Source organism: Lampetra planeri, chromosome 50 (assembly GCF_965212315.1).
Source record: "Lampetra planeri chromosome 50, kcLamPlan1.2.h2, whole genome shotgun sequence".
In the NCBI taxonomy this organism is placed as follows: domain Eukaryota; kingdom Metazoa; phylum Chordata; class Hyperoartia; order Petromyzontiformes; family Petromyzontidae; genus Lampetra; species Lampetra planeri.
The window spans coordinates 8,193,230-8,481,587 of NC_136156.1; the positions used below are offsets into that span (position 1 = coordinate 8,193,230).

The 288,358-nt window shown below is 53.2% G+C and overlaps 7 protein-coding genes across 8 annotated transcripts; 6 read left to right on the forward strand and 1 right to left on the reverse strand.

Moving 5' to 3' along the window:
• Positions 1–30,395: 30,395 nt before the first annotated feature.
• LOC144734168 (uncharacterized) lies at positions 30,396–71,891 on the forward strand. The gene is made up of 5 exons (XM_078616244.1): positions 30,396–30,535; positions 57,877–58,137; positions 62,399–62,534; positions 63,345–64,463; positions 65,045–71,891. The coding sequence occupies exons 2-5, from the start codon at positions 57,886–57,888 to the stop codon at positions 65,890–65,892; spliced, it is 2,355 nt and encodes a 784-aa protein (XP_078472370.1). The 5' UTR covers positions 30,396–30,535; positions 57,877–57,885; the 3' UTR covers positions 65,893–71,891.
• An 8,660-nt stretch (positions 71,892–80,551) lies between these two features.
• On the forward strand, positions 80,552–107,560 carry LOC144734150 (fibronectin type III domain-containing protein 5b-like). The gene is made up of 6 exons (XM_078616214.1): positions 80,552–80,591; positions 92,957–93,081; positions 96,836–97,178; positions 97,942–98,034; positions 105,595–105,773; positions 106,699–107,560. The coding sequence occupies exons 1-6, from the start codon at positions 80,552–80,554 to the stop codon at positions 106,738–106,740; spliced, it is 822 nt and encodes a 273-aa protein (XP_078472340.1). The 3' UTR covers positions 106,741–107,560.
• A 7,301-nt stretch (positions 107,561–114,861) lies between these two features.
• Positions 114,862–167,943, forward strand: LOC144734210 (inositol polyphosphate 5-phosphatase OCRL-like). Its single transcript, XM_078616313.1, has 22 exons — positions 114,862–115,311; positions 115,840–115,937; positions 117,343–117,369; positions 122,506–122,616; positions 122,899–123,216; positions 138,261–138,663; positions 139,532–139,693; positions 140,142–140,246; positions 140,711–140,825; positions 141,240–141,356; positions 142,757–142,944; positions 143,406–143,517; positions 145,131–145,240; positions 146,471–146,606; positions 148,455–148,565; positions 149,745–149,910; positions 153,661–153,872; positions 155,651–155,749; positions 162,441–162,525; positions 163,908–164,035; positions 164,965–165,076; positions 166,267–167,943. Exons 1-22 carry the CDS (start codon positions 115,226–115,228, stop codon positions 166,389–166,391), a joined length of 3,126 nt encoding a protein of 1,041 aa, XP_078472439.1. The 5' UTR covers positions 114,862–115,225; the 3' UTR covers positions 166,392–167,943.
• LOC144734151 (uncharacterized) lies at positions 167,776–176,127 on the reverse strand. Its single transcript, XM_078616215.1, has 3 exons — positions 176,107–176,127; positions 169,212–171,524; positions 167,776–168,992 (listed from the first exon to the last, which is right to left on the reverse strand). The coding sequence occupies exons 1-2, from the start codon at positions 176,125–176,127 to the stop codon at positions 170,418–170,420; spliced, it is 1,128 nt and encodes a 375-aa protein (XP_078472341.1). The 3' UTR covers positions 167,776–168,992; positions 169,212–170,417.
• A 7,401-nt stretch (positions 176,128–183,528) lies between these two features.
• MRAP2 (melanocortin 2 receptor accessory protein 2) lies at positions 183,529–214,674 on the forward strand. Of its 2 annotated transcripts, none has more exons than XM_078616193.1 (4): positions 183,529–183,985; positions 208,074–208,210; positions 209,190–209,283; positions 212,817–214,674. In XM_078616193.1, exons 1-4 carry the CDS (start codon positions 183,960–183,962, stop codon positions 213,343–213,345), a joined length of 786 nt encoding a protein of 261 aa, XP_078472319.1. In that variant the 5' UTR covers positions 183,529–183,959; the 3' UTR covers positions 213,346–214,674. The 2 variants fall into 2 exon arrangements, with proteins under 2 accessions (XP_078472319.1, XP_078472320.1); XM_078616194.1 differs by having other exon boundaries at positions 183,529–183,707.
• Positions 214,675–224,023: 9,349 nt separating this feature from the next.
• On the forward strand, positions 224,024–249,841 carry LOC144734288 (transmembrane protein 39A-A-like). Its single transcript, XM_078616438.1, has 10 exons — positions 224,024–224,281; positions 226,883–227,009; positions 231,545–231,767; positions 233,454–233,537; positions 236,601–236,764; positions 237,819–237,995; positions 238,818–238,995; positions 240,246–240,433; positions 240,986–241,106; positions 241,876–249,841. The coding sequence occupies exons 2-10, from the start codon at positions 226,924–226,926 to the stop codon at positions 242,134–242,136; spliced, it is 1,482 nt and encodes a 493-aa protein (XP_078472564.1). The 5' UTR covers positions 224,024–224,281; positions 226,883–226,923; the 3' UTR covers positions 242,137–249,841.
• Positions 249,842–256,453: 6,612 nt separating this feature from the next.
• Positions 256,454–259,672, forward strand: LOC144734174 (trophoblast glycoprotein-like). Its single transcript, XM_078616250.1, has 2 exons — positions 256,454–256,808; positions 256,865–259,672. Exons 1-2 carry the CDS (start codon positions 256,748–256,750, stop codon positions 258,025–258,027), a joined length of 1,224 nt encoding a protein of 407 aa, XP_078472376.1. The 5' UTR covers positions 256,454–256,747; the 3' UTR covers positions 258,028–259,672.
• Positions 259,673–288,358: the final 28,686 nt, after the last annotated feature.

Sequence of the window (288,358 nt, forward strand, 5' to 3'; positions counted from 1 at the left end):
TAATATTTCAACGAATCGGGCCGTTGCTGCACAGGCGGCAGGAGGACTGGAAGGGTTTGTGAGTTCACCCTTTTACCGGGACGTCTTGGGTTTGCGTCGCGGGGACATTTCGTCTCCCTTCGGCCCTCGGGACATCTGAAGAAATCGCCTAGCAGTGGGGTTTTGAAGATTGCGATGAACCTCCGGGCCGGGCTTGGGTGTCGACTTGTGGTTGAGTGTCATCAAGTCGTTGGCAATGACCGTGGTGGGATCGGGGAAGTCTGTAGCTCGTTATGTTACTGTCTGCTGGACTTCTTTTGCGCCGTACGTAGGCAACCGTGCAGTTGTCGTCGGGGACTTGTCATTAGGAGGCGTTTGTGACTCCCTGTCAACTCCCGTTTGGCTCTCCGAGCTTCGTCATCGTCGCCGTGAAAGGTTGAAGTTGTCTCAATTTAAGTTGTAACTGGCATTGCGCTGCCAGGCCGTGAGTAAGTAAGAACATTTGATATTGTCCAGTCCATCACGGAATCCGCATTGATCATTGTGGTGCCATCCTCTGGCCGCTCTGAGCTAAAGCGTGACACCGAGTAACCGCTGCGACCACTAAAACGTCTTTAAAAAATAATTGTCAGACGGACCGTGGCACAGCGGCTCTCATTGCACCGCGAACCCAAGACGCACGTACGTGTGGTACCATACGTTGAACTTCTTTCGCACCGTACATAGACTCACAAAACGCGGTTCTAAAGAAACGAGTTTACGTTGAAGGCCTCCAAAGAGCACCGTGAGGTCGACTTTAACGCATTACGGCAAAGTCGTCCACTGTACATTTGTTTTACCGTTACGCTGTTCTGAACTGTGGCCAATAAGACGTGAAACAGGCGAGGATCTTTGAGTAAAAACATTTTAGTTTCGACGTTGTTTGTCCGTCGGCCCACGGGCTTCGTGGAGCAGAGTGGCTGTGGAGCCCCGCACTCTGACCAAGCCTCAACGCTCACCGTTCTATGTGCTCATGGCAGTGGCGTGGCATGGTCCATGGGTCTCTATGTAAGTCAGTGGATCTCTATGTAAGTCTATGGCTCTCTGTGTAAGTATATAGGTCTCTATATGGGTCCCTTAAGTGTACGGGTCTCTTAATTATATTGGTCTTTATGTATGTCGGTGCCGAAATAGCTTGACCTATGGGTCTCTACGTCCATGGGTCTCTATGTAAGTCACTGGCATAGTGTGGTCTATGTATGTTAGTGGCGTTGCAGCGTGGTCTTTAGGTCTCTGTAAGTCTATGGGTATCTGTTAAGTCTGTTTCTCTGTGTACATCTATGGGTCTCTGTGTAAGTATGTGGGTCTCTGTCTGAGTCTATGGGTCTCTAAGTTAAGTCACTGGTCTAATGATCTGTATATCAGCGGCATAGTGTGGTCTATAGGTATGTACTGTACATTGAACTTCTTTCGCACTGTACATAGCCAACCGTGATAATCGGCGGTGCGGGTGAAGGAAGCCTGCCTACTAACCTTTGTGCCGTAACGACGTGGGCTATGGGTCTTTATGCAAGTCTGTGGTTCTCTTGTGTGTAAGTCACTGGCATGTGTGGACTATGGGGTCTCTATGTACGTACGTCAGTGGCGTAATCACGTGATCTGTGGGTCACGCAGGCAGGCAGTGGTGACTCTGCGTGGCTCGAATCCAGCACTGTGGAGTCAGCGAAGGGTTGGTGGATCACCGCGTGTACTCAAACGCCTTGCCATCGAGTTGCCATACTGCGGCTCGCCAGGAGACGGCATCTGTTTCCATCTGTGTGTGAGTAAAGTGTTGTCCCCTCGTGCCCATGGGCTTCTCCGGGTGCCCCGGTGTTCCTGCCACTTGCCATTAATTGGATGAAAACATCTTGAAGATAAACCCCCAATGCAGGACGCTCCTGGCAGAGAGTCCTGCGGCTCGGCGTTGCTCTCCTCAACAAACAACTTATGCTCTTTGGTTCTTTCGGTAAAGGCACGTAGGTATAAAATAAAATAAATCATGACGTTTCGGGCCCAGCACTAGCGTCCATCATCAGGTGGGAAAGTAGGCACAGACTTCCCGGCTTTCCCACCTGGTGATGGACGCTTGTGTTGCGCCCGAAATGTCGTGATTTATTTTATTTTATACCTACGTGACTTTACCAAAGAGTATGGATTCCTGCAGTCACGAGAGCTTCAAATCAAATAACTTATCGCAGTACTCGACGGGGACTCCTCTGCTTACGAACATTCGACTTACGAACTTCCAGAGATACGAACAAACCTGGTCCGTACGTCCAGTTGCCTATTCGGAGCGAGAGTTCATAAGTTCAACCTCCGCGCAATAGATGGTGCGGTGGTTGTTCAGTGTCATTACCCAGCATTCCCATTTATTACCCAGCATTCCCAGCATTTCTGCCTGGGCCACCACCATTGTCTGTTGTTGTGTTGTCGCTGTGCCGTTCACTTCTCTCTGCTTTTCACGAACAATTATCAACCACCGTGTCTCAGAAGCATAAGAGTGGTGAAAGTGTTGAGGGTGGTAGTAAGAAGAGGCGCAGTATTATGATGGAAACTGAAGTGGACATTATAAAGCATTGTGAACCATTGGCATCTACATCTACAGGAGATTATACAACTTTAAAAAATCATTCCCCGTGTTTAGCGCACACGCCGTACAACATGCTTGGAATCGCAGGAGTAAAGTTGGACTTACGAGCAAATCGACTTATGAACAGATCTCTGGAACTGAACTCGTTTGTAAGTAGAGCAGTCCCTGTTTTATTAATATTGTACTATGTAAGTCTATGGACTTCTATGTAAGGCACTGCTATAGCATCGTCTATGGGACTCTGTGTAAGTGTATGGGTTTCTAAGGAAGTCACTGGCATATCGTGGTCTTTGGGTCTGTGTACGTGTGGTGTAGTAGTGTGGTCTATGTAAGTCTATGGGTCTGTATGCACGTCACTGGCATGCGTGGTCTATGGGTCTCTGTGTAAGTGTTTGGTTCCCTAGATCAGTGGCATTGTTGCTTGGTACGGTGCAAGGAATGAAGTGGGGGCCGCTGTTCAATTCCCCCCCCTCCCCGCGTCTTCGCAGCCGCATGCCTCTACCCATTCGGCTCATGGGCCCTGGCGCAGTTGCACTGCCTGCACACTCGATAGGAGCGGGAGAGAGGGCAGGTGAGAGAAGGTGAGCGAGAGAGCGAGAGAGCGGGAAAGAGGGGGTGAGAGGAGGAAGGGGTGTAAGGGAGAGGGTGAGAGAGGTTAAAACTATTAACAAATTTTTTATTTCATCAGGTAAAACCCACTGAGCTATATAGCTCTTTTTAGAAGCCACACGGCCACAAATGATCTGTGACCAAATTGGTTCATCATCATGTGGAAATGTATAGCAGCCAAATACTCAAAGCGCATGACGTCGCTTCTAAATGTGGCGGGATTAAAAACAGAGGACCCGGAGAAAAATCCACCCTACCACGGGGAGAGAGACAAGCAAACTCAAAACATACAGCAGTAGGCGTCAGGGTCGGGATGGAACCCACGACCTCCTGCATACCAGGCGAGGTAGTTAACATCTCACCACCGGCGGCGCACCCAGCAGGAGAGATGGGGGGTGAGAGTACGAGGGAGGGGGAAGAGAGGGGGGTAAGCAGGAGAGAGCAGGGGGGGTGAGCGAGAGAGGGAGTGTGCACGTGAGTCTCCCCCCCCCCCACTAGCCAAGCAGCGTGGTGAGCGTTGGGGATTGGGGACCCGTTAGCTCCTGGCCGGGGCAGCTGTGTAAACAGGGTGCGCTCACCGCTCACCGGCGGCGGCGGCTGTGGCCGGCCTGCCAGCGCAAACACGGTGAATGCTCGGCATTGCTGGCAAACACAGCGACATTCCTGGGGAGCATTCCTCCTGTGAGGCTGCCTTGCCTCCTCCGACTCCCCTCCGACACCACCTGGCCCATCGGTGGCGGCGGGGACAGCGGTCGAGCCGTTGCCACCCGCCGCCGCTTGGCATCGTCTCGGGCGTTGCTTACGTGATAAGGAAACGGTGGTCGTGGTGACGGCGGTGGTGCCCGTGAGGCTGCCACCCGTCCGGTGTTGATCCGGACAGTTCCGGGTCTTGGCATCTGTGTCCGGGTAGCAGGGATGGATTTGCACGGTGGATCTGCTCTTGCTGCGTAGGACTTAATGACAGTTTTGCCACACTGCGCGAAAGACCTGGGCTCATCTTTGTGGCGGGCGCGAGCCCCGCCTGCCTCGCGTCTTCACTCTCGTCGTAAACGCCGGCTCGCCAAATGGCCGCTAATGGGCACGGCGCTCAGTTGGCCGTGACGGCACGCGGATGTGTGTTACAATTGACCGTGACCGTCGGGAAGAAAACATATTTTGATAATCGCCAGTGTCACTCATCGTGGAATTCCCAACACTGGTTTAACACAATCGGCCATTCATTTTGCAATCCAGCTGCTCAAGAACCCGCAGTCCCAAGGGGCACAGCGGAGTTTGCTGCCTGTAATCAAACCGACTGCAATTATTTGTAAACCAGACTGCAATCCGGCTTGCAATCGTCTGATATCCATCCTGCAGCCACAATGGCGGTCCTGTGGTTGGACCGCCACATCCTGCCCCCCCCCCCCCCCCGAGTCAGAAGTGTACAAGTTCGAATCCCGGTCGTGGGATCCTTGCAGCTTCTCCTCCTTCCGCCTTTGACCAAATCGACCGGATTGCAGCTAAGCTAATTTGAGCCTGCAGAGTGCTTGTATGGGTGACCACCATGCATGTTGGATTGTTACAGGTGGCTGCAGGACTACGTTGTGAGCAGCAGAGTCCAATGCGGCAAAATCCATAGATGTACCGCACATCAGTGTTCCCACGTCCATGCGCCCCTGCCTCATCAACCCACGCCGAGTAGCGTGGTGAACTATGGTGACATAACCCCCACAAACCGCACGGTGTGGGGAGGGCCTCATCCAGGCAATGGATTGACAAAAGGGTCTTGTTGCGAGCAGTCGCGAGCAGTTGCCCAGTCGGTTGCTTCCAGCGAAGATGGGCTCTGTCAGGCGACCCGCCCGCTCAACGATTGGTAGCGACGGCGTTTCGTCACGCGTTGCACATTTGAACTGTGGCCATTACGAACCCGGATCCGCTGTTTAGCCCCTTGTCGTGAAGAGGTGGCACATTCACCCGAACCTGAGCAGGAGCAACGAGAGAGAGCCCATTGGGGAATCGAGTGCCTTTTTTGACCGACGGCAGTGAACGTTTACCATAATTCCCTGCGCCACGAGAGTCGTTTCACTGCCATTAACCTGAAAAAAACCAAACTCGCTTCTAAACGCACAGAACCCATTTGCTCAACCAAACGTGGAAACCGCTCGCTCTGATGTGGACAAAGCGGTCGCAGGCGATCGAGTCGTGCGATTTCGTTCAGGTTGCGTGGAATGGGCGTTAGGCCTGGGTGACTTGGTGGAGCCAAGACGCTGGACGAAGCTCCACGTGGCACCCAGAGTCGCCCCTTCACCTCGACATCTTCAAGCCTTTACGCCGTGCGTCCAAAGTCCCGACACCCAGTGTAGACTTCGAGTACTGTGTGCGGGAAACCCGCACTGTCTGGGGCGAGGAATGGAGAGTGGACGTGTCTAACAAGGACCTCATCGGTGATCCGTCTGTCCCCATGCCTGGCTTCGACCCCGAAGGCGCCAGCGGATTCGGTTGAACCGCTCCCGGCGTGACCAGCGGGCGCGTGCTGCTTCCAAACATCGATGGGGCGTAGGACTACGTGACAGCGCCGCCGTGTGAATGCGGCGAGCAGGAGACCGTGGCGCGCACCATCGTCTCCGGCTGTGAAGTCCATCAGCGCGTGCCACGCGGGACTGGTGGCCGTTGCCCTGCACGCGCTGGAGGAGGAGAGCAGGCGACTGTCGCATGGCTCTGTGCCTACGTGGGCTGACGTCCACTTGCAGAACGTGGACAAGCATACGTGTTCGTTTAATTATTATTTTCTTGCGTATCTGCTGCGCTGCCTGTGCGACAGTGACGCGTGAAAGCATTCGCTGAATAAAACTGCGGAGCCGAATACACCGATATGTAAATAATAATTTAAAAAACCCCATCGTATTAGGAAACTAGTGCAGGCAAGAAAACCACGAGTTTCAAGTTGCAGGCAAAATTCGTCCACCCAGAACCCAGCGTCTCCCAAATGAGCAATGGGGTGGCGGTCCATGATATGTTTCCTTAAGCAAGTGGTGGAAATTCCACATTCCCTTTAGTGGGAGCAGCCCATCCACAGGACGATCACTGTTGACATCCAAAAGAGCGGTGCCTATTTTTTATCAACCCGTAGAAGCCGGATGATGATGATGAAGAAGGTTTGAGTCCCGCTTCCCCAGCTGGGATTAGGATTTGCACCCCCCCCCCCCCCCCCCGATTACGAGTCGAGCGCCTCGTGAACGCGGCGGAGTGAATTAACCCACATATATTGCGACGCTAGAATCACAAACAAAAAGGCTAAGCTGAAAACATTCACTCCGAAGCGACGCCCATAAACTAAGAAAATAACCCTTCTTAAAATAAATACGTCTTCGGGACCGGCGCGCCAGACGCGTTACTTCACTCAAAAATAACTTTGAGAGAAAAATGCGGGGGGCCCCCGGCTCCCCGGGCCGCGTTTTGCTATCGGCTCTCGCCGGGCCGTTGCAAACAAAGCACTCGGAGAGAGGGGGGGCTCTTCACGAGCCGCGTCGTCGGAGAAAACGGGAGCGCCGCCCGTTCCAAACGCGACCTGGCCCTGAGATGACGACCCCGAGCCCCCAAGGCGCCTCAAAGCGCCCTGTGAGCGAGCGGCGCGCTTGGCGCGTCGCCCTTTCCGGCTGTACTGGCACACCTCTCATCATCTCGCGTCTCAACGGGCTTGTTTGTTGGACAATAACAAGCGCCGGTGGTGTTTCGGCTCCTCTGGCCGCGGTGCCCCGCTTGCTTCTGCTGGCGAGGCCCGCCGCCGCGTTCCTGGTCATGGCGCAAGCGAAGCGGGGGGGGGGGTCGGTTGGGCAACGAGCGGGGCACACACGCCGCCTCTGTCCGCGAATACAGGCGGAACGTGTTGCATTGTAATAGGCCGGTCCATTTTTTATTTTCTAACGTGACACATTAGAAGCGTGTGCGTTGCGCGTTCATTACGGCCCACGCCTCTGTAATTATAACCCGCCGTCGGCGCGCAAAGAGGCTTTTGTGAATGTACTTCTAATGTAAACATAATTTTAAATGTCGCGTAACTCTTAAACCGTGCTGCGGAAGTCGACGCGAATACAATCCCGTCGTTTATGGGCGCGCGCGCGTGCGCTCGTGTCGGACAGGAGGCGCTCAACTCACGAGGTGGAAGGTTGAGAGTTCAAATTCCGAGCGAGGGTCTAATTAGTCCATCATCAACTACGCGATCGATAAAACGAGCGCTGCTCTGCGGAAGGTCAATGTTGGTCGTCTTGTGAGACAAACTGGACTCTGCCATGGAAAGGTGGAATTCCCACCGCTGGCTCAGGCCTTGCATTTGGAGATGAGCTGAATCCCCATTGCTCAGTTGAGTGGCGAGCCGCTGTGACGATGAGTGATCTGTGAGTTACTGTGATGACGAGTGATCTACACCGATGAGTGTTCACGACGCCTCTTGCCACCGTCTACGGGTAGCTGCGAGCCCGGAGAGACTGGCGGAGCGTGTGATGGGGGGGGGGGGAGCCAAGGGCAGCACCGGCAGGGCAAGCCAGGCCCGCACTCGGCACAGGGATTGGCAGTGTCGGAGTGAAGAATCCTCACGTTCCGCACGTGCGCAGCCTTGGGCGTTGCGCCAGTCACACCGTGTTCACTCAGAGCTGCGAGTGCACGTTAGTGCCAATCGGAGGTGCGGGGAACGGGCAACAAACTAAGCACAAAAAGCACTGGGAAATTATTTCTCAGTCGAGATGATTTAAAAGTGTCATAGCTCTCCAGCGGCTTCCTAATGCATATCGATGGTTATCAACGGTGGGATCAGCGACAAAGCGTCTCAGATATGGAACATGTCCTGGGCCTCCCCTAGATTGACTCAGCCTTAACTGGCGCTGTGTGTACATCACCATTGGGGATACAAAGGTGGCCCGGGGTGGTTTTCCACGGGACCCCACGTGACTCCACGTGACCTCACGGGACTCCACGTGATCCCACGGGACTCCAAGCGACGCCACGTGACTCCACGTGACCCCAGGGGACTCCAAGCGACGCCACGTGACCCCAGGGGACTCCACGTGACTCCACGTGACCGCACGTGACCCCAGGGGACTCCAAGCGACGCCACGTGACCCCAGTGACATCGCGACAATCGTTGACGTCACTTCACGTTTTCAGATCAGTCCAGAACAACACCTTTGGATCAGTCCGAAATTTGATTTCTCGGCTGGAATTTTGATCTTCAGAATTTTGGGGACGAATGCCAAAGTGGGTAGCGCACCCCTCCTGTGTGGCTGTGTGCGGGATCCTGGTCTTTGTGTCTCTGTGTGTGTATGCGTGTGGACGTTTGAGTGTGTGGGGAGCGGTGGTGCAGCGGTTTGCGCGCTGTGCTACGAACCCGGCGACCCGAGTTCGATTCCCGCTCACAGCCAATACCAGTAACGATTATCTGAACTGGTCCTGGGCCTCCCCTAGGTCGCCTCAGCCTCAAATGAGTACCTGGTGCGGTGTGTAAACATCGCTATTAGAGGACAAAGGCGGCCGGGCGTGGTCCTGGCCACCCACTCCTTCGTGTGCCGTGCCGGCCTTCATAGGTGCTACTCACAAACAGCATTTGCGCCAACAGTCTGATGACGGCTATACAGGGGATCGTTTGTATGTCTACGAATCTACATGAGTTGGGAGGCAAGTGCAGGCGTGCAAGGTGTGTGAATGACGTGGAAACTCTTCGGGTATCTTGGAGTGGCTTTTCAGTGAAAGCGGCATACAATTGATTCAATGGAGTCGGCCCAAACATCACGATATCGAGGACCAACAGATCATGGAGAATGATTGGGTAGCGCCCGTTCTGGCTCTGCCTTTCCCGCTTGTCTGTGGTTTCCCGCGCCTCCGTGCGAGATCTGTGCTCGTTGACGTGAACGATGCTGAACGTATTTATTTATTTATATGTATTCATGCCCCCTGATCAATCACGACCACCACACACAAATCGTTTTTTGTGTGTGTACCGTAGGGCTGTGTGGCTGCAACGTGCGCAGTAGAGGGACAGCGCAATAACATGGGAATGGAACATTTATTTACGCATAGCAGGAGGAATCCGATGAGCTATGAAGCTCTTTCTCACAGATGTCCAGTAGGGGCACGGGGTAAGAACTTTACAACAACAAACAATACACAAACATGACAATAGTGCACGCGACAATAAAGGTAAACAAATCACCCAAACACAAACAAATGAAACTAAACCATCTCCATCCTACCAGGCAAAGACCCCTGAGGTATTGATTATTTTTCACAAGTGACCTGGTCACAAATGACAACCCTCACTTCTAGCAAATAACCTCCACGACCTGTATGGCATGGAGAGGCATCTAATCGAGCAGTGGATTGACAAAAGGGCCATACGATGAGCGTCGCTATCTGGGCGGGCCGTGCGGAGGGCGGCCGCGGGCACCAGCGTGGTGAGACGTTCCGGGCAGAGTGGCCAGGAGATGTTGACTACCTCGCCTGGTATACAGGAGGTCGTGGGCTCGATCCCGACCCGGTCGCCTGCTGCTGTATATTTGGAGTTTGCGTGTTCTCTCTCTCACCGTGGTCGTGTGGATTATTCTCCGGGTCCCCCGGTTTTCCCCTCCACATTTAGAAACGTGCGTTTCGAGTATTTGGCTGCTGATATAAATGTCCACGTGATAAGCCACTTTGTTGAGCTGTCATTTGTGGCAGCCAGGTCGCTTCTTAAAAAGAGCTGTAGAGCTCAGTGGGCCTTACCTGGTAAAATAAAAAAGCGATCAATATTATTCATAATGAAGGATTTTCGGGTTAGATCGCGTAAGTGTGAATGTGTCGTAACCCTTCACCACCCGACACAGCCAGTAAGGTTCGTCATGTAAACAAAACGCATCCAATTAGTTACTAATTCAGCCCACCGGTGTGTTGGAGAGTAAATCCACAACATTTAAATGTTTTGTTTACGTGACAAACCTTACTGGCTGTGTCTGCTGGTGGAGGGTTACGACACATTCACACTTACGCGATCTAACCCGAAAAACCTTTATTATGCAAAAAACAAAAAAGTAGTTTCTAGTTTCTCGTCGTGCTCCGCGGGGTCTTCACGCATTCCTGCCGCGGGTTACACGGAGGGCAGCGCGGGGCAGCGCGCGGGCAAACAGCGCCGAATAAAGACCGCGTCCCACCCCTCCTGCTCCTCCTCGATCCCACACGCCCGCCCCCTGCAAGGAATGCCAGCGTCTCCTCCCAAGACAATCCCCTGCTCACTTAGTGCCTCTGTGTCAATACCCCGGTGGGGTGGGGTGCCCCCCCCCCAAGCCCCCCCCCCCCCCCCCCAACAAGCCCTCCCTATCCCACACAGGGCCCTTTTTACATCTATGTGAAACATTCCTTGCCCCCCTCCCCCGGGGTGCTCCGGGTCTCGTTAAAGGTGACTCATCAGTTAGCCCCCCCGCCGCCGTGCCCACCGGTGGGACCCACCCACCGCTTGGGCCTCCTCTCTGCCACCCCGCGCTGGGGCCACCACCCACAGCACAATCATATTTGTGACAATTTTCTCGACACGGGAAAATTGTACTTTGACGAGGTGTGAGGGTGAAGGCTGCGGGAGGTGCCACCACGATGGCGAGGCGAAGACTGATGAGCCAGTGGGAAGCGAAGACTGATGAGCCACGGGGAGGCGGTGACCTCTTGCCGGTCGCCCACACCTCGCCCGGGTGGCTTGCGGGAATCTTCACAACTGGGAATTGTTTTTAAACATTTTCAAATCATGACACCTGGGAAACCCCTTGGGATGGGAAGGTTCATTTGCAAGGGTGTCCAGGGTGTCCATTGATACATGTTTGCAAGCACGTGGTGACACACACAGAGACAAAGATCCCCCGTATAGCCTGAATAAACTGTTTGAGCAGGTGCTGTTAGCGAGCACCTATGAAGGCCGGCAGGCCACACGAGGGGGTGGGTGGCCTGCACCACGCCCGGCCACATTTGCCACCCCAGTGGCGTTGTTTCCACACTGCACCAGGTTTTCATTTGAGGCTGAATCGACCTAGGCGAGGCAAAGGACCGGTTCAGATAATCCTCACTGGTATTGGCCGTGAGCAGGAATCGAAGTCGGGTCGGCGGGTATGTAGCGCAGCACGTTAATTGCTACGCTACCGCTCCCCACTATTTACACAGATACACGCACATACACATCCATATGCACATATGTAACAATCACGTAATCACACGTGTACACATGTTTAACATCTATAAATTCCACAGCGTGCCATTTATACGGTTTAATATCGCACTCGGTCAAAGCGCACGAACGCACGAGTAATGAAATGGTGCACAGGGGCCGGTTCTCGTAGACTGCGCTCTGACTCTGACTTGTGATGGGAGGAGTGAGCGCGTTGAGAGACCGGCGGCTGCGTGTGGAGGTCGCTCCACGCGCGCTCGCGCCTCCGCGTTGTCAGACGGCCGCGACGTGGGGACGGTGCCACTGAGTGGCCGCCGGGGAGGCACCGCTGGGCTCCTCCTATAAAAACATTTATTTTTATTTTACCAGGTAAGGCACCACCGAGCTACGTAGTTCTTTTTCAGAAGTCGCCTGGCTATCACACATGCTAGCTCAACGAAGTGGCTCATCATCATCACGTGGACATTTATAGCAGCCAAAATACTCTAAACGCGTGATGTTGATTCTAAATGTGGAGGGAAAAACCACAGGACCCGGAAAAAAAAATCCACGCGACCGCAGGGAGAGAGAGACACCGCAAACTCCAAATATACAGAAGGCGTCAGGGTCGGGTTCGAACCCAAGTCCTCCGATATACCAGGTGAGGGAGTTAAAATCTCGCCAATCTGGCCTAAGCCGTCTGAATCTGGGTTTAGGCCACGTTAATCTGGTTTTAAGCCACATGAATCTTGGTTGAACCCACGTGAATCTGGATTTAAGCCACGTGAATCTGGTTTTAGGCCACCTATATCCGTGTTTAAGCCACTTGTAATGAAAGCAACATATCAAGCAGTGGCGTAGCCATCGAGTGTGCAGGCCGTGCAACAGCACTTGTGCCCAGGTGCCGCATAGGCCCCAAGCACTGATCTACAAAAAACAGGTCGGGGGGAGGGGTGGAGGAGGAAATTGGGTAGGGGGCCCCCCATTTAATTCCTTGCACCGGGGCACAAAGTGCCGACGGTGCTCCCTGCACCACTCGTCTCAGCGTGTACGTTGATGGCCTTGGCGCGGCCAGCGGGGGCCTCGGCGCAGCGTCCACAGAGGCCGCGCGTAGACGGTCGTTTCGCGTCGTTCGGCGCCTTTACGCGCGAGGGCGAAACGTCGTCGGGGCTGACGCGGCCGCCACATAGTGAGCGCTCGGTTTTTTTTGCTTCCACGAGCTAAGGCACCAACTGAGCTGCTATTTTTTCAGAAGCGACCTGGCCATCACAAGTGACAGCTCAAAGAAAGTGGCTTATGGGCACGTGGGGAATGTAGAGCAGCAGCCCAATACTCTGAACGTGTGACGTCGATTCTGAACACGGAGGAGAACTGGAGGACTCGAAGAAAAATCCACACGACCACGGGGAGAGATAACACGCAAACTCTACATATACAGCAGGCGTCAGGGTCGGGATCGAACCCACGACCTCCTGTATACCAGGCGAGGTAGTTAACATATCCTAGCCACCGTGATGATGTATGATGAGAGAGAGACCCAAACTCCAAATATACCGCAGGCGCTAGGGTCGGGATCGAACCCACGACCTCCTGCATACCAGGCGAGGTAGTTAACATCTCCTAGCCAACGCGGCGTTCTTTGCTGGGCGTGTTCGTTGGCTCGAAGCGTCCCTCGCCCGTCCCCTCTCTTTGCCTGCTTCACGGCGGCCGACTCTTTAGGCGGGCGCGCAGGCCGCGTCTCTCACGTCGCGCGCCTCCCTCGAGCGCTCAAAACCTCGAAGCCAAAGCGCCCCGAGGGGGTCAGGCGAGCCGTGAGCCAGCGGTGGAAATTCCTTCGCTTCTATGTCGGGCACCAGCCTCTCCATGGGTAGAGCGACGACGATTGCCCTGTGTACAATCCCAATTGGTGAGCCATTCGCGGTGTCATTTTCGAACTTGGCAAATGTTTGATCCTTTCTCTTGCGGATGACGTCGCGGTGAGGGGGGGGGGGTCTTTAACGTCCGCCGTGAGTTGAGAAGACGGAGCGGAGAAGACGGCGCGATCACGGCGACTGCACACGACCTGCACCTGCACCACCGCAACCAACCGCCACAACCTTCCCGCTCGGGTGCCCGTGACTGCTTTGCGCAGCCGAGTGTGCAGGCGCTGCGATCGCCCCGTGAGATCCTCGGTGGTCGGAGAGGCCCCGGCATGAAAACGGTAGAAACAGGGCGCGGGGGGGGGGGGGGGTGCGTTCAGTGTGTTTTTTTTGCAGCACCAGGGCCTTCACTTCATCAGGGCGGCCGCCTGGATTGGAACCGCGAACCTCCGTGGCAGCAAGCGGCGGGGGAGTGCGGCCGCCGAAGCGCCGCGTCACCGGCCCCACGAATAGCGTGAGGCGCACGTGAACGCGTGTGGTGCACGTGAACGCGTGTGGTGCACGTGAACGCGCGCATGAACGTGTATGGCGCACGTGAACGCGCGCGTGATCACGTGTGTGTGTGTGGCGCGCGTGCATTCACGACAATGCGGCCGTATCGGCGGACGCGGGGAAAGAGAAACGGAAAGAAGCGTGACCAAGTAAACAACAAATAATGACAACGCAAAGCAAGAGTTGGTGTTGAGCAGCAAATGTGATGATCCACACACACGTGGGCCACCACGTCCACTCCAACCACCACCATCATAACCACCACAACCACCTTAACCATCATAACCACCTCCAACGCTACCAAACGATACCAACACAGCCGCCATTCGCCACGAAGTGACGGTGACATTACCACGGCGCCTGTACCAGGCTAGGTGCACTTTGAGGCTACCACGTGAAGTGTCGAAGGCTCGCTGACAGGACACTACCATAAACACCACCGTAAACACCACCGTAAACACCACCATAAACACCACCGTAACCACCATTACCACCACAACCACCTCCACCACTACCACCACACCACCAATACCACCACAATCACCACTACCACCACAACCACCTTCACCACTACCACAACCACCTTCACCACAACCACCACAACCACCACAACCACTACCACCACAACCACCTCCACCACAACCACCGCTCGGGTGCTCGGTAGCTGCGCGTCATCGCCGAGTGTGCAGGCGGTGCCACTGCCCCTGAGATCCGCGGCGCTGATTGTCGATGCCACTTTGTGATCCCCCTCCCCTCGCCGTCTCTACCCGCCCCCCCTGCTCCCCAAGCGAGACAGAACCTCGCTCCATTCCCGAGGCGCGTCACGCTCTCCCGTCTCTTTTTTGCGACGTTTGGGGCGGCAGTGCCGTTAGTTGCCGGCCGCTCGGCGCTTGCGGAGCCCCCTCCGACGCTCGGCAAGAGGCAGTGCCACGTGAACGTGCCGTTGTGTTGAGCCACTGCTGCTGTGTGGTGGTGATGTCGTCTCGGTGTGGAGAGGGGACTGGTTTGTTGTTGCTTTAGCCGCCTTGCCCAGTCTTGATAAATGGGACAAATATAATTAATTCGTTTTTTTTATTCACATTTAGCGACTTGCTTACCATTCTCTCTATGCTCCACTCCTATCGTCTTTGGTATCGTTTGCTGTTGGAGCTTGCTGTCCCCCCACCCACCCCGTGACCACACTGGACATTTAAAAAAGAGCTTCATAGCTCATTGGATTCCTCCTCCTGCGGTCTAAATCAAGATTGCGGATTCTGCAATCTGTGTGCTTCAGGAAAGCAACTGGCGATGCGTATTTGTTGCTTTCATTAAGAAAATAACGAACGCGCCTGCAACGCATGCGAATGTCGTGATAGGCATGCAACGCCTTTCTATAAAAAAAAAAACGATTACAACTATTTATTTTCATGTTACCAGGCAAGCCCCACTGAGCTAAGGAGCTCTTTCTTCAGAAGCGACCAGGCCATCACACATGCTCGCTCAACGAAGTGGCTCATCGTCATCACGTGGGAATTTATATCAGCCAAATACTCTCAACGCGTGATGTTGATTCTGAATGTGGAGGGAAAAACCGGAGGTCCCGGAGAAAAAATCCACGCTACCACGGGGAGAGATACACCGCAAACTCCAAATATACAGCAGGGTCGGGATCGAACCCACGACCTCCTGTATACCAGGCGAGGGAGTTAACATCTCCTAGCCACCCTGATGATGATGAGAGAGAGACACGCAAACTCCAAATATACAGCAAGCATTGTCTGGGTCGGGTTCGAACCCACGACCTCCTGTAGACCAGGCGAGGTAGTGAACATCTCCTAGCCACCGCTGCCGCCGCTCGTGCGCCACCCCCGGACCAGCGCGGCGCTTTCAGCCGCATCGCGAAGGTGGCGCGGAGTGGGAGAGAGAGAATAGAGAGAGAGAGAGCAAATGGAGAGAGAATAGAGAGAGACTTTTCGACTTTTAAACAACTTTTATTGCCGCCAGCAGCAACAGCACTGGAGGCGATTCCGATATGAAACACACAAAGTCACCAGCAAACAAATAAAACAACCGCTATAAATCCACGCGCTGTGGCGCTAAATGTACCGCGCACAACACGAAAGAAAATTCACGTGGTGGTGGTGGTGGTGTTCATCGCGCAGAGAGCGCCGTTCCGTACGATCGGTCGGGGAGCGGCCGCGGGGAGACCACCGCTCAGCCGGCAGCGGCTCCGGCCCGGGTGAGAGGGGGGGGGGGGGAAGATCGGCAGCTCTGGGGGCCGCAGCAGACGCCGCGGATCCCGGCGATCCTCCGCGGTCAGCTGCGCCACCACCGTAACCGTATACGGAACACTCAACAGAACGCGTAAGTAGTGCACAACGTGTCGTGTGTGTGAGCGAGGGCGGAGAGGTGGGGGAAACGATGAAAGGCTGTTCCTAAAGAAGCCGATAATTAGCGGTGGCGGTGGCGGAGGAGAGAAGGGCCCCCCCCCGAGCGCGGACTTAAGAGGCGCTGTGCGATTGTTGACACCTCGGCTGTGCTACCGCGCGGATCGCGCCTCGTGCCGTCAATGGGCGGCTCTGTGCGGGGGCGACCGCTTCCACGCCCGTTTCGGGGGTGGGGTGGGGGGGGGTTGCGAAACGTCGCGTTATCGTTTGCGACCTCGGGACAGGAGCCGACGTAAAGCCGCAGAGAAGGAGCCGTGTGTGCCGGCACGCACGTGCGCGTGTGTGCGTGCGTGTGTGCGTGCGTGTGTGCGTGTGTTCGCGTGTGCGTGCGTGTGCGTGTGTGCGTGTGTGCGTGCGTGTGTGCGCGTGTGCGCACGTGCGTGTGTGTGCGTGTGTGCGTGCGTGTGTGCGTGTGTGCGCGTGTGCGTGCGTGTGCGTGTGGGAAGCCGCTATGGGGAGCGGTAGCGTAGCGGTTAGCGCGCTGCGCTACGAACCCGGCGGACCGGATCCGATTCCCACTCACGCCCAACACCGGTGACCATTAATCTGAACCGTTTCTGGGGCTCCCCTAGGTTGACTCAAACGAGCACCTGGTGCGATGTGTCAACGTCGCCACTGGGGAGACAAAGGGGGTCCGGCGTGGTGCTGGTCACCCACCCCCTCGTGTGCCGTGCCGGCCTTCATCGGCGCTCGCTAATAGCACTTGCCCCTTACATCCTGCGTGGGCTATGCGGGGGATCTTTGTACTTGTGTGCCGAATGGGTGAGGTTCAGGCTCACGCAGCTGCTGTGGCTGCACGGGGTACCCACTCCACATCTCCCCAAGGACCCCGGCTGACGGAGGAAGAGGAGGAGGTTGGTGTCTCGGCGAGCTGAGAGAGAGCGGAGGGCCCACGCACACCGCCTGCAGCATCCCACGTCGGAGAAGGAGGAGAAGGAGGAGGAGAAGGAGGAGGAGAAGGAGGAGGAGGAGAAGGAGGAGAAGGAGGAGGAGAAGGAGGTCTCAGCGCAGCCTCCGCTCGGTGGTCGTGAGAGCCGTGCGGCGCTGCACGGTCGACTGGTGGTCGCGGGTCGCTGAGCGCGTGGAAAATACCACCATGAATGACCGACCCACAGTCACGAAGTACCCTTGAATAGTGTGGGCCGACAACCCATCATCCCTCCAGGGTGAATTAACTCCGTACCTCTTTTTCACAAGTCAAAAATAAAAAGGGCTGTCCTGTGGAGAGGCCCGGCCGGCGTCATGGCAATGTGGAATTTCCACAGGGGGAGGGGGGTTGGCGGGGGGGAGGAGAAATACTCTGCGAATTTGACTTGACTTTTAAATGCTCTTCCTCTTCAAAAAAAATCAGACGTCCGTGTAAGCAAGCTGTGTGTGGCGTAATGAGCTAAGCAGAGGCGGGGGGTCATTCAATAAATAAACTCGCCACCCTCCTTTTGAACGGACTGAATTATCTTTGTGTATTTTGTTGCTCGTGGCGGGGGGGGGGGCTGACGTAGAACACCTGCGGTGCCCTGGGGAGCGGTGGTCGGTACGAGCACATCAAGTGCCGGATTATATCATCCTCGTGGCAACAGGAGCTACACATGTAGTTACATATTTAGCTACATACATATATAGCAGCAACATATGTAGTAGCTACGAATGTAGTAGCTACACTTGTCACGGGCCCCGCACTTTCAAGGGCTCCGCGCTAAATGCTTTCAAGCTCTCAATTCCGGTTCAGTGATTCCGCACTTGCTCTATTACTATAGTACTATACTGCCTTCAAGTTTTATAAACGACTGGGTGTTTAAGGTTAGCGATTTGTCGTATTATCTGGCTGTATAGCAAATGAAAAAATACAATTAATTTACTATGCGAGTAAAACTATTTCCGTGTTTTAATATCTTTGTGTTTTTTTTTATTTTGGGCCCCTTCATAACAACACGCGCTACAGGCCCGGCACTCGCTCAATGCGGCACTGGGGAGACCCACTCGTTGAGGGACTACACACGGAGCCACGCTCGTCTCGTCTCTCCACGTTGCACTCCCGTCTCGTGCTTGTGTTTGTTGCTGTCGTGTTCTGACCCCCCGTGCCCCTCACTGGACGTCAGTGAAAAATTGCTTTGTAGCTCATCGGATGCATCCAGTATTCATACATATTCTGATTATGCTACTTGGGGCGCCGCGGTGGCGAGATGTTAACTACCTCACCTGATATACAGGAGGTCGTGGGTTTGATCCCAACATGAACACCTGCATATTTGGTGTGTGCGTGTTCTCCCTGTGGTTTTGTGGATTTTTCTCTGGGTCCCGCGGTGTTTTGCCTCCACAGTTAGAATGAACGTGCGTCGAAATGATGTAGAGTGTCGGGCTTCTCTACGTTTCCACGCGATGAGCCACTTCGTTGGGCTATCACGTGTGGGCAGGTCGCTTGTGAAAAAGAGCTACGTCGCTCAGTGAGCCTTACCTGGTTAAATAAAACATACTGTAGTTATAACATGGGCAGCCCTCTGCCTGTGATATAATCAGGGCACGCGGCCACCCATGAGACTCGGAAGAGAAACGCCGACTCTGACAAAGGCCACAAAAAGGGGATATGGCAAGTGCGCTTTGAAGCTTGGGGGAGATACGTGATTAAAATTGCACGGTCACGTGCTGCCCTAAACTTCACTCGTTGGTTCCTCCACCCGTGTAGAGGACTCGGTGCCTCCCAGACTCCCCACCGCATCCACCACCACCACGGTGTTCAAGCAGCACCACACTGCAGGTCACAATAACACACTCACCCAACTCACCCATTCACTCACTCACCCACTCACCACACTGCTAAGCACAATAACACACACACACTCACCCGCTCACTCACCACGCTGCAGGTCACCCATTCGCTCACTCACTCACCCGCTCACTCGCCCAACTCACCACACTGCAGGTCACAACAACACACTCACCCACTCACCCATTCACTCACCCATTCACTCACCCACTCACTCGCCCACTCACTCACTCACCCAACTCACCCACTCACTCGCCCAACTCACCACACTGCAGGTCACAACAACACACTCACTCACCCATTCACTCACCCACTCACTCGCCCACTCACTCGCCCAACTCACCACACTGCAGGTCAAAACAACACACTGACTCACTCACCCATTCACTCACCCATTCACCACGCTGCAGGTCACAACACCACACTAACTCATTCACCCATTCACTCACCCACTCACTCACCCACTCATTCACTCGCCCAACTCACCACACTGCAGGTCACAACACTTTCTTTCTACGTTCTGCTTCTTCCCTCGCACTGCGCCACGATGAAATTCCCTCCCGAGCTCTGCGTTCCCCACGCTCTTGCAATCGCTCTTGCTCAAGTACAAGGGACGTGCCACACGCCCACATCTGCTACGACCTTGGGCAATGGTACTGTTTGTTGCTGCCCGTTTGGCGTCTTTTTGGCCGTTGAGGCCCTGTGCTCGGCAACTAAGACAAGTGCGGGGAGAGAGGGGGCGCCTCTCGACGCGCCGACTACGTCTGCCGCACCTCTTTCGCACCGTACGTTGTCAGCCGTGCTCGACTTGACGAGGCGTGAGGATGAAGGCTTGGGGAGGTTTCCCACGGCGAGGTGACGACTACCGAGCTCCAGGGGCGGGGGGGAGGAGGTTGGTGACGCTCGCCCCGTCCGCTCGTCCGCACCTCAAACCCTGGGACTTTGGGCCGTGTTCGGGTGGCTCCTGGGAATCCCAGGAGACCCCAAGATTCGTTTTTGTTTTCATGTGTGTGTTTTTGTTTTTGCCGTTCAAATATTTCACCTGGGAGAGCCCTCGAGATTTGGAAGGGGACAGGGGACGTCTCGTGTGCAAGGGGTGTCGAACGGCGTCGATTGGCACGCACGGCACACGCAGCACATCGCACACGCACAGCACGCACACAGCACACACGACACACACAGCACGCACACGGCACACAGGCAGCACACACAGCACACACAGAGCACACACAACACACACAGCACACACGACACACACAGCACGCACACGGCACACAGGCAGCACACACAGCACACACAGAGCACACACAACACACACAGCACACACGACACACACAGCACGCACACGGCACACAGGCAGCACACACAGCACGCACACACAGCACGCACGGCACGCACACGGCACACAGCCACACACACATCACGCACAGCACACACACAGCCACACACACATCACGCACAGCACGCACACGGCACACAGCCACACACACATCACGCACAGCACACACTGCACACACACATCACACACAGCACACAAGGCACGCACGGCATGCACAAGGTGACGCGTGCACACACACACACTTAACTTATGGGGAATGCACCTCAGACGTAGGCGACATGCAACATATGCGTGCAGTCTGAACACGCATACCAACAGCAGCCTGCAAGGCTTATGAACACAAATGGCACTTGTATAGTTAAGTAATGTTTCTAGAAAAAAATCACCTCCGATAAACCTTTGGTATTACTAAGCCAATATTGCCGGGGCGCCCGAGGGTGAGACACAAAAAGGTTGCACTCGCAATGGCTTGCAAGTTGAGATGATTGAATAACAATAACAGCTTCAATCTTGACTTTGGGTCTTTCGGGAAAGTCACGTAGATAAGTTCAAAGAAAATAACAAAAAACTACGACGTTTCGATCGCAACACAAGCGGTCGTCATCAGGATGAACCTATCTACGTGACTTTACCGAAAGACCCAAAGAATAACAGCTTCACAGAGCAGCGATTTTCAGCGTAAAATCTCAAGGCGCTTGACATCAATGAGAACGGGGGGGGGGGGCGGGGGGGGGGTAAGGAGTGGCTATCTTAAAATAGGAAACTCCTGAAAGAGCAATCTTTTTAGGAGGGACTTGAAGAACCCAATCCGAACCGGACTTCTTGACAGCCTTCAGCGACAGTTCCACAGTGCGGGTGCTACTTTAGTGAAGGCCCAGAGAGTGCCACAGTGCGGGTGCCACTTTAGTGAAGGCCCAGACAGTTCCAGAGTGCGGGTGCCACTTTAGTGAAGGCCCAGAGAGTTCCACAGTGCGGGTGCCACTTTAGTGAAGGCCCAGAGAGTGCCACAATGCGGGTGCCACTTCAGTGAAGGCCCAGACAGTTCCACAGTGCGGGTGCCACGGGGGCGAAGGCCCAGAGATCGCTGCCCATGGACCTGAGCTTCGTTCTGTGGATTCAGAGGAGATCCAAGTCCGCCGACCTCAGACTCCTCGTTGTTGGAACGTTGAGGGCTCAGCAGCAGCAACGCCGGCCATGTGTGCAGGTGTGAGATCGTCCAGGGCCTTGGACGTGAAGAGGAGGGCGACTTTGAATTGAATCGGGAATTCAACCAGCAACTAGGGAAGTGGTGCAATCCCAGGGGCGAGGTGACATTGTCTGGACATGCATCTTTGAGCAATTGGACGTTTGAAGTTAACGCGAATGCGCTCGCCCTGGGGGGGGGGGGGGGGGGGGGGCTCGTGAAGCAAAGGTGACGGCACGGCACGGTGCGAAATAACGGGACGATACGTTTGTTTTTGTCCGAGTAGGAAACGCAACAGAAAACATTTCGTGCTCACCGCACTGCCACCCTTGTGAAGTGAGCTGAGTGGGGGGCACTGGCGGGGGGTGGGGGGCTCGGAGACGTTCATTCATCCGTCTAAAGTGTTTTTGTTCTCTATTTTTATTAATTTAACAGGTAATGTCCCACTGAGCTACGTAGCTCTTTTTCAGAAGCGACCCGGCTCGCACAAACGACAGCTCGACGAAGTGGCTTATCGTAATGCGGAAATGTATATCGGCAGCCAATTACTCGAAGGGCGTGAGAAAAAAAACGCACACGCGACCACGAGGAGAGAGAGAGATGCAAACTCCAAATATACAGCAGCAGGCGTCGTCAGTGTCGGGATCGAACTCACGCCCTCCTGTAGACCAGGCGAGGTAGTTAACATATCCTAGCCACCGTAATGATGATGATGAGAGAGACGCAGACTCCAAATATGCAGCAGGCGTCAGGGTCGGGATCGAACCCACGTTTTCCTGTATACCAGGCGAGGTAGTTAACATCTCCGAGCCACCGTGGTGCCACTCGGTGTATCTGCTCGTGTGGGTGCTGGGACGGTGCCAATCTCCATCTCCGGCCCTGAGCCAGTGATGGAAATTGTATATGTATATGGCGGGCGCTATCGTATTTTCATCGTACAACTGCGGCGATGCTATGGAAATATTTCCCAATAGGTGGAACCTTACAGGTGGCACACTCCAGGTGATATGTTAGGGGGTATGCTACTGGCGGTACGCTATCGGTTGGTACACTGAGGACCCCCCGAGGGATGGACTGAGTGAACCCCGGACTGGGCTTTGAGCTCATGCTCAGTGTGTGGAGGGCGACGAGCCTGCAGAGCGGTGTCAGCAGGAGGGAGGAGGGGGGGGGGCCTGGAGGAAGCGCGCTCCACCTGGCAGACTCTCCCAGCGGCAGGCGGCGCAGGCGTGGGCCTCACATGTCGAGGCTGCGAGTCAGCGCTGCCAGGGCGGGCAGAGCCAAGCGAGCTCGAGCCAGAGGCGTTTGGGGTTTATTTGTGTGTGCCGAGGTGAGAATTCGAGAGAGAGAGAGCGAGTCTTCGCTCTCGAGCGTGACCTGGGTCACCAAACATCGCCTCGCGCCCTGGGCACGCGACGCGCGTCGTGGCCTCCTGTCCGCCGCTCCCTCTTCGGCGCCGGGCGTGGGCCCCAGGTGCAGCTGCAACGCCCTCGCAGCTGCACCGCCTGCGCACTCGACAGCTGCGCCGCTGCTGCTGCTGAACGCGGGGGTCGCCACCTGTCCGGGGTTTTTAACGCGGAGAGGTGCGGGGAATTGGCATTGAAATATTTCAAGTGGCAGGGATTCACTTGCAAGAGGACACTGAACAGTGGCTGGGTTTGGTCTCCAGTGGAGGGGGTTGGTGGCAGCGCCAGGACGGTGACGACGGTGACGACGATGCGATTCTGACCGAGCAACGGGCGGCACACAGGCCTTTGTTGTGCCGCACAGCCACGTGCCCACTGCGACGCACGTGTCACCCTGCCTTCACCACCACCAACATCACCACCACCATCACCACCACCACCACCACTACCATCACCACCATCACCACCATCACCACCACCACTACCACCACCATCACCACCACCACCAACATCACCACCATCACCACCACCATCACCACCACCACCACCACCATCATCACCACGACCACCACCACCACCACCATCACACCACCACCATCACCACCATCATCACCACCACCAACACCACCAACACCACCACCATCACCACCATCACCACCACCACCATCACCACCACCACCATCATCACCACCACCACTACCAACACCACCACCACCACCACTATCACCACCACCACCGTCGTCGTCATTATCGCAGCTCGGTCGCCCGCACGCCCGGAGGCGAGGGTACCAAAAAAAATGTAAAGATCCCCCGTATAGCCTGAACAGAGTGTTGGGGCAAGTGCTGTTAGCGAGCACCTATGACGGCCGGCACGGCACACGAGGAGGTGGGTGGCCAGCACCACGCCCGGCCGCCTTTGTCTCTCGAATGGCGATGTTTTACACACCGCACCAGGTACTCATTTGAGGCTTAGTCGACCTAGGGGAGGCCCAGGACCGGTTCAGATAATCGTCACCGGTGCTGACCGTGAGCGGGCATCGAACGCGGGTGGTCGGGTTTGTCGCGCAGCGCTAACTGCTGCACCACCGCTCCCCACGAGGGCACCACCACCACCGCCTCGCCACCGATCGGGCACGCGATAAGCGAGGCCCATTGAGCAACGCGCCCCGCGAAGAGAACGCGGCACTCAGAGCCGCACGAACGCCCCTTGCCGCACCTTTGACGGGCGCGGACCCTGGAGCCCCGCGGGTCAATATTGACCGTGGCAGCGGTGGTGGGTGGTGGGGGTAAAATAAAAATAAAACAACTAAATAAATAATTTCTAGCGGCCGACAAATGAAGCGGCTATTTACGTGGCAATTAGCCTCACAAATGGGAGTCCGCATAGTCGCGGCGCTGTTGACGCGAATGTGTGCGGTCAGTGTCGGGCCGCTGTTTGTGTTGCCCCGGTATCCGCTTGAGCAATCGCGGTGCCCTGGGGGTGGAACAGAGGGGCTCGTCTGTGTGACCTCGACACCGGCCACTCCGGGACGGGTGGCGGCGGGGGTCACACAATGGGCGCTACAGTTCAGGCCCCCACCTCGGCCCCACGAGGCCACCTCAGCCCGGCGGTCTCCGTGCGTCGGGCCCTGCGGCCGCCGGCTACGGACGAGCGAGGGCGTGGGGCGGGAGGGGTTCATGACTCAGCAGGCATCGCGCGTCCTCCTCCTTCCCCTATCTGTCACCACCTCTCCTCCTCCTCTCCCCGCCGCCTCCGCCTCTCATCCTCCGCATCTCCGATTAACGCGGTCGGCTACGTACGGGGCGAAAGAAGTTCAGCAAACATACGTGCCTCCACGTAAAAAAACCACACACATTTACAAGTGTTTGTTTTTAATTTTACATTCCATCTGGGGGAGAGTTTATTCACCAGCATTGGCACAACACAAGCAACACTCTGTGATGGTGTCGATATTCAGTGACTCATCGACAGAGTCAGGTTTGCTTGAGCCAATTCTGGTGAACTGCCCGACGTTTAAAGGCAAGGACCCCCTCCCTCAGCCAGCCCCTCTCTGTGTGTTAGATTCGAATCCTCGGATGAGGTGGAACGAGATATGAGGGACAGAAGCTCGTGGAGGTAAATGATTGGTGTAGCTGACGCTACGCAGTCACGTGACTTGGGGCTTCGTGAGCCTTTGGGTCTCTGTGGACGTCGATGTACCGTGTGAGTCTATGGGTCACTGTGTAAGTCTATGGACCGTGTGAGTCTATGTGAGTGTATGGGTCTGTATTCAAGTCTGTGGATCTCTATGCGATTCTGTGGGTCTCTAAGTGAGTCTGTGGGTCTCTATGCGAGTCTGTGGGTCTCTATGCGATTCTGTGGGTCTCTAAGTGAGTCTGTGGGTCTCTATGCGAGTCTGTGGGTCTCTATGCGAGTCTGTGGGTCTCTAAGTGAGTCTGTGGGTCTCTATGCGAGTCTGTGGGTCTCTACGCGTGTCTGTGGGTCTCTATGTGAGTCTGTGGGTCTCTATGTGAGTCTGTGGGTCTCTATGCGAGTCTGTGGGTCTCTATGTGAGTCTGTGGGTCTCTATGTGAGTCTGTGGGTCTCTATGCGTGTCTGTGGGTCTCTATGTGAGTCTGTGGGTCTCTATGTGAGTCTGTGGGTCTCTATGCGAGTCTGTGGGTCTCTATGTGAGTCTGTGGGTCTCTATGTGAGTCTGTGGGTCTCTATGCGTGTCTGTGGGTCTCTGTGTGAGCACAGTTGACGTTAGAAAAGAGGCACGGAATCAAAGATCACGGAAAGAGGAAATCCGAGCAGCAGCCGCCCCCACGCGATCGTGGAACTCTTAGCTGAGAAGATGATGATGAAGATGATGATGAAGATGAAGATGATGCAGATGATTATGAATATGATGATGATGCACAGGGCGTGTGGTGGGAGGCCCTTATCCAGCAGTGGGTGGACGTGGCGTGTTGAGCGCCGTGTACAAGTTCACGTGCGAGTGGCGCTCCCCGGAGCTCTCCCCGCGAGCCCCCACCGAGCCCCCCCCCCCCCTCCAGACTTCAGACCGCGCCGCCCCAGACGCTGGACGGCGCGCGCGCAATGTGAGCGCCACGTGGAACAACGCTGCACCACACGGCCTCTCAGATAAATAATTACAGTGGCCGGGGGCGCGGGGGGCTGTGTGGGGGGGGGGCACACCCGCACTTGGCACCTACCCCCCTCCCCATCCATCATCCATCCCCGCCCCCACCACCACCACCTCCACCACCACCACCTCCGCCACTACCTCCACCACCACCAGCACCACCACCACCACGCTCCCGCGCGGTGTCGCTTGGCGCGGTCGCCCCTGGCCCCCTGCCCCCCCCCCCCCGCCCGGGAACGGTGCCTTCGGCGCCATCGCCCGAGGATTCGTCCACGTGCGATCCACCAAATCCTCAATGCTGCTGCTGCTGTCGCCTCGACACTGCTGGGTCGCAGGCCACGAGCGCCTCGTGGCAGAGATTCGTGAAACTATTGGACGTCTGTGAAAAAGAGTTTCGTAGCTTATCGGATTCCTCCAAGGATAAATAAACATTCTTATTATTATTCGCGAGGATTGCCACCTGTCTGGGTTTGGCCCGGGACAGTCCCGAGTGCTGTTTGTGTTCGGCTGACGGGGACTGATTCTTAACGGAGACCGTGATCAATATCAACACAATACCAGATGTGTCTCTGTGTACGTCTGTGGCTCTCTGTGTACGTCTGTGGCTCTTTGTGTAAGTCTGTGGTTGTCTATGTAAGTCTATGGCTCGATATATGTCTATGCATAATGTAAAAATCGTGAGCACATTCGAAAATAACGCTGTCTTAATTATATGCTTTTAAGATGGGCCATGACCCGAAACGTCACCCACATTGTTATTGAGGAGGGTGTTGAGTTATTTTGTTCAATGTGCACCACCACCAACGGAGCAGAATCACCAAATAATTAGTCTATTTTATGGATCATGCCATTATATTTAGGTCTATAATTATGTATGAAAGTCTATGGATCATGTTAGTCTATGTGAGTCTATCGGGGTCTATGTGAGTCTATGGGTCTCTATGTGAGTCTATGGGTCTCTATGTGAGTCTATGGGTCTGTACGTGAGTGTATGGGTCTCTATGTGAGTCTCTCGGGGTCTATGTGAGTCGATGGGTCTGTATGTGAGTCTATGGGTCTCTATGTGAGTCTATGGATCTCTACGTGAGTCTCTCGGGGTCTATGTGAGTCTATGGGTCTGTATGTGAGTCTATGGGTCTCTATGTGAGTCTATGGGTCTGTATGAGAGTCTATGGGTCTCTATGTGAGTCTATGGATCTCTACGTGAGTCTCTCGGGGTCTATGTGAGTCTATGGGTCTGTATGTGAGTCTATGGGTCTGTATGTGGGTCTATGGGTATCTATGTGAGTCTATGGATCTCTATGTTAGTCTATGGGTATCTATGTGAGTCTATCGGTCTGAAGGGAAGTTTATGGGTCTCTATGCGAGTCTATGGGTATGTATGCAAGTATATGGATGATGTTAGTGATGATGTAGGGAGCGGAAGTGTTGCGCTACGAACCCGGCGACCCGAGTTCGGTTCCCGCTCACGGCCATTGCGAACCTCGTGGTCACTGCGAACCCCGTGACCCTCGCCAGCGAGACTCACGGCTCCCCCCCCCCCCCCACCACGGCTCGGCCGTCATCCCTGCCCCACACTCGGTCACAAGCAATGAAGCCCTCAATGTGCAGCCGCTGTAGTTCGCACCCTGCCCAGGGATTATTGGTGGTGGGGTGGTGGGGGGTACACAACACAGTTGCTGCGCACCGCGCCACGGCTCCAATCGGTTCAAACGGCACGATGATTAAAGTTGTACCAGAGAGAGAGAGAGTGTGTCTGTGGGAGTTGGGCTTAACAAGGAAGGACAGGGTGGGAGATGGAGAAGTGAGAGGAAGACTCAAGGTGGTAGAAGTCACAGAGAAGATGAGAGAGAGAGAAAAGGCTCTGGTGTGGTTCGGTCGTGTGGAGAGGCAGCGGGAACATGATGTGGGTCAGACGGTGCAGGTGTTGCAAGTTGAAGGAAAGAGATGAAGAGGAAGGCGGCAGCAGACGAGGTGGGGGAAGGGGGGGCAGCGTGGAGAAGGTTGCCAATGACGGCGGAACACCTCCACACGAGTGGGACACACGCGTGTGGAGGAGGAAGAAGCTGGAGAGTTTAACGCGCGTCTTGAATTGATAAATTGTTTCGATTCAAAGCTTTCGTGACTGTAGGGATTCATATTCTTGGTTCTTTCGGTAAAGTCACGTAGAAGGGAAATAATAAAATGATAAAAATAAAACAATACAATTATCACGACGTTTCGATTGCAACACAAGCAATCATCATCAGGTGGATGTTTCTTCTTAACGTTAGCACCATGGACTAACTTTTTTCAAATTTTCTTGCTGTGTTTTTCACACCTGATGATGATTGCTTGTGTTGCAATCGAAACGTCGTGAGAACTTTATTGTTTTATTTTTATAATTTTATTATTTCACTTCTACGTGACTTTACCGAAAGAACCAAGAAGTTGAGCAATTGTGTTTATGGTTATTGGTTTATAGGAGATTGGGAACAGAGAGGCGATGGGGAGAGGCCTCATCACCGGCACCTCTGAAGAGTAATCCGTCTCTGCTCACCGATGACCCCAGGGTCGACAAGCAGCTCAGCAGTCCAAGGTGTGGTGTCGATATGAGCCTAGCCAATCGCATTCGTGGGGATTTTCATCAAATTATAACTTCAATTCTAGATGTGAAGCTTTCGTGACTGCAAGGATTCATACTCTTAGGTTTTTTCGGTAAAGTCACGTAGGTAAAAAATAAAATTAAAAGTTAATAAAAGTAATAATGGAAATAGAATAAAATAATAAATCACGACGCATCAACCTTGATGCAGTAATTTTAGCTGTGACGGTCTCACCTGATGACGGAGACTTGTGTTGCCTCCGAAAGGTCGTGATTTATTATTTTATTTTATTTCCATCATTGCTTTTATTAACTTTTAATTTTATTTTTTACCTACGTGACTTTACCAGAAAAAACCTAAGAGTTATAACGTCAAGTTGTTGTTATTATTATTCGCTTATATATTTGTGTGCCCAGAAATTCCTCACGACTCTTTATTTATTTTTAAAGAAGGTCCTGACAGGGGCTTCGCAGTAAGGAGGGGAGCGATGACGACGGCCACGATGCTGCTGCTGCTGCCCCGTGCGTGGTCCCAACCCGAGTGGCAGCGATCCGCAGGTTCAGGCGCGGCGTTTGGCCAATCGCGGCGACATATCCGTGCGTGTCGGGATCGTCCCGTTCGAATGGACGCACAGGAGGCTGCATCGTCCCCCCACACCCCCCCCACCGAAATCCCAGCTGCTGCTTCTGCTGTCCTCACACCCCCCCCCCCCCATGGCTCCACCCCCCCTCTATGGCTCCATCACCCCCCCTGGCTCCATCACCCCCCCCATGGCTCCATCACCCCCCCCCCCCCATGGCTCCATCACACCCCCCCCCATGGCTCCATCACCCCTCCCCCCATGGCTCCATCACCCCTCTCCCCATGGCTCCATCACCCCCCCCCATGGCTCCATCACCCCCCCCATGGCTCCATCACCCCCCCCATGGCTCCATCACCCCCTCCCCATGGCTCCATCACCACCCCCCCATGGCTCCACCACCCCCCCCATGGCTCCATCTCCCCCCCCCATGGCTCCATCACCCCCCCATGGCTCCATCACCCCCCCCCCCCACGGCTCCATCACCCCTCCCCCATGGCTCCATCACCCCCCCCCCATGGCTCCATCACCCCCCCCCCCCATGGCTCCATCACCCCCCCCCCATGGCTCCATCACCCCCCCCCATGGCTCCATCACCCCCCCCATGGCTCTATCACCCCCCCCCCCCCATGGCTCCATCACCCCCCCCCCCATGGCTCCACCCTCCCCCCCCCATGGCTCCACCCCCCCCCCCCATGGCTCCATCTCCCCCCCCCCCCCCCCACGCCCGATCTGATCCGGGTTTTGTCCGTGGAAAAGGTGGCGACCCTGGTGTTACCCCCCCCACTCACACAATGCCAGGCCGTGTGTCGTGTTTGCCGTGCGCTGGAATTGCCACAGTCCCCCCCCCCCATCCTCTTGCTCCCCCCCGCCCTCCCCCCCTTCCCCCCCCGGCTCCCCTCCCCGGTGCCCCCTCTGACGCGGGTGGCGATCCTGCCGCGTGTTTTGCTTTAGCGCCGCCGCTGAACAGCCGCCGCAGCTGTGGCGCTGAACAAACCACAATCAGAGCCCTGAGCAAGCACCGCTCCCTGTTCTCCCTGCTGCCTTCTCGCTCTTCGCGTTGCTGGGGAACGGCCACGGATGGCGGTGGGGGTGGCAGGCGGGGGGGGGGGGCGGGTGCCCCCCTCCCCCGACCCCCCGCTTGAGGGCAAACGCGGCTCTGCCATTGGCAGGGCGCTGGGGCCAATTATGGCGCGGGAGGGATGAAAGGGGCGCGCTGGGGAGAGGAGCGCGCAGAGCCAGAGAGAGAGAAGAGCGGCCGTGAGAGACGGGAGAAGAACGGCGGAGAGAGGCGGCAAAGGAGCGGAGAGGCGCGGCGGGCAGAGCGAGAGGGCAAGGGGCTCCCCCCGCGACAACGAGCGCGACCCGGCACGAGGAGGAGGAGGAATCCCAGTAAGTGTTCGTGGTGCCAATGGCACGTGGCGCGCACAGCTCGCTCACACGGGGAACGGTCGTCTGTGTTCGAGTGGCAGGTGCTGAGTTGTACCGAGACAACTCAGCTTTATGACGGGACGCCTCTGCGCAGTGTTGATGACTCGAGACACGTGCCCGGGGTTGGTTCTGTGGACGAGAGGTGGCGACCCGACTGGGAGCGCGCGCGCGTGCGTGCGCGTGCTCCACAGTGCCCCACCTGCCCGGTCTGCACGGGCCCCGTGGAGCAGAGCCGCGATGCGCCCCCCCCCGCCCCCGGGTGCATTACAGCGACGCCCGATTCCAAAGAGCGAAGATCGAGCGCAGCTTCTCTGTTAAAAAGAAAAAAAGAAGCAATCGGTGCCGTGTACAGGAACGACTCTAGATGAGTGTCTACCACGTGATTAGGAACGCCGCGATTTTGTCAACTGTGACGTCCGCATGTTCGTGCGCGTGGTCACCACGTGATGCGCGAGTTTAGCTTGCGCGCAAAGGGATCAGCGCCGTGGATGTTGTCCACGGCCGTCGATCTCACGATCGGGTTCCGCTCCCGCGACTCGTGCCGTGATATCTGCCGCCCCCCCCCAGCTCCAGAGTGGCGATTCCTAGTTCAAGGCTGCGATGCACAGGCGGAATCAGCTGGTACAGCTGTACCGGCTGGTATACAGTGGGTACAATTAATATAGCTGGTACACAGTCGGTAACAGCTGGTACAGCTGGTACACATTCGATACCAGCTGGTACAGTTGGTACGCAGTCGGTAACAGCTGGTATACAGTCGGTACCAGCTGGCACAGTTGGTAACGCTGTCGGTAACAGCTGGGCTACTCGCTACGATAGCAGGTCCTGCACTGGCTCATGAACAACGGCGTCTGATCGACGTCGTTAACACGGCAGGAGGCTTTACCCTTTCCGGCAACAATCCGCCGTGAAGATGTTCACACACCGCTCACAAGGCATCGATTTCTTATTAATGTCACCCGACATCACTAATGAATAAGAACGCGGCTTTGCCAATCGTCTGCTGGATGAAGGCCTTACACCACGCCGCGTGGATCGTGGAGGTTGTTTGACCATACTTCACCACGCCGGTCAGCGCGGGGTTGATGATGGGGTGGAGGTCAGGGCCGGTTCAGACATTTTTCGCCACTGATGTTACCGTGGTCGGGAATCGAACTCGGGGTTGTTGGGCTGCGTTAACTTCTGCACGGCTGCCGTGCCTGGTGCATGAGGTTATATATATAGAACTACTGTGCCTGTGTTCATGCTTCATTCATTATTTATTCAAATATTTCACCTGGAAAAGCACCTTGAGGTGGAACGTCGCGGGGGGGGGGGGGGGTTCCAGGGCAGGGCAACACAGCTGGACGCGTCTCAGTGTTCAGTGATGGAAATTCCACGTTCGTGTGGCAGGTGGCAGTTTATCCACAGCTCACGCATTGCGTGCTGCTCGCAAAATCCCAGATCAAGTTGATCATGCGGTGGGTTTCTTTTGGTTGGGCTCATGGTGGTTTATGGTGCATAAGGCGCTTCATAAAAAGTAGAGGTTGTTGTTATGATTACGATGATATTTGTTGTTATGATTATGGTGATGATATTTCACGCGAGGTTGGTTGTCTCGCTGTGCCATCTAACCTCGACAAAGTTCCACGCGGTGTGCGTGTCAACTTTGACTGCCGCGGGCAACACGTGTGTAATTATAAATACGCGATTGTCTCTCAATTATCCACGAATTAACAGTGCACAGTTTTTATTTTAAAATACCATCGCTTCGCTTTTTAAACATTTATAGTTACGACATTTATATTTTGCCAGCAATGGAACTCGTAAAGGTCAACGGAATATGAAGTGCACGGGTGAAGGTGCAGACCCTGCAACTGGTTGGCTCGTACCACTCCTGGCAGAAGGGGGGCCACCACTAGAAGGGGGGCTGTAGCGACCCCTCCCCCCTCCCGACCTCGAGAGAGTATTTCTCCACTACTCTGGCTGTCGCCTGATGATGCTGGTTGCTGTAATTACCGGCGAAACGTCACGGTTCTCAAATTATAAACGTCGTGGGTTCACTCTCCAACACACAGCCGCTGTGTGGCTGTACTCGTAACGAATTGGCACGTTTTGTTTACGTGACAAACCTTACTAATTGGCTGTGTCGGGTGGTAGCAGGTTTAGCGACACATTTATGCGATCTAAAGCAAAAAAACCGGTATTATGGAGTGCCTATTGATAAGGAGCGGCTGGATTTAAACAGCCGCGCCTGGAGATGGAATCGAACCGGCCACCTCTGGATCGCAATTCCCAGTGTGCGCTGACGCAGTACACCACGCGTGTCGGCATGTACGCGTGTGTATGTATGTATGTGTGTATGTACGTGTGTATATGTGTGTATGTACGCATGTGTGTATGTATGTGTATGTATGTTCATTGGTAGCGGTAGTGTAGTGGTTAGCGCTATGCTGCGCTACTAACCTGGCGACCCGGGATCGACTCTCCCTCACGGCCAGCACCAGTGACGATTATCTGAACCGGTCCTGGGCCACCCCTAGGTCGACTCAGCCTCAAATGAGTATCTGGTGCGATGTGTAGTAAACATCGCCACTGGGGAGACAAATGCGGCCGGGCGTGGTGTTGGTCACCCACCCCCTCGTGTGCCGTGCCGGCCTTTATAGGTGCTCGCTAACAGAACTTGCCCCTAAAGTATGTTAAGGCTATACGGGGGATCTTTGTCTTTGTGTGTATGTGTGCATGTATGTGTGTATGTATGTAGTTATGTTGAACTTATTTCGCACCGTACGTAGCCAACCGTGCTAATCGGAGGTGCTGTTCGCATAATTATCCAATAAATGTAGTTGCTTCACCCTACATCACACAAATTTAAAAGAACGGGGCTTTGCCGATCCACTGCTGGATGAAGGCCTTATACCACGCCGTGTCGTTCATCAAGGTTGTCTGACCATACTTCGCCACGCCGGTCAGCGCAGGGTTGATGAAGTGGTGGAGGCCAGGGCCGGTTCAGACATTATTCGCCATTGATGTTCGCCAAAATGCCTGACAGTGAACACGAGACGGTGGTCCTTGATCAATAACGTCACGAAGCAGCCCTTAGTGAGCCGCAGGTTGCCGAGCCCTGCCCATGGTAAACTGGACTATTATGGTAAACTGAACTCTTATGGTGAACTGGACTCCCATGGTGAACTGGACTCCCATGGTAAATTGAACTCCCATTGTAAACTGGACTCCCATGCTGAACTGGACTCCCATGGTGAACTGGAGTGCCATGATAAACGGGACTCCCGTGGTAAACCGGACTCCCATGGTCAGGGGATCGGCAAACCAAAATAACAAGAAGAGCCATCTATATGTTTTCCCTCTCTCTCCCGAAGTTCACGAGCCGCAATGCGGTCCTTAAAGAGCCACCGCCGCACGCGGCTCCTGAGCCGCAGGTCGCCGACTTCCCCCCGCCCTCCCCCCTTTTGGTACAAGGCTACACCCAGTGCCGGATTCTCCTAGTAGCAACAGCAGCTACATATGTAGTAGCTACATATGTAGCTACTACATATGTGGTAACTACATATGTAGGTGCTACGGGCCCCGCACTTACAAGAGTCCCACGCTAAATGCTTTCAAGCTATAAATTCCGGTTCAGTGATTCTGCACTTGCTCTATTACTATAGTACTATATTGCCTTCAAGCTTTATGAACGACTGGGTGTTTAAGGTTAGCGATTTGTCGTATTATCTGGCTGTATAGCAAATGAAAAAATACAATTACTTTACTATGCAAGTAAAAAATGTGTTTCTTTTTTAAAAAATTTAGGGCCCCTTTATAACATATGCTACAGGCCTCGCACTCTCTTAATCCGGCACTGGCTACACCGAAGGGGATTGCAAACGCAGTAACCCCGCGGCAGCGGCCACGCGAGTCAATGTCACACGGGGCAGCTCGCCATCGAGATTCTTCTCCGAGGTTCATTCGCCAAACGCGACGTCGGACGCTCAGCACGAGGTTCAGCCGGTCGAGCGCTCGATGCGCAACTGCGATGCACAACACAGGCGCCCAGAGGCTGCTGCTGATGCTGCTGCTGATGATGCTGCTGATGATGCTGCTGATGCTGTTGATGCTGCTGATGATGCTGCTGCTGATGCTGCTGCTGATGTTGCTGCTGATGCTGCTGATGATGATGATGCTGATGATGATGCTGCTGCTGCGAACCCGCGTTGCAGGCAGAAGGCAGTGCAGACAAATCCAGTGTTGTGCCGCACTGCGCTTCAGCATCTATGCCGCTGACCGTCACCGCCACGTATGCATGTGGCTGTATGCATGTTGAACTTCTTTCGCGCCGTACGTAGCCAACCGCGCCAATCGGAGGCGCGGTGAAGAATGGTTATATAAACCCCATGACTCACGTGGTATGCGGCGGGCCTCATCCAGCAGTGGATTTACGCAAATGCACGGTGTGCGATTAGCAAGACAATCACCGTCATCATCTCATAACGATGTGAGAGAGTACAACGTGAGTTGCACGCGCTGTGTGACCATACTTCACCACAATGGCTCATGCGGGTTTTCTGAAGGGGGAGGGAGGGAGGGGAGGGGGCGGCGGAAGGGGCGGTGGGGGAAGACCGATTGGGACGTCACTCGCCACTGATGTTAGCCGGGAATTGACCGAAGTTAAATCGCTGGGTTCATAGTGCAGTGCGCTAACCGATGCGCCACGACTCCCCCCGGATGAATTAAAGCAATTGCTAAGTAATACAGACTTAAAGTTGTCATAAAAAGTTGGCGATTACAAATCTAAATGTGTTTAAAGGCGTTGCTCGCGCGAGATGGAGAAGCGTGCGGTTTAACACGCGGCCAGAGCTCGGACCGTCATCGGATAGGGTAGGCAACTTGGAGGTAGTGATGGGTGGGGCTCGTGTTTAGGGTGCAGGAGGATAGGGTAGGCAACTTGGAGGTAGTGATGGGTGAGACTCATGTGTAGGGTGGAGGATAGGGTGGGCAACTTGGAGGTAGAGATGGGTGGGACTCGTGTGTAGGGTGGAGGATAGGGTGGGCAACTTGGAGGTAGAGATGGGTGGGACTCGTGTGTAGGGTGGAGGATAGGGTGGGCAACTTGGAGGTAGAGATGGGTGGGACTCGTGTGTAGGGTGGAGGAGGATAGGGTAGGCAACTTGGAGGTAGTGATGGGTGGGGCTCGTGTGCAGGGTGGAGGAGGGATAGGGTAAGCAACTTGGAGGTAGAGACCCAGGGGAGTGCTGATGAGACTGTAAGGAGTGAACCATGCAGGCCAGTGGCGGGTCGCATGAATGTCGTGCGCGGTATTTCACTGCGCCCGCCGTGCTCACGCGAGAGTGCGACCTCGGGAAACCCGGGGCACACGTTCGCTTCAGGCTGCGTGTGCGGGCAGCTTGTACCACGTGCTCCCTGCAGCCGCACGGCCTTCTGGGAGTTCGTGATCTCAGCGGCATTGGTTCAACACAAGCTAGCTCTGGACCGGTTTCGACATTAGGTGTTTCATCAGCAGCAGAGTCAGGCTCGCTTGAGCTAATGCTGGTGAACTGTCAGAATGTTATGGGCAAGGACCCCTCTCTGTTAGATGAGTCCCTGTTCGATGCAAACTTATACAGTACACAACACAGATCATTGGTACGATTGTGGTGACTCATATTGCTATGAACAATAATAATCTACGCCTCGAGTTTCCTGGCTGGCTGCTGGCTGGCCTCCTCTCCACCACCCCCAACAATAGCTCTGCTGATGGTGGCTGCTGCGGGTTGCACGGGAGTTTTCCGTGTGACAAATAAAACGTTGAATTGAATTGAAACGGCGGAAGAAGACGTCCCGAAGACAAAAATAATCATTCAATAATATTACAACAATAATAGAAAATAATAAAAATAATACAATAATATAAGTAATAATACAATAATAATATAAAATAATGATACAATATTACTATTCTAATGAGCCAAAAATCGCTGTTTGTGTGTCCCGCGCGTGACGTCACTCCACATGAGCCCCCCCCCCCCTCGTCATGAATATTCATGAGCGGGTGGATTTTTACACTCACTCAGAAGGTCGAGCGGAAACCATTTTTTTCACAAATTCGCTTTAAGCTTGACGTTTCTTTATTGAAAGTGAATCTAATAAATAATTCTACGCGGCAACAAATTGGATTTGGTGTCTTTATTTCCTCAGCACTTGAGACAAAAGGTAAGTCTAATTTATGCTTCTACATTATGGTAAAATATACATTTCTCCAGATATTGTATCGATTTACAATTAATTTCAACCCCAGCGACCGAAAGCAGAAGAGAATAAAGTATCAGGGCAGTGAATTTGAACAAATTGAAAGTCAGTTATATACAGTGCTACAGTGACATGAAGTGAGGTGTTTTATGACATATTTTGTGCAAGATTCACTGTCATTAAATTTCCACGAGATACAATTAAATATTACAGCTTCCGTTCTAGGACGGGCAAAGAAGCTAGTAAAAAAATAATACAAAATAATACAAAATAATAATACAAAATAATAGTACAAAATAATAATACAATAATAATACAGTAATAATACAAAATAATAATATAATAATACAAAATTATGATACAAAATACTAATACTAAATAATGATACAAAATAATTATACAAAATAATATAACAATAATAATACAACATAATTATACAAAATAATTATACAAAATAATAAAAATAATAATATAACAATAATAATACAAAATAATAATACAAAATAATAGAAGAACACTAATAATGGATAGTGACCGCGAGGAGGTGTGAGTGATGAATACAGAAGAACGGCCACGGCTAAGTCAACGTCGCTCTAACTCTCTAACTCTCCAACTCTCCAACTCTCCCATTTGTGCTCCTCTGAACGCAATTCCTTCCCCAACACTTTAATTCCTAGGGAAGATATTTGTTTTAAACCTCACGACACAGATTATCCTGGCATTATTTAATGATATACATTAAACCAGATGTACTCTGCGCGCTCCGAGCAGAGGAAGGATCGTGATGACCCTGACAGCTGCCTCTGGGGTTTCCATTGCTGATGAAATCGAACGCTTGCGTGAATTTTATCCACATCGAGCGCCTATCACTCGAGACGCCCTGGGACATAGCCGAGAAAACGGTGACAGCGAACGGAAGGATGATGTCGTCGACACCAGGCGTTGAGGAATGAGTGAGAGCAGCCAGAGAGGAGCACGTGGGGGGCATCACGGAAGAGCTGTCGGGGAGGGGCTGGGAATGAGTGGAGGGGCGAGGGAGCAGGGGAATTGGCGATAGAGGCGAGGCTTCAAGAGGGGAGCGCAAGGGGGTTAAGGAGGGGGGCTGCTTCGTGTGCAGGGGAAGTTTTTAACAGAGCTGGAGCACGTGATGATGCTGATGATGCTGCTGCTGATGATGATGATGGGCACGATGCTGATGGTGAACAAGATGGTTAAGGGTAAAACTAACAACTATTTATTTTATTTTACCAGGCAAGGTCCACTGAGCTACACAGCTCTTTTCGAGAAGCGACCTGCCACTCACAAATGACAGTTCAACGAAGTGGCTCGTCATCATCATCATCACGGGGACATTCACAGCAGCAGCCAAATGCTCTAAATAAAGATAAAGGTAGAGGAGCGTTCAGTCGTGAGGACTCTCTCAGGGTGAAGGGCAAGGGACCGGGCAGTCGCTCTGCACACTCCACGTGCACGCGAACACACACACACACAAAGACACAGATCCCCCGTGTAGCTTTCAAAGATTGTAAGGCCAAGAGCTGTTAACTAGTAGCGCACCCGGGGGTGGTGTGATGGGTAGCACCACGCCCGACCGCCTTTGTCTCCCCGGTGCCGATCGTTCTCACACCGCACCAGCTAAAGCTGAGTCGGCCTACGGGAAGCCCATCATCGGTTGAGATATTCTCCACTGACGTTGTTGGTAGTGAGCGGGAAACGAACTCGGGTCCTCTGGTTCGTAGCCCTGTGCGCTAATTACTGCGCCACCGCTCCCCACGCACTGCACGTGCACTTGAGCACACGCACATGTACACACACGTATATACACACACGTACACGCACACGTGTACAACGCACACGCGTGTACACGCACACACACGTGGACACACACATAATCACGTGTGTACACGCACACACGTGTGTATACGCGTACACGCACACACGTGTACATACACGCGTGTACACGCACACACACGCGCACTCACCCCATTTCCCCCGCGCCAAATACCAACCCGAGCCCTACCGCGTGCGCGCTCCCCTCGAGTCCTCACCTCTCAGCGCCCCCCTCGCTGCCCCTCCTCCTCCTCTCTCCCCCTCGTCCCCCCCTCGTCCCCCCCTCTCTCACCCTCGCAACCTCTCCCTCGCTCCCCTCTCCCCGTGTCTCCCTTCTCCCCTTCTCTCATCTTTTCCCCACTCTCACCACCTCTTCCTCCTCCACCGCATCTCACGCGTGTCCACCCCCACCCCTCCGCAAGCACTCGCCGAGAGCCGTGTGGGCTGACGGGATGAGTAGAGAAATAAAACCACGTCGTATCACGTGGAGACATACATACGGGAAGAGAATTGAGCTGTCCTCTCAACAGCGGCGCTCTACAGCGTTGTGTCGAGGTTTGTTGTGTCGAGGGTTGTGTTCAGCCGTAGCCCGTAATCGTTTTGGGGGGCACACCCACACTTCACCCCACCACCGCACGCGACCCGCCGATCCAGTAAATGGAGTGAGCCCCAGCAACACCGAGGCATGGGGCCGCCACGGTGGCCAGGAGATGTTAACTACCTCGCCTGGTATACAGGAGGTCGTGGGTTCGATCCCGACCCTGACGCCTGCTGCTGTATATATGGAGTTTGCGTGTTCGCGTGGATTTGTCTCCGAATAGCTGCCGAAGAATCAACACTCGTTAAGAGTAATTTGGCTGATAAACATTTCCACGTGATAAGCCACTTCGTTGAGCTATCATTTGTGATGGCCACGTCGCTTCTGAAAAACAGAGCTACATGGCTCAGTGGGGCCAGACCTGGAAAAAAAATATTAAAATGGACAGAGTTCCAGACGGCTGCAGAAGCGCATCTGAAAGCGTGCGATGCGGTGATGGCCCAAAGCCGCTGCTGTTGCTGCGAGGACGCCCGGAGTTTGCGTGATGATGGTTTATGCTCCTTGACGAGGTCAGCGACCACCACCACCGCGTCTCAGTTCGGGTTGGTGGATCACACACACAGAGATGTCGTGAAACTCCCTTCCCGTGGGCGTCGCCGTACCCTGGCTCCCCAGGAGAAGGCGGTACAGCAAGTTAACTAATCGCCATCTGTGTCTATCTGTACGGGGGAAAGAGCGTTGTCCCCTCGCGCAAGGCGTGGGTTTTTTTCTGGGTGCTCGGGTTTCCTCCCACTTGTATACAATAGTTAATTGTGATTATCGTAAATACTCATCGTGCATTGTGACGCAGTGTGGCTCTCCTGGTGAACGAGTAGAACGTTTACACGCGTCGCCTTTAATGCTGTGAACATTTCTAAATGTACTGCGACCGTTTTTTTTTAAATCGCCATTGGACGACCGATAATGCAACCAAAAAAACCCCTCCGAATGTAACAACCCGAGCGAGTCCTGCGAGTTTACTCCTCAACGCTGCCCACAGCCCTCCTCCTCCTTCGTATCTCCCCCCCACATCCCCCTCCTGCTATTCCCACTTTCGTCTGCCATCACTCCGGGTTTCGGAAACCACAACAGGGCTTTCCTGCTGATGTCATGTTTCCATCGCTGGCTGGAGCACCACGAGGCCCGGGCACTTGCGGCAAGCCCCTCCACACAGACAAAGCCGACCGAGCAAATAAACTCTCCTTGTTCTCGGTGGAGCGATCCTCGGCCGAAAATGAAAATGCATTTTCAATCTCGCCCAGGATGTGACCTCTGCGCACGTGGCGCCGTGAGCGAGATATCTGCGGAGCGGACGCGGCGAAGGGCCACAGCCGCTGGCAGGCGGCATGTGGGGGAGGGGGGGAGGGGCTGCTTCGATCTCCCAGCGCGCCAGTTGAAATATTGGTGAACATTTATTAAATCTTCCCCACACCTCCACTCCCCATCTCCGAGTGCGGTGGGGTAAAGTTGAGGTATACGTGTCTCGGGGCCCCACGGTGGCGAGAAGTGAACTACCTCGCCTGGTATGCGGGAGGTATTGGGTTCGGCCCTGACGCCTGCTGTGTATTTGTAGTTTGCGTTTTGAGTATATGGTTGCTATAAATCTCCACATGATGATACACCGATTTGCCGGAATCGAACTCACGACCTCCTGTATACCAGGCGAGGGAGTTAACATCTCCTCGCCACCGTGGCGTTCCCCGAGATCCATTTCTGACCAAGACCAACGTCAGTGGCGAGTGATATCAGAACTGGTCCATATGCGTACCCTCGTCCATAGTGGTGAAGTATGGTCAGACAACTCCCATGGGGAGGCCTTCACCCAGCAATCCACCTTCGATGAACACGGTTGGCTACGTATGGTGCGAAAGACGTCCAACATACATACACCATTCATACATACAACATACATACAACATTCATACATACAACATACATACAACATTCATACATACAACATACATACAACATACATACAACATGCATACAACATTCATACATACAACATACATACAACATTCATACATACAACATACATACAACATTCATACATACAACATACATACAACATACATACAACATTGATACATACAAAATACATACAACATACGTACAACATAATACGATGACGCATCGACGATGGTTGTTGCTCATGATGTGTGATCTGGCTGGCGGCTTGACTACGCCTCCTTGAATTCACATCACACACTATTATCCCCTGCTGTCCGATAAAATAGATACCGCTTTGTGAGAGGTCAACGGGGGTTGTCTCTGGAGAGACTGGGTCTTGGTCGTAGGAATGTGGAATTGCCAACATTGGCTCAGGCTGTCCAATGGAGAGGCACAGCGTAGCGTTGCTCGTTGATACGAGCTGCTTGGTTTATCGGCCTCCTGGGGCTGGCGATGGTGATGATGGCGGTGATATTGGTGATGGTGGTGATGGTGGTGATGATGGTGGTAATGATGGTGATGGTGGTGGTGATGATGGTGGCGGTGGTGATGGTGGTGATGATGGTGGTGGTGATGGTGGTGATGGTGGTGGTGATGGTGGTGATGATGGTGGTGATGATGGTGGTGATGGTGGTGATGATGGTGATGGTGGTGGTGATGGTGATGATGATGGTGGTGATGGTGGTGGTGATGGTGGTAGTGGTGATGGTGGTGATGGTGGTGATGGTGGTGGTGATATCGAGCCACATAGCTCTTTGGAACGCGTGGACACAAAAAGTAATCATGAGCGTCATTCTGGAGAAGCAAACTAACAGCATAAACAGGCAGACAATGTTACTCTCACATATCATGTCCCTCCACGTAAACACAACGACAAGAATTTTGTACACATCCCATCAGACACGCGATCTACTGGGAGTGCGTAATTTCAGCAGCGTTGGTTTAACACAAGATACAAAAAAATACTGTGGACCGGTTTCGCCATTCAGTGACCCATCAGCAGTCAGGCTCGCTTGAGCCAGTGCTGCTAAACTGACATATGTTTTGGACAAGGACTGGGTTTGACATTCAGTGACTCATAAGCAGTCAGGCTCGCTTGAGCCAATGATGGTGATGCCTGCAAGATGTTATGGGCAAGGACCCCCTCTCCGTCAGAAACGGGTCCTATTTATGGAATATCAGTTGCCTGCAATGTTCGCATTTCCACGTGCTCTCAAAGCACCGCATTGTAACCCGGCGAGACGGAGGTAAGGGGGGGGGGTAGAGTCGATGGGGCTGTCGTCTGCTGCTGGCCGCTGCCGCTGCCCGTGATGAAGAATAATGAGGCCGTGAAGCGATTAGCGCGCGCTCAGTGTTCAATCCGCATTTTCAGGAAACCTATTTTTGAAAGGTTGGGAGGGAGGGGTGTGGGTGATTTTGGGTGGGGTGGGTGGTTGGGGTTGGTGGTTGTTGGTGCGGTGGGTGGTTGTGGGTAGCTCTTTGAGGAATTCCTACCGACCGCCAGCCCCCCCCCCGCGCTATTAAAAAGAGAGACGCACACGGGCACCTGCGCTGCTGTTGCTGCAGGAGCAGCAGTGGCTCGAGACTTCCTGAAACACGAGGCCACAATCCGCGTGTTGTGCGGCGGGCGGAGGTAATGATGATGGTGGTAGTGCTGTATATGGTGGTCGTGTGGTTGTGTTGGTGGCGGCGCGTGTGTTTTCGCCCCGCCAGGTGCGTCTGGCCCACGGAGAGGGCCGGGCGGGCGGGGGGGGGGGGGTTACCCGGCGCGGCCCACAATGGCCTAATTGTGAATTGTGCTGCGCGACCTCGCTGTACGGCTCGTGGTTGTTGTGAGATCACGACCAAGGTGCTGGCTGGCTGGCAAGAGCAGGTGGTGTGTGCGGTGTGTGTGGTGTGTGGGTGGTGTGTGGATGGTGTGGTGTGTGTGGTGTGTGTGTGGTGTGTGGGTGGGTGATGGGTGGTGTGGTTTCTGGGTGGTGTGTGTGTGGTGTGTGGGTGGTGTGTGGTGTGTAGCCGCCGGGGAGCGCGGTGGCGTTAGTGGTTAGCGTCGATGCCCTACGAACCCGGTCCACCCGAGTTCGATTCCCGCTCGTGGCCACCAAACACCGGTGACGACGATCTGAACCCGGTGTTGTGCCTCACCCTGAGGTCGACTCAGCCTCTAATGAGTACCTGGTGCGATGCGTAAACATCGCCACTGGGGTCGACAAATGCGGCCGGGCGTGGCGCTGGTCACCCAACCCCCCCCCCCCCCCTCGTGTGCCGTGCCGGCCTTCATAGCTTGCCATTCGCTAACAGCACTTGCCCCAACAATCTGTTAAATACTATACGGGGGATCTTTGTCTTTGTAGCCGCCGGGGTGAATGCCTCCCATCCACCCTCCCTCTCCTGACCGACCCACCGACACGACATACCAACAATATCGAGTTGTGTTTTTGAAAGGCGCGCTCGCTCCGTTAATTATTTATTATTGCCTTTTTCTTTTTTACTCCGACAATTTTTGCGAGTTGATTCCTGCACGCTACACGCCCTTTCTGTGGCGAAACAGACGCCCGGCTTCAGGAACCACCACCATCACCACTACGACCACCACCACTACGGCCACCACCACCTCGGCCACCACCACGGCCACCATCACTACGGCCACCACCACCTCGGCCACCACCACGGCCACCACCACCTCGGCCACCAACACGGCCACCACCACTACGGCCACCACCTCGGCCACCACCACGGCCACCACCACTACGGCCACCACCACCTCGGCCACCACCACCACCTCGGCCACCACTACGGCCACCACCACCTCGGCCACCACCACGGCCTCCACCACTACGGCCACCACCACCTCCGCCACCACCATCTCAGCCACCACCACGGCCACCACCACCTCGGCCACCACCACGGCCACCACCACCTCGGCCACTACCACGGCCACCACCCCCACTACGGCCACCACCACCACGGCCACCACCACAATGGCCACCACGGCCACCACCACCAGCACGGCCACCACCACAATGGCCACCACCACAATGGCCACCACCACCACGGCCACCACCACCTCGGCCACCACCACCACGGCCACCACCACCACAGCCACCACAACGGCCACCACCACCACGGCCACCACCACAATGGCCACCACCACCACGGCCACCACCACCACGGCCACCACCACCACGGCCACCACCACCACGGCCACCACCACCACGGCCACCACCACGGCCACCACCACCACTACAGCCACCACAACGACCACCCCCCGCCCCACTGCCTGTGGAAGCGGGGAGCTGCGCCCTGCGTGTGCGTCACCAGTTTGTATTCCGATCGTCCCGGTGCGTGACAGTCACGCAGATATTTGCATGTGTGTATGTTTAACTTCTTTCGCATCGTACATAGTCAACCGTGCGAATCGGAGGTGCGCAAAAAACTGTTGTAAAGAAATGAGTTTTCAATGTAGATGATTTCAACGTGCATAGATGCAGTGGCTTACTAATTATTGTCAGAACTGGACTGTCGCCAAAAGTAAGTGAAATGTCGAGTTTAAAGGGATGGGTGTTGTTGTGACCGGGCTCAAGCCATCAACTCGCTAATTCTGAGTGGACGAAGCCGGAGTCAACCCCAGGCTCAGTGGAACCCTCTGGAGTCAAACCCCAAACCACTTCTCACGCCATGACTCACTGCTTGCCGGTGCGATACAACTCTTTAGTACCAAGAGTGGCGAGTGATGTCATAACCAGAACCCACTCACCGTCCGCCCCACAAAGACAAAGATCCCCCGTATAGCCTCGGGGAAGCTTAGGGCAGGGTCGGATAATCTTCACTGGTGTTGGCCATGAACGAGAATCGAACTCGGGTCGCCAGGTTCGTAGCGCAGTGCGCTAACCGCTGCACTACCCCACACAGATGCATACACAGAGATACATACACATAGAGATACATACAGAGATACAACTGTATGTATTGTGTGTGTGTACTGTGTGTGTACTATGTATGTACTGTGTGTGTACTGTGTGTGTGTACTGTGTGTATGTACTGTGTGTGTGCTGTGTGTGTACTGTGTGTGTGTACTGTGTATGTACTGTGTGTGTACTGTGTGTGTACTGTGTGTGTGTGTGTGTGCTGTGTGTGTACTGTGTGTGTGTACTGTGTGTTCTACTCGGCAGACAGCTGTCTCCTCGTACGGTTTCACTTTGTGCGCGCTGTTTAATTTGGAAGGCGTCTGCTACTACATCTGCTACTACATCTGCTACTACATCTACTACTTAGCCTGTTATTGGGATAGAATTGTCTTCTGCTTTTTAAAGAAGATTAATGTAAGAGCCTTCTAGCTCAAACGAGCCATGGGGCAACACTCATCTCTGTTAGCAGTCCTGAACGAGGTGCGGAAATTCCACATTCCCATGCCGGGGGCTACAGTCATTGCATAGAACAACCAACTGTCAACTGCCCACAAAGTGGTACGTATTTTATTCACCAGGAAAGGATGATGAGGAAGAGCTTCATTTGTCGCTGATTATTTTGCCGTGTGCCTGGGCAGACTGGCCATAATTGATAGCTTAAACGAAGTGAATTGCCATCACGTGGACATTTACAGCAGCCGAATACTCTAAACGCGTGGTGTTGATTCTAAATGTGGAGCGAAAAAACCCGGAGAGACCCGGAGAAAAATCCGCGTGACCACAGGGGGAGAGAGAGAGACACGCACACTCCAAATATACAGGAGGAATTAGGGTCGGGATCGACTTTGTGTTGTGTATTATAGAGTGCGGCCGATGGGCACCACGGTGGCTAGGAGGTGTTAACTCCATCGCCTGGTATACAGGAGGTTGTGGGTTCGATCCCAACCCTGACGCCTCCTGTATATTTGGAGTTTGCGTGTCTCTCTCTCCCCGTAGTCGCGTGGATTTTTCTCCGGGTCCTCCGGTTTTTTCCCCTTCACCCCGCCTCGGCATGGGAATGTGGAATTTCTATACCTTTGCACAGGACGAGAAAATGAACAAAGGAGCACCTGACCCACTGCTCCGTCCCCCACGTGTCGAGTCTGGTGAATGTCCGCGGCTGCTGCTTTTTGATGTGTAATGAATGAACCCCACGGCTCCCGATGGAATCTCACACCCCCCCCGTACACACCCCGTAGACCCCCCGTACACCCCCCACCCCCCGCTCCCTAGAAATGCTTTCACGGGGCACAGTCCCTTTCATCGTTCCCGCATTAAAACTTTTCGGGCCTTGCGATGTATTTGCGTTTTTTTCCCTTCATCATCTTTTTAAGCCGACCGTGATATCGCCAATTCAATAACAGTGGGACATGTTCCCAGGGCAGACGGCAGCTCCACGCGCTCCCCCCTCGCGCCATCGCGGGTCCCGCTGTGTCCGACTGATTCCTCGCGGACCCTGCAGCGGGCCGTGACCCCGGATCATTCACCGCTCAGCGAAACATTTTTTTTATCCCTTCTCGCTCTGTCTCCACCCCCCACCCCCCCCCCCTTTTTTACCCAACAAGTCGCCGTGTTTGCGCGATCTCCCGGCACGGAATGTGACAGCTCTTCCAGTTGCGCGAGGGGTATTTTATTTTCGTGATCCGACGCGGGACCGCCTGTGCCGCAGCCGCCAGAGGCAGCGCCGGGGAGAGACCCCCTGGGCGGGAGCTTTTCTCAGCCGTGCGCGATACAAACCCCGAGCTCTCTCGAGAGCGCACGATCGGGCAGATAAACTGCGGCTAAAACCCTCTCATTCCGTTTCATTAATTTGTAAATGTCCCCAGCCTGTGTGCGTGTCAATGTTCTTCTCCGAACCGTTTGCTCGCCGTGCGGCGAGCACTTTGCTCGGAGCGCCGCGTGCGCCATCACAATCCTCCCCCCGTGTGTGGATCGCTGACAGTTCAGCAGTAGTTCTGTGACAGCTTCTTCCCTGGGCCGCTCTGTGACACGGCGCAACCTTCCGCTGCTCGCCCTGGGAGTGGGGACTTCTCGACGATCGCTCATCCTCTCCCCCGCGGTCTGGACCCCCCCCCCTCTCCTCCTCCCCCCTCCTCCTCCCCCAGTCGTCCGTGCTGTGGACTCCCCGGCCCCGTCCGAGTCCAGGCGCAGGACCTCCTCGTCTCCTCTGAATAAGCAGTCCCCACTAATTCGTTAACCCGCGACGCAAATGCGATTTGTGTTGCGTCATTCCTTAGTAACTTCTTGGCTTTGCAATAAGGCGCTTTGCATATTTATTAATTCGATCAAATGTAAACGAATTATGAATTATAATCGACACAATTTACCACACTCATCTGTTAATCGGGGCCGACCGGCACCATCGCGTTACACGTGACAACGCGACCGCGTGTCCCACCACGTGGCCACCGACCCGCCCTGGCGCGGCTGGCCAACACGATCCCCGCTCGATTGGACACGCGGGGGTAGGGAGGGAGAGGAGGGGGTCAAATCGTGGTCGACTCTGACCGGACGAGGTCAAGAGGAGAGTTGTGATCCCTCCCACGGGGTTGACCGAGCCCGCTGCGCTTCAGGAGCCGACTTCAAGATCAGCTGCTGATCACGCCGAGAGGGCTTCAGCAGAGACAGAGAACGAGTTGGCTATTCCTCCTTCTCCTCCTCCTCCCCCCTCCTGCATTGAATGTGATTTGCGATATGGTCCATGGACGTCGTTAGTTCAATTCGAGGCATGAATCGGTAGAGCTGCCGCTCGATGCATGCGGGCTGCGTCATCACGACGAGCAGCGCCGCCCTGCGGCACGCGCCGTGTGTGGGGGGGGGGGCGCGAGTGGAGTGTAGCGCTACGAACACGGCAGCCCAGGTTCGATTCCCGCTCACGGCCAGCACCAGTGATGATTATTTGCACCGGTCCTGGACCTCCCCTAGGTCCACTCAGCCTCAAATGAATACCCGGCGCGGTGTGTAAACATCGCCACTAGGGACACAAAGGCGTCGTGCTGGCCACCCACTCCCTCGTGTATCGTGACGGCCTTCATAGGTGCTACTCGCTAACAGCAGCGCTTGCCTCATCAGTCTGTTGAGGCTACACGGGGGACATTTGTCGTTGTGGGTCACCGCGTGCTTTGCTCCGCGTGTGCCAATCCGCACTCCTGGGTCACGTCTCGCCAACGAGACGTTTACATCTCCGGAGATTTCCCGTGCGAAATGGGTCCACGGATTCACGAATCACCGCACCTCCTGCGAGGCTGTTTCTCGCCCCGTGCCGCGTTGGGGCGACGGCGACCGCAGGGTGGCCCGCGAGTACCAGAACACTCGCCCCCCACCCACCACCACCACCGCGTGTGGATCGGAGGCTATCGCTGGGACCTCAGCGATAGCTCCGTGACATCATCTTCCGGGGGCCGCTCTGTGACACGGCGCCAACTTGTTCGCTGCTCGTGGAAACCTCTCGACGGTCGCTCCTCACCCTCCTCTGCTGCACCCCCCCCCCCGGCCCCCGAACGATTCGGACCTCTTCCTCCCCCCCCCGCCCCAGTCGGTTCTCGGCACGCCCGCTGCGCAGCGCTCACACCAGCGCGCCACATTCCGTCCGCGCATTCATCCGCGCGAACGGCCAAGTATATCCATTTGTACCATTTGTGCCGATGGACATGGAGCCCTGGCCCCTGCGTCTGTCTGTCTGTGCGTGTCTGCGTGTGTGTCTTTGTGTGTCTGCGTGTGTCTGTGTGTGTGTCTGCGTGTGTCTGCGTGTGTCTGTGTGTGCGGTGTGGTGCGGGTAGGGGAGCGTTCGCGCAGTGGTTGGCGCGCTGCGCCACGAACTCGGAGACCCGAGTTCGATTCTCGCTCGCGGCCACCACCAGTGACGATTATTCGAATCGGTTATGGGCCTCCACGAGGTCTACTCAGCCTCAAATGAGTATCTAGTGCGGTGTTTAAACATCGCCACTAGGTAGACAGAGGCGGCCGTGCGTGGTGCTGACCACCCACTCCCTCTTGTGCCTTACCGGCCCTTATTGGTGCTACTCGTTAACAGCACCAGATACTAATTTGAGGCTGAGTCGACCTAAAAAATGCGCAGAACCAGTTCAGATAATCGTCACCGACGTTGGACGTGAGCAGGAATCTAACTCGGGTGGCGGGTTCGGAGCGCAAGCGCGTCAGCCATGGCGCTACCGCTCCCCACAGTGGCACCACGCAGATGCCTTGCTCAGGGTGAGCATTGGGCCGACACGCGTGTGTGGGTGACGCGTGACTGTGGGTGACACGTGACTGTGTGTGTGGGTGACTTGTGACTGTGTGTGACACGTGACTGCGCTGGGCGTGCTGCGGCAAGACCGCTCAAGGGGGCTCGTGTGTGTGTGTGGCAGCCGCGTGGCCTATTTACTGCTGGATAGATCCCTCCCCAAGCTGTCACTGTGGAGCGCCATGGTGGCGAGATGTTAACTACCTCGCCTGGTATACAGCAGGAGATGGGTTCGATCCTGACCCTGACGCCTGCTGCTGTATATTTGGAGTTTGCGTCTCTCCCTTCCCGTGGTCGCGTGGATTTTTCGCCGAGTCCTCCGGTTTTTCCCTCCACATTTATAAACATTTAGAATGACGCGTTTAGAGATTTTGGCTGCTGTAAATGTCCACGTGATGATGATAAGTCACTTCGTTGAACCACCATTTGTGGCCAGGTCGCTTCTGAAAAACGAGCTATACAGCCCACTGGTGCCTTACCTGGTAAAATTAAAATTAGCGACAGCCAGCAGTTTTTCACCTTCTCGTAATCCGGCGATGTTGATAATTTCGCCTGCACGCCCGGCCCCGTTCGTCCGCGTGGTCACAGCGCGCGTCACCTTCCAGGCAGGCTGCTGCAGTGGATTGCCTTTTGCAGAAAGCCACCGATAAATTTTGATAACTTAAAAAAATAATTCGGAGCAAATATCAGCGCGAAATCCATTTCTACCACCACCACCGTCACCAAAGATCCCCCAGTGCAGCCTCCAAAGACTTTTGGGGCAAGTACTGTTAGCGAGGAGCACCTATGGATGGCCAACACTACGCACGACCACCTTTGTCTCCCCAGTGGCGATGTTTACACACCGCACCAGGCACTCATATGAGGCTGAGTCGACCTCGGGGAGGCCCAGAACCGGTTCAGATAATCGTCACCGGTGTTGGTGGTCGTGAGCAGAGAATCGAACTCCGGTCGCCGGGTTCGTAGCGCAGCGCGCCAACTGCTACACCACCGTACCCCACCACCACCACTGCCACCACCTCTGCCACCACCACCGCCACGTGGCGCGCTCGGCGGGAGTCTCGGCGAGAGGCACGATGTGCCACCCACCCCGCCCCCCTCGGTATAATTCCACACCCGCCCCCTCCCTTCAGCCCCCTCCCAAACCCCCCTCCCCCGCTGGCCCCTGCCCCTCAGCCCCCCTACCCCCACCCACCCACCCCATAGCCCGGCGCCTGGGCTCCCCGCCGGCCAGTGGGCTTCGGGCGCAGTTGCACCGCCTGCGCACTCGGTAGGCAGCGCGTGTCCTGCACGCAGGGCATCGATTTAGCGGCTCAACGGGGACGAGCCACCGCCGCTTCGTAACGAAGTCGACAGTGGTATTTTATGTGGAGAGACGGGCTCCTGCCATGTGAATGTGGAATTTACACCACGGTGCTCGGGGCTGGAAAGAGGAGATCATGAGCGCAGCTGCGTTGGCTGAGCGAGGTGGAGACCACAAACCACGGACACGAACACCCATGGCACGATGAGGGCCCGTTTTTCTCGAATTAATGAATCATCCATTCCATGGCGAACCACCGCTGGACGATGGCCCAAAGACCGCATGAGCCATCATCTATACTCTGTTGGGTCTTTCGGTAAAGTCAGGTAGATAGGAAAATAAGAAAATAAGAAAAAATCACGACGTTTCGATCGCAGCACTAGCAATCGTCGTCAGGTGAAAAAATACAGTGGGCGGACTGCTGAGCCAGGAAGAAATTTGATTCCTTGCAAAAGGTTTCTATTTGGTGTCTGAACATGTTAACACCCGTTTCATTACCAGAAAGGGTAAAACGTCTTATTTTTTCACAATACTTCACCGTGTTTGGACAGCTCCGGCTGGGCCCATGCTGACCACGGCCGGAGGGGGGGGGGCGAGGATGGGGGGGGGTTCCTCCACGTTATTGGTCGCGACTGGGAATTGATCTCAGGTGACTGGGTTCACCGTGCAGTGCGCCCGCTGCGCCAGCCAGCTACCTTGGGTAAATAATTGACATCATCAACAATGGAAGAGGAGGAGGCAGGTGGTGATGGTGATGAGAGTGCGAGACAAGGGACGATCGTCGCGATTTCCCTCCGGTGCTGAGCCTTCGTCTGCGACTCCACCGCGGTTATTTGTCGACGATGAGAAGAAGACGACGAAGAAACGCAACGAAAAGTCGTCGACTTGGCGATCCGATCCGCTGCCCCGCGTAGCGACGGGCCTCGATGATGAATCAGCTTGGAACGGTGCCGCCGAGCGCGGTTCGCCAAGCGAGAAGAGGAAGCGACATTCTTCGGCTCTCCTGGTCAGGTAGGCCTCCGTGTCCCGCCACGTGTTTGTTTTTCAAAAAGCAAACCGAAAAAATGCATCGGAGCTGCAGAGAACACGTGTTTTTCCGCACGCCGCCCCCGGAACACCCTCACATCAATCCATCCAATGGAGCTGGCCGCAATGAAAGTCAAAGAGCGGCGCTGGGGAATCGATGAGAGGGGGTGGCCGTGCGCTCCTGTCGGGGCGCTGAGGCTCGCACCAATGAGACTGCCCGCCCCGAGTTCCAATGCGGGGTTTGGCCGCTCAGCGATCAACAAAATCCGGGGTTGTCAATGCGGCGAGGCGGTGTTGATGAGTCTCTGTCGGGTCACCCGTTGGTTTTTCACTTCACGTGGCCAGGTCCCAGCGCTGGGGGCTTCTCCCCGCAGCAGCAGCAGCACGCCACAGGCCGAGCGAAGGGGGCTTCAAAACTTGCGGCTATTCTCTGACACTAAAATTGTGAAATTAATAAAAACATGTATTTTTTGTTTACCAATTTACAAAATGAGCTAAACATTTTTTTCCAAGTTAAACTAAAACTAAACTAAAGGAACTAAACTATTTTTTATTTTACAAGGTAAGGCCCACTCAGCTATCAGGTCTTTTTCAGAAGCGACCTGGCCACATATGATCGCTCAACGAAGTGGCTTATCACGTGGACATTTTTAGCAGCCAAGTATTATCAAATTCTCAACGCGTGATGTTGATTCTAAATGTGGAGGGAAAACCGGAGGACACGGAGAAAAATCCACGCGACCACGGGAAGAGAGAGAGAGAGACATACACACAAACTTCAAATATACAGCAGCAGGCATCAGGGTCTGGATCGGATCCACGACCACCTGCATACCAGGTGAAGGAGTTAACATCTCCTAGCCACCTTGACACAAGGTGGGTGGGGTGCGCTGGCTCGGAGACGTGGCGCTAATGGCGCGATTCAAATAAAATCTGAGGTTCTTTGAACTGAGAAATAAAAACATTCAACACAAAAAAGCACAAACCCCTCCGTTGTGGAGAAGGAATTCGCGTGAGCGCAGCCGCCGTCACCCCGGAGCGGTGGGGGGGGAGCCACCGCAGAAGCCGCCCGGCGGCCGCGGCACGGCCCCAGGCGCGGTGAGGACACGGGGTGGCCCTCTCTGGGGAAGGAAAGGGGCCACCCATGTGAGCGACGAGAGGCTGAAGGGATAGAGAGGGATAGAGAGGGAGAGCTGGGAGAGCTGGGAGAGGGGAGGCAGCGGCAGGAGCTGCTGAGTGCGCAGCGGCAGGAGCTGCTGAGTGCGCAGCTCCTGCCGCGTTCGGAGCGCGTCGCGGGTCACCCCGCCACCGCTCCCCGCTCGCCCTGCGCAATCACAGCGGCGTAGCTATCGAGTGTGCAGGCGGTGCAACTGCGCCCAGGCGTCTGCGGGGTCGGAGAGGCCCAAGCGTCGCGCTACGAATAGGGGACATTGGACAGGGGGGGGGGGGGGTGGTGGTGGGGTTCTCATTGATATCCTTGCACCAGTGGGGGGCGTGTCACCCACGCGGTGCCACGGAGCGGAGTGGCACGGGGAAGGTGCCCGGGGGAGTGGCTCGCGAGATATCCGAGTGCTGAGCGGCCGCTGCTGATTGCCGCGAGGGCTGCGCTGGTCTCGCAAGGGCAGCGCGCTGATGATGGCCTCTGCCTGGTTACGCATCTTCCTGAGTTGACTAAATTTCAACTCCCGGGGGTTCGCATCGCCTCGATCGTCGGTAGCCAAATCATCTAAACGCGTGGTGTTGATTCTACATGTGGAGGGGAAACCCGGAGGGGAAAAATCCACGCGACCACGGGGAGAACAAAACATGCGAATTGAAAAAATATACAACACCCGTCAGGGTCGGGATCGAACCCATTGGGCTCACGGCTCGCCTGGAAGCGCATCCAGGCGAGCCGTGGGCTCGCTTGGAACTTCGTCTCGTCAGCAGTGCCAGGCCCGCCCGAATCGACGCCGGTGAACCGCCAGATGTCACGCGACAAGGACCGCCCCCCCTCTCTCTCCCGTCAAGACATCAAATCAAATGACCACCACTGATGCTGAGGCCACCACGCGTGTCGCTGCTGGTGCAGAGTGAGCTTGGGCTCGTGCGTTCCGTGGGAGCCGGTGGGCTGTGTGGGGCGAGGCGTGCGTAACCCGCCTCGTTCAAGAGTAGTTCTATGGTATCTACTTACAACCCGCACTGAAGCAGCGTGGTGAGGTTTGGGCAAAGGACACCCCGTGACTGACACAGCGCGGGGAAACTGTTGTGATCCAGCAGTGGATTGTCCAAGGGCTATGAACTGGTACGAGATCTCCGTACATTTCTCCCTCTAGAGATGGTTTCATACAGAGAGCACACACGCCCAGAGCCAAGGCGACTGGCGCGTATTGCATTGCAGTGCGCGATGCCTGCTCGTCACTAACGGTGCGATTTAAGACTCCTCATGAACATAAAACAACAACAACAACAGTCTTCAATTTACAAATGTAACACGGCCTCTTGGTGAAATTGGTAATTGCAGGGCGTGTCTCAAACTTATTCTTTCACCGCATTTCTCTGGCCATCCCGTCGACGCATTATGCCCGAAGCGTCGCCTAGTCACGCGTGTGTGTGTGCGCGTGTGCATCATCTACCGGTCATCTCAATCAGCACCTGCTCGGTCTGTCCCGACACCTCCTGTCAGCAGCGAGCCCTCAAAGTGCACCTAGTCTGGCACAGGCGGCGTGGTGACATCACCGTCACTTCGTGGCGAATGGCGGTTGTGTTGGTATTGGACATCTGTGAAAAACATCGCTTTATAGCTCATCGGACTCCGTGTTATAAATGCATACTCTCATTTTGGTTTTATGGCTACGAGGGGAGGAGGGGGGTTATTTATTGAAGCAGCTAGCGCCGAGATTTGTTGCCGTACGACGAGGAGGAGGACTCGGCGAGCGAACGTGGAGTTGGCACGCCGCACCGGAGGAGTGGGTCCGGCCAAATCCAATATTGAAATAAATTAAAAAACCTCCAGGGCCACGTCTTAGCCCCCTGGACTCGATGATGATTGCCTCGCGGCTGAAACGCGCTCTTTGTGAGAGAATGTAGAAATTTTTAAAAAGAAGAAGAAGAAATTGGCAATTAAACGTATCCACACACAGATGCCCCCTGTGTGTCAGGTTGCACGCGGTACACGGCGCGCCTGCGATTTATGTAGCTGAGAATTTCACAAGCAACGCTTTGGCAAAGGCGAGAGGGCGGGGAATAACGCGGCGGCACAAAGTAGACGTGTGTCTGTGTGTGCCTGTGTGTGCCTGTGTGTGTGTGTGCCTGTGTGTGTCTATGTGTGTGTGTGATGTGTGTGTGTGCCTGTGTGTGTGTGTGATGTGGGGAGCGGTAAGTGTGGCGGTTAGCGCTACGCTGCGCTACACAGGGGATCTTTGTGATGTGTCGGGTCTGCGTGTGTAAACATCGCCACTAGGGAAACAAAGGCGGCCGGACGTGGTGTTGGCCACCCACCCCTTCGTGTGCCGTGCCGGATCTTTGTCGGTGTGTGATGTGGGGTGTGTGTGTGTATTTTATGCGGGGTGTGTGTGTGATGTGGTGCGTGTGTGTGTATTTGATGTCGGGTGTGTGTGTGTGTATTTGATGTCGTGTGTGTGTGTGTGTATTTGATGTGTGGTGTGTGTGTGTGATGTCGTGCGTGTGTGTGTATTTGATGTGTGGTGTGTGTGTGTGTGTGCTACTCACTAACAGCACTTGCCCACTACAGTCTGTTGGGGGAGGGGGGGGGGTCCCCAGCCCAGCAGCATCGCGTGAGGCGCCTCTCGCCCCGCGGTGTCCCCAGCAATGTTGAGAAACGGCGGCCGCGCTTTTGCGCAATAGACAAATGTTCACCGTGAAAGGCGCTCCACGTCCTTGCCCCCCCCCCCTACCCCCCCCCCCCCACACACAGAGCCGCCTTCATCTCCAGCCACCAATTAATTCGGAGACCAATTAACCCCCCCGCCCCCCCCTCGTCTGAGCGACTCTCTGTTCCGAACAGAGGCGTATGTTAGCAGCTCGCGCGACACCTTTAACGAGTCAACCTTTAACGAGTCAACCTTTAACGAGTCAATCTTTAACGAGTCAACCTTTAACGAGTCAATCTTTAACGAGTCAACCTTTAACGAGTCAATCTTTAACGAGTCAACCTTTAACGAGTCAACCTTTAACGAGTCAAACGTTGGTGGACTCGCCCACCCCTCCCTGCACGCCTCCCTGCTCCTCCTGGATGCCCGAGTTGAGATGGAGCAGCGGTGATGTTGCTGCTGATGATGCTGCTGCTGCTGCTGATGATGATGATGCTGCTGCTGATGATGATGATGAAGAGTTTCACGAGCGTGCGCAATAGCTTCTGGAGCAAGGCCACGTGCGTGACGTATGCCACGCAGCGGACTAGCTCTTAATCCCATTAATCATCATCACCATCACCACCACCGTCATCATCGCTATCTTCATGATCACCATTACCGCCATGATCATCATCACCGCCACAATCATCACTAGCATCATTGCAATCATCACCATCGTCAAAATTACCACCACCATCATCACCACCACAAAACACTATCATTATCAGCATCAAAAGCATGGTCGTCATCATCATCACCATCGTCAAGATTACCACCACCATCATCACTACCACCACCACCAAACATTATCATTATCAGCATCAAAAGCATGGTCGTCATCATCATCATCATTGACCAATCAATGTCATCAAGAGGCGATTCGATGTCTCGAGCTCGTGCGCCTTCTCTCGTCCGAGTGCTCCTCTCGTTGCCTCGCGCTGTCATTCCAAGCCTCGCCACGCTTCTGTGTGCACTTTTCGTTATCATCATCATTTTCAATCATCATAATAATGTTCATTCATCATCACAATCATCACCACCATTATAACCATCATGATCATCACCATAATAATGTACATCACCATCACCATCATCACCACCATCATTATCATTTTCAATTATCACCATCATAATGTTCAATCATCATCACCATCATCACCACCATCATTATCATAATTTTCAATCATCATTATCATCACCATCATTATCATAATAATGTTCAATCACCATCACCACCACCACCATCACCACCGTCATCATTATCATTCATCATCACAATCATCACCACCATTATAACCATCATGATCATCACCATAATAATGTACATCACCATCACCATCATCACCACCATCATTATCATTTTCAATTATCACCATCATAATGTTCAATCATCATCACCATCATCACCACCATCATTATCATTTTCAATCATCATTATCATCACCATCATTATCATAATAATGTTCAATCACCATCACCACCATCACCACCGTCATCATTATCATCAGAGCTGCACTCGTGGGATTATGTGGCCATCCCATGTCATAGATCATTATTGAGATGTGAGTGATTTTTTTTATTGTAAATATATTTTATTTTTAAAAATCATGATTTGTTATAAGTAGAGACATTTACTGTGATTCAACTGATAACGTAAGTTACATGCAAATCTATTTTGTTTTCTAAAATGAGAGACGTTGTGTTAAAGAGCGAAAACTGTACCTCCTAATAACGTGTAGCTGGGTGCGCCATTGCATAGCATCATCAGCATCCAGCAGTATCATCAACATCCAGCAGCATCATCAGCAGTATAATCAGCAGCATCAACATCATCGTCATCAGCAGCAGCATAATCGGTATCACAACCCACGCCTCAATGTGCGATCTCCACAAAATCTATCTCGACCTAGAACCCACAATCTGACGATGAGGGTCCTTGCCCATGAAGGCCTGGCCCCTCAATTGCTCAAGAGACACTGAATGTCGAAAGTGGTCCAGAGTTTGCTTGTGTTGAACCAACATCGTGCTGAAATGGAACAAGCAGCATGCGCCCTCTGTCGTTAATTGCTTCTTCAAGGTGCGCGCTCGCCCTACTTGTTGACGTGTCTGCGGTCACCGTGGGCACCGATTCGCTGACCCTCGACGTGCAAGGAGCAGACAATAGATTAAGGGCGCGCGCCTTAAAGCGTGCGCGCAGAAGCGCAGGTGATGTGCAACCCGGGGGACGGTCCGCCCACGGATAATCGAGAAACCCACCACCACGCGTCTGAGCACACGGCTTGCAACCGTGAGCACTTCTCTCAATGTCTCTCTGTCTCTCTCTGCCCCCGTCGCTCGGTGGCTGCAGGTTGCGACCATGACTACCGGGCCACGCGCCGCGCTCATCTCGGCGTTAGCGCTGGCCGCCGTGCTCTTGCCCACGTGTCGAGCCGGCGCTTACTACCGTGACAAGTACAAGCCGCAGGCCCAAGCGGCCCCGCTGGGGGCTGGGGCCGGCCTGAAGGCCGTGTCCTGGGACCACCAGGCGGGCGGCCTGGGCCTGGGCCTCCCGGCGCATTGGGATCAGCAGCCGCAGCACCAGTGGGAGCAGCCCGCCGCCGGGATGAAGGTGAGCCGGCGTCGCGCCCGCTAGGGGGTCACACGGATAATGATTGATGGGGGGGCGCTGCGGTGACGAGGAGATGTTAACTGCATCGCTTGGTATTCAGGGGGTCGTGGGTTCGATCTCGACCCTGACGCCTGTTTTTATTTGGAGTTTGCGGTGTCTTTCACCCCATGGTCACGTGGATTTTTCTCCGGGTCCTCTGTTTTTTTCCCCTCCACATATGGAATCAACGTCATACGTTTAGAGTATTAGGCTGCTATAAATGTCCACACAATAAACCACTGCGTTGGGCTATAATTTGTGCTAGCCAGGTCGCTTCTAAAAAAAAGCTGTATAGCTTTATACCTGGTAAAATAATAATGGTTTCGTTTTTAAAGATAACACATTTCTGGTAGGCTCGACACGCACATGTCGGGAGCTGGAAGCCCCTCCCTCTGTCCGTCAGCCCCACCCATTTTTACATAGCCGCGCCCACTCAAGCGCTAGCACCACTCACACAATCAATGGATTGGCTCCTTTTGACGTTGACCCCACCCACCAACTCGGGTAGCCCCGCCCATTGCCCACGTGATGAGTCAAGCACGATTAACCCAACCAATAATATATAACCATTATAATTTACATTAATACCCTGATTGGCTCACACTGACGACATCACATTTACCCCCTCTATTTAGAACCGAAACAGGAGGATGATTTCTCCACAACTCTGGCTGTCGCCTGATGATGCTGGTTTTAATTACTGGTCAATTTTGTAGTGGGTTTACTCTCCAACACACCGGTGGTGCTGAACTAGTAACGAATTGGCACGTTTTGTTTACGTGACAAACCTTACTGATTGGCGGTCGAGTGGTGGCGAGTTTAACGACACATTTATATTTATGGGATCAAACCCAAAAAAACCCTTTATTATGGATCACCATTCCTGTCACTCCCATGTCCTTGGCCCGGTCCGTGGCATCACGTCACGTCCCTTGCCAGTGATGTATCACGCAGCCGTCAATTGTCTAGTAATGTTCAAAAAAAGGTTTTTGGGTTAGATCGCGTTATTTATAAATGTGTCGCAACCCTCCACCACCCGACACGGCCAATCAGTAAAAAATGTGTCACGTTAACAAAACGCCAATTAGTTACTTCTTCAGCCCACTGGTGTGATTGAATAGTGAATCCACAACATTTAGAATTTATAATAACGCGATCTAACCCAAAAACATGTATTATGAATAATACTGGTCGCGAAAGTCTACATGTTTAACTGTCTAGAGATGCATTGGCATTCAAGCACTCTGTACGTCAAACTCGTGTCTATACAATCGTCTTCATCACCGGCCACGATATATCTATCCACTGCGGGATGAGGACCTCTCCAAGCCACCGCCGCCGTCATCCTTGCGACGATCCTGCGATGTCTAAGCAGCCCCACTTAACGTGCGTAATCCCTGAAAGTGGTGACTTTTGTTGCACGCTTTAACGAGAACCCGAGTCGCTCACCGAGCAAAGATCCCCGTTGTGTATCCGTACATCGCGCTCACATGCGGGAACTCATCATCCCCAGATGACCTCGGCTCAGTAAAGCGCTCGGTAAAGCAAGACATTTGGCGTGCTCTCAAGCACTCCCATCTGTATGCCGATTGCGCTGCCAGTCTCCTGTCACGAGTCGACAATGACGATGATTCATCACAACGGGCGTGGGTTCGCCACATCAAAGCGCTCTCTTCCCCACCAGTAGGGACCTGGTCCAACATCCCCGGCGTGCATGGCTCTCTCCATCAACGTGCCAACACGGAGATGCAGGATTCCTGCAGCAATAGAGGCCACCGGTGTTAAACAAAATCATCACTCGCCTTGAATGCATCCCCCGATCTTTGCGAGATCGTGGAAAAGAAGCAGGGGTCGAACGTCGGTTACGTCTTCGGACGGTGGTCGCAAGAGGCCTGCCAGGTGTTGAGAGGCGCGGGGCTGAGTGTTGTTCTCCTTGTGCTCAGCGCAAGGTCTGCGGTTGCCTCCCTCGCTGCGAGTGGAAATTAAATCGACGAACATCCCAATGCGGTGGCGGCACTCCTCTTGAAGCGGCGTGAACGAGACCCAGCGAGGCTTTTCTGGCTGCACAATCGGCATTATTATAATAAGTGTAAATTAATTAATAGTTATTAATAATTATTAATTGTTCTAATCGTGGCTGGGGATGGCTGAGGAAAAAGGATGCTCGTTCCTGAATCCCCCCTCCCCCCCCGAGTCAGCCCATCCGATGCGGCCGAGTTGCCGCATTCCCATCATTACGATGCATTCCATCACTCAAGCTGCCACAACTTGGATCTTTTCCTTGCATAAATCTGTTCCACTCTATAAATGCGCATTCACATTTAGCATGCACGAAAGCGCTCCTTGAATGTCATCAAAGTGTATCATGCTGATGGGAAAGTCTTCCCGTCGCAGTAAGAGCCAGCACAGCCTCACTCTATGGCAGCCGGGCTCCCGCGTGAGAATATTTGGCCGATGTCGTCGTGAGAAATTCAAGTCCAACGCTTTTCTGTGAATGATGAGGAAACCCACCACAAGTGGAAAATGCGTTCAGGCCACATTTTTGTTGTTGTTTTGTCCAACGTCTTTTCAGTTGGTGGCCTAAACAACAACACGGCTGCACGCTCAGCTCCGTTGAGCCGGTGGTCTCGACAAGGCTGAGGGCATCGTACATGCGATGCCCTCGGCACCATGACACGCACGCGAGGCAGGCGCATGCCCGTAAACCAGGGGTGTGGAGGCAGCGAGGGGTTGGTGGCTCCCAGCGCAAATGATGCGAAATTCCCTTACCGTGGGCATCGAGGTGGAGCCATTCCCTGGCTTTCAATGAGAAGGCGGCACAGCAAAAATGTGGACTCCGCCTGTTCCATCTGCATGGGATAGTGTTCAACCCTCGCACGCGTGGGTTCTATCAGGGGGCTTCGGTTTTCTCCCACGTGTATAAACACACGTTGATTGGCTGATAGCACTTTAATACAGAGAGGGCCACAGGGCCTAATCAATTGTTGGCACCGGCTCACTGGCTCATCATCGAGTGGCTGCTCTCCCACTTGTCTGCGGTTACTGGTGCCATCAGAGTTGTTCTCCCTCTATCTCTGCGCGAGAGCAAGCAAACATTGTTCGGCGGCGCAGTTTTATGATGATGGGAGCCGTGTCTCTGTGAACAGGGGGGCACCCACGTGCGTTATCAAACCTCCGTGGCGTGCACGGTGTCGTGCATGAGGAGGGAAGCTGGAGCAGGGGTGCGTGCAAGCGCACGCGAGACGCGCCGCGTTGCTTGCGCGTGGCTGCGCTGGGTGGACGCACGGAAGGGCACTGTGGAGCAGGAGGGCCTGGGTTTGATCCCGACCCTGATGCCTGCTTCATGTTTGGAGTTTTCCTGTCTCTCTCCCCGTGGTCGCGTGGATTTTTCACCGGGTCCTCCGTTTTTTCCCTCCACATTTAGAATCAACATTATACGTTTGATGTGTTTGGCTACTATAAATGTCCACGTAATAAGCCACTTCTCTGAGCTATTATTTGTGGTCAGGTCGCTTATGAAAAAGAGCTATATGACTCAGTGTGCCTTACCTGGTAAATAAAATAAAATATAGAAGGCGTGGACGTGAGCAGCGCGAGAGGGCTTCGTGTGAATCATTGGGCCTCATCGTCACGTAATCTGACGGCAAGGATAGAGGCCGCCAAGGCAATGGTGAGCAGGGCCTGCCGAGCCCCAAGGGGGACCGTGGGCTGGTCGGACAGCTAGGCCAACCTTGCATCAAGGGCGCACCAGGTCACGTTGGGCAATGCCCAAAATGATAAAATGAAATAAAAACAATTTTAAATGTAAGTTTTTTTTTCTTCTAGTAGGGGGTGATTATTGTTGCGGGTATATATTTCTTACAAGATGGCAAATTTATGACCGTGACGCGGGGACACGATGGCCTACTCTTGCAAATTACATCACGGGATCTTTGAAATCCACTCTGAAGCAGATAGCGTGAAGAATTTCAAAGGTTCCTACACCTGCAGGATTAATTGGGGACGACCGCTAGATTCGAACCATGAATCTCTGTGACTATATGCGAACACGCTACTGCATAGCCGTGTTCACCGCCTAATAAATAATACATATTGACAGTGATGGTCATGTTGAGGATGATTATAATGATGATGGTGTGGGTTTGTCCGACGCAGGTGTGAGGCACTGTACAATTAAGACATGCTGATGATTATGATGATGGTGGGTGCTTGTGCGACGCAGGCGGCTGGACAATGGGACCAGGGGCCGGGCCAGGGTTTGAAAGCGGGCGGAGCGTGGGAACCGCAGCCTCAGGGTGGTTACAAGGCAGGGCCGATGGCGGGTCAACTGCCCCAGGCCGGCAAGGACAAGTACAAGGGTGAGTGGGGGTGACCTGTGCGCACACGTGAGACGCTCCGGCCTGGAGGTCACTGGGTGGCGGGGTTGTGAGATGTTAACTACCCGCCTGGTATGCAGGAGTTCGTGGGTTCAATCCCGACTCTGACACCTGTTGTATATTTGGAGTTTGCGTGATTTCCCCGTATTTTTTTCCCTCCACATTTAAAAACATGCATTCGAGAATTTGACTGCTATTTCATTTCCACGTGATTAACCGATTCATTCGGCAATTATTTCGCGTCTGGAAAAGAGCTATATAGCTCAGTGAGCCTTACCTGGTAAAATTAAATATAGTCCAATAGTAGAGTGGCTCTGGGGTGCGAGAGGCAAAGCCGGCACTGCGAATATCCTGGTTTCCGTTCCAGGTTTCAACCGTCCGCAATAAAACTGCATTCTCAAGTAGAGTGAACTTATGGCCTCAGCCTGACACCAAAAACGTATTTTAGTTTTTATTTAGCTTATTCCAGTTCTGAGATGTGCACGTTTTTAGTTTCATTGCCGTGCAACGAGCCAGCTTTTTCATGACATTGAAAGCTGTCATGTCCCTATTGTGAATAAAGAGGTCTATTGAATTGACCAGAAGTAGTTATGGATGTTATCTTTCGAGGCCATTCTCCCACACAACGTGATGCATTGCTGGCTGCAGTGTTCCAAAACATTTTTATTTCCTCTCACCAATAGCAGTTGAAATATTATTTTGGACAAATAAAACAAAAGCGATTTTTATTAATATTAAGGTAGGATTGTGAGCATTAACTCGAGTGGCTATGTGTGTGTGCTTGTGTAACAGGTGTCGCCCCAGTGATGCCGGCCGGCATTAAAGGTGAAAAGGGATACCAAGGCGATCAGGGAGCACGGGGACCCCCAGGGGCACAGGGCCCCCCTGGGCCCCAAGGAAACGGACTGCCAGGTCCCCGTGGCCTACAGGGCCCACCAGGGCCTCCTGGATTCTCCAGCATTGGAAAACCAGGAATGCCAGGGATGCCAGGAAAACCAGGGCTTGGAGGCCAGCAAGGCCCCAAAGGTGACTTGGGCCCACAAGGTCAGCCAGGCCACAAAGGCCTGCCTGGGCTTCCAGGCCTTCCCGGGCCACCAGGCCAGTCTATTACTGGAAAGCCAGGCCTTCTGGGGCCACAGGGCCTCCCAGGGCCCTCGGGACAGCCAGGACCAAAAGGTGACCAAGGAGCGCCAGGCGTGTCAGGTCTCAAGGGCGAGAATGGTCATGGGATTCAGGGCATCCCGGGCCCGAGAGGCCTACCAGGCCCCATTGGACCACCCGGTCAACCAGGCTTGCCAGGCGAAGGAAAACCAGGCTATGACGGCATGCCGGGTAAGCCAGGCCCAATTGGACCTGTTGGGCCACATGGGGAGCTCGGGCCTATGGGTCCCTCAGGGCCAATTGGACTTCCTGGTCCTATGGGAATGCCAGGTGAAGGCAAGCCTGGCTTGGATGGTCTTCCTGGCTTAAAGGGACCTCCAGGGGATAAGGGCCATCAAGGCCTACCCGGGATGCCTGGGCCACCGGGCTTCCCAGGCATTGGCAAGCAGGGCCTGCCGGGCCCCAAAGGGGATCGTGGGCTGGGCGGACAGCTTGGCCAACCTGGCATCAAGGGCGCACCCGGTCACGTTGGGCTGCCAGGCCCCTTAGGGCCTAAGGGTGACAAGGGCCTTCCAGGACTGCCAGGCCCTCAGGGTCCACCAGGCGGAGGCGGTCTGCCGGGATTTAAAGGCGAACCAGGGCACATGGGTTCACCTGGCCTGCAAGGGCCGAGAGGCGAACCAGGACTCGATGGCCTGCCTGGGAAGGGAGGCCTGCCGGGAGATGTTGGAGAGCCAGGACCCAAAGGACTGCCCGGGGCCCCTGGACTCAAGGGTGAACCAGGCCACAAAGGACACCAGGGACTTCCAGGTGAGAAAGGAGTGGGGAAACTTAAATCCTCTACCACAAGTTGTGACAATTACGGAGTGACGATCGAGTGACCATCGCCAGGACTGATATCCTTCTGTCAGTCCATGTGGCATCATGCTGTATTATTTTGGCCCACAACGACACGACACAGGTGTGGCCTAGTCAGGGGCAGAATCAAGGATGGTTGTAAAGTCGTATTTTGATCAACGTTCCATCCTGGTAATTTGATGACATACATCAGGAAAACATGTCACAGGAAGTGGTACGATGCTGTTCTGACAATTCTGCCAGGCAGTGTCAGGTGGCAATTTGAGCAAATTGCTGGTTTGAATGAGCAACGCTTGGGACACATATCTCTAAGCCGCTGTGTAAAAATCACCACAGGAAGAACAAACCTATCTGAGACTGCTTGCACATGAACCATGACATAATGCCCTGATGATTATAATTTAAAAAATTGGACTTTGGACCTAGAATTTGTAAGAAAAAACATTTGTATAGATTTATATGAACATTGTTTTAGTGAAACAATTAATGTACTTTTTTGCCATATGTGTACATTTTCTCTTCCTTGCGTACAGGTATAACCGGCGCACCTGGGGGTAAAGGAGAACTTGGCCTGGCTGGGCAGCCAGGACCCAGAGGCCTGGCTGGAATTCCAGGCATGCCAGGGCCTGTGGGCCCTATCGGCATACAGGGAATCCATGGGCCAAAAGGAGAGCCAGGGGTGCCAGGATTGCCAGGGCCGCAAGGAGAAGGCAAGCAAGGCCTACAAGGCCCATCGGGGCCCGCGGGAAATCCAGGTCTTCAGGGCCCTCAGGGTCCGCCCGGTCTTCCTGGCCCACCAGGCCCGCCCGGCCTTCCTGGCGTGGGGCAGCAAGCCGGCTTCGGAGACTTCCCCGACAGGGCGGCTGCGGCGGGCGCCTCAGACGGCCAGAAGGCAGGCTCGCAAAAATACAGGGGCCAAAAGGGCAAGTACGACAAGGGCCAGGGCGGGAACGGGCAGGTCAATGTGCTTCCCTTGACGGCGAGTTCCGCGTCGGCCTTCACGGCCCGCCTCTCGGCTCCATTCCCTCCGGCCGGGCAGCCCATCAAGTTCGACAAGGTCATCTACAACGGGCAGGGCCACTACAACCCGTTGACGGGCGTGTTCACGTGCGAGGTGGCGGGCGTCTACTACTTCGCCTACCACGTGCACGTCAAGGGCGCCAACGTGTGGGTGGCGCTCTTCAAGAACGGCGTGCCCGTCATGTTCACGTTCGATGAGTACAAGAAGGGCACGCTGGACCAGGCGTCGGGCAGCTCGGTGGTGGAGCTGCGACCCGGGGACCAGGTCTTCATCCAGATCCCCTCTGATCAGGCCGATGGCCTCTACTCCACCGATCACATTCACTCCTCCTTCTCCGGCTTCCTCCTCTTCGCGGTCTGAGGCCTCCGCAGCACTCGCTCCAACCGCCCCCCCCCCCCCGCCTCCGACGCGTAAACCCCTCTCCTGCCCAGACGATATCTTTTCACGCCTCGTGGCACGTCGTTATTCCATTGGGCCATCTGCGTTAGCCATACAGTCATCATTATTATCATCACATGCATACCATCAGTAACCACTGCATTGGCCTAGTTTACTTCAGAGTTGTAGCAGACTAACTTTACTGATCGGCAATCCTCCCACCCCACCCCCTCCACCAGTGTTTGGAAAGCACAAACGTTTATTCCTTTGTGCCTCTATATCTTCCTTACACGGGCACATCGTAGACGCTAAAATGCAGTATTACCATAACGTATGATCAAATATTATATGGCGCACGTGCACACTCGTTCACATATACAAAGACGTGCCTACACAAATACACACAGATAGACGGTCATGGGTTCATTGAGTAAGTGGAGATGTTTGCTAAATTTGAATCAAGTCGCAGTGCATTCCCTGCCACATTTATTGGTCAAAACTATTTGATTCTAACTCTGTGGTGAGCTTTAGGCAGCTGACAAAGTGATAAGTGGGCACAAGCAGGCAACAGGATAATTATCCACATATTGCCTTGCTTGGTATTGCAATATCTATGTTTCCACAGTTCAGTCATTGCTCAAACCTGAGCACCATTTGATCCCAGGGTGTAGAGTGGGTCCTGTGTTGCCAACGCCTTTCCTCTCTCCTCGGCCTGTCAGCTGTCCCAAGGCCTTATTTGGCAGGCCCGAGTCCCCTCCATTGGTGTCCTCTTGTTATCAACCTGCAGCACGCTCGCATTTCTCATGCTTTAGATTGGCGCAGTAGCCGTCAATTCGTTTGATCTCGCAAAAACGGGAAATGTAGACCCTCGGTGTAAATGTGTCCTTCAGTAGCAGACACTTTTCCTCTGTAATTCTCAGTTGTGAAGCAGCTGTACAGTGCACAGAGTGAGTTTGAGGTTGTGATAGTGCAGTTGATGTCCGTATGGAATTAAATATACAACTTGGAACCCGAGCTAAAGAGAAGAACAAAACTACATCGGCGGAGCTTGTGGTTTCAGAATTACCGAAGTAATTGTAGTTTAATGTTTGTCTGTGAACCGAAATCATGTTTTTATATCATAGTTAATATGTAAAGGTCATTTAATATATAAAATGTAATCATTGGAGTTAGAGGTTTATGAATACAGTAATAGCTAATTTGGTGATTGGAGGAGATGGTGTAAAATGCTCCCGGTCACAGATAATGACGGTCACGGATAATGTAATGAACTCGAGGGACCACGCCATTACGCTAAGCATCCCACATTCACCTTAGCGAGGCCCTTTCCTTATGAATGCACAGAGGGACCACGCAGCCCCCCGTGCAAGTATCGTTATTAAATACCGGAGTGCATCTTGCGGGCGATTCTACGCAGGCGAGTACTTTAAAGACACGCGGCACACGTTCAGAATGCTTAACGGACCCGCTTGACAGGAGAGTTTAACTTTGAGCACCAAAATACATACACGTTGACAGAACCTCTTCCACCCTTTAACCATCTTTACTCGAAACACATTGCCTTGGCGTAAATGGACACAGTACCGAAAGCCATATAAAACCGGATAAGCATCATAGGATCCAAGAGATATAAGTATTTGTCATTATTCGCGATGCTTTTGTTCCTCGCTGCCTCAAATCTCTTTGTTTTTGCCAAAACGTGCCACGTGTCACTTTTACCGCTCCATGCGTTCGTTTGGGTTGGGGCCCAGTTACATTCAAGTCAACTTGCCAACCTGGGCCTGCCAGTGTAAGCACATGGCCCCCGCCAGTGGCTTTCAACGTTGCCACACGTGCCACCTTGTGTCCAGGACATCCTACGGCGTGTGGTCACGTGTTCTCTGGCTAGGGTGGCCCACCTGTCCAGCACTTGACCTCGACAATCCGGGAATTGGATTCTGTGTTCAGGGGGCAAGGGAAGGGGGTGCGCAGGAATTGATTTCTACTGAGATCTAACACCAGTTTTGTGTAGAAGTTTATTGCAGGAGACTCCGACAGTTAAGACCTAGGCTGTGACTGAGAACATCTGTCCTGGCCTGGGCCTGTGGAAAAGTTCACGAAACCCTCGCACTGGACCACCTACAACAAGGCGAACGCTTTGGCCCTGTGTGTTCACCGATCGTGGTGACCACTTAGCCAGTGTGATGCCACGTCGTAATAACACACATTGGCAGAACAACTCGGCCGCATTCAAGCTAATCTCAGTCTTTGCTGTGAGGCGTCTTGAGATGTTTTATTAGCATTTGGACGCTACGTAAATAAATAAAATGCCATCCTTTCTGCCATCCGAACACCGAACTCTGGTGGGGGCAGTAGTTGTGGTGCATTGCCCAGTGCAGACACACACGCAGGCACGCATTGCTTCCTCTGACCCAAGTCCACCCGCCCATCACACCTTATCCGCAGCGCATCGCAAATCGCCGCGACAATTCATCTCGCCGCACAGTCCATAACGCGACTTTGTCAGAATTCCTGCAATGATTTCACGTTGCTATTCTTGTACGTCGTAACCACTCATTCTGGTGTAAGTGTATCTTTAACCTCCTGGGCTCTGCATTAGTCCACATCTGCACAATCTCGGCCCCCGACTATCGGTTGTACATCTGTGAATGGGCGCTGTGTTGACAGTGCTCCTTTGTGATCGTTGAACACAGCATCCCCCTCAGCTCCCCCTTAAATAAAAAAGCTGCCAGCAACTCCCGAGCACTAATAGCAGACGAGAAGGCGTCTGTTGAAGTGAACGAGGTTATGGGAACGTGAGAAAAGACAGCACTGGCAGGGAGTCCCCAGAGCTGGGCAGCTCCAGGAAATGAATGAGTCCGTCCGAGTCCGTCCGAGCGAGTCCGTATGAGCGAGTCTGAGTACGTACGAGCGAGTCCGTCTGAGCGAGTCCGTATGAGCGAATCTGAGTCCGTACGAGCGAGTCCGTCCGAGCGAGTCCGTATGAGCGATTCTGAGTCCGTACGAGCGAGTCCGTCCAAGCGAGTCCGTATGAGCGAGTCTGAGTCCGTACGAGCGAGTCCGTCCGAGCGAGTCCGTATGAGCGAGTCTGAGTCCGTACGAGCGAGTCCGTCCGAGCGAGTCCGAGTCTGTCCGAGTTCGAGTCCATACGCGAGCGAGTCCATACGAGCGAGTCCCGTCCGAGTCCGTCCGAGCAAGTCCATCTGCGCAAAACTGTGCTCTGCAGACCTTCAGACGACAAAGGTTCAGTCGATGGACGCCGTGCAGTACGCCCACGTTTCAGATATGTTTACGGAATGACGTTGATACGAAAATTCTCTATATTGTTTGTAGTTGTACTTCGCTATGACGCCAGACTAGGACCGCGATTGCAACGCACGGTAAGCTAACAACCGATGGTTTTAAATACAGGTAGCACCTGTGGTCGTATACAGCTCCCCTTTCAGCCTGTCTGCGACCTCCCCTCTCTATCACTCTCGTCTTAAAAAGTTAAAGAATGGAAGTTTGAATTTGGGTTGGGCTCTGAACCAGAGGGTTGCGAACTGGCTTTTTTTATAGGAGCTGTGTGAGTTCATAATTAAGAGCTGGAGGTCTTCATGGCCAGTGCTGTTGATGTAGAGGCCATCTGTAGTCCAAGCAAGGTTGAGAAGAACTGCTGGTAAAAGCATTGTAGAGCATTTCAACCATTCAGTGCTTATCCGATTACTGGAATAAAATCTGTTACATTTGCCTTTAATTTGACATTATTCTGATACGCTAAGAAGCCTTCATCCATCGCAACCAGCCTCTTCATAACATCGATCCCCCCCCCCCCCCATGACATAGAATAGATGTTTGGCTCAAACGAGAATTGAGGCGGAGTTCCTCTCCCGTTCACATCCCTGGGTCAGTAGTGGGCATTCCACATGCCTATGGCGGGGTAGGAGTCTGTTTGTAGGACAACCACCGTTGACTTTGTCAAAAAGGTGGTGCTCCTTTTCATCACGCGACGATCCAAGTCTGAAAAAACAAGAATAGGATTTTACCCCTTTCTGCCAATAAAACAGGAGTTGTGTTAAGATGTTCAAACACCGAATAGAAACCTTTTTGCAAGGGGTCGTGTACTGCATTAACCACACGTACTTGTGGTGAACATGCAAACATGCTCTGATAATGATATCTGCATTGTCTTTGAAACTGATTGGCCTGCACTAGAGCCAGCAGCCTTCTTTCGAGCCAAGTCTCACCGGTGTCAGACCAGAGAACAACGCCAAAAGGCGAACAGAAAAGAGACAATGCACTTTCAGAGCATTTATAGCTCGGGGTGAGCAGAAAGGGTAAAACCTAGTCTTATTTATTCATACTTTGATACTGGCAAGTCTGTAGATCCTGTACGCACCACTGTACTTTAAGATGTATGGGCATGAGAACAACGTATGGGCATGAGACCAATGTATGGACGTGAGATCAAGGTCTATAGGATCACTTTCAGTGCCTAGCGCTGAACACGGTGGGCGAGGGGACCCCTCAGCACCCACAAGGCCTCTGTGAAATGCGGGGCTCACAGTTCGTGAAGGATCCGTGTCGGGGCAGGACGGCTGGGTTCCTCGGCACGTTGCTGACTAAATGTCAGCTGTTCTTGTCCGAAGATGCATTCTTACTATTCCCGCCACGGCTTTGTTATTCAAATATATGTTTTCAAATCAACATTGAGCAACTGAAAAGAGTTGGGCCGGACCGCCAGCAGACGAGCGTGTCACTAAGCTAGGACGATGATGTCGCGTGCAGTGATAGAACATGGGGGGGTGGGGGTTGTTATTGCTCAGGTTGCAATAATGTTACAGGGCACTGCAATAACGGTTACGGTACGATCCCTCGGGGGGGGGGGGGTGGGGAATAGGTGTGAGAGAAAGGATGAAATTGTGTTAACGCAGTGTCACATTGGATTGCCATTCCCACCCGAGGCTGGTGTGGCACTCGTTAGACAAACACGGTCGTGATCGTTTTGCTCTTTCACAAATTTGCATCAACAAACCAAAGGGGGGGGGGGGGGGGGATTTTGTTACTAGGACTCCTATACTTACGAACATTCGACTTAGGAGCTTTCAGAGATGCGAAGAAACCTGTCCGCACAGTCCAGTTGCCTGTTCGGACCGAGAGTCGTAAGTTCGACCGCCGCGCAATCGACGGCGGTGGTGGCATTCGTGAAGAACCTGCGGCCAGTCCCCGCGTTTGGAATTGACAGGAGTAAAGTTGGCCTTACGAACAAATCGACTTACGAACAGACCTCTGGAACTTGACTCGTTCGTAAGTAGAGGAGTGCGCTGCACTCACTTCAAGTTGCTTTGGGCAACCGATGCGCGCATGACTGGGCCCTGTCAACTGCAGTTCCGGCGACGACTGCGAATGGTCGCCACGCGTTTGTCGCAAAACACTCCCTCGCTTCGCACCATTGGTCTTTAAGCCTCATTATTTATTGTCACGAGAGAAGACAGGCAAGCCACGATCCTGCAAATGCGTGTTCCTTACTTTAAAATAAAAACGCTTGACCACCAAAACAAATGGGATAAATGGGTTTTAAATTGTATTAATTTAAATATCAGGGTTTTTTTTTATTCTTGCAGTTTCCAGAAGAAGAAATACAAACCATTTGAGTCTCGGGAGTTGTTGGTGAACTGCTGATATTGTTACTGTGACTGCAGCTGTGTTTTTGTGTGTTTACGCACACACACACACGTGTCTTAAAGCATATTACAGTACTATTGTGGCTGTTGTTCTTGTTGCTGTTCTTGCGTGTGTTGTTACAAAAGAGACCAACTAAGACACACGGGCAGCTGACGGAGGGGGTCTTCCCTCAGTGGAAGGGAACGCTAAGCTTTATCTACATGGTGCTGTTATTAATAATGGATGGTTGCTCTGGCACTTGCATGCTATAACTGCATTCTGAAACGGTGCTAAATCTTTGTACAGAACTACACAATAAAGTGCATTCCTGTTCTTAAGCGATGGTCTCCGCTGGTTTATTTGAAAGTTTCAATCTGTGGTGCGTTTGTTAAAAAAACGGATCTGCGTTGTATCTGCCCAGTGCTGCATCATTGTTCTCGGTCACTGCCTGGCCTTTGCATTTAGTACATCAGAAGAGTTTAACCTCCAGGATGTGCGTGTGTACGTGTTACACGGTTTACGTGTCAAACTGCGACGCACAAAAACAAACTCAATATATTAGTCAATCACGCTTGTGGGCCTTAAAATAACAAAACATTATCTGGCACTTTTCAGCAAATGGCTCTTGTGCCTACGGTGGCTTGGAGATGTTAACTACCTCACCTGGTATGCAGGAGGTCATGGGTTCGACACCTGCTATATATTTGGAGTTTGCGGTGTCTCTCTCCCCGCGGTCGCGTTGATTTTTCTCTGGGTCCTCCGGTTCTTTCCCTCCACATTTAGAATCAACGTGCGTTTTTGAGGAGTATTTGGCTGATTTCGATGTCCACGTGATGATAAGCCACTTCGTTGGGCTATCGTTTTTGTTCGCTAGGTCTCTTTTGAAAAAGAGCAACATAGCAGTTCAGTGGGCCTTACCTGGTACAATAAAAAATAATTGTTGAGTTTGTTTTAATATCATCCACATGGTGTGATGAAGGCTGTGAGGCAGTGATATTCCTCATCGGGGAAAACCCTGATGATATAACCCTCATGGTATAACCCTCATGGTATAACCCTCATGGTATAACCCTCATGGTATAACCCTCATGGTATAACCCTCATGGTATAACCTTATTCTATAACCCTCATGGTATAACCCTCATGGTATAACCCTGATGGTATAACCCTCATGGTATAACCCTGATGGTATAACCCTGATGACATAACCCTGATGGTATAACCCTGATGGTATAACCCTGATGGTATAACCCTCATGGTATAACCCTGATGGTATAACCCTCATGGTATAACCCTCATGGTATAACCCTGATGACATAACCCTGATGGTATAACCCTGATGGTAAAACCCTGATGATATAACCCTCATGGTATAACCCTGATAACATAACCCTGATGGTATAACCCTAATGGTATAACCCTGATAACATAACCCTGATGGTATAACCCTCATGGTGTAACCCTCATGGTATAACCCTCATGGTATAACCCTGATGACATAACCCTGATGGTATAACCCTGATGGTATAACCCTCATGGTATAACCCTGATAACATAACCCTCATGGTATAACCCTGATGGTATATCCCTCATGGTATAACCCTCATGGTATAACTTCCCCTGGTCCAAAACAGAAAGCCAGCGGCTCCCACGGAAACTGTCAAGTGTGTGTCTTGGATCCTCACAATGATGTTAACTCCTGACAGTCGCAGGCTTTTGGTTCCACGGCAATCACAACATTCTCAGATTTCCATCTTTCTTTCTTAGGCAGACAATTGTTGGCGAGGGATATGACGACCTTGATTTTGTTTCCCAACCTTCGATTGATCAAGATCTTGACTTCATTTGTGCTATGCTGTTGCGACTGAAACGTGGGTCGCTTAAACCGGGGTCTGATCTTTTAGGGCGATATTGCATTATAAATTAAAGTATAATTCCAACGCATGGCATTCATGCTTGTGCATTTCTCATTCCTTATTTGGATAAGAACTCAAATATTTTTTTATTTGACCAGGTGAAGCCCACTGAGCTATGTAGCTCTTTTTCAGAAGTGACTTGGCCAACAAATGATAGCCAACGAAGTGGCTTATCACGTGGACATGTACAGCAGCCAAACACTCTAAACGTGTGGTGTTCATTCTAAATGTGGAGGGAAAACCCAGAGGGCCCGTAGGAAAATCCACGGGACCTCGGAGAGAGAGAGAGACACAAACTCCAAATATAGAGACATCGGGGTCGGGATCGAACCCACGACCTCCTGTATACCAGGCAAGGTGGTTAACAATCTCGCCAACTGAGTGCAGTTTTACTGGTGGCTCCCGTGTTTCGCTTTGTTCTTGACCTCGGTTACCCATCCCACGCTTTCCGCTTTGACGAGCTCACTCTGTGTTGGTAGCGGACGTGCCCTTTGTCTTGGATAGGCATCGCCTTGGGGGACAACAAGCGTCAAGTAAAGTTTCTTGAATATGTCAGCTTCTTTATTTACACCCTCAAAGGTGCGTACGGTCCAGCGGTCTACGCGTTGGGAGATCTTCAACGGCCCTTCACATCTCCCGGCTCCCCTCCTTCGGGAACTCCATTTCGGCCGTCAAATCCATTGAAAAACACCCTGCGCATTCGCGTTTGAATTCTCCAACCAATCCCCTCCGACTACTCGCCGATCGAACAGAAGACCATCGATCCATCCCGTGTCTGTTCCGCATGACCGATCAGGATCATCCCGCAACAGCGATCATCCAACTTAGAGCGGTCGATTCAAATGGATGCGTTTTGTTACACTGGTAGAATGTAATCACGAAAGGCATAATAGCACAGGCAAAATGAGTAATGGTAAGATTCAATAACATCTGGAGAAGCAAGCAAATCTGCTATAAGACCAAACTGAACATCTTAAAAACATGCGCGTTCAGTACAGCTTTGTATGCCTGCGAGACTTGAACATTACAAAAGACTGACAGAGATCAAATATCGTCCCTCTAAATGTATTGCTACAGAAGGATACTGCTGCGTCGAAGCTGGACCCGAACAGTGATCAACGTCGAAGTAAGAAAGAGGTTGCACATAGAAGAAGACAACCTGATGATGATGCAGGCAGTGATGAGAAGGAAACTGGCACTATTTGGACACACGTGTAGGATGAACAACAACAAGAACATTTAAAGTGTGTTGTTGTTGTTGTACGGAAAAATGTAAGGAACAGGAAAGAGAGGAAGGCCTCACAGAGAATGTCTTGCTGACGACATTAGAGATTGGTGCCAGAAAGACGTGGCCACTACTTGAGCACATTGGCATGAGACAGAGGAAAGTGGAAACACGTGACGACATGTGCAGTGGACACCTACGGGCTATTTGCCCCGTGGACCGTGATGATGATGATGGTGAATAATGGATCATGATGATGAATAATGGATCGTGATGATGATGGATAATGGATCGTGATGATGACGGTGAATAATGGATTGTGATGATGATGAATAATGGATCGTGATGATGGATAATGGATCGTGATGATGATGATGAATAATGGATCGTGATGATGGATAATGGATCGTGATGATGATGGATAATGGATCGTGATGATGGTGAATAATGGATCGTGATGATGATGATGAATAATGGATCGTGATGATGGATAATGGATCGTGATGATGATGATGATGAATAATGAATCATGATGATGAATAATGGATCGTGATGATGATGGATAATGGATCGTGATGATGACGGTGAATAATGGATTGTGATGATGATGATGAATAATGGATCGTGATGATGGATAATGGATCGTGATGATGATGGATAATGGATCGTGATGATGATGGTGAATAATGGATCGTGATGATGATGAATAATGGATCGTGATGATGGATAATGGATCGTGATGATGATGATGATGATGAATAATGGATCGTGATGATGGATAATGGATCGTGATGATGATGATGATGAATAATGGATCGTGATGATGGATAATGGATCGTGATGATGATGGATAATGGATCGTGATGATGGTGAATAATGGATCGTGATGATGATGATGATGATGAATAATGGATCGTGATGATGGATAATGGATCGTGATGATGATGATGAATAATGGATCATGATGATGAATAATGGATCGTGATGATAATGGATAATGGATCGTGATGATGACGGTGAATAATGGATTGTGATGATGATGAATAATGGATCGTGATGATGGATAATGGATCGTGATGATGATGATGAATAATGGATCGTGATGATGGATAATGGATCGTGATGATGATGGATAATGGATCGTGATGATGGTGAATAATGGATCGTGATGATGATGATGAATAATGGATCGTGATGATGGATAATGGATCGTGATGATGATGATGATGAATAATGAATCATGATGATGAATAATGGATCGTGATGATGATGGATAATGGATCGTGATGATGACGGTGAATAATGGATTGTGATGATGATGATGAATAATGGATCGTGATGATGGATAATGGATCGTGATGATGATGATGATGAATAATGGATCGTGATGATGGATAATGGATCGTGATGATGATGGATAATGGATCGTGATGATGATGGTGAATAATGGATCGTGATGATGATGAATAATGGATCGTGATGATGGATAATGGATCGTGATGATGATGATGAATAATGGATCGTGATGATGGATAATGGATCGTGATGATGATGATGATGAATAATGGATCGTGATGATGGATAATGGATCGTGATGATGATGGATAATGGATCGTGATGATGGTGAATAATGGATCGTGATGATGATGATGATGAATAATGGATCGTGATGATGGATAATGGATCGTGATGATGATGATGAATAATGGATCATGATGATGAATAATGGATCGTGATGATGATGGATAATGGATCGTGATGATGACGGTGAATAATGGATTGTGATGATGATGATGAATAATGGATCGTGATGATGGATAATGGATCGTGATGATGATGATGATGATGATGATGAATAATGGATCGTGATGATGGATAATGGATCGTGATGATGATGGATAATGGATCGTGATGATGATGGTGAATAATGGATCGTGATGATGATGATGAATAATGGATCGTGATGATGAATAATGGATCGTGATGATGATGATGAATAATGAATCGTGATGATGGATAATGGATCGTGATGATGATGGATAATGGATCGTGATGGTGATGATGAATAATGGATCGTGATGATGATGAATAATGGATCGTGATGATGATGGTGAATAATGGATCGTGATGATGATGGTGAATAATGGATCGTGATGATGATGATGAATAATGGATCGTGATGATGGATAATGGATCGTGATGATGATGATGAATAATGGATCGTGATGATGATGATGATGGTGAATAATGGATCGTGATGATGATGGATAATGGATCTGATGATGATGGTGAATAATGGATTGTGATGATGATGGTGAATAATGGATCGTGATGATGATGAATAATGGATCGTGATGATGATGGATAATGGATCGTGATGATGATGGTGATGATGAATAATGGATTGTGATGATGATGGTGAATAATGGATCGTGATGATGATGATGGTGAATAATGGATCGTGATGATGATGGTGAATAATGGATCGTGATGATGATGATGAATAATGGATCGTGATGATGAATAATGGATCGTGATGATGATGATGAATAATGAATCGTGATGATGGATAATGGATCGTGATGATGATGGATAATGGATCGTGATGGTGATGATGAATAATGGATCGTGATGATGATGAATAATGGATCGTGATGATGATGGTGAATAATGGATCGTGATGATGATGGTGAATAATGGATCGTGATGATGATGATGAATAATGGATCGTGATGATGGATAATGGATCGTGATGATGATGATGAATAATGGATCGTGATGATGATGATGATGGTGAATAATGGATCGTGATGATGATGGATAATGGATCTGATGATGATGGTGAATAATGGATTGTGATGATGATGGTGAATAATGGATCGTGATGATGATGAATAATGGATCGTGATGATGATGGTGATGATGAATAATGGATTGTGATGATGATGGTGAATAATGGATCGTGATGATGATGATGGTGAATAATGGATCGTGATGATGATGGTGAATAATGGATCGTGATGATGATGGTGAATAATGGATCGTGATGATGATGATGAATAATGGATTGTGATGATGATGGTGAATAATGGATCGTGATGATGATGATGGATAATGGATCGCCTGCGGCGTCTTCACGCAAGGTGGCTCAGAACGCCCGCCATCCCCCCACTGGCCCACATCAGTACAGTCGCTTCTATAAAGCGGTGGAAGTTGCGTTCCTGAAGAACACCGCGTTATGGAAGAAAATCTCGTTACAATCAAGATATAGTATGAGGGTAACGCACAGTCTGCGATAACGCGTGAGATGCACACGCAGGCTGAGCAAAGCCTGAGGCTCTGTGGGTAGCGTCAAGAGGCATGGACCAGCCGTGTGCCACGATGCTGCGCCGAGGCGGCTGTACGGCCGCTTATTCCTCCCCGCGCTGCGACGTAGTTCCTTTCGCTCGATCGCGTTATATCCAATTCGCACCGGCGTTATGAAGAGACGTGTTCCCTTAATATGTCCATCGCGTCATACCCAATTCCCGTATTGAAAACACGCGGCGTTTTAGGAAAACGGAATGTACAGTCTAGGGAATGTGGACCTTATAAACAAACTTCGCTTACAAAATTGCGACGAAATTAATTGGTGGGTGTCCATTTCTACTGTGCTACAGATAGGCATGTGAAGAGGTACCTGATAGTAGCTCCTGTATTGAGTGTCAGCCACACTCTGAGTTAAATTAGAACAAGTCGCTGGACACAAGACAATACTTTCCCAAATGCAATATGCCCGCAACATGTTAGATTTTTTTTACTTTTAATATTAATTAATTTGTTAAAAAGGGGGTTGTATGGTAATGATCAGCTTATTTTAGGTGACTTATCGTGTGCCTATTCTAAAACTGGTCACCAGAAAAACAAATCTCATCAGGCCCCATGGTGTAAAGTAGACTCGCCAACCCATATTAACTTTAAAATCGAGATTCCCGGCATGCCCTAACTCTATATATATCAGGCCCTAACTTTAAAATCTAAATTCTCATGAGGCCCCATGGTGTAAAATAGATTCTCCAACCCGCATAGACTCTATTTCTCTGGCATGTGTTATGAAAAATGGCCATTCAATGCATTAAAACCTCACGAATTATGTTTTTTTCCCGATCAGGCCAACAAAGTGTTTGCTTTTGCACCACTGCCAACGCAGCGCCACCGGCTGACATCTAACAGAGAGGCAACTTGCACTTAAACATTTGGCAGTTCAGCACTTCTTAAATCAAGACTGACTGCTGGTGAGACACTGTTGTTGTACCGGGCCCAGAGTTTGCTTCTGTCTAAGCAGCGCGACTGATGAGCAATGGACTCGCGAGAAGGTGCGTGGCTGACGGCAAGTCAAAAACGTACTCTTAATTTTAATGAAGTGGGGCAGATACGCGAAACATTTATTCTGCTGAAGACACACGGAGACAATAGCCAGGGGGGGGGGCCTAGAGAGACAATAGACAGGGAGGGGCCTAGAGAGACACAGAGACAATAGCCAGGGGGGGGCTAGAGAGACAATAGCCAGGGGGGGGGGCCTAGAGGCACAATAGACAGGGAGGGGCCTAGAGAGACACGGAGACAATAGACAGGGAGGGGCCTAGAGAGACAATAGACAGGGAGGGGCCGAGAGAGACACAGAGACAATAGACAGGGAGGGGCCTAGAGAGACAATAGACAGGGAGGGGCCTAGAGACAATGGACAGGGAGGGGCCTAGAGAAACACGGAGACAATAGCCAGGGAGGGGCCTAGAGAGACAATAGACAGGGAGGGGCCTAGAGAGACACGGAGACAATGGACAGGGAGGGGCCTAGAGAGACAATAGACATGGAGGGGCCTAGAGACAATGGACAGGGAGGGGCCTAGAGAGACAATGGACAGGGAGGGTTTAGAGAGACAATGGACAGGGAGGGGCTTAGAGAGACAATAGACCGGGGGGGGGGGGGCCTAAAGAGACAATGGGCAGGGAGGGTTTAGAGAGACAATGGACAGGGAGGGTTTAGAGAGACAATGGACAGGGAGGGGCTTAGAGAGACAATGGACAGGGAGGGGCTTAGAGAGACAATAGACCGGGGGGGGCCTAAAGAGACAATGGGCAGGGAGGGTTTAGAGAGACAATGGACAGGGAGGGTTTAAAGAGACAAAGGACAGGGAGGGGCTTAGAGAGACAATAGACCGGGGGGGCCTAAAGAGACAATGGGCAGGGAGGGTTTAGAGAGACAATGGACAGGGAGGGTTTAGAGAGACAATGGACAGGGAGGGGCTTAGAGAGACAATGGACAGGGAGGGTTTATAGAGACAATGGACAGGGAGGGTTTAGAGAGACAATGGACAGGGAGGGTTTAGAGAGACAATGGACAGGGAGGGGCTTAGAGAGACAATGGACAGGGAGGGTTTAGAGAGACAATGGACAGGGAGGGGCTTAGAGAGACAATGGACAGGGAGGGTTTATAGAGACAATGGACAGGGAGGGTTTAGAGAGACAATGGACAGGGAGGGTTTAGAGAGACAATGGACAGGGAGGGGCTTAGAGAGACAATGGACAGGGAGGGTTTATAGAGACAATGGACGGGGGGGGGGCGGAGTCGCTGCCCGCGCCTCCGAGTGGAGGCGATCGCTGCAGACTGAGCCAGAGCGGGAGGAGACGAGGGGGAGTGCGGGGTGAGGAAGACGCGGAGGGTGGAGGAGGAGGAGGTGGATACGACAACTAGAAGGAGGATAAGACGAGGAGAGGAGACGAGGCACGGAAACAATAGCGAGGAAGTAGCGAGGGGTGACGGGGAGGAGGAGGAGAGAAAGCGACGGAGAGGAGACGAGGAGGAGGGAGGCTGGGCGATGGACATGGCTTGGCTTCTGGCGGTGATCGCTGCCGCGAGTGAGTGCGCTGCTGCTGCTGCTCCCACCTGATGATGGTCGTGATGGTGGTGGTAATGATGGTGGTGGTGGTCGTGGTGGTGGCTCCGCGTCCACAATTGCGCGCGTCATTCGCGTGTGTGCCCGCGCACGCGTGTGTCTTTGTATGTCTGCATCGTCACCAGGGAGACAAAGGCGGCCGGGCGTGGTGCTGGCAACCCACCCCATCGTGTGCCGTGCTGGCCTTCAAAGGTGCTCGCTAACAGCACTTGACCTTATAGTCTGTTAAGGCTATACGGGGGATCTTTGTATTTGTGTGTACATGTGCGTGTATGTACGTGCGTGTTTGTCTTGTATATGTTCATATCGTCACCAGGGAGACAAAGGCGGCCGGGCGTGCCGACCTTCATGGGTGCTCGCAAACAGCACTCGCGTTAGCGGTCTAAGGCTATCCGGGGACTCTTTATCTGTGTACGTGTATGCTGTGTGTATGTGTCTGTGTGTATGTGTCTGTGTGTATGTGTCTGTGTGTCTGAGTGTGTGTGCGCGATGTGTATGTAAGTGTACATGTGCGGGGAGCGGTGGTGGAGTGGTTCGTGCAGAGTTCGACCAATAATAGTGACGAATATCTGAACCGGTTCTGGGCATCCCCTAGGTCGCCTTAAATGAGTACACGATGTGGTGCGTAAGCATAACCACGAGGGAAACAAAGGCGGCCGGGCGTGGTGTTGGCCACCCATCCCCTCGCGTGCCGTGCCGGCCTTCATAGGTGCTCGCTAACAGCACTTGCCACAACAATCTGTTCAGGCTATTCGGGGGATCTTTATATGTTCTAGTTGCTCGTTAACGGCATTTAGCCCAGCTGTCTGTCTAAGGCTACACGGGGGAGCTTTGTGTTATTCTTTGTCCGTGTCTGGAGGCACGTGTGTGTGTGTACGTGTCTGGAGGCACGTTTGTGTGTGTACGTGTCGACGTGTGGGGAGCGGTGGTGCAGCGGTTAGCGCGCTGTGCTACGAACCCGGCGACCCGAGATCGATTCCCGCTCACGGGCCAATACCGGTGCCGATTATCTGATCCGGTCCTGGGCTTCCCCTAGGTCGACTAAGCCTCAAATGAGTACCTGGTTGGGTGTGTAAACATCGCCACTCGGAGACAAAGGCGGCCGAGTGTGGTGTCGGCCACCCACTCCCTCGTGTGCCGTGCCAACATTCATAGGTGCTACTCGCTAGCAGCACTTGCCCCAACAGTCTGTGAAGACTACACTGGGGATCTTTTATTGTACTTGTGTGCGTCAGCGGAGGGTAGAGGAGCGAAGCTCGCACTGGGCGGAGAGCCGGGCGACGAACACGCAGCAAGTTGGCACAGCAGGGGGCACAGGTGGTGCATCTGTCAGCCATGGCAGTCAGTCGACCCACGGCACCACCTGGGTCTGTCCCGTGACCTCCTCCTGCTAGCAGCGAGCCTCCGACACTTCTCGTGGCCTCAGTGGCGAACGGCGGCTGTTGTATGGGTCTGTGTTGTGTGTGTGACGTTTGTGTGTGTGTGTGTAATGTGTGTGTGTGTAATGTATGTGTGTGTGTAATGTGTGTGTGTGTAATGTATGTGTGTAACGCTTGTGTGCGTGCAATGTGTGTGTAATAATTATGTGTATGTGTGTAATGTGTGTGTATGTAATGTGTGTGTGTGTAATGTCTGTGTGTGTAACGTTTGTGTGTGAAACGCTTGTGTGTGTGTAATGTGTGTGTAATATTTGTGTGTATGTAATGTGTGTGTAATATTATTTGGTTCTTTCGGTAAAGTCACGTAGATAAAAAAAAATGAAAGTGAGCGTACTGGCAGTCTATAATGTAGACTGTAGCCTGGTTTTTAAGCTGGTGAGCGTATTGGCAGTCGATAATGTAGACTGTAGAAATTGTTATTAAACTGAACCTGAGTGAGCGTACTGGCAGTCTATAATTCAGACTTATTCTGGTTCTTTCAGTAATACAAATAAACGCAAAAACCACGACGTTTCGATCGCAACACAAGCGGTCGTCATCAAAAAAAGGGGGGTTCGCCTCTAGGCAAACTGTTTATAAAGGTTAAGAGATGGGCGTAATGGTTGTGTGTAATGTGTGTGTATGTGTGTGTATGTAATGTGTGTGTATGTAATGTGTCTGTTTGTAATGTGTGTATGTAATGTAATGTGTGTATGTAATGTGTGTGTGTAATGTGTGTGTGTAATGTGTGTAATGTGTGTGTAATGTGTGTATGTGTGTATGTATGTAATGTGTGTATGTAATGTGTGTGTGTAATGTGTGTGTGTAATGTGTGTAATGTGTGTGTGTGTAATGTGTGTATGTGTGTATGTATGTAATGTGTGTGTATGTAATGTGTGTGTGTGTAATGTGTGTGTATGTAATGTGTGTGTAATGTGTATGTATGTAATGTGTGTGCTTGTAATGTGTATGTATGTAATGTGTGTGTGAAGGTAATGTGTGTGTATGTAATGTGTGTGTGTGTAATATGTGTGTGTGTATATAATGTGTGTGTATGTAATGTGTGTGTGTGTGTAATGTGTGCGTGTAATGTGTGTTTGTATGTAATGTGTATATGTAATGTGTGTGTGTGTAATGTTTGCGCACTTGTACGGGCCCCTGGATGAGGGCCTGCCACTACTTCACCATACTTCACCATGCTGGTCAGTGGGAGTTGGTGATAAGCGTGGGGCCGGTACATGGGAGCATATACGTGCAATACAACAATGGGTGTGACCGCACACCTGTCCTGTCTTCGTCTCCGCGTGGCCCTAGAAGGCATCCGACTCATCGGGCTTGCCTGTAGACCTCCACTGATGTTGCCAGGTCACTCTTGCCAACGAGACTATATATGCTGGACTCATTTGTGTATGTAAAAGTTTGCACTTTATACGACATGTGCGTTGAATCATGTTTTTTTGGCAGTGTAGCGGTCAGCGTGCTGCGCTACGAACCCGGCCACCAGAGTTCGATTCCCGCTCACGGTCACCAACACCAGTGACAAATATCTGACCCGGTCCTGGGCTTCCCCTAGGTCGACTCAGCCTCAAAATAAATACCAGGTGCGGTGTGTAAACATCGCCACTCGGGAGACAAAGGCGGTCGGGCGTGGTGCTGGCCACCCATCTCCCTCGTGTGCCGTGCCGGCCTTCATAGGTGCTACTCGCGAACAGCACTTGCCCCAACGCTCTGTCGCGGGCTATACGGGGGATCTTCGCCTCTGCACAAGATGATAAAATTGGACTTGGGCAGGGTACGTCACCGGCTTAGCAGGCGTGATGGAAGGTGGCCAAAAATAATAGCGGAGTGGCAGCCCGAGACAGCAAAATGCCTCCGCACGGATTGTAAACATCGCAGGAGCGCGAGGGGCCTTTACACGGCAGCGGATTGATTACCGCTGATGATGATGCTGATATAAGCGCATGTCTCCCAGCCTCGTCGTGTCACTGCTGTATAAGTGATTGCTGGTGGTTATCGCTGCTCCTTAATGTGATTAAAGTCTCGCCAGCTCACTCTCAGCAATCCGCCACGATTGATATTTAGCACGCGTTCGCCTGCCAGCCTCCACGGCATTCAATCACTCCCACTCATCATCCTCCTGCTCCTCCTCATAGCAAACCCACACAGCGGTTCTCCTCATAACAGCTCTCCTCAGCAACTATGTGCATGTTGAACTTCTTTCGCACCGTACCTAGCCAACCGTGCTAATCGGAGGTGCGGGTCTCCCTCGTGGTCGTTATTAGGTCCTCGTGCACTGTCGGTTCGTGTGGACTGCAGGCTTTGCGTGTGAACTCTGGGTTCGTGTGGCTTTCTTTGAGTTCCTGATGTGGGGCCCGAGGGTTGTAGTCGGGGTCGTTGTTGAGGCTCGGTTCAGGCAGAGTGTCGGAAACCAAAATAACAAGAAGGGCCTTTTTTTGTTCGAATTCAGTAAAAGACCCACTATTTCAAGACGCAATGCACGTGGTGAATACGAGGCGGTGGGCCCTGAATAATAAATAACATCACGAAATAGTCCTGAAAGGGCCGCATGCTGCTACGGAGCCGCGTGTTGCCGACCCCTGCCCATGCTGAGCCGGACTTCTATGCTGAACAAGACGCCCATGGTACACTGAACTTCCATGGTGAACTGGACTCCAATGGTGAACTGGACTCTCATGGTGAACTGAACTTCCATGGTGAACTGGACTCTCATGGTGAACTGGACTTCCATAGTCAGGGGATCAGCAACCAAAACAACACGGAGAGCCAATTTTTGCGAATTTCAAGAGCCGCCCTGCGGTCCTTAAAGAGCCACCGCATGCGGCTCCGGAGCCGCAGGTCGCCGACCCCGGGGTTCGGGCTATCGTCCCTTAAAGGCCTCCAAAAGGCCCGAACTCAAAGTTCCTCGAAGATGGAAATGATGGTCTCTGACAGTGAAACAGTCACCTTCACACGCGACGGAGTAGAGCCACTACTTGTCATTGTTTACGTCTAATTTCCCGCTTCAATTCAGGAAATGCCACCGCATCTATGATTTAAGTGTAAACAAATTAACATCTATCTAGACTTTATATATTTTTGTGGGGCAACCAGATTCATTAAAACAATTAGGTTCATGAGAAATGGTTCACAGCGGGAAATAAGGCACGTAGTATTCGATTGGAAACTATTTTTTATTTAACCAGGTAAGGCCCACTGAGCAATATAGTTATTTTTCAGAAGCGACCTGGCCACAAATGATAGCTCAACGAAGTGGCTTATCATCACGTGAAAATTTATAGCAACCAAATACTCTACACACAAGTCGATTCTAAAGGTGGAGGGAAAAACCAGACGACCCGGAGAAAGATCGACCACGACAAAGAGGAGAGAGACACGCAAACTCTAAATACAGAGGGATCAAGGTCAGGATCGAACCCCACAACTTTGTGTATACCAGGCGAGGCAGTTAACAACTCGCCACCGCGGCGCCGAGTTTGCACAAGAAACAGCATGAAGTAGCATTGGTTTCTGAGTGTCATTAAACAATTACAGCAGAAACAAGTGAAATGGGCATAATCTGTCCTCGTAATACCCAGTAGTTGCGTTCCTGAAGAACACCAGGTTTTGGAAAAATATAGTTATAATAAATTATATAAGGTAAAGCACAATCCGTGATAGCACGTGAGATGCGTATGCAGGCTGAACAAAGACTGCGGCGTGTGGGCAGCATCTAGAAGCATCCATCAGCATCCCACCTTGTGTGTGATTCTACGCCGAAGCAGACGTACAACCGCTTATTCCTACTCGCGCGACGTAATTAAACCAATCACGTCATATCTCATTCACACCCGCGTAATAAAAATGTGTTCCCGAATACATCCATCGCGTTATGAAAATTACGCGCGATAGTAGAACAGACTGTAAAGTCATAGGGGTTGTTCCTACAAATGGGCATTGACCAACCAGGGTCGAGGGAGTGAAATTGAAAACTCGCTGAGATCCTGGACACGGGCTCCGAGGTGTGGGGGCTCATAGCGAGCAGCACTGAAGAAGTGACACATTCGCAGGACTTGCCTACACGAAGAACAGACCCCCCCCCACCCTCTCCCAATGGTGCCACGGTGCCTCCCCTCAAGTTGTAACTCGGTCCCACTGGACTTCAGGTAACCCCGAAGGTTTTAACCCTGGGTCCTGGTTGCTCTCGGCTCCAACACGGCATCACTGGTTTAACACGTAGGCTTTCACTGGTTATATGAGCCGGGTTCGAACGCTGCACGAAGTAAAATGGTGGGGCACCGTCCTTGAGAAGTGCTTGGGTAGTTGGAAAAAAATTGGGGCATTCGCTTGTGTGTTGGACAACCTGAAAACTTGTTTCCAGCCCATCGTGCAATTCTTGGCAAGAACAAAGGCTGCACACGAGGCAATGCGCCTTCCAGTTGTCAAGTCAGTTCTGCTGCAGAGCTCTGAAAATATTCACCCAAAAACTTTACTAGCCGCTGTGAAGTCAGCGCCGTTTTCTCCTGACAGGTCTCTCACTGGGTGAGGGTCTCACATCAACACCATGGAGGGATACTTCTGGAATTGGAGGCTCAACTCAAACCCCCACGAAACAAGTCACTGCATTTCGTCTTGACAACAGAAACGCCAAGTGCACCCTGAAAGTCTCCTTTTGCTGCACCGCCACATAACGCTCCCCTTCCCGACCTATCTAGGAGAGGAGCTGGACAAGCGTTAATATTCCACGACCACCTGAAAAATGTAGCCGCTAAGGCAGGGGTCAACGTGGTCCAGGAACTGGCGAGCACAAACCAGATAACTTCACTGTCAGTGCTACAGTCATCAGGGATGCCCTTGTGTGCAATGGTAGGGACACATAAGCCACTCAACTTGTTGACGTCCAATTGAACGTTGCTACGTGGTGGCGCATTACTGGAAATAGTCCTCTACAAGTGTAATAAAAGACTCGGACGCTTCTCTCTGTCCTGTGTCCTTTATTTGGGTTCGATCTCTTTTCCCTCACGGTACTCCCTTATATACTCTCTGCTCTGCAGCCCCAGGCTGCTGTCGCTCACGTAGCCCAACTCCCTCCTAGCAGACCCGCTGCTGTCACGTCGTGCAGACCCCTGCTGCCCGACTCCTCCCATGCAGACCCGCTGCTCTCTGCAGCCTCCTCGCTGCTCCTGCTGCCCGGGGGTCGGTCACCGTTGGCCGACGGTGCCGATCCTCGTGGCTCGGGTGTGTGGCAATCTCGCCACTCTCTCCTCACCCTTCGCCCTGCGTGGCCTCTCACTTTCCCAGTCCCCGATCACTCCCGACCGCTTCCGGTTACCCCCCTTATAGACCCTTACCCTCTCCCCCACGTGACGTAACTCCTCCCCCCATGACGTCACTTCCGGGAGGTCGTTTACGCCCACATTACACCACCCTCCCCCGTAGAGAAAATCCAGCCGACCTCGGCTGAACACAACTCCAATAAGCAATGCGAGCGAACACGACCGAATACGAAAAAGGACACAGAACACACCATAATATACCGAAAGAACAAGAACACAACACAATAATTAACGAAATGTGAGGGATTTCGAGCAGGTGCGGGTCGCCGGGCCGTCCCGGACGGTCGGTGGCCCTCCCGCCGAGCGGGAACGTGGCAGGGTTTTAAGAGCGACAGGCTGAAGTTCGTCTGTCGCTATTGGAGGCCTGGCAACGTCCCGGTCCCCTATTTTCGAAGGCGCAGCATCAGAGGCGTCCCGCAATCGTGTCCGCGGCGGGGTTGGAAGGGCTGCGGGCCTCAAAGGTTCCGCAGCCGTGGTAGGCGCACCCCGAGCTGGGTCTTCTTTCCCCTGCCGCGTCACGGCCGGCTCGTCTGTGAAAGGCACGACAGGCGCTCTAGCAAAGTCAGCAGGCACAGGCAAGGGCGAGTCGGCAGCAACAGACCCCGGCAAGGCAACCTCAGGAGATGACGCATCCGGTCGAGGGGCCACGTATGGTTTCAACCGAGATGTATGGACGAACCAACGCCGAGAACCAAACCGAACACGCGCCGACTGTGGGTTGGGAACCTCGATGAGGCGAACCGGCCCTTGCCATGGCTTATGTAATTTAGGAGAGGTACCTGGCCGTACCTGTGGACAATGGAGCCAGGCCAGGTCCCCCGTTTTCCAAGGGCATTCCCCTTTTGAACGTCGCGCACACCGCTCGTTCCGAGCCTGGGCTTTGGCCGTAGCCATGCGAGCCCCCACCCGCGCCTCAGTGACTCGGCGAACGGTGTCCTGAATATAATCAGGAAGAGGCTTGACAGGTCCCCTCGCTCCGGTTCCCAACTGTTCATTAATCGGCGGTACGTTTTCACGACCGTACATTAGAAAAAACGGCGAATATCCTGTAGCCGCATGCGGCGTCATCCGGTACGCTGAAAGCACCCCAGGGATATGCAAATCCCAATCCGATTGTTTTTCACTAACCGTATGGCACAACATGGCGGACAGGGTCCGATTAAGCCGTTCCACCATACCATCCGTTTGTGGGTGGTAGGGAGATGTCCGTATTTTTTTTGTACCCAGCGCCGCACACACCTCCCCCAACAATTTCGAGGAAAAATTCCGGCCTTGGTCTGTAAGGAGCCTCTCCGGCGCCCCTTTGTCCATAACATACCCAAATAGAAAGGCGTCTGTGATAGACGCCGCTGACTGGTCAGGCAAAGGCCAGGCCATCGGCCAGCGGGAGAGGTACTCCACCCCTACCAGCAAATATTTATTTCCCCTAGCGGATGGCGGAAAGGGTCCCAAAATATCTAACGCCACCAACTCATTAACTCGAGACACCTGGATGGATTGTATCGGCGGCACATATGGATGTTTAGGTGGCTTACGGTGGGCACAATCGGGACACGCGCGAACGTGCCCGACGACATCCGTCGTCATGCCGTGCCAATAGTAGTCTCGCTGCAGCGTCAATAGCGTCTTCTGCACCCCCAGATGTAAAAGCGTGTCACAATGCAGAGTCCTAATCAATTCGTACCGCAATGATGCCGGTACAACCAGACGCCAGCGTTCCTGCATCCCTTCCCTCCACATCAGCAAGCCATCACGGAGAGTGGTTTCCGGCACGCCTCCCGCACAGAGTCGCCCACTCCCCTTCACAGGCCGCTTACGTAACGTTACCAAGGAATCATCCAACATCTGTTCCGGAATCCACACAGACCTCGGGAGATGTAGAATGCCTCAGCCGGTCCCCATCAGCCGACCCCGCATCAGCCGGCCCCGGCTCAAGCGGAGCTTCCGGCACTTCGACTGCCAGCGCGACAGGCGGAGGGGGGTGCTGAATCGGGCCACACCTATGCGTCCCCGACGCACACGCGCAAGGGGATCGCTGCGGCAGCCTGGAAAGTGCGTCCGCATTAGCGTGACGCACTCCCTTCCGCTCCAATATCTTCCCCAGGATGAGAGGTTCCAACAGGTCAGGCTCCATCTCCGGGTATGCGGCCATTGCCAGCTCCAGTACCGCGCCCCTATACGCCACCGGAGACTCCTCGAGTGCGCGTTGTCGTTGCACAAACCGGCAATGAGCATCATCCGGCGGCTCGTAAGCGTCTGCCATTTCGTCGAACACACCACACAATGTTTTCTTCTTCGCGGCTTTTATGAGCGAAATAATCTAACGGACTCGTCATCAAGGAGAGTCGGAAGAACTTCTAATGCCTCGGCGTCAGTCCACGTCGCCGAGCGTACTGCTGCCAAAAATCTGCAGGCGAACGCACTCCAATCGCCCCTGATGGAGAATTCCTTGACAGTCGTTAGGTGACGACTGCGACGCCTTGGCGCGTTCCCTCCAGCCGCTGACTCTTCCGGTGGCATGTTCAACATGGCGTCGCAGCGTGGTGTCGACAAGATGGCGGCCTTCCGTCGCGGAGGGCCCAAAATGGCGGCTTCCCGCCTTTTGTCGTGCGCCACGCCCAAGATGGCGTCTTCGTGCCGCGTGGCTGATGGCGTCGACATTGAAGACAAACCGAGCTCCTGCGGACCACCAACATCGCCTTCCGACGCCGTCCTCGGCGTAACTAGCTCACACAACTGTGCAAGTACGTTCTTGAGAGTTTCAAGTTGCTCCGCCATCTGACTCCATCTTAAATCCGCGTCCTTTGGTGCAGACTGGTCCGCCGACGCGGCGACATCTTGGACCCCTGGACCCGCACTCGTCCCAGCACGGATCTCCTCCTCTGCTGGAGTCGGGTCCACCGCAGGAGGAAGGTCATCGTCGTCGGAAGATGAAGCCGATGCCGGAGACGGAATATTCTTTTTTCTCAGTTGTTTAGCCATACCGTTACACTTTTGACACCAGTGTAATAAAAGACTCGGACGCTTCTCTCTGTCCTGTGTCCTTTATTTGGGTTCGATCTCTTTTCCCTCACGGTACTCCCCTATATACTCTCTGCTCTGCAGCCCCAGGCTGCTGTCGCTCACGTAGCCCAACTCCCTCCTAGCAGACCCGCTGCTGTCACGTCGTGCAGACCCCTGCTGCCCGACTCCTCCCTTGCAGACCCGCTGCTCTCTGCAGCCTCCTCGCTGCTCCTGCTGCCCGGGGGTCGGTCACCGTTGGCCGACGGTGCCGATCCTCGTGGCTCGGGTGTGTGGCAATCTCGCCACTCTCTCCTCACCCTTCGCCCTGCGTGGCCTCCCACTTTCCCAGTCCCCGATCACTCCCGACCGCTTCCGGTTACCCCCCTTATAGACCCTTACCCTCTCCCCCACGTGACGTAACTCCTCCCCCCATGACGTAACTTCCGGGAGGTCGTTTACGCCCGCATTACACAAGGATAAATGTGCGGCATGAGGCATATCAAACTCACACTGTCCCTGGTAGCCGGCGCTGCCACAACAGCTCACGCTCCCCTACTGCTCACGCTCGATGATCTAGATCCGGCAAATTCGAGGACAGAAATAATCACGGCCGCCTGCTCAGATCTGCACTCGACAGTCAAGCTTCTCCTCCGAGAGGCAGCTGTCCCTCCGGGTGCACCCTGAGACCTCCGGCCGCTGCTAACGAGGCCGCTGCTAACGAGGCGTCTGGCGTGGGAAGAAAGCGGCTCCCAAAGGGGTCCGTTCTGCCGGCCACTGATGAGTGGATGTGTCCTGGCGGTTGAACTCCTCATTTCGCACTTTACGTGACCAACCGTGCTAATTGGAGGTGCAGGATGTCACTGACTGCTGCCCAGCTTCAGGACCAACAGCGCTAATTGTGTGTTTTGCGCTCACGTTCATTTGAGGACACTGTGTCCGGTAAATCCTGTTTTATCGGTAGTGTAGCGGTGAGCGCTACGCTGCGCTACGAACCCGGAGACCCGAGTTCGATTCCCGCTCACGGCCAACACCGGTGACGATTATCTGAACCGGTCCTCGGCCTTCCCTAGATCGCCTCAGCCTCAAATGAGTACCTGGTGCGGTGTGTAAACATCGCCACTGGGGAGACAAAGGCGGCCGTTTGTGGTGCTGGCCACACACCCCCCTCGTGTGCCGTGCCGGCCTTCATAGGTGCTCGCTAGCAGCACTTGCCCCAACAGTCTGTTCAGGTTATACGGGGAGCTTTGTCTGTGTAGAGTATAGAAGTGAGGCAGAACAACACCTCACCACTCCTCACTGCTCCTCACCAGTCTCCCCTCCTCACCCTCCCACACCTCACCCCCCTCCTCACCCTCCCCCTACTCACCCTCCCACACCTCACCCCTCTCCTGACCCCCCTCCTCACCCTCCCACACCTCACCCCCCTCCTCACCCTCCCCCTACTCACCCTCTCACACCTCACCCCTCTCCTCACCCCCCTCCTCACCCCCTCCTCACCCTCCCACACCTCACCCCTCCTCACTCCCCTCCTCACCCTCCCACACCTCACCCCCCTCCTCACCCTCCCACACCTCACCCCTCTCCTCACCCCCCTCCTCACCCTCCCACACCTCACCCCTCCTCACTCCCCTCCTCACCCTCCCACACCTCACCCATCCTCACTCCCCTCCTCACCCTCCCACACCTCACCCCCCTCCTCACCCTCCCCCTACTCACCCTCCCACACCTCACCCCCCTCCTCACCCTCCCCCTACTCACCCTCCCACACCTCACCCCTCTCCTCACCCCCCTCCTCACCCTCCCACACCTCACCCCTTCTCACTCCCCTCCTCACCCTCCCACACCTCACCCCTCCTCACCCCCCTCCTCACCCCCCTCCTCACCCCCTCCTCACCCCCTCCTCACCCTCTCACACCTCACCCCCTCCTCACCCTCCCACACCTCACCCCCTCCTCACCCTCCCACACCTCACCCCCCTCCTCACCCTCCCCCTACTCACCCTCCCACACCTCACCCCTCTCCTCACCCCCCTCCTCACCCTCCCACACCTCACCCCTCCTCACTCCCCTCCTCACCCTCCCACACCTCACCCCTCCTCACCCCCCTCCTCACCCCCTCCTCACCCCCTCCTCACCCTCTCACACCTCACCCCCTCCTCACCCTCCCACACCTCACCCTCTCCTCACCCTCCCACACCTCACCCCTCTCCTCACCCCCCTCCTCACCCTCCCACACCTCACCCCTCCTCACTCCCCTCCTCACCCTCCCACACCTCACCCCTCCTCACCCCCCTCCTCACCCCCTCCTCACCCCCTCCTCGACCTCTCACACCTCACCCCCTCCTCACCCTCCCACACCTCACCCCCTCCTCACCCTCCCACACCTCACCCCCCTCCTCACCCTCCCACACCTCACCCCCCTCCTCACCCTCCCACATCTCACCCGCCTCCTCACCCTCCCACACCTCACCCGCCTCCTCACCCTCCCACACCTCACCCCCCTCCTCACCCTCCCCCCACCTCACCCCCTCCTCACCATCCCACCCCGCCCCCCGCGTGCTCTCTGCACGCCAGGCACCACCCCCACCCACGTGCTGCACGTGGAGGTGTCTCGCGTCTCCGCGCACTTCGCCACCGTCTCCTGGGACCTTCCTGCCCAGGGCGGCGACGACGTCATCGGCTACGTCATCTCACAGGAGGTGAGTCCCGCGCCACGGGCAAGCAGGTGATGCGACTCGAGGTGCATTGTGTAGGGCAGTGGTTCTCTTTACCTTTAACTGCAGCCTTGCAACCCCATTGGTTCTCAACCGTTAAACACCATTACAATGTTAACAAATACACAGGGTTTGATGAAACAAAGTAAATTGTACTCTTAGGTTTTTTCGGTAAAGTCACGTAGGTAAAAAATAAATAATACAAATAATTGTGCTGTGACTGTTCCACCTGAAGACGGAAGCTTGTGTTGCCTCCGAAACGTCGTGATTTATTATTTTATTTCTATTATTGTTTCTATTATTTTGTATTATGTATTTGTATTAATTATTATTAATTATTATTTTTTACCTACGTGACTTTACCGAAAAAACCTAAGAGTATGAATTCTTGCAGTCACGAAAGCTTCAAATCTAAAGTAAGTTGTGCTCACGTGCCCCGGGCTGTACCTTCTAAAGCAATCTGTCCATGTCTCACAGCCCCAGGTCGGGCATCTCGCGCCCCCCCCCCCCCCCCCCAGGTGAAGAATAACGACTGCTCTAGGGGCTCGTGTCACGGTGCCGTGCCGAGTAACGGCCGCCAGTGAATGTGCTGCCGTCACCACGGCTGGAGATCTGCCTCTTTAACTTGTGATGGCGTCTTTACTCAGGCTCCCGCTGTAGACCCTTTCGTGGTGCTATTACTGGAGGCTCGTCTGCCTTGGGGGGTCGTTGTGCTGCACCGGGTAACCCACGACCATGGACCCCCCCCCCCCCCCAGAGCCCGTTCAGCCGACACTTACAGACAAATCTTCCCCATCACGTCTGCTGCGATGGAGACAAAACAGTTGGAATTCAGATATTTAGGCGTCGTTTGCAAGACTTTAGGTATATAGTTTTTTTTTATTAATTTTACTAATTTACTAAATAAAATACTTTAACCTAAACTATTTTTGTTATTTAAACGATACAATGTTTTTTTTACTATTTTTATTTCACCAGCTAAGGCTTACTGAGCTCTATAGCTCTTTATCAGAAGCTACTTGGCCACGAAGGATAGCCTAGGGAAGTGGCTTGTCATGCCAAATACGCTGAACGCACGTTGCTTCTAAACGTGGAGGGAAAGGCCGGGGGAGCTGTAGAGAACTTGTAAACTTCACATCTACATACTCTTTGGTTATTTCGGTAAGGTCACGCAGGTATAACATTGTTTTATTTTATACCTACGTAACTTTACCGAAAGAACCAAAGAGTATGGATTCCTGCAGTCACGAAAGCTTCAAATCAAGATTCAAATCTACACAGCAGGTAACAGGGTCGGGGTTAAACCCGCGACCTTCTGTGTACGAGCCGACGGAGAGGTCGCAGCTTGCCACTGTGGCGCTAAATCGGAAACCAAAACCCAAACTCTAGAAATATGCTAAAGACATGTTTACAAAAATGTCTCTTAAATTCTGAACTCATTCCTTTCTTTTATATTTTTTCAGCTGAATTATCCAGATATATACCCTTCAAAGAAGAACCGTATCACGCAGCCATCAAACATCATCTTCATGGGCCTGGGGAACCACACAAAAAAGAACCATGAACATTTTCTGCCAAACTATTAGGCTGTACGTATGTTGAACTTCATTTGCACCGTACGTAGCCAACCGTGCTAATCAGATGTGCGGGGGGGAGAAGGACAACACACTAAACACGAAAAGCAGTTTTCAATAAATTAATTTTCAATCTGGAAGATTAAATGTGCAAAGCTACAGTGGCTTCATAATATCGGTAGAACAAAAGTGAAACATCGAGTTCAATGGGATGGGTGTTGTTGTGCAGTCATCTGTGACCGGGCGCAGGCCATCAACTCGCTCGCACGTGAGGATCCGGTTGAATCCTGGGTGGACAAAAACCGGAGTTCAAACCCAGGCTCAGTAGAACTCTCTGCGTCGAGATTCTGTGACTCTGCAACGTGACCACTCTGGGGGGTCACGACTCGGGCCCACAGACACGCGGCAACGCCTGGCTCCCAACTCCGTAGATTCGAAATTCAAAAATCTATTGGAGCTGCTGCGTGAACGCGACTCGCATTTTCGGCTCCCCCACGTGGCTCTCGAGTGTAAATCCGCGTCGCCGCCCACCCGTATATCTGTCGGGAGGGGCAGAGCCGAACGCTGGGGGGGGGCCCTCTTGCTCTAAGCCCAGGGGGTCGGCAACAAGCGGTTCAAGAGTCGCATGCGGTGGCTCTTGAAGGACTGCAATGCATCTCTTGAAATTCGACAAAAAAATGCTTCTACTTGTTATTTGTGTTGTCGACCCCTGACCATAAATGTCCAGTTCGCCGTGGAATTACAGTTCACCATGGGAGTTCCGTTTACCATGGGCAGGGGTCGGCAACCCGCGGCTCCGAAGTTCCATGACGTTATTTGTTAAGGACCACCGTCTTGTATTCACCACAGGCATTGCGGCCCTTTAAATATTGCGTTTTTTTATATTTTAAAGAATGCGAAAAAATGCCTCGTTGTTTTGGATGCCGACCCACGCCCTCGTCTAAGCCAATCACGACGCAGCCCTGGTCCACGCTGCCGCCACGCCTCCCCGCAGGTCGCCACCAGGGGGCTCACGCCTCCCCGCAGGTCGCCACCAGGGGGCGCGCGCCTCCCCGCAGGTCGCCACCAGGCGGCTCACGCCTCCCCGCAGGTCGCCACCAGGGGGCTCACGCCTCCCCGCAGGCTCGCCACCAGGGGGCGCGCGCCTCCCCGCAGGTCGCCACCAGGGGGCTCACGCCTCCCCATCCTCTGCGCAATTTGTCACCGACCGCATTACGCCTCGAAACACACAACCTGGACATCGCCATGGGCAGTGCCGGATTAACCTAGTGCGGGGCCTGTAGCATATAAAGGGGCCCACAATAAGAAAACACGTAAATACATATAAATATTGTAATTTGCGATATAGCCAGATAATACGAAAAATCGCTAACCTTAAAATACCCAGTCGTTCATAAAAGTTGAAGGAAGTATAATACTATAGTAATAGAGCAAGTACAGAATCACTGAATCAGAATTTATAGCTTGAAAGCGTTTAGCGCAGTGCCCTTGAAAGTGGCGGGCCCGTAGTATATGCTACTTTTGCTACTTGTGCTACTTATGCTACTTGTGCTACTTTTGCTACTAGGATGATCCGGCACTGGCCATGGGAATGGGGAATCTCTACCACACTGGCTCTTCGCTGCTGAGCAGGGAGACGCATTGACTTGGAAAAGTGATTTAAGCGCGTCAGGGTTACATTTTTCACTGAATGTATGTGAAGTGCCACTACAGACAGGACCGCGGGGTGGGCACTTGACCTAAATTATTTGGCGTGCCGGGCGTGGAAATGATTTCTGTGGATCGCGGACAAACTAAACTGTAAGAAATATTTTTTTTATTTTACCAGGTAAGGCCCACTGAGCTGTATATCTCTTTTTCACAAGCGACATGGCTATCGCAAATGATAGCTCAACGAAGTGGCTTATCACGTGGAAATGTATAGCCAGACAATTTACCCTAAACGTGTGATGTTGATTCTAAATGCGGAGGGAAAAACCGGATGACCAGGAGAAAAATCAACGTGACCAGGGGGAGAGAGACCCCGCAAACTCCAAATATACAGGCGTCAATGTCGGCATCGAATTTCCGATTTGCTGCATACCAGGCGAGGTAGTTAACAGCCCCGGCTGAAACGGCGCGTCAGATCGCGTTTGCACGACCGTGCACCCCCCCTCCCTCCGTAGAGGCGTGAGGCTCAGTCGCGGCGCGTCATCGTGGAGGTGAATACGACGGAGCGGGTGTGCACCCTGTGGGGGCTGCAGCCCGACAGCGACTACGCGGTGCGCGTCTCGGCGCTGACCCCCACCGGCTCGGGCCCCGCCAGCGAGCCGGTGACCTTCCGCACGCCGGGGCCCGGGCCGCCGCGGGCCCACGCGGGCAGCAACGGCAGCCGCCACCTCGTCGCCGTCGGGGCGGCGGACGAGGCGAGGAGGAGTGGGGCCGACGGGACCTCGTCGTCGCTGGGACTCGCTCTGTTCTCCCGCGACCTCGCGGCAGGGAGGACTTTGGACGATCGCGCGGCAAGAGGTGCCTCTGAGCGAAGCTTGCGACGACCTTTTTGGCAGTGTCAAAATAAATGATGAAAAATGAGCGTTGGGTTTTTTTTTTACCCCTTGCTGGCAATAAAACAGCTGTTGAGATGCTTTTACTTGTTTGCATGTTTTGCCACAGTCTGAGAAATAAAACGTAATAATACTAAGTAATAGAGCAACAATGTATATTTGTACCTATTTAACATATCTTTTTACATATCGGTGGAGTGACTACCCTGAATCTGTTCAATGTTTCTGTAACTTAATTGTACTGTGAATGGTTTAAACGTAATTTGTCTTGGCCAACTTGCATTACGGGACGTAAATTATATCCCCATATTTATTTATTTATTTACGTGTGTGCAGCGTTTTTTTGATTTTCTCTCTTTGCTTCCATCTCTATATAGCTTCTCAATGTCGCGCTTCAATTCGCGTCATCGGCTTTCATCATTCCGGTGGCGCAGGTCGCGCTCGCGAAACGAGACACAATCCCACTCTTATTGAGCTCTGTCTCTCCTGGTAAAACCGTACCAACCTTGAACTTGACAACAAGTTCACAGATTGCAAACTCTTTTTCTTTAAAACTGCGTTTTGTTTGTGTTTAGTTTGTTGTGTCCCCCGCCCGCACCTCCGATTAGCACGGTTGGCTACGTACGGTGTGAAAGAAGTTCAACATACGTACAGACATGCAACGACGCTTCACTCCTCGCTAACACCATTGTGCCGTGCCCCCCGCGTGTGCATCCGTCTTCCCCAAGGGGACGTGAACGTGAAGGAGCTCAGGAGAAGAACGCCGGAGCTCGTGGCCGGGGAGTTGTTCATCATCAGCATTGTGCTCCTCATGTGGGCGGGTGAGACGGTTCACGCGCCGTTCGCTCCCGCAGCGCACCGAGCGGGAAATATCTCACGATCATCACGAAGGCTTCCGTTGTTACTAAGGTGTCACTTTTGGAAGAGAAATCACGGTTGTCGAGCAGACGTCTCGAGGTCCCGAAGCACCAACCGGACAGCAACAAAGCGCACTTTTGAAGTTGTAACAGATAGGAGTTGATACACTGGCTCTTGTTCATACCCAGTCATTCTTATCACTGCCTGCTCAGTCGCCACCCAAGATGCTGGGAACTGAGGGCCATGATTTAGCTGCATTGGTCATAGGAGGTTGTCTCACCATACTAAAGTAAACTATTAAACTAACTTCTCACCTGAAGAAGATTGCCTGTGTTGCGACCAAAACTTCGTGATCTATTATCTTTCTATCTACGTGACTTTACCGAAAGACGCAAAGAGTATTTTTTTTATTTTACCAGGCAAGGCCCACTGAGCTATGTAGCTCTTTTTCAGAAGCGACCTGCCCACAAATGATAGCTCAACGCAGTGGCTTATCACGTGTACATTTATAGCAGCCAAATACTCCAAACGCGCGATGTGGATTCTAAATATGGAGATAAAAATCGGAGGATCCAGAGAAAAAACTACGTCACCACGGGGAGAACATGCAAACTCCAAATATATATCATGGGACCTTTTTTCCCAGTATCAAAGTATAAGAATAGAATAACCTATTCTTATTAAACTAGTGTAATTGCCTGTCATATGATAGGTTCATAAAAATGTATTTAATGAAAAAGACAAACATTTTAAGATTGTATTGAATTTATTAAATCTAAAATGTCTCATATATAATCACATTTGGTACCAATTTACGATCATCTCCACAACGTTTTCCTCGTGATTAATTTTGTTGAATCGGCACTTTGATGTTGGTTGGATTTTTGCATGTTGACAAACCAACATCATAAAGTTGTCCATGGGAAAAAAAACAGGTTGGAATTTCTCCATGAAAACATTGGCTACAATTTACCAGTGAATGGTTGTAAGGTCTCAGACAGAAATCGGGCCAGTTTGTAGGTGGGGGAGTCAATGGTGGAGACCTTACAACCATTCACTGGTAAGACCACCTCAGCTGTATTTAACTCAGCTCACTTGGTATCTTCAATTAAGGCCATCTCACTATCTCCAGGTGATTCGATTGTCAGTTTCGATGTAGTCTCTTTGTTTACCAAAGTTCCTGTGCCTGACACCATTGCAATCATTGAACATTTGGTCCAACAAGGACTGAATGCTGATGTACCGGCCCTGGTTAGACACTGCCTCACCAACACTTATTTCACCTGGAATGGAACATTCTACAAACAAGTTGAAGGTACCCCAATGGGTTCTCCCTTATCTCCAGTGATAGCCAATGTTTTCATGGAGAAATTTGAGACAGATGCCATCCAGGCATCCACCCTACGTTCTTCTTTCTGGAAGAGATACGTAGATGACACATTCGTCATCTGGCCATATGGCCTGTCAGCACTGAACCAATTCTTCAACCACATCAATTCCATACACCCAGCCATCAAATTCACCATGGAGGTGGAAAAGGATGGCAAGTTACCATTCTTGGATGTTTTAATCTAAAAGACACCAGATGGCTCAAAACCTGACTCCCACCACCATCCATCCCAGAACAATTCCCTCATCAAAACTCTACACCATAGAGCTCGATGTATTTCCAACCATCAGCACCTAGCCAGTGAACTGGAACACGTACACCAAGCTCTCAAGATGAATGGATATTCAGACTACACACTCCGTAAAGCTATCACCCCAACCGTTGGGAAATAATTCTAGATTTGAAGCCCCTAATGTGATGGCTGGAACTGCTTCTCTTTGGCGAGGCGTGTGATGTTAGCTGGTGTTGATGATGTTGCTACTCGCAACTGCTTTTCCAGGTTTGCTCCTAGATTCTAGATTTGAAGCTTTCGTGACTGCAAGGATTCATACTCTTAGGTTTTTTCGGTAAAGTCACGTAGGTAAAAATGTTTAATTAATAAAAGTAAAATAAAACAAATTAAAAAATTCACGACGTTGCTTCCGAAACGTCGTGAATTTTTTAATTTGTTTTATTTTACTTTTATTAATTAAAATTTTTTACCTACGTGACTTTACCGAAAAAACGTTGGGAAATAACCATCTGAGGACCCAATCAAAACCATCACCTTGCCATACATAGCAGGGGTCATCAAAAAGATTTCCAAAATCATGAGCAAACACAAGATCCAGGTTCGATTCAACACAGTACATAAAATTCGTGATCTGATCCCATCTGTGAAGGATGTGATCCCTGACATGCAATACCCTGGTGTCTACAAACTAAGCTGTGTCTGCGGCAGCATTTACATTGGGGAAACTAAGCGACATGTCTTGGACCGGATTCGTGATTATAAGGCAGATTTGAAACATGGTAGGACGAATTCCTCAGCCGTGGCTAATCATTGTTTTAACGCTGTGGGCACACTCGAAATACGTTTTGCTTTACCGAAAGTCCCAAAGAAAATAAATGGTAAATTCATACGGTGCCAGATTAATTGCTGGGAAGGAAGGCAATATCTTCAAGATTGGATTCTGAAATTATTTCAGCCACAGCAAAATTACGGTGCATTTCACGAATCACCAGACCGTGTGCCACTGCATAATCCTTTTTTGGGGTTGAGATTTCGAATCGGCATGACAATGGTTCCTTTTTTACGAAGCCACTTTATGTGGTGGCATTCCAAATGGTGTTAGCATGGTACAGAGATTCGACTGGATAATAATTTGCGACGTCACTTGGTTGCACGTAGCCACCCAGCGTTACACACAGCGTACAGAGCATACCTGTCTATTCCTTATCAGTGCCTGCCTTATTACAGACCAATTCAGACCTAATTGATCACCCCGTGCCCTTATAAATCTCAACGGTTAACCTACAAATTCCCATCACAAGGGGAAAACACAAATAGACGAAATTTGCTCGTATTGAAATGGTTGTACGCCGTATGGATCTGAAAACTCAATTTCCCTCTACAAGAATACGGATAAACCATATGGGTTGACAGGTATGACAGTGTCAGGCGTTGGGCACAGATCACTGAAACTATATGTATATAAGTTATTATATTATTTTATATTTTAATACTGACAAAAAGGTATCCTATGATATAGCTGCTCACCTCGAGACGTAAATGGTCTGATTCGTGCATTGTCTTTGTAAAGTTCACCTTTTGGCCTTCTCTGGTCTGACACTGGTGAGACTAGGCCATGAAGAAGGCTGTCTCTGGTGTAGGCCAATCAGTTTCAAGCACAATTAATATATTATCAGAGCATGTTTGTTTGCATGTTCACCACAAGTACATGTGGTTAATGCAGACTTGATTCCTTGCAAAAGGTTTCTATTTGGTGTTTGAACATCTGAAAGCCACAGTTTTTTTTTCGAGAAAGGGTAAAACCTATTCTTAATTTTCCTGCTCCAAATATACTGCAGGTGTCAGAGTCGGGATCAACAACCGCCATTCGCCACTAAGTGGCGGTGACGTCACCACGACGCTTGTGCCAGGCTATGTGCACGTTGAGGCCACGTGAAGTGTCGAACGCCCACTGGCAGGAGGTCACGGGGCAGACCCAGGTGCCATGGGTCGACTAAATGAGATGACTGGCCGATGCACCACCTGTGCCCCCTACTGTGCCAACTTGCTGTGCTTTAGCCACCTGGCACTCCGCTTGTAGTTGTGAGCGTCGCTCCTCCACCCTCCGTTGTTGTTGGAGGGCGACTGCCTCAAACTGCCCAGTAGCATCCTTCACGAGCCTCCTCCACAGAGGCCGATCCTGACACTGCTCGAACCAGTCATCGGCAAGTCCACTCATCTCCACATCCTCCTGTACCACATCACTCCATCTATTCTCTAGCCCGTGCCGCATCCGTTTAGCCTCCTCTATCCGGCTGAACAAAAGCTGTTTAGGCATGCGGTGACTAGGCATGCGGGCGACATGACCAAGCCAACGCAACCTTGCCTGCCGGAGGAGCTCACCGATGGGACTTTATCCAGATCTTTCAAGGATTTGTGAGCTCCTCACACAATCCAGTCTGTTTAAACCCAGGATGGACCGTATGCAGGCCAGCCTAAATGTTTCTAACTGGCGCAGATGTTCCATTAGGGGGGTCTACGTTTCGCAAGTGTAGAGAAGAGAGGGAATGACCGTGGCCGAAAAGACCTGAAGCTTCGTGTGGAGCGACGGACCAGGTAGCTTCCACACAGCGTTACGCAACCGATGAAAAGATAATGCCGCTCAACTGATTCGGAGTGAGACCTCTGCTGTCAAACCGGAGTAGGTCATGAGCACACTGCCCAGGTATGGGAAACTCTCCACTCTCTCCACAACTGCCCCATCACCGATTGGGAGTTGTGGGGGTGGAGTGCCTGATTGTACAAAATACCCAGGCAGGTGCTTCGTTTTGGTGGGGCTGATGGTAAGACCCCACCTCTTAGTGGCACGCTCCAAGTTCAGCAGCATCACCTCCAACTCCTCCTCTGAGTGAGTGGCAACTACCAGATCATCGGCAGACATAATGTGGTTGACCAATAGCGAGCCATCCCTTGACCGCACCCGGGTATCGATCAGCCTCCCATTGTATCTGCACCAGATGGAAATTCCTTCGGTACAGCCATCCAAGGCTTCACGAACGACGTGGTCGAAAAATATGTTAAATAATGTGGGAGCCAGAGGACATCCCTGTCGCACCCCAAGGTGAACAGGGAATGGCTCCGACTCCCGGCCATGTAGTTTTACCCAGGCCCGCTCACCATCATGAAGGTTCTTAATTATCGTGAGCAGAGGGTCAGGGACTCCGAAAGTATGAAGAATAACCCAGAGCCCAGACCTAGTGATGGTATCATAGGCCTTGACCAAGTCAATAAAACAGAGATATAGGTTTTATTGGACCTCTGCTGTAGCAGACAGACAGAAAATATCGCATCTGTGCAGAACTGCCCTTTCCTAAAACCGCATTGGGGCTCCGCAAGCCTCTCAGCGTGCCTGGCAAGATGATGTTGAATAATCCTTGCCAGAACCTTTCCCGGCACACTGAGGAGTGAGATGCCCCTGTAGTTGTTACAGTCTGTGCGGTCCCCCTTCTTAAAGAGGGGGACCACCAGGGCATCTTTCCAATCCTGCGGAAACCGTCCAGTGGTCCAGACTGTTGTTATGATGTCATATAGGGCAGTATGTAAACAAATGCCACCCTCCCTCAGCATTTCGCTTGGGAGATCATCTCTGCCCGGTGCCTCTCCTGGTCTCAGACTCTAGATCACCTTTAGTACTTCCTCAACAGATGGCACCTCAGCCAGCCACTCACAGGGGGTGACTTCTTCTTCCAATATTTGAGACACCGCAGCCTCAGCAGGGTTATCCCCACTTTGTCCCATGATGTTTTCCATGCTGAGGGATTTCCCCTCCCCCAGGACTTCACAGAAATGCTTAGCAAATCTGCAAACCTGTTTCTGGGGGTTAGAGATTGGATCACCGTTATTCCCCTGATGATGGTAATAGGTGTGGCGCTGCAGGTTACTTTTTTGATGGAGTTAAATAGCGATTTGTGATCACGGGCCATTGAGGCAGACTCCATCTCCTCAGCAACCTGCAACCACCACCCATCCTTGCAGCGCCTCACGGCTCTCTGAACCTCTGAGCGAAGGCTGCGGTAAGCCTCCTCATTCTCTGACGTTGGATGCTGTAGCCGATGAGAGTGGGCCTGAGCACAGTCGTAAACCTCACCCATTTCCCCTCGACATCTAGAGGAGTGGGGGACGATGCCAACCCCAGCCGCAAGCGATGATTCAATTCTCGCTTGCAACTTTCATCAGCAAGCTGAGACCAGGCCACCTTGGGTTTGAATGGGGTCTTACAGATGACAAGTCGATGGTCAGTGGGCAAATCAGCTTCACAGTAGGTCCTGGTGTCAAGGAAATAGGCCCGCATCCACTGTTCTGTCACTACGTAGTCCAGCAGATGTTCTTGTTAGGACACGGCATGCATCCATGATGTTGTGTGGATGCGCCGATGCCGGAACAGCGTGTTGGTAATTACAAGCCCATGGTCTGCACAAAAATCTAGCAGCCTACTCCCGTTGTTATTGAGCCGATCTGGCCCATGCCTTCCAATCACTCCAGACCAGGTGCCAGCATGACAAACTCGGGCATTGAAGTTGCCCAACAGGATAACTCTATCCCCAGGGGCCACTTTAGCTAGCACCTGTGACAGGAGGTCATAGAAGCGATCTGACTCATCGGTCTTGCCTGCATCCCTCCACAGATGTTCGTCTTCAGTGGGAGCATAAGTAACCATGACCACCACTCCTCGCCTCCGGTTGATGGGAAGGCAAGCCCAAAGTAGTCTGGGGCTTACCGCTTCCCACACCTCACCGCCACGCTCCCACACACCCTTTATTCTTTTGTTCAGAAGAAGAGCCACTCCCTGTTGTTTGGTGGTCTCCTGCCCCGAGGAGAGGACTGTTCACCCCTCATGGTGGCAGGAGCCAGAGCCGGTCCACCAGACCTGCTGAATACCACAGATATCCAGGCGGTACCGGTCCAGCTCCCGACAGAGTGACAGCCTCTCCTCCGCAGTGAGCGTTCGAACATTCCACGTGGCCACCCTAAGTAGCTTTTTGTTGTTTCTGGAGGAGCCCCGAAGGTAAAGATTCAATCTCCTGGCTCCGCCAAATGGGGTTTGGCCAGGAGACGTAATAGACGCCTGTCCCCCCGGGGCCTCCGGTACAAGCTTATCAATTAAATATTTTAGACGTGGTTTTGTGGTAATTAATCGAATGTGGAGGGGTTACCAGCCCCTCGCACCCGCCCAGAGCCCCCATTTGGATCGAACCCAGGACCTCCTGCATACCCAAGTAATTGACAGCTTTCCCACATTGGTCAGTGCAGGTTGAAGGGAACCTGCATTGGGGTGCCTCCTGTCCAGGGCTAGGGCCACTCGGGTTGAAGGGAACCTGGATTGGGGTGCCTCCTGTCCAGGGATTAGGGCCACTCGGGTCTGCACGGCCCTCAGGCGTCTTTGCCACGTCAAGGAATTTGCTCCCTTGAAGAAGGATCAACATTGAATGTCATCGAAATGATTACGGCCAGTGAATAAACGAGAGACATGTTATCCCATTTTATCACTTTAAACATGGTTCATGACTTTTTAACACGTAGGCTTTTGCGACCAATTTTATCCATAATAAAGGTGTTTTGGGTTATAAATGTATAATTAAATATGCCATTGTGAGTTTACTCTCCAACACACCGGTGTGCTGAAGAAGTGTTAGCGGGTTTAACGACACATTTATATCTATGCGATCTAACCCAAAACACTTGTATTATGGATTCTTGACTTTTTACCAATTCAGAAACTAGTCCGTGGCATTTGTGTTACTCATGAAGCCACGGGTAATTGGTAATTAGGCCAATCTCTTTTTGCTAAAGTTAACGACCCACCCAGCACTGTCCATCGCCCATACGCTCCACGTGCGTCCTTCTCTCCTCCCGCCCCCACAGCGGTCATCGGCCTCTTCTGCCGGCAGTACGACCTCATCAAGGACAACGACTCTGTGCGGACTTACCATGACAAGCAGGCGGCCACGGAGGTACCGCTGCTGCCGCCACCGTCAGTGGCACCGCCAGCACTGCCGGCTCGAGCGGTGGCGGCCGCCCCCTCCGAGCCACTGCACGGCAAGGTTCATATCCTCCGCAGCGCACACACCGGAACACTCTCCCATCGCGCGTTCCGGTTGTACCCATGGGGGTAGAACTGGGGCCGGAACAGCCTGGAACCGTACGCTGTAGTTGGTGGTGGTGGTGGTGGGAATGAAAATCCGAACAGGACTGTCTACATCATTACGGGTGGGACCCGGAACGTGTGTAGTCTGCGGGATGGGTAGTGTCGTTGTGTAGAGGTGTATTTCGCAGCGTCCGTCCATCATGCTCTGGAGCTCCCAAGGAGTATGTGGGAGGAGGAGGAGGAGGAGAACACTTAAACCGTTGTCTGTGAATATACCTCACGTAAAACACTGTATTATTTTAAGTGAATGTGCTGCTGAAACGGGCATGGCAATGTTTGAGCTCCCCAAGTAATTTCTTCTCATTTCCAACCCTGGTCATACCATACTGTACCTGATTATACCATCCCTGGTCGTACTGGCTCTGATTGTACCTCGCATTGTTAGGCACGATGTCCTACGTTTCGCTCGAGGTACCGGGAACTTCAGTTTCTGGAGAACCGGGACCCCATAACTGATTCCAATTCCAGTGGAATGCCGGTCATGAACGCACAGATTGGCTCACACGAACTAAACAAAAACCGCACGGCAACCTAAGTCACGCTTGCCCTCATTACTCGGTTAAAAGAAAAAGGCGCAGCTCTCCAATTGCTCGATGACGCCACTGCTGTCGGAAAATCCTCCACGAGAGGGCACTCTAGAGGGGAGTTGACTTTTTTCCGCACTGCACGTGACCTCCCGATAGACGTTTCTGTTCGTGTGGCGCAACAGTTTTACTCCATCCCCACTGGTTTATTTCCCCGTGAGCACCAGCAAGTGTACGCGCGCGTGTTCTGTCGCATGCCATTCGTCTATGCTGTGGGTTGGCGGTTTCTGTCCTCAGCACGTGACGGTGGCCCCGGTGATCAGCATTAACGAGATGTGAGCCACTATGCGCGGGGGACGACGTCGCGGGAAGACGATGCGGCGATGACGACACGCGGGGGACGACGTCGGGGCTGCGGCCAGCCGAGGCTGCTCCGGGCCCTTGAGGAAGCAGCCCCTCCACCCCGAACGCTTCTTCTCAACGTCGAGAAGACGGACGCGGCCGAGGCTCGGGAGCAGCGAGGAAGCGGCAAACAGGGCCTCTCCTGGATCCGGCAAAGCATTGCCGGTGGCCGGTGGAATTCACGTCGTCGTACTCCGCCGATGAAATGGGCTCGCTACTTTATGTGTTGCACACAACATGGGGTGTAGAGTGAAAAGCGTATGTGGGTACGTATATGTATTCAGCATGGTCAAATATGTGGTTTTACATATATATTGTGATCGAGCTGGCGTGCGTTCCTCGAGCGACGGTTCGGTGTTGACGTCGGAGGGCAGAGAAGCCGACGCGCCGCGATTAACTCTCAATGCTGAGCCTCGTCATAGTCACCGATGGGGCTCCCGACACGTGGGTGCACCGGCGGTGGTGGAAGAAGTGTCCACCACCTTTCCAGGATTGAGCCGAAGACTCCTGAAATTGGCGCCATTTATACCGAGATGTGGTACCGGCGTTGCCATGCTGAGCTTTGTCACAGGGTACTTAGGCGGTGTTGACGATGGAACTAGGTCAGGGGTCGGCAAACCTGCGGCTCACGTTATTTATTTAGGGCAGGGGTGGGGAACGTCCGGCCCACGGGCCGTATAAGACCCGTGAAATCATTTTGTCTGGCCCTGCCAAGGCAACCGCAGGCAGGACTCGAAATTTAATAAATCTAGGAGCAAAGAGGAGGGGGGGGGAAGTGGGCGGGGCTGGGAGTGGGAGGAGGAAGACACTGGAGATGCGGATATATAGGGGGCTTTTAGCTGAGTTTAGTGGAGTTTTGGCTGAGTTTAGGGGGGTTTTGGCTGAGTTTAGGGGGGTTTGGGCTGAGTTTAGGGGGGTTTTGGCTGAGTTTAGGGGGGTTTTAGCAGAGTTTAGGGGAGTTTTTGGCTGACCCCCCTAAACTCAGCCAAAACCCCCCTAAACTCAGCCAAAACCCCCCTAAACCCAGCCAAAACCCCCCTAAACTCAGCCAAAACTCCCCTAAACTCAGCCAAAACCCCCCTAAACTCAGCCAAAACCCCCCTAAACTCAGCCAAAACTCCCCTAAACTCAGCCAAAAGCCCCCTTCATACCCGCATCTCCAGTGTCTTCCTCCTCCCACTCCCAGCCCCGCCCACTCCCCCCCTCTATCTCTCCTCCCTGGCTCCTTCCCCGTCTCTTACCTATATAGCCCCTTGTTACAGCAGCTCATTTGCCCACTTCAGCATTTGTTTCTTGCTGTGGTTGTCCCACCTAATGATGGACGTTTGTGTTGCGCCAGAAACGTCGTGATTTATTATTTTATTTCTATTATTATTTCTATCATTTTATTATGTATTATTGATTATTTATTTATACCTACGTGACTTTACCGAAAAAACCTAAGAGTATGAATCCTTGCAGTCACGAAAGCTTCAAATCTAGAATCTAGGAGCAAACCTGGAAAAGCAGTTGCGAGTAGCAACATCATCAACACCAGCTAACATCACACGCCTCGCCAAAGAGAAGCAGTTCCAGCCATCACATTAGGGGCGAGTTAATTAAATGTTTGACCAAATATAACGTTGATAATTTTGTATGGCCCGCGAATGATGTTATAAATATCCAAATGGCCCATGGCAGAAAAAATGTTCCCCACCCCTGATTTAGGGGAATCACCGTCTCGTATGCAACCGAATTTGAAGAAAATGGCTCTCGTTATTTTTTGGTTTCCGACCCTCGGCGGAGGTTAATATCAAAACTGCCGACCCTTGACCGAGTGCCAACAATGGCCTCTTTAGGGCACGCTGGTGCAGCAGGGTGGAACGGCAGCGTGCACGGGAGTGGCAAACCCGCGAGGTGTTAGGTGTTAACTGCAATATTTATCGCAGGTAATCTATGATTTTATGTACATATTATGCTGTACACAAATAGTGCGTTGTTGCAGACATTGCCCGCTCGGCGTAGGTGTTGGTGGTGTTCTGTGCGGCGTCGGCGGCGTTCGGAGTAACAAGGGGGTCGAGAGGTTTGTCGCTTTTTTCACGAGACCTGTTGGAGTGCCACTGAGCGGGCGGGACGTAGGAGGCCGAATGTCACCGGACCTGTCGACGCGTGGTGCAATGCCTCCCGTACACGTACCTGTAATTACATGCCTGTCAACCCCTTATCAGTGCCCCCACCTTATTACACACCAATTCAGACCTTATTGGTCACCCCGTGCCGTTATAATTCTCACCGTTCATCCTACAAAGTCCCATCACGAGGGAGAAACACACATATATAGACAAAAATAATATATTGCCCATATTGAAACGGCTGTACGCCGTATGGACCTGAAAACTCAATTATTCCTGCACACGAACTACGGGGTAAACCGTATGGGTTGACAGGTATGCGTACACACACACACGTACTGTACGGCACCGTGACTGCACATGTAGCGCGTGTTGAGATCGCAGCGTGAAGAACAACAACAATACTAATAAACAGAGGTGTGGGCTCGAGTCATGTGACTTGGACTCGAGTCAGACTCGAGTCATGAATTTGATGACTTGCGACTCGACTTGGACTTGCATAACAATGACTTTGTCCCACCTATGAGATGTGGACTCGAGTCATGTGACTTGGACTCGAGTCAGACTCGAGTCATGAATTTGATGACTTGCGACTCGACTTGGACTTGCATAACAATGACTTTGTCCCACCTCTGCTAATAAATACCGCCGATCTTGAGCCACCTCTCCGTGCCCAGCCTCTTGACCCCGCGGCAGCTCGCACGGTCGGCCGCGGCCGCCGCGTCGTTGAATTCGTAGCGCCTGCGATCGTGCACGGGGTGGGGGGTCACGCACAACATCGTTAACATTTGTAGGCGTGCGGCGAATGTGTTACCGGCCTCCTCCACCCCAACAGGATAGCCCCCACGTAGGCGTGACCTCGTCTCTCCGCTTGGAAGGTTACAGCAAGGAAGGGCGCGCTGATGTAAGACGCTCAACACCGTCGTGAATTTAGCGCTACGAACCCGGCGACAACGAGTTCTTGGGCCTCACCTAGGTCGACTCAGCCTCAAATGAGGACCTGGTGCAGTGTGGTAACATCGCCACGGAGGAGACAAAGGCGCTCGGGCGTGGTTCTGACCACCAAACACCTCGTGTGCCGTGCCGGCCTTCATAGGTGCTTGCAAACATCACTTGCCCTAACAGTCTGTTACAGGCTATACGGGGGATCTTTGTCTTTGTAGAGTATGGGGCCGTCCATAAATGACGTCACGCGATCTTGGCCGTTTTTTGACCCTCCCCCTCTCGTCACACGGCGTCACAAAAAGTCAGACCCCCCCTCAAATATCACGTCACGAAACTCTGCCCCCCCCTAAAACCATATTTCCATTTTGAAAATAAAACATGCTTCAAATCACTTTAAACTATTGTCATGGTAGTGCGTATTTAATGTGGCAATGCACTCTGATGTTGTAGGAGAAAACATTTACTAAACAGGAGGCGTTGGAAAGCTGAGAAGCAAAATGCTCCTTCATGGAATTAATAAAAGGTGACCTTAGTAAATATAAATAATCAAATAGTTAATAATGAAAATTAATCCTAATTAGTGTTGTTATAACAAGTCTATTTAATTAATTAGAACGTGTTGTTGAAATTTATTTAAAGTTGCGCATTTTTATGTGACGTCACATTTCTCAAACCCTCCCCCCCTCGTCACACATCGCCACAAATGTCTGACCCCCCTCCCCCCCTAGGTGCGTGACGTCATTTATGGACGGCCCCGATAGAATGGAGGCAGAGCAACACCTCACCACACCTCACCATTCCTCACTGCTCCTCACCAGCCTCTCCTCACCCATCAGTTCACCTCACCCAATCCCACATTTTAACTCTCCACCTTCGTCACTCAACCTCACTCACCTGCTCCTCACTCACCAGACCTCCTCACCCCCCTCACCCTCCCACTCCTCACCCCCCACACCTCACCCTCCCACACCTCACCCCCTACCCCTCACCCCTCCTCACCCCCCACACCTCACCCCCACCCCTCCTCACCCCCCACCCCTTACCCCTCCTCACCCCCCACACCTCACCCCCCACACCTCACCCCTCCTTACCCCCCACTCGCCCCGCCCCTGAAGCCACTCGCCCCGCCCCTCCTCCTCTCGCCCCGCCCCCGCGACGTCACGGGGCACCCCCAGGAAGAGCGGAGCGGAGTCCCCGCAGGGAGAGAGAGAGAAGCGGACAAGAGGCTCCAATCTCTCTCCTCTCGACTCAACCTCTCTCCTCTCTCCTCCTTTCTCCTCCTCCTGCTGCTCCTCTCCCCTCCTGCTGCTGCTGCTCCTGCTGCTGCTGCCGGGGTGGGGTGGAGGCAGCGCGGCAGGGAGCCGCGATGGAGCTCGTGAAGGCGACGCTGAGCGGAGCGGCGCGGTGCCTCGCCATATCCTTCCAGCACGACGCGCGGCGGGGTTGACCCGCCGGGGTAACCCAGGGCAACGCCGGTTACCCCTGGAAACCGAGGGCAACACAAGTTACCCCCTGGTAACCCGTGGCAACCGCGGCCACGGGTTACCACGGGCTTACCCGGGGTGTTTGTTGTTGTAACTTGCTGACGCGCCCCCAAATTGGACATCCGTGAAACAACAAAGAGCTTCATAGCTCATCGGATTCCTCCAGGGATCAATACAGATCATGATAGCCTTGATGGCCTTGACAGGGGTAACGAGGTAACGGTGATCTGGGCATGATGTCGAGTACACGGAAGTTATCCCGATGCGGCTTAACCTCATTACCCTGACACTTCGTGTTAACACCCACACGGGTTCGCACCCCACGTGGACTGCTCTGGGGTAACTTCGCGGGCTCCGCTTGACATTATATAACGAGTTGTGCCCTGATAGGCTATCCTGGCCACATGTACACTGGCTACTGTGACAGGTTACCCCGTGAGGTTACCTCGGCGTTAAGCCCGTAGGCTACAACGGTTTAACCACCACAAGGTTAACAACATTGGTGGCTTGCCCTGATTAGGTTACCCTGGGGTAACAGGCTCCATGGCAGTGCAGGCCAAGAGGAAAGTGATATTATTGTTGCGCTCGCAGAGAGAATGAGTGACATCTCGACGTTTCGGTTGGCTGGCCTCCAGCAGGAAGTGCATGACACTCGATGATGGGTAACGCCGGAATGCGCCCGATCTCGATAGAGCTCGGAAGCTAAGCCGGTTGAGCCTGGACGGTGCTTGGATGGGCCACCGCGATGCTCGACAGACAGGTGTTATAGGCTCTGTGGCGGGCAGTCGAGGGCAGCGCAGTAGCAGCATCCCTTCATTCTGCCCCACCGCGCACCTTCACCAGCCCGCACTGACCCACGCGGTGAAGTATGGTCAAACGACCCCGACGTCCCGCAAGGTGCGGGGAAACCGTCGTCCAGCAGTGGATTGGAGGGCCCTCATCTGGCAGGGCGCAGCGGTGGCCAGGAGATGTTAACTACCTCGCCTGGTAGACAGGAGGGCGTGGGTTTGATCCCGACCCTGACTCCCTGTCGTCGCGTGGATTATTCTTCGTTTTTCCCTCCACGTTTAGAATCAACTTCACGCATTTAGAGTAATTGGCTGCTATAAATGTCCACATGATGATAACCCTCTTCGTTAAGCTATCATTTGTGCAGCCAGGTCGCATCTGAAAAAGCGCTGCATAGCTCAAGGGGGCCTTACCTGGTTAAATACACAAATTAGTTTAGTTGAGGATTGGAGGCCCTCCTCTAGCAGTGGATTGATTAAATGGGCTGCCGCTGTGCAACGTTAAGGTGGTGGCAGTCGGTGTTGGTGGTGGCGGCGTGGGGAGTGATTGCGGTGCTGCAGGTCGTGGTGGTGGTGGTGTGGGGAGTGATTGTGGTGGTGGTGTGGGGAGTGATTGTGGTGCTGCAGGTCGTGGTGGTGGTGTGGGGAGTGATTGCGGTGCTGCAGGTCGTGGTGGTGGTGGTGTGGGGAGTGATTGTGGTGCTGCAGGTCGTGGTGGTGGTGTGGGGAGTGATTGCGGTGCTGCAGGTCGTGGTGGTGGTGGTGGTGTGGGGAGTGATTGTGGTGCTGCAGGTCGTGGTGGTGGTGGTGGTGTGGGGAGTGATTGCGGTGCTGCAGGTCGTGGTGTGGGGAGTGATTGTGGTGCTGCAGGTCGTGGTGGTGTTGGTGGTGGTGTGGGGAGTGATTGCGGTGCTGCAGGTCGTGGTGGTGGTGTGGGGAGTGATTGTGGTGCTGCAGGTCGTGGTGGTGGTGTGGGGAGTGATTGCGGTGCTGCAGGTCGTGGTGGTGGTGTGGGGAGTGATTGTGGTGCTGCAGGTCGTGGTGGTGTTGGTGGTGGTGTGGGGAGTGATTGCGGTGCTGCAGGTCGTGGTGGTGGTGTGGGGAGTGATTGCGGTGCTGCAGGTCGTGGTGGTGGTGGTGGTGTGGGGAGTGATTGTGGTGCTGCAGGTCGTGGTGGTGGTGGTGGTGTGGGGAGTGATTGCGGTGCTGCAGGTCGTGGTGGTGGTGGTGGTGGTGTGGGGAGTGATTGTGGTGCTGCAGGTCGTGGTGGTGGTGTGGGGAGTGATTGTGGTGCTGCAGGTCGTGGTGGTGGTGGTGGTGTGGGGAGTGATTGCGGTGCTGCAGGTCGTGGTGGTGGTGGTGGTGTGGGGAGTGATTGTGGTGCTGCAGGTCGTGGTGTGGGGAGTGATTGTGGTGCTGCAGGTCGTGGTGGTGTTGGTGGTGGTGTGGGGAGTGATTGCGGTGCTGCAGGTCGTGGTGGTGGTGGTGGTGTGGGGAGTGATTGTGGTGCTGCAGGTCGTGGTGTGGGGAGTGATTGTGGTGCTGCAGGTCGTGGTGGTGTTGGTGGTGGTGTGGGGAGTGATTGCGGTGCTGCAGGTCGTGGTGGTGGTGTGGGGAGTGATTGCGGTGCTACAGGTCGTGGTGGTGGTGTGGGGAGTGATTGCGGTGCTGCAGGTCGTGGTGGTGGTGTGGGGAGTGATTGCGGTGCTGCAGGTCGTGGTGGTGGTGTGGGGAGTGATTGCGGTGCTGCAGGTCGTGGTGGTGGTGTGGGGAGTGATTGCGGTGCTGCAGGTCGTGGTGGTGGTGTGGGGAGTGATTGCGGTGCTGCAGGTCGTGGTGGTGTTGGTGGTGGTGTGGGGAGTGATTGCGGTGCTGCAGGTCGTGGTGGTGGTGGTGGTGTGGGGAGTGATTGTGGTGCTGCAGGTCGTGGTGGTGGTGGTGGTGTGGGGAGTGATTGTGGTGCTGCAGGTCGTGGTGGTGGTGTGGGGAGTGATTGTGGTGCTGCAGGTCGTGGTGGTGGTGGTGGTGTGGGGAGTGATTGCGGTGCTGCAGGTCGTGGTGGTGGTGGTGGTGTGGGGAGTGATTGTGGTGCTGCAGGTCGTGGTGGTGGTGGTGGTGTGGGGAGTGATTGCGGTGCTGCAGGTCGTGGTGGTGGTGGTGGTGTGGGGAGTGATTGTGGTGCTGCAGGTCGTGGTGTGGGGAGTGATTGTGGTGCTGCAGGTCGTGGTGGTGTTGGTGGTGGTGTGGGGAGTGATTGCGGTGCTGCAGGTCGTGGTGGTGGTGGTGGTGTGGGGAGTGATTGTGGTGCTGCAGGTCGTGGTGTGGGGGAGTGATTGTGGTGCTGCAGGTCGTGGTGGTGTTGGTGGTGGTGTGGGGAGTGATTGCGGTGCTGCAGGTCGTGGTGGTGGTGTGGGGAGTGATTGCGGTGCTACAGGTCGTGGTGGTGGTGTGGGGAGCGATTGCGGTGCTACAGGTCGTGGTGGTGGTGTGGGGAGCGATTGCGGTGCTGCAGGTCGTGGTGGTGGTGTGGGGAGTGATTGCGGTGCTGCAGGTCGTGGTGGTGGTGTGGGGAGTGATTGCGGTGCTGCAGGTCGTGGTGGTGGTGTGGGGAGTGATTGCGGTGCTGCAGGTCGTGGTGGTGTTGGTGGTGGTGTGGGGAGTGATTGCGGTGCTGCAGGTCGTGGTGGTGTTGGTGGTGGTGTGGGGAGTGATTGCGGTGCTGCAGGTCGTGGTGGTGGTGTGGGGAGTGATTGCGGTGCTGCTGGTCGTGGTGGTGGTGGTGTGTGGGGAGCGGTCGAGTTGCGGTTAGCGCTGTGCTGCGAACCCAGAGACCCGAATTCGATTCCCGCTCACGGTCATGGGCCTCCCCTAGGTCGACGCAGCCTCAAATGAGGACCTGGTGCGATGTGCAAACATCGCTTCTGGGGAGACAAAGGCAGCGGGGCGTGGTGTTGGCCACCCACCCACTCCCTCGTGCGCCGTGCTGACCTTCATAGGTGCTCGCTAACAGCACTTGCCCCAGCAGTCTGTTACGGCTACACGGGGTGGGGGGGCGTGATCTTCGTCTTTGGTGAGGGATGCTGTGTGCTCCTTAATGTTTGCGCACGCAACCAAGGCCTCCAAGCTCCGCGGGCAGGACTCCCACGTGTGCGCCCTGGTGTGCTCCGGGGACAAGCACGCGTGAGTTCTGACACCGCGCCACCAGCTACCACCCGTGTCTTGCCGTGTCACCGTGTGTCACCTTCTTTAGGGGAGGCTTCCATCCAGCGGTGGGTTAATTATGGCTGCCTGCTGATTATGATGATTTACAAATTGTTAGTTTGGCTTTATTAGTACGCTTGTGTGTATGTATGTTGAATTTCTTTTGGACTGTCACCCGTGCTTATCGGAGGTGCTTTGTTGCCCAGGAAAGCTTCACTGAGTCTTAAGACTCCCAGTTGAGTAATTTGTATGAATTTTAGCATTGCGATGTTATGGTCAACGCCGGTTACATTGTGTGGTATTTTTTTAGCTATGGGAGGAAACCAGAGAACCCGGGGGTGAAACAAACCCACGCAGATCAGGGGGAAGGGAACGTACAAACTCCACACGTCACACCCGAGCCGGGAGTCGAACACAGAACCCTCGCTGGCATTAGGTACATGTGTCGCCGCTGCTGTGCTGCCGCTGCCTGTAGCATCACGGCGTGCCACCCGCCGTTTGTCGCAGGCTCTTCGTCTACTCGCTCAACCACACATTGCCGGGGAGCAAGGCGCTCCGACTGGAGTGGCTGATGCCGGTCGACGGCTCCTTCTCGCTCTCCGCTGGTGAGGTTTTGGCTCGGTCTACCCGCCGTCGCTTCTACTCGCAAAGCGCCAGTGACCGCGCTTCTTAAGCATTCGCGCAGACGATGTGCTGTGTGTAATTCTGCGTGTGCGAGCAAATGTTCTGTTTGGTGGTGGCGGTGTGCGTGCGTGTCTTGTGTATTGTGTCCGTGCACTGGGGATCAGCGTGCAGCGGTTAGCACGCTGCGCTACGAACCCGCTTACGGCCCGAGTTCAATTCACGCTCGCGGGCATTGCCAGAGACGGCTATCTCAACCGGTACTGGGACTCTCCTAAGTCGACTCCACCACATGAGTAACTGGTTCAGTGTCTAAACAGCAACACTGGGGAGACAAAGGCGGCCGGGCATGGTGCTGGCCACCCACCCGATCGTGTGCCGTGCCGGCCTTCATAGGTGTTATTCGCTAACAGCAATTGGCCCAACAGTCTGTTAAAGGCTACACGGGGGGTCTTTGTCGCTGTACTGTCTGCGCAGGCGTGTGTAGATTAGATAGCAGCACAGGGAGCAGGGTGCCGGCCTAACTGTTCTGATTGTTGAGAGCTGTTGCCCACGTGACCCTCTGGTCAACTTGGTTGATTTCACATCCCGGTTTGGGGTTGACGTGTCACATCATACATCTGGGGTCAATAAAAATCGGCACTACTCTTTGACGAGTTGGTTGTTCAACAGATAGCAGTCCCTACTATGGGAACGTGGAATTTCCACCAATAGCTCAGAGGAGCACTGTCCCCATATACGTTTTAAGGAGTAAGACGTGAACACCCTTTTAAATCCCCTTGTACACTTGGGATATTCCCACGCACTTCGCTACGGAGCTATTTTTTATTTTACCAGGTAAGGCCCACTGAGCTATATAGTTAATTTTTGGAAGCGACCTGGCCACAAATTATAGCTCAACGAAGCGGCTTATGTGGCAATGTATAGCAGCCAAATACTCTAAACGCGTGTTGATTCTAAATGTGAATGGAAAAACCGCAGGACACGGAGAAAAATCCATGCGACCACAGCAAGAGAGAGACATGCAAACTCCAAATATACATTTTGATTTAAAGCTCCAAATATACAGTCGTTAGGGTCGGGATTGAACCCACAACCTCCTGTATACCGGGCGAGGTAGTTAAAATCTCGCCACCATGGCTCCGGCTAACATCAGTGGCGAATGTTATATCTGAATCGGTTCCTGGCTGCCCAACCCCCTTCATCCCACACTGACCAGCGTGGTGAAGTATGGCCAATCACCCCTCTGTGACTGGTGTGTGGGGGAGGCCTTCATCATCCAGGAGTGGGTTGACAAAACGAGTGGTTAATTAACTGATTGATCGCTTATGATTATGATAGATGAAGAGATTTTCCCGATGGCTGAACACTGATGTTGTTTTTTTGCAGAAGAGACTGGACCACGGACGAATAGAGGTACGTACGTATCAGCGGAACGTCATGACTGGAGTGTTTTAATTGAGAAGAATGGAACACATATCGTGTGTTGCGAATCCCCTCCAACGAGATCCCAACTGAATGTGACCGTAATGGGCAGCAGGAAGGCACGCGCACCGTACATAGCCAACCGTGCTACTCGGAGGTGCACCACTGTGGCATAGGCAATTAAAACACAATTGCGCAAGGTTTCTAACTGTTGCAGTTGTATGTGTGACAAGGCGGTGGGTATCAGTGGTGTAGCAGTTAGCGCTACGAACCCGGCAACCCTAGTTTGATTCCCGCTCACGGCCAACATCTGAACCGGTCCTGGGCCTCTCCTAGGTTTACTCAGCCTCAAATGAGTACTTGGTGTGATGTGTAACCATCGCCACTGGTGAGACAAAGGCGGCTGGGTGTGGTGCCGGCCAGCCACTTCCTCGTGTGTCGTGCCGGCCTTATAAGTGCTTGCTAATAGCACTTGGCTCAACAGTCTGTAAAGCTATATGGGGGATCTTTGACTTTGTGAGACGACCACTTTAGCCTCTGTGCTGTGAAGAAGGACCATCGCCTGAACCGTCGCACATTTTTTGAAGGCCACTGTTATGGGCTAATGTGTTTTTGTGTGTGTTACTTGTTACTCATGTGTTTGATTGGGTGTGATAGTCACTCTATAAATGCTTACTGTGTAAATGCGCACTGTATAAGTGATAGATATACATTGCGTGTATATACGTGTCGTAACGTGCTGTCTTGCGTGTGTGTGGGGGGCTGTGGTGAGCGCGCTGAGCTCCAAAATCCGGTACCCCGAGTTCGATTCACGCTCACAGCCAACACCAGTGTGACGATTATCTGAACCGGTCTTGAGCCTCCCCTAGGTCGAATCAACCTCAAATGAGTACCTGTTACGATGTGTAAACATCGCCACTCAGGAGACAAAGGTGGCCAGGCGTGGTGCTGGCCACCCAACCCCTCATTTGCCATGCCAGCCGTAATAGGTGCTTGCTCACAGCACTGACCCCAATTCTTAAGGCTACACGGGGATCTTTGTGTGTACACGTGTAACCGCCTGTTTGCTATGTACATGTGTATGTATGAGTTTGTATAGGTGTGTATAATGGAGGTGTGGACACGTGTCACCGCCTGTTTGCTATGTGTGGCCACCATTGAGATGCTCCATCTCAAAGGATGTTGAAAGTGAACTTGTAATAAAAAAAAAATACTTAAAACTTATCAATTGAAATGTACTTTTATAGCTTGATTAGTTTCACATTTTCCACTAGGCCTGCTTTCTCATTACCAGCCACCACTGCTGCCGTATGCTGTGATTCTCGGTTGTTTTGCAGCATTGTTATCCCCGTTCGCGAGTAGGATACTTTTATTTTTTTACAAACAGCCAGGCTGTGCGAACCTGTGAGGGTTATCCTCTTGAATGTGTGGGGTTTCTCTAGGCACTCCAGGTTTCTCTCGCATGAAAAAATGCTCATTAACAATGACTCCTGGGCAAACACGTGACAATAAATAGGCTCTTGTGAGTATTCCGCTCTCAGTAGGCCCTGTAGTTTCTGGCCTACAAGGCCTAGCAAGAAGCAAGGCCTAGCAAGGAGCAAGGACAAGCAAGGATCAAGGCCAGGCAAGGGGCAAGGCCGAGCACGGGGCAAGGCTTAACAAGGGGCAAGGCCTGGCAAGGAGCAAAGCCTAGCGAGGAGCAAAGCCGAGCGAGGGGCAAGGCCTAGCGAGGAGCAAGGCCTGGCAAGGAGTGCCTGGGCAGGTATTTTTGACAGAGGTAACTTCTCTTGTGGCTGACGCTCGGTGTTATAGGCCCCGAGGCTTCTACTTTGCAAATGAGAATTAACAAACAAAGAGCTTTTACTGAGTCGGCTTTGCAGGGACTTGTCCCAGCAGTCGCTGGGTTCCCACGAAGAGAGGGTCCGGAGGGTCATGACAGGAACAACGAGAGTTTGTGCACAACGTGTGTGGTGACCCTGGTGATAAACGCTTGATACTCTTGAAAATATATTTTTTCCTCTTTAAGTTTCAATCGTGTGTGAAGGTGTGGAATTGGTGTTGTTTTATGTTTTTAATACACATTTACATGTTCTGTATTTTAACCTGTGATGAGGCGGGGAATGGGGAGTGGTGGCACAGTGGTACGCGCATGGCACGATGCAGCCAGCAACCTGATGTTGATTCCCATTCACGTCGAGTGAGTGATGTCTGTTCTGGTCTTGGCTCCCCTTCCGTCCACCAGCCCGCTCTGAACAGCACAGTGAAGCATGCTGGTCAAACATCTCCCATAGTTGGTTAAACATCTCACATAGCTGGCACGGCATGGGGATGCCTTCATCCAGCGGTGGATTGACAAAGGCCTGTAATTTATATGTGATTATTAATTAAACCTAGGTTTCCCTCGCAGTCGATAATTGTTCACAGCAGGCCTGCTCATAACTAGAGGTGGTCTGTCTATTGACGCATTGCATAGCAGTTCATCTCATGTAGGACGGGGAACCTGCGACAAGGTGGGCCAGACACGGCCCACAACTTCACTTCATGTGGCCCACGACCCCATGAGGCCCCCCGCAGTGCAGCAGCTCGTACACGCGTTATTTATTCGCCAATGCAAGCTTGGTCAAGCCCAAAGCGATTTCCCACTCGAATGAGCATTGAGGCATCAGTGCTTATCTCCTGGCAGAGCCAGTGGTGGAAGTTCCACGTCCCTACGGCACTGGCAAGTCTCTCCGTAGGAAAACCACTGTTTAGCAGTACTCTCTGTATCGACCCCAGAGGGATGATGGGTTATGTCAAGCATGGTATCCGTGTGTCTAGCTTCAGAACTGCGACCCGCCCTCACCGTGGCGGTGCGAGGAGACCAGGTGCGGGTGTCGCGCGGGCGCTGTATCTCTTGTGCATTTGGGTAGCGCAGAAGTCGTGTGGACGTGTGGTCACCCACCAAATTGGGTAAAGCGGAGGACGTGTGGTTGCCCCCTATTGGGTAAAGCGGAGGTCGTGTGGACGTGTGGTCGCCCACTTAATGGGTAGTGCGGAGGTCGTGTGGTCGTGTGGTTGCCCACCTATTGGGGAGCGTGGAGGTTGTATGGACGTGTGGTCACCCACCTATTGAGTAGCGCGGAGGGCGTATGGACGCGTAGTCGCCCGCCTATTGGGTAATGCGAAGGTCGTGTGGATGTGGGGTGGCTCACCTATTGGGTAGTGCGGAGGTCGTGTGGATATAGAGCAGATATGACTCCCACAAGATAATCTCTTTAACTAAACTTTCTAATTTTACCAGATAAGGCCCACTGAGCTATATAGCGCTTTTTCAGAAGCGACTTGGCCACAAATGATGGATCAACTAAGTGGCTTATCATCATGTGGAAATTTATAGCAGCCTAGTCATTGTTGTCGTTGCGGAGAATATAATAAAATTACCAATATTGTTGCTTATTTTACCTTCGGGGCTTAGGTTAGTCGTACGTTCTGTTCTACCTGCATGGGACAATCGTGATATAATATCCTAGACAATCGTGATATCAGATTCTAGACAATCATGATGTCAAATCCCAGACAATCGTGGTATTTCGTGATATTGAATCCGAGACAATCGTGATATCGGATCTTAAACAAATCGACCAGCTAGCTGCCAACCTTCCAATCGGAAGTTTGCGAGTTCACACCCTGGTTTGTCGTCGAATCATCATCCCTTGAAGGGTAAATAAAACCAGTACCACTTTGTGGGAAATTCAACAACGGTGGGATTCATCTTCGCCATAGTAACGTGGAACTTCCACCAATGGCTCAGGGTTGCACGTTGAAGATGAGCGCCAATGCCGCGGTGCTCGCTCGGGCAGGGAGTCGCTGTGACGGCCCAGTGAGGAGCGGGCTACCGAAATAAAAAACTAATTAAATTAACTATTTTTATCTTACCAGAAGAGGCCCACTAAGCTGTGTAGTTCTTTTTCAGAAGCGAGCTGGCCACAAATGATAGCTCAACGAAGTGGCTTATCATCATCACATGGATATGTATAGCAGCCAAATACTCTAAACACGTGATGTTGATTCTAAATGTGGAGGGAAAAACCAGAGGACCCTGAGTAGAATACACACGACCACGGGGGGAAAGCACACAAACTCCAAATATACAGCAGGTGTCAGGGTCAGAATCGAACCCTCGACTTCCTGTATACCAGGCAAGGTAGTTAACATTTCCTAACCACCGTGACGATGATGTGAGAGAGACACCGCAAACTCCAATACACAGCAGGCATCAGGGTGGAGATCGAATCCACGCCCTCCTGTATACCAGGCGAGGTCGTTAACACCGTTGTCTTTAAAGACATCTCCTAGCCTCCGTGGTGCCTGTTGAGAGCCCGTTGAGGATGCGTCTCCACGCCCCTTGTTTGACCGTGAACTCGTAACGAGATGGGGTGGAGCGCTGACCCAGTGGCTAACCTTTTCCAGTTCCGATGACATACGTGTACGTCATGAGTTTTTAAAATTAAGTAACTATCGGTACCGAGACTCCAGTTGTGGTAAAGTGCGACGGTCGTGTCGCTACAGTTCGCTGCGGCGAGTAACAATGTCTTTAAAGACAACGGCGCTACTATGCCTCTAAATACAATTCACGCTGAGCCGCTTGCGTGTTCTGTGCTTTAGCGGTGAACGGGAGACCCACCGTGCAATTTGCAGACATCTTGGAACGGGGAAGGGTTAACCCGCACCGCTGATGAGCACAGTTGGCTATGTATGGTGAGAAAGAAATTCCACATACGTACTGTACATACTGTCACGGCTCTCTCAGACGCTGGGCGTACGTGCGCGTGCTTGCGGAGCGTTAGTGTAGCGGTTAGCGCGCTACGCTACGAACCTGACCGCCCGAGTTCGATTCCCGTTCATGACCAACACCAGTGCCGATTATCTGAACCGGTCCTGGGCCTCCCTTAGGTCGACTCTGCCTCAAATGATTACTTCGTGTGATATGTAAACATTTTCACTTGGGAGACAAAGTCAGCCGGGTGTTGTGCTAGCCACCCACTCCCATTGTGTGCCGTTCTGGCCTTCATGGGTGCTAATCGCTCACAGCACTTGCCCCAACAGTCTGTTAAGGCTATACGGGGGATCTTTGTCTTGTCTTTGTAGCGAACACGATGAAGGTGTCTTGCAGCAGTGGAGGGGAGGAGCTCGTACTGGAGATGCCTGCGAACCTCGACACGGAGACCTTCTTAACTGAGACGGTGAAAGCCATCGCAGGTCGGTGACTCGCACATTTTCACAGATGTCTAGTCGGGGCATGGGGTCAGAAAATTACAACAACAAAGGAGACAAAAACTGATAGGAATGCAAAGTATAGGAAAGGTAAGCAAATCACTAAAAATAAATACGAAGTACAAATTCAACAAGGACCTTTGTCCACGTCTGTGCATGTCTCTACGTGCGCACGCACATCCGTACGTGCGTACGCACGCCTGTACACGTGCACATATCTGTACGCTTGTGCATGGGAACCGCGTGCGTGCGTGCGTCTGTCCGCAGTCCGCAAACAGGACAGCTGCGCTTCTCCCGTCGACGGCTTCCTCTGGGCGGCTCCGTACCGCCAAAAAATGGCGTGCGGCGCGGTGGCCGAGGCCGATCTGCTCGGCCTGGGCTGCCCCCCCCCTCCTCCTCCCGCACCCTCACGTGCCGCCTCGTCCGCTGCGGCACCCCTCATCATCGCGGACAACCTCATGGACCTCGAATCGCTGGAGTCGGTGTGGTCTGCCCGGCGGGACGCCACGGCGTCAGCGTCGAGGTCGTGGGGCCAGGAAGCCGACCTGCTGGGCTTGGGGAGCACCCCGGCGGAGCCCCACGCAGGTTCGTCCGCTCGCGGCTTTGTCGTCGTCGCCGCCGGCTGCTACTGCTGCTGCCGTTACTGCTGCTGCCGGTTTTGCGCGCACGGCACGCTGGGGGAATTGCAGGGTGGGACGTGGTAAGCGACGTGGGTGAACGCAAAGCGGCGCGGCTGGGAACGTGAACACGCGACTGCGCACGATTCGAGGGCACACCGGCCATGCGGCTTTGATGGCAGCATTGGATCAAGAGAGCCTCCAATGCTTATGAGACACTGAATGTTGAACCAATGCTGCTGAAATTATTGTACTCTAAGAGGGCCGTGTGACTGATGGGTTGTGTGACTGATGGGTTGTGTGGCTGATGGGATGTGTGAAAATCCTGTTATATTTGTACATTCAGGGACATATGTTTGAAGGAGGTGAATTGTCTACTCATTGATTTTGTCACGTTCTCCGTATCAATTGATTTGTTTTGATTACCTATGGAGATCGTAGACTAATGGAGGTAGATGGAGACCACCTACTCCCTTCCTGCAGTCAGGGCATCTCGTTAACATTTTGGCTAGCGGCGTATTGCCACACATGTGCGGAAATAGACCGCGGTAGGAGAGCTCTGTTGATGTGATCAGGAGGAAGAGGGCGTGAAGGTTGTGATGGGTGAAACACGTGTGTGGGGTGGAGGGGGGGCAGCTTATCGAGACCTCGAGGAAGAGAAGACCTAAAGCCAGACGGTGGCGGTGGCGGTGGTGGTGGTGAGACTGTCGGAGCAGGTCCTGGAGATCAGATACCCACTGCAACTGCTGAAGGTTTTAGCGGCATAAGGGGGCGATGGTGAGGTGCCGCTTCGTCAGACGTGGGCCGCAATGACCGCGTGACCTTCGTCTTAATTGCAGGTGTTTGCTTCTCCTGCGGAAAGACTGCCCTCCCCGCTGGCACAGTAATGTAGAATTTACAGCACTGGCTCAGGGCTACCAGCAGAGTGTCGCCCCCCCATCCTCGTTTGAACGAGGAAGTACAGTCCGTCCTATAATGCGTAGTTTTCATAACGCGAATTGGATGTAACGAGTTGAATGTATTAGGGAACACTTTTTTTTTATCACGCCGATGGGAATTGGATGTTACACGATTTTAGTGAATGGAACTACGTTGCGCGAGTAGCAATAAGCAGTCCTACGGCTGCCTTGGCGTGGCATCGCGCAAGGTGGGATACTGCTGGATGCTTCTAGATGCTCCGCACGTGCCTCAGTCTTTGTTCATCCTGCGTACGCGTTATGGTGGACCGTGCTTTACCCCTATATTATATATTATTTATTATAACGCGATTTTTCCATCACTCGCTGTTCTTCAGGAACGCTACAACTCCCGCGTTACAGCAGAATGGACTGTACGTTTTCCACGGCCATGACTCGCGATGTCACGGGGAACCTGGTCGATGGTCAAACGGGCGGCTTGACCACGAGTCTCTGGACCTTACACCGCGCGTGCACGCCTTTTTTGTCAATCCACTACCGGATGAGGACCCTCCGCTCGCGCCATGCGAGTCACGCGGGGGGTTGTGGGAACGAACCTCGCCGCGCCGTCCGGTGCCTTCCGGTCGGTGAGTTGTTCCACCCCGGAGACCTTGGTCGTGTCCAGTCGCCGGGTTGACAATGGCACCGCTCGCGAGTTCTCTCTTGACGGGGTGGGGGTGGGCCAGGGGCGGTGGGCCGGAGGTGGGCCGGGGGTGGGCCGGGGGTGGGCCAGGGGGGTGGGCCCGGGGGGGGGGGGGGGCCACGCGCGAAGGCTGCTGCCACCTTTGCACTCCGGTGCGGGTTGGTGAAGCCGTGGAGCCGAGATGTGTGCAGCATAGGAGTGCAGTGTATGACAACGTCGGGTTTTGCGGCACTGCCACCCCGTTGCCCACGCTGTAACCCCGCAAGCCGGTGGCAACATCCCTGTCTGCGCACGGCGGTCACCCGTCCAAGCACTGTCCAGGTCCAGCCCTGCTTAGCTCACGAGGCCGGAGAGCCCGCCCAAGATTTAGTCATGGGCAGGAGTCGGCGACCTGCGGCTCCGGGGCCGCGTGCAGCTCTTTAAGGACTGCTTTTTGAGATGGTATTTATTAAGGACTCACCGTCTTGTATTTTCACGTGCATTGCAGCTCTTGAAATTTTCAGGTTTTTTTTTTTAACCAAATTCGAAAAAAATAAGGCCCAGGAGTCTGTTTAGCACTTTTGAATAGTTGCGTATGTCCAGCGAGTGCGCAATCTGCATTTCCTTAAGCCTGCCAGTCTCCAGCTTGCTCAGCAGGTGGCAGCATAGCAAGAGGGTTCCTCGTAAGTCTGTGCAGACCATCAGCATTTACCTCCTAAAAAAAATACTCAACTAAGAGTTATCCAGTATCTCGTTTTCAGAAGCGACCTAGCCACAAGTGATAGCTCAACGAAGGGGCTTATCACGGGGGAACTTCTAGCAGCCAATCACTCGAAACATGTTGACAAAGGGAATGGACAAACATCCACGGGGCGAACATGTAAACTCGAAATATACAGCAGGCGCCAGGGTCAGGATCGAACCAACACGAACTCCTGTATACCAGGCGAGGGAGTTGACATCTCCTAGCCACCGTGGCGCCCCTGGTCTTGCCCTGGCATGGGTTGTGGCTTCCTGCGCGGTGCAGATTCCTCCTGCCGGCTCAACGTGCCCACGGTGGAAACAGGCGGAACCTCGCAATGCAGCCACCCTCTCGATACACAACGGTCTGGACGCTCTCACCGGGGCTTTTATTACAACATAATGAACTCTGTTGCTATTTTATTTGAAAGTTACGCTTTAAAATAATAACAACAACTTTTAATTTCATAGTTCCTTTGTCAGTCCTCTGCTGGACGACGGCCTACCGACGTCGCCGCGGTCGTTGTGGGGGGTTGTTTGACCATACTTCCTCGTGACCACGGTTGGTGCGGGTTTGGTGAAGGTGGGTGGGAGCATCAGATACGGGAGCCATAGAGATGCAGTGCAACGGCTGATTCGGCTTGCGCCGCCCGCAACGTAGCCCCACCGCAACCCTACGGCGACCCCTTGCACGGCGCTCACCACCACCAACTCAGCACTGGGGCCAGGGATCAGCCCCGCTCACCACCACCAACCCAATACTGGGGCCAGGGACTCAGTCCCGATCACCACCACCAACCCAGCACTGGGGCTGGGGTCTCAGCCCCGCTCACCACCACCAACCCAGCACTGGGCCCGGGGTCTCAGCCCCGCTCACCACCACCAACCCAACACTGGGCCCGGGGTCTCAGCCCCGATCACCACCACCAACCCAACACTGGGCCCGGGGTCTCAGCCCCGCTCACCACCACCATCCCAGCACTTGGGCCAGGTTCTCAGTCCCGCTCACCACCACCAACCCAGCACTGGGGCTGGGGTCTCAGCCCCACTCACCACCACCAACCCAGCACTGGGGCTGGGGTCTCAGCCCCACTCACCACCACCATCCCAGCACTGGGGCGGGGGTCTCAGACCCGCTCACCTCGTTGAGGTTTTAGGGCGGCGGCGTTGCGGGAGATCCGGCGATGGGCGGAACTCTCGCGACGTTGCCACGCAGCAAATGCAAAGACGTCGCCCGCGCACCTCTCTGGGACCCGCTGTGGCGGACTCCCGTGACCTATCCCGCGCCGCCCGTGTACGTACACACGGCTTTGTTTTTTGAGTAGCTTACTGAATCGTTGGGTCAATTATCCCAAATGTCAATCGTGTGTTGAAGGGGAGGGAGGGGGGGTGAGAGCGCGCTTTAATTCTCCACTGGAAACTCCTGTTTGCCTGCCCCGAGCGGTGGCGGTCTGCACCTGGCTGGGCGTGTTTTTACTCGGCTCCATTGGTGGTGAAGGTGACACTAAACGCTGCCGCTGCTGCTGCTACACCGGTAACGCACAGCCCTGCCCGGATGGTACGATACAGCACACACTCACTTACACACTCACTCACTTACACACTCACTTACTAACACACTCACTAACGCACTCACTCACTAACACACTCACGCACTCACTCACTCACGCACTCACACACTCACGCACTCACACACTCACTCACGCACACACTGATGCACGCACTCACTCACGCACACGCACGCACGCACTCACTCACGCACGCACGCACTCACGCACGCACTCACGCATGCACTCACTCACTCGCGCACTTACTCACGCGCGCACTCATTCCCGCACGCACTCACTCACGTATTTACTCACTCACACACTCAGGCACTCACTCACGCACACACTCATTCACGCACACGCTCACTCACGCACGCACGAACGCACGCACGAACGCACGAACGCGGCGATGTCCATGGCACACTCGGGGGCAGGCCGCTCTGTGAGGATGCAGTGAAGTGCCGGTGAGATGGGACACGGCGTCACCTCCCCCTCTCCCCACGCTTGTAGTGAGAACGTCCCCGATGGGTGGTGGTGGCGAATTGAAGGCCGTGGCGCTTGTGGGGTCGGCCCCAGGTCTACTGGCCCTGCGCGCAGTCTGTCGCTGTGCGCTCTCCCACCACGTTGGCTGTAAGCTGCGCTGGTAAGCTGTGTTGGTGAGTGGTGTTGGTGAGCTGTGTTGGTTCACTGTGTTGGTTTGCCGTGTTGGTATGCTGTGTTGGTATGGCGTGTTGGTGAGCCGTGTTGGTGAGCCGTGTTTTTCACGTTGGTGTCCGTTGTGTGGAGTGCTGCACTCTGTGTTTTGGGTTTTTTGAGTATTTATTTATTCTGCATGTCCTACCCAGGAAAGCCTCACTGAGTCTCAATAATTTTTGAGGACGAGGGTTCCTGCCTTGTTTTCACAGTGATTGGTGATGTTGCTACTGCTGTAGCTGTTGTGTGTGTGTGATGCCAATTGTCAAGATTGGCCTCTGTGGAGGAGGCTCGTGAAGGACACTAGTGGGCAGTTTGAGGCAGTCGCCCTCCAACAACAACGGAGGGCAGCGGAGCGACGCTCACAGCAACGAGCGGAGCGCCGGGTGGATAAAACAGTTGGGGGCACAGGTGGTGCATTTACCCATCATCTCAGTAAGTCGACCCATGGCACCTGGGTGTGTCCCGTGATCTCCTGCCAGTGGGCGTTCTACACTTCACGTAGCCTTAAAGTGCAGCTAGCCTGGCACAAGCGCCGTGGCGACGTCACCGCCACTTAGCGACGAATGACGGTTGTTGTTGTTGTTGTTGTGATCCCGATTGAGTAATTTCGAGCTCTATTTTAATAGCATTGGGATGTTTGTCTAACACCGGTTACATTGTTTTATTTTAGCTTTGGGAGGAAACTGGAGAAAGGCGCCCGAGTTGGGAATCCGAACCCAGGTCCTTCTTGCTCGCGAGGCACAAGCGTTACCTCTGTGCCGATTCACCCTCCCACCGAGTTTGAGACCAGATACGAGTGAAATGTTTTAATGGAGTAAAATGGGGATACGCATTTGCTAGAACCGAGAGGCCAGAGCCTTGCATTGTAACTGCAACGTTACTTTGCCGGATAGTGGCGGCCACGCAATGTCCCCGGTACTACAGCACTGGAAGCAGCGAGGGTTGGTGGTCAACGCACAAATGTTGTAAAACAACTCCCTTCCCGCGAGTGTTGTATGCTGAACTTCTTCCACACCGCACGTCGCCAAACGTGCTCGTCGGAGGTGCGAGGAATATGGATTAAAATGTGTGCTGAGGAGCAAGTGCCCTGGCTCGCCAGAAGGCGTTACAGCAAATGTAGACTTCAACTGTTACGTCTGTATGGGATAGAGTGTTGCCCCCTTGCACAAGTGAAGTTTTTTTTCGCCCCAGTCGTGGTTTGTTTGCACATGTCAACCGATGGCATCTTAATATGGAGAGGGCTGCACAGCATGGAGGGGGGAAGGGAATTTGACAACGGTTGATATCGTGGCTGCCTTCCCGCTGAGCTGCGATTCCTCCTCGCGTCTCTTGAGTCGAGCGCGAGCTGATACTCTGCGGTGTCGCGTTACGAGGCGACATTATTACGATTGTAAGTATACACGTTGAATGTCTTTCTTTTGAACACCGTACACGAAGGTTTAGTCTGACACACACCCAGGGAAAGTTTCTCAGTGGGGGGAACGTTACACAAATGTTGTTATCGTCATCTTTCTAAAGCGCGTTATTTTTATTTTACTTGGAACGCTCGGCGCCGTGGATCAGAGGATGACCTGACCGACGCCCCCCCCCCATCACTCACGGGCCCTGGACGTCATGTGATCGCGCCTGGGAAACATTGCCCTCGCGTGCTGTTACTCGTTACACGGTGTATGCGATTAATCACGTGGGAGAGCTCGAAACGTCCCGTACGCGGCTTATTGGGGAACGCACGTTGCCGAGCGTCCACCGGGCCGTTCGTCCAAACACCAACCCGGTTCCCTGCAGTGGAGCAGCACGACTCATCTCAATCTGTACAACAACCCTGAGACAGTTGTGGACATTCCACATTGCTGTGGTGTAAGGGGCCAGTCGAGAACATAGGAGCATCACCATTGACTTTTTCACAGGAGCGGCATTAATGCTAACGGGCATTGAGCGATGATCGTTTGAACTCGCCCGTGGCCAGGATGTAAAGCGCGACCTCTGGGGTTCAAGCGCTTTGACCTCAGCGCTGCCTGGCCTAAATGAGGGCTCACTCATGGCTACTGTTGGTCAGTGATATTTTGGCGAAATCTAAAGTCGTCGATTGTCTTTGCTGTGCTTGTCCCAGCCTTGTACACGTTCTGGGTACGCGTTGTGTGGTGTTGCCATCTCGTTGCTGTATGCATGTATTTTGAACTTCTTTTGCACCATACGTATATGTACGTATGTTTAACTTCTTTTGCACTATATGCAGCCGTATGGTCTAATGCGGAGCGCACTGCGCTACGAACCCGGATAGCCGAGTTGATTCCCACTCAGACAACACCAGTGACGATTATTTGAACTGGTGCTGGGCCTCCCCTAGGTCGACTCGGCCTCAAATTAGTACCTGGTGCAGTGTGTAAACATCACTCGTTGAGCCCTGAGAGCCGCACGAGTCCCATGGCTCTTCTTCAGCGCGGGGTGACGGTTGCTCTGTGTCTGAGCGATTTGCGGATGTTTCAAATGTGGGCCACGACGCCGGCGCACAGCGGTACCACTCTTGGTGAATGGCGTCAGGGGATCTTTAGGCGTGCCACGGTGGCTTGGAGATCTTAACTACCTCGCCTGGTGTACAGGACGTCGTGGGTTCAATTCCCACCCTGACGCCTGCTGTATATTTGGAGTTGGAATGTTCTCTCTCCCTGTGGTCGTGTGGATTTTTCTCCGGGTCCTCGGATTTTTCCCTCCACATTATTTGTCTGCTATAAATTTCCACATGATGATAAGACATTTCGTTGAGCTATAATTTGTGGCCAGGTCGCTTCTGAAAAAGAGCTACACAGCTCAGTGGGGCCTTACCTGGTAAAATTAACAATAGTTTAATTTAGTTTGAATAGTTCAATAGCGCAGGTTGTGCCCACTGTAGGCCGCTATGTGCGGGTGGCACGGCCTGCTATGCGACACTGCTTGCAATGTGACAGCTCGGTTGCTGCAGCTTGCCAGGGTTTGTTCTGATGGATTTATGCCAAGATCAAGCCTTGTAGCTTGAAGGTCACCCCCACTGCATGCTACACGCAACACCTGATGACTGGAGGTCACGGAAGGCATATGAATGGGCCTTGCGTTGGTGGAAATTCCACATTATTACGATAAGCGGTCAGTCTCTGTGTAGTGAGTTCAACTGAGTCGCAGACGTACTGTTTGGAGGCAACACATTTATTAATACCAACACACGGGGTACTACCCCTTAACCAGATAATAACCTATGGTGGTGACCACCAGGCTAACTACACTAATTACACCATAACGAGCTACAACGGACCGGACCACAGCTCGGGTCCAGGTCCACATGTTGGAGACTCTGTAGGACGTAGAACGTAGATTCTTCGGGATGAACAACAGCAGCCGGTCCCTTTCGGAGACCCGGCTTATATCCTCTGTGGCGTGGCTGCCTCCGCCCCTAGCCACGACCTGGGGGGCCCTGTGTAGACTTTACCGGTCACGTGTCCTTCGGGGTCAACCAGAGTACCATGGCCCTTAGTAACCCCATTCCCTTGGCCGGCACCCTGACACCCCATCCTGTAGGAGTCGGCACTGCACGCAGAGCATGGTGCCATCCAGCACTCTCAGTCGGCGCTCACCAAGCCCCTCTAGGGCCGGTACTGCACCCACATACACGTGGTGCCCGCGATGTCAACACATCGCACGCCGTGCCTCTCTAGGGCCGGCATTACACAGTGACATCCGCGATGTCACTACATCTGCATGGGGGGATGACCGCTGTCGACTTTCCACCAAGTGGTACGAATTTTATTGTACCTGGATGAATGATGGGCTGAGTCTTTGAGATGGCCAGTCAAGGATGCTCAACAACTGCACCGCCTGGATGATGGGTGTATATCTCGGTATCGTTGATTTTGGTGTACGTACGTATGTTGAACTTCTTTCGCACCATACGTAGCCAACCGTGATAATCAGAGGTTCAGGGAAAGGACAACAAACTAAACACAAAGAGAAATTCTAAAGAAATTCGTTTTCAATCTATATGATTTAAAAGTTCACAGCTCCAGTGGCGTCCCAATATCGGAAGGAAGTGCGTTTCAGATGGCCGCAGAAGCGCATCTGAAAGTGCACGATGCGGTGAATGTCTTTGTTTGATGGCTAGCCAAAAGCCGCTGCTGTGACGATGACCGGAGTTCGCGTGATGATGGTTTATACTCCTTGACGAGAACAGCAAGGTATTGTGGATCATTTGTGGCGAACAGTTTGTTCATAATGAGTGAATGTCGGCTCCTGTCTGTCTGTTATTGATACCAACATAAGTTCCTTATAACCCTTGTACATATGTAGTAACATAGGACGTCACTGCTGTGTCGGCCCGTACGAGGGCTAGGGGCCCCAAGGGGGAGCCTGGGGGGTCACGTGGTGGAGGACCCGGACCTTCCCTGAGGGTTGGGAAGGGAGGCGTGGCCTGGGCAGAGCCGGCCACCCCGGAGCGGTTATAAGCGGGGTGTGAACGCAAGCGGGGCTGTTCAACCCCGAAGTGAAGATGACATCAGTGACCAGGCAGCCCGTTGCCTGCCTTGGTCACGCTGTATAGTGTCCCAGAGTGTTAGTGAGTTGAGGAAGGTGGTCACCACCTTATGTACAGTGTTATAATATTTACCGTTCTAATAAATAGTTGTGCCTCCAAGCTGTGTTTGTGCACCTAATTCGACTCCACTACACATATGAGTGTGTATTGAACTCGGGGCGGTGTGGTGGCGAGATGTTAACTCCCTCACCTGGTATACAAGAGGTCGTGGGTTCGATCCCGATCCTGACGCCTGCTGTATATTTGGAGTTTGCATGTTCTCCCCATGGCCGCATGGATTTTTCTCCAGGTCCTCCGGTTTTTTCCTCCACATTTAGAAGCAACATCACGCATTTAGAGTATTTGGCTGCTATTTTTGTCCACGTGATAAGCCACTTTGTTTCTGAAAAAGAGCTACGTAGCTCAGTGGGCCTTACCTGGTAAAATACGTAGCCAACCGTGCTAATTGGACGTGCGGGGGTGGGGGGGACAACCCTTGACCCTGTGGGTGCAGTAAAACCTCTCTTTGCCAAACCCAGGTTGAAAACGAGCACACCCATTCTTCGAAAGGTCGTTCCACGTGGCTAATGATTAAACTCTTGAAAATGTCTGTCCGCTCTTTTTCACTCTCAAGCAACTTCTTAACCCAGAGGCTGTCTGGGCGGCACGCGGTATTAAAAACACTTTAAGTGTTCATCAGTGAAAACATTTCACCTGGGAAAACCCGCCTAAGAGGGGACATCTTGTTTGCAAGGGTGTCCAGGGTGTCGATTGGCACACAGCTAACACGTGGCGATGTGTGTACACACATGTATTCAGTCATTCACATTCACAACAAGACAAAGATCCCCCGTATAGCCTTAACAAACTGTTCTGGCAAGTGCTGTTAGCGAGCACCTATTAAGGCCGGCACGGCACATGAGGTGGTGGGTGGCCAGCACCACGCCCGGCCGCCTTTGTCTCTTCAGTGGTGATGTTTTCCACACTGCACCGGGTACTCATTTTGAGGCTGAGTCAACCTAGTGGAGGCCCAGTACCGGTTCAAACAATCATCGCGGGTGTTGGTAGCCGTGGGCAGGAATCGAGCACAGTGCGCTAACCGCAGTGCCAACGCTCCCCATTATTAAAATACAGTGAGTCCTCACTTAACGCGTGGCGTTCACACAATGCTGTTCGCCCATTTGGGAACACTTTTCGCACAACGCTGAAATGAGCCCGTTGTTACGGCGGTTTCTGAGCAGTCAACAACGATCCACTTGAGCTGCGCACGCGGCTGAGGGTTACAGTACCGGGAACGTGGCGGCGTACCCTCAAATTATTTGTCCCGCCGGCATATTGCGTGTGCGTACATCGTAACTCGGCAAACTTTATTGTCACGATATTTATGCGAAGATGTTCGTTTCGATGAACGCGGCACTGTTCAGGAGCACATCTACTACCGCGTGAAACGAGTACTTGCTGTACACACATTCACACCTGAGATCAGCACGGTTGGCTACATACGGTGCGAAAGAAGTTCAACATATATACACACAACAACCACCGTTCCCCAGTGACACCAGGCGCTGCGAGATGTTAACGACCTCGCCTGGTATACAGGAGGTCCTGGGTTCGACCTTCATGCCTGTATATTTGGAGTTTCCATGTTCTCCCCGTGGTCTACATTTAGAATCATCATGCGTTTCGTTGTTATACATTCCCACATGGTGGGCCACTTTATTGAGGTGTAATTTGTGACCAGGTCACTTCTAAAAAAGAGCTATATAGCTCAGTGGGCCTTTCCTGGTAAAATAAAAATAGCTTAGTTTAGTTCCTTGTGAAATGTTGGAGCTTTGCTGGCAGGAGGTCATGGGACAGACCCAGGTGTTATTGGTTGACTGACTGAGATGACTGGCAGACACACATAGATACAAACATACATACTAACATACATACATGTACACAACAACAACAGTCGCCATTCGCTACTAATTGGCGGCAATGTCACCACGGTACTTGTACCAGGCTAGGTGCACTTTGAGGCTATGTGAAGTGTCGAAGGCTGGCTGGCACCCAGGTGCCATGGGTTGACTGACTGAGATGACTGGGAGATGCCCCAGCTCTGCCCCCAACAATGCCAACTATAGAAACAAAGATGGAGATCCTCCGTGTAGCCTTCACAGACTGTTGGGGCTTGTACTGTTAGCGAGCACCTGTGAAGGCCGGCACGGCACGCAAGGGGGTGGGTGGCCAACACCTCGTCCACCTGTGTTGGTTTCCCTAGCGGTGATGTTTACACACTGCACCAGGTACTCATTTGAGGCTGAGTCGACCTAGGGGAGGCCCAGCACCAGTTCAAATAATTGTCACTGGTGTTGTCTGTGAGTGGGAATCAAACTCGGCTATCCGAGTTCGTGGCGCAGTGCGCTAACCACAACAATAACACTCCCCATTATGATCACATTAATATAGACACACACACATATACGTACAAAGACATATAGAGGCTTCCCTCCATTTACAAAAGGGATGCGGTTGTCCAAACAACACGCATTACACGATATTTTGTAAATCTGAACCGCTTTTCCCATTAATTTAATACTAAAGATTGGGGATGTGTTTCGGACATTCCAACTCTACTCCTAACCTGATTGATGATACACCTATATCACTTTTCACAATACAAAAATGACAACAAAGAACATGGACATTAAAACGATTGAATAATAATTATTAAATCTTTTTTAATGAAACTTATTACAGAACTCGCAAAGAGACCTGCTGCACTTTGGGATGACTGGCAGGGCGTAGTGGGGGGCGTTACCGCTGCCACTGCAGGGACACCGTGACGCTGACGCCGATGAATAACGACGCAGCCTCCCGGGTGGCTTCTCGTTTGACGACGTCACGGCGCGTGGCCGTCGTGAAATTTAGCTCAGGCGGAAATTCGATTCCACAGTTTGTCAATTGCGAGAGCGCGAAATTTCGTCAACCGAACGGTCGTAAATCAAGGGATACCTGTGCTCGCATACACACGTAGAAAAACACCAAATTGCGCGTAAAGATTTTTTGTTATCTACGACTTGTACAATCGTGGCACATAGATTGTACAATCGTGGCACGGGTTGATAATGGCCGTGTCAGAGCTTATGGGCTGGCGTCAATATCCCGGGTTTGAAACTGGGTTCTCAATTGTGGCAAGCCGGTGGCCTCCGCCCGCGCAATCCTCCACCGTTAAACATAACACGTGGGGGTTTTGCAGCCACGACAAACGATCCCTTTTCGTTGTTCTTGGGGATGTGGCCAAACCAAAAAATAAGTTCGTATGTACGTATGTACGTTGAACGTCTTTCGCGCCGTACAGAGCCAACCTCGCTCATCGGAGGTGCGGGGGAAGGACAACAAACTAAATGCAAAAAGCAGCTCTAAAGAAATGAGCTTTCAGCCTTAAGAGTGTGGATCAACCAGGATTAAATGTAGCCTGAGTACTAAGTTGGGAATGTTCCAGCTCCGAGAGTCAAACCCCTGTTGCGTTGGCAGGCGTGTGCGCTGCTCTGGAGGGGGCGCGTAAATTTAAACGGTACGGAGGTACGGAGCCTGATTTAAGGGCCTGCAGAAGTCGTTTGATCAATTATTTCGGCTCGTTTACACCCTGAACCCCCGTCACTTGTTTGTTCAAGGTTGGCCTGCCAAGCTTCTGCGGGGAGGCGGTGATGGCTGCTGCGTGCGTGAGATGCCAACTGAGTAATTTTGCCGGTGATATTTCGCGTTTGTGCAAAAGTTGGAGCGTGTCGCCAGCGCACGCGATGGCCCTGCTCCTCCTTGCGAATGACGTCACGGGATCTTCAGCGTCCGCTGTGAAGCAGACGGGGCGTAGTAGTACTTTGGTTTTATGGTTCATCATTTTGGGACATGTTTAGTGGACGTTCTCTGGGACAAGGTGGGACGCTGTTCTCTGTGAGAACAAAAATATAATTAGAAGCAAAATCTAAAAGTTAAATCAAACGTCTCTATATGTGTATGTTGAACTTCTTTCGCGCCGTCCGTAGCTAACCGTGCTAATCGGAGATCATGTCTTAAAAGCAATTCAAAGTTCCGTCTCAGTTGTAAGCCAGGCCACGTGTGTGATGTTCTCGTCTTGTGCGTGGCAAGATGTTCAGGAGCTGAATGCTAATATCGAGGTCTGCTAATCACGACGAGAGGGCTTCAGGAGAGAGTTTGTGCAGTTTCTTGCTGTTCCTCTTCCGTTAAAGGAGCGCAGACTCCGGTCATGCACAGTTTGGGTTGCGTGGCCACGATCGCACTCCTTTGGCTCGGCTCTTTGATTTTACGCTCATAAAGGAGAGGTGCACATCGGCCTGCTGATATTAGGTAGCGGTTCACGGTTCCAACGGTGTTGTCAAGGTGGAGAGTGGAGGAATCTCAAAGCCAGGAGCTGCCATGTGTGGGTCTCGTATGAGGTGTTTGTTCTGGACGTCCACGTCCGGAATAAACACCTCATTCAAAATAGTTCCCATGTTCGCCAGCGTTCTTCCGTATCTGGGTGGGATTCTACGATGGTGATGGCGGCGGCAACAGCAGCAACGCGTGTGACGTTATGTTTGAGCAAGAGTACTGCATTTGTTTGTGTTTGAGTGAGTTTTGTGGGCGTGGGTAAAAGGTGCGTTGTGGTGGCACACACGCGCCGTAAATCCAGCGTTTGGTATTCGATGCTTTCCACTTTTCTGTTTATAAACCACTGCGACGCGTTTAACAAGAACACTCGCACGCATCTTGCACTCGCAAAGTCACATCTCAGGGCACGCTTATATCTACCCCCAGAGGACTCGCCAAAGGGGCAGCTTGTTCCCTGTGTGCCAAAGTGGGGACACAGCGCCGGCCTGCAAGTGGGCAGCAGTTTGCCAGTAGGGGAGCGGTGTTGCTGCTGCTGCTGCGTGGATTTTCCCAATGGATTTTTGCAAATTGGACCAGGGCGTCATTACGCACAATGGCCGACTCTTTTTCAAATAACACCGCGGGATTTTTAGCGTCTGCTGTGGGGTAGAAGGGAAATATTTTACGTTAATTCACCCGCGGTATTAACCAGGGCGGCCCGCGGGGCTCGAACCACGAACTTCCGCAGCAAGTCGCTCGACGCCGCCGCCACCCTAGCTGGGTGGAGCTGCGGCACGGCAGTTGGGGTAGGCGCGCTGTTCACCCGGCGATGTGAGTTCAATTCCCGACCGGGGGGTTGACGTGAGCGAGCAATATCCAAAGCGGACCCTCGCCTCTGTCTACCTTGAACGACCGCTGTGACCGACACGGCGGTCAGAGTCCTCTGTTCCAGCCGGGGATTGAGAATGGTCTGTGAACTGACTACAGCCGCCTTCTCGAGGGTGTGGTGTGTGCTGTGTCGGAGACCAGTGGGGAACCCCCCCACCTGAGTCTCCCGGAGATTGAAAACAACCCCAGGTTTTAATGTGCCTGAGCAAATGTTGCTGAAGAGAGCAGTGCAGGAGGGCCCCATTGCCCAATAGCGGTTCCATAGATTATTTATTTTTCCTTCGAGAAGTGAAACGATGTCTCTTATCTCACTGTGTTTGCCTAAGGAGCGGGGACAGGGATTTTATGAACCAGTGCCGTGAGATACGATGCCTCGGTTCTGAGTCGAAGTGAGCAGCAGTGAGCAGAGCAATTGTGGTGAGGGACGGGTCAAGGGGGTGTAAGTCTTTCCACCGTCGTTAGAGCCTCGGTGATTGCAGTCACAAGTACACACGCCTTATTATAGTGTTGCGTCAAGCTAGGACCTTTATCTGTCAGTTCACTGGCATTGGTTCAAGCAAGCAGCTTGACTCTGCTGGCAGAACCGTGTCTCAGTTTGGCTCATGTTCAACCAGTGCTGCTGAAGCTGTGCCGTGATTCGTCATTACCCCCCCCCCCATCCGCTGCCCTCAGGGACGCATTGCGGCTTCGAAGACAACTTTGCCGACATGCTGTCGTCGACCATGGGCCGGGGTCCGGGCAGTTTCGACAACGGGGCCGCCGGTGGTAGCAGCGGCGGGGCCATCGCGTCGGCCCCACCGCGCCGCCGCCTCGTGAGCGACCCGCCGCCCTTGATATTCGACGAAGACGCGTTCAGCACGGGGCCGCCGCCAGATCCGGTCGCCCGGAGCGCCGGAGCGGCCGGGGGGATGGGGCTCCCGGCCGAAGCGCCGAGGCCGGCGCCCAGGAAGCTGCCCCCGCCCAGGCCCCCCAAGCCCCCCGCGGCGGCCGCCGCCATCGGGGAGGGGGGGGAGCGCCGCCCCCCGCCCAGACCCCCGCCTCCGGTACCCGCGCGGCCCGTGCCCCGCAGCGTGGGGTGAGCGGCGTCATCGTCGGCGTCCTCGTTACCCCGCGTTGTCGTCGCGATTGCATAGCGATCGTGACGATCATCGTCATCATCACCGACTTTGCGATCCTCATTATCATTATCATCATCGTCTGTCGCATCATCACCATTGTCATCTGTATGGGGATTGAGTCTTAACCTCCCACCCCTAACCTCGCACGAATTCCTCCCACGTGAATAATCAATAACGGAGTTTGCCTCCGTGCGGTAAACTGTGCACATTACAAATTCTATGGCAGCTTGTTTGAGATGCAATTTGCACAAATGATGCAAAATATGAATAAAATATTATTGTTATCGTTATTATAATTATTGCACTATAATCGTTACCGGGGTCACGTGATGTCTGAGCATTGTGCCGGCCAAACCACCTAACTAACTAAACTTTGTATTTCACCAGGTGAGGCCCACTGAGCTTTAATGCTCTTTTTTCAGATGCGACCTGGCCACAAATGATAGCTCAACAAAGTGACTCATCACGTGGAAATTTATAGCAGCTAAATACTCTAAACGTGATGTTGATTTTAATTGTGGAGGGAAAAGCCGGAGGACCCGGAAAAAAATACACCCGACCACGGTGGAGGAGACGCAAACTCCAAATACACAGCAGCAGCAGGCGTCAGGGTCGGGATCGAACCCATGACCCGTGCATACCAGGCGATGTTGTTAACATCGTGGTGTCCCACGGTGGCGAGACACGCTGCGTGGGCCGCGACAGTCGCTCGGCGTCGGCGCTGCTCTTTGCGCCGCATGACGCGGGCGTCCCCGTGTGCACGCGTGCATGCAGCTCACCCCGTGTGCACGCGTGCAGGCAGCTCACCCGTGTGCACGCGTGCAGGCAGGTCATCCGGCAGGACAGCGATGGGTCGGCGGCCCCCATGTCGCCCCTCACCACCCTGCGTGCGCTGGGGCCCGAGCGCATGTCGGTGCAGCGTGAGGCGCTCATCCAGGAGATTATGCGGCGGCGCGCGCACGAGTTCACCACCAAGTGCACGCTCAGGTGGGGCTCACCGCGACGGTCGCCACCATTGCCACCGTCGCTACCACCGCCACCACCATCGCCACCATAATCGCCGCGCTGTCACAGCTTCGGCTCACTGCTCGCTCCGTTTGTTTATTTGGTGGCGCTACTTGTTTTCTCGCCGTTGTGGCTCTGTGCTGTAGTGCGAGACGTCTGCACTGTCGAGTTTTCGTGCCTCAGATCTCCCGTGCCATAGAGGCTTGTGCGTCTCGGCGGGCTGTCGGGCCGGCTCCGGCTTTAGCGGAGGTCTTCACCCAGCAGCGGGATGGCGCAGCTGCTGCACGCAGCGGTGGAAGTGTTCCCTTCCCACCGGCCCTCATCGTACCGGTGCGGTGGTTCAGGAGCGCGCCGGTTCGACTCAGTCCCCCCACCGCGGAAGTTTAAACAACGGAGGCGATGTCCCCCCGAACGGTGCGTCTCCTTGCAGGTTCTTTATCGGCACGTGGAACGTGAACGGCCAGAGTCCGTACAGCAGCACCCTGCACAGCTGGCTCAGCTGCGACGAGGAGGCGCCCGACATCTACTACATCGGGTACGCCGGCACGGCCGCACGCGGGCGTCGGGCGCCCGTGGCCGCAACGTCGCCTCGACGTCTCGAGAGGTCGTGGGCACCGTTGGTGCCGCGCCAATGCCACCATCAGTACCGCCACCACCGCCGCCACCATCACCACCACCGTCCAGCTTTTGCGCACTTGTGATTACGTGTGTGAAAGTCATCACGTCTGTACACGCGACGTGTGCTGTGTGTGTGTGCACGATGCAGATGCACTTTATGTGTCTGATGTATCCATGCTTTGTGTGTGTGTGATAGACCGCTCTGCGTGTGTATCACACACACACCCATACCGTGTGTGTGTGATGCACCCGTGCCATATGTGTGTGAGATACACCCGTGCAGTGTGCGTGTGTGAAACACCCGTGCCATGTGTGTGTGTGTGATACACCCGTGCTGCGTGTGTGTGTGTGATGAACTAGTGCTCCGTGCTGCGTGTCCAGGTTCCAGGAGCTGGATTTGAGCAAGGAGGCGTTCCTGTTCAGCGACTCCCCGAGAGAGAAGGAGTGGGTACAGGCGGTCGTCAACGGCCTGCACAGCGGCGCAAGCTACAAGCAGGTGACCCCGATTACCGGTCTGGCCGCGGTCAGAAGTTTGAGTAAAATTTTCTGATGAGATTTGAATAACTCAACACCGTCATTCCTCCGAGGTCGGCAAAAACTCGGCGCTACTTCGCCCGTGGTCGCTTTGGTTCGCTGACGAGCGCGCACGCGGGAGCGAAGCGCGCTCCCCCGACCCTGATGCCTGCTGTATATTTGGAGTTTGCGGTGTCGCTTTCTCCCCGTGGTCGTGTGGATTTTGTGGAAAGTCGACAGTGATCGTCCAGCATAGACAACCCTCCGGGCGGTCTTGTGGAGTCAGCTGTGTGGGCGAGCGTCGCCCGCGATGAGACAACGCGTCCGCGTCCACTAACTGCCGTGCTGCTGTCGTTGTTCCTGCTGCTGCCACCGCCGCTGCCGCCGCTGCGTTCAGGTGACGCTGGTGCGCCTCGTGGGGATGATGCTGCTCGTGTACGCGAAGGCGGCGCTGTGCCCCCACATCCAGCAGGTGGTGACGGACACCGTGGGCACGGGCATCATGGGACGAATGGTGAGCGCGCTGTCCCGACCGTGGCGGCCGCCGTTCCGCTTGCCGCGGAGTCTCTGGCGCACCGGGTCGGAGCTCCCCCGGCAGAGATGCTGGCGGACTTTCCCGTTTTATGTTCGCCCGTCGGCACGAGCGTCTCGGGCGTCTAGATTATTGAGATTTATTTTGCTGCTGTATATTTCCACGTGATAAGCCACTTTGTTGTTGAGCTATCATTTGTGGCCAGGTCGCTTCAGTACTCTTTACCTGGTCATTTTTAAGTGATTTGTTTACCTTTCCTATACTTAGCACTCGTATCGTGTTTTATATTGTTGTAGCGTTCTGACCAGCCCCTGACTGGACATCTGTGAAAAAAAGCTTTATAGTTCATCGGATTCCTTCAGTATGATTCATATTCTGATTCTATCTCCTTTACCGAGCCGACGGGTTCCGGCTGTGGTCGAGATTGGAATCTGAGGCTCGAACTTTACTCTGAAACAATCTCATTTTTCGATTTAAAGCTTTCGTGACTGCAGGGATTCATCTTCTTGGTTCTTTCGGTAAAGTCACGTAGAAGGGAAATAATAAAATAATAAAAATTCAACATCATAAAATAATTCTCACGACGTTTCGGCCACAACGCAAGCAGCCGTCCTCTCTGAATGAGACACTGTCTTTCCGACAGACCTGTTCTTCACCTGAGGACGGCTGCTTGCGTTGTGGCCGAAACGTCGTGAGAATTATTTTATTATGTTTTATTTGTATTATTTTATTATTTCCCTTCGACGTGACTTTACCGAAAGAACCAAGAAGATGAATCTCATTTTTGTTGTTGTGTTTGGTTTGTGTTTAGTTTGTCGTTCTTCCTCCGCACCTCTAATGAGCACGGATGGCTGTGCACAGTGCAAATAGAAGTTCACCATCCGTGCATATAGTTTACTAGGCCGGCAGAGACGGGCACCGTCTAAAGGACTTGCGACTAATCTCATTTTACGAATGAATTTGTTACTTGTAACGGTAGCCAAATGACACAAGACACAGTCATCTGGTATTTGAAACTAAATTACAGCTGTCTAGTAATCGGAATCTACTTCGTCCATCTCTGCGTCAAAGCAAAAAAAAATGATACCGATTGATCGCACGATCTTTTTTTATTCACGAACCTAACATCGACTGAACATGGTGTTGTGACCTGCAGTTTTGTGGTTTACTGAGTGGGTAGGTGGGTGAGTGTGTGACTGTGGCTCTTGTGCGTGAGCCATGACTGGCTGCTGTGTGTTCTGCGTGTGTCACATGCGTGTGTGCCGTGCGTGTGTCGCGTGTGCGTGTGTCCCGATCTTGTGTACTGCACATGTGTCGCGCGTGTGCGCCATGCGTGTGTCGCGTGCGTGTGCCGTGCGTGTGTGCCGCGCGCGGCTCCCCAGGGCAACAAGGGCGGCGTGGGCGTGTCGCTCATGCTGCACGGCACCAGCGTCTGCGTCGTCAACTCCCACCTGGCGGCGCACACGGACGGCTGCGAGCGGCGCAACGAGGACTTCCGCGACGTGTGCGCACGCATGAGCTTCCAGAGGGACGACCCCGCACGGACCCTGCTCAACGTCTCGAACCACGAGTGAGGGGGGGCGGTGGGGGTGGTGCTAGAGGGAGGGGTTTGCTCGAGGTGGGGGGGCGCGTAGCCACACGGGCTTCTGGGAGTGCGTATTATCAGCAGGATTGGTTCCAACGCAAGCAAACTTGGGACCGGGTTTTGACATTGAGTGTCTCATCAGCCGATACCGGTGATTAGGCAAGGACTCTCTCCGTTAGACACGGGATCCTTATTCGACACGAAACTCTATCACACGCAACGCAAAATAAAACCTAGCGTCGCTACGGCAGTTGAGGCGTCTAAAACGTGGATTCGTCCCCTGAATGTGAGCGGTGCCGACTCGGCGCTTGGACTTGGCCCTTGTGAACCCGACCCCCCCAACCCCCCCTACCCCCTGACCCCCCCGACTCCCCTGACCCACCTCCACCACCACCTCGTCGTCGCTCCGTCTCACTCGCACGCCCCCGGCGTTCCTCTCCCCGCAGTGCCCTCATCTGGCTCGGGGACCTCAACTACCGGATCAACAACCTGCGCGCGGACGAGGTGAAGCACCTCATCAACAACTGCGACTACAAGAAGCTGCAGGCCAACGACCAGGTGACACCCAGTGGCCGGCGCGGCACGAACGCGGACCCTCTGGCCCCTGGGTTGGGGCCCGGGAAAGCCGTTTCCTTAGCGAGGGGCTGAGCGCGGCGCCGGCGAACGGCGCCAGTGACGAGCGACGAGCGCGGCGGTGCGTGGTGCATGGTCCGAAGAGGGGGGCCCCCCTGCGGCGAATGAGCCAGCCGAGCCGCGGCGGCGCTCGCGATCGGAGACGTCTCGTCTCCCGTCTGCAATTGTCGATCGATGTCGGGGTCGATACGTTCTTTAAAGCGCAACTTGCTATGAGGTTGAAGGGGTGGGCAGTGTCCTGCATGCAGATTTAGAACCTTCCACAGACGAGGTCCTCTTCTCCTACTTCTTCACCCTTATCCAATGGGGTGAAGCGCTCCCGCAGGGCGGAGATTGGAATGACAAAACCTCGAGAGCCCGAGGTCTCCACGGGGACCCCGGGGAGCCTCGTGGCCAATGGCGACGCTTCGCGCTGACGGAGAGGCGCCGGTCGTTTTCTCGCGGCCAGTTGCCGTGGCCTGCCCCCCGGGTCAAGGGCAGTGGGACCTTTCTCCCTGGTGAACTGGCTTTAACCGCAGCTCCGATTAGCATGGTTGCATACGTACGGTGCGAAAGAAGTTCAACGTACATACGTACATCATCGCTGTATGCCTACTACTGACGGTGGGTGGGGGGAGGGAGTGGGGGAGGGCTTCATATCAGCCGGAGCTGTCCAGGCCTGAGATCCAGGAAATAATTTGGCCACAGGGATTTCAATGGAAAAATATTCCCTGAGAAATGAAGCCCTGCTGTTGCCAGGTGCACGCGGCTGCCTTTAGCCTGACGCTGTGGAGGCAGCAGAGCAAACGTTGGTGCATCACCGCAACACAAATGTTGAGAAACTTTCTCCCCGTGGGCGTCAAGGAGGTCCTCCCGTACCCTGGCTCGCCAGGAGAAGACAACAACAGGCCACAGCAGGGGAGGTGGAGCAGAAATACTGAGAGCGGGCGGATATGATACCCTCAACGTGGCATGTATTAATGTAGAACTTCTTTCGCACTTTAGGTAGCCAACTGTGCTCATCGGAGGGGCGGCGATTAACCAGAGCCCAGCCTGCGTGTCGCCGTGGGCAGAGCTGCTGGCTTGCATGTAGATGCTGAGCACGGGTAACACGGTCAGCAGGGAAATCTGGGTACAAAGACAAACATCCCCCTCATAGACGCAATGGACTTTGGTGGCAAGTGCTGTTCGTGAGCGCCTATGAAAGCCGGCGCGGCACACGGGATGGGTGGCCAGCACCACGCTCGGCCGCATTTGTCTCCCCAGTGGTCACGTTTACACATCATGTGCTCATTTGAGGCCGAGTCGACCTGGGGGAGGCCCAGGACCGGTTAGAAAATCGTCCCTGTTGTTGACCATGAGCGGGAATCGAACTTGAGTCGCCGGATTCGCTATACTACTACCTCTCCCCACACTCACGCACTCACACGCACGCACTCGCACGCACTCACGCACACGCACGCACGCACTCACACACGCACTCGTGCACGCACTCTCATGCACTCACACGCACGTACTCATGCACTCACACGCACTCACACGCACGCCCGTGTCCACAGCTAACGCAGCAGCAGCTGAAGAAGGCCGTGTTTGTGGATTTTCGGGAGTCGGAGCTCAGCTTCCCTCCCACCTACAAGTACGACCCGGGCACTGACAACTGGGACACGAGGTGAGCGAGCGAGTGAGTAGGCCCTGTTTAATCCTGTAGTGTACGTGTGTGTGTGTCCTGCGCTAGTGGGGAGCGGTAGTGTTGCGGTTATCGTGCTGCTCTATGAACCCGATGTCCCGAGTTCGATTCCCGCTCACGGCCAACACCAGTGAAGATTTTCTGAACTGGTCCTGGGCCTCCCCTCGTCCGACTTAGCCTCAAATGAGTACCTGGTGCGGTGTGTAAACATCGCCACTAGGGAGACAAAGGTGGCCGGGCGTGGTGTTGGCCACCCACCCACCCCCTCACGTGTCAAACCGGCCATCATAGGTGCTACTCGCTAACAGCACTTGCCCAAACAGGCTGTTTAAGGCTATACGTGGGGTCTTTGTCTTTGCCTTGCGCTACAAACGGGCGGATGTGATGCCTCAAAGTGGCCTGTGTGTATGCATGTACGTTGAACTTCTTTAGCACCATACGCAGCCAACCGTGCTCGTCGGGGGGCTGGGCAGCCTTGGATCGCCAAGTGGCGGCGATGAGCCGCGGGAAGAGGCGATGGCTTCCGCCACAGCGATGCCCTTTATTTACCAGGGAAAGCCTGAGTTCTCAAGGCTGGCCTTCGGGAGGTTACTGCATTGGGATGTTTGGCCACGTGAATGGACGTAGACTCCGGCACTGGCTCTAACCGTGCGGGGAATGGTGATTGTAGGGATGTATGTTGAACGTCTTTCGACACTGTATGTGTGTACCCTGCGCTACAAATCTGGCGACCCGAGTTCACACCCCACCTCCCCGAGGTCCACTCAGCCTTAAACATGAGTAACCTTGTGCGCTGTGTCAACATCACCACTAGGGAGAAACAGACGGCCCGGGCGTGGTGCTGGCAACGCCACCCCGCCATGTGACGTGTACCGGCCTTCGTGGGTGCTACTCGCTAACAGCGCTTGCCCCAACAGTCTGTTGAAGGCCATATACGGGTGCTCTTTATGCGTTATATATCGTGCGTACACGCGTTGTGTGTACGTGTGCATTGTATTGTCCATGGCCGTGTGCCGTTCGGTGCGTACATGTGTGTCACTCGTGCATGTGTGTCACGTGTGTGACCCGTACACGCTTATCACGTATGTCACGCGTATGCCCGCGTGTGTGTGCGTAGTTGCGCACATGCCGCTCTGTGCATACACGTGTCACGCATATGTGTGTGTGATGCGTACACGTGTGCCATGTGTGTGGCTGTGCCACGTGGGGCAGTGAGAAGGGCCGTGCCCCAGCGTGGTGCGACCGCGTGCTGTGGCGTGGTGACGGTGTGGTGCCGCGTGCCTACCGCAGCCACCCGTCCCTGCGCACGAGCGACCACAAACCCGTGAGCGCGGCGCTGGACGTGACGGTGAGCCAGCACGGACAGCTCAACCCACCCACACACACATCCAGTAACCCAATCACTCACCCACCAACCCACACACACACACACCCAGTAACCCAATCACCCACCCACTCACCCACCCACCCACCAACCCACACACACACACCCAGTAACCCAATCACCCACCCACTAACCCACCAACCCACACACACACCCCCATTAACCCACTCACCCACCCACCCACTTACCCACCCACACACACACCCAGTAACCCAATCACCCACCCACTAACCCACCAACCCACACACACACCCCCATTAACCCAATCACCCACCCACTCACCCACCCACACACACCCATTAACCCAATCACCCACCCACTCACCCACTCACCCACCAACCCATACACACACACACCCAGTAACCCAATCACCCACCCACTAACCCACCAACCCACACATACACCCCCAGTAACCCAATCACCCACCCACCTACACACACACCCACTAACCCACCCACCCACTAACCCACCCACTAACCCATCCACCCAGTAACCCAATCACCCACCCACTAACCCACCCACACACACACCCATTAACCCAATCACCCACCCACTAACCCACCCACACACACACCCATTAACCCAATCACCCACCCACTAACCCACACACTAACCCACCCACCCACACACCCACCCACCCACCCATACACCCAGTAACCCATTCACCCACCCACTAACCCACCCACACACCTATTAAGCCACCCACTAACCCACACACCCACCCACACACTCAGTAACCCAATCACCCACCTACTAACCCACCCACCCACACACACACCCATTAACCCAATCACCCACCCACTAACCCACCCACCCACACACCCATTAACCCACCCACCCACAAACACACCTATCCACCCACTCATTCATCCTTTCACCCACTCACCCACCCACCAACCCATCCACCTCACAACTTTGAAGGCCCCCACGGCATGTAAGCACCACGCTCAGCCACCTTTGTGCCCCAGTGCGCCAGTGCCAATGTGTTTGCACTGCACCAGGTACTCGGTTTAAGGCTGACATGTGCCTAGGGAAGACCCAGGACCGGTCTAGATATTCGGCACTAATGTTGACTGTGAGCCGTAATTGAAGTTAGCGCCGTGCGCTAACTACTGCGCCACCACTCCCCACAGTGCCCACCATGTGCGCCTATGCACATACCTGTACATTCATTCACCTCGATAGCGAATCCTTGCCATTGCCTATTCCTGTCTCTTGAGTTTCGCCACTACGGACCCTCCTCATCCTCGAGACTCAGTGAGGTGTTGGCGAGTAAATAAGCGCCATGTTAATAATAATAACAACAATAATCATTCGGATGCCCGGTCATTACCGTTCATGAGTGTTTGGCTTCACCTGGGAGGAAACCAGGGCACTCCGAGAGGATGATGATGATAACGATGATCACGATAATGATGATGCTGATGATGATGCTGGCGATGCTGCTGAATAATGATAATGCTGATGATTACACTGACGATGTGTAATGCTGATGATGATGATTACACTGACGATGATGATGCTGATGATGATGCTTCTGAATAATGATAATGCTGATGATGATACTGACGATGCTGCTGCTGTACTGCAGGTGAACGTGGTGGACCAGCTGTGTTATGATGATGCTTACAATGATGATGCTTACAATGATGATGCTGTTGACGATTTTGACGCTGACGATGATGCCGCTGACGATGATGCCGCTGACGATGATGCCGCTGACGATGATGCCGCTGACGATGATGACGTTGAATGATAATAATGCTGAATGATGATGCTGATGAAGCTACTGCTGCTGCTGCTGTGCTGCAGGTGAACGTAATAGACCAGCTGCGCTATGGGAGCGTGCACGACGAGGTCATCCGCCAGCTGGACCGCTTGGAGAATGAGTTTCTGCCCTCGGTGCTGCTTAGCTGCGTGGAGGTGAGAGCCGGCACGCCACGGCCGTGGGCCACCATGCTTGACCCCACCACGCTTGACCCCACCACGCTTGACCCCACCACGCTTGACCCCACCACGCTTGACCCCACCACGCTTGACCCCACCACGCTTGACCCCACCACGCTTGACCCCACCACGCTTGACCCCACCACGCTTGACCCCACCACGCACAACCTTCCAGTCGACTGGAGAGGGGCTGGGAGCTCTAGGAAACAAAATGCCCCGTTGCTTCGGCTGCCTTGCCGGGAGATTGACTCGAACGCGACGCGACCGCTGGATGGCGAGTGCCTTGCGCTGTGACCGTTCCACCGCTGCCGTGTCCCATGTAGTATGTGATGTGTATCCAACGCACGGGAAGACATTCCCTGGTCTATTTTTTTCTGTGTATTTTGACAGCTTTTTCTTGCTGTGGTGTCAAGAATAAATTATCAGACACGGTCTGCAGTAGTTTCACAGTGGGGGGAGGGGGGCGACGTTCCTGCGTTTAAACCCAATTGAGTAATTTGCGGGTTGGTTTTCAAATTTGGCAAATTTGGATTCTGACGCCGGGCACGCGATGGCCGACTCACGGGGATCTCTGACGGCCACGTGAAGTGGAGCGGCGCGTGGTACTTTACAGTTTAAATCACCCACACCTGTAACCAGGGTGTGCGGCCTGTCGGATTCGAACCACGAACCTCGGCAAAGAGTGGCGAATGTTGGGTCCACCGCTGGGGTCCACCGCTGGGGTTCACCGCTGGGTCGCTTCACCACCGGTTGTGCCGACTCCAGAGCGACCACACGCAGCCCATCGTGAAACCGCGCTCGCCCCCCGTGCGCAGGTGCAAGCAGCCGGGCGTAGCGCCTCCGATTAACGCGGTCAGCTACGTATGGTGCGAAAGAAGCCCAACGTACTTTACATACAATCACCGCTCCCCCATACGGTTACAGTCGGTGCTTGGCCTTGAGAACTCAGGCTTTCCTGGACGCATAAAGGGCATCGCTGTTGCACAAGCCATCGCCCCTTCTCGTGGCTCGTCGCCGCCACTTGGCAATCCCAGACGGATCGGCGCCTCCGACGAGCACGGTCGGCTGCATGCGGTGCGGAGGAAGTTCAACGTACATACACACAGGCGTACTTTACGTGCCGAGCGGACGCAACAGTGACGTCGCCGTATGCAGTTCTCCTTCCCAGAGGTGAAGTTCCGGCAGCTCCGCACGGAGACGCTGCTGATCCGCAACGACGGACAAGTGCCGTGCACCTTCGAGTTCGTGCCCAAGCTCAACGACACGGACTACTGCAAGCCCTGGCTCAGCGTGAAGCCCATCAAGGGCTTCATCATGAAAGGTGGCCCCTCGTCTGTTACTCTACCACTCTGCCACTGTACATATCGCTATGGTCCGCATGGCGCTAAAGCCAATCCACTGCTGAACAAGGGCCTCCCCTCGCCGCGTGGACCGTGCGGGTTATTTGACCATAACCTGTGGGTTGGTGACCGCGGGGAGCATAGACACTGGAGTGTAGTACAGTGCAACAATGGATTTTGCTGCACCGCCCTCTTCTGACAGAGTAGGTCCACAACAGCCGAAAACACCCGTTTTACACAACCCTACGTGTGCATGATGTATCCTAACTTGTTCTTACTTGTGCTGTCACTTCATCACTCACACCGTCACTCACTCCACCACTCACTCCATCACTCACTCCATCACTCACTCCACCACTCACTCCATCACTCACTCCATCACTCACTCCATCACTCACTCCATCACTCACTCCACCACTCACTCCACCACTCACTCCATCACTCACTCCATCACTCACTTCACCACTCACTCCATCACTCACTCCATCACTCACTCCACCACTCACTTCACCACTCACTCCATCACTCACTCCACCACTCACTCCATCACTCACTCCATCACTCACTCCACCACTCACTCCACCACTCACTCCACCACTCACTCCATCACTCACTCCACCACTCCATCACTCACTTCACCACTCACTCCATCACTCACTCCACCACTCCATCACTCACTCCATCACTCACTCCACCACTCCATCACTCACTCCACCCCTCCATCACTCACTCCATCACTCACTCCACCACTCCATCACCCACTCCATCACTCACTCCACCACTCACTCCATCACTCACTCGATCACTCACTCCACCACTCACTCCATCACTCACTCCACCACTCACTCCATCACTCACTCCATCACTCACTCCATCACTCACTCCACCACTCACTCCACCACTCACTCCATCACTCACTCCACCACTCCATCACTCACTTCACCACTCACTCCATCACTCACTCCACCACTCCATCACTCACTCCATCACTCACTCCACCACTCCATCACTCACTCCACCACTCCATCACTCACTCCATCACTCACTCCACCACTCCATCACTCACTCCATCACTCACTCCACCACTCACTCCATCACTCACTCGATCACTCACTCCACCACTCACTCCATCACTCACTCCACCACTCACTCCATCACTCACTCCATCACTCACTCCACCACTCACTCCACCACTCACTTTACCACTCACTCCATCACTCACTCCACCACTCCATCACTCACTTCACCACTCACTCCATCACTCACTCCACCACTCACTCCACCACTCACTCCACCACTCACTCCATCACTCACTCCACCACTCCATCACTCACTCCACCACTCACTCCATCACTCACTCCACCACTCCACCACTCACTCCACCACTCACTCCATCACTCACTCCACCACTCCATCACTCACTTCACCACTCCATCACTCACTTCACCACTCCATCACTCACTCCACCACTCACTCCATCACTCACTCCACCACTCACTCCACCACTCACTCCATCACTCACTCCACCACTCCATCACTCACTTCACCACTCACTCCACCACTCACTCCATCACTCACTCCATCACTCACTCCACCACTCACTCCACCACTCACTCCATCACTCACTCCATCACTCACTCCACCACTCCATCACTCACTTCACCACTCACTCCATCACTCACTCCACCACTCCATCACTCACTTCACCACTCACTCCACCACTCACTCCATCACTCACTCCACCACTTCATCACTCACTTCACCACTCACTCCATCACTCACTCCACCACTCCATCACTCACTTCACCACTCACTCCACCACTCACTCCATCACTCACTCCACCACTCCATCACTCACTTCACCACTCACTCCATCACTCACTCCACCACTCCACCACTCACTCCACCACTCACTCCACCACTCACTCCATCACTCACTCCCCCACTCCATCACTCACTCCACCACTCACTCCATCACTCACTCCATCACTCACTCCACCACTCCACCACTCACTTCACCACTCACTCCATCAATCACTCCACCACTCCATCACTCACTCCACCACTCACTCCACCACTCACTCCACCACTCACTCCATCACTCACTCCACCACTCCATCACTCACTTCACCACTCACTCCATCACTCACTCCACCACTCACTCCACCACTCACTCCACCACTCACTCCATCACTCACTCCACCACTCCATCACTCACTCACTCCACCACCCACTCCATCACTCACTCCATCACTCACTCCACCACTCCATCACTCACTTCACCACTCACTCCATCACTCACTCCACCACTCCATCACTCACTCCATCACTCACTCCACCACTCCATCACTCACTCCACCACTCCATCACTCACTCCATCACTCACTCCACCACTCCATCACTCACTCCATCACTCACTCCACCACTCACTCCATCACTCACTCGATCACTCACTCCACCACTCACTCCATCACTCACTCCACCACTCACTCCATCACTCACTCCATCACTCACTCCACCACTCACTCCACCACTCACTTTACCACTCACTCCATCACTCACTCCACCACTCCATCACTCACTTCACCACTCACTCCATCACTCACTCCACCACTCACTCCACCACTCACTCCACCACTCACTCCATCACTCACTCCACCACTCCATCACTCACTCCACCACTCACTCCATCACTCACTCCACCACTCCACCACTCACTCCACCACTCACTCCATCACTCACTCCACCACTCCATCACTCACTTCACCACTCCATCACTCACTTCACCACTCCATCACTCACTCCACCACTCACTCCATCACTCACTCCACCACTCACTCCACCACTCACTCCATCACTCACTCCACCACTCCATCACTCACTTCACCACTCACTCCACCACTCACTCCATCACTCACTCCATCACTCACTCCACCACTCACTCCACCACTCACTCCATCACTCACTCCATCACTCACTCCACCACTCCATCACTCACTTCACCACTCACTCCATCACTCACTCCACCACTCCATCACTCACTTCACCACTCACTCCACCACTCACTCCATCACTCACTCCACCACTTCATCACTCACTTCACCACTCACTCCATCACTCACTCCACCACTCCATCACTCACTTCACCACTCACTCCACCACTCACTCCATCACTCACTCCACCACTCCATCACTCACTTCACCACTCACTCCATCACTCACTCCACCACTCCACCACTCACTCCACCACTCACTCCACCACTCACTCCATCACTCACTCCCCCACTCCATCACTCACTCCACCACTCACTCCATCACTCACTCCATCACTCACTCCACCACTCCACCACTCACTTCACCACTCACTCCATCAATCACTCCACCACTCCATCACTCACTCCACCACTCACTCCACCACTCACTCCACCACTCACTCCATCACTCACTCCACCACTCCACCACTCACTCCACCACTCACTCCACCACTCACTCCATCACTCACTCCACCACTCACTCCACCACTCACTTCACCACTCACTCCACCACTCACTCCATCACTCACTCCACCACCCACTCCATCACTCACTCCACCACTCACTCCACCACTCACTCCACCACTCACTCCACCACTCACTCCACCACTCACTCCACCACTCACTCCACCACTCACTCCACCACTCACTTCATGGCGCACGCCGCCACCGCCCACGCCGTTGTTTCCCGGCACGCAGGGGAGCAGGTGGCGGTGGCCATCGAGGTCTACGTGAACCAGGAGATGGCGTCGCTGCTGGGCGGCGGGCAGGGCCGCAGCCTGGAAGACATCCTGGTGCTGCACCTGCAGGACGGCCGCGACCACTTCCTCATTATCACCGGCTCCTACACCGAGAGCTGCTTCGGCGCCTCGCTCTCGGCTCTGTGCCGCACTACGCAGCCCCTCGCCCTGGTCAGTATGTATGTTGTGTGTGTGTTGTATGTGTATGTGTTGAACTTCTTTCGCACCATACGCAGCCAGCCATACCAATCGGAGGTGTGCGGGGAAGGACAACAAACTAAACAAAAAATGCAGTTTTTAAGAAATTAGTTTATTAATCTGGATGATGATTTAAAAGAGCATAGCTCTAATCTTGGAAGGAAGAGCATTCCTGACGATTGCAAAAGCGCATCTGAAAGCCCGCGATGAGGTGACCGTCTTTATCCGATGGCTGGCCAAAACGCCGCTGCTGCTGAGAGGATGACCTGAGTTCGCTTGATGGTTCATGCTTCTTGATGATATTGGCAAGGTATTGTGGTTCATTTGCGGGAAGCACTTTGTGTGTAATGAGTGCGACCTACTTAATGTATTTGTTTGGCAACCGGAAGCCAATGCAGCTCAGCGAGCAGGGACGGACATGGACGAATCTTGGAGTGGACCCGTCTCGACACGTGCCAAAGAATATTGTACACGCTGCAGCTTACAAATGTTTATGCCAGACGTCCCGTAGAGTAGTGAGTTGCAATAATCGAGCCTTGTCGATGCGCCGCTACACGCCACCGTGTCGGCTGTGTCACCACTCAATTGTGGCCGAATGTGTCGTAGAGCCCTGATATGGAAATTGCTCGACCTGACTGTATTTTCCACGTGGTGATCAAACAACATATTCTGGTCGAGTGTGGTGCCGAGGGTCTTTAGGTGAGTAGAAAGCTGAATCCTGGAGTCTGCGACCACCACACCTGATCCTCCCGCGGCCCGGCACGACGCTGTGAGAGAGTGGAGTCGGTGGGTGCCCGGCACGGCTCTGTGAGGGAACCTGGTACTGAACGTACAATGGAGATAATCGATGGTTCGTTGTCAATACAGGAACGACTCGACAAGTCTCAAGACTGTTTTCTCAGGGAGGTCCTGCATTGGGAGTGGTTTGTGTATGAGAGGAGTTACAAGAGCAAACCCTCGTACTGAAAGGGGGATGGCAATCCGCAATCGACACACGTTGGACCTGAACCCACTTGCATGCTGCCATCTCGCAAACACCACGTGCCGGCTGTGGTGAGGGGCGGCACACTAAGCGGTCGTCTCCGCGTGCTCCCACTCATCCGGCACGGCGAGCGTTCGCAGCCTCTCGCCGTGCCGGGTAACCCCAGCTCGTGTTTATCACCGTGCGGTCGTGCGCAGATATTTGTTGCGACGAGGAATTTTTCCCCAAACTTGGTCCAGATTTGCGCGCCGGTTGTGCTGTCGGCATCACTTCGCGCAATGATGGATCCATCTGGAGCTCTCCCAGAGCAGTGCAACAATTTGCAATGAGAGAACGGACCACGGAAGCGGATGCCTCAGATCTACTCTAGAGAGATCCCCTTTTCTTTCAAGTGACCTTTGCTCCACGCGGGGGGGGGGGGCGCTCCTTCCCACCGTGCTGCGCGGGGTCATGCTCATCGCATCGCAGCCGCACCAGTGTTGTTAATTATCGCAGCTGGAATTATGGGGGTGTTCTTTTCATTCAGCGAGCAGGAAGCGGGCCGAGTCCATCAACTCGCTACACGGGAGAGCGCGGTTTTCTCATCACAGGCAGTGGCTGAAACCCAGATTGGAACCCAGGTCCCGGCGTTGCTGCCCGAGCCCTCTGACCTCCGAGCCAAACGATCACCGATTTTTCTGTCGCTGGCTTGGCGGGAATGAGCGCCGTTCCACTCTCCTCCTCCTCCCCTCCCCCTCCCCCCCCACCCTCCTGCGTGCGCGTGACGCAGGTGAACACGCACGACGTGGGGGAGCAGAACAGTGCGCAGGACATTCCCAAGGAGATGTGGATCCTCGTGAACCACCTGTACCGCAACGCGCTCACGCAGGTACGGACAGGCGGTGGCATGCGGGTGAGCGAGCGAGCCGCTGGGGAGAGCGTCTGCTGACGATGTCGCAGTCTGCTGACGTGGGGCCCTTTCGTCCAATCCACTGCTGGATGAGGGCCTTTCCACGCCGGTTTGTGTGCAGTGCGGTGGTCGCCCGTCCTAGCACCGTCCCAGGCTCTCTACCCTGCTTGGTCGTGAAAAATAATGTGGGCGCATTTCCATGGCGATTTCGTCAAAGGCTGCTTCCTACGTGTTAATCATTGCAAGCAGTAAAAAAAATTGGTATTGCTAGGCCAGGTGGTGACACCTGTCCTCCGGTTGGTTGGCAGGCCAACCAAAGGGAACATTCGACGTTTGCCCGGCCGCAAGCGGCCTCCGTGAGCAACGCTTGGAGCACTCAATGAGCGCGTGAGCCCACGGACGAAGGCGCCGCACTTTGCACAGCGTGCCTACGGTGGAAAAAAGTAACCCGTTGCATATGGCACGATAAATGTGAGACAGATGTTTTGCACTGTCCAAGCTCCACCACTCATTGCCTCACCAATGAAGATGGAATTTCGTGAATGATTCGCCTCGGCAAGCTCCATCTAGGGACGCCTGACTGCCTGCTGATATTTCAAAGTGTCCTCCTACCCACCAACTCCCCCGCAGTCTTCAGAACGGGTTCTGTGTGTTCGTGCATCGCTTCGTCAACAACACTGACGTGTGTTTGTATCAGTGTGCAATTGTGTTTATTGATATTAGTCGAGTGTGTGGGGGGAACGGTAGTGCAATGGTTAGTGCGTTGCGCTATAAATCTGGTGACCCGAGTTTGATTCCCGCTCACAGCCAACACCAGTGACGATTACCAGAATTGGTCCTGGTGCCTCCCCTAGGTCGACTTAGGCTCAAATGAGTACCTGGTGCGCTGTGTAAACGTCGCCACTGGGGAGACAAAGGTGTCCGGGCGTGGTGCTGGCCACACACCCCCTCGTGTGCCGTGCCGGGCTTCATAGGTGCTCGCTCACAGCCCTTGCCCCAACAGTCTGTTCAGGCTATACGGGGGATCTTTGTCTTTTGTGCAGTGCACCTAGCATGGCATGGGGGGTAGGGTGGGGGTGGGCGGGAGGGGTCCAACTGTGGCAGGCAAGGTGAAGGCCTCAGTGTTCTCGCGAGCGAGCGAGCGATGCTGCCGCTGTGGTGAGATGCGGTGACGTTCTGCTCTGCCCTCCCTGGTGGGGCATTGGAGAGGGTGGGGAAGCTCTGGCTCGGAATCGGGGAGAGAGAGGACGCAGCGGAAAGCGAAGCCGGATTGAAGTTAAAAATCAGTGATTTTCTGCTCAATTGAGCATTGCGGCAGTGTTTAGCATCGCCAAAATGCTCTACAAAAGAACGACTACTGTTGAGTTCCCCATAAAGTGATGAACATTTATTCACCACAGAGGGATGATGGGCTGGGTTTCTGAAATATAGTGCTGGACAAATGAATGTGCTTATGACCTCGCAGGGAGTGAACTCGCATCGTTCCGATTGGCAGCTGCTTGCTCTCCTACACTGAGCCTCCTGGTAGGTGGCTGGCCAAATTGTCTGTGATCTGATATCACGATTCTCTGTGATCCGATGTTACGATTGTCCCATGCAGGCAGAGCAGAACGTACGGCTAACCCATGTCCGTAAGGAAAAATGATCAACAATATTGGTTGAGTTTCTTATATTCTCCGCAACGACGCCAATGACTTGGCCGCTATATAAGTTTCCACACGATCAGCCACCCACTTCGTGGCGCCTGCAGTTGGGATAGCCAGGTCGCTTCTGAAAAAGAGCTACGCAGCTTTATCTAGTTAAACAAATATATTTTAGTAGATTAGTTCATGTATTTTTCCCTACCTCAGCAGCTCTCACCTGATGACGATTGCTTGTGTTGCGATCAAAACGTCGTGATATTGTTATTATTTGTATTATTTTATTATATTTTTTCTATCTACGTGGCTTTACCGAAAGACCCAAAGAATAGTTTAGTTCATTGACGACATTTTTTGGCGTAAATCCCCTCCCCCGTGGTCCAACCCAAGAACACATCTGGATCAGCCGACGATGCATCCGAAGTTGGTGACGGACCTCAAAGCTTGCCGCGGGTTTGCACGCTGTGTTTAGGGCCATCTGGGGCACGTTTGGGGCCGTTGCTAGCCGCTGTTGATGTTGGGCACACACCCAATGCCTCGGCTACATTGCTGCCCATATATCGAGCTGCCGCTGCGGTTCTGCAGTTAACGTGGCCACTCGCATTTTCGCCAGACTTGAGCTGCATTGGGGCTTGGTGGGCGACGTTATGTCCGCTCTGTGTGAGGCCGTGAAGTTAATCTGTTACTCCTGTCTTTTTAGACTCACGCAGAGACCCACAAACTTAACTTTGAGACTCGTAGACCTCCACAGAGGAACAATCACAAAGACCCATAACTCGTGTTGAGACCCATAGACTTACATAGAGATATTTAAAAGCACTAAGATCTACAGAATTACATAGAGATCTGTAAAATTTGAAACCCATAGACTTACGTAGAGATATGTCGAATTACAGAGACCCATCGACTTACGTAGAGATCTATTAAATTGCAGAGACCCATCGTCTTACGTAAAGATCTGTAGAATTATGGAGACCCATAGACTTACGTAGATATCTATTAAATTACAGAGACCCATCGACTTACGTAAAGATCTGTAGAATTATGGAGACCCATAGACTTACGTAGAGATCTATCAAATTACAGAGACCCATAGACTTACATTGAGATCTGTTGAATTACAGAGACCCAAAGACTTACATAGAGATCCGAACAATCGCAGAGAATCATGGACTTTTATAGAGATCTGTAGAATCACAGAGATCCACATACTTACCTAGAGATACAAACAATCGCACAGACCCATAGACTTACAAATGTAATAAAAAAAAATATTTCTCATCAGGCCCCATGGTGTATAGTGCAGTCACCACGCTTGTCCACTCCGTCTCTCTGTGTATCTGCAATGAAGAAGGCCCATTGCCTGAAACGTCACTTTTTATCTTTTTTTCATGTTAGTATACGGATTTAAGGGCAGTGATATTGAAGAATGTGTTGAGTTTTCTGTTTTTTCGACTTGCATAGAGACCCATAGACTGACATAGAGACCCATAGACTTACACAGAGACCCATAGACTCACATAGACATGTAGACTCGCATAGTGACACATGGTCCTGGGACACAGCAGTTAACGCATTCTAAGACGGGGGAGACGTGACGTGTGGTGCCAGTGAAGTTGAATGGCTGAGCCTTAGGAGTGAACTGTGACTGCTTTTGGGGATCTGGCAAATCACCCTACTGGGGAAATTCCACCTCTTTCAAGGATGTCAGAATCAGAATCTGTATTTTTCCTTCAAAAATTCGAAGAGCTATGAAGCTCTTTTTCAAAGATGTCCAGGAGGTGGCGGGTCAGTACACACATGCAGAGTTGGGTTTGGCAACTCCTCACCAAGTGGTTCTCATTTTTTATTTGGCCCAGGAGGGAGGATGGGCTGAGTTGACCACTAACCAGGATGTGAACTGACAGGAGTTTGATTGTCGCACGCTGAGACCACAGTGCCAATCCTGGCGGTGTTATGCCATATCTAACAACAACAACAGTCTTTGTCAATCCGCTGCTGGATGAAGGACTTCAAATGCAGTTGTTAGGCTGCACTTCACTGAATCCTGGTGAGTGCGGGTTGGTGACGGAGGAGACGAGCCTGACTCCGACAGCGCTCGGCGGCGGTGTGAGCCACGGCCCGGATTGTGAGGGCACTGCACCAGCCACTGCACCGCTGCTCCGTCCCCTGTCTGTACGGCGAACCGTTACTGCTTGACGCAGATCGGCGTTCACTGTGCGATGCTGCCAGAATGGTTTCCTCCCGTAAAACGGCTCGTGCGGAATATTTATCTGCAGTCCCCTGAACGGTTCATAATGTTCCGGCTTGTTTCTATGAAGTAGGTGCTTGCACCACGCGCTACTCTCGGGGGGGATGTTTAAGCTTATTTTTGCGAGGAATACTCTTCACCGTTTATGTGCAAGAGCAGCCAAGTTAGAAATGGGGGGGTCAGCCAGGTTAAGTAAACGAAAAGCTGTGTAAAAAGATTGAAAGGGAAAGTGGCTCCATTAAACAGTCGCTCAAGTGAGAGGTGGCTGAGTCAGCACTCTGAGTTTCCCGGGTTCCAACCCAAGCCTGTGATGAAACTCAACTCGACGATTTGTTTTATTTTACCAGGTAGTGCACCACGGGGCTACGCAGCTACTTTTGTGACCCGGCCACCACAGGTGACAGCTCAACCAAGTGGTATTAGCACCACGAGGTCATTTATAGCAGGCAAATACTCTTAAACGCACGTCGATAATTATAAAAGTGGAGGGAACAACCGGAGGACCTGGAGAAAAATCCACGCGACCACGGGGAGAACATGCAAAGTCCAAAATATACAGGTGTCAGGGTTGGGATCGACCTCCTCTAAATCAGACGAGGACGTTAACATCTCGTTAAACTGGGTAGCTCTAGTCGAGTGAGTTTGATGGCCTCAATCCAGTCACCAGTGACTGCACGCACGCAAAAAATTAAAGTCACCTTAAATTTAGTTCAGCGATTAATTTGTAAAAAAAAATTCCAGCCCTGAGAATTAAAACATCGGCGTGACTGTCACGCGACGCACATTACTCTCAGATGGCAGGGCGGCTGAGAAAGTTCTAACGCCCCTACCATGTGGACAAGAGGTCGCGAGGTCACTTGAAGGCGCTCTCCATCTTACCGATAGCTCGGTGTTCACGTGCAGTTGTATCGAGGGGACTGTGTGTGTGCTGTAGTGGTGTGATCTGGGGCTGTTCTTTCTGTTGTTCTGCTGTCTTGCCCAAGCTTGGGAATTGGTTTAATTAAACAATTTCAGCTTATATACTTGATCTATTTAACGTATTTATTTTTAGTGATTAGCTTACCTTTCCTATGGTTTTAACATTCAAAGCTGCCCCCCCCTACTCGGAGGACGTCTGTGAAATCGAGCTTTGTAGCTCATCGGAATTCCTCTAGGATGAATAAAGATGGTGACTTCCGACCGTCGGAGGTCGATATATATCCGTGTTGGCGGCCGTTGTCTAACACGGCAGGTCGCGCCGCTCTCTGCAAGCGATCCGAATGGGCACTTGGTGGTGCGACGCCGACAGCGCGGTCGGCGTACGATTCGGGGGAAAACATTCCAGCGACGAGAAACCCTAAACGAGGGCCGAATCTACAAAAAGACCCCAGTTATTTAAAACGAGAAACCCTCTAAATATGTAGAACTTGTGAAAGTAGACAAAGTGAGTTTTTTGGTATCGGCGTCCGTGGTACTTTGTAACTTTTTTTCCGGGGCAGAGCCAGGTTTGGTCCAGCAGAGTGCCCTGTTTCTTGGCCCACGCCTGACCCGCAGAGGCTCGTGGGCCACGCGTGACCCGTGGAGCCTCACGGGCCACACGTGACCCGCCGCGAATGTGGGGGGGGGGATTGCTGAGGCAACGTACATTATGCATGTGCATTATGCGAGCCCTTTGAACTTGTCCTTCCTGTCTATTGTGTCTAAAGAACACTTACTTCTTTTGGCAAGGTGACTTCTATAAACAAAAGGAAGGAGCAGCAATGGGCTCTCCTTTGTCTCCTGTGATAGCGAATTTGTACATGGAAGGTTTTGAAACAAAAGCAATAGCTTCAAGCACACTAAAACCCTCTGCTTGGTTTAGATATGTGGATGACACATTGGTGGTCTGGCCACACGGCAAAGATACACTGAACGCAATTATAAATCATCTCAACTCGCAAAACCCATCCATCCAGTTCACTATGGAAGGAGAAGCTTGAAGAACTCTCCAATTTCTGGATATTCTGCTCAGACGGGGTAGAAATGGTAAAATAACACACAGTGTTTACCGACAGAAAACGCATACTGACGCCTATCTGAATGCAGAATCACACCATCACCCCGCACAGAAATTTGCTCTTATCAAGACGCTCATTCATTGAGCTAAGAAAGTGTCAGATGGTGACAGTCTGAGAAGTGAAATTGAACATGTTAAAGAAGCTACATCATGGGACCTCCTTTGCCAGTACCAAAATATGAGAATAGGTTTTCCCCTTTTTTCTGGCAACAAAACAGCTGTGTTAAGATGTTAAAACACCAAACTGAAACCTTTTACAAGGAATCATGTCTGCATTAACCACAATGCTTGTGGTCATAATGCAAAAAAAAACGTACTCTGAATATATATGCATTGTCTTTGAAACTGATTGGTCCACACCATTGCATTCTGACCACAAGTATTGTGGTTAATGCAGACATGGTTCCTTGTGAAAGGTTTCAGTTTGGTGTTGGGAGTGGTCCTCACTGTGGCCATGGCAGCAGAGAAGAGCCAGTGCCGTTCCTCCATGGGGCCTTGAGTCGGCTTCTCGTTCTGAGCTCCACTGCTCCCCCTCGACACCTTGTGCCGTTGGGTGTCGCCAGGGCTCCGTTTCGGCCGATGGAGGAGGCGAGCTCACGTGGTTCCACAATGGACGTCTTGAATTCAGACGGGAGGGCGGTTGGTGGCGATGGTGGGGATTTGTTGGCGATATGCTGAGCCGGTGGGGGGGGGGGACAGAGATTAGGATTTTGCCGAGATCAACTCCGCGTGGTGTTTCCCCAGGAGGATCTGTTCCAGCAGCCGGGCCTCACCGCCGAAATGGAGGAGATCCGAGATTGCCTCGACACCGACATCCCCGACACACTCCGTATCCTTTCCGCCGATCGCACTTCGGTGTAAACACACGCGCACGCGCGCACGTACGCGCACACGCGCACGCTCGCTCGCGTGGTCGTGCACACACGACCTGTCACAGGTACGGTCAGACAAACCGACGTAGCATTGGGGAGAGGGCCTCACCCAGCAGTGTATTGACCGAGGGCTGTAACTGGCGTGCGCAAGAGGAGAAATCCATCCGCAGAATTGATCCGAGCTGGACGTGGAAGCGAGGGACGCGAGAGTCGATTCTCGAACCCGACCGCGCTCTGAATCGTCGTGACCACTCGTAGAATCGCCGCTCAGGGGTGACTGGTGGCGCCTCGACCCAGGGGGCTTTGGCTTCACGGCTCGTGCGGCGTTGGTGAACTGCTCGGCTTTAAGGTGGCCAGGAGATGGTGGCATAGCAATTATATGCTGCTGAACGTGTCCGTGCAACAGCCTTGTTGGGTGTTCTCCGCAAATGTCGCTCATTGGAAAAGTTTGTGGTTTGACCTGGCAGGCCGCGCTATTTAATACTGCGGGTGTATCTACCTTGAAATACCACATTAGATGTTAAAGATCCCGTAATGTCACTCAAAAAATAGTAGTGCCATTATGAATAGTTTGCCCGCAAATGATTCACTTGGCATCACGCACGGCAACATCACCCCCTACTGTGAAACTACTGCAGACTGTCTACAGAACACATCAGCGCCTTCCTTCGAGATTGCCTGAAGTGATTAGAATAGCGCAAATACACCAAGTGTACTAAGTATAATGGTTCGTATTATCTGCGTAGTTTGGTTTTTGGAGCACGATCAAAGCATTCACAAATGGAATTGGCCAAATATCGCAATGCAGGGCCCTGCTATAAAAACCTCTCGGGACTCGGCGAGGCCTCCCCGTGTACACGTGCAGTGGCTAGGCGATGTCAACTACCTCCTCGCCTGGTCTACAGGAGGATCGTGGGTTCGATCTCGACCCTGACGATGCCTGCTGTATATTTGGAGTTTGCGTATCTCTCTCCTCGTGGTCGCGTGGATTTTTCTCCGGGTCTTCCGGTTTTTCCCTCCACATTTAGAAACAACATCACGTGCTTGGAGTATTTGGCTGCTATAGATTTGCACGTGGTGATAAGCCACTTGGTTGGACTATCATTTGTAGCTAGATTGCTCCTGAAAACGAGCTATACAGCTCAGTGAGCCTTACCTGGTAAAATAAAAATAGTTTATCGTTTTACATGCGGGGAGAAACCTCCTCTTGTACGTGCGTGGGTCGTGTACGTGGGGAGTCCTCGCCGTGCACGTGCGTGGGTGGTGTGCACGGGGCGCTACCGGCGTGGTGCTGGGAGCGTGAGAGCCTTTGCGTGGCTGTTTCCTGAGCCCCGAGCAGCTGGGAGCAACCACTCGGTGGCCGAGTCGCTGCTCATGTTCCTGGAGGCGCTGGCCGAGCCCGTGGTAAGCTGCGAGCTCTACGCACAGTGCCTCGCCAAGGCGAGCAGCGCCTCGCAGAGCAGCCAGGTGGGGTTACACCGTGGCGCGGCACACACCGCACCTCAGGACGCCGCACCATACAGCGGCACACCACAGCACACTGCAGTACACCGCACCGCAGTGCACCGCACCGCAGTACACCGCATCGGACTGCAGTACACCGCTACACACGGCTCCACACCGTGCCGCACTGCACCGCACCGCACCACTGTCTGCCGCACTGCAGCATAAACTCTCGCTGTCCATCAGCTCATAATGCAGCAGCTGCCTGAAATTCCACTTTTTGTGCAAATTTGGTGAGTATCGACCCCCAAAACGACAAACTGCCAGCAACAAACAGCGCCATCAAAGTTGTAATGAATACAAGTTTAATGAGTAACTTGTCTTGAGCAAGCTTGGGAAAAGGGACGATGGGAGGGAATTCCGAAGTAGAGCAGTGCGAGGAAATAAGCCCAGAGACATGTGATGACCGGTAGTGTGGTGAGTGGGCGAGAGGGCGAGCGATCGGGCGAAAGGTCGAGAGGGTGAGCAGGCGAAAGGTCGAGAGGGTGAGTAAGTTGTTGTGACCGATGGTTGAACGCAGTGTGGCTGAGACGAAGTAGTCGGTGTTTGGCAGTCCGAGTCCTCAATATGGGCGGAGTGGAAGAATCGGCGAGTGAAGTTCCAGGGATGAGTAACCGTGGTAGTAGCAGCAAGAGAAGAGCGATCGCGAGGTGACTGATCGCTGGTGAGTGACTGAGTGATATCACCTTGTCACATCTGCACGATGGAGCCACGAGAATCCTGCATCATTTAGCGGGATGTGTAACCCCTCCTCCCCAGTCATTGTCATCGTCGGTGCACGGCGCACTGTGCGGTCATTGTTGTGGACGTGGCATCGAGCGTTGTTCCTCCTCCCCCCCCCAACCCCCCCATTCCTTCTCCTCCCCCCCACCATGCCGCCTCGTCACCACCAGGTGATTCAGCAGCTGCCCCGCTGCCACCTGAACACGTTCCGCTATCTCATGGCGTTCCTCAGAGAGCTGCTCAAGCACTCGGAGGACAACGGGGTCGACCTAAAGTTGCTCGGTAAGACGTCTATTTGCGTTTTGTTTGTCATCCCATGGGGGGGGGGTGGGGGGGGGGGGCGGCAGGGTGTTGGGGTAAGCGGCGACGCTCGTTGCCTCGCAGCAAAGAAGGGGGCCTGGGTTGGATTCCCAACTGGGGCGCTTGTCCGTGTGGGGTGTAGCGGTGTTCCGCAGCCCGTTGTTCTGCGTTCCGGGTTTCCTCCGGATTCTTAGGTTTCCTCCTCAAAAAATAAATATAAGCCCCCACAATGTAACCGGTCAGTTCACAATTCTCGTAAATCGCCTGATGATGCTGGATGTAGTCGCCAGTGAGAAACGTGGGTTTACTCTCCAACACACCCGTGGGGCTGCAGTAGTAACTCATTTGCAAGTTTTGTTTCCGTGACAAACCTTACTCATTGGCTGTGTCAGATGGTGGCGGGTTAACAACACATTTACACCAACGCGATCTCACCCCAAAAATGTTTAACCTTTATTATGAATGTAACCGGTGTTGGCCGAACATTCCAATGCTCAGAAATCACCTGAAAATTACTCGACTGGGCTCAAAAAGAGCAGCAGCAGCAACAACATTGCCCCCTGCTAAGAAAACTCGGCTAGGCCCTCCTGGAAAAGTCACGATCATCCCCATGAACATCATCTCATTATTATCATCATCGTCATCATCATCTTTACCACCATCATCCCCATGAACATCATCACCATGAACATCATCTTCTCACTATCGTCATCATCTTTACCAACATCATCACCATGAACATCACCGCAGTATCACTATCACCATCTTTACCACCATCATCACCATGAACATCATCTCCCATCATCATCATCATCTTCGATCACGCTTGTAATGACGATCCACGACAAACAGAAACCCGAGTGCGAAGTTGAGTTGCATCTTCACGACGCACTCGGGAGACAGCCGGCCACGCGGATCCAAGGGTTTCACAAAACTTGGGAGAGACACAAACCGGAGAAAAAAGTGGAAGTTTTGGATATTCAGCTCCCCGTCGGCTTAACATGCGGCTTAGTTCGACAACGTCCAACGCATGTTGGGAATCGCCCCGTGCACCCCGCGCGCCCGTTCCTTCCAGCCGTTTTTAACGAACCGTCGCACGCCCCTTCCTCGTTTGCCGCCCCCTTCGCCACCGCCCCCCCTCGTCTCCCCCAACCCCTCCCCCCCCCTCCCAGCGACGGTGTTCGGGGGCCTGCTGCTCAGGCCGCCGGGCAAGCGGCGGGTGCTGAATTCCCAGGAGAAAGAGAAAGCCGCTGACTTCATCTTCAACTTCCTGGTGGAGGCAGCCTCGGCCGACTGAGTCCCGGCTGGCAGCAGCTCGTTCGGGGGGTGGCTCTCCGTAAGAACATCGACGGGACCAGGGCTATCAACTCTTTTTTGCCCGGAGGCCTCGCCCCCCCCACCCCCCCCATCCCCCCCCTGCCCCCCTCTGTGGGGCCCACTGGCCCCGACGCAACATTTCGCCCCTCTTCGTCTGGCGCCTGGGCCTCTGCGCCCCCATAGGCCCCTGGCGCAGTCGCGACCGCCGTTGTCGCCTGATAACTAACGCCGCTTAAGCTTCCGAGACGCGTGCACGTGCGCGCGAGGAGAGAGAGAGAGACGCCTGGACCCGTTGGGTCTCCCAACCCTCTGGTGTCGACGCGGCAAGCAATCCTCCGCCGCATTGTGAAGACATCCCGATCGGGCTGTGCCTGCTGCAATGGGCAGGTGTGGTTGCTCGCTCGGTGAAGCTGGTCCCAAATCGACACCCGCTGACTTAATCGCTCGGGGTGACATTTTTTTTTTCAAACAAACGTTTAAATACAATCGAACGATCGCCGTTTTGATGTTGATGTCGAGCGGTGGGCGGCGCTCCGGACGACGGTGCGAGAGTTCGATTCCCGGTCGTGGCTAACATCGGTGGCGACATCCAAACCAGTCCTTTAAACCCGTTCTGAGAATCGTTTATTAATCGTGTTAAGGCCATCCGTGTGGATTCCACACGCATATATATATACGTATAACATGTCACTGCACTGTTTGTAAATAATTCACATTTTTATTTTGCGTGTATTGTAATATCAATCTTATCAATAATCAAATCTGTTAAGTGATCAACGAGCGGGGTATCCATACGTGAGCCGCTATGAGGATGAAACCGGCGCACTGTCGTCCATCGCTGCATCACGGCCGCTGCTGCCAGCCGCTCGCATCTCACCTCGGACAAGAGTGGGGGGGGGGCACCACGACGCAGTCCTTCGGGAGCTGCGGCGTCGGTTTTTTTCTTGTTGCTTGTGCACAAAGGGCGGCGGGCACGTTTTTTCACAATCATCTCCGTGTTGTCTGTCGTTCGCTTGACGCTGCTCGGAGCCCCCTGTTGTGCGGTGCTTGCATTGGGTTTGAACACCTCCTGACATTGTGTTTGTGTGTGTGTGTGTCTGTACACATCCTGGCATTGTGTTTGTGTGTGTCTGTACACCTCCTGGTGTGTGTGTGTACACCTCTTGGTGTGTGTGTGTGTGTGTCTGTACACTTCCTGGCGTGTGTGTACACCTCCTGGCGCGTGTGTGCACACGTGCTGATGTGTGTGTGAGTCTGTACACGCTACGCATAGTTCCACGTACACACACAACAGTCGCGGAGCGGACAGCTTGCGGGGTGGAGCTCCTAAGAGGTTCCCAGAGTTAAGTCGTACACGAGTTGGATTAGCAGTTCAAATAATACCATTATTTATTTTTTTGCGGCAGCTTTCGCACAAACAGAATGTCCCACAAAAAAGCGCGCTGCTGTACAATCCGAGATGACGTGAGATTACAAACCAGGAACGATGACTACTGAAAGAAATAAACACGATCGCTTGAAGGTGAAATAAATTATTTGGTGCTGTTGGAGCGTTGTAGCGGTGCGCAAGGACAACTTAACAAGAAACTCGACACGCTCGTCAATAACGCCGTCTTAGAAGAAACACGCATATAATGGGCGACGTTTCAGGCAATGACCCTTCTTCATGGCACTACACGGGTATAATAATTAAAAATACATGAGCGACGTTTCTTCATGGGACATACACGGGTGTATGTGCCATGAAGAAGGGTCATTGCCCGAAACGTCGCCCATTACATTATTCTTAAGACAGTGTTAAGTGATGAGTGCGTTGAATCATTCAAAGAGGCCAGGGAATAAGATTTGAGTTTTAAGATAAGATTTTAAGATACCAGTGGCAATGGGGGGTGGACGTTAGCGGTGGAGATTCCACATTCCCATGGTGGGGGCCAGTCCAGCGGGCAGCCGCTACTCACGTCCCACAAACTAGTACTCAATTTATTGACCGTGACTGACGATGTTGAACTGGTCGAGAATAACGACAGTGGCAGCCAAGGGCGAGGGAACGCCCCCTTGAGAGCACCTCGGCCACGGAGATGGAGTGATAAGTTCAACTCGTGGATGGCCGCCGAGTGGATTTGTTGCTTCGTGGGACTGCGAGAGATGGTGACAACTCGGGGGAGGCCTCCATTCAACAGTAGATCGATCATGGCCGATGATGATGATGGGACCCACTCCCAGGGCGATTTGAACTCGTTGACCTCCAAGTTTGCGGGTTGCGTGCTCGGGGCACAGCTGTGCGCATCCAAAGGTCAGAGTCGGAATGCGGAATGGACGTTGCCTTGTGCTTATTTTACCCCCAAAAATATGCCACTGGTCGGGGCTGTTTCATTTCTTTTTTTTGCAAACGTAATCTTGACGCTAAATGTCACCCCAATTACAACCTGCAGCACCACCGCTCGACATGAGCGATGATGCACGCGTGACTCAACTTCCGCCAGCAGCTCGAAGCCGGCCAGCCTCGCTGCCCGGGGGGGTCGAGGCGCTTGTGAGGGCCGATTGGAACGGTCCGCCAGAGGTGGACGCGGCAGGAGCGCTTCTGCCACAAAGGGTCAAATGTGCAGCTCACTTAGCATTGTTGTTTTAGTAGCGATCGGTGCACTTTTATAGGTATGAGTCTAGCAATGTACGATTTTTAATAGTTTGAAAAAAATAGTTTTTACTGAGATAGTCTAAAACAATCCATGATAATTTGGAGAAATAATTGATTTAAAAAAACCCAGAGTTCTGGAGAGAACCCACACTCAGCCACACTCACCCCGCTCACTCCGCTCCCTCCACGTCGCTCCCAGTGCCTTGCATGCGTCTCGTGGCGACGGAGCAACAACCTCCATGTGGCTTGAGGAGCAAGACAGAGTTCTTCTGGGCGAAGAGTCGAGCCTTAGGAAGACGACGATGACGCCGATGTTGCTGAGGATGGTTCTTGGCCAAGTGGAGAAATAACGCAGCGTCATCGCGGCCGCTAATCTGCTGGTCGTGTTGCGACACCGACTTTGTCCGCGAGCCCTCCAATGCGCTGTCTGCTGCGTCACACTCGGGACGAGACGTTGGGACGAGCCGTGCAATGTGCAGCGACTGCCCGCACGTCCGTCACACGGGATGACGCATTCACTTGCGGATACCCCGGTCGTTTATCATCGGATTCTTCACTCCCAACAAGCGATTGAATCTCGGGAAAATGGTGGGGCCCCTCTTATCTCAGAAGTGGGGGAAAAAAACATGTATTCAGCCTGTGGAGATTGATGTGCAGTTGCCACCTGTTCAGGTTTGAGCCGGCAAGTCCAGGAATTGGCATCTGTGTTGGGATGGCAGAAAGGTATTTGCACCAAGGTCTGGCATTGGGAATGCTGTGTTGTTGAACTTCATCGCAGTTGACGCAGTTTCGATGGATCCGGGCTGTCTGAGAACTGCGTCCGAGGACTTATTCTGTGTGGGAAAGGTCGCTGGGAGACGTGGATCCACAAAGTCTGTGGTGGTGGTAGTGGTGGTAAGAAAGAGGATCGACAGAGTCGTTCGCTGTGGTGGTGTTGGTACAAAGACACGCGGGCAGCGTGGATGGTGCCGTGGGGCGATGGTTTAGTGCACTTGGTGTTCAATGTGGAGGTGGCCAGGCCGATCTCCGGGCGCGGTAGTTAAATTAACCAATTGTCGAGTTCCTTCAACCCACACGCCCCACTCCCCCACCGCCACTTTCCACGCAGCGGTGTAAATAGGTGCTCCACGATTCGTGGAGCGGCACGCCGCGTGTGGGATTTGGCTTTCTCGCACCTCTTTCCAAGGCCAGCGTGGAAGAGTAGGCCAAATACCCGCCCGAGGACCTCTCCACAGCTGGCAGGCATTTGCAGGGCTGCGCCTTTCCCCACGAGGGCGAGAACCCCTGCGAGGTGGTGACGATGAGGAGGTGACGAGGAGGGTGGCGGCCCCGTCGTGGCATTTATACTTTGACAAAACGTGCGGTGCGTCATCAGTCGGGCTGTGTGTGTGTGAGGCTGTCGGGATGTGTGTGTGTGAGGCTGTGTGTGTGAGGCTGTGTGTGTGTGAGGCTGTGTGTGTGTGAGGCTCTGTGTGTGTGAGGCTCTGTGTGTGTGAGGCTCTGTGTGTGTGAGGCTGTGTGTGTGTGTGTGAGGCTGTGTGTGTGTGAGGCTGTGTGTGTGTGAGGCTGTGTGTGTGAGGCTGTGTGTGTGTGTGAGGCTGTGTGTGTGAGGCTGTGTGTGTGAGGCTGTGTGTGTGTGAGGCTGTGTGTGTGTGAGGCTGTGTGTGTGAGGCTGTGTGTGTGTGGGGCTGTGTGTGTGTGAGGCTGTGTGTGTGTGGGGCTGTGTGTGTGTGTGAGGCTGTGTGTGTGAGCCTGTGTGTGTGTGTGTGTGAGGCTGTGTGTGAGGCTGTGTGTGTGTGTGAGGCTGTGTGTGTGTGTGAGGCTGTGTGTGTGAGTGAGGCTGTGTGTGTGTGAGTGAGGCTGTGTGTGTGTGAGTGAGGCTGTGTGTGTGTGAGTGAGGCTGTGTGTGTGTGTGAGGCTGTGTGTGTGTGTGTGAGGCTGTGTGTGTGTGTGAGGCTGTGTGTGTGTGAGGCTGTGTGTGTGTGAGGCTGTGTGTGTGAGGCTGTGTGTGTGTGTGAGGCCGTGTGTGTGTGTGAGGCTGTGTGTGTGTGGGGCTGTGTGTGTGTGTGTGAGGCTGTGTGTGTGTGAGTGAGGCTGTGTGTGTGTGTGTGAGGCTGTGTGTGTGTGTGTGAGGCTGTGTGTGTGTGTGAGGCTGTGTGTGTGTGTGAGGCTGTGTGTGTGTGTGAGGCTGTGTGTGTGTGTGAGGCTGTGTGTGTGTGTGAGGCTGTGTGTGTGTGAGGCTGTGTGTGTGAGGCTGTGTGTGTGTGTGAGGCCGTGTGTGTGTGTGAGGCTGTGTGTGTGTGGGGCTGTGTGTGTGTGAGTGAGGCTGTGTGTGTGTGTGAGGCTGTGTGTGTGTGTGTGAGGCTGTGTGTGTGTGTGAGGCTGTGTGTGTGTGAGGCTGTGTGTGTGTGTGAGGCTGTGTGTGTGTGAGGCTGTGTGTGTGAGGCTGTGTGTGTGTGAGGCCGTGTGTGTGTGAGGCTGTCACAGTGACGCTGCTGGTGGTTTCTGCCACGGGCTGCTGTTGACGACGAGGAGTCGCAGGAGGAGACGTCAGGCCCCGTTGCCAGAGCAACCGGCGGCCACGATTGCGAAAGCAAATCTCATGCGCTCTCGTCTGTGCCACACTTAAGAGACAATAATGCCCGTGGCATGTTTAAGCCTTCTTGCCAAATGACCGCGAATCTCTTGTCTGCTGTGTCTCTCTTATCTGCTGTGTCTCTCTTGTCTGCTGTGTCTCTCTGTGTGCGTTGTCTCCCAATGACCGGCTCATCTTGCGCTGTGTTGGTGTTTGCGTGCATCTCTGTGACCCCACAGAGTAACTCTCTCTCAATATAAAATTAGTAGACTGCTGCTTTAAAAAAAGAACACGCGTACAATAATACCCGAATATAAGTAAAGCTCAGTGGACATGGAATCCTCTACTTGCGAACACTCGACTTACGAACTTTCAGAGATACGAACAAACCTGGTCCGTATGTCCAGTTGCCTGTTCGGACCGAGAGTTCGTAAGTTCATCCGCCGCGCAATAAATGGTGGTGGTGGCATTGACATCTGCAGAACATGAAGAACCGGTGGCATCTACAGAACATGAATAATAATATAATAATGCAATTTGTAACGCGCACAAATTTGTGGACGAAACGGCCGCAACTCAGAGGCGCGGAGCCAAGCTCAGAGTCACTCGAAAGTCGGGATGTAGAGGTGAGATTTTAAATGTCTCTTGAAGGAGAAGATGGAGGTGATGCTGCGAATGTGTAGTGAGTCCAATTGAGTCGCAGACGTTATCTTAGGAGCAACACTTTATTTACACAACGGTACGTAACACAACACAATCTACACTCGGGTCTCGAATGCCCATCTCACCACGCTACGGCAGAACTAGACACAGTTCGCTATCCCGGTCCGGACCACGAGCTGGGTCCCGGACCGCGTGGCTAGAGGCTTCTTCTCCCCGACATGGATCTTCTTCACACCAGCACACGAAGAACCTCGACCTCCTCACGGGGCGCTCGTTATATGCCCCCGGGCTGGGGCTGGCTCCGCCCTTCGCCCCGCCCACCTTGCAGGTCTCTCAAGCTCCTTCTCGAAGGTTCCCGAGAGCTCTTTTGGGCCACGTGACCACCCAGTGGCCCCCGTCCACCGGTGGCCCCCCTCCAATATCATCCGGTCACGTGTCAGCAGGTCAACCAGCGTATCATGCCCCAAGGTAACCCTGGCTGGCTGACGCTCCCTCTCGCTCCCTCACCGGGAGCCCGCACCGCACACTGTACGTGGTGGCCCCGCGCTGAGCAGCGCTCACCCAAGCCCCGCTAGGGCTGGTACTACACCCCGTATCCCGGGCTGCCCATAATGACAACACATTACCCCCCGTGGCGTGGCTTCGTAAGCCCCGGCACCATACAGTGACAAGCACAGTCACTACAAAAGTAAAAAGTGCATTGTGTGTGCGTCGATGTATGTGTGTGTGTAAGTTCATGTGCGTGTGTGAGTTGCTGTGTGTTTGTAAGTCGATGTGCGTGTGGGTCGATGTGTTTTGTAAGTCGATGTGTGTGTGTGTGTAAGTCGCTGTGCACGTGTGTGTAGGTTGATGTGTGTGTAAATCGATGTGTGTGTGTAAGTCGATGTGTGTGTGGGTCAAGGTGTGTGCGAGTCGATATGTGTGTTTGAAAGTCGATGTGTGTGTGTGTAAGTCGCTTTGCACGTGTGTGTAGGTCGATGTGTGTGTGTGTAATCGATGTGTGTGTGTGTGAGTCTATGTGTGTATGTGTTGCTAGGCACGCTGAGGAGAGACTTGCGGAGCCCCAATGCGGTTTCAGGAAAGGGCGGTCCTGCACAGATGCCATATTTTCTATCCGTCTGCTACAGCAGAGGTGTTGGGAATTCCAACAAGACCTACATCTCTGCTTTACTGACCTGGTCAAGGCCCATGATACCATCAGTAGGCCTGGGCTCTGGGTTATTCTTCATGCTTTCGGTGTCCCTGACCCTCTGCTCATGATCATTAAGGACCTTCATGATGGTGAGTGGGCCCGGGTAAAACTACGTGGCCGGGAGTCAGAGCCATTCCCTGTACACCTTGGGGTGCGACAGGGATGTCCTCTGGCTCCCACATTATTTAACATCTATATTGACCACGTAGTTCGTGAAGCCTTCAATGGCTGTACCGGGGGAATTTCCATTTGGTACAGATATAATGGGAGTCTGATCGATGTCCGGGTGCGATCAAGGGATGGCTCCCTATTGGTCAACCACGTTATGTATGCCGAAGATTTGGTAATAGCTGCTCATTAAGAGGAGGAGTTGGAGACACTGCTGCCGAGACTGGAGCGTGCCACTAAGAGGTGGGGCCTTACCATCAGCCCCACCAAAACTAAGCACCTGCCTGTGTATTTTGTACCATCGGACACTCCACCCCCACAACTCCCAATCGGTGATGGGGCAGTTGTGGAGAGAGTGGAGAGTTTCCCATACCTGGGCAGTGTGCTTATGACCGCCTCCAGTTTAACAGCAGAGGTTTCACTCCGAATCAGTCGAGTGGCAAAGTCTTTTCATCGGTTGCGTAACGCTGTGTGGAAGCTACCTGGTCTGTCGCTCCGCACGAAGCTTCAGGTCTTCTCGGCCACAGTCATTCCCTCCCTTCTCTACGCTTGCAAAACGTGGACCCCCCTAAAGGAGCATCTTCGCCGGTTAGGAACAGTTAGGCTGGCCTGCCTACGATCCATCCTGGGTTTAACCAGGCTGGATTTTGTGAGGAGCTCACAAATCCTTGAAAGATCTCGGCAAAGTCCCATCGGTGAGCTCCTCTGGCAGGCAAGGCTGCGTTGGCTGGATCATGTAGCCCGCATGCCCAGCCACCACATGCCTAAACAGTTATTATTCGGCCGGATCAAGGGGGCTAAACGGGCATGGCATGGGCTAGAGAAGAGATGGGGTGATGTGGTACAGGAGGACGTGGAGCTGAGTGGACTTGCCGATGACTGGTACCAGCGGTGTCAAGATCGGCCTCTGTGGAGGAGGCTCGTGAAAGACGCTGCTGGGCAGTTGAAAGCAGTCGCCCTCCAACAACAACGGAGGGCGGAGGAGCGACGCTCAAACAACGGGTGGAGCGCCGGGTGGCTAAAGCATAGCTAGTTGGCACAGTAGGGGGCACAGGTGGTGCATCAGCCAGTCATCTCAGTCAGTCGACCCGTGGCACCTAGGTCTGCCCCGTGACCTCCTGCCAGCAGGCGTTCAACACTTCACGTGGCCTCAAGGTGCACATAGACTGGCACAAGCATCGTGATGTCACCGCCACTTAGTGGCGAATGGCGGTTGTTGTGTGTGTGTAAGTCCATGTGTGAGTCGATGTGTGTGTGAGTCGCTGAGTGTCTGCAAGTCAATGTACGTGTATGTGGATCGATGTATGTGTGTGTAAGTCGATGTATGTGTGAGTCGATGTGTATGTGTGAGTCGATGTGTGTATCAGTCCATGTGTGTGTTTAAGTCCATATGTGTGTGTGTGTAAGTCGATGTGTGTTTGAGTCCATGTGTGTGTGTGTGTAAGTCGATGTGTTTGTGTCTTTTTCGCCCGGGCAACGCCGGGTACTTCCCGCTAGTGCAATTTGTTTTAATTTGTGTTGCATGAGTATGAATAGTGGAACTGCATTCGCCTATACAACGTGAATCGAATATGTAACTTACCTGTATGCGTATGTTGTAAAGAATGCTGATATAAAATACGAAAAATACGGTCGCCTAACCAATAGTCATTGTGCAACCTGCCAATTGAATGGTGAATTTAAGCTACCTCTATCGGGTTCATGTGTGTATAAATCTGGCTCTGATACTAGCCAGTGCCTCCCCAGCCATTGACCTCACCGCACGTCACTGGTGGCATCGACATCTGCAGAACGTGAAGAATCAGTGACATCTACAGAAGATGAAGAACCGGTGGTATTTTCATCTGCAGAATATGAAGAACCGGTGGCATCTACATCTGTAGAACATGAAGAACCATTGCCATCTATATCTGCAGGAGATTATACAACTTTTAAAGTCATTCCCCATGTTCAGTGTACACGTTTGGAATCGACAGGAGTAAAATCGACTTACGAACACAGACCCCTGGAGCTGAGCTCATTCGGAAGTAGAGGAGTCCCCGTGATTGACATATTGTGTACAGTACTGTCACGACATGAAAGAGGGGTGGTGATGTTTATTCCAGTGAAATAAAATCACCTGAATCCTGGACTGCAAGATTGTAGAGACCAAAATTGCGATTCACACAATCGTTTTCTTTTCCGTTTTTCCCTCCACCACCGCTACCGCTACACATGGCCACGCAAATCAAGTTGCCACGTGGGGAAAAATGTGCCGATCGATTAATCGCTGGGGGGCTTTATTTTTTGTTGTTCAAGAGCCGGAAACATTTATTTTTTACAACGTTGTACGAGATTACGCCCAGCATCATCAGGGGAGAGGAGAGCGAATGCGCTCCCCTGGTCTGGGTCCACAACCTGATATCAGGAGAGCCGTGGAGGTCCTGGGCCTCCTCTACGTCGACTTGGCCTCAAATGAGTGCCTGATGCAGTGTCGCAAGCATCGCTACTTGTGGAGACAAAGGTGGTCGGGCGTGGTGCTGACCACACACACACTTCACGTACCGTTGCGGCCTCAATAGGTGCTCGCTAAAACAGCACTTGCCCCAACAGTTTGTGAAAGGCTATACGGGGGATCGTTGTCTTTGTACAACTGGGGGCCTTGCTGGAGTGTCTGGTTCGGAATAGAGAAAAGATTAGGTGAGATATTAGATTGTGCATGTGTAGTGACAGAGAAAGGTCACTACTGTGTCGGCCCGTACGAAGGCTGGGGGCCCCAAGGGGGTGCCTGGGGGGTCGCGTGGTGGAGGGATCCGGACCCTCCCAGAGGTGGGGGAAGTGAGGCGTGTCCTGGGAAGGGAGGCGTGGCCTGAAGAGAGCCAGCCACGCCGGGGCGGAGCCAGCCACGCCAAACCAAATATAAGCGTGGTGTGAACGCGGAGCGAGGCGGCTGTTGTACTGTACTCCAAAGTGAAGACATCATCGGTCGTCAAGTCCCGAGTCGTCGTCCTGGGCCAGGCAGGCCGTTGCCTGCCTGGTCCAGTCTGTGTCGTGTTCCAGAGTGTTAGTGAGTTGAGGAAGGTGGTCACCACCTTATGTACAGTGTTATATTACTTACCGTTTAATAAATAGTGTTGCCTCCAAGCTGCGTGTGTGTGCACCTAATTTGAACCTACTACATTTGGCGTCAGAAGTTGTGGAAATATAAATATTGCTAGGTGTTATCCTAGGGAAGTAAAATGGGCACACGAAAAACAAAGACAAAACTCATCTGGACGCCTTCGTACGACGGGGATGGTGTGACGACCATCCTTCGGACAGCCCCGGGGATGGCAGCCCCGGTGACAGAGGGAGAGAGATGGCGCTGCACGCGGAGCGGCGGGACTGTCATCGCACCGCTGCTTCGCCGCCATCGGGAACGGAGCGATGGAGCCGCGGGGAGAGGACACCGTCGTCTCTGCGGGGGCTGGCGGGGGGAGGCCCAGGCATGCGGGCCACGCGGTGGGGCCGCCAACTCGGTGGCTGATCGTGGCGCGGTTCCCGCCAAAACGCCGCTCCCGCCAACTCGAGGGCTGGTCGGGGCGCGGTTCCCGCCAACTCGAGGGCTGGTCGGGGCGCGGTTCCCGCCAACTCGAGGGCTGGTCGGGGCGCGGTTCCCGCCAACTCGAGGGCTGGTCGGGGCGCGGTTCCCGCCAAAACGCCGCTCCTGCTGCCGAAATGCCGCTCCCGCCGACATCAACGCCTGCAGAGGGGGAGTTCCAGCCTTCTGCTCGAGCGCGAGAGGTGGATGGGTTCGCAAGAGCAGGCCGTGTTCACCATGAAAGATTCTTCGGGCCGTTCCAGTGCTCCACCTTGCCGCCCTCCGCTATTCACAGTTTGCCAGGCGAGTCGTGACATGACAAGCACCCGGCCCCAAGAAAAATAATAATAATCTTCACCCATCTTACGTGCGCCGGGTTGCGATCGCGTGTGTTTTTTTTTAACTCGCTGGTTTGCGGAGCGTGTTCGTCCGGTTGTGTGCGTGATAAAGTGACGCGGCGACCATGCGGGTTTCTGCTTGTAACAAGTGTTGTTGTTAAATACGGCGTCGAGATCGGTATCTTCTGGGTGTAGTTAATGATTAATTCGTGTTGGTGTCCCGAGCTCCGTTGATATCCTGTATGTTGCCGTGTTAATGACTCGTGTTGTTACATCGTTTTGTTGCGAAATCGCCGTTGTTATTGTGTATACTGTATGGAGTTTCGCTCGTGATTGCCACGTGTAACTGTAAGAAACTTTGATCGTCATTGTTGCCAAGGTACAGACCGTATGGAGCTTTGCTTGGAATTGTTAACAGTGTATGGAATGTTGGGTACTTGCTTGTGATTATTTACTATGTACGGATTGTCTGGAGTATTGATTGTGTGTGTTGCCATGTGGGAACTGGATGGAGCATTGCGCCAAATGATTCACTGTACGAATTTCATATACTGCATATACTGTATTAATCAATTTGGCGATTCTTGGGGTTTGTGTATAGTTTTTTTGCTCTCAAAATTCGAATGCCCTGAGTCCCATGGTTAATGTTGAAGGAGATTTTGAAATGACAGGTTCGATTTGTTTCAAACTCACTGGTTGGTTCCTGTCCGTTGTTGCACAGATGATGTCTTTTGTGCGAGAATGCTCCTTGTGTTCTACATGGATCGGGGGTGCGTTTCCGTTAATTGCCGTCAAATTGCGTTGCTCTCCACTCGGTTGGTACAGCTGCATGCTGCAATGCGAGTCTCGGAGATGATGTGTACGGATACGGGATGTGAGGTGTATTGTTGTGACCCATTGAATATTCGGGATCGTCACAAATTGTGCGTACCTGTTCGGCATTGGATCAGTTCTGTGGGGGATCATAATTCAAATTGTATGTGTTGTGATGGTGTTAAATTGCGATGGTGACATGCGGCCAGGGATTTGGAATTGTGCTGCTGGCTGTCACCTATCTTGGGGCGCAGGTCCTGACCAGGATGGCCCAGTGAGTGTTGCGTGTCTAACATGAACGTTGTGGTCCCGTCATGCAATGGCTGACGGCTTGACCTGACAGCCCGGAGATTGAAACACTCCGTGGCATGTCTAGCCTAGTGGGCTGTGCGCTCACAGGGCTCGGAGAGTGTGGTCCCGTCATGCAATGGCTGACGGCTTGACCTGACAGCCCGGAGATTGAAACACTCCGTGGCATGTCTAGCCTAGTGGGCTGTGCGCTCACAGGGCTCGGAGAGTGTGGTCCCGTCATGCAATGGCTGACGGCTTGACCTGACAGCCCGGAGATTGAAACACTCCGTGGTATGTCTAGCCTAGTGGGCTGTGCGCTCACATGGCTCTGAGAGTGTGGTCCCGTCATGCAATGGCTGACGGCTTGACCTGACAGCCCGGAGATTGAAACACTCCGTGGTATGTCTAGCCTAGTGGGCTGTGCGCTCACATGGCTCTGAGAGTGTGGTCCCGTCATGCAATGGCTGACGGCTTGACCTGACAGCCCGGAGATCGAGACACTCCGTGGCTTGTCTAGCCTAGTGGGCTGTGCGCTCACATGGCTCAGAGAGTGTGGTCCCGTCATGCTGTCTGACAGCTTGACCTGACAGCCCGGAGATCGAGACACTCCGTGGCTTGTCTAGCCAAGTGGGCTGTGCGCTCACATGGCTCAGAGAGTGTGGTCCCATCATGCTGTGTCTGATGGCTTGACCTGACGGCCCGGAGAGTGAGACACTCCGAGGTGCGTTGAAACAGTGGGCTGGAGATTCGTAAGGTTCAGGTGGAGTTGTCCTGTTACGTTGAGACTGTATCCCTCAGTTGTTAGGGTGCATGTTGTGCAGTGAGTGAACGATGGGTCGTCTCGGCTTGGTCGGTACAGCTATATGCTGCGATGCGAGTCTTGGAGAGAGACTGGGTTAAAATCCCACCGATATGGCCGACGCGTGCTGCTGGTTGTGACGCCGCGTCGGAAAGGCGGTGGGGTGGTAACATGGAAATTCCCCCCCCGATATGGCCGACGCGTGCTACTGGTTGTGACGCCGCGTCGGAAAGGCGGTGGGGTGGTAACATGGAAATTCCCCCCCCGATATGGCCGACGCGTGCTGCTGGTTGTGACGCCGCGTCGGAAAGGCGGTGGGGTGGTAACATGGAAATTCCCCCCCCGATATGGCCGACGCGTGCTACTGGTTGTGACGCCGCGTCGGAAAGGCGGTGGGGTGGTAACATGGAAATTCCCCCCCCGATATGGCCGACGCGTGCTACTGGTTGTGACGCCACGTCGGAAAGGCGGGGGGTGCTAACGGGTGACTGTCATTGCATGCGTGATTCTAACGGGTGGGGGGGGCTGTGCTGGAGCGTAAGTGGGTTAGCCAGTTTTCATGTATAATTGTTGTTAATTCCCCGTTTTCTATGCGGTTCCCTTTTACCCTCGTCGATTCTGTATATATTACGTGATTGTATTTCTTATCGGTCGTCGGTCATTTATTGATGTTGTTGGTTCGGAGGCACACCTTTTCGATGTTTCACAGTTGTGTTACAGCCGGGGACGGCTGTGTGTTTATACAGGGGGGGGTGATGTAGTGACAGAGAAAGGTCACTACTGTGTCGGCCCGTACGAAGGCTGGGGGCCCCAAGGGGGTGCCTGGGGGGTCGCGTGGTGGAGGGATCCGGACCCTCCCAGAGGTGGGGGAAGTGAGGCGTGTCCTGGGAAGGGAGGCGTGGCCTGAAGAGAGCCAGCCACGCCGGGGCGGAGCCAGCCACGCCAAACCAAATATAAGCGTGGTGTGAACGCGGAGCGAGGCGGCTGTTGTACTGTACTCCAAAGTGAAGACATCATCGGTCGTCAAGTCCCGAGTCGTCGTCCTGGGCCAGGCAGGCCATTGCCTGCCTGGTCCAGTCTGTGTCGTGTTCCAGAGTGTTAGTGAGTTGAGGAAGGTGGTCACCACCTTATGTACAGTGTTATATTACTTACCGTTTAATAAATAGTGTTGCCTCCAAGCTGCGTGTGTGTGCACCTAATTTGAACCTACTACACATGTACTTATTGTATGTTGATTTAGCTCAGCTGGAGACTGATTCACCTAAGTTAATGGACTGCACTTTGTTTACCCTGTGTATTAAACACTTAACTGTCAGTGAAAACAGGTGACATTAGCGTTATGTTTGAATTAATGTTTGAATTAATGTTTGTGCTTATTCAAATAGTCCTTGTTACAGTTGCTCTGGCGTCGTTAAACCCTCGTCGTTGAAATAGAAAATACTCTGAATCATCATCATGGGCATCGTCATGGGCATCATCATGGGCATCATCATGGGTATCATCATGGGCATCATCATGGGCATCATCATGGGTATCATCATGGTCATCATCATGGGCATCATCATGGTCATCATGGTACTTGCGGAACCTTCACCACGCGATCCAGCCCGATCCTCACCAGCGTGTGGTGAGGGGCGAGGTGAATGGTGAGGGGTGGGGTTAGTGGTGAGGGGCGGGGTGAGTAGTGAGTGGTGAGGGGCGGGGTTAGCGGTAAGGGGCGGGGATAGTGGTGAGGGGCGGGGTTAGCGGTAAGGGGCGGGGTGAGTGGTGAGGGGCAGGGTGAGTGGTGAGGGGCGGGGTTAGTGGTGAGGGGCGGGGTGAGTGGTGAGTGGCGGGGTTAGTGGTGAGGGGCGGGGTGAGGGGCGGGGTTAGTGGTGAGGGGCGGGGTGAGTGGTGAGGGGCGGGGTGAGGGGCGGGGTTAGTGGTGAGGGGCGGGGTGAGTGGTGAGGGGCGGGGTGAGTGGTGAGGGGCGGGGTGAGGGGCGGGGTTAGTGGTGAGGGGCGGGGTGAGTGGTGAGGGGCGGGGTGAGTGGTAAGGGGCGGGGTGAGTGGTGAGGGGCGGGGTGAGTGGTGAGGGGCGGGGTGAGTGGTGAGGGGCGGGGTGAGTGGTGAGGGGCGGGGTGAGGGGCGGGGTGAGTGGTGAGGCGCGGGGTGAGTGGTGAGGGGCGGGGTGAGTGGTGAGGGGCGGGGTTAGTGGTGAGGGGCGGGGTGAGTGGTGAGGGGCGGGGTGAGGGGCGGGGTGAGGGGCGGGGTGAGGGGCGGGGTGAGTGGTGAGGGGCGGGGTGAGTGGTGAGGGGCGGGGTGAGGGGCGGAGTGAGTGGTGAGGGGCAGGGTGAGGGGCGGGGTTAGTGGTGAGGGGCGGGGTGAGTGGTGAGGGGCGGGGTGAGTGGTGAGGGGCGGGGTGAGGGGCGGGGTTAGTGGTGAGGGGCGGGGTGAGTGGTGAGGGGCGGGGTGAGTGGTAAGGGGCGGGGTGAGTGGTGAGGGGCGGGGTGAGTGGTGAGCGGCGGGGTTAGTGGTGAGGGGCGGGGTGAGTGGTGAGGGGCGGGGTGAGTGGTAAGGGGCGGGGTGAGTGATGAGGGGCGGGGTGAGGGGTGAGGGGCGGGGTGAGTGGTGAGGGGCGGGGTGAGTGGTGAGGGGCGGGGTGAGTGGTGAAGGGCGGGGTGAGGGGCGGGGTGAGTGGTGAGGGGCGGGGTGAGTGGTGAGGGGCGGGGTGAGTGATGAGGGGCGGGGTGAGTGGTGAGGGGCGGGGTGAGTGGTGAGGGGCGGGGTGAGTGGTGAGGGGCGGGGTGAGTGGTGAGGGGCGGGGTGAGTGGTGAGGGGCGGGGTGAGTGGTGAGGGGCGGGGTGAGGGGCGGGGTGAGTGGTGAGGGGCGGGGTGAGTGGTGAGGGGCGGGGTTAGTGGTGAGGGGCGGGGTGAGTGGAGCGGGGTGAGTGGTGAGGGGCGGGGTGAGTGGATAGGGGCGGGGTGAGTGGTGAGGGGCGGGGTGAGTGGTGAGGGGCGGGGTGAGTGGTGAGGGGCAGGGTGAGGGGCGGGGTTAGTGGTGAGGGGCGGGGTTAGTGGTGAGGGGCGGGGTGAGTGGTGAGGGGCGGGGTGAGTGGTGAGGGGCGGGGTGAGGGGCGGGGTTAGTGGTGAGGGGCGGGGTGAGTGGTGAGGGGCGGGGTGAGTGGTAAGGGGCGGGGTGAGTGGTGAGGGGCGGGGTGAGTGGTAAGGGGCGGGGTGAGTGGTGAGGGGCGGGGTGAGTGGTGAGGGGCGGGGTGAGTGGTGAGGGGCGGGGTGAGGGGCGGGGTGAGTGGTGAGGGGCGGGGTGAGTGGTGAGCGGCGGGGTTAGTGGTGAGGGGCGGGGTGAGTGGTGAGGGGCGGGGTGAGTGGTAAGGGGCGGGGTGAGTGATGAGGGGCGGGGTGAGGGGTGAGGGGCGGGGTGAGTGGTGAGGGGCGGGGTGAGTGGTGAGGGGCGGGGTGAGTGGTGAAGGGCGGGGTGAGGGGCGGGGTGAGTGGTGAGGGGCGGGGTGAGTGGTGAGGGGCGGGGTGAGTGGTGAGGGGCGGGGTGAGTGATGAGGGGCGGGGTGAGTGGTGAGGGGCGGGGTGAGTGGTGAGGGGCGGGGTGAGTGGTGAGGGGCGGGGTGAGTGGTGAGGGGCGGGGTGAGTGGTGAGGGGCGGGGTGAGTGGTGAGGGGCGGGGTGAGTGGTGAGGGGCGGGGTGAGGGGCGGGGTGAGTGGTGAGGGGCGGGGTGAGTGGTGAGGGGCGGGGTTAGTGGTGAGGGGCGGGGTGAGTGGAGCGGGGTGAGTGGTGAGGGGCGGGGTGAGTGGATAGGGGCGGGGTGAGTGGTGAGGGGCGGGGTGAGTGGTGAGGGGCGGGGTGAGTGATTAGGGGCGGGGTTAGTGGTGAGGGGGCGGGGTGAGTGGTGAGGGGCGGGGTGAGTGGTGAGGGGCGGGGTGAGTGATTAGGGGCGGGGTTAGTGGTGAGGGGCGGGGTGAGGGGCGGGGTTAGTGGTGAGGGGGCGGGGTGAGGGGCGGGGTTAGTGGTGAGGGGGCGGGGTGAGGGGCGGGGTTAGTGGTGAGGGGGCGGGGTGAGGGGAGGGGCGGGGTGCCCTGCCCGTGTTGTGCTGCAGTAGCAGCAGCTGATGCTGATGCGAGGCTGCGGGGTACAGTGCAGTATTTATAAACTCTCTCTCTCGGGGACCATTACACGGCGAGGCGTCCCGGCCACAGTAACGAGGAGTGGGGACCACCGCGGAGAAAGGGCGGCGTGCTCAGCCCGGTGACAGGTGAGAGGCTGAGAGCGCGAAACTCATCGCGAACTTCGCTCGCCGAGGGGCATCAGCGATGCGCAGCGCCTCTCCTCCAGGAACTTCTTTCGCGCCGTACGTAGCCAGCCGTGCTAAGAGGAGGCCGAGTTGAGCCGCTGTTTGTCTGCGCGCCTGCGACGGAGGACGAGGAGCAGCGAGATCACTCGGACTCGTCACTCCTCGTCGTGGCGAGCAACCACCACGTTGGTATCTCGGGAGAGCAGAGCGCTGATGCCTCCAGCCGTGCTGAGGGATCGGTCAGTCAGACACCGCCTCGTCTCACACTCTCACTCACACACACACACTCGCACACACACTCACTCACTTACACACTCACACCCACATACTCACCCACAATCTGTGTGTTCTACCATCACCACCACCACCACACTGCAGTTCACAGCGACAAACCCGCACACTCACCCACACGCTCAACCACCCACCTACACTCATCCACACACACTCATCCACACACTCATTCATACACTCACCCACACACTCACCCACACGCTCATCCACTCACCCACACGCTCACACTCACCCACACACTCACCCACACGCTCAACCACTCACCCTCACGCACACACTCGCCCATACTCTCACACACTCACCCACACACTCGACCACACACACCCACACATCCACACTCTACCAGGCATTCACCACCACACTCACCATTCTCTTTCTGCGGCTTCCCTTCCACTGCTCCACTTTGGAATTAATTGCCTGCGCCGGTCGTCTCTTCAACGAATCTTTAATAATAATAATTATAATTAAATAAACTTGTTATCGTGTCTTTTGAAAGCTGAGAGAGCACTCGGGGTCGAGGCGCTGAGCTTCACTCGAGTGCGTGCAGGGAGGGTAGGCAGCGTGTGTGTACATGTGTACGTGTGTGTGGGTCATGTAGCCCGCATGCCCAGCCACCGCATGCCTAAACAGCTTTTGTTCGGCCGGATCGAGGGGGCTAAACGGGCGCGGCACGGGCTAGAGAAGAGATGGAGTGATGTGGTACAGGAGGACGTGGAGCTGAGTGGACTTGCCGATGACTGGTACCAGCGGTGTCAAGATCGGCCTCAGTGGAGGAGGCTCGTGAAGGACGCTACTGGGCAGTTGGAGGCAGTCGCCCTCCAACAACAACGGAGGGCGGAGGAGCGACGCTCACAACAACGAGCGGAGCGCCGGGTGGCTAAAGCACAGCAAGTTGGCACAGTAGGGGGCACAGGTGGTGCATCAGCCAGTCATCTCGGTCATCTCGGTCAGTCGACCCGTGGCACCTGGGTCTGCCCCGTGACCTCCTGCCAGCGGGCGTTCGACACTTCACGTGGCCTCAAGGTGCACATGGCCTGGCACAGGCGTCGTGGTGACGTCACCGCCACTTAGTGGCGAATGGCGGTTGTTGTTGTTGTGTGTGTGTGTACTTGTGTGTGTGTACATGTGTACGTGTGTGTGTACTTGTGTGGGGAGCGATAGTGTAGCGGTTAGCGCGCTGCGCTATGAACCCGGCGACCCGAGTTCGATTCCCGCTCACGGTCAACACCAGTGACGATTATCTGAACCGGTCCCGGGCCTCCCCTAGGTCGACTCAGCCTAAAATGAGTACCTAGTGCGATGTGTAAACATTGCCGCTAGGGAGACAAAGGCGGCCGGGCGTGGTGTTGGCCACCCACCCCCTCGTGTGCCGTGCCGGCCTTCATAGGTGCTCGCTAACAGCACTTGCCCCTACAGTCTGTTAAGGCTATACGGGGGATCTTCGTGTGTACTTGTGTGTGTGTACTTGTGTGTGTGTACTTGTGTGTGTGTACTTGTGTGTGTGTGACGAGGATGACGAGGATGATGAGGATGATGATGACTGCTCTCCCGAGAGGACGTGCAGCGCCCCCCCCCCTCACAGTCACCGCAGGGACTTCAGAAATGCGGAGGGGCCTTTAGCGGGGCGCGCCAGGCCAGATGGGGACGATAGCCGGATGGTCACGGGTTATTTGACCAGCTAAGGCACCAACCACTGAGCTGTATAGGTCTTGTTTCAGAAGCGACCTGGCCACAAATGAAAGCTCTACGTCACGTGGATATTTAGAAGCAGCAGCAGCCAAATACTCTAAACGCGTGGTGTTAATTCTAAATGTGGAGGGAAAACCAGAGAGAGAGAGACACGCAAACTCCAAATCTACAGCAGCAGGCATCGTCAGGGTCGGGATCGATCCCACGACCTGGGACTGTTTTCGCTGTTGTTTTACTGCCTTCCCGAAGCTTGGGAATTGATGAAGCAATCTCGATTTGAAGCTTTCGTGACTGCAGCAATCCATACTCTTTGGTTCTTTCGTTAAAGTCACGTGGGTAGAAAATAAAACAAATCACGACGTTTCGATCGCAACACAATCAATCTTCATCAGGTGGAACAACCACAGCCAGAAAAATGCTGAAGTAGGCGAGAGAGCTGCCGTGGCAAGAGGTTATATAGGTAAGAAGGGGGGGGGAGGGCAAGGGGGGAGAGAGAGGGGGGGCAGGGGAAGGGGGGCTGCGTGAGCGCTAGGGGGAGAAGACGTGAGGCTGGGGGGGGCAGTAAGCGGGGCTAGAAGTGGGAAGCTGAGAGTGGGACACGGTGGGGGCGGGGGGAGTAGAAGATTGCTTGTGTTGCGATCGAAACGTCGTGATTTATTTTATTTTTTACCTACGTGACTTAACCGAAGAACCAAAGAGTATGAATTGATGATGCAATTTGAACTTTATTTAGAAAAGGGGCGCCACGGTGCCTAGGAGACGTTAACTACCTCGCCTGGTGTGCAGGAGGTCGTGGGTTCGATCCCTACCCTGACACCTACTGTATATTTGGAGTTTGTGTGTTTCTCTCTGTGTGCGTAAATTTTTCTCCACGTCCCGGTTTTCCCTCCACATTTAGCAATATGCATGAGAGATTAATTATATTATTTGGTTCTATAAATGTCCAAAAGATGGGCTACTTTGTTGAGCTATCATTTGTGGCCAGGTCGCGTCTGAAAAATAAGTTACTACTTCAGTGGTCTTGGCCTGGTAGCATGATGATGGTTTAGTTGTATGCGTTTGGGTGATTTGTTTACCTTTCTTGTACTTGGCACGACTATCATGTTGTTGTAACGTTCTTACCCCATGACCCTACTGGACATCTATGAAAAATAACTTCATAGCTCATCGTATTTTTCCAGTATGATTCTGACCTCCTGCAAACCAGGCGAGGTAGTTAACATCTGGCCACAACAGCACCCGTGTGGCTGCCCGGGATTTGAAACAACCCCAATGGCCGTCCACCAGAGCTCTGAGAGATGGCGACGGCGTTGGGAGCCATTCAACCAGCAGTGGATAGATCATGGCCGATTCAGAGTGAGTTTGACGGCTTCATCATAGAGTGAATGTAGAAACTAACACTGATTCACATTTGATAAGTCATTCAATGGACCTATTGATAATGTAAGGACTAGGACCTACATCTACAGTGAGGGAAAAAAGTACTTGATCCCCTGCTGATTTTGTACGTTTGCCCACTGACAAAGAAATAATCAGTCTATAATTTTAATGGTAGGTTTATTTGAACAGTGAGAGACAGAATAACAACAACAAAATCCAGAAAAACGCATGTCAAAAATGTTATAAATTGATTTGCATTTTAATGAGGGAAATAAGTATTTGACCCCCTCTCAATCAGAAAGATTTCTATTATGCACACCCAAAAGTCCATGTGGCTGATGGAATGTGTAAAAAATGTGGTTTTGTATGAAGGAGCCTTGTCTGCTTAAAGAACATGTTTCAAGTGGTCTTCTTGAGACGGTGTCTAAAATTAATTGGTTTCAAAGTGCCTATTTGAACAAATGCGCTGACCTTTGACAATTGCCTTACAAAGCTTCAGTCAAATTGGCTCAAATTGCGAGATACTCACAGCACGGGGGGGAGGGGGGGAATCCCTCTCCTTTCAACACGACCGTGTTCGAATTCAGCTGGTTAAAAAAAATGTGACAACGGTACAACAACAAGAAAAGGTCAAGGCGGTTATCGACATGTGGTGGGTTTGGAACCAACCGTACTCGAGTTACGTTCACACGAAGGCCATCGTTACCTTTGAGAATAGAGATTATGTCACCACTCCTCTGTCTTGCCGGGGGGCGGGGGGAGTTGTAAATGTCTCGCAGCGAAAAAGCTGCCTCTCAATCCCTGGAACGGGAAGACTCCACATTCTACATTGCGGGCGATTGGCTGACCTACATCTGGGAAGTGTCTGATGGCTCGACCTCACGACATCAGAGTGTGTATGTGTGGTGCCACAGCGACGGGGCCGCTCTGCCGAGCCAGGGAGCCGCCCGGCTTCCACCACCGCACTGCCCCCCATCACCCCCCCCACATAAGCACGCACCCGCACCCACGTAGGGCCTCGTGGTCGGGTCACCTACCCTGAGTTTTCACCCGAGGGCCCCCTCGGCGGGTTACCCCACGGTTTCTCAGGGCCAGGGAATTGGACAGGACCCTTCCCAGGCCAAGTAACACTGCGGCGCCGTGGGCGGATTTGAGATCGCACGACCACGGCGAGCTCAGAGAGCCCCGCAGTTAGAAACGCATACAAACACAAACACGGGTCAGCAGGGTAGATAGCTGGGATCAGGACCCGGGGCGACTGATTGGTCGAAAGGTCAAAGGCCGGCGGGATCGCAAAAGAGCGGGAAATCCTAGGCTCAGGATTGGTCGAGAGACCAAGGCGGTCGGGACGGGGGCGCCTAGCCTTTGATGTGAATAGTTTAAAAGAAAACGCAGGGGCAGTAGGGAACTCTCTTCTTCTGGAGTTTTGACACGGAGTCAGCGACGAGGGAGTCATCGGGCGAGCCGCTAGATTGTCTGCAGGACGATCTGAGCGCCGCAAGGTCACCAAGAACTACAGACGGTATCGTATTACGCGCCTTACAACACCTCAGAGCGGAGAGTAGGATCCGTAGGAGAGGGTTAGTTCGGGGTAAGGACGAGTAGGAAAGCGGTTTAACAGAGAGCGCAGCATAGAATAGGGCTGCACGCCACCAGAGAGTGGGTTAGAAGCGCCTTGCTGGCCCGCACACACACACGGGTGGCTCGGTGGGTTAACAAGGGCTAATAAAATCTCGAGCGTAGTAACAAAACCGTGTTGTTGGGTGTTTTTGAACGTGGTATTAGCGTGCACTGCATTCGCGGGTGTGTGGTCGTTGTATGCGTAAAGGCCGTGGTCTCTGTACGATTGTGCGGGTACGGAGGTGTGTGTGTTAACGCCCGGGGAGAGCACTTTTGTGTGTTGGCGTGCCTACGCCGCCGTGTGAGAGGAGAATCGTCCTTGTACGATACTTGTGTTGACGTGCACGCGCGAGTGCGGGAGGGGACGAGTCGTCGTGTCGGCGTGCGCCCCGCTCGCGTGTGCGAAACCGCGGTGCGCAGTGAAGCTGTTAGCTTTGTGCGAGCTTGCGTGTGCTCGTTACTTGCGTAAAGTGCGGCGCGGTGGTGGGCCCCTGACCCCCAACCCCGCGGCTCGAGCGCGTAATCGGCTGCGCATTGTTGTACGGTTTGTCTCGCGCGCACGGCGGCGGCGGCTTGAGTCGTTGTGTCGGCGTGTGCCCCGCTTGCGTGTGCTCGTTACTTGCGTAAAGTGCGGCGCGGTGGTGGGCCCCTGACCCCCAACCCCGCGGCTCGAGCGCGTAATCGGCTGCGCATTGTTGTACGGTTTGTCTCGCGCGCACGGCGGCGGCGGCTTGAGTCTTTGTGTCGGCGTGTGCCCCGCTTGCGTGTGCTCGTTACGTGCGTAAAGTGCGGCGCGGTGGTGGGCCCCTGACCCCCAACCCCGCGGCTCGAGCGCGTAATCGGCTGCGCATTGTTGTACGGTTTGTCTCGCGCGCACGGCGGCGGCGGCTTGAGTCGTTGTGTCGGCGTGTGCCCCGCTTGCGTGTGCTCGTTACGTGCGTAAAGTGCGGCGCGGTGGTGGGCCCCTGACCCCCAACCCCGCGGCTCGAGCGCGTAATCGGCTGCGCATTGTTGTACGGTTTGTCTCGCGCGCACGGCGGCGGCAACTTGAATCGTTGTGTCGGCGTGTACCCCGCTTACGTGTGCTCGAGACAAACCGTACAACAATGCGCAGCCGATTACGCGCTCGAGCCGCGGGGTTGGGGGTCAGGGGCCCACCACCGCGCCGCACTTTACGCACGTAACAAGCACACGCAAGCGGGGCACACGCCGACACAACGACTCAAGCCGCCGCCGCCGTGCGCGCGAGACAAACCGTACAACAATGCGCAGCCGATTACGCGCTCGAGCCGCGGGGTTGGAGGTCAGGGGCCCACCACCGCGCCGCACTTTACGCAAGTAACGAGCACACGCAAGCTCGCACAAAGCTAACAGCTTCACTGCGCACCGCGGTTTCGCACACGCGAGCGGGGCGCACGCCGACACGACGACTCGTCCCCTCCCGCACTCGCGCGTGCACGTCAACACAAGTATCGTACAAGGACGATTCTCCTCTCACACGGCGGCGTAGGCACGCCAACACACAAAAGTGCTCTCCCCGGGCGTTAACACACACACCTCCGTACCCGCACAATCGTACAGAGACCACGGCCTTTACGCATACAACGACCACACACCCGCGAATGCAGTGCACGCTAATACCACGTTCAAAAACACCCAACAACACGGTTTTGTTACTACGCTCGAGATTTTATTAGCCCTTGTTAACCCACCGAGCCACCCGTGTATGTGTGCGGGCCAGCAAGGCGCTTCTAACCCACTCTCTGGTGGCGTGCAGCCCTATTCTATGCTGCGCTCTCTGTTAAACCGCTTTCCTACTCGTCCTTACCCCGAACTAACCCTCTCCTACGGATCCTACTCTCCGCTCTGAGGTGTTGTAAGGCGCGTAATACGATACCGTCTGTAGTTCTTGGTGACCTTGCGGCGCTCAGATCGTCCTGCAGACAATCTAGCGGCTCGCCCGATGACTCCCTCGTCGCTGACTCCGTGTCAAAACTCCAGAAGAAGAGAGTTCCCTACTGCCCCTGCGTTTTCTTTTAAACTATTCACATCAAAGGCTAGGCGCCCCCGTCCCGACCGCCTTGGTCTCTCGACCAATCCTGAGCCTAGGATTTCCCGCTCTTTTGCGATCCCGCCGGCCTTTGACCTTTCGACCAATCAGTCGCCCCGGGTCCTGATCCCAGCTATCTGCCCTGCTGACCCGTGTTTGTGTTTGTATGCGTTTCTAACTGCGGGGCTCTCTGAGCTCGCCATGGTCGTGCGATCTCAAATCCGCCCACGGCGCCGCAGTGTTACTTGGCCTGGGAAGGGTCCTGTCCAATTCCCTGGCCCTGAGAAACCGTGGGGTAACCCCCCGAGGGGGCCCTCGGGTGAAAACTCAGGGTAGGTGACCCGACCACGAGGCCCTACGTGGGTGCGGGTGCGTGCTTATGTGGGGGGGGTGATGGGGGGCAGTGCGGTGGTGGAAGCCGGGCGGCTCCCTGGCTCGGCAGAGCGGCCCCGTCGCTGTGGCACCACATATGTAACGAGGATATTTTAATGACGGCGACCGGGATAAACATTGAAATTCAGACGAGTTAGAGCAGGTTGGAGTTGTTTTTGGGAAATAGTATTTGAAAGTGAAAGTGTAACATCCCATTGTCTCTTAAGGATTTTGTCATTATCATCATCAGTGATGGCTAATCCACAGCGGGATGAACGCTGCGTTGTATCACTCCACCTACAATCTACATGTGGTGGGCTGCTCTCATCGTTCCGTATCCACAGTTGACGTCCTCCCGGGCACTTTACCTCCTTTGGCTGCCATTCCACCGTTAGTCTCTACCATCGGCCACCATCCTGCTGCCGCATCAAGCCGAAGCCCTATTCACACTTCTTGACAATTGGAACGATATTCTTAGATTTTTTCGGTAAAGTCACGTAGGTAAAAATTAATGAAAATAAAATAAAACAAAAAATCACGACGTTTCGGAGGCAACACAAGTCTCCGTCATCAGGTGGGACCGTCACAGCCGAATTAGCTGCATCAAGTGAGGCAATGATTCAAGATGTAATCCCTTATAAGCAAGTTGGAGGGGGGAGGAGAGGGGGGGGGGAGCTCATCAGAATGTTAGTACAACTCATCGGGAGGGGGGGGGGCGGGGCCAAAAAATTTAACGACGGCTTGGACGCGGTTGCTGCTGCACACGCCAACACAATGGACAGAGAGGGGGAGGGGAGGTCTGATACACATGATAGACAAAAGAACGAAAATGCCCATGTTTATACCAATGCTGGCTGAACAATGAAGAGGGTACTGTTAAAAAACAACTGGGGATGTTAACACTCGGTAAAGTAAAGTAAAATAGTGCCTGTCAGATAAGATGGTCCAAAAAAGTGTAATTAAGTCTTTTTTGCGTGGTTGATAACATCTTTCCAATGATTACTAAGTTTGTACCCATCATCACGGTTGAAATTATGTCTGTGTTTGTATATTTGTATGGCTTCGTGTACAAACCTTTGATGGTAGCCGGGAGGTTTGCAGAGAACCTTGGTCTCGGAAAAGACAATTTCATGAGAGCCCACCGAGTTGTAGCAATGATCGGCAACAGCAGAAGAATCAGTTCTGCCGTGTTTCAGATCTGACTTGTGCTCGCGGACATGATCAGAAACATGACGTTTCGTTTCTCCAATGTAGCAATCACCACAAATGCAACTCAATTTGTAGACTCCAGGATACTGTAAGTCAGGAACGACATCCTTCACAGATGGAATCAGATCACGGATTTTATGCACTGTACTGAATCGGACTTGGATCTTATGTTTGTTTAGAATAGCAGGCGTGACCAAAAAGATCTCCAAAATTCTAAACAAACATAAGATCCAAGTCCGATTCAGTACAGTGCATAAAATCCGTGATCTGATTCCATCTGTGAAGGATGTCGTTCCTGACTTACAGTATCCTGGAGTCTACAAATTGAGTTGCATTTGTGGTGATTGCTACATTGGAGAAACGAAACGTCATGTTTCTGATCGTGTCCGCGAGCACAAGTCAGATCTGAAACACGGCAGAACTGATTCTTCTGCCGTTGCTGATCATTGCTACAACTCGGTGGGCTCTCATGAAATTGTCTTTTCTGAGACCAAGGTTCTCTGCAAACCTCCCGGCTACCATCAAAGGTTTGTACACGAAGCCATACAAATATACAAACACAGACATAATTTCAACCGTGATGATGGGTACAAACTTAGTAATCATTGGAAAGATGTTATCAACCACGCAAAAAAGACTTAATTACACTTTTTGGACCATCTTATCTGACAGGCACTATTTTACTTTACTTTACCGAGTGTTAACATCCCCAGTTGTTTTTTAACAGTACCCTCTTCATTGTTCAGCCAGCATTGGTATAAAAATGGGCATTTTCGTTCTTTTGTCTATCATGTGTATCAGACCTCCCCTCCCCCTCTATGTCCATTGTGTTGGCGTGTGCAGCAGCAACCGCGTCCAAGCCGTCGTTCAATTTTTTGGCCCTCCCCCTCCCGATAAGTTGTACTAACATTCTGATGAGCTCCCCCCCCTCTCCTCCCCCCTTCAACTTGCTTATAAGGGATTACATCTTGAATCATTGCCTCACTTGATGCAGCTAATTCGGCTGTGACGGTCCCACCTGATGACGGAGACTTGTGTTGCCTCCGAAACGTCGTGATTTTTTGTTTTATTTTATTTTATTTTCATTAATTTTGATGTTTTACCTACGTGACTTTACCGAAAAAACCTAAGAATATGATTCCTTGCAGTCACGAAAGCTTCAAATCTAGAATTGGAACGATGTCTCTTATCCTCTGTGTGTGTTCTCCAATCCATGTGCTGCTCTTTCTGTCTCTCGGTGCAATTCCAAGGATGTGTACCGCCACACTTTGTGCACTTTGCAGAATTTGTTCCGCTTCGTTGAATTTACGTGTTTGTCACCCATGTGGAAAGTAAGTCTCCAGCAGTTATTCTTGCGCCCTCTTATGAGTACAGTCTGTCACGAATGCGCACAGATCACACGCATAGTAAGCGGTTTAGAACAATACCGTTTGAAGTCTCTTGCAAAACTGGCTCAGGCTCAGGAATGGATCCTGGACGTGAGCTGGTGTAACCCGTTCCAGGTCTTCGGGCCGGAGACCTCGAAACTGCGCTGGCTGCCATATCGCCACACGAGGTTCACGCGCGGCGGGGACAGCAGATCCCCGTGGGCTGCGGATCGTAGACGGCGTCGATGCGGATCTGTTGAGAGGAACATGAGAGAGACACACACATTGGCGTTTTGAGTGAAAGCCAGGCAGTGCGCTCTGATTAAACTTAACTTCTTCAGGCTCTTTTTTACAAGGGGTCATCTTTGCATTGACCAATGCAAACATTCCGACTGCAGGTATTGTGGTCAATGCAAACATGACTCCTTGTAAAAAAGGTGTCAGTTTTGTTGCCAGATAAAAGGGAAAAAAAAACAATTATCATATTTTGCTACTGGCAAATGAGGTTCCAATAGTGGTTCTTCAGGCTCGTTGCTGTGTTGCTTTTCGCTGTGGAGCTCAGATTACCCCAAAGCGCTCCACCTTGTTCCCGCCCCCACCTCTTTAGTTAATGATCTTGATCCCTTTCGCCCCAGGCGCTGCTTATTCTGATATTCTCAGTCAGGTCATGTTGAGCGAACTTGTTGACGCGTGACCTCTGGGTTGCTCGTGCTCACCCTGGGCCCAATTTTTCGGGGAACGTAAAAACACCAATACAGACAAAGAAACCGAAACACGCTGAGATGGTGCGCAAAGCGGCGTAGAGCGATGCAAACCCCGGGGCGGGAGTTTACATCGAGAGACAGGAAGAGGAACAACATCAACAACGTCAACAACGCATTGATCGGATAAACAAATGCAAATTGCAGACATCGTAGAGGCTCTTCTTCAGGAGAGTAAGGGAGGCTTGGGCAGCACACAATGACGAGAGGGGACGGTGGCGAGTGGTCGAGACTTTGTGCTGGAATGGCATACGATAGATGTGGAGCGACACCGAGAGGACGGGCACCGTGGAGGTGGAGCAATGAGATCAGCTCATGCTGCCAGAGCTGAATGGATGCGCGTGACCGTGGGGGGCAGCGTCAGGAGCACTTTATTCAGCAGTGGATAGGACAAGGCTAGTGATGGTGATTAGTTTGTTTATTTGTTACACGGATGATGCTCCGTTTAGCCGAATGCCCGCCTATTTTGCGAGGGAGATCCGCGGCGCATGAGCACAGCAGCAGCATCAAAACAAAAGACAAGAACGTGAACAATGCAGGGAACGAGTTCAGGGCCCTGAAGAGTTCTTGCACAACGAACAAACGAGGCATTTAATCTTAATTTTAGAACTTTCGTGACTGCAGGAATTATTATTTGTTTCTTTCGGTTAAGTCACGTCTAAAGATAAAATAATAAATTAAATTAAATAATAGAATACGACGTTTCGATTGCAACACAAGCAATCATCATCAGGTATAATGAAATAGCGACATAAAATCTAACCCCCCTTCCTTCTCTCTACCTCCACCCCCCCCCCCCTCTGTCTATTTAAGGCCACCCCACAGAGACGATCACCCCTCTCTGTTACCTGTGTTGCTCCCGCTATGTATCTTGGTGATATCTGTCTGCTAATATGTCTGTCTATAGTTTTTCTGGTTAGATTTGATGTCGCTATTTCATTATACCTGATGATGATTGCTTGTGTTGCAATCGAAACGTCGTATTCTATTATTTAATTTAATTTATTATTTTATCTTTAGACGTGACTTAACCGAAAGAACCAAATAATAATTCCTGCAGTCACGAAAGTTCTAAAATTAAGATTGAACCACTTCTACGGGGAAGTTTTAAGCTTATCTTTTTTCTCTCTCTCTCTGGCGACTTGTTTTCTCTGCCTGTGTCCTCTTTAGAATGTTCACACTTAAATTCTAACTTAGCAATCTTTGAAATACGTAATCAACCAGGCTATGCGTTAATTGTGTGTTGACCGACCCTCTGTGTTGTATTACATTACATTTCGATATTTTACTAGGTTATTTAATTTTAGTGTGTCCTACTGATTTTCAGGCTTACTTGCCGTGCAGCACCACGTCTGTTGACCACTCATTGATATGCTAATTTTTTCTCTAACCCCCCTTCCTTCTCTCTACCTCTGCCCCCCCTCTGTCTATTTAAGGCCACCCCACAGAGACGATCACCCCTCTCTGTTACCTGTGTTGCTCCCGCTATGTATCTTGGTGATATCTGTCTGCTAATATGTCTGTCTATAGTTTTTCTGGTTAGATTTGATGTCGCTATTTCATTATACCTGATGATGATTGCTTGTGTTGCAATCGAAACGTCGTATTCTATTATTTAATTTAATTTATTATTTTATCTTTAGACGTGACTTAACCGAAAGAACCAAATAATAGAGGCATTTAATGGTCGTAAACAAACAAAACACAGGCGAGTCAAAGGCAGTGCGCGTGTAATATGAAGCGTTGGGCACAGGTGCACGCAAGCTGTATATTTCAGTCTAATAGTGACACAAACACAAGCCGAGTGCCGGTACCGCGTGTTTATCGAGTTGGTTTAGAGGACAGAGGGGGTATAGCTTGCGTGTGTAGCTGGTCTTGTAAAAGGACTCCCCTCCTCCCGATGGCACTCAAGTCACTGATCCCCCACCCCTGTTCCCCCAGTCCCTGAATCCCGCAACAGCAATTCCCAAATCACAGCCTCTGATTCCACCCCCCCACCTCTCCTTCCCCCTACTATGGCCCCCACCCCCCCCCCCTGGCAGGGTGTTATTTAAGGATTTCACACAACGCAGAGAGAGAGAGAGGCCTCCCGTCAGGGTTCGCGCGTGACACCACAGCCGCAGTGAGCCCACGCTGTCAAATTAAGCCGATTTAGAGCGACCCCGCGTGTCCGTGAGCCACGGAACCCAGTGTCAGTTCCGCCCTCCCTCCCAGCTCCGTGTTCCGTGGTGTTTTCTTGGTCGACCCGAGTGGTCTGCCAGCTTGTGCTGCCGCTGGAATTATCCGCACCGGTTTGATTGCACAAGGGGCCTGGCTGGTTGGCTGGCGATGGAAATGCATCGCCGTTTTGATGATGCTACCCTCCAGATATGTTGTAGGTGGTGGCAACAGGTTACTCTGGGAGAATGGACGATCCTCGTCGCCTGAGTTCTCACCTCGTTAAACGAAATAAATAAAATGTAAACACTTTTTTGTGTAAGTCTATAAACGCACGCCTGTACGAATTTGCGATGTTGTGAGCACCCCTCCAACATCCTTGCAAACGCGATGTTCCTTCTTAAGGGATTTCCCCAGTGAAATAGTTAGCAACAAATGAACACTTAATTTTTATTTTTTCGTCAGCTGTGCACTTTTGATCTGGGACTTGGGAGGCTCTCTGGAAGAATTCTGATTGAGTTTTACTTCCCGCGCGAAGCGCTTCAACTCAACTCGCGTGTGAACTCGAGCTTCCTTGATGTTCCATGTTGGTGAATATCATCGTGAAGACTCCACTTTAGCCAACTTGGTTTCCCTTCGATTCGAGTTCCAGGAAAAGTAGGACAACTCTGGGCCAACCCGACGAGTTGATGGCCCCAGGGAAGCTAGACATGAGTGTCATGGGCAGGTTGTTGCGTGGCAGGAACATCTCGGGGGTTTGTTGGTTAAGACCCCTTGAGTGGAACATTCCCTTTATCGATTGCCTCATGCATAGCAAACGGTCCTTTATAGATTGAAACGTAAATATTAAAGATAGATTGAAATTGCATTCCGACAAACGCTCGCGCTGCCTTGTTTGTGAGCCGTGTCTCCAGCCGCTTATGAACATCACGCGCAAGGCCGTCCTGGTTTATTGGGCGATTGCTATCACGCCGCAGTGCGTACGACCCAGGTCTGGCTCGCCATTTTCTGTGCATTCAATGTTTTTTTTTTCTTTAACCGTGGGGGTGTATTTTATATTCGCAGCAATAATTAATGTGCCGGTAAAAGTCACTTTGATCATTTGTTGATTACTGTTGTTGATGTACTCGACATTCTGTGGGGAAAAGAGCTTCATAGCTCATCAGATTTCTTCAGGATAAATAAATATTCTGATCCCCCATGTCAGTTTCATGATATTAGACATCTGGACTGTTTGTTTGCATGTTGTACTGTACTGCGAGTCCTGGGGTTAAGTTAGCCTGGCTGGACCCTCCTGATAAAGAGTCATGAAACCCAATGAGGCTATCCCAGGTAAACAAGCACAATAAAAACCTTCATATGGCCGATGTTTGTGTACAGCAACAGCTATAATTTTACATTGACGTGGTTGAGCCAGATAATTGTCTCGTGAGCAAGATGTGCGGGTGGTGGAAGTAAAAAACATGCTGACATCACTGCATTCAAACACGCCTCTCTATTGTTACCTTGAGCCAGTGGTGGAAATTCCCCGTTCCCATGGTGGGAGGCAAGACTCTCTGTAGGACGAGCACCGTTGACCTCCCACAATCGTGGTGCCGAAAATTCCGCAGAGGTCGGAGAGGAAGGCGTTGAGCCTGGACTTGAACAGGGGCAGGGAGTGGACAGCACGGGCCGCTGGGGAGAGCGAGTTCCAGACTAACAAGGACGATAACACGATGACACTAAAAAGTGCAACACAAACACATGGGTGACTGTGATTCTAACTTAATGAATTAAAAAAGCAAAACGTGTACATTTTAACCATTTAAAAACTGTAATGCTACCAGCAGCTATATAACATCATGATTACTCTACAGCAGTGGTTCTTAACTTGGGGTTCACGCACCCCCGGGAGTTGCAAGATGCCCTTTCTGGGGTTCATATTCTTGGGTCTTTCAGTAAAAGTCACGTAGATAGGTTCAAAGAAAATAATCCAAAATAACAGAAAACTACGACGTTTCGATCGCAACGCGGCCGTCTTCATGAAGAAGACGCCCGCTTGTGTTTTAGCATGCCGATGCGTCAGGGTAGTGGATTTCTGATGATCGGCAGGGTAATGGGTTTCTGTTGATCGGCATGGTAATGGTTTCTGATAATCGGCATGGTAATGGTTTCTGATAATCGGCAGGGTAGTAGTTTTCTGATAATCGGCAGGGTAGTAGTTTTCTGATGATCGACAGAGTAATGGGTTTCTGATGATCGGCAGGGTAATGGATTTCTTCAGAGATCAATTACGTGCGTGACAACTGCCACAACCTGTTAGGCAGCTCACACATATTTAAAGGTGCTGTAACATTTTTGTATAACCGATAAATGTCAAAAATAGAATCATTATTTAATGTCCTCATGTATACCACGACTCCAGTACTGTCAACATTAGTTTGAGAAATGTGCCTGGTTTCAAAGGGACATTCAGCCTCTACGTGAGGCAGATTTTCCTTTTTACATCTCTGACGTTTTCCCCGTTTTACTACAAATTGGCCACCGTACATTTGATGAGCAGCAATCCCCAGAGCCTTTATGGGAGAAAAAGTCTTGCCCTGCTGAAACGTGGAAAACCAGATCAGGCCTCAAGTTACATGCCAATCTCACCGCTATGGACGGCACACGAACTGTCACACGCAGTCGAGCCACAACTGCTCGTCGAACAAGCCCTGGCTATAGGACCGGCGAGAAGCCGCTTTGAGCAGGCCCTTTTGCTCGCCAGCAAGAACAAAACTGCATCTCAGCGAAAGCAAAAAAACGGCACCGCCGTGATACACCTCTCATCTGCACTGTTACACTGTCTGAAGACACTGGGCCCCCTTTCCAAGGCAATGGCTCAACGTTGAAGCTGCTGGACTCGATGTTTGGCAACCGGAACACGTGGGTACACTTTAACCGGAAAACGTCAGCCGTACAAAAACCATCATCGACGGCTCACCACAGGGATCGGTACCGACTCCGATCCTCTTCTCACATCTTCACCAGTGACCTGCTGAAGACATCATCCTGTACATTTGTCTATGCAGACAACATAACAATGGTCACACGAGAAACAAGCCTCAAGTCCATCGACACACGGACGGAAAGACCAATCCACCATCTCAATAACCAGGACATAAACGGCCAGTTGGAAGTAACTTTCTGCGGTGACCCTGTCAAAAAACGAGCGGTACTCTAAATACTCAGGCATAACATGAGACACACGCCTCACATTCAAAAAGCAGATCGAAAAGGCGTGTGCGAAGAACAGAAAGCAGAGGGAGCTCTGATTCAAACACTGGCCATCACAACGCGGGCAGCCGCCACCAACACTCTACCTCTGCCCGCCCTCGCCAACGTATTCTCCAGTGCTGAGGAATGCGTGCCAGACTGGGCATCAAGAATTTGGACGTCCAGATCAATAACATCCTTCAAGCAATAACGGGCACAAGTGAAATGCACTCTCACCGAATGGCTTCACCTGTTTTGACTCATATTAAGTCAGCGTAATATCCGCCGGGGATGCCGCGACATCAAACCAACTGGGAAAAATACAACGAGGCATAGACCTCCCATTACACCAGGACCTGCTGCTCGACCCTCCACGACCTCTTCTGAGATCCCCATAAAAGAAATCTGGGATTGCGCGAGAAAATTACTTGAAGCAGGGTCAGCCGAAGGACCACTGGCAACAACTATGGAGTTCTGCAAATGGATACCAATTGAAACCTTCACCACCACTCTGCATGGCTTTGATCTGCCAAGAAAACTGTGGTGCTACCATCAACCGCTTCAGGACAGCAACTGTGAAAATTTACAGATGACCCATTGCGTGACTGCGGCCACCCAAAACCAAAACAATGGACCGTATCACAAGCAGCTGCATTCTATGCCCACTCTTCGGTGGACTGGAAAGTGCTGGTCGCGCCGCTCCCGAAGCTATCGCATGGCTCGCAAACTTAAACCTGGATGTATAATCTACATGTACTGGCCATGCACTAAACGTAGAAGAAGAATACAAGTGTTGTGTCATGGCACGAGATGGAGAATCCACTCGGATCTCTCACTGAGCAGTGTATCAACCCTGTGTTGGAGAACAGCCCCGTGGATTTGGCTTTCAGAGCAACTTCTAGATCAAGAACTTACATTATTACAGCTGGAATTTTTTGCATATTTATTGAAGCTAAAAGGCACATTTATACGTGTTTTTCCCAGTACAGTCATTTGTGTCTGGGCTGAGACGGCCAACTCATTAACCTTGAGAACCACGTTTAAATCACAAAACAACTGAGTGCTGGAATTGAACCGAGGGTTTCAGCTGTGCTGGCTCAGAGCTCTCACCTCGGTGCCAGCTGCCAGCCAAAAGTATTTCACGTTCAAACAAGCAATGGGGCAATGCTAATATCCACTGGTGTCTACCGGGTGGTGGTAGTAGTGTAAATTCCACATTCCTTTGGCAGTGCCCAGGTCGGCTCGGTGGAGCGTGACATGTGCCGCATTGCGTTGGCACGCGAATGCCTGCAGGCAATGCTGACACACTGTGTGGCATTTGCTGATTGAAGAAACAGGTGCTCCGGGTTAACTCATGGAGCACTGCTATCGAAGGCACGCCTTGCACGTCACCAGTCCCGACGCGCTCTGTCCTCGCGAGCGATGCGTCTGTTTTATTTTGCTTGGATTCCAATGCACCTCCCCCGCTGCAGTGCCACGTTATGCAATCTGCGATGCTGCGGCTCTCCAGTAAACGTGGCACCTTGTTGGTCCAACGCTTGTAACCACATGGCAAGGGTTGGTCCACCGATTCCCAGCCATATGACAATGATGCGCCAGCATATGTTCACCGGCTTTCCAATTCATCCCGAATGCGCCTCCGATCTCATCAGCTCTCGCAGGCTAAGCAGGGCTGAGCCTGAAAAGTGTTGTGACGGTGGGCCACCACCACCGTGCATAGAACAGGTCGTTGTCATAGGTGATCTTACTGAGGCACATACTCTCACGACCGTGCATTGCAAAAAACTGCTCTAATTGTGTTATGTAGTTCTACGGCACCTTCAACAACCCGCACTGACCGGAGCGGTGAAGCATGGTCAGACTAACCCCTTGATCCGTGTGACGCGGAGAGGCCCTCATCCAGCAGCGGATTGACAAAGAGGTTCTGCGACATTGCAACGTCTGGTTGGGCAATGCTTGGGATCAGGACGCTGACTCTCGGTAGGAATTTTGCGACATCTGATTCCCGGCTAGGGTGAACATCGGTGGCCGTCGGGTGTTTGAACTGGCCCTCTTCACCAACCCACTTTCGCAACCCCAGTGACCAGCAACAATATCAGAATCTGAATATTTCATTATCATGGACGTGGTGGGGGATGGGGGTGGAGGGGTCCTTCATCGAGCAGTGGTGTGATATACGGGCTTGTAACCACGGCACTGCCATGCATAGCAGGCGTGACCAAAAAGATTTCCAAAATTAAAAAAAACACAAGATCCAGGTCCGATTCAGTACAGTACACAAGATTCGTGATCTGATCCCATCCGTAAAGGATGTCATTCTTGACTTACAGTACCCTGGTATCTACAAACTGAGTTGCACTTGTGGGGATTGTTATATAGGGGAAACGAAACGACATGTTTCTGATCGCATTCGCGAGCACAAGTCGGATTTGAAACATGCAGAACGAATTCTTCGGCCGTAGCTGACTACTGTTATAACACTGCGAGTTCTCATGACATTGTGTTCTCCGATACCAAGGTACTCTGTAAACCTCCAGGTTACTACCAAAGATTTGTCCATGAAGCCATCCATATATACAAACATAGACACAACTTCAACCGAGATGATGGATTCAGATTGAGCAATCATTGGAAGGATGTAATTAAAAAAGTCAAACGTTAGCTGCCGTGCCGATTACTGCTAGACAGCCAGTTTAGATTTCATTGTCAAAAACATATCCATGTCCCCAGCCTGTTACCCCCAGCTTCACACACTACCATCACCATTACCACACGCTGTTGTTTTGGTCTTCTTTAGCTTAGCTTGTGCATCCATGAAGCCATCTAGATACACAAACATAGACGTAACTTTAACCGAGATGATGGATTCAAATTGAGCAATTAGTGGAATGATGTAATTAACCAAGTTAAACTTTAGCTGCCGTGCTAGTTTAGATTTAATTTTATAAACATATCCATACTACCAGTCTGTTACCCCACATTACCACACGTTGTTTTTTAGGCTGCACATTTCAGTTTGAACTCTTTACTAATTTACCTGGCAGCATACCAAAAGGCGGCTTATCTACTTCCACCATCGACATTACAAAGCCTCAGTTTGAACTCCAATCCTTGCTCGGGGTACGCAACGCTACCTCCCGGCCCACACCCTGCCCCGCCACACTCACCATGCCCCCTCCCCCCATCCCCCCGCGACTATATAATTACTCGTCACAGCCACCTCTGAGACACGCTTAAGCGGTGTGCTTTTGCTACGTTGTCCCCACCTGAAGAAGGACGCTTGTGTCGCGCCCGAAACGTCGTGATTTAATTTATTTTAATCCTTTACCTGCGTGACTTTACCGAAAAAACCAGAGAGTACGGCACTGTCCGTTGTGTAACTTCAACACAGAACCTTCCAGGCACGGGTGGAGGAGGTGGCGGTGCGCGCACCTGCGATTTGAAAGTCACGGGTTGGTGGACCGCGCCGACGTGTGTCACTCCAAAACCCACTGGGCCGTGAGTTGGCAAGCACAGCAGGTGGGTTCAGTGCCCGTCCGTGCGGACGTTTCACTGTTTTCTGCTCGTACGAGGCGCGTTTCCTCCAGATACCGCGGTGGCTTTTTCCCCACCTCAAGTACCCGCCGGTGGACTATCGAGTTGCGGACTAACCGCCCGGAGTTGCTCCCCTCCCGCCGAGGGTCAGTCTCCCTCGGGTCCTACGGGACCGCAAGTCGTCCGATTCGTTTTAAGAGAAAACAGCCACACGGTGTTTTCCACCCCAAGGCTACGTACATCTGGCAAGAAACACGTTTTATAGCCTGACTTGATTTACCTAATGCATGTTGTTACTTAATCCAGGCTGTGGCCCTCCCTCACATGAGCCCCAGAGTTGGCCCTCATTAAATGTAGAATTGACCCTCGAGTTAAATGGAGAGTTGACCCTAGTTAAATGTAGAATTGACCCTGGAGTTAAATGGAGAGTTGACCCTAGTTGAATGGAGAGTTAACCCTAGTTAAATGGAGAGTTAACCCTAGTTACATTGAGACATGAACCTACTTGTCCTGTGGATTGAACCACCACCACTCTGCAGGGCTGTAACCGGGAGATGAGCACCGATACCTCAATGCTCCTACTCTTAGGTTTTTTTCCGGTAAAGTCATGTAGGTAAAAAATAATAATAAAATAATAAAATAATAATAAATCACGACGTTTCGGAGGCAACACAGGTTTGACCGTCACAGCCAAATTTACTGTATCAACTGTAGCTGTGACGGTCCCACCTGAAGACGGAGACTTGTGTTGCCTCCGAAACGTCGTGATTTATTATTATTTTATTATTATTTTTCACCTACGTGACTTTACCGAAAAAAACCTAAGAGTATGAATCCTTGCAGTCACGAAAGCTTCAAATCTAGGACCTCAATGCTCATTTGAGCCGTGATGCACTTCGGGCTTAGCCCTGCAATATTTACAGGAACCGGTCCGCGTTTACTCTCCAACGAGGTTCCTGAGATCTTGGGATCGCCTTCTCTGCTAAGGACTCCAAGGACAAGGCTCTGTTCCTGCAGGGCTGATCGCGCTTTTGCCACTGTGTCGCTCGCAAGCTTTGGAACTACACTTTGTGCCTTTGCTTGTAAGGCAGTCAGAGTGGTCAGATTTATTTTAGTCCGTCTTGGAAAACCCACCTCTTTAAACAGGCCTTTTCCCCTCCATGTTCTGGCCGTTTACCCTGCAGGTTGTGTTTATTTCATGCTTTTCCTATATAGGGCGCATTGGGAGCTATGGAAAAAATGCGTCACTTGACAAATGTATACATTATTGTATGTATGTTGAACTTCTTTCGTACCGTACATAGCCAATCGTGCTAATGGGAGGTGCGGGGAAAGGACAACAAACTAAACACAAAAAGCAGTTCTAAAGAAATGTGTTTGCAATCTAGATGATGATTTAACAGTGCATAGCTCCAATGGCTTCCTAATATCGGAAGGAAGAACGTTCCATACGGCCGCAGAAGCGCATCTGAAAGCGCGCGATGCGGTGACCGTCTTTGTTCTATGACGAGCCAAAAGCCGCTGCTGCGAGGATGACCGCCGGAGTTTGCGTCATGATGGTTTATGCTCCTTGACGAGATGAGCGAGGCAACGTGGTTCAGTTGTTGGCAAGCACTTTGTGTGCAATGAGCGTCACCTTACAATGTATTCGTTCGGCAACCGTAAGCCAAAGGGGCTCGGCAAGCACTGGACAGACACGGTGAGATATTGTTACCACTCCCGCTACTTATTGCTTGGTGTGCGCTAGTGCGTGAGAGCCTACAGCGTGTTGCAGGCGTGCCCTGTCCTGTCGCTTTCTCGCTCTCCTGTTGCTCGCACGCGGCCTCCGTGAGCCTCGGGCTCGCTGTTCCACTGCAACAGCAGGGTCGCCAGAGAGTTATGAGCAACAGACGCGGCGCCCTGGCGACCGCGTGCACACCGCACCCCCCCGTAACCCAGGGGCCTGGTGTCACGCATCCATTCGCCTCGGTCGTTGTTGTTGTTATTTTAAAATGTGGTTGCTGAGCACGGGGCGCCCACAGGCTCAGAACGTCAAGGGGCAAGCAATGAAGCGGCGCTCGTGTCGCAGTTGCAATCGGTAAGAAGAGTGCGAAGTGTGCCTCTCTAATTGAGCAAGGTCAATTGTTGTTATTGTGATAAGAGTTTGGGGGGGGGGAGACGATGGGAGTGAATATCAGAGTGGAGCGGGTGAGTGAGCAGAAAGAGAAGCGAGGTGATCTCCAGTGTGGCGAGTGAGTGTGTTGTTGTGAGCTACAGTTATTAATATAGAATTAAACTTTAAGTATTTTTACGCAAACACCTTTTGTTAATCGTAGCAGCTTCTAGCAAAGCTTCATGCGGCCTCCTGAGCTGTGGCCACGATGAGCTTCAGGTACGAGCGTGGCGATTCTTATCCTTGTGCTCTTGCGACCGCTTGCCAGCCCCACGAGTTGGCCACGACAGCCAATCGCGGCAGTCGCGGCAGACCGGCACGCCGGTCAAATCGTCAAAAAGCCCCCAAAGGGGAATGGACCCCTCTGAGCCCCAGGGCACCTTTTCACGAGGATCCTGCACTGGGGTGAGGATCTTTGGCCGATACCATCGAATGGCTGTTTTTGCCACACGTGGGAGGGCTGCCCAGAGTAAGCCAACGCGTCCTCGGGGAGAACACGCGCAGCTACGCACCGGTATCGACTCGTGTGGGACGTTTTACCACTCAAATCATAACGATGATGATGATGACATTTATAACGCACCAGATTCTGCAGACAAGTCAACAACTCAGAGGCGCGGAGCCAAGCTCAGGGATGCTCGAGAGCCTGACCCAGACAGATAGAGGAGGCCGTTAGATGTTTCTTGAAAGTCGGAGTGCATTTGATGTTGCGGATGTGCAAAGCAGGATAGAGTTCCACACCGAGGAGGTTGAAAACAGAGAACCGACGTGAGGCTGTAACAGTATAGTGTAGTGTGTGTATAATAGTGTTTTGTATAGCATAGTGTAAAGTAGTGTAGTGTATAGTAGTGTAGTGTGTAGTAGTGTATAGTATTGTATAGTAGTGTAGTATATAGTAGTGTATGGTGGAGTGTATAGTAGTGTTTTGTATAGTGTAGTGTAAAGTAGTGTAGTGTGTATAGTAGTTTAGTATATAGTAGTGTATAGTGGAGTGTATAGTAGTGTAATGTATAGTGTAGTGTGTGGTAATTTAGTGTATACCGATGTGAGGCTGTAAAAGTGTGAGACCTTTGAAGCAAATTTTGAGTGACGCTGCTGCGTCGGCTTCTACTGTGAGTGTTCGGTGCAGGGCGAGAGTAGTGAGCATACCTGTCAACCCATACGGTTTATCCATATACTCACAGGGAAATTGAGTTGTCAGGTCCATAGGGTGTACAGCCGTTTCAGTACGGGCAATTTTTTTGTCTTTATTTGTGTTTCTCTCTTGTGATGGGACTTTGTAGGATGAACGTTGAGATTTGTAAGGGCACGGGGTGACCACTAAGGTCTGAATTGGTCTGTCATAAGGTTGGGCACTGATAAGGGGTTGACAGGTGTGAGTGAGGCAAGGAATTGTGGTGGGGAACCGGTGGTGAAGGCGCGATGACAAAGGCAGGCGCAGCTTCATCATTTGTCCTGCTGGCAGAAAGGAGCCAATGAAGGGTACGGAGGAGGAGCGGTGGCTGGGTCACGTCGTAGATGGTGGACCCCTAGGACGACACGAGCAAGGTTGTCCTGTCACAGTTCCAATTTGAGGACGTTCAAGGCAGCAGGGGCAATCTAACGCGGCGGAGTTGTGGCGCGACAGCGGTTAACGCACTGGCGCCTCGAACCCCGCGCGGCTCACGCCGGTGGTGAGCGACGCCTCCGCCGGTTCGCCAACCCCCACGCGCGCTGACCGGCGCGGTGAGGCGAGGTCAAACAAGCCCCACGGCCACCACGGGGCTATAATAGCGTTGTACCCTTCGCCGCTTACGCCATTCCAGTTGTCTAAAAATAAGATCGCCCGCGATGCGTCAGGCATACGTACATATTTTGCCCATGTGTTTGCCTGCCCATTCTTGTGTAAGCGTACCTGTTTCGTGTGCGCGCACGTTACGATGATTTCTGGCCACTCCACGCCCTCACGTGATATGCCGGCCGCCGCAGGTGCTCGCTAAATTGCATTTGCGCTTACGCATGATGAAACATAAATGAGAGATTGCTGTCTTGTGTGTGTGTGTGAAGCAGTGGTTACTGCTTCATATCATCCGTGCTTATCCATGGATGAGTCACTCGGAATGATTCTCCCGGAAGCGCCACATTAATCCGACTTTGTTCTTCTACGCTCGGATGAAACGACTCGATTGTGGGTAATCGGTTCTAACCACACGTCCGCTGATAAGAGGACTTAACGTTGGTTAGCCAACTGTGCAAACAAACCAGGCGACCCAGAATTCGATTCCCATTCATGACCAATAACAATGGAGGATATCTGAACCGGTCCTGGGCCACTCCTAGGTGGACTCAGCCTCAAATGAGTATCTGGTGCGGTGTTTAAACATCACTCAGCTGGGAGACAAAGGCGGCCCGGCGTGGTGCTGGCCACCCACCCCCTCGTGTGGCTTCATAGGTGCTCGCTAACAGCACTTACCGCAACAGTCTGATAAGGCTATATGGGGGATCTTTGTCTTTGTGTGTGTGTGCGCGCAGCTCCCTCGGAGTGGGGACAACTATGCCAGGAAACAGGCTTCCCAACGCCAGCTACCCGCACCAGGACGAGTCTCTGGAGTACGAGTACTACTACGAATACGATGAGATTTCCTTCGACGACCTCACGGTGAACAGATGTACGGAACGCGAGCACCACCCGCACTCGTCCCATCCCTTCCACCCGCTCGCCGCAACGCTCACGCACCCACCCGGCACGGGACGCGCTCGTTGACGAGCCATATCCGACCCATGGTCAACTTTTTCAGTCGGCACGATATTTGGCAAAGGAGCGGCGATGCACTCCATCATCGGCAGCATTGGCGAAGCTGCCGCCCCCGGGCGACAGCGCTTCTGCCGTCGTGCCAAGATGTTGAATCCGTTTTACTTCCGTGTGGGATCTTGAGTTCTGCCAGACTGGTTGTGTTGTGTTTTTATTTTGCTTTGTTCCGCTGCTCTACGTTTTGGTTTTACACGATTGCGTTTGTCATGTCGGTGACCCGCGCCGCCCTCGCCGACGAGACTCTCACCCCGGTCTCTCGAGCTCTCGCCTCGAGTCAAACGAAATCGACTTGGACACTGGCCCCTCTCGGCCCGTCACAGCAGGCGCCCTGGCGCAGCCTCGCGCGGCCTGGCGCGGTGCACAAGGCGGCGGTACCTCCACGGTGTCTTGCAGGCTGGACCGGGTGCTCGCTTGAGGGCTAGTTGATCTAGGAGAACTTGACCAAGTAGCCTGGAGTGCGCCGCTCTCCAAAGCTCAGCGGGGTTGAGCCCAAATTGCGTTTGGATGGGTGACTGCCGTGCTGCTGCTGCTGGGCTACGTGGCGGGGGCGGCGGAGGGCAGTGCAGAAAAATACATTGTTGCTTCTACTTCTAACACTGTGCTCCCCTTGCCTTTGCCGACCTGCACTGACCATGGTTAAGTATGGTCAAATAACCCCCACGATCTGCACTGTGTGGGGAGACCCTCATCCAGCAGGGGGTTGACAAAACAGCTTTCTTTATATTACATTGTCGTTTCGCCATCCAGCAGTGGTTTGTACATGGCTGGTGATGAACTTGAAATACAAATTTAATTCCTCTTTAATAGCCGACCCTGTGACTCTTCATATTGTCCAGATTCCATCGTCATCGGGTTTTGGAGTGGACTCACACTGCTCATCTGCCTCCTCTTCATCATCTCGTCGCTGCTCTTCCGTCTCGGCACGCGCAGGTGTGTGCGTGTGTGTGTGGATGAGCTTCTGTGCAGTGAAGTATGGTTAGATAACCCCCATGATCAGCACACGGCGTGTGCAGGTCTACATTGGGCTCCACGGTGCTGCGATGTTAACTACCTTGCCTGGTATGCAGGAGGTCGTGGGTTCGATCCCGACCCTGACGACGCCTGTATATTTAGAGTTTGCTTGTTCTCCCCGTGGTCGCGTGGATTTCTCTCCGGGTCCTCGGGTTTTTCTCCCTTCATCAACGTGCGTTTAGAGTATTTGGCTGCTATCAATTTCCACACGATAAGCCGCTTCGTTGAGCTATCATTTACGGCCAGGTCACTTCTGATCTTAAGTCTCTCTGTAAGACTACCACTTCCAGCTGCCCACAAAGTGGTAGCCGTTTTGCTGTCTCATGAAGGATGATGGATCCAGTTGGCAGTTGTCCAGGACTTGCAGGGCTCGTGACTCTGTAGCCCGCTCGCTCAGCCACTACCGCCCCGTGTCCCTGGGTACAAAGAGGGCCCCGAAGCAGCTCCTGTTGTTGTTGATAGCTGTGGTTCAAAGGCCGAGTAGGGAGCTGAACTCGAGTGTTAAACAGCAGGTGTTGGAGGCAGGTGTTATGTCGGTGTTTTGTGCGGCCCAGATAGGTGAATATTTACAAAGCAACTGTAAAGAAGCTTCGGGCTTTGAGCACTGGTGGTGCAGACGGGGGCAGGAGCTGGGCGCGATTGCCCTCAGGACACCAGAGCTGAATAGACCCCCTCCCTCTGCCCCCCCTCGTCCCCTTATGTAAAGACAAATATTACCCATATATATTCTATGGGTCTTTCGGTAAAGCTGGTGATGGTCGGAAATACAACGAGCTCTATGGTGTAGAGCAGAGGTCCCCATCCTTTTTGGCACCAGGGACCGGTTTCGTGGAAGACAATTTTTTTCACGGACCGGGGGGGGGGGGTTCATCATTGGGTCTTTCCCCCTTTTCAAAGAAGCTCTCCAGCTCGCCCACCGCTCACCTCCTGCTGTACGGCCCGGTTCCTAACAGGCCACTGACCGGTACCGGGCCACGGCCCAGGGGTTGGGGACCCCTGGTGTAGAGTTTTGATGAGGGAATTCTTCTCGGCTGGATGGTGGTGGGAGTCGGGTTTTAGGTAGGCATCCAAATGGGTGACTTCCTGTAGACAGAGTGTCCCATTGAGCCATCTGGTCTCTTTTCGATTAAAACATCCAAGAATGGTAACTTGCCGTCCTCCATGGTGAATTTGATGGCGGGGTGTATGGAATTGATGTGGTTGAAGAATTGGCCCAACGCTGGTAGGACATGTGGCCAGTTGACGAATGTATCTCTTCCACAAGGAAGGACGTAGAGTGGATGCCTGGATGGCATCTGTCTCAAAATTTTCCATTAAAACATTGGCTACAACTGGAGATAAGGGAGAACCCATTGGGGTACCTTCAACTTGTTTGTAGAATGTTCCATTCCAGGTGAAGTAAGTGTTGGTGAGGCAGTGTCTAACCAGGGCAGGTACATCAGTATTCAATCCTTGTTGGACAAAATCTTCAGTGACCATCACCACCTAGCCAGTGAACTGGAGCACATACACCAAGCCCTCAAGATGAATGGGTATTCGGACTACACAATCCGTAAAGCTATCACCCCAACCGTTGGGAAAGAACCATCTGAAGACCCAATCAAAACCATCACCTTCCCATACATAGCAGGGGTTGCCAATAAGATGTCCCAAATCTTGAACAAACATAAGATCTAGGTTTGATTTACTACCCCAAACCCTAGCTGTGGGGATAAACTGTACTCCTGTGTAAATGTATTTCATAACCCAAGTTTTCTCTCTAATTGTTTTAGCATGTTTCTGCATCGCTTAGATTCCCTCACACTTTACGGGCATTGCTCCCTTCCGCTCTGTTGGCTGCATCACTTAACTCACGAGATTCATGAGGGCAGGGGGGAGGTGGGCGGGGAGTGACGAGTTTATTGGCGGTGATTAAGGAGCGTCGCTGTAGTGTCAGACGGGGACATGAATTCGTTAAAGTATTATTGTCTGCATTGGTTTAACACATAGGCTTTGGCGACCAATATCATCCATAGCCTTTTGCCCGTCAAAGGACGAGTGTATTGCAGTAAATTTGAAACTTGCAAGCAAAAAGCAGACCTTGACGTGATATTCATAGCATTCATGCGTGTGCAATTTGTAAGGGTGCGGTGACACAGAACTAATTCATTTAAAGGTTATAATCCCTTGCTCATCATGACGTCCTTTTTACTTCGATGTCTCAGTAGCGTGACGGAGATCGTGTGACGTGAGGGTTCCGCCTTCGTCGTGAGGGTTGTGAGTTGACGCCGAGGAGGGGGGAGGAGGCACCTCGGCCCCCCACGTGGAGTGACGTCAGCTGCTAATTAATATGAATGGGGGAGGGTGTCCATTTGGAGGACGTCACCTTATAATGATTATTAATGAGGGGGTGGGTGCTCCATGTGGAGTGACGTCACTGTTCATGATTCTTGACTTAAAGTTTTCGTGACTGCAGGAATTCATATTCTTTGGGTCTTTCGGTAAAGTCACTACGACGTTTTGATCGCAACACGAGTGTGTTGCGATCGAAACGTTGTAGTTTTTTTGTTATTTTCTTTGAACCTGTTCATGATTATTAATGAGGAGGGCGTGGAGCGTGGAGTGACGTCACGAGCGATGCACACAGACATTCTTGGCTCATTATAGTAGGTAATAATAATGGGGGGGGGGGGTGTCCATTTGGAGGACGTCACCTGCTCATGATTACTAATGAGGGGGGCTGGTCAATGTGGAGTGACGTTACGAGCGTTAAGGACAGACATTCCTGGGTGATTACAGTAGATATAATACAGTTTTTATTGGGTTAGATCGCGTAATTATATAAATGTGCCGTTAAACCCACCACCACCAGACACAGCCAGTTAGTAAAGTTTGTCACATTAATAGAACATGCAAATTTGTTACGAGTACAGCACACCAGGTGGTGGCGGGTCTAACGACACATATATATTTATGCGATCTAACCCAAAAAAAAACGTGCATTATGGATTGTTTACATTCTTCGTATTAAAATAACAGCATTTATGGGGTTCTTGTGGCCCGATTGTAGAGCTCCGAATCATTTACAGGTGGCCTGTTTCCCCCCCACCCCCCTCAGCTTTCATGGCAGGATAGGGTACGCAACTTTCATTAGGAAGCCACTGGAGCTATGCACTTTTAAACCAAAATTAATTTCTTTAAAAAAAAACAGTGCAGAAGGAAGGAGGCGATGGCGAGGCGTGGTGTCGACAGCGTTGACCAGAAATAAATATGGTCGTAAACATGCAGAGTATATTTGGCTGCGATAAATTTCCATGCGGTAAGCCACTTCGTTGAGCTATAATTTGTGGCCAGGTCGCTTCTGAAAAATAGCTAGCTCAGTGGGCCTTACCTCGTAAAATAAGTTTAAATAGACCAATCATGAGCGTGTTACGAGCACGGTCGACTCTAACGCGCGTCTGCGTGCGCGTCAGTGGGAGCAGGCACAACAGCTGGCGGAGGCGGTCGAGCAGCGTGAAGAGCCTGCACATGGAGGTGAGCACGCTGAGCGACCAGGCCGAGGGCAGCTCCGGCACCGACGCCGACAACCTCATCACCTACGCGACGTGCGGCAACAACGGCAACAATGGCGGCGGCGGCAACACCGGGCGCCCCTCTGAGCTCCGGAGCCCTCTGGCTGTGGTGACTCACGGCACGACATCGCCTCCACCGCCGCCGTCTCGGGCGGCCTGCACGGGACCCGTGGTTCGCATCGACATGCCAGACGACAGAGACGACGCGACGGCGACGCGAGTCCTCATGAACCAGCAGCCACCTTCATCATCATCATCACCGCAGCAACAGCAGCAACAGCAGCAGCAGCAGGCGTTCCTCTTCACGCCGTGCCCTAATGGTGGAGACGCACGCTTATCGCAGTCGATGGCGGACACCAAGGGCTGCGCCAGTCTCGCGCCTTCGGGCCATAGATCCTCTCTGTCGGTCACGTTCAGTGGAGACCTGTAAAGACCTGTGGAGACCTGCCCCTGGGGGTTTGCGAGTGATTCGCCCGCGGGTAGCATGACTGTAATTGATAACCCCCCACCACCCCCTTTGTGTGGGGATACACTCAAAACATTCTCTCGGTAGCCCCTGCACCAGTGGGCGAAGCTGTCGAGCATGCAGGCGGTGCAACTGCACTGAGGCCCACGGGCCAGAGGGGGCCCCAGGTGCCGGAGGGGGCCCCAGGTGCCGGAGGGGGCCCCAGGTGCCGGAGGGGGCCCTCTTACGCCAGGCTCCGAAGAGGGGAGAAGACAAGGAGGGAGAAGCGCATTTCATTCCTCGCAACAAGGCCCATGCGGGCCATGCTACTCTGTGGCAGTGCTCTGGATGTGTAAGCCCGGTTGCCCAGAGCACGCTTGTCTGGAGAAGGGCGCTGCCACGTGAAACGGACTTGACTTGGTCGCAGAAGCCTATCGGCCGGCCCTTTGCTCGATACGAACAGCTTCAGTTTGCATGTGATGTACGTTTGAATGCAGATTGACTTTATTTTTTACATTTTGAAGTGAGGTTTTGTATTTCGTGTAAGAGGAACTATTGGTTTACTTTAGACCGTCGGTAGTAACATGACAAGCATAATTTATGAAGTGTAGGCTGTTCATTGAGGTACACGTGTTGTGGGTGAACGAAAATGAATGAAAGGATGGACAGTATGTGTGATGAGGTGAGATGCGTTTTGATGACGTCTGATGAGGTTGGAAGAGGTGCGACGAGGTGTGACGAGGTGTCATGAGGTTAGGTGAGGGCTTGCTGAACATAACAAGGTAACTGGTATTTGCCAAACATCGAAATATAAACATTACCTGCAAATTACTCGATCGAGATGCACAAAGCAACATGGCCCCCTACTGCTAAAACTTGGCCAGACCGTCCAGAAGAATTGAACAGTTTATTGAGACTCGGTGAGGCTTTCTCAGGTAAACGAGCGCAATGATAAATAATGCAGTCGTGCAGTGAAGTGTGAACAGTGGGTGGAGAGGCAGTACCCATTGTGCTTCGTGTACCGTGATGCTAGTTTACAGGCCTTTGCCATCCCACTGCTGGATGACGGCCTCCCCAGGCCGCTGATGGTGGGTGGCTTTGATCTCGCATTGCAACCCAGCCAGCCAGCCACACTCCTGGTACGCTGAGCTGAAAAGTCTGGCTAGCCGCTAATACAGTGCAAAGCTTATGTAATGCATCTCGAGCAACCCTCTAAATGATACCTAACATTAAAAACGCTAATAAAATAAATCAAACATATTTTTGATACATTTACTATACCCTGAAGACTATGAAATAAAATATGAAGATAAACCACCGTGTTGCGTGATGTGGTTAAGTACTCACCGCTGAAGAGTTAATGCCCTCCGTTGAAGTAAAGAGCGAACGGTGAACACGAAAACGTCGTAAATCAAAGTGAGACAATCGCGGAGTGAAGGAGAGTCGGGGCCTAGAGACACGACTATAGGGAGCCATTCGCAGCTTCAAAACATGCGGCCACATTCTGCTTGGGTGGTGAGACGGCTCATCGCTAGGACGTTCCCCGCGTGTTGCAGAGGTTAAAAGTAAACTTAAAACTAAACCGTTTTTATTTTATTTTACCAGGTAAGACCGACTGAGCTGCTATGTAGTAGCTCTTTTTCATAAGCGACCTGGCTATCACAAATGATAGTTCAACGAAGTGGCTTATCATCACGTGGAAATGTATCGCAGCCAAATACTCTAAACGCATGTTTCTAAATGTGGAGGGAAAAACCGGAGGACCTGGAGAAAAATCCACGTGACCACGGGGAGAGACATGCAAACTCTAAATATACAGGCATCCGTATCGGGATCGAACCCACGACCTCCTGCATACCAGGCGAGGTAATGAACATCTCACCACCATGTTACGATTCGAATCCGGCAGGCTGCTCTGCTTATTCCTGTGGATGTCTATTAACTGTAATAACACGCGCCGATTGTTTCACAGCAGAAGTTTAAGATCCCATAACATTTGAAGATGGGGGGGGGGGAGGCCACTGGTCTCCAACTTTGAATCAGTCCAAATTTGCCAAAGATGAAAAAAAAACATAGAACCCTCCTGAAAAGGGAATCTTGAGACTCGGCGAGGCTTTCCTGGGTAGAAAAAGCAGAATAAATATTTAGAACTGGTATCATTTGAGTGTTAAGACTTTTTCATGAGGGTCCCGCATTGGGATGTTTTGACCGGTTCACGAAGAACCCCCCCCCCCCCCGCTGCATTCAACGGGGAGGATCGCTCCGCAATGATTGTCTCGAGAACACTGTGCGTGTGACGGTGTCGCTGCGACGAATCCATATTCACTCACGATTACGTGCACTTCCATCATGTGTCAAAATATCGTACCGGCCAACCCATACGGTTTTAAACCCTGTTTTGGTACAGGGAAATTGAGTTTTCAGGTCCATACGCCGTACAGCCGTTTCAATACGGGCAAAGTAAATGTCTATTTGTTTGTGTTTTTCCCTTTTGATGGGACTTTGTGAGATGCAAGTTGAGATTTATTAGGGCACGGGGTGACCAATAATGTCTGAATTGGTGTGTAATAAGGTAGGCACTGATAAGGGTTTGACAGCTATGAAATAGGCCTACGTGTTCAAGTATTTAGCAGTGAGGTAATGCCCACGTCGCAAATACTACGTTGATTGACGAGCCCCCTTTGCGCAGCGAAGAAAACAACACAGGGCAATTCTAAATAAACTGTAAAAAACTAACGAGAAACGAGCCGGTGAACACGACAATAAACAACTCTGAATCGCCCTGGCACTGAGTGTACGGGGCACACAGATTGTACGGCTGAGCACACACTTGTACCATCCTGATGGATTGACACCCACGCCCGCCTACATCCACTCATGCAAGTTGAACTTCTTTCGCACCGTACGTAGCCAACCGTGCTAATCGGAGGTGCGGAGAAAGTGACAATAAACTAAACATAAAACCAAAAGAAACTAAAACGAAACACCAGGAGCTGTGACCGAAACCCAGGAAACGAAATAAAACTACAAGAAGGGACATAACTGTGAGGGTTGGTCCACCTTCGACCGAAAATAATTCCCTTTTGTTGCCCACAAAGACAAATATCCCCCGTATAGCCTTGACAGACTTGTGACAAGTGCTGTTAGTGAGCACCTATGAAGGCCGGCACGACACATACGGGGGTGGGTTGCCAGCACCACGCCCGGCCGCCTTTGTCTCCCCAGCAGCAATGTTTACAGACCGCTCCAGGTACTCATTTCAGGCTGAGTCAACTTATGGGAGCCCCAGGACCGGTTCAGATTAAACGCCACTGGTGTCGTCCGTGAGTTGGAATCGAACTCGGGTCGTCGGGTTCGTGGCGCAGCGCGCTGACCGTTGCACGTGGCTCTCAGGCGAGAGCCACCTCCCAACACAAATTCACGAGCCCAAAAGTCGGGCAGAGATGACGGTTTTTCTGAACTAAATTTAGTTAACCTCCCAGCACCAAGTAATCACAGCCCAAAACGTGTGCTTACATAGCAGTTAAATATCAACAAAGCCCGGAGTGTCTCGTTCAGGTGGTCCAGAAAGAACGTCACGAGTTTCAGTTCAGGAGTCTCTCCAACCTCCGTTTCACTCTTCTAAACTAAACCAACTTTGTATCTACCAGGTAAGGCCCACTGAGTTATGTAGCTCTTTTTCAGAGGCGACTTGGCCACAAATGATGGCTCAACCAAGTGGCTTATCACGTGTAAATTCGTAGCAGCCAAATACTCTAAACGCGTGATGTTGATTCTAAATGTGGAAAAATCGGGAAATCTCAGAGAAAAATCCACGCGACCACGGCGAGAGAGACACGCAAACTCCACATACACAGCAATGCCTGTATACTCGGCGAGGAAGTTAACATCACGCCACCGTAGCACCCTCGTCCGGTCCTAACGAGGTCGATAGGGCTCAGCGGTTTGTCCGAAACCGTGGCCACCAACAATGAGCCCAAGACGCTGAACAGCGAGGGGACTCACCCCTGACAACAGGTGCCCCCACGGGCACCCCGGGATGTCTTTGAGGTCTGAAACGAAAAGAGCTGCTGGAGGGTGTTTCTCGGACTCTCCCGGCGGCCTGTGCCCCAGTGGCGTCTCCTCCAAAGGTCGGGCGGTTAACCGGTGTGTTGGAGAGTGAACCCACTGCAACATTTACAATTCGAGTAGCGTGACGTTTCGCCAGTAATTATAACCACGAGCATCATCAGCCGACAGCCAGAATTGTGGAGGCGATACATGAGATGTCGTCATTGTAATGTATTCTTATACATTACAATGGATATCTCGAGTAGCGTGACGTTGTGGCCGAAACGTCGTGAGAATTGTTTTATTATGTTTTATTTTTATTATTTTATTACTTCCCTTCTACGTGACTTTACCGAAAGAACCAAGAAAATGGATATCTATTATTGTTTGGGTCCTTCAAAGTTAAGCAACATGTATAACATCATGTATGCAAATTATGTATGCACATTATGCATGTACATTATGTATGTACATCAATGTATGTATATTATGCATGTGCATACATATATGTACATTGTGTATACACACTTATTTTAAGGCGTAATATGCCTCACTTACAACGAGCCACCGACTTATTACCCATTGTAAAGAAATTACAAACGAGCAGCCAACAAATTAAGTGGCAAAAAGAACGAATGAGAAAAACACCATTTCAAGATGTTATTGCTAATTTTGCAATGAAAAAATCTCGAAAAGTTAATATCTGGTATTAATTTCTCCCACCTTATGAACAAAAGATTGAAATTTACATGAATCTGCCTCTTGGTTCGATAGAGGCGCACACACTGTTATAGGGAGGCAACACTTTTTATTAACACAGCTTGTAATTACGCTACACATAGGGTGGTCACCACCGACCTATCCTCGCTAACACTGACACTCTGATAGCAACTGGCGTGGCCAAGCCAGGAGGGCTACTGCTTGGCCATGCTGACTTGAGGCTTGACTTCACTCTTCATGAGGCATCTTCATCCCGGACCCGAGCAGCCCCGCGTCTTCTTGTATACAGCATTTCGTTTTGCTTTCCAAACACTTTACAAAGTTCTAGATAAAAAATTGTAATCATTGTGTAGTGAATCACTCAGAGACACTAATAGTAGGAGGCACTATGTTTAACAGGTCCCTGCGGGGTGGGCTGGTAGGAACGAATAACCAAAGAATATAAACATAATGTATTATTACACTTGTTTAGCCAGGAAAGCGTCAGAGAGTGTTAAGGATTTTGTAGGGTCCTGCCAAGTGTTTGCAGTAGGGGGCGATGTTGCTACACCTAATCGGACGATACGAAGGGAGAGTTTGAGGCCTAGTTCTAGGCTTTAGGCCTAGCTGTAGGCTTTAGGCCGCTGTGAGTTAATTTTTAATTTAAATGTTTTAATTAATAATGTAAAAGCTTTAAATGTAAATGTTTCTATTTTAAAACATCAGGGAATGTAACATTGTTAAACATTAACTCCCTTTCACACACGCGGGGGTACGATACGAAGGGAGAGTTTGAGGCCTAGTTCTAGGCTTTAGGCCTAGCTGTAGGCTTTAGGCCGCTGTGAGTTAATTTTTAATTTAAATTTTAATTATTAATGTAAAAGCTTTAAATGTAAATGTTTCTATTTAAAAACATCAGGGAATGTAACATTGTTATACATTAACTCCCTTTCACACACGCGGGGGTACGATACGAAGGGAGAGTTTGACGCCTAGTTCTAGGCTTTAGGCCTAGCTGTAGGCTTTAGGCCGCTGTGAGTTAATTTTTAATTTAAATGTTTTAATTAAAAGCTATCTCAGGAAATGAGTAAATTTTTAATTTAAATGTTTTAATTAAAAACTATCGCAGGGAATTAAAAAACTATCTCAGGGAATTATAAGGGAATGTTACACTTGTTTAGCCAGGAAAGCCTCACTGAGTCTAAAGGTTTTTGTAGGGTCCTGCCAAGTGTTTGCAGTAGGGGGTGATGTTGCTACACCTAATCGGACATCAAACGGACGGACGATATAATCTATTGTAGGCTGGTTCACTTCGTTCCTACCAGTATTATCGCCTTCACAGGTACAAGGAGTAACGACACTGTGGTCATGACAGCGAACAGGCTGCCTGTCCAACAACGCTCCAGCAGCACGACGGTTCCACTCCAACAGCCCCGAACCTTGCTCGGGGTCCCCCTTTTATCCACCCAGCGTGGCCTCGCCCCGCCTCCTCGGCCACGCTCCCCTTCTAGAACCCACCAGAAGGTTCCCAGGCTTCACCTCGCGTGCCCCCTGTCACCTTTGCCCCACATCCCCTTCTCCGGCCTATCACATGACCTGCTGGCAGACAGGGCTGCTAAAACATTCTCTGTCATTAACCAGCGCTATGCGCCATAGTGACCCATTCCATGTCACTGCAATTGTAAAACAACGTTTTATTGCACATTGGATTGTGGATTTAAAAAAAATGGTGTGGCAGAGCAAAAGTGAATTATATAACCTCTGTGGCTTAAACACAACGCGCAAAGCATCAGCCGTGGGCTTTTCTGCGGTGTTTTTTTCTTTCTCCTCCGCCTGGAGGGGCACCTATGCAGCCCTGGCACAGAATGTAAAGGAACCACTCTGGGAGATTTCAGCCCTTTTGGTTACAGGTGACTCAAACGGAGGCGTCCATGGCTTTTATGACACTGGAGCTAGACTGTGCGCTGGGGAGTAATGCGATGTGACATTACTTGCTGTTACATCATAAGGCATGGAGGCACATTGCTTAACGACAATATTTTTGTTTAATGGGGCTTTTGCAATTCATATCAATTCTGGCTGAATCCTATGAGGCGTAAGGGCCCGCGGAAAGCAACCATCCAGTGGCTAAACAACGTAAGGGTGAGTTTAACACGTCGGCTTTCGCGACCAATATCATCCATAAAAGGTTTTTTTAGGGTTAGATAGCATACTTAAATGTATAAATGAGTCCTTAAAACCCGCCACCACCCGACGTAGCCAACTAGTAAAGGTTATCTCGGAAACAGAACATACCAATTCGTAACTAGTACAGCACATCGGTGTGTTGGAGAGCCAAGCCACAAAATTTACCATCTGAGTACGACGTTTCGCCAGTAATTACAACTAGCTTCATCAGGCGACAGCCAGATTTGTGGAGACGTCTGTTTCGTTCCTTATATAGAGGCGTAGATGTGGTGACCACGCTTCTGCGCTCTTGCGCAAAGTGGGGGGGGGGGGGGGAATTAATGAGTCAATGTACATGATGCATGCCCATTATGGGAGCCCTTTGATCTTGTCCTTCCTGTACATTGTGTATTAAAATAGCTGTACCAACGGTAATCCCTATTGAAGCATGGTGCCCTGTATAGGGATGCATTTAAACAATGTATATTTTATTATTATTCACTTCCACGCAGCACTAAGTCGGTAGCTATCCGAATGTTTAAAATTATTTTTATTTCTGTCAATTTCGATAGATTCTCTAATTAGTCTTGGCCAGTAGTAGCTAATTCTAGATTTGAAGTTTTCGTGACTGCAAGGATCCATACTCTTTGGTTCTTTCGGTAAAGTCACGTAGGTGAAAATAAAATAAAAACAACGACGTTTCGGGCGCAACACAAGCGTCCGTTATCAGGTGGGGACAACCACAGCGACAAAACAATCAGCGATTGTAGTTTGCCACAAATGAACCACAATACCTTGCGGATCTCGTCAAGTAGCATAAACCATCATGCAAACTCTGGTCATCATCGCAGGGGCTTTCAGCGAAACGTCGAACAATCGCGTGCTTTCAGATGCACTTCTGTGGCCTTTTAAAGCATCTAGATTCAAAACTAATTTGTGTAGAATTGCTTTTTGTGTGTTAGTTTGTTGTCTTTCCCCCGCACCTTCGATTAGCATAGTTGTCTATGTACGGTGAGAAAAAAGTTCAACATACATACAGCATTTGTGCAACAGCAGCAAACTTTGGGCCGGTTTCAACACGCGGCGTCTCATCAGCAGCCAGGCTCGCTTTCACCAATGGTGGAGAACTGGAAGGATCGTCTCTGTCGGATATGGGTCCTGGCTCGATGCGAAATTATATCATCCAGAACACAACTCGATTATTTGGCGTTGCGGAGAATATAATAAATACACATGAGGCTGGCAAGAATCCATCTTCACGTCTCTCTCGCACGCTGCTGCAGCGCCACCTGCTGCCAAGCAGCTGCAGCTGCTGCTGCTGCCTCCTCTGCTGCTGCTGCATCCCCTCCTCCTCCTGCTGCTGCCTCCCCTCCTCCTGCTGCTGCTGCCTCCCCTCCTCCTGCTGCTGCTGCCTCCCCTCCTCCTGCTGCTGCTGCCTCCCCTCCTCCTGCTGCTGCCTCTCCTGCTGCTGCTGCCTCTCCTGCTGCTGCTGCCTCCCCTCCTCCTCCTGCTGCCTCTCCTGCTGCGGCTGCCTCCCCTCCTCCTGCTGCTGCTGCCTCTTCTCCTGCTGCTGCCTCTTCTCCTGCTGCTGCCTCTTCTCCTGCTGCTGCCTCTTCTCCTGCTGCCTCTCCTCCTGCTGCTGCCTCTCCTCCTGCTGCTGCCTCTCCTCCTGCTGCTGCCTCTCCTCCTGCTGCTGCCTCTCCTCCTGCTGCCTCCCCTCTCCTGCTGCTGCCTCCTCTCCTGCTGCTGCCTCTTCTCCTGCTGCCTCCCCTGCTGCTGCCTCTCCTCCTGCTGCTGCCTCTCCTCCTGCTGCTGCCTCTCCTCCTGCTGCTGCCTCTCCTCCTGCTGCTGCCTCTCCTCCTGCTGCTGCCTCTTCTCCTGCTGCTGCCTCTCCTGCTGCTGCTGCCTCTTCTCCTGCTGCTGCCTCTCCTCCTGCTGCTGCCTCTCCTCCTGCTGCTGCCTCTCCTCCTGCTGCTGCCTCTTCTCCTGCTGCTGCCTCTCCTGCTGCTGCTGCCTCTTCTCCTGCTGCTGCCTCTTCTCCTGCTGCTGCCTCTTCTCCTGCTGCTGCCTCTTCTCCTGCTGCTGCCTCTCCTCCTGCTGCTGCCTCTCCTCCTGCTGCTGCCTCCCCTGCTGCTGCTGCCTCTCCTCCTGCTGCTGCCTCTTCTCCTGCTGCTGCCTCTCCTCCTGCTGCTGCCTCTCCTCCTGCTGCTGCCTCTTCTCCTGCTGCTGCCTCTTCTCCTGCTGCTGCCTCTTCTCCTGCTGCTGCCTCTCCTCCTGCTGCTGCCTCTCCTCCTGCTGCTGCCTCTTCTCCTGCTGCTGCCTCTTCTCCTGCTGCTGCCTCTCCTCCTGCTGCTGCCTCCTCTCCTGCTGCTGCCTCCTCTCCTGCTGCTGCCTCCTCTCCTGCTGCTGCCTCTCCTCCTGCTGCTGCCTCTCCTCCTGCTGCTGCCTCCTCTCCTGCTGCTGCCTCTCCTCCTGCTGCTGCCTCCTCTCCTGCTGCTGCCTCTCCTCCTGCTGCTGCCTCTCCTCCTGCTGCTGCCTCTCCTCCTGCTGCTGCCTCTTCTCCTGCTGCTGCCTCTTCTCCTGCTGCTGCCTCTCCTGCTGCTGCTGCCTCTTTTCCTGCTGCTGCCTCTTCTCCTGCTGCTGCCTCTCCTCCTGCTGCTGCCTCCCCTCCCCTGCTGCTGCCTCTCCTCCTGCTGCTGCCTCCCCTGCTGCTGCCTCTCCTCCTGCTGCTGCCTCCTCTCCTGCTGCCTCCCCTCTCCTGCTGCTGCTGCTGCCTCCCCTGCTGCTGCTGCCTCTCCTCCTGCTGCTGCCTCCTCTCCTGCTGCTGCCTCCTCTCCTGCTGCTGCCTCCTCTCCTGCTGCTGCCTCTCCTCCTGCTGCTGCCTCCTCTCCTGCTGCTGCCTCTCCTCCTGCTGCTGCCTCCTCTCCTGCTGCTGCCTCCTCTCCTGCTGCTGCCTCTCCTCCTGCTGCTGCCTCTCCTCCTGCTGCTGCCTCCTCTCCTGCTGCTGCCTCCTCTCCTGCTGCTGCTGCCTCCCCTCTCCTGCTGCTGCCTCTCCTCCTGCTGCTGCCTCCTCTCCTGCTGCCTCCCCTCTCCTGCTGCTGGCCTCCTCTCCTGCTGCTGCTGCCTCCCCTCTCCTGCTGCTGCTGCTACCGCTGCAGTCACCGACAGAGGCAGCAGCAGCGGCACTGCCGCCCGCTCGACCGCAGCTCGCGCCTTCTCCTCCTCCCCTCCTGCTGCTGCTGCTCCCACTGTCTGGAGCCCCCTTCCTCTCCCAGCCGCCCGTGCTGCCCACTGCCCGCCCCTTTCTCAGTTCCTCCCTCTTCCTCCGCAGTGCAGAATCAGACATATTGATGTATCCTATACTCGACAAATCCGATGAGCTATGCAGCTCTTTCTTGTACGTACGTGGAACTTATTTCGCACCGTGCGCAGCCACAGATGTCCAAACATGTGTCGCCACGCCCTGCGAGGTTGTGGGGCTATTTGCCCGCGTGATGTGTCAACAAAATACATGTTTCGTTTTTACTGAGGGGAGCCAAACATCGGCAGGAGGAGGCGCACGGAGGATGAAAAATCTCTGCCCTGGAGACTAACGTCGTGACGTCACCGCCCAACCCCAGCGAAGCCGTGCGTCGTGACGTCGCCGCGTAAACGCAGCGCGCGCTGCGTCGTGACGTCACCACGCAAGCGCGCGCTGCGTCGTGACGTCACCGCGCAAGCGCGCGCGGCGTTTACGCGGTGACGTCACGGCGCCGCTCGCCACGCGTCTCGTACAGTAGCAAAGAGTCGCTGTGGGGAAGGCGACGGCGACTTCGTGCGGCTCATCGGGGCAACGACTCCGTGCGACTTTGTGCGACTCAACGCGACTCGGCGGGCAGCCGGCCCCGTCGCAGCGCGCGGCGAGTTGCCACTGACGAGCGCCGCGCGGGGATCCGGTGTCGAACTCGGGTGCCTGGGAACCTCCTCATCCTCCTCCTCCTATGCGCCAGCCACCACGCCGAGACGGGTACAAGCGCACACACACAGAGCCCCCAGCCCAGACTGCAGGGGCAAGGCGCGCTGTGAGCAGCAGCAGCAGCGAGGGATGCTGCTGCCGGCAGCGTGGCAGACGAGATGGGGGGGGGGGCAAGCACCGCGCCCGGCCGCCTCTCGGCTCCCTGGTGGCGATGTTGACGCACGCCGCACCGAGCACTCTGTTTGAGGCTGAGGCGACCTAGGGCAGGCCCAAGATCGGTTCACTCGTGTTGTGAGCCCTGGGCGGGCATCCGACTCGGGTCGCAGGGTTAGTAGCGCAGTGCGCGCTAGCTGCTACACACCCCGCCGTACACGATACATATGCACGTGTACACGTCTCTATGCATACGTGTCTATGTACACGTATACGGACACAGGTGTAGTGTGGTGAGTGAGTGGGTGAGGGAAGAGGTGGGTGAGTGGGTGTTTTTGTGTCCTGCAGTGTGGTGAGTGAGTAGGTGTACAGTCCACACATCATTTAAATGTACACACGTGTACATTGACAGTACTGTGAATGTACACAGACACGCGTTGTGAACATACTGCAATCATAGAGCAGCACTGTCAAAGTTGTCACGTGCAAGAGTTGAACACGTTTATTGGATTGAACGAGGTTATTCGCAAGAGCTTGGTGAAAGGGAATTGCAAAGTGGAGCAATGGGAGGGCAAAAAACAAAAATACAAGTTGTGGTGACGTGCAGTGTGGTGAGTGGGTGGGTGAGTGGGTGTTGTGTACTGCAGTGTGGTGAGTGGGTAGGTGAGTGTGTAGGTGGCTGAGTGGGTGGGTGAGTGTTGTTGTGTCCTGCACTGTGGTGAGTGAGTGGGTGTGTATGTGGGTGAGTGGGTGTGTGAGTGGGTGTGGCCTCAAGGTGCACATGGCCTGGCACAAGCGTCGTGGTGACGTCACCGTCACTTAGTGGCGAATGGCGGTTGTTGTGTCCAGCAGTGTGGTGGGTGGGTGAGTGTGTAGGTGGGTGGGTGGGTGTGTAAGTCGGATCGAGGGGGCTAAACGGGCGCGGCACGGGCTAGAGAAGAGATGGAGTGATGTGGTACAGGAGGATGTGGAGCTGAGTGGACTTGCCGATGACTGGGGCCAGCGGTGTCAAGATCGGCCTCAGTGGAGGAGTTTCGTGAAGGACGCTACTGGGCAGTTGGAGGCAGTCGCCCTCCAACAACAACGGAGGGCGGAGGAGCGACGCTCACAACAACGAGCGGAGCGCCGGGTGGCTAAAGCACAGCAAGTTGGCACAGTAGGGGGCACAGGTGGTGCATCAGCCAGTCATCTCGGTCATCTCGGTCAGTCGACCCGTGGCACCTGGGTCTGCCCCGTGACCTCCTGCCAGCAGGCGTTCGACACTTCACGTGGCCTCAAGGTGCACATGGCCTGGCACAAGCGTCGTGGTGACGTCACCGCCACTTAGTGGCGAATGGCGGTTGTTGTTGTGTAGGTGGGTGAGTGTTGTTGTGTCCTGCAGTGTGTTGAGTGAGTGGGTGAGTAGGTGGGTGAGTGTTGTGTCCAGCAGTGTGGTGAGTGAGTGGGTGTTGTTGTGTCCAGCAGCATGGTGAGTGAGTGGGTTAGTGTGTGGGTGAGTGGGTGTTGTTGTGTCATGCAGTGTGGTGAGTGAGTGGGTGGATGAGTGGGTGGGTGAGTGGGTGTTGTGTCCTGCAGTGTGGTGAGTGTGTGGGTGAGTGGGTGTTGTTGTGTCCTGCAGTGTGGTGGTTGAACACAGGATGAATGAGTTGAAACAATCTGGTCGACCTCAACATGGGTGGTGGTGAAACCATTGAGTGAAGTTCATGGGAAGAGTAACCATGGCGGTAGCTATAGAAGAGTGGCGAGGGGTGAGCGAGTGTGTGTGGACACCTCGGTCGCCAGGGTGGCGAGGAGATGTTAACTACCTCGCCTTGTATACACGACGTCCTGGGTTCGATTCCGACCCTTAACGCCCCGTGGTCACGGGGATTTTTCTCAGAGGCTTCCGGTTTTCCCCTCCACATTTAGAAACACGCGTTTCGAGTGTTTGGCTGCTATACACTTCCACGTGATGATAGGCCACTTCGTTGAGCTGTCATGTGTGGCCAGGTCGCTTGTGAAAAAGAGCTACATAGCTCAGTGGGCATGGGCATCACCTGGTAAAACTAAAAAGAATTTAGTTTTTGTAGGTCCTGTACACGCATCTGTGCCCTGCTTGTTGCTGTGTCTCTACTCGTGTCTGAATTCTCACTTCCCGTCCTAATCACCACAATGCACACCCCTTCGGGAAATGATGGATATTTACATGTGTGTTGCGTGTGTATTGTCTGTGTGTTTGGTGCGTTGCGTGTGTGTTATGTATGTTGCGTGTGTGTTTTGTGCGTGTTGTGTGTTGTGTTGCGTGTGTGTTATATGTGTGTTGTGTGTTTTGTGTGCTGGGTGTGTGCTGCGTGTGTGTTGCATGTGTATTGTTTCGTGTGTGTTGCGTTTGTGTGTGTTGTATTGTGTATATGTGTTGTGTGCTGTGTGTGTTGCGTGTTTGTGCGTCGCGTGTTTGTGCGTCGCGTGTTTGTGCATCGCGTGTTTGTGCGTTGCGTGTGACACCCCTGTGGCTTGCAGACACAGCGGGCGACTGGGTAACACGTGGAGCGGTCCCCGGGATGGCGGGGGGCCGCAGGGGCCCAGCCCGGCAGCAGTACCCCCGCGTGCCCCTTCCTGCGCAGGGAGGAGTGGGGGGCTCCGGCAGGTACCGCCCCCCCCCACTCGACCGGCGCTCGCCCCCCTGCTTTCGTCGTCACGTGGCTAATTGTGCAACTGATTATCCAGTGGCGATGCCGCCGCTACCGCCGCGTTGGGCAGTGGTGCAAAATCGCAAGTAACAAACAAAAAACTCAACGCATTCGTCAATAACACTGCGACCTAAAAGACGGAAAACAAATCTATATTAGTGGACGTTTCGTGTCGTGGGCCTTCATCAAAACACATTGCCCGAAATGTCGCCCTTTATATGTTTTTCCATTTAAGGCCGCAGGGTTACTGGTGAACGTGTTGAGTTTTTTCGTTGATCGTACAACGGCACATTTCTCTCTTCACATCCGCCGTGAGTTGGGGGCTGTTTACCAGACGCACCGCACTCGGCCGCCGGTCACGGCTCCTTTGACGTCCCCGATGACAACTCGCCTCGCACGGCAATCCGCAGCTGCCGCGGCGCTCCGCGTGGACCCAGCGGTGCACACCGTTGGGTACATTTACGGGGAAAGCCCAACTCGCCAGAACTCGTAGGGGTTAGTCCTGATCCGGCAAGCTGCTGCACCCAATGATAACCTATGCAGCGTGCGTGTCAACCCCAAACAAATCGGTGAGACCCCCCCCCCTCCTTCTATCGAAACATCTTGGGTGGGAACCCAAAATTGAAGCAGAACGCCAAGAAACCGAGAGAAACCTCGGCACATAAACATTTACCTGTCACGCAGCGGGCAAGGGCAAGTCTGATATTTTTTTAAAGAGGGGGGCCGTTTGGGCTTTATTAAATGAGTTTGGATAGCAGCAATAGGAGACTAATGTTCACCACTGAGTGAACACCTCCTTCCCTCATGGTGAATTAAATAATAATAGTAACCTAGGCCAGTTATGACTAGTTTCCCCGCTTGAACGTTCCGAGATGTTGACTACCTCGCCTGGTCTACAGGAGGTCGGGGTTTTTTTTCCCAACCCTGACATCTTCTGTATATTTGGAGTTTGTTTGTCTCTCTCTCTCCCCTTGGTCACGTGGATTCTCCACATTTAGAATCAAAGTGCGCTTAGAGTAAATTGGCTGCTACTATGAATGTCCACGTGATGACAACAAGCCACTTGGTTGAGCTATCGTTTGTGATCGCCAGGTCGCTTCCGAAAAAGAGTTACATAGCAGCTCATTGGGCCTTACCTGGTAAAATAAAAAAATAGTTTCACGTCGTTTTTAGTTTCTCATAGAGGCTGCAGCTGCCAGTGAGACACTGCAGCAAACGGGGCTGAGCGTGCGATTTACAACAACAGTGAGATAATTCATCGCACGCCCGTGAGACACTCAACAATGATGAGAAATCCCGAGTCCCGCGGCAATGATCCATTAGACTCGAAATGTACGACGTAGCATATTGCCAACCACCCTATACGTGCCAACTAGTAATACAAACACGTCTGAACGTGAATGTAAATTGATTTCTATGCATTCATTCTTCGGTAAGTAAACCCACGGCACTGTGCACTGTACTGGTGGTGTACAGTACTCGCCGTGGAAGTGTTTTCCCGGCCACAGCAGCCACCAGGAAACCCAAGTTAACAAACGCAAGCCCCGCTCGCTGAAAGGGGATGCTAAAAGGGACGGTCACCAAAAAACCGTGAAGCTAAAAACAAGGTGCAATAAACACAGAACACGCGCAAATTGATTCGGAATCACATTGATCGCTAACGCCGAGTAAAACGCGGTGGCGGCGGAGGAGACGGAGTTGGAGAGAAACACGGACCGTGGAAGGCTAACGCCAGCACAGGGTTAGAAGGTAAAGACACCGTGCTAGTCTCACCATGCAACCCACGGTATAGACCAGGGGTCCTCAAACTTTTTAAACAGGGGGCCAGTTCACTGTCCCTCAGACCGTTGGAGGGGCGGACTATAGTTAAAAAAAACTATGAACAAATTCCTATGCACACTGCATGCATATATCTTATTTTGAAGTGAAGAAACAAAATGGGAACAAATACAATATTTAAAATGAAGAACAAGTAAAGTTAAATCAACAAACTTGCCAGTATTTCAATGGGAACTATGAGTCTGCTTTTGGCTAATGAGATGGTCAGTGTCCGGTTCCATATTTGTCACTGCTAGTCGTAACAAGTAATGCAAGTGTGCATCCGTTAGTCTAGATCTGGTTGGAGATTTCAAATGTTTCATTCTGGAAAAAGTTTGTTCACAGACATAAGCGCTGCCAAAGATGGTTGCCATTTTGAGTGCATGGTTCCTGAGATGAGGATATGTCTCAGAGGGGAGAAATGCATAGAAATTATGAAGGCTGCTTGACTTGAATGCGTCTTTCAGAGTCACAATTCTGCAGTTCAGCCAGTTCCATTTGGTAAATTGTATCCACATTTTCAATGTCAATAGAAAATGGGTTACGGAAAAGCTGTATGTCCTGTTCATGGAGATGAAGCTCTTGAAATCTAAATTGGAACTCCTTTTGCAATTTTTCCAGTGAATCCACACATGTTTTGTTTGGGAATGCAACCAATGGTTTTTCCGCTAACAGATTTTGAGTTGTGGGGAGATGGCAGAAGTTTTCCTCCTTCACTTGTTTGATGAGGAGGCCTAATTTTACTTCAAATGCTTTGACATGTGATTGCATATCACAGATGAGCTTCCCCTTTCCTTGAAGTTGCACAATGAAACTGTTGAGTAGCTCTGTTACATCTGTCAGAAAGGCAAGGTGCCATTTCCATTCTGCATCATTGAGCTCTGGTACTTCTTTGTTTTTTGAAAACAGAAAAGCTGTCATCTGTGGAAGTAAGTCATAGAAACGTTTCAAAACTCTCCCTCGACTCAGCCAACGGACTTCTGTGTGGTACATAACATCTTCATAGTCAACATTTAGCTCAGACAGAAATTCCTGAAATTGTCTGTGGTTTAGTGCATGAGCTCTAATGAAGTTAACAGAGTCCCACTTCAGTGATTTACTACACAGCGCTTGTTGGTGGATGAGGCAGTGTATGGCTATTGGATGAGAATGGTTATGTTTGTCCATCTCTTGGTTAATGCGAGCAATTACTCCTGTCTTAGACCCCACCATGCTAGGAGCACCATCAGTTGTCACACTGGCTAGTTTAGCCCAGTTCAGCTCCAAACCATTCACAGTTTGGCAAACCTTTTCATAGATATCCTCTCCTGTAGTTGTTCCTTTGATGCTTTGCAGTGCAGCAAGCTCTTCTGTGACTTTGAAATAGTCATTCGTCCCACGAATAAAAATTAGAAGTTGTGCAGAATCACGAACATCATTGCTTTCGTCGAGTGCTAAGGAAAAATAGAAATTTTTTTTTGTGGAGTTTTGCAAATGCTGATGGAAATTGTCTCCCATTTCTTCAATCCTCCGTGTAATTGTAGGTCCTGAAAGACTCACTGTACTAAATAAATCGGCCTTCTCTGGACACATCTCTTTGGCAACAGAAAGAAGGCATTCTTTAACAAATTCTCCCTCAACGAATGGTCTGCCAGTGCACATTATTAGCTTGGCAACTTGAAAACTTGCTCGCAGTGATGAAATATTTAGCTGCTTTTGCTTCACAAAAGTATTTTGCTGAGCTGTTAATGTATTTTTCAGTTTTAATATTTTATCTTTTCTCACTTCTCCGACCAAACAATCATATTTATCTTTATTTTGAGTTTCATAGTGTCGACGTAAATTGTATTCTTTGAATACAGACACTATATTCTGGCATATCAGACACACAGCTCTTTCCTTGTACTGCATGAAAAAGTAATCATAAGTCCACTGTTTTTTGAATATCCTACACTCCGAGTAAATTTTTCTCTTTCTTGACATCATTGTTTCCTAGGGAGTCAAAATTGCTATTAGTAAAATACCAATATATATACAGCGCTACAAAAACAATATACCAGCAATAACTTTGCCCACACAGAGACATACAGACTGCACTGCCCATCAATGCAGTCTGATTGGGGGGACTCGGCTTTTACCCCAGGCTCACACTAGTGCGGGTGCCATTAAAAAGTTAATTACACCTGCAGTTTTGTTCACAGATCGCAGCCCAATGAGTGCTCACCAGCGCAGCCCAATTAGTGCTCACCAGCGCAGCCCAATTAGTGCTCACAAGCGCAGCCCAATTAGTGACCATGGGCCGGAAAAATGCCCTCGGTGGGCCGCATGTGGCCCGCGGGCCGTAGTTTGAGGACCCCTGGTATAGACCATCTCGTGAACCACTCGAGTCCACGATCCTGCAACCAGCACTTGCTCCTACAGTCTGTTAAGGCTATACGGGTGATCTTTGTCTTTTTCTAGGTGTTGGTTGTGTGTATTTATGTATGCATACACGTGTGACCACGTTTTGTTTACGCTTATCAATCGACACACCCTGGACTTCCTTGCAAACTAAATTTCCCATCTCAAGTGATTTCCAAGGTGAAATATCAAAATATTCTACATATCACGAGTTTAATCATCGATACCCATCGATGAATCATCACATCCCCTGTTGACTAAAATGAATCTGCTTCTCCCCCCTCCCCTGTGGTAGGAATGGTACGGCCTCGGGGCTGAATAGCCCCCCACTGGCCGCGGCGAGCGGGCCGTACCAAATCAAGCACGCACGCGTGCCGGACGTGGCGCTGGACAGCGGGCTCGTCTTCGAGGCGCTGCTGCTGGCGTACCTGCTGCTGGCGCTGTGCATGCACTACGTGAACCTGTACAAGACGGTGTGGTGGTACCCGCCCGAGGGGCCGCCCTCGCACACCTCGCTGGTGAGCCGGGCAGCCCGGGGGGGGCGGCTGGGGACCGCGTGGCCTGGCTGGTAGCGCCGGTAGCGCTGGCTAGTGGTGATGTTTACACGCCACATCATGTACTCATTTGAGGGGAGGCCCAAGACCGGTTCAGATAATTGTCACTGATGTTGGCCGTGAGCGGGAATCGAACCTGGGTCGCCAGGTTTGTAGAGCAGCGTGCTAACCGCTACACTGCCGCTCCCTGCGCACGCACGCGCGCGTGCTCGCGTTCTTTGCCAGAGTCTTCTAATTCCAAACGATTATATTATTACTCCTGCACGAAGTGCACATTGGAAGCCTGCTGCTGTCACATCTGGGGCAGAGCACCCAGTTCCTACCTCACTGCACTGGATAGAATTGAGAGTGAAGCAGTCGGGGTGGTTGATGATTCCGGTCACCCCCCCTGCCCCCCCCTCCCGTCGGCAGCCGCCCACCTCCTTGTCGCTCCTCTGTCACTGCTACCACCACCACCACCGTGGTTGCTGTTCTCTCGTGAACTCCTTGACTCCTTCATTCATCTACCAGGGTTATCGACTTCGTCAACCAGACACTGATTGCTTCGTCTCATCCAGCCTGTGCTCAACCATCGGTCACAACAACTCACTCGCCCACTCACCCCCTCCTCCACTTTCTCACTCGCCCGCTCCCCCACTCGGCCTCTCGGCCACTCGCCCTCTCCCCCACTCGCCCTCTCGCCCACTCGCCCTCTCACCCGCTCCCCCAATCGCCCTCTCCCCAACTCGCCCACTCACCCCCTCCCCCACTCACCCTCTCCCCCACTCACCCCCTCCCCCACTCGCTCACTCGCCCGCTCGCCCTCTCCCCCGCTCACCCTCTCCCCCGCTCGCCCTCTCCCCCGCTCGCCCTCTCCCCCACTCGCCTTCTCGCCCACTCGCCCTCTCCCCCACTCACCCTCTCCCCCACTCACCCTCTCCCCCACTCGCGCACTCGCCCTCTCCCCCTCTCTCCCACTCGCCCTCTCCCCCACTCGCCCTCTCCCCCACTCGCCCTCTCCCCCACTCGCCCATTTGCCCACTCAGCCACTCACTACACTGCAGGTCACCGCATGTCTCTCTCTGCTTCTTCCCTCGCACTGCTCCACGTGAGAATTCCCTCCCATCATATGTTTTCCCAAGCTTTCGTAATAATGACCTTGCTCAATACAAGAAACGTGTAACACTCTTATCTGTTGCAACTTTGACAGTGCTGTTTGTTGCTGGTTGCTTAACGTTTTGGGCCTCTGGGCCTTTTGCTCAGCAGCTGTGTAAAACAACCCGGCCTCAGGGAGGGCCCTATGAAGTAGCTCTGTGACGTTCTCTGACACAAGGTGGTACACCGCTAGCTAACCGAACCCTAATCCAACCAGGTCGCATTTGGTACCCAACTCGCAGCGACGGCTACAAGTTCTTATCCAGGCCGGGAGTTGAGCTCACCCCACCCTTCCTTGGCGGTTGATAATATGAGCACCACTTTTGGGCTTTCCTACGGCTGTAACAGTTCCCTCCATACTAATGTGGAATTTCCAACTGCTGACATCAGGGCCACCGAGGGTGACGAGCGTTCGTCTCGCACTTGTCTGGGCGTGGCGAGCCGGGGTCGCTCGCGTTCCGTGGCCGCTGCCGCTGGTAACGAGTGCGTGCTCCGCTCCCCCCCCCTCCCCTGCAGAACTTCCACAAGATCGACTACCACCTGGTGGCGTTCATCGGGGTGCTGCTGTCCCGCCGCCTCGTGTGGACGCTCGTCACCGAGGCAAGGGCTGTCGCCGGTCACCCGCCATCGAATGGTTCTGCGCAACACTCGCCTTTTCGCTTGTCGGCGTGTGATTGCGGCCTTACGCAATCGGAGTCACTGGTTCCACGGGTCGCCAAGTCGGTGGCGTGATCAGGGTTCAGGTTTAGTAACGAGCGGTGACCCCCCCCCCCCACCGAACTGGCGCGTGAGAACGTTCGAACTGCGCCGTTACGAAACGACGTATCTATTACAGCTCGTTACGTAACGACGTATCTTTATGTAAATATTAAAACTTACGGGTCTTTGCCAATTTGCCCACGGTTGTGAGGAAATGTTATCTCCCTCGCCGGATATGCAGAAGTTCGTGAGTTCGGACCCAACCCTGACGATGCCTGTTGTATGTTTGGAGTCCGCGTGTTCTCTCCAAGTGGTCGCATGCATTTTTCTCAAGGTCCTCCAGTTTTTTACCCCCACATTTAGAAACGCTCGTTCGGACTATTTAGCCGCTGCTATAAATTCCCACATGCGACGATAAAGCCACTTCGACGAGCTATCGTGTGTGGCAAGGTCTCCTTTGAAAAAGTGGTAATAGCTTGGTGGGCTTTACCTGCTCAAATAAAATAGTAAATCCACTTCTGGATGGAAGGACTCACCGCGCCTTGTATGTGATGGGGTGTGCACAACTCCTTGACTGCGTTTGCGTTCAAATACCGATCACGCTCGCGCGAGGAAATAAGAACCCTATTCTAGATGCCCCCCACCACCACCACCCATGGGTCCAGCAGGGCGGCGGTGACGCTGGAAAGGTCAAAGTTTAACTCCTCCTCGTCCTCTGCTGTGTGCGTGGACCGGAGAGGGCGCTCCGATCCTCGGGTTTCAACGGAGAAAAAGCCAAGCGGTGTTCGTGGGAGGAGGGGGAAGGGTGACAGTGGAGGCGTTGCACCAGCGTTGTGTATCGCAGTGGTTCTGAAACGGGGGCACGCGGAACCCTGGGAGTATGGAGCAGTGTCTGAGGGGGTTCGTGAGGTGATTTATGAATGTGTGAAATGATATCATACGTGAGAGTCATCGGTGAATAATCACGTATGAAACTGCCAATATAAAATAACTACGATACAATTTAAATCCATATGGTAACCTAGAACGATATAGAAGACCTTTATACGCTCATTAATTGTAAACAATGTAGTTTCCAAGAGTAACCAGCAAGCGCAAAGCAAATGACGTCACGCATGCAGAGCGTTCGTTGATTTAGTTTTTATTCCCTTGCAGTTACCTCCCTCCCAACCTCCCTCCCTCCCATCCCCTCCTCCTCCCCTCCCCTCCCTCCCTCCCAGCATCCCTCCCAGTGGTGTGCGCACCCCCACCGTGGGTAGAACTCAAAACGGGCGTTCATTATTTTCGTCAACTAGAGGACGAGCGCCCCAGTGTTGAGGTCTCATTTTACTGGTAGGAACGAAGTGGACCAGACCACCAATAGATTAATGTGTCTGTCCGTCCGTCCGTGTATCAACATCGCCCCCTACTGCAAACACTTGGCATGACCCTGTCCGACAAGATGGCCGCCCGCTCCCCCTGCGATCTGTGAACTAAACAAGATGGACGTCGCTTCCGGCGCCTCACGGCGAAACTTTAAACTTCGCTTCAAATTTACTTTACTGAAACGCAGCACGTTTTTTTTTTTAATTACTTTACTGAAGCGCAACACGTTTTTTTAACACAGAGACAAGAAACATTTATTAACACAGAGACGAGATACATTTAATCGCCTTATTTGTGCACGAAAAGCACGTCGCGAGGCCTACTGCAGGGAAGGCTTCGCGAGGCCTACTGCAGAGAAGGCTTCGCGAGGCCTAGTGCAGAAGGCTTCGCTAGGTCTACTGCAGAGAAGGCTTCGCGAGGCCTAGTGCGGCAGGCTTCGCGAGGCCTACTGCAGAGAAGGCATCGCGAGGCCTACTGCAGAGAAGGCTTCGCGAGGCCTACTGCAGAGAAGGCTTCGCGAGGCCTACTGCAGGGAAGGTTCGCGAGGCCTACTGCAGAGAAGGCTTCGCGAGGCCTAGTGCAGAAGGCTTCGCTAGGTCTACTGCAGAGAAGGCTTCGCGAGGCCTAGTGCGGCAGGCTTCGCGAGGCCTACTGCAGAGAAGGCATCGCGAGGCCTACTGCAGAGAAGGCATCGCGAGGCCTACTGCAGAGGCTTCGCGAGGCCTAGTGCGGCAGGCTTCGCGAGGCCTAGTGCGGGAGGCTTCGCGAGGCCTAATGCAGAAGGTGGTGGTGGGGGGTGGTGGGGTGGTGGTGGTGGGGGGTGGTGGGGGGGTGGTGAGGGCTGGTGGGAGGGGTGGTGTTGAGGGTGGTGTTGGGGGGTGTTGGGGGGGGGGGGCTGTCAACTGCGCGTCACCAAGTCGTCGGCTCCCGCGAAAATCGCCGCGTTTTGTCGTCACGGCGTCGTCGATTTGATGGCGTCGCTGAGATAAAAGCGCCTCCTCGCTAAAGTCGCTCGCCGTGAAGTCTGCAAACGACCACTTCGCCCCCAAGTAGTTGAAGACGGGGGACAGTCGACACAGCGGCGTCCACACGATTCCTCGGCCACCCACGATCACCACGATCACCACACGCCGCCCTCACCACTTAAGCAGGGCGCGTTGCTAAGGGGCGGGGTAGAGGGCGGGGACTCGGAGCCTCTGGCGCGCATCGCTCCTCCCGATATCCCTGTACCGATACTAAGTATTATTCCTACCAGCCCACCCCGCAGGGTCCTGTTATCTTTAATTTATATAGCGTCTTGATTAAGGCGCTGAACCAATAATTAACTGTTTGTACAGCAGAATAGTGTGATGATGAGATGGCTTGATGAGAAGGATGGCAGTGCGTGAATACAGTGATGCGTGAAATAAGCGGATGAGAGTGACAATGAGCGGTTAGTGATGAGTGAGTGAACGGATAGAGAAGTCGGGAAGAGGGATGGTGTGTTAATGATGGGGAAGGGGAGTTGGGGATAGCAAGGGATACTCGGTGAGTGTTTTAAGGAAAGAACAACGCATCGATAGAGCGAGGCTGACTGCTGACCCGCTGTGCCACCTGCAGGTGAGTCAGTGGCAGGCACGGCCCTCGCCCGCCGCCTGGCGCTACGCCACGCTGGTGCTCGCTCGCCTCGTGCTGCTCACCGGCTCCGGGTGGACGTTGTGCTGGGCGCTCATCAACCTCTTCCGCAGCCACTCGTTCATCAACCTGCTCTTCCTCTGCTATCCGTGAGTGTGCCGGCGCCGCCGGCGCCGCCGCCGCCACCACTGCACGAACACGCGGAGTGTACGGAGCGGTGGTGCACTGCTTCGCAATTCTGCACTGTCGACTCGGCTACCCGACCAATAACAGTGGTGAATGTTTGTGACGATTATCTGGACCGGTCCTGGACCTCCCCTTGGTCGACTCGGCCTCAAATGATTACGTGATGCAGTGTGTAAACATCAGCACTGTGGAGACAAAAGTAGCGACGCAGGGCTTTGCGCTGGCCACCCACCCCCTCGTACGCCGTACTGGCCTTCATCGGTGCTCGCGAATGACGCTGTCCCCGTAACCTGCCAGCAGCAAGCACCTAGTCTGGCACGAGCACCGTGGTGACATCACTGCCACTGTGGCGACTTGCGGCTGTTGTGGGTAAACGTGTCTGGCCCCTTCGTCTGTTAAGCGTTTGCCTGCAGTGCCTTTTGTCAAAGTAGGTTTGAGGCTTAAGCAGAAGATTTCATCTTCATGCAGGTATCCCTTGATTTCTGAAAGGGATGCGGTTCTTAAAAAAATACGGGATAAGAATGAAAACGAAATTCCATAAATCAGAACGGATTTTCGAAACTTTGTCAGCGAACTCACCATAAAAGATCTGCTGCACGTTGGAATGACTGGCAGGGTGACGTGGAGGCGTCACTGCTGCCACTGCAGAGATACTGTGTGACGCTGTCGCCGATGGATGACGACACAGCCTCCCGGATGGCTCTTGTTCGATAATCTCATAGGGTGTGGCCGTAGTGAAATTTCACAAATTCTATTTCGTGAATCGAATTTGTCATTTACTTGAACGCAATTTTTCGCAAACCGAATGTTCATAAAGCGAGGGATACCCGCATGGGTTTATGTCATCATCGTCGGCCATGGTCGATCCACTGCTGAATGAAGGCCTCCCCAAGTCGCTGCCGCCGCCTCTCACATCCTCGCCCCGTGTGTAGAAGCATGGCGTTAGCCCGGCGGGCGCACAGCGTTGATCCGCAATGCTGTTTCTTGGGTTTCATCGTGAGCGCGTGTGTTTCTTAGGTTTCTTGTGTACATCCCCCTATATGGGCTGCACCACGAAGGGGTGCGGGGCTCCGACGGCGGGGGCTCGGAGCTCACCGCCAGCCCCCCTCCTTCACCACGGAAACCAGCGGAAGGCAGCGATGGGGAGGAATCCAAGCCGAGGCCGTACCGGGCCCTCATCTTGGAAACGCTGAGGTAAGGCGCGGCGGGGGCCACTCACATCCGCCACACCGGCAGTGTCGTCGCTACCGCAGAGTGGTGGTGCCGTGATTAGCACCCTGGATTATGAGCCCGGCAAACCGAGTTCCTTTCCCGGACACGGCTAACATCAGTAAGCCAGTGAAATCTAAAATGGGTCTGGTCCCCCCTCCCCCACCCATTCACCAACCCGCACTGCCCAGCACGGTGAAGGACTTCATCCAGCAGTGGATTGGCAAAGTCTGTAAATGATTGTAAATATTGACGACTGTGAAATGGGCATCAATGCATCTTGTGCAGTGTCACTGCACCACGACTGAAATAGGCCTTGAGGTTGGCGGGAAGTGTCAACATTTTTTAAAATGTTCTGCGTGGCTGGACAGGTCTGCGAAGGAGGCGTATTGTCCGCAGCTTAATTGTCCAGCACGAAGGATCGCGCTGCCTTGCGAGAGATCAGAATATTTATTTCTACTGCAGGAGGAATCCGATGAGCTATAAAGCTCTTTTTCACAGATTTCCAGTAGGGGCACGGGGTAAGATTGTTACAACAACAAACAACAACAAACAATACAACAAACACGATAGTAGTGCAGAGTACAAGCAAGGTAAACAAATAACCCAAACACATATAAAACTAAACCATCCCCATCCTTGCAGGCAAAGCCCACTGAGGTATTCAGAAGTGACCTGGCCACAAATGATAGCTCAACCAATGGCACACCCAGGGTAACGGAGAGGTTGGGGGGAGACAGAGGCCCGCGGTGCGGTGCGGTGCGTGCCGGGCGGCTCCGTGCCGATCGGTGTCCCTCCCGTCGGCAGGGAGCAGTTCCACAGCGGGGACAGCATCCCCACGCACGCGTGTGTGCTGTCGCCCGACCTGGTGCGTGCCGAGGTGCACATGCTCAAGACCGACTTCAACAAGCGCATCAAGGAGATCCTCTTTAATTCGCTGTTCAGCGCCTACTACGTCGCCTTCCTGCCACTGTGCTTCGTCAAGGTGAGCGTCGCTGCTCCACCGGGCGAACCCATCCCCTCCCTCCCTCCTTCGCTCCCTCGCTCCCTCACTCCCTCTCTCCCTCCCCCCTCCCTTCCTCCTTCGCTCCCTCGCTCCCTCACTCCCTCCCTCCCTCCTTCACTCCCTCGCTCCCTTTCTCCCCCCTCCCTTCCTCCCTCCTTCGCTCCCTCGCTCCCTCCCTCCATTCTTCGCTCCCTCGCTCCCTCACTCCCTCCATCCCTTCCTCCCTCCCTCCCTCCTTCGCTCCCTCCCTACTTCCTTCGCTCCCTCTCTCCCCCCTCCCTCCTTCGCTCCCTCCCTCTCTCCCCCCTCCCTCGTCGCTCCCGCCATCGTTGGCCGCGGTCTCCCCGCTGCGGCGGAGCGCTGTGCTCCTGGCGCCAGCGCCGCGAGCCGAATCCATCGCGCTTCGTCTCCTCGGGGCGCCTCCCTCGGCTGCCACGCTCAATATTCTCGATCACCAAATCGTCTTCGTCGTCACAGTCAATTAAATGAGTACTCTAAACACACCGGTTTACGTCGGGGAATGCGTTCCTGAAGATTGCGATGACAGATATCGAAACGACGTTTGCAGGGCAGTAGTGGGTGGTGGAAGCGAAGGCCGAGAGAGGGGACGGGTAACCAGAAAGGATGGACGACAATGCCGTCGGTGACGTAAGTGCTGGGTGGAGGCGACGCAAATCTGGTAGCGGTGTTAATAATAATAATAAAGTGACGACGCAAAAGGGGGAGACGTAAATCGGGCTGTGACTGTACTCTGTGTCCGAGCTCGCTATCTGATGAAACTCGAAACAGTTTGAGCGAAATGTTGATGCTAAGAGCGTTATTCCGTCAATGCATTGGCGCGTATAAATAATATCTTGGTAAACACGGATGGTAAAGGGTAAATGACAAGGTGTATAACCACCTTGTGGCGGAACCCAAAAAGACATCTGGGTCAGCGCAGTGGCTACAGGAACCCTCGTTTCAAGTTAAACGTGAGTGCAGCTTTTCATGAAGTCAGTTGTGGTCGCTTTTCTTCACTGTCTCACTCAATCTAAAGACCACGTGCATGCGTGTGTGCGCGTCGGCCAAAACCACTGACGATTATCTGATCTGATCTTGGACCTCCCCTAGGTCAACTCGGCCGCAAATGAGTACTCCTTCGAGTGCCGACCCAGCCTTCATATGTGCTCGCTAACAGCACCTACCCCCCAAAAGGCTACATGGGGGATGTTTGTCTTTGTCGTCCACAGAGCACGCAGTACTACGACATGCGCTGGTCGTGCGAGCACCTCATCCTGGTGTGGGTGAACACCTTCGTGATGCTCACCTCGCAGCTGCTGCCGCCGCGCTACTGCGACCTGCTTCACCGCGCCGCCACCCACCTGGGCCGCTGGCACCGCCTGGAGAGCGGCGCCTACAGCCACACGCCACAGCACGCGTACGCCAGCCGTGCGCATGGCGCCCACACGCCACAGCATGCATACGCCAGCCGTGCGCATGGCGCCCACACGCCACAGCACGCATACGCCAGCCGTGCGCATGGCGCCCACACGCCACAGCACGTGTACGACAGCCGTGCGCATGGCGCCCACGAGACAATCACGAGACACTCACAAGGCACCCACAAGGCACCCACAAGGCACCCATACGGCACCCACACACCCCTCACACATTACCCACGCGGCACCCACGAGACACTCGCAAGGCACCCACGAGACCCACGCGGCACTCACACATCACCCACACGGTACCCACGTTGTGCCCACGTGGCGCCCACACACAGCCACTCACACGCCACTCACACGCCACCCATGCGGCACCCATGCGGCACCCATGCGGCACCCACGCGGCACACACGCGTCGCCCACGTAGCACCCACGCGGCGACCTGCCGCCCTCCGTACATTATCACTGACGGCTCTCGCCCCACCAGGCTGTTGAGGCCCCGCGGGGATGTCTGTCTGTCTGTCGCCCCGTGCCACCGTGCGCAGTTGGTCGGAGACGACGATCTGGCCCCAGGGAGTGCTGGTGCGGCACAACAAGGGCCTGTACAAGGCCGTCGGCTCCTGCAACGTCGCCGTGCCCTCCGATGCGTCGCACTCGCGCTTCTACGTGAGTGCGCCGCCCGCGGGGGGGAGGGATCAGGTTGGGCGGGGGCGAGGGAGGGCGCCAGACGCCACGTGGGCCTCGGGGGGGGCAAACCGCGAGACTCGCCTGAGTAAAACGCTCTGCGGTCCGCTCGCCACTTGGGTCAACGCGTATTTTTTTACCGTACGCTGGTTTCGGTTCGTGTTTGGCAGACGCAGAGAAAGCATAGGGGTCGGTGCATTGGAGTACAGCGCAATAGTACAGGACATGTTCAACTCCGCTTGACGTTCCACGGTGTGACAGCACCGGTGTACGTTGGGGTGTTTTTGAGGGAGATCAAGGCGCTAGATTGTTTATAAATGTCAAACTGTGGAGTAAGTGGACGTCGGTATGACTCACAAAACCCGAACGCACCGTCGTGGGCGTTCGGTATATGAGCGTGCCTCCCTTATCAAGACGTGTGAACACATTACTGAGTGGATTACGCTCCTCAGCGGGTATACGTGCTATGCCGAAGGTAACAGAAACTGGTATCTGCCATAGGAATGTGGAATTTTCACCGCTGTGTTTCTCTCCGCCACTTGCTGATGAAAGGCATATCGATATTAGGAAGCCAATGGGGCTATGCATTTATAAATCATCTAGATGGAAAACATTTCTCTAGAAGTGCTTTTTTGTTTGGTTTGTTGTCCTTCCCCAGCAACTCCGATTTGTACAATAATGGAAACATTTTAAATCGATTCCATCGGCATGAGTGGCGCACTTTTCCCGTTTGACGCGCCCGTTCCGCCAGTTTCTCTTCCACAAGCCGCTGAGGGTGCTCAACTCACTGCTGGTGCTGGAGGGCGGCGTTGTGGTGTACCAGCTGTACTGGCTGGCGCGCTCGGACCGCTGGAACCACGCCCTGTCCGCCGCACTGCTCCTCTTCGCCAACTACTGCCTCGTGTTCCGTCTGCTGCGGGACCGCCTGCTGCTGGGGCGCGCCTACGGCCACGACTCGCCCCACGCCACCGCCCACGCCGCCGCCCACGCGGCCGGCTCGGCCATCGGCTGAGCGCCGGGCGGTCGCGACGCCGGCACCACCCCCCCACACCCCCCCCCCCCCAACAACGCGCGCACGAACGCATGGACCGCGTGAACCCGGCGAGCGGAGGCAACGCGTGCGACCGCATCGTCCCCGCTGCGACGAAGGTGCAACGCGAACGTCACTTGGCCTCGTCTTGTAAATAGGGAGCGGGGTTTCCCCGAGACTTTTGAAAGCAAGATGCAACCGAGCGGCTCTTGCGTCGTGGATGCGTGCCCCCCCCCCCCCCATGCCGTGTCCCATGCCCAGCGTTCTCTCGCGAAGTCGGGGGAGCGCTCCGTTTCCCCGGCTGCCAGTTTCGCGAGGAAGACTCGGAGGGCAGGAGGGGGTTGTGGGAAATGCGGCCGCAGTCGTCGCCCGGCTCGCCTGTCGGCGGCGAGGATCAACGCGGGCACCGTGCGGCGGTTCCCGGTACTCCTGCGGGCGCGCCCGGTAACTTTGTATGCGGGGACACGCCAGTATCCCCCCCCCCCCACGTTGATGAGCCCTCCGTCAGCGACACCTCACCTTGAAAGTCGGCACCTCTGCCAGTTTCCTGATTCCCACGTCGCCGCACTGCCGCGGCTGGCGCCGTGCACGCCATATGGTGTGTGTGTGTTGTGAGTGGTGTGTGTGTGTTGTGAGTGGTGTGTATGTTGTGAGTGGTGTGTGTGTTGTGAGTGGTGTGTGTGTGTTGTGAATGGTGTGCGTGTGTTGTGAGTGGTGTGCGTGTGTTGTGAGTGGTGTGTGTGGGTTGTGAGTGGTGTGTGTGTGTTGTGAATGGTGTGTGTGTGTTGTGAGTGGTGTGTGTGTGTTGTGAGTGGTGTGTGTGTGGGTTGTGAGTGGTGTGTGTGTTGTTGTGAGTGGTGTGTGTGTGTTGTGAGTGGTGTGTGTGTTGTTGTGAGTGGTGTGTGTGTGTTGTGAGTGGTGTGTGTGTTGTTGTGAGTGGTGTGTGTGTTGTTGTGAGTGGTGTGTGTGGGTTGTGAGTGGTGTGCGTGTGGGTTGTGAGTGGTGTGTGTGGGTTGTGAGTGGTGTGCGTGTGGGTTGTGAGTGGTGTGTGTGGGTTGTGAGTGGTGTGTGTGGGTTGTGAGTGGTGTGTGTGTGTTGTGAGTGGTGTGTGTGTTGTTGTGAGTGGTGTGTGTGTTGTTGTGAGTGGTGTGTGTGTTGTTGTGAGTGGTGTGTGTGTTGTTGTGAGTGGTGTGTGTGTGTGTGTTGTGAGTGGTGTGTGTGTGTTGTGAGTGGTGTGTGTGTGTGTTGTGAGTGGTGTGTGTGTGTGTTGTGAGTGGTGTGTGTGTGTGTTGTGAGTGGTGTGTGTGTTGTTGTGAGTGGTGTGTGTGTTGTTGTGAGTGGTGTGTGTGTGTGAGTGGTGTGTGTGTGTGTTGTGAGTGGTGTGTGTGTGTGTTGTGAGTGGTGTGTGTGTTGTTGTGAGTGGTGTGTGTGTGTGTTGTGAGTGGTGTGTGTGTTGTTGTGAGTGGTGTGTGTGTTGTTGTGAGTGGTGTGTGTGTTGTTGTGAGTGGTGTGTGTGTGTGTTGTGAGTGGTGTGTGTGTGTTGTGAGTGGTGTGTGTGTGTTGTGAGTGGTGTGTGTGTGTGTTGTGAGTGGTGTGTGTGTGTTGTGAGTGGTGTGTGTGTGTTGTGAGTGGTGTGTTGTGAGTGGTGTGTGTGTGTTGTGAGTGGTGTGTGTGTGTGTTGTGAGTGGGTGTGTGTGTGTTATGAGTGGGTGTGTGTGTGTTGTGAGTGGGTGTGTGTGTGTTGTGAGTGGGTGTGTGTGTGTTGTGAGTGGGTGTGTGTGTTGTGAGTGGGTGTGTGTGTTGTGAGTGGGTGTGTGTGTGTTGTGAGTGGTGTGTGTGGGTTGTGAGTGGTGTGTGTGGGTTGTGAGTGGTGTGTGTGTGTTGTGAGTGGTGTGTGTTGTAAGTGGTGTGTGTGTGTTGTAAGTGGTGTGTGTATATGTGTAAGTGGTGAGCGAGTCAATCCCCTCTCCCACAAAGGTGCGGGTCATGTGAACATACTTTACCGCGTTGGTCGGTTGGTGAAGGCGAATAGAAGTAGAGTACAACAATGGAGCTGGCTGCACCTTCCCCCTGCCGACAGCTTCGCCTTATCAGCGTGGGACAGTGCAGGTGCCTCGACCAGTATTCAGCGTCGTGGCCCGACACAGTCCTAGCCGGCAAGAAGCACCTGCATTACCCGCTGCACCCGCTGCACCCGCTGCACTCACTTCACATGCTGCACACGCTGCACATTCTTGATCCAATCCGCATGTTGATGGTTATGAGCACCAGCTGGAAGCTCCGCAGCCATCTTCCACCACCGGTTCGCATGTCACAGGCTGACCCCTCTGGGCATGACGCTAGTTGGCTTTCCACATTGCCCCCCCCCCTCTCTCTCATGAAAAACAACAGTTGCATCATCTTGGGAAAAGTGTTTCTTATTCAAGAGCGGCGTTGGAGCGGTCCCCACGAGGCCGGCGACCGAGGGGAAGACCTAGGGCCGGCTGGTCGGACACCGTCATGAGGGCTGATCTTTCTTGGAGGTCGCTGCGTGATCGGGCGGAGGGTGGAGGGCGTTGGCAGTGAGATTTATCTTGCGAATGTCGATACGAGGTGACCGCGCAGAGCAACATATACGGAGCATAAAAAAAACCTCTTGAGAGGATGTGCGCACGCAGCCACCACGCGGCAGCCGCCACCGCCGCTGGCACGCCACGTCCACGTGCCCCCACGGCCGCCTGAACGAACGGGTCACCGGCGAGGTCCTTGTGGCGCGCTCGGCGCCAGGACTTGACACACGGGGGCTGGGTGCCGGGACTTGACACACGGGGGCTGGGACTTGACACTCGATGGCTGGGACTTGACACACGGGGGCTGGGTGCCGGTACTTGACACACGGGGGCTGGGACTTGACACTCGAGGGTTTGCTGCTGGGACTTGACACACGGGGGCAGTGGGGTTTGTCCGCATTGCTGCCAAGGTGGCTCTCACGGTGACATTGCAGCCGGGTGTTCACCTGTTGTGTGTCAGCTGATCGAGTCCGGGCGCGTGCGACATTGTGATTCAAGACACGTTCTCTACAACTGCCTCATGTTGGTGTCCTATAAATGTGCTAATAATAATGCTAAGAATGGAAGATTTCACAGCTCTTTTGTCAAACCACTGCTGGGTGAAGGGCTGCACTCGCGTGTCAATCTGGGCTGCTGTTTGACCATACTTCACCACGCTGGTCAATGCGAGGGGGGGGGGTGCAGGACCGGTTGATATCACTGCCACTGGTGTCTGTGGTGGCCGCGAATCCACAGCGCGCTAACCACTGCACCGCCATTCCCTCCGCCTCGATCAACCTACTTGGAACGTGGCGTGTGAGCGAGGTGGGAGCGGCTGTGTCTTTTGAATGGTTGGAGGCAGTGGGCCTGCGCCCCTTTCCTCTGAGCGCACTTCTAAACTTAAACTTCACTGTTTTTCATTTCACCTGGTAAGAGCCACTGAGCTACGCAGCTCCCTTTTCAGAAGCGACCCGGCCCCCAAATGATAGCTCAACGAAGTTGCTTATCGTCACTTGGACATTTATAGCCGCCAAATACTCTTAAATGCACATTGATTCTAAATGTGGACGGGAAAACCGGAGAACCCCGGAGGGACAACGGCACTTGAAAAGAAACGCGAGCGGGTAACACGCCGCCTCCTCCCCACATCTGCCCCTTTTGCTTAAAAGAGTGCAAACCTTTACACATCCCATCAGCCACACGGCCTCCTTAGAGTGCATTACTTCAAACACGAGCAAAATTCTGGGCCAGTTTCGGTGTCTCATCCCAGGAGTCCAGAGCTCACTCGGTCCCTCGGCGGGCGCGTAACGGCCGTGGGCTCCGATCACCGCGGTGCGCCAACGCTGTGGTGGTGTTGACGACGGCAACGCTGACCCCATTCCAGTCCACGATTGTAAACCTCCGCCGCCACGGCCCCCTTCACTCGCTCTGCCATCGTAAACCTCCTCCGCCGCCGCGGCGCCCTTCGCTTTCGCGATCCCACGTTTGTCGCGCTGGAGGTTCGTGCGTTTTTTGATGGCGCCTCATCGTTAGTGCCCCCCCCCCCCCGAAAGAAGCACGCGCGTTCTATGGCCGAGTGCCGGCGTTTGCCGTTCGGGTGATTTGCGCGAGGCTTCTCGCTTTTATTTTTTTTAAATGTTATGTAAATATATTTTTGTATATATTTTAAAAATTAATTATTATTTTTGTTTATGGGCCACGGTTAGCGTTGGCAAGATATTTGTTTCCTCCCCAAGTTGCGATGTAACGTTACGATGCACCGCGGTCGACGATTGCTTTGCGTCGAGTGCTTTTCCAAGTGCAGTATTGGAGGAGGCCGTTGTGCGTCGCTGCGTTGGCAGCTGTGCGCAAGCAACAATGAATGCTGCTGCACTAAAAAGGAAAAACCGTAACAGGTGACGTTTTTGAGAAATGGGCCTTTTGATCATCTTACTTTGGATAGATGAAGCATTTTATATTTTTTAAAGATTTGTCTGACACGCTATATACCTGCTCGTGGGTCATGGCTCATAAGCAAGTCGAATACTTAATTTGGCAACATTCTTAAAACATTTTCCATCGGGGCCCCTTGGTATGTATGTAGAACTGCGTGTGGTGAGTCTCAAACTCTTCTTCACTCAATCTGTCTGGTCACTCGCTGTCTGATATGAGCAAGGGCAATTAACCGAAACGTTGCCTATTATGTATTTATATTTCCTGTTAAGGCCACGGTGCTATTGACGAACGCATTGAATCGAGAGTCATCGCTCGAGTGATGTCAGTATTGAGAAGGGGGCCGGTGTATGGGTAGAGCTTGTGATCTTCAGGTGACTGTTCAGGTGGCCTGTGGGTGCTGTTGGGTTCACGGCTCGGCACAGGCTTTCTGGCTCTGACTCAAGTGAGCCGACTCAACGGCACTCGCGTAGCTTGAGCCGGCTCCGAGCACGGCCCCAGCCAGGCTCGAGGTTTCCAGGGAGCCGAGCCGAGCCACGGCCGGGGCCGCTCTCGCTCATGCGTCTATTGGAAAGCAACCGGGCGGCTCAAATGCTGGAGACTGAGCCAGCGCCGTGACGCAGGATGCAGCCCTACATCCCTGCGATGTTTTCTCTCGGGGGGGGGTCCGACTCCGCTTCTTCGCTGCTGTTGCCGCTGGGTACGGCGACCGTCGTAAACGTTCTCGTCACGTTGGGCGGCGACGCTTCGCCCTCGCCACGAGCAGAGCGACTGCCGTGCGTCGGGGTCGCGACGGGGGGATCTCCGTCCCCGTGGGCGGCGCGTGCGCGGTGTCCCCGCGAGCATGCGGCGGGCTTGAACCACTGGTGGAAACGCCACATTCCTGTGGCAAGGGCCAGTCTCTCCATTGAAACCTGACAGGACAGGTGTTTTTGCAGCGATGTTGGCCACCCGGAGGGACGACCTTTGGCTGATTGGACGCCCGAACGGGATTTGAACTCGCCACCTTGTGGCCGCCCGCCCCGTCAGCGTCGCGTCTCCAGCGGAAACTCGGCAGTCTGGACCGCCAGGGGCTGCGGGTGACGCGCTGTCGCCACCGCTCCTGATCCTCGTATGCCCTCGCTCGCCGCTCTGTCCGTACGTTTGTGGAACACATTTCGCACCGTACGTAGCCAACTCTTCTGTTGGAGGCGCTTCCACGTGTGTCGCATCTCTAGCGTAATCCGAATTTTGTGCCGCTCTGCTCCGCTGCCTCGCTCTTGTGTACGCTGTGCCAAGGTGTTGTCAGTGTCACAGCGTCGATAGGCATCATCGCCGAGGCCCGGATGTCTGCGAGTATTTGGCTGCTCTAACTTTCCACGTTATGATAAGCCACTTTGTTTAGCTATCATCAGTGGCCAAGTCGCTTCTAAAAAAGAGCCACATAGCTCAGTGGGGCCTTACCTGGTAAAATAAAACAACACGTTTTAGTTTATAGTCTCTGCTGCTGCTGCTGCAAACCCATTGCATCGATATCACTTGAGGAAGCGTGATGCAAAAAATATCACGCGAGGACTGTGGCTGTCGGGACGAGCAGCGTCGTGAGGGTCGCACAGCCCTCGCGACGGACTCTCGGGGGTCGAGGCGTGGGACGCTGCTCAAGGGGCTCCGCTGAGGGCTCGTCGAAGCATTTGTCAGTGTTATGGCTGCACGGCTGGCTCTGGTTGTGCGGTCGTTATAACATTTACTCGGGTTTGTGGCGTTGCGATTAGGTTGACAGCAGTGCTGGAATTGGCGTCTCTGTGTCCGAGTAGCGGGGATTGATTTGTACCGAGAATTGCACCGTTGTTGTGTTGAACTTGATGACGGTGGACTGCACAGTTTTTTGATAGGCCTTGGCCGAGTGAGAATTCAGGTCTGGGATTGGTCCGCAGTGGGAAATGTTGCCAGCCCTAAGTTGCGATTAAGTTTGTCCGATTCAAAGTCACCCACGGGTCACCGCTCAAACGAGCGATGGAACCGCGCTCTTCTCCATTGGCTACCCTGATCCAGTGGTGGGAACTCCACATTCCCGCAGTGGAGGCTACTCCCTCTATAGGACAAACCCACCGCTGGCTTTGGTGGTACGAATTCTATCGACCTCCAATTTGTTAGTCGTGGCACTCTGACCACAGCAACTGTCGGAGAGATACAAGTGTTTTTGAACTGCATTGTTGAACTGCAAAATGTAGAGTGTAGATTTAGGCACGTGTGCAATGTTCCCTTGTTCCCCTAAGTGAGAGCGAGAGAGCGTGATTCAGAGGCGTGGGAATCCACAGACAGGTTGCAAGGCAGCCAGAAACGGCCACAGAAATGTGCCCAAGCGGTGTGGTCCTACATTGGGGACATCTGTCCAAAGCGTTCACATCTCCGGAGCGGTAAGAGCAGCCGAAGTGATGTGTTCGTTAAATCCTGCCTCGTGCAAAGTTCCTCCAAGTGGTGAGTCACCGTGCCCGGGATGCTGAGCGCGAGGGGGGGGTGGGTGGGAGCATTGGGGTTGACCGGGTTTGCGGGGGTCGTGACGCGCCGTGGCTCGGCTCGGCTCCAGGCACGCTTCTTCACCCACAGACGCCGGCTACCCGCGACATTGGCCGTGAAGCGTTGGCGCAGACGTGCCCGTCCGGGAGCCAGTGGCAGGTGAAGGTGAACGAATGACGGAGGAGCATCAGCGCCGCCTGTGGCAACCGCCCGTGGCTCGATAATCCGGGCAAGTAAATCGCATTATCTGAGAAACGACTTGATGAGGACTTGCCGATGCCCCTACGTTATCTTTGACATCGACGCGTCTCCCTTGGCTACAAATTGCACCCCCGTATCTCCAGGCCCATTGCCAGCCGCCAGAAGCAATGTACGTCGGCAAAGAGAGGTGGCGAGCGGTATTAGTGTGCGAGTGTGCCCGTGGCGAAACTCGTCGCACCGCCTCCCAAAGGTTGGCTTCGTGTTGACGGAGAGAGAGAAAAAAAACCCCGAAACTAGGCCATTTGTTACTTTGACTTTGCACCCTGATGGCTTTAGGGTCCCCGTGGGCTCGCTGCGGCACGGCTGCTGTCGCGATGCCGCACTGGGCGAGGTCCAAGCGGGCGGCAGGCCCAGGGGGACGCGCGGCCTCCAGGCCAATCCCCGTTTGTTTTTCTCCGCGTCGCATTGCATTGCCCCGGATTAAATGACAAAGTTTAATTAACAATAAATTCTCAATTTCCTCGGTCGTACGTCGCCACTCCGTGACAGTTTTCATTATTCTCCCGTGTTTTGGGCGCTTGAAGTTTGGCGACTAAGCCAGGTGCTGGTGGTGCTGGTGGGGAGCGGTAGTGTAGGTTCGATTCCCGCTCACGGCCAACACCAGTGACGATTATCGGAACTGGTCCTGGGCCTCCCCTAGGTCGATTCAGCCTCAAATGAGGACCTGGGGTGTTGTGTAAACATCGCCACTGGGGAGACAAAGGCGGTCTGGCGTGGTGCTGGCCACCCACCCCCTCGTGTGCCGTTCCGGCCATCATAGGTGCTCGCTAACAGCACTTGCCTCTACAGTCTGTTAAGGCTACACGGGGGATATTTGTCTTTGATGGTGGTGGTGAGGCTGTAAAAGCGATCCTTGAAGGGCAGCGGAACAAAGGGGAAGCACTGAATCGTGACGGCGGCAGACGCAGCTGCGAGGGCGGCGGAGACGGGGGGCGGTCTTGCGGGTGACGGCAAGGAGGAAGGAGGCGACGACGAGAGCCGTGCCGATGTCAAGGGCATCGGGACGCGACGCCGCTTTGACGACGCGTAGCTTGGTGCCGCTTTTCTCCGAGTTGATTGTTTCCAGTGGATGAAAGATGGTTTGGTTTCACACTCGCCAGGGCTCGTAGCGTCGACATGGGGGGCCAAGTCGTCTGTCCTTCCGCCCCCCCCCCCCGCACCTCCGATTAGCACGCTTGGCTACGTATGGTGCGAAAGAAGTTCAACGTGCGCACGACCCTACCGTGGCTCAAATGAGTACCGGGTGCGCGGCGTGTGTGAACATCGCCACTGGGGAGACAAAGGTGGTCGGGCGTGGCACTGGCCACCCACCCCCCCTCGTGTGCCGTGTGGGCCTTCGTAGGTGCTCGCTAACAGCACTTGCCCCAACAGTCTGTTAAGGCTATGGGGGGAGGTGGGGGGGTCTGTGCATGCGGAGTCGGCAGTGAATGGGCATGGGGTGGTTGTTGCACATTGAGGATCCGGCCTTCGCCTCAGGTGGGGGTCCCGTTGGGGGGACCCAGTGGGAGGGTCTCGGTGGGGCGTCCTGGTGGGAGGGGGGGTCCCAGTGGGGGGTCCCGGTGAGGGGTCCCGGTGAGGGGTCCCGGTGGGAGGCGGGAGGAGGGTCCCCGTGGGGGGGGCCGGGTGGGGGGGGGGTCCCGGTGGGGGTGCCTGGGTGGGGGGGTCTCGGTGTTGGGGGCTCAGTGGGGAGCGCCAGGATCCAAGCCCCCCACTTCTTCTTGGCGGTGCGCTCCGAGTTTTACTGCATTCATTACGAGCGTCTCGCGTGTGATTACTGCGGTTCTTATCTTTTTTTACTTTACACTGCGTTTTGTCCGTATTTAATGTGCATTAAATATATTTTTGTGCATCATAACGGCTGCATGTTTGGTTGATTCCAATCGCGTTATGCTGCTGCTGCTTTCAGACGAATTGTTGCAGACCGCGGTTACGGATTCGCCTTGGCGTTGGCGCCGTGCTGCACAGCGACGCTGCTGGACCGAGGGATGTTGTCTTTCGTCAACATCCCTCGCTCGGGTCGTTTGCCGCTCGCTGCAGGGGTCATCCGCACCATCGATTGGCGCAGTTGGCCACGCGCAGCGCGGAATAAGTTCGACGCATAGTAACGACGATGCTTTTCGCGCAGGCAAAGGCTCACTTGAATCTCGAGATTCGTTTTTCACGAGTGAGCGTTTGTGGCACGTGGGAGCAGAGTGGAGCACCCTGGAGGGGGATTGGGGTGGGGAGGTACCAGCGCCGCGTGGAGGCAGCTCTGGCTCTCGTGATGCACCCATCGCGGCTTTGCGAAGCGAGCCAGCGACGAGAGTGCCGTCAACGGCCGCCGTCGTGGGCTGTCGTGGACGCGATGCCGGGTCGGGGATGTTGTGCGGCAGCAGAAGCAGCAGCAGCAGTAGGAGGTGGTGGTGGTGCGGGCGCGTCTGCTGCCGAGCCGAGAGTGCGAAATGTTTCCCGTTGAGTGTTTAACGTGGCAAGGCTGTGTCTGATTGTTCATGAAGACAACTTCAGTTCTGCATCATCGTGTCGACTTTTTCTTTTTTAAATCTCCAGCACGGGAAGTTGAGTCGACGGTGATCGCGAACTGCAGAAGGAAACAATTCCAACAACGCCATCTGTGGGCAAACACAACCCCAATTGAGGACGGAGAGACGTCTTGGCCAGCGGCGGAAAGAGTTGGCCACTGCGAGAGAGCCTCCCACTGCAAAGCAGAAGACCCCGGGGAGAGAAACCCACGCCTGTGAGTGGGGCCGGGGTAACGCTGCCGTGTGGAGGCGGCTCGAAGTGCACCCATCGCGGTCACCGTCGTGGGCAATCGTGGACGCGATGCCGAATCCGGGAAATGTGCGCAGCAGGAAGCGGCTCGGGCCGCGTTCAAATTAGAAACGAGGGACGAAATGCCCCCCCCCCATCCACCCAGTGCCCGGACCAGTACGCCTGGAGATGCTGCTCGAAAGGGAGGCGTTTTGCAGGCAGTTGTGAAGTGGCCGGACCAGACCTCGTGGTCCCGCGTGCCCTTCGACAATGAAGCCGCGTGGGGGGGGGGGGCGCATCCGCCCTCGTTGGGTGGTGCATTTCCCTGTTGCCACGTGCTGCGCGAGGTGGAAGCTCGCTGCGTTCAAGTCGCGGTGTTCTACCCTGGAGGCGTCAGCAGGTGGCGGCACAGACACACAGACACACACAGACACACAGGCACACACAGACACACAGGCACACAGACACGCACACAGGCACACAGGCACACAGACACACATACAGACACAGACGCACAGGCGCACAGGCGCACAAGACACACAGGCACACAGGCACACAGATACACAGACACACAGACACAGGCAGACACACACACGTACACAGACACACAGGAACACAGACACACACGCAGACACACAGACACACAGGCACACAGGCACAGACACACACAGACACAACACACAGACACACAGGCACACAAACACACAGTCACACAGACACACAGGCACACAAACACAGATACACAGAGACACACAGACACACATGCACCCGGGCGCTTGTCCTCGCATCGATTCGCCAGCCCGGGTTGTTCGACCATACTTCACCAAGCTGGTCGACGCGTGTTGGGTGAAGCGGTGGGGGAGCTCCCCATGACCGCTTTAGATGCTAACCACTGCGCCACCGCTCTCTCATCTTGTAGAGATACTAAACGTTTCTTTTATCAGGTAAAGGTCGCTGAGCGAGTAGCTATTTTTCAGAAGCGACCTGGCAACATGATACCACAACGAAGTGACTGATCAGCACGTGGAAATTGATAGCAGCCAAATACTCCAAACTCGCGATGTTCATTCTAAATGTGGAGGGACAAACCGGAGGCCCCAGAGAAAAATCCACGGGCGAGGAGAGAGAGACGCGCAAACTCCAAATATACAGCAGCAGCAGGCGTCAGGGTCGGAATCAAAGCCACGACCTCCTGCACGCCAGGTGAGGTAGTTAACATCTAGCCACCGTGGTGCCAACAGATGCACTGTGGCCTGCGCTGGGATCGTTTGAAGCTGATTTGTTTTGTAGCCAGATGAGAACTCAAGAAAACCGGGAATGAGTCCATCGAGAGTGACCTGGGGTTACCCCTCCAGAGTGACCTGGGGTTACCCCTCCAGAGTGACCTGGGGTTACCCCTCTACAGTGACCCGAGGTTACCCCTCCAGAGTGACCTGGGGTTACCCCTCTAGAGTGACATGGGGTTACCCCTCTAGAGTGGCGTGGGGTTACCGCTCTAGAGTGGCCTGGGGTTACCCCTCTAGAGTGACCTGAGGTTACCCCTCTAGAGTGACCTGAGGTTACCCCTCTAGAGTGGCCTGGGGTTACCCCTCTAGAGTGGCCTGGGGTTACCCCTTTAGTGACCTGGGGTTACCCCTCCAGAGTGACCTGGGGTTACCCCTCGAGTGGCCTGAGGTTACCCATCCAGAGTGGCCTGGGGTTACCTCTCTAGAGTGACCTGGAGTTACCCCTCCAGAGTGACATGGGGTTACCCATCCAGAGTGACATGTGGTTACCCCTCTAGAGTGACCTGGGGTTACCCATCTAGAGTGACCTGGGGTTACCCATCTAGAGTGACCTGGGGTTGCCCCTCCAGAGTGACCTGGGGTTACCCCGCTAAAGTGGCCTGGGGTTACCCCTCTAGAGTGACCTGGGGTTACCCCTCTAGAGTGGCCTGGGGTTACCCCTCTTGAGTGACTGGGGTTACCCCTCTAGAGTGACCTGGGGTTACCCCTCCAGAGTGACCTGTGGTTACCCCTCTAGAGTGACCAGGGGTTACCCCTCTAGAGTGACCTGGGGTTACCCCTCCAGAGTGGCCTGGGATTACCCCTCTAGTGGGGTTACCCCTCTAGTGGGGTTACCCCTCTAGAGTTACCTGGGTGGGGGTTACCCCTCTAGAGTGTCCTGGGGTTACCCCTCTAGAGTGACCTGCGGTTGTCATCTGCTGCCAGTCGGGATGCGATGATTGCTGATTCTGCTGCGGCTGTGTGTGACTCCAATTGGGTCATTTGCGGTGTAAATCTTCGAATGTGGCCTAATCTGCACCCCCTGAGGCCGGCATGCGACGGCCAACTCTTGCGAATGACGCCACGAGGATCCTTAAATGTCTCCCCGCGAAGTAGACGACCTCAATTATAACGCCCATGATCGCACCCGCAGCAATAATAATCGGGGCGGCCCGCCCGAACCGAACCACCCCACCCCCTGCCTTGTGACCTCGCTGCTTCGCCTCGTGGGAGTATCGCGACCTCCGCCACGTGCCGGCCACGTGGTGCGACGCAGCCACGTGGTGCGTCCCGGGGCCGCTGGTGGCGCGAGCTGCTGGACGGCGTCACCCGTCGCGCCTCTCGCCGCCTCCTCCGTTGCCCAAGACTCCGAGGCGCCATGGGGGCAGTGCGCAATCATCCGCATGGTAACGAGGCCTCGTCCCCAGAGTGGGGGTAGGGGGTGGGGGTGGGGGGTAGGGGTGGAGGTAGGGGTGGGGGTATTAGTGGGGTTGGGGTGGGGGTAAGAGTGGGGTGGGGGTAGGGGTGGGGGGTAGGGGTGGGGATAAGAGTGGGGTGGGGGTAGGGGTAAGAGTGGGGCAGGGGTGGGGGTAAGAGTGGGGTAGGGGTGGGGGTAGGATTAAGAGTGGGATAGGGGTGGGGGTAGGGGTAAGAGTGGGGTAGGGGTGGGGATAAGAGTGGGGTGGGGGTAGGGGTAAGAGTGGGGTAGGGGTAAGAGTGGGGTAGGGGTGGGGGTAGGGGTAAGAGTGGGGTATAGGTAAGAGTGGTGTAGGGGTGGGTGTAGGGGTGGGGGCGCGTGTGGAGGTAGGAGTAAGAGTGGGGTAGGGGTGGGGGTAGGGGTAAGAGTGGGGTAGGGGTAAGAGTGGGGTAGGGGTAAGAGTGGGGTAGGGGTAAGAGTGGGGTAGGGGTAAGAGTGGGGTAGGGGTAAGAGTGGGGTAGGGGTAAGAGTGGGGTAGGGGTAAGAGTGGGGTAGGGGTGGGTGTAGGGGTGGGGGCGCGTGTGGAGGTAGGAGTAAGAGTGGGGTAGGGGTGGGGGTAGGGGTAAGAGTGGGGTAGGGGTAAGAGTGGGGTAGGGGTAAGAGTGGGGTAGGGGTAAGAGTGGGGTATGGGTAAGAGTGGTGTAGGGGTGGGTGTAGGGGTGGGGGCGCGTGTGAAGGTAGGAGTAAGAGTGGGGTAGGGGTGGGGGCGCGTGTGAGGGTGAGGGATCGTGTCGGGCTGTGTTGGGATGGGTGTGTGTACGATTATGTAAACCGGTCCTGGGCCTCCCCAAGGTCGACTCAGCCTTAAATGAGTACCTGGTGCGGTGTGTAAACATCGCCACGAGAGAAGCAAAGGCGGCCGGGCGGGGTGCTGACCACCACCATTCCGGTCTTCATGGGTGCATACTCACGAACAGCACTTGCCCCAATAGTATGCCAAGAGCTATACGGGGGCTCTTTACCTCTGTATTCGTGTGTGGGGGTGGTGCCAGCTGTCTCGTGTGCTCTGGCAGGGTCCACTGCAACCTTCGCCCTTGCGACTCGGCCCGCCAGGTGTGGCCGCCTGGGCGAGGGGCCGACTCAGTCATTCATCACAAATCCTAATGGGGCCATAATGTAGGTGACACATAATGGAACACAATGGCGAGTTAGACTCGCCCTTGGCATATCAATGTGCCATTTCCGCCACTTATCCAGTTTCTAAATATGAGATGAGTCCGGATGCTATTTGGTTCCAGGAGAGCACGCACGGCGTGGCCGGTGCACTGGAGCTGCCTTCAATGCACGATCATCGCAACACCAAGTGAGCACAGCGCTTTTGTTCACACCCCCCTCCCCCCCGTCCATCCACGTAGTGGAACATTCCTCTCCCATGAGCTTTCATAAGCAAGCGCGCTGGACCGCGCCTCATACTGGGTGGTTCGCCCTTCTCAGCGCGACCCAAGAAATGCCTCGGAGCTCGCTCCTCCGTGAGCGCGAGCGAGCGCTGCCGCCCGGCGCCTCCACCCTCGTGGCCGTCTGAAGAGTCCGCGCTGCTGCTGCCTCGTGGCTCGTGCCACGTGTCGGCTGCCTGCGGTGGAGGCGGTGATCGTGCCGAGAGGCGCTCAGCGCTCACCTCAGAGCCACGCAGAGCGGCCGCTTCAGCACCAAGGACAGCGGCCGCCAGCCTCTGCTCAGCATCATTTCGAGTGTCTCGGCATCTCTGAGTGCTGCTGGCGCTCGCCCCGGCCCCGTGCGTGCAGAGCACTCACAGAGCCGGCGCGCAGCGCGCTGTAAATACGCGCGTCCCGTGCCCGTATACACACACACAGCCCTCACCCACTCACCCACCACGCACACCGCACACGCGACACGCTACACTCGCACATAGATAGCCGCTCATTATTATGGACATTGAAATACGCCGCGGCAGGCGCTGCTTGAGCGGCCAAGTCAGGAGTGTAGAAGCAGCTGCTGCTGCTACTGCTGCTGCTGCTACTGCTGCTGCTGCTGTCTGCGTGCAACATCGGGTGGTGGTTACCCGCGGCGCCTGCCGCGTAACTCGTCGCGCGCCATGGCAACCGCGCCTGCCCTCTGCCCTCTCCTCCTGCGCGCCCTCTACCCCCTGCTGCTGCTGCTGCCGCCGCCGTCGGCCGCATCTCTGGGCTGCCCCAGGACCTGCGTGTGCGACTCCCCGGGCGGGCAGCTGCCCGTACGATGCGAGAAGCCGCCTCTCTCCCTGCCGCGCGACTTTGTCGGAAACGTGAGCGTCCTCGCCATCACGGGCGGCTCCGCGCGGACCCTCGACTGGAACGGCACCCGGCTGCCCAACCTGCGCGTCCTCAACCTCAGTCGCAGCGGCATCGACACTCTCGACCGCGCCTCCTTCCCGGCGCCGCCGCTATCGCTCGAATCCCTGGACCTGAGCGACAACGGCCTGCGGAACATCTCCCCGGAGGCCTTCGCGGACCTCCGCGAGCTCCGGACCCTGGAGCTGAGCCGCGCGCTCCACGGCGACTCCGCCTCGGCCGCCGCCGCGCTCCTCGCCGCCGTCTCCGAGGCGCGCCTCGGCAACCTCGCCGTGCTGCGACTGAGCGGCAACGGGATACGCGAGCTGGCGCCCGGGACTTTGTCCGCCCTGCGCGCCCTGGAGGTGCTGGACCTGCGCCGAAACGCTCTGCGGCGTCTCAGCAACGCCACGCTGGAGGAGATGAACTCCCTGCCGCGGCTCCGCGAGGTGTGGCTGGCGGGCAACGCGTTCGTGTGCGACTGCCACTTGGCGGAGACGGTGCTGTGGCTCACCGACAGGAACCGGGGCCGGAACAAGGCGAGGGACGCGAGCAGCCTCGTGTGCACCGTCACGCCGGGCTCGTCCTCAGCAGCAGCAGCAGGAGGAGGCGCATCCGCGGGTCCGACCGCGGTCTTCAACACCACGTCGCTGCTCTCCCTGCAGACGCTGCGGGGCTGCGCGGGGGAGCCCGTCGCCTCCTACGTGCTGCTCGGCATCGTGGTGGCGCTCATCGGAGTCATCTTCCTGTTCGTGCTCTACCTGAACCGCAGGGGCATCAAGAAGTGGCTGACCCACATCCGAGACGCGTGCCGCGACCAGATTGAGGAGTACAATTACAGATACGAGCTGGACGCGAACCCGCGCATCGCCAACGTGGTTCCGCCTCTAGAACTTTGACACCGACGCCTCTCGACTCGTTTTCGCTCGAGCGTAGAATCGCGCCGTCCGACACGTGGTGGTGTTTTTTTGTTGTAACGACCAAGTGGCAAGGTGAGGCCCCACCCCACTGAGACGGGCGTCTGGCAAAAGGCCCCGCGGTGCACGCGCGCTAAGTAACATGCACGGTACATCAAGTATGCGAGTGCAGGGAAGCGTCCACGCGGGTTTTATTTATTTATTCAAATGCTAAATAATAATAATAAGGACGTTTATTTTACAGAGCAGCGTTCGCGCAAATTTGCATCTCAAAGTAACCGAGCAAAGAGTAAAATGCAGCACAGCCGGGAGAGAAGCCGTCGTAGTCGCGCCTTGAAGAATTGACGACCGCCAAATGTCCTCACAAGCGAGTCGCGCGGCGTTGAGTGCAACGCGTGGTCGTGCATCCCAGCGTTGTCGCGGCAGAGTAACGGCTGCACTTTATCGACCGAGCCATTCGTCTGCGGCAACGTGCGCACGCGACGTTCAATTTCGGAGACGGTTACCGGGAAATGTAAAATTGTCACGACCGGTGAGAGCGATCGCCCCCCGTCCACCCCCCGCTAGTAGTTTTAGTTTGTCGAGCAAGGGTCTGGAGGAAGGGTCTGGAGTAAGGGTCTGGAGGAAGGGTCTGGAGTAAGTGTCTCCGTGTGTACGCGATCAGCTCTCTTGTGTCAGCAAGTTCGCGTCTGGTGGCTATCGTCATCATCGCCGTGATGCGGCCATCTGTTCGATCCACTAAAGGGGCCTATTTAGAGTGAATGCGCGCGCGTTGAGAGGAACACGTTGAGGAGGAACACGTTGAGGAACAGGTTGAGAGGAACACGTTGAGGAGGAACACGTTGAGGAGGAACACGTTGAGGAGGAACACGTTGAGGAGGAACACGTTGAGGAACACGTTGAGGAACACGTTGAGGAGGAACACGTTGAGGAGGAATACGTTGAGGAACACGTTGAGGAACACGTTGAGGAGGAACACGTTGAGGAACACGTTGAGGAACGCGTTGAGAGGAACACGTTGAGCCTGGCAGACGCACCAGAGGCTGGAGTCGACCGGGGCAGCCTCGCGGTGCGACGTCTGTCCCCTTCGACCTCGCGCTGCCCCAGTGAGGGCATAGCAGAGTCTCAAGCTACGCAGAGCGCTTCCATATCACGTCTCTCTCTCCTTCTTTGTTCCGTATGTTATAGGGCGAGCAGGCTGGCAGTGCAGTGGCAATGCTCGTGTCTCGCACAGTGAGAAGGGCCTGGGTTCGATTCCTGGCACGGGTGCCCTTTAAATGTGGAGTCTGTACGTTCTCTCTCTCTCTGTCCTTGCATGGGTTGTTTGTTTCCGGGTTCTTCGGTTTCCTCCCCGAGCAAAAATAAATGCAATGTAATTGGTATTGGCCCAACGTCCCAATGCTGAAATATTACCTGTAAATTACTCAGTCGGGACTGCGCACGCAGCAATATCGCCCCCCGCTACTGTGAGCGCTTGAAAGAGAGCTTCGAGACTCATTGAGGCGTTCTTGTGTAAACAAGCAGAATAATGATGGAAGTTATAACACAACCACGGGAATCGTGTGCAGGGTGCAGGAGGATAGGGTGGGCAACTTGGAGGTAGTGATGGATGGGGCTCGTGTGTAGGGTGGAGGAGGGATAGGGTAGGCAACTTGGAGGTAGTGATGGGTGGGCCTCGTGTGCAGGGAGGAGCAGGAAGGCAGGAGGCCGAGGCGGAGGTCGAGCGGCACCCAGAGGTATGCGACCAGGGGAAGACCCAAAGTCGGACGAGGGGAGTGGTGCATGGAGATTGGCTGCGCTGTGCCAAATCTGAGAGATGTGGCATAAGGAAAAGAGCGATGCGCGTTTGTGTTGGTTGTGTGAGACCAGGGTGTGTGTGTGTGTTGTGTTAGACCAGGGTGTGTGTGTTGGTTGTATGAGACCAGGGTGTGTGTGTGTGTGTGTTGTGTTAGACCACGGTGTGTGTGTGTTGTGTGAGACCAGGGTGTGTGTGTTGGTTGTGTGAGACCAGGGTGTGTGTGTTGGTTGTGTGAGACCAGGGTGTGTGTGTGTGTGTTGTGTTAGACCAGGGTGTGTGTGTGTGTTGTGTGAGACCAGGGTGTGTGTGTTGGTTGTGTGAGACCAGGGTGTGTGTGTTGGTTGCGTTAGACCAGGGTGTGTGTGTTGTGTGAGACCAGGGTGTGTGTGTGTGTTGTGTTGTGTTAGACCAGGGTGTGTGTGTGTGTGTGTTGTGTGATACCAGGGTGTGTGTGTGTGTGTTGTGTGAGACCAGGGTGTGTGTGTGTGTTGTGTGAGACCAGGATGTGTGTGTGTGTGTTGTGTGAGACCAGGGTGTGTGTGTGTTGGTTGTGTGAGACCAGGGTGTGTGTGTGTGTGTTGTGTGAGACCAGGGTGTGTGTGTGTTGGTTGTGTGAGACCAGGGTGTGTGTGTGTGTGTTGTGTGAGACCAGGGTGTGTGTGTGTGTGTTGGTTGTGTGAGACCAGGGTGTGTGTGTTGGTTTTGTGAGACCAGGGTGTGTGTGTGTGTGTTGGTTTTGTGAGACCAGGGTGTGTGTGTGTGTGTGTGTTGTGTTAGACCAGGGTGTGTGTGTGTGTGTTGTGTGAGACCAGGGTGTGTGTGTGTGTGTGTGTTGTGTGAGACCAGGGTGTGTGTGTGTGTGTGTGTTGTGTGAGACCAGGGTGTGTGTGTGTGTGTGTTGTGTGAGACCAGGGTGTGTGTGTGTGTGTGTGTTGTGTGAGACCAGGGTGTGTGTGTGTGTGTTGTGTGAGACCAGGGTGTGTGTGTGTGTTGTGTGAGAGCAGGGTGTGTGTGTTGGTTGTGTGAGACCAGGGTGTGTGTGTGTGTTGTGTGAGACCAGGGTGTGTGTGTGTGTTGTGTGAGACCAGGGTGTGTGTGTGTTGTGTGAGACCAGGGTGTGTGTGTTGGTTGTGTGAGACCAGGGTGTGTGTGTGTTGATTGTGTGAGACCAGGGTGTGTGTGTGTGTGTTGTGTGAGACCAGGGTGTGTGTGTGAGACCAGGGTGTGTGTGTGTGTGGTGTTAGACCAGGGTGTGTGTGTGTGTTGGTTGTGTGAGACCAGGGTGTGTGTGTGTTGGTTGTGTGAGACCAGGGTGTGTGTGTGAGACCAGGGTGTGTGTGTGTGGTGTTAGACCAGGGTGTGTGTGTGTGTTGGTTGTGTGAGACCAGGGTTGTGTGTGTGTTGGTTGTGTGAGACCAGGGTGTGTGTGTTGGTTGTGTGAGACCAGGGTGTGTGTGTGTTGGTTGTGTGAGACCAGGGTGTGTGTGTGAGACCAGGGTGTGTGTGTGTGGTGTTAGACCAGGGTGTGTGTGTGTGTTGGTTGTGTGAGACCAGGGGTGTGTGTGTGTTGGTTGTGTGAGACCAGGGTGTGCGTGTGTGTTGGTTGTGTGAGACCAGGGTGTGTGTGTGTTGGTTGTGTGAGACCAGGGGACAGCTTCTAAGTGGCTGTCACAACACGCGGGACGTCACGCTGGTGGCCCGGACGGCGCTGGGGACCGCGCGTGGGTTGCAGAAATAGTGCGGATAATTATGTTGCCACCCCCTCCCCCCCCGTTATCGCCGGCAGACCGGAGCCACGCGGTCACCGCGACGCGAATTGAGTTGCTCAGTCTAACGGGTGGCTGAGACGCAGGCGACGGGAGCGCGAGAGCTTTAAAACGCGCGTCTGGTGTCGGTACATGGGGACATCGGGCACAATGTCAAACGCACGCGACGCGTTGTGGCCCTGGGCAGTTTTAAATACCGCGATCGAAATTGTGCCGAACGCGTTCACCTCCGACGAGGAGTTGGTGGCTCACGCTGCGACCCGCACGAGGTGACCAGAAAGACAGCAGCAGCAGCAGCAGGAGGAGCAACAACAGCAGCAGCAGGAGCAGGAGCAGCAACAACAGCAGCAGCAGCAGGAGGAGCAGCAACAGCAGCAGCAGCAAGAACAGCAACAGCAGGAGGAGGAGCAACAACAGCAGCAGCAACAGCAGCAGCAGGAACACGAGTCGGCCAATCACCCATCTGTCTGTGTTCCCGAGCGCCGTCACATCGACACTCACCACTCACTCACCACTAACTCACTCACCACTCACTCACCACTCACTCACCACTCACTCACTCACTACTCACTCACCACTCACTCACTCACCACTCACTCACCACTCACTCACTCACTCATCACTTACTCAGCACTCACTCACCACTCACTCACTCACCACTCACTCACTCACCACTCACTCACCACTCACTCACCACTCACTCACTCACCACTCACTCACCACTCACTCACCACTCACTCACTCACCACTCACTCACCACTCACTCACTCACTCACCACTCACCACTCACTCACCACTCACTCACTCAGCTCTCACTCAGCACTCACTCAGCACTCACTCACCACTCACTCACTCACTCACCACTCACTCACTCACCACTCACTCACCACTCACTCACCACTCACTCACCACTCACTCACCACTCACCACTCACTCACCACTCACTCACCACTCACCACTCACTCACCACTCTCTCACTCACCACTCACCACTCACTCACCACTCTCTCACTCACCACTCACCACTCACTCACCACTCACCACTCACTCACCACTCACTCACTCACCACTCACTCACCACTCACTCACCACTCACCACTCACTCACCACTCACTCACCACTCACCACTCACTCACCACTCACTCACCACTCACCACTCACCACTCACTCACCACTCACTCACTCACCACTCACTCACCACTCACTCACTCACCACTCACTCACCACTCACTCACCACTCACTCACTCACTCACCACTCACTCACTCACCACTCACTCACCACTCACTCACCACTCACCACTCACTCACTCACTCACCACTCACTCACCACTCACTCACCACTCACCACTCACCACTCACTCACCACTCACTCACCACTCACTCACTCACCACTCACTCACCACTCACTCACTCACCACTCACTCACCACTCACCCACTCACCACTCACTCACCACTCACTCACCACTCACTCACCACTCACTCACCACTCACTCACCACCCACCACTCACTCACCACTCACTCACCACTCACTCACCACTCACTCACCACTCACTCACCACTCACTCACTCACTCACCACTCACTCACCACTCACTCACCACTCACTCACTCAGCACTCACTCAGCACTCACTCACCACTCACTCACCACTCACTCACCACTCACTCACCACTCACTCACCACTCACCACTCACTCACCACTCACTCACCACTCACCACTCACTCACCACTCTCTCACTCACCACTCACCACTCACTCACCACTCTCTCACTCACCACTCACCACTCACTCACCACTCACCACTCACTCACCACTCACTCACTCACCACTCACTCACCACTCACTCACCACTCACCACTCACTCACCACTCACTCACCACTCACCACTCACTCACCACTCACTCACCACTCACCACTCACCACTCACTCACCACTCACTCACTCACCACTCACTCACCACTCACTCACTCACCACTCACTCACCACTCACTCACCACTCACTCACTCACTCACCACTCACTCACTCACCACTCACTCACCACTCACTCACCACTCACTCACCACTCACTCACCACTCACCACTCACTCACTCACTCACCACTCACTCACCACTCACTCACCACTCACCACTCACCACTCACTCACCACTCACTCACCACTCACTCACTCACCACTCACTCACCACTCACTCACTCACCACTCACTCACCACTCACCCACTCACCACTCACTCACCACTCACTCACCACTCACTCACCACTCACTCACCACTCACTCACCACCCACCACTCACTCACCACTCACTCACCACTCACTCACCACTCACTCACCACTCACTCACTCACTCACCACTCACTCACCACTCACTCACCACTCACTCACTCAGCACTCACTCAGCACTCACTCACCACTCACTCACCACTCACTCACTCACCACTCACTCACTCACCACTCACTCACTCACCACTCACTCACCACTCACCACTCACTCACCACTCACTCACTCACCACTCACTCACTCACCACTCACTCACCACTCACTCACCACTCACCACTCACTCACCACTCTCTCACTCACCACTCACCACTCACTCACCACTCACCACTCACTCACCACTCACTCACTCACTCACCACTCACTCACCACTCACTCACCACTCACCACTCACTCACCACTCACTCACCACTCACTCACCACTCACCACTCACTCACCACTCACTCACCACTCACTCACTCACCACTCACTCACCACTCACTCACTCACCACTCACTCACTCACCACTCACTCACCACTCACCACTCACTCACCACTCACTCACTCACCACTCACTCACCACTCACTCACCACTCACCACTCACTCACCACTCACTCACCACTCACTCACTCACCACTCACTCACCACTCACTCACTCACCACTCACTCACCACTCACCCACTCACCACTCACTCACCACTCACTCACTCACCACTCACTCACCACTCACTCACCACTCACTCACTCACCACTCACTCACCACTCACTCACCACTCACTCACCCACCACTCACTCACCACTCACTCACCGGCGTGGGATGTCTCCGTGGTCGTAGCCACACGAAGTGAGACGAGCGCGCTTTCCAGGCAATGCCGACACGTGTCCTGAAAACAAAACACAAAGTAAGGAGTCTTAGAGAGAGAGAGAGACTCGAGCGAGGCGTGCTACGCGAAATGACATTTGTTGTTTTATCTACAAAAGGCACAAAACTCATTTGACCTCGAAGCACAACCACCGGCAGCCAAAGGCAGAAGCCGCGGGACGCAGAGTTAGAGAAGCACAAAGCCCGCGGCGCGGGCGGGCGGGGGCTGCGAGGCCTCCAGCACCACGCACGGCACCAGCAGCAGCAGCAGCAGCTCCTGCACCAGCAGCAGCATCAGCAGCTCCTGCAGCAGAAGCAGCAGCAGCTCCTGCAGCAGAAGCAGCAGCTGCGGTGCATGACGCGTGGCTCCGCGTGATGTCCCCCCCCCCTGCACACGGTGGCACCCAGAGACGCGAGGCGCGGGGCAGTGGCCGCCTTCTCCAGCGCGCTGACGGTGGGGCTGGGTTCATTTTGCTGGACCCGTGCGAATTCCACATTCATGTGCCGGAGACCGGCTGTCTCAGTAGGACAAGCGCGAGTTTTCAATTGGTACCTATTTGAACGACCCCGAATGAATGACGGGCTGAGTTCACCACCCGGGTATCTCTCACTTGCCACGTTCCGATGGCGAACCGAGTGGGTCTGCCCCCCCCCCCCCCCCCCCCATGTGTTGATCGGCGTGATGTCCGACGTTTCGCGCTCCACGTCACGTGGAGCGAAGCGGTGCAACCCGGCGGCTCGCAGAGACCTGTCCCTTTCATAACCGCCATGTGTCCACACACACTACACTATACACTACACTACACACACTACACACACTACACTACACACACTACAAACACTACACTACACACACTACACACACAATACACCAACTACACACCATATACCCACACTACACACACAATATACACACACTACACACACACTACACACACAATATACACACTACGCATCGTATACACACACCATACACACAATATATAAACACACGATATATACACACACACACTACACACAATATAGACCCACTACACACCCACTACACACACACACTACACACAATAAACACACATAATAAACACACACACTACACACAGCACACACAGACGCAACACCACACACAGACACACACTCACACAGACACACAACACACACAGACACACACCACACACAGACGCAACACACAACACACAGACACACACACAGACACACACACAGACACACACACACAGACACACACAGAGACACAAACACAGACACAACACACACAACACACAGACACAACACACAGACACAACACAGACACACACACACAGACAGACACAACACACACAAACACACAACACACAGACACAACACACACAACACAGACACACACAGAGACACACAGACACACACACACAGACACACACAGAGACACAAACACAGACACAACACACACAACACACAGACACAACACACAGACACAACACAGACACACACACACAGACAGACACAACACACACAAACACACAACACACAGACACAACACACACAACACAGACACAACACAGACACACACAGAGACACACAGCACACACACACCACACACGCGCGCGCGTTGTTCCCCTCCCCGCGAGCGAGCGAGCAGCGCGCTCTGCCCCCGCGCCCCGGGGTCGCCTCCCTCACGACCGCGACCCGTGCCTCGCTCCGCGCTCTCCCCGCTCCGCGATCTCCCCGCTCCGCGCTCTCCCCGCGTGTCGCTCTCCCCCCCACCACGTGTCGCTCTTCTCACGTGTCGCTCTCTACGAGACGTCGTAGCTCCATGGACAGTGCTGCTTCCAATCACTCGTCACACCCTCACCATTCTATGCCATGCCATCTTCCAATATATCACATTTTATATTCTTATTATCAGTAGATGGAATTTTCATATACGTGAGGTATACGTATGTACTCTCCTACCATATTCTCGATTGTTTACAATGCGTAGGCGATGCGTGTACCTGCATCGAATAAACAAGCCGCATAGCGAGTCGTGGACGTGGTGCCGCGTGCTTCGTCACGTGCTGGGCGACTGCCTGGAGCATGTACCCCTCTGCCTGGAGTATGTACCCCTCTGCCTGGAGTATGTACCCCTCTGCCTGGAGTATGTACCCCTCTGAGTGAGTATGAACCCCTCTGAGTGACTGCGTGTTTGGTTGAACTTCGTTCGCACCGTACGCGGACCGACCGCGCTCGTCGGAGGTGCGCGGGGAGGACGACGGACGAAGCCCGGCAAGCACGCGGTTCTAGGAACGACGAAACGAGTCGTCAACTTGGAGAATGGAGTTGTCTTGACCTAAAGCTTTCGTGAATGCAGGAATTCACATTCTTTGGGTCTTTCGGTAAAGTCACGTAGAAAGGTTCAAAGAAAATAACCAAAAAATAACAAACTACGACGTTTCGATCACAACAGAAGCGATCGTCATCAGGAGCCAAAAAGGAGGAAGAAAGCTGCTGAGGAAGACTGTTTTAAAGGTTCAAAATGGGTGTAGCCCAAGGCTCATCAACAAAATGGGCGGGACTAGTAATGTTAATGTGAGAGATTAGCATGTTAATGTGAGAGATTAGCATGTTAATGTGAGAGATGCGCGTGTTAATGTGAGAGATTAGCATGTTAATGTGAGAGATTAGCATGTTAATGTGAGAGATGCGCATGTTAATGTGAGATATGAGCATGTTAATGTGACAGATTAGCATGTTAATGTGAGAGATTAGCATGTTAATGTGGAGATGCGCATGTTACTGTGAGATATGAGCATGTTCATGTGAGAGATTAGCATGTTGATGTGAGAGATTAGCATGTTAATGTGAGAGATGCGCATGTTAATGTGAGATATGAGCATGTTAATGTGACAGATTAGCATGTTAATGTGAGAGATTAGCATGTTAATGTGAGAGATGCGCATGTTACTGTGAGATATGAGCATGTTAATGTGAGAGATTAGCATGTTAATGTGAGAGATTAGCATGTTAATGTGAGAGATTAGCATGTTAATGTGAGAGATGCGCATGTTAATGTGAGATATGAGCATGTTAATGTGACAGATTAGCATGTTAATGTGAGAGATTAGCATGTTAATGTGAGAGATGCGCATGTTACTGTGAGATATGAGCATGTTAATGTGAGAGATTAGCATGTTAATGTGAGAGATTAGCATGTTAATGTGAAAGATTAGCATGTTAATGTGAGAGATGCGCATGTTAATGTGAGATATGAGCATGTTAATGTGAGATATGAGCATGTTAATGTGACAGATTAGCATGTTAATGTGAGAGATTAGCATGTTAATGTGAGAGATGCGCATGTTACTGTGAGATATGAGCATGTTAATGTGAGAGATTAGCATGTTAATGTGAGAGATTAGCATGTTAATGTGAGAGATTAGCATGTTAATGTGAGAGATGCGCATGTTAATGTGAGATATGAGCATGTTAATGTGAGATATGAGCATGTTAATGTGACAGATTAGCATGTTAATGTGAGAGATTAGCATGTTAATGTGAGAGATGCGCATGTTACTGTGAGATATGAGCATGTTAATGTGAGAGATTAGCATGTTAATGTGAGAGATTAGCATGTTAATGTGAGAGATTAGCATGTTAATGTGAGAGATGCGCATGTTAATGTGAGATATGAGCATGTTAATGTGAGATATGAGCATGTTAATGTGACAGATTAGCATGTTAATGTGAGAGATTAGCATGTTAATGTGAGAGATGCGCATGTTACTGTGATATATGAGCATGTTAATGTGAGAGATTAGCATGTTAATGTGAGAGATTAGCATGTTAATGTGAGAGATTAGCATGTTAATGTGAGAGATGCGCATGTTAATGTGAGATATGAGCATGTTAATGTGAGAGATTAGCATGTTCATGTGAGAGATGCGCATGTTAATGTGAGATATGAGCATGTTAATGTGAGAGATTAGCATGTTCATGTGAGAGATTAGCATGTTCATGTGAGAGATTAGCATGTTAATGTGAGAGATTAGCATGTTAATGGCACATCGCAGAGCAGCAACGTCGAGCTCGGCGAGCGAGGTGGCTGTGTTCGTGGGATATTTAACCTGGTCATGTTAAACCAGAGAGCCGAAAATCACAACTAACATCGGAAGGTGGTAGGATGGGAATATCACAGCCAGTTATGACTTAAACTGGTTGATCACGTCCTTCCAATGATTGCTCAGTTTGTACCCATCTTCTCGATTCAAGTTGTGTCTGTATATGTATATATGGATGGCGTCATGAATCTTTGTTGGTAGCCAGTGGGTTTGCAAAGTACCTTCGTCTTGGAGAAATCGATTTCGTGTGAGCCCACCGCATTAAAACAATGATCAGCCACGGCCGAGGTATTGGTCCTGCCGTGTTTCAGATCTGCCTTATGTTCACGAACACGGTCCGAGACATGTCACTTAGTTTCCCCAATGTAACTACTGCTACAGACACAGATTAGTTTGTAGACGCCGGGGTATTGCATGTCAGGGATCACATCCTTCACAAATGGGATCAGATCACGAATTGTATGTACTGCGTTAAATCGAACCTGGATCTTGTGTTAAGCTATCACCCCAACCGTTGGGAAAGAACCATCTGAGGACCAATCAAAACCATCACCTTGCCATACATAGCAGAGGTCACCAAAAAGATCTCCAAAATAAGGAGCAAACTACCGCTGTCTACTGACACTGCTGCTGCTGTGGCCATTCTCTGTCGAATCGAGAGCAACAGCAGTCGCATTCCACCGAAGAGGAGTGGGCGAGCGCTTTTCGTGCAAACACAAAGCGCGGCCGTCGGTTCACGTCCCTGGGGCACGCGGTGCCAGCGTGGGGCCGCCGAAGCGAGGGCTGAAGAAACGCCCCCCCCCCCCCCCTTGAGCCAATCCCTCTCCGCCCTCCTCGTAGCCCCGGCGCCGGGCTCTTTCCCTCCGGGCCTGTCGGGACCGGCTGGCCGGCCGGCCGGGTGAGCGTGGCGCGTTGGGACGGCTGCCAACGTTTGAGCGCTCACCTCTTGGCACGAAGGGCGATGCGAGTCTCGTGATTAAAAGCAGGAAGCCTCCTTCCTGTCTTACCTCCTCCATTGTGAGCGGACATCCCCTGATACGAAGTCCCCCAGTCCGCGAGTTTCAGTTTCCTGTCCTTCCCCGCCCCCCGCACGTCCGATGAGTACGGATAGCTACGTACGGTGCGAAAGAAGTTCAACATAATACAGACGTAATTATTTAATGCCCGAATTGGGGTGCAGATTTCAGGAGGGGACTGAGTGTCCGCGCTTCTGCTGCCACGCGGCGGCTCAGCGTTCGGGCGAGCGGCTCGCGAGGGGAAAGGTCACCAGTTCAATCCCCGGGTCGGGGGTTGACACACGGCCCATTATCCCATCCCTCCTGGGCTCGACAAAGGGAACACCGCTTCATGGGCAAGTGGTTGGCCTGGATGTAAACTTCTGAGATCTCACTCCAGAACAATGTTGTTGTTGTTTTCTCTGTGAAGTTGTGGATTTTGACTCGGAGCTGATGAGTCCATGGTCAGAGCCCCGAGACGTCTCCACAACAGAATGTATCCACCCGTTCCAAACTAAACTAAAACTATTTTCTATTTCACCAGCTAAGGCCCAATAAGCTATGTAGCTCTGTTTTCAGAAGCGACCTGGCCACAGATGATCGCTGGACGAAGTGGCTTATCATCACGTGGACATTTATAGGAGCCAAATACTCTAAGCGCATGATGTTGATTCTAAATGTGGAGGGACAAACTGGAGGACCCGGAGAAAAATCCACTCGACCATGGGGAGAGAGACACGCAAACTCCAAATATACAGCAGCAGGCGTCAGGGTCGGGATGGAACCCACCTCCTGTATACCAGGCGAGGTTGTTAACATTGCCACCGTAGTACAGGGCTCGAACGCATCCTCTACCTTGGCTGCACACACAATGTGCCATCACAGCGCTACTCAGCCCATCACTCCTGCAGGGCAGATAAAACATTTGCACCACTTTGTGGTGGCTGTCTCATGGAGAGACTCGCTCCCGCCATAGGAATATGGAATGAATACCAACCGACTCAGGGCTCCACACAAGGGATGCGCACCGATGTTGTAGGGGTTGCTTGAGCAAGACATCACTTTATTGTTTGACATTGTACAAAGTACAGCCACATATTCACACACTGTATACGCCCGATGTTCTCCACTAATTTTCAGCAGGGGACCATTTTCGCCGCTAAGACATCATCAGTGTGAGGGCCGCCACACATTTAAAACCATTGGGGGTTTGACAGCAGCACGATGATGACGATGATGATGGGGGGGGGGGATGTGTTCACTCGTCGTGTCTTGTCCGGGGCCGCACTGAAGGCTACCGGGGGCCGCACTGAAGGCCACCGGGGGCCGCACTGAAGGCCACCGGGGGCCGCACTGAAGGCCACCGGGGGCCGCACTGAAGGCCACCGGGGGCCGCACTGAAGGCCACCGGGGGCCGCACTGAAGGCCACCGGGGGCCGCACTGAAGGCCACCGGGGGCCGCACTGAAGGCCACCGGGGGCCGCACTGAAGGCCACCGGGGGCCGCACTGAAGGCCACCGGGGGCCGCACTGAAGGCCACCGGGGGCCGCACTGAAGGCCACCGGGGGCCGCACTGAAGGCCACCGGGGGCCGCACTGAAGGCCACCGGGGGCCGCACTGAAGGCCACCGGGGGCCGCACTGAAGGCCACCGGGGGCCGCACTGAAGGCCACCGGGGGCCGCACTGAAGGCCACCGGGGGCCGCACTGAAGGCCACCGGGGGCCGCACTGAAGGCCACCGGGGGCCGCACTGAAGGCCACCGGGGGCCGCACTGAAGGCCACCGGGGGCCGCACTGAAGGCCACCGGGGGCCGCACTGAAGGCCACCGGGGGCCGCACTGAAGGCCACCGGGGGCCGCACTGAAGGCCACCGGGGGCCGCACTGAAGGCCACCGGGGGCCGCACTGAAGGCCACCGGGGGCCGCACTGAAGGCCACCGGGGGCCGCACTGAAGGCCACCGGGGGCCGGCAGTGGTCCGAGGGCCTTGCGACGAAGAACGCCGCTCCGAGCCCCTGCACGTCCACAGAATCTTCCGCAGGCGAATGAGAACGCTGCCCACAGCTCGACACCGAACGAGGCAGTTCGTGACCACCGCAGCAGCACCACAGAGTGGAGGTGGCGACAAGGGGGGGGTGGGGTGAGGGGCCTTGGCCGCGTCTCCCAGGGGCGAGGGGGCGCGTGGCGAGTCCGCGGGGGGGGGAGTGGAGACGCGGCGGCAGCCAGCCAATCGCGACGCATCAGCGCGGATTCCCATCGCGATGTTGATTTCAGCGCCGCGATGTTGATTTCAGCGCCGCGATGTTGATTTCAGCGCCGCCGCCGCTCCGGGCAAAACCCACGAGTCCCATTGCCCGGCCACGGCGAAATCACCAGCGGCAGGCGAACCGGTTTTGGCCTCCTGCGCGGACGCGCACTGACCACAGCGGTGAAGTATGGTCAAACCGCCGCTCCCCCATGACCGACATTGAGTGGAGAGAACCTCATCCATTGGTGAATTGAGAGCGGCAGTATTTTACGTGTTTTATTGTGTTGGTCTAAGTGAGAGGTCACCGGTGTGACCTCTATGCTTGAAGCAACGGACCTGTGTCTGAATGACGTCATAGTGCATGTGGTGTGAATGACTGCAACATCTTCCATTGAGCCGCATTGAAACCCAGTAACCTCGAGGGTGATCCTTTTAAATATACTTCAGTGGGCACTCACTCATCCATTCACTCACCCACGCACTCACTAACTAACTCACCCACTCGCTCACACACACACTCACCCACCCACGTACTAAGATGCGCACGCACATACCCACCCACTCACCCACACACCCACACACCCACCCACACACCCACCCACTCACCCACACACCCACCCACTCACCCACACACCTTCGCTCAGCAACTATCTTAAAAAAAAGAAAAAATCTTGGGCTTTGAGGTCAACTGTGCCCATCATCAACTCAGGGCCGATAAAAAAACGAGTACCAATTGGCGAGCACTCAACCGTAGTTGTCCTGTTCGTGAGACTGGGCCCCGGTCTTGGGAATGTGGAATTTCCATCGCACCTCAATGGAGACTGGCACCGCGCCATCGACGCGGATCGCATTCCCCGCCTTCCGCAAGCTGCCAGAGCTTGCCGACAACAGATCATGTCCATTGTCTCCCATTAACAGCGCCCTGACATGGTAATGTAGAATTTCCACCACATCCACAGCTTCCTCCTCCACCTCCTCTACGTGGGGGCTGAGTGGGGGGGGGATTCCAGGAACACGCGCGGCTGGGGGTCTTCTTACTCGCGAACCGCGTGGTGCCGCCTGTTGCCATGGGCCCTGTTGAAAACACGAGGACCGCGGGTTTAAATTGGGGGGGGGGTCACTGGGGGGGGGGGGGCACTGGGGGGGCTGAGAGCTCCCTCACCCCCCTCCCCACATCCATCCAAGGCAACACGCAAACACACAGCGACACGCCGCACACACAGACAAAGACAACCCGTATAGCCCTCACAGACTGTTGGCACAAGTACCATTAGCTGCTATGAAGGCCGATTGCGGTACACACGAGGGGGTGGGTGGCCTGCGCCACGCCCGGCCGCCTTTGTCTCCATAGTGGCGATGTTTGCACACCGCGCCAGGCACTGTACTTATTTCGGGCTGAGTTTACCTACGGGAGGCCCAGGACTACAATATTCAGATAATCATCGCTCGCTCGGTTCGTAGCGAGGTGCGCTAACGGCTACACTACGGTTCCCCATCGCGCCGTGTAAATCGCCACTAGAGAGACAAAGGCGGCCGGGCGTGGTGTTGGCCACCCACCCCCTCGTGTACCGTGCTGCTCGCTAACAGCACTTGCCCCGACAGTCTGTTACAGGCTACACGGGAGATCTTTGTTCACCGCGACAGCGTCACCGCTCTGCAACCACACACACACCCCACACACACACAACACACACACTCCACACACACAACAAACACACTCCACACACACCCAAACACACACTCCACACACACACACCCAACCACACACCCCACACACACAACAAACACACTCCACACACACACACCCCACACACACACAACAAACACACTCCACACACACACACCCCACACACACAACAAACACACTCCACTCACACACACCCCACACACACACACCCCACACACACAACAAACACACACCCCACACACACACACCCAAACACACACTCCACACACACACACACCCCACACACCCAAACATACACACCCCACACACACAACAAACACACCCCACACACACACACCACACACCCCACACACACACTCCACACACACAACAAACACACCCCACACACACACCCCACACACACCCAAACACACACTTCACACAAACACACTCCACACACAACCACACACACACACACACATCCCACACACACAACAAACACACTTCACACACACACACCCAAACACACACACACACCCAACGATATACGCACAGACCCCACAAAGACGCACACCCCACCATAGACACCATCTACACACCCCAAATACACACACCACACAAAGACACACAAACCCAACATACCCCCACAAATACAAAGATCCCCCGTATAGCTTTAACAGATTGTTGGGGCAAGTGCTATGTGCGAGCACCTATGAAGGCCGGCACAGCACACGAGGGGGTGGGTGGCCAGCACCACGCCCGAACCGCCTTTGTCTCCCTAGTGGCGATGTTTTTAAGCACCGTACCAAGTACTAATTTGAGGCTGAATCGACCTAGGGTAGGCCCAGGGCCGGTTCAGATAATCGTCACCGGTGTTGGCCGTGAGCGTAAATGGAACTCGACACACACACCCCCCACCATGCACACCCCCGACACACCCCATCCACAAACACCCCAAAGACACAAACCCCACATGCACCCCGATCAAGCGGGTATTAACGCGTACATTCACAAACATTTACAACGTCAAACTTACGCAGTGCACGCTTGTTAAGTGAACATCAGAGCCAGTGACACCCCAAGCGTGTGACGATGACGGTGCTAGTGGTGAGTGCACTGGAGCTGTCGCAGCTGCAACAGTTTGTGATGAGGGCGATGAACGCATGGAGACGAGCGGCGTGTGTGTGTGTTGTGTGTTGTATGTGTGGTGTGTGTTGTGTGTGTTGTGTGTGTTGTGTGTGTTGTGTGTGTTGTGTTGTATGTGTGTGTCTGTTGTATTTGTGTGTGTGTGTTGTATGTGTGGTGTGTTGTATGTGTGTATGTGTGTGTGTGTTGTGTGTGTTGTGTGTGTTGTGTGTTGTATGTGTGTGTCTGTTGTATTTGTGTGTGTGTGTGTTGTATGTGTGGTGTGTGTTGTGTGTGTGTTGTGTGTGTGTTGTATGTGTGTGTGTTGTGTGTAATTAATAAGATTGCGCCGGAGGCCCCGGGGGGACAGGCGTCTATGACGTCTCCTGGCCAAACACCATTTGGCGGAGCCAGGAGACTGAATCTTCACCCTCGGGGCTCCTCCAAAAACAACAAAAAAACACTACGTGTGGCTACGTGGAATGTTCGAACGCTCACTGCGGAGGAGAGGCTGCCACTCCTCTGTCGGGAGCTGGACCGGTACCACTTGGATCGCTGTGGTATTCAGGAGGTCCGGTGGACCGGCTCTGGCTTCTGCTACCATGAGGGGTGGACAGTCCTCTACTCGGGGCAGGAGACTGCCAAACAACAGGGAGTAGCTCTTCTTCTGAACAAAATAATGAAGGGGGCGTGAGAGCGTGGTGGTGAGGTGTGGGAAGCTGTAAGCCCCAGGCTACTTTGGGCTCGCCTTCCCATCAACCAGAGGCGAGGAGTGATGGTCGTGGTTACGTATGCCCCCACCGAAGACGAATATCCGTGGAGGGATGCAGGCAAGGCCGATGAGTCAGATGCCTTCTATGACCTCCTGTTACAGGTGCTCGCTAAAATGGCCCCTTGGGATAGAGTCATCTTGTTGGGTGACTTCAATGCCCGAGTTGGTCATGATGCTGGCACCTGGTCTGGAGTAATTGGAAGGCATGGGCCAGATCAGCTCAATAACAACGGCAGGAGGCTGCTCGATTTTTGTGCAGCCCATGGGCTTGTAACTACCAACACGCTGTTCCGGCATCAGCGCATCCACACAAAATCATGGATGCATGCCGGGTCCAAGCAAGAACATCTGCTGGACTACATCGTGACGAAACAGCGATGCGGGCCCATATCCTTGACACCAGGACCTAGCGTGGGGCTGATCTGCCCACTGACCATCGACTAGTCATCTGTAAGATGCGCTTGCCATTCTTCCACTCCGGTGGTGGGTGAACACCCAGGACCCCATTCAAACCCTTAGTGGCATGGTCTCAGCTAGCTGATGAAAGTTGTAAGCGATAATTTAATCATCGCTTGCAGCTGGGGTTGGCATCGTCCCCCACTCATCTTGATGTCGAGGGTAATGGGCAAGGTTTAGGACTGTTGCTCATGCAGCTGCTATGGCTGCTTTGGGTACATGGTCCAGACCTCCCCAGAGACCCTGGCTGACAGAGGAGGTGTTCAAGCTGGTTGAAAAAAAGCGACAGGCCCACTCTTATCGGTTACAGCATCCCACGTCGGAGAATGAGGAGGCTTACCGCAGCCTTCGCTCGGAGGTTCGGAGAGCCGTGAGGCGCTGCAAGGATGGGTGGTGGTCGCGAGTTGCTGAGGAGATGGAGTCTGCCTCAATGGCCCGCGATCACAAATCGCTCTTTAATTCCATAAAAAAGTAACCTGCAGTGCCACACCTTATACCATCATTAGGGGAAAGAACGGTGATCCAATCTCCGACCCCCATGAACAGGATTGCAGATTTGCTGAGCATTTCTGTGAGGTCCTGGGGGAGGGGAAATCCCTCAGCCTGGAAAACAACGTGGGACAAAGTGGAGATGACCCTGCCGAGTCTGCGGTGCCTCAAATATTGGAAGAAGAAGTCACCCCCTGTGAGTGGCTGGCTGAGGTGCCATCTGAAGTACTGAAGGCGATCCAGAGTCTGAAACCAGGAAAGGCACCGGGCAGAGATGATCTTCCAAGCGAAATGCTGAGGGAGGGTGGCGTTTGTGCACAGACTGCCCTATATGACATCATAACAACAGTCTGGACCACTGGACGGGTTCCGCAGGATTGGAAGGATGCCCTGGTGGTCCCCCTCTTTAAGAAGGGGGACCGCACAGACTGTAACAACTACAGGGGCATCTCACTCCTCAGTGTGCCAGGAAAGGTCCTGGCAAGGATTATTCAACATCGCCTTGCTAGGCACGCTGAGGAGAGGCTTGCGGAGCCCCAATGCGGTTTCAGGAAAGGGCGGTCCTGCACAGATGCCATATTTTCTGTCCGTCTGCTACAGCAGAGATGTAGGGAATTCCAACAAGACCTACATCTCTGCTTTATTGACCTGGTCAAGGCCTATGATATCATCAATAGGCCTGGGCTCTGGGTTATTCTTCGTGCTTTCGGAGTCCCGGACCCTCTGCTCACGATCATTAAGGACCTTCATGATGGTGAGCGGGCCCGGGTAAAACTACATGGCCGGGAGTCAGAGCCTTTCCCTGTACACCTTGGGGTGCGACAGGGATGTCCTCTGGCTCCCATATTATTTAACATCTATTTTGACCACGTAGTTCGTGAAGCCTTCAATAGCTGTACCGGGGGAATTTCCATTTAGTACAGATATAATGAGAGGCTGATCGATGCCCGGGTGCGATCAAGGGATGGCTCCCTATTGGTCAACCACGTTATGTATGCCGATGATTTGGTAATAGCTGCTCAATCAGAGGAGGAGTTGGAGACACTGCTGCTGAGACTGGAGCGTGCCACTAAGAGGTGGCTTTTCCATCAGCCCCACCAAAATTAAGCACCTGCCTGGGTATTTTGTACCATCGGACACTCCGCCCCCACAACTCCCAATCGGTGATGGGGCAGTAGTGGAGAGAGTAGAGAGTTTCCCATACCTGGGCAGTGTGCTTATGACCGGCTCCAGTTTAACAGCAGAGGTCTCACTCCGAATCAGTCGAGCGGCAATATCTTTTCATCGGTTGCGTAACGCTGTGTGGAAGCTACCTGGTCTGTCGCTCCGCACGAAGCTTCAGGTCTTCTCGGCCACAGTAATTCCCTCCATTCTCTACGCTTGCGAAACGCGGACCCCCCCCCCCCCCCTAATGGAGCATCTTCGCCGGTTGGAAACATCTAGGCTGGCCTGCCTACGATCCATCCTGGGTTTAACCAGGCTGGATTGTGTGAGGAGCTCACAAATCCTTGAAAGATCTGGGCAAAGTCCCATCGGTGAGCTCCTCCGGCAGGCAAGGCTGCGTTGGCTGGGTCATGTAGCCCGCATGCCCAGCCACCGCATGCCTAAACAGCTTTTGTTCGGCCGGATCGAGGGGGCTAAACGGGCGCGGCACGGGCTAGAGCAGAGATAGAGTGATGTGGTACAGGAGGACGTGGAGCTGAGTGGACTTGCCGATGACTGGTACCAGCGGTGTCAAGATCGGCCTCTGTGGAGGAGGCTCGTGAAGGACGCTACTGGGCAGTTGGAGGCAGTCGCCCTCCAGCAACAACGGAGGGTGGGGGAGCGACGCTCACAACAACGAGCGGAGGGCCGGGTGGCTAAAGCACAACAAGTTGGCACAGTAGGGGGCTCTGGTGGTGCATCAGCCAGTCATCTCAGTCATCTCAGTCAGTCGACCCGTGGCACCTGGGTCTGCCCCGTGACCTCCTGCCAGCGGGCGTTCGACACTTCACGTGGCCTCAAGGTGCACATGGCCTGGCACACGCGTCGTGGTGACGTCACCGCAACTTAGTGGCGAATGGCGTTTGTTGTGTATGTGTGTGTGTTGTGTGTGTTGTTTGTGTGTTGTGCATATGCGTGTGTGTTGTGTGTGTTGTGTGTGTGTTGTGTGTGCTGTGTATATGTATGTGTGTATTGTGTAGATGTATGTGTTGTGTGTATGTGTGTGTATGTATGTTGTGTGTATGTGTGTTATGTGTATGTGTGTGTATGTTGTGTGTATGTGTGTGTGTGTATGCATGCTGTGTGTGTTGTGTGTGTATGTGTGTGTATGTATGTGTGTGTGTTGTGTGTGTGTTGTGTGTGTGTTGTGTGTGTATATATGTGTGTGTTGTGTGTGTATATATGTGTGTGTTGTGTGTGTGTTGTGTGTGTTGTGTGTGTTGTGTGTGTATATATGTGTGTGTTGTGTGTGTGTTGTGTGTGTTGTGTGTGTGTTGTGTGTGTGTTGTGTGTGGCTGGAGCGACTCTACTCCAGAGTTCGCTTTCGTGACGCGAGCTTTGGAACTGGATCGCCGAGTTTGTAAATATCAGCCTGGGGGGATGCAAAGGCGGCCGGGCGTAGTACTCGCATCACAGACGCGCGCAGTCGGGAAATTTCACTCCGTATAAGCTGGCCCCCGGGGTTCTGCGACTCAGCAAAGCCCCCGGGGCCCGCGACTGGTCAACGCCCCCAGAGAAGCCGTCAGCACTCACGGCGACGCAGCGCTTCACTCTGCGACGCGCCGCCAGAACGGATTGCCGTCACCCCCCCCCCCACCCCCCGCATAAAAAATATAAACACATCTTCATCAACACACTCACAACGCGAGTGCATCGCTTCGGAAGCGTTTGTTCAACACAAACCGTCGCCGGACTGGGCTTCCACATCCAGCGTCTCATCGGCAGCAGGGTCAGGCTTTGCTCGAACCAATGTTGGCGAACTGGCAGATATTTATGTCATGGACTGGTTTCGCCCGTTCCACATCTCATCCGCAGGAGTTCGGCTCGCGCTTGAACCGATTCTGGTGAACCGGCAGATTTGTGCAGAGCCGGGGTTACAGCGTCACGAATCGGCATGTTCCCGGTGGCTGACGGCTCAAGGCACTCATGATGAGGTCCCGGGTTCAAATCCGCCGCTCGCCATTGAGTTGTTCGAGTGGAGCGATATCTGGGACTGTCTGAGTTGGGTCGCCGATGGCCGCACGGGTCAGTGTCACACGAAATCAATTTTTGTTTCACTTAATGCCTCAACATTCCTTCTCCTGACAAGACCGAGATAATATCAGGTCTGACTGCCGTCATGAGCATATATCTGGGCAGCGCGCGTGTGTTTGTGTGCAGAGAGAGGGAGTTTAATCAAAAAATGCCACTTATTAAAATGCTCTCGGATTTCGTTCTGCCATATCACCACCTTCCACACGTGATATATTTAATTACGATATTGCTCCTGGAAAAGTCCCTGGAGAAGTAGCACGTGAGTGTTTTATATCACCAGCTCCGAGTTCCAATCGGACACGCGCATTCATATCACGAGACAATGCCGACAGCACCGCTGCGATCAAACAAAATACACAAACGTCAAACGTGATTTGTATTTTATTTAGTTACGTATTTCAATGAGTAGACGAATCCGCACCAGATGTGGGATGAAATTGACGCCGTATAGCGTCGACTAAAGGCGGCCCGCTGATAATCCCGGCAAACCCCCCTCGCCCAAAATCCGTGTTTAGCGCTGCGGCTTACACCCTCTGAAGACGACGAGACGCCAACCCCGACCACGTGGGGCCACGCCGGGGATGGGCTGTGAGCCCACTCGTCCGACAGACACCACCACCACCAACCTACTCGTCGTCTTCTTCTTCTGTCGCATGTGGCTGCTGATGTAGACGCCAGGGAGCAGGAACCACAACTTCACATTGGCCGATCGCTTCCCGCCTTGTCGGTTCGCTTGCCCGGTTTGGGTATTGCAGTGGTGGTTGGTGATGGCGGTGATGGTGGCAGTGGTGGTGGCGCTGGTGATGGTGGTGATGATGGGTTTTCATTCTAATCACGAGATACTCGCATTTCGCCTGGGAGAGTCCCTCAATGTTCAGATCAGCCGACTCCACGCCTCATGCACGTATTTGTATTTCCAAATTAAAAACAACAGCATAAACAACACGCAATTTTGAGTGCACATTCCATCCGCCAAACGGTATTCTAGGAGCGCATTTTCAAAAACATTGCTGCTACGCGAGCAGACGCCGCACTGGTTTCGACATTTCGTATCTCGTGAAGCGTCGCTGGTGACCTGCCAGACGTTCAGAGGCAAGGACTATCTCTCTGCCAGTTATGGGGTCAAACGTTCCACACAACAACAAAAAAACTCCGCCAACACACAACGCAAAGAATAACCAATGGCGGCGTTTGTTGAAATGATAACGGAAGAAAAAACACGCAGACAATTCGCCCCGTGTTTAATTATGTATCGCGTGACCTTTTTATCGTCCACGACACTGCCCAAGCAGGATTATCGTGCCGTGCGGAGAGGGGGGGCTCTCCTCGTGCTCGCGTGAATCGCGCGCGCGTGACCCCCCCCCCCCACGACCTGCAACGTCCTCGCGTGAACCGCGCAGGGCAGGTGGCAAACGGCCCGGGGCTCAAACGGCCCGGGGCTCAAGGTGAAAGAGACGTGGACACAGCTCAAGGTGACGGCGACTGTGAGAGAGCATTCGAAGCACGCCCCCCCCCACTCGCACGCACGGATCTCTATTTGATTTTAAACGTATGATTAAAAAAGAACCCCACCGAATTACTGTACGGTACTTTGACACCCCACGAGCTAAATCCGTCTCATTTTCAGCAACATCCTCGAGGGGATCGACAAATGAAAGCAGCAGCTACGACGACTCGTGCCACCAGCCAACCAGGCACCACGTGTCCACTCTGCCCTGACCCCACCAGGCACCACGTGGCCACTGTTGCATACATGCCTTTTCCAAAAATATATATTCAGAATGATTCTGCTTATTTTTTTTTTATAAGTTTGATCTGGACGTAGCGCTGGGGCACGGAAAGGGTGAGTCATGCCCCCCCCCTCGCTGCCTCCTGCCTCGCCACACGGGCCTGCTTGGAAGGTTATAAAATGTATTTTAAAAACCCGGTGCAAGGGGTGGCTAATGAGATTCTGCGGGAAATCCCATCCGGACTTCAAGAAGAGGCCGCCATAAAAACAACAACACGTACACCGGACAAAGAGCAGGGGTCACGGATCTCCCCGTACGGCGAGAGCTAGCCAGGGGCGGTTGGGCATTGTGGACTGTCTGGGGTTTTAAAATACAACAGTAAAGTCCGAAGCTTAGCTATATCTCAACCTCAAGATATCAAAATATAACTTGAGAATAAGAAGCACGGATCTCTGGCGATACAGACGGGGAACAAAGGTTAATAAAACCCTCGGAATACCCTTGGTAACAACTGTGGTATACCACAAATCTTGGTGAAGCATAAACCAAATAATAATTATGAAAGTATTAGAGATGTGGTCATTCAAAAGAGATACAATGCGAAATAGGTCAATCACACACGACCAAGAAAATGTATTCCATCGGATCAGAGCCTCACCAGCCGCCTTTGTCTTCCAGCGGCTGACAGCACATGGCAGCAGTGAATCAGTATGCAGGGGGGCGCCTCCCCTTCATATATCAAATACCACGCCAGGATTCCAAACCAAGACGCGAGTGCTGTAAAAGACTGCTCAAAACGTACTTTGAGTCACTTGCAGAGTCAAAACTGCGGAAAGTGGCACAGTACCAAGCTGTAAGAGGTGTAAAGTCATTTCTTTAACTTCCAACCAGTGCGCAAGAGGTCACGACTTTAAAAGCCACAGCGCCCCTCTTTGAGAGACAGCAAGTCTGAGGCTAAAATAAATGTAACACCTCCAAGCGTGAGGGAAGAGGGGGGGGGGACGCAGCCCAGAGCATGAATTTAGACATGGCGATAATAAAGACAGCCGGACAAAAATGTATAAGGACCCCCCACCCCCGCTTCCAGATTAATGATTGCGGAAAGTTGTAAAATCAGTCAAACACTCTGAGGGGCAACTATGCAGCTGTTCCCACAGGCTGAGAGCGGAAACAAAACGTGGGCAAGAGTGCTGGAGGATTACTGTCCCCGGCGGCAAGGTCGCGGTGTACGGCCAACACTTACAATCATAGAGTGATCATCGTTCCGATTGTGCTCCGATCAAAGTCAAGCCTTCGAGGGAAAACTGGTACAGCCACTCTTTCGTGAGAGTGCTCCGTTAAATCGCCACCCACAGGCGAAGGATAGTTGAGGGGCGGATCAAGAGACACGGAACGATACATCTTGATCTGTAGCGTGACCTCTCAGCAGCACGAGTCGTACACACTCGTCCATCCCTCTCTGCGATGACATTTACTTGCAAAGTCCATCCCTAGTCCCGCCCACTTACCCTTGGGTTGTCCCCACCACAAACGTCGATATCACCTTTGTCTGCAGTAGCTCTCTCGCTACATTGCCTCCTCAGCAGTCCGCCTGCTGTATTGTTTCACCTGAAGACGATGGCTTGTGTTGCTATCGAAACGTCGTGATTTATTAGTGATGTTTTCTATCTACGTGACTTTACCGAAAGAACCAAAGAGGGTGAATCCCTGCAGTCACGAAAGCTTCAAATCAAGATTAGGAGAGGACTCTCTTAGTAAAGGGGGGGGGGGGCGACTGGCGCCGTCTCTCGAAGCCGTCTCACAGTCTACAAGGGTCAACCGTGCCGGGGGTCAAGGGGGTGACGAGCGGCATCAGCGCACGAGCTGCGAGTGGTGTCTGACGATGGGATCATCGCGCACAACGACGCAGACGGAGCCGGACCCATCATCATCATCAGCACGAGCGCCGCCCGCGGCGTCAGCATCGTGCCGACTCAACAACCAAGCCCAGCAGTGGACAGAACCTGCCGGCGCAGCCACGAGAGGGGGCGCCGTGTGTATGACAAGCCCACACGCCTCGCCCCCCCCTTCAGCTGGGAACCGAGGAATTTTCGGTGCAAGGAACGCCTCACCTCGGAGCCCGCGAACTCATAATTCGGTAAGAAGACAACACACCCACACACACGTAACGCGCATATTGGGACTACTAATATTGCTCCAAGGTGGTGCGTTAACTATTAGCTGATCGTGAAAAGCATTGAGTTGCATAAATACAGTCGTTTAGAAGTATTTTAGTCGTTCGTTTTTGTTAATTGCATCACTTTACCAATGAATCCATTGATGACATACTCGACATATAGAAGCATCCTATCGGCGTGTATGGTCACCCTGCTCAGTTTAGACAAACCTAACCACTGAGGGTTAATCGTACGGATCAATGAGTAGGACATCTCCAGGAGTACTGTGTTGACAATTCCGAGCATAAGTGTTCGCATATTAGAGTGTTTTTAGATATAAAAATTGCATAACACAGAAGAGTCTGAGTGGTTCCTTCCTAAGTTCATGCTTAATAATCTTAATCATAAGAACTGTATCCTGCGGTGAGATCTGAATTTAATTTTGAGACCTGACATAAACACGTAAAAACATAATCAGTAAAAGTTAAAGCGAGAATAATCGTATTATCACAATTGTTAATACACCCAAGAAAATGAAGCCGAGCCCAATTATCATAATTTTATACATTAGCATAATTTCATAAATTACATGTTAGTCATTGTATTATCACGATTGTTAATACAACCTTAGACAACAAAGCTGAGCCTAATTAGCATGATCATATACATTGCATAACTTCACAAAATTAACCATTTTTCCTTGTGTAATCACGATGGGTAATACACCCCTAGACAACGAAGCCGAAGCTAATGAGCATAATTACATAAATTTGCATAATTACACATAATTTTGTATTTAATTTGTATTATTTTTATTATTTTTCAAGACAATATATACAACACCACTCTGCCCTGAGCCTTCAAATATCTGCCTCTCCGGATCAAAATACAATAATATATTTGTATCTTCCCGTTACCCACTCTGCTGGTATTGAATCAATGCTGCTGAATGCACGACCTCTCAGAAGGACGTGTGGCTGATGGAGTGTGTTTTAAACATATCTATTTATTATTTTTTACGTGAAAGAACAGATGTGGGAATGAGGCTTGTTGTGTGCTGATACTGTCCTCGAAGGCAGGAAACCCCAAACACAGGCCGGAGAGTTTGAAGATTTGTCCCAGTGAAGTGGTGAATCCAAGGATGGACCGAAAGGTCACTCCTGAGGGCCCTTCGTGAACTTTACGAGATTAAAGACATCTCTAAGCGCCAATCACTTATCTCTATGAGATACGCTTCGGGCAGTAACGCATCCCCTCAATTTCCAAGGAAAACTGATTTTTTTTTCCAGTCCCTACCAAAACTCCGAATGTATTTGCAAGTCGCCCACTGCATCTGATTTAAGCTGTTTACATCGGGCTGCTGGGAGGCGTAGCGGTAACACTTGTACCTCGTAGCTAAGACATCTGGAGTTGTATTCCTAGCTCCGATAGAATCCGTGAATGATGGGAGGCCTATTCTCAGGTTTTTTCGGTAAAGTCACGTAGGTAAAACATTAAAAGTAATGAAAGTAAAATAAAACAAAACAAAAATAAAAATAAAATTCACGACGTTTCGGAGGCAACACAAGTCTCCGTCATCAGGTGGGACCGTCACAGCCAGATTAGCTGCATCAAGTGAAGCAATGATTCAAAATGTAATCCCTTATAAGCAAGTTGAAGGGGGGGAGGAGAGGGGGGGGGAGTTCATCAGAATGTGGTAGCCAATGAATGGAACGTATCGGGAGGGAGGGGGGTGGGAGGGGGAGGGAGCCAACAAAACATTTGGCGACGGCTTGGACGCGGCTGCTGCGCACGCCAACACAATGGGCAGAAAGGGGGGAGGGGAGGTCTGATACACATGATAGAACAAAGGAACGAAAATGCCCATGTTTATACCGATGGGAGGCCTAATGTATGATGACGTGAAGTGGGTGTGTCATGCACAAATACGGTGACCCTGGACGCGTGCTTACCCATATGAGGAGTTAAGTAACAGCAAAAGAAATAAATAATAGCGGCCTCGATTCCAAGCTGGACACCATTCTCGATCCTATGCTCCAACCCACGCTCAAACACACAACGCAGCCAATGCATGCTCGACTCCATACTCGATCCCACGATCAAACACACAACGCCTCCAGTTTATGTTCCACCCCATGCTCGATCCAACGCTCAAACACACAACGCCTCCAGCCCATGCTCGACCCCATGCTCAAACCCGTTACAACCCCATCCCTTGTATTCTATCGTGCCACCGCGCCTTTCTCTGTGTGGGATTCTCAACCCCATTCTGCACGGGGGTTCGTCTGGGTGCTCTGAATTGCTCCTATAGCTTAAAACAAGTAGCTGGTATTGGTCAAACTGCAAGTGACCTAATTGGGATTACAAAGCAGCAGCAAAGTCAGCACCTGCTGCGAAGCTCCCACAAGCGGTGACTGTGGAACAGTGGCACCCTCCTTCGTGGCAGCCTTTTACAATGGGGCACATCCCACGTGCATTCAATTATTATTATTCTTAAAGTGCTGACAACCCTTTAATCATTTTCCTTCTCAAGGCCTCTACATCCATTGCTTAGAAACATTCGATTCCCCCGTGCCTCCTGAGCACGATGTTTCATGTCTGATGTCTTGTTCCCATGCCTGTATAATGAGCTCCCTCCCCTCTGTCTCTGGTTCTGTTGATTTGCAACTTGCATAACACCTGCCTGTCATCACCATCGCCGTTTCCAGTTGTGTTGAATGTGTCCAAGATTAGAGTCTTCTCCGCCATTCATTTTAATTTCTGAATTATTTTTCCCATTTGGGCTCTCGATTAAAAGTTGGAATATCACGCAATTTGATCGAAATAAGAGTAATAATGGGAAATGGTTTCAAGGCAATTTGTATTGTTACACCGAGGACATTTATTTAAGGGCCCTTGTAAATATTTCACAATGTTTACGAGCGCACCCGGAGGGCAATTTACAATTGTTATCGCAGCTGTCGTTCGTGTTCGCTGGGGTCATTCCGCTCATCATCACCAGGACAGCAGAATTAACGGGCACGCACGAATTAACATTTAACCGCAGAGTGCCGCATCCCGCCTGATCGGTGGGGCTGCCTTATCAGCGCTTGCCACTCTGCTGTGTGCTGGCATTGTCAAGTGTAAACGCCATTGCTATTTGTGTGTGTTTATCGTGATACTTCGGACAATGTCGACACTCTCTGACGTTCACGATCCGCGTGTGCTCTATGAATGTCACCATCTCGGCGTGAAAATGCCCCCCCCCCGCCTCCTCACTCCCCCTGCTAAAATTAAATGAACGGGGGGGGGGGGGGGTTCGGGTTAGAGCATAGGCGGAGTTTGACTTCTATATTTGAGCGGTGGCAGGGGTTCGCTTTGTCCGTCGGATTAGGAATCGCGGGCGCATATAGTTGATTACAGGTTTTTTTTTTTTATCAGTAATTGAAACTACTGAAAATACATTAATAAAGGTGCCCAGTTTTAGGGGGCCTTGCCCACCTACCCCGTGCCCCCCCTCCCCCCCCCCAAAACTCCGTCCATGGTGGCGGCTCTCCCGTCGTTTTGGAAATTACACATTCCCATGACGAGGTCCTGATGGGTCTATGATATGACCGCTGTTGGCTTCCCACAAAACGGTACTTGACTTTTATCGACTCGGGAGAGACGATGACGAGCTAAGTCACCCCCCCCCCTCCCCAAGCCTGAGCGGGATTCGAACTCGCCACGGGTGCGGGATGACGCCACGTGGCGCCCGGCGGCCCCAGCCAATGAGCGCGTGCGTGTAGTGGGCCTCTGCGCAACACGAGAAGAACATTCCCACGGGAGCTTTCCCACGGGAACAACATCACCGTGGCAATGTTCCGCCGCCGCCTTCTCCGATTGGCTGTGACCGCGACACGCCCCGCCGTGAAATCGCTGCGACGATGCGGCGCTGTTGTCGAGCAGCGATCCAATCGGACAGGCGACCAAAATTATCGATCACAGATTTGCTCCCCCCCCCCCATATATGGGAGTAGGTAGGCGTGGCGTTAGCCGAAGGGGCGTGTTTGTGCCTATATATGGTAATTGTGTATCGCTAATCGAGGCAAATTTATCGATCCAAATTACTCGATCCGGCAGGCAGCTAAAAGTCGATCTGATCGTCAAATGTCGAACCATTGCGATTCGATGGCAGGAAATAATTGCATCGAGTAGTCGTGTGACGCAACACCCTTGATTTGATTGGCTAATATCAGCAAGATCGGTGATTCCGTCGCAGGGCGGGGCGTGTCACAGCATTACTCGATCCATGGATCTATTGGCCAGGAATCGACACAGCGATTACCCCGCAAATTACGATGAATCAATCTCGATTAACGATCCCCGTCACCCGCATGTGGGTGGGAGGTGGGGGGGAAATCCGTGATCGGTGATTTAGTCACGTGTCCGATTCGTATCGCTGCTCTCAGCGCTCTGAAAATTGAACGCCCCCCCCTCCCCCCGGGGTGGCTGGGGCTGGTGGGCCCACGTAAATATATCCTTGAACAAAAAAAAGAATGTCCTTGATATCTTTTTGCTCGTGATAGAAAAACGAAAGTGACTAAACTCTTCAAATCCATAATAGAGGATTTTTGGCTTTACGCGATCTCACCCAAAGACCTATATCATGGATATTGGTCGAGAAAGCCTAAACAAACTATTCTAATAAC

Bases quoted from the DNA above. Each gene is read 5' to 3' on its own strand.
- LOC144734151 (XM_078616215.1), bottom strand. From the start codon at position 176,127: ATGCTTGCGACACTGCATCAG. The intron at 171,525-176,106 runs GCACTCATTTGA...TCACTGTGACAG, and splicing joins TGCTTGCGACACTGCATCAG to CCTCACACACACACGGCCTC.
- LOC144734288 (XM_078616438.1), top strand. From the start codon at position 226,924: ATGGCGGGGGGCCGCAGGGGCCCAGCCCGGCAGCAGTACCCCCGCGTG. The intron at 231,768-233,453 runs GTGAGCCGGGCA...CCTCCCCTGCAG, and splicing joins CGCCCTCGCACACCTCGCTG to AACTTCCACAAGATCGACTA. The intron at 241,107-241,875 runs GTGAGTGCGCCG...CCGTTCCGCCAG, and splicing joins CGTCGCACTCGCGCTTCTAC to TTTCTCTTCCACAAGCCGCT.
- LOC144734174 (XM_078616250.1), top strand. From the start codon at position 256,748: ATGGACATTGAAATACGCCGCGGCAGGCGCTGCTTGAGCGGCCAAGTC. The intron at 256,809-256,864 runs CAGCTGCTGCTG...GTCTGCGTGCAA, and splicing joins CCAAGTCAGGAGTGTAGAAG to CATCGGGTGGTGGTTACCCG.
- MRAP2 (XM_078616193.1), top strand. From the start codon at position 183,960: ATGCCTCCAGCCGTGCTGAGGGATCG. The intron at 183,986-208,073 runs GTCAGTCAGACA...GTGTGCGCGCAG, and splicing joins CCAGCCGTGCTGAGGGATCG to CTCCCTCGGAGTGGGGACAA. The intron at 208,211-209,189 runs GTACGGAACGCG...CATATTGTCCAG, and splicing joins CGACCTCACGGTGAACAGAT to ATTCCATCGTCATCGGGTTT.
- LOC144734150 (XM_078616214.1), top strand. From the start codon at position 80,552: ATGGACATGGCTTGGCTTCTGGCGGTGATCGCTGCCGCGA. The intron at 93,082-96,835 runs GTGAGTCCCGCG...CTCCCTCCGTAG, and splicing joins GCTACGTCATCTCACAGGAG to AGGCGTGAGGCTCAGTCGCG. The intron at 98,035-105,594 runs GTGAGACGGTTC...CCGCCCCCACAG, and splicing joins TGTGCTCCTCATGTGGGCGG to CGGTCATCGGCCTCTTCTGC.
- LOC144734168 (XM_078616244.1), top strand. From the start codon at position 57,886: ATGACTACCGGGCCACGCGCCGCGCTCATCTCGGCGTTAGCGCTGGCC. The intron at 62,535-63,344 runs GTGAGTGGGGGT...CTTGTGTAACAG, and splicing joins CGGCAAGGACAAGTACAAGG to GTGTCGCCCCAGTGATGCCG. The intron at 64,464-65,044 runs GTGAGAAAGGAG...CCTTGCGTACAG, and splicing joins AGGACACCAGGGACTTCCAG to GTATAACCGGCGCACCTGGG.
- LOC144734210 (XM_078616313.1), top strand. From the start codon at position 115,226: ATGTTTGCGCACGCAACCAAGGCCTCCAAGCTCCGCGGGCAGGACTCC. The intron at 122,617-122,898 runs GTCGGTGACTCG...GTCTGTCCGCAG, and splicing joins GACGGTGAAAGCCATCGCAG to TCCGCAAACAGGACAGCTGC. The intron at 139,694-140,141 runs GTGGGGCTCACC...GTCTCCTTGCAG, and splicing joins ACCACCAAGTGCACGCTCAG to GTTCTTTATCGGCACGTGGA.